The 288,358-nt window shown below is 42.1% G+C and overlaps 4 protein-coding genes and 1 long non-coding RNA gene across 20 annotated transcripts in view; 2 read left to right on the top strand and 3 right to left on the bottom strand.

The window, feature by feature from the left end:
* The window catches only part of xrn1 (5'-3' exoribonuclease 1), a 144,368-nt gene extending 132,168 nt beyond the window's left edge, over positions 1-12,200 (bottom strand). For 3 of the 9 annotated variants that reach the window (XR_007248612.2, XM_048541539.2, XM_048541540.2), the window contains exons 1-2: positions 2,021-2,157; positions 669-751 (exon numbers count right to left, since the gene is read on the bottom strand). Coding sequence is in view for 7 of the 9 variants with exons in the window: in XM_048541539.2 (XP_048397496.1) it covers positions 669-743 (75 nt within the window). In the remaining 2 variants the exon portion in view is untranslated. Of the gene's footprint in view, positions 1-668; positions 752-2,020; positions 2,165-12,097 lie in introns of those variants that run through there. The other 6 variants (XM_048541535.2, XM_048541537.2, XR_007248613.2 and 3 more) reach the window with 5 other exon arrangements.
* Positions 4,955-95,348, bottom strand: atr (ATR serine/threonine kinase). Of its 4 annotated transcripts, XM_048541529.2 has the most exons (47): positions 95,190-95,348; positions 89,696-89,787; positions 87,448-87,615; positions 85,414-86,315; positions 84,092-84,279; positions 82,404-82,595; positions 81,471-81,694; positions 74,984-75,139; positions 74,239-74,434; positions 72,766-73,028; positions 70,512-70,705; positions 70,086-70,186; positions 69,098-69,269; positions 67,402-67,572; positions 65,240-65,434; positions 64,023-64,208; positions 61,020-61,112; positions 60,808-60,938; positions 57,736-57,879; positions 55,686-55,779; positions 55,061-55,186; positions 54,552-54,758; positions 52,139-52,252; positions 50,649-50,764; positions 50,109-50,229; positions 49,400-49,537; positions 47,285-47,492; positions 44,987-45,165; positions 43,403-43,567; positions 42,421-42,512; positions 41,306-41,397; positions 38,835-39,012; positions 38,562-38,747; positions 37,666-37,825; positions 32,369-32,551; positions 31,575-31,717; positions 28,377-28,474; positions 28,035-28,273; positions 25,729-25,863; positions 24,911-25,111; positions 21,279-21,422; positions 19,979-20,129; positions 17,193-17,349; positions 16,552-16,705; positions 13,873-14,024; positions 13,617-13,722; positions 4,955-13,010 (listed from the first exon to the last, which is right to left on the bottom strand). In XM_048541529.2, exons 1-47 carry the CDS (start codon positions 95,246-95,248, stop codon positions 12,837-12,839), a joined length of 8,040 nt encoding a protein of 2,679 aa, XP_048397486.2. In that variant the 5' UTR covers positions 95,249-95,348; the 3' UTR covers positions 4,955-12,836. The 4 variants fall into 4 exon arrangements, with proteins under 4 accessions (XP_048397486.2, XP_048397487.2, XP_048397490.2 ...); XM_048541530.2 differs by lacking the exon at positions 82,404-82,595; XM_048541533.2 differs by lacking the exons at positions 4,955-13,010; positions 13,617-13,722 and having other exon boundaries at positions 13,879-14,095.
* Positions 77,188-81,776, top strand: LOC125457388 (uncharacterized). The gene is made up of 2 exons (XR_007248614.1): positions 77,188-77,392; positions 81,577-81,776. It is a non-coding gene; the product is annotated as an uncharacterized LOC125457388 (long non-coding RNA).
* A 12,510-nt stretch (positions 95,349-107,858) lies between the features above and the next one.
* On the bottom strand, positions 107,859-108,842 carry paqr9 (progestin and adipoQ receptor family member 9). The gene has a single exon (XM_048541652.1). The coding sequence runs from the start codon at positions 108,840-108,842 to the stop codon at positions 107,859-107,861; it is 984 nt and encodes a 327-aa protein (XP_048397609.1).
* An 8,295-nt stretch (positions 108,843-117,137) lies between these two features.
* On the top strand, positions 117,138-277,877 carry LOC125457882 (plastin-1-like). Of its 5 annotated transcripts, none has more exons than XM_048542612.2 (16): positions 117,138-117,234; positions 195,111-195,219; positions 197,266-197,429; positions 204,154-204,283; positions 220,960-221,092; positions 223,264-223,345; positions 224,483-224,648; positions 225,187-225,329; positions 233,799-233,891; positions 234,001-234,193; positions 247,944-248,022; positions 251,939-252,053; positions 261,715-261,848; positions 268,677-268,800; positions 274,116-274,240; positions 275,334-277,877. In XM_048542612.2, the coding sequence occupies exons 2-16, from the start codon at positions 195,150-195,152 to the stop codon at positions 275,464-275,466; spliced, it is 1,884 nt and encodes a 627-aa protein (XP_048398569.1). In that variant the 5' UTR covers positions 117,138-117,234; positions 195,111-195,149; the 3' UTR covers positions 275,467-277,877. The 5 variants fall into 5 exon arrangements, with proteins under 5 accessions (XP_048398569.1, XP_048398573.1, XP_048398570.1 ...); XM_048542616.2 differs by lacking the exon at positions 117,138-117,234 and adding an exon at positions 127,468-127,486; XM_048542613.2 differs by lacking the exon at positions 117,138-117,234 and adding an exon at positions 165,521-165,612.
* Positions 277,878-288,358: the final 10,481 nt, after the last annotated feature.

Here is a 288,358-nt window from a genome sequence, read left to right as displayed (position 1 = left end):
AAAGCCAATTAAAAATAAGACAAAGTATGTAACATTTCTTGGAAATGAGACTAATTCTTTTCACTGTGGAATGAGAATGTTCAAAATATAATGGAACAAAGATTATGAGACAGCCATAGCAACAAGTACAAAGACAAAAACAACAAAAATTCCAAAAGAATCAGTTATGCGTGTACATTTGAATTGTGACAGTTTGGACTGTTGTCACTGCACAGTGGTTCGGTGACAAACAAGCCACTAAACCAAAACAAGTGAACTCAGATCTTCTTCCATACTTGTGATTGTCAATTTATTTATTTCTAAGAAACTTTCACAAAGCGCAATCATGAAATGTTTAAAGTACAAACCACAAACACCGGAACTGTCATTTCAAACAATTACAATGTTGAATGCTTAGTTCTAGACAAAGTTTGAAAATTGGAAATAAGGGTTTGAAGGCAAGTCTCTGGTTGAGTGGAGGAAGAGATTTGAAGGAGACTCTGAGTTGATGGGGAGGGAGAGGGGTGATTTTTAATGCATGTCTCTCAGATGAATAAGTGAGACTCTAGGTTGTGGAGGGGGGATTTGAAGAGGTCGAAGAGGATGAAGCTAAGATTCTGGGTTGAAGGTGGCGGGGATAAGAAATATTATTTGAATGGATAGTCTCTGCGAGGTTGCTTCTTCCTTACCTGATGCTCCTTTACTACTTGGCTCAGGCATGGATAGCGTTCACTTATCCAGCGGTAAAACTTGGGGACACCCATTGCCGGTGCTGCGTTTTAAAATGGAGCAACAAAGAGAGAATCAAAGTGTTGTGGTGGGGAGTTGATGCCAGGACAGCTGTGTAAACAGGGCCCTGTGGCACCTCCAGCTCTCTATCTGTCCCTTTCTGCCCCTCTCTCTTTCCAACTCTTTTCCACAAGCCCTCGCTATTTCCCTCTCAGTCCCTCTACTTGTCTCTGTCTCTCTCCTCCTCCTCCTCCCCGTCTCTGATCCCCTTCCCTTTGTCTCCTCTCTCTCTCCGTCTCCCTCGTTTCTGCCTGTCAGTCTGTCTCTCTCTACCTCTCTCCCCTACCCTTTGCTCACCTGTTGCCCCTCTGCCTCTGCCTCGGTCCCTCACGTCTCTCACTCTCCACTACTCAGTCCCTCTCTCGTCTCATCTCCCTTCCTCATTTCTCCTCTCTCCACTCCATCTCTTACTCTCATTCCACTGTTTCTCTTCCTGCCTCAGTCTCTCAGGCCCTCCCTGTCACCCCCCTCCTCTCTCTCTGTCTCTGTCTCACACACAACCCTAACTGTCTCTGATTCTCTCCCTTGTCTGTCTTCCTCTCTTTGTCACTCTATTCCTGTACCTCAGTTTCTCTGTTCCCCTCTCCCAGCCTCTCCGGTTTCCTTGTTTCTCTCCCTCTGCCGTTCCTTTGGTCGCTCTCCCTATCTCCCCGTCTCATTCTCAGCCTCTCCACACCTCTCTCTCTCCCTCCCCCCCCATCTCTCACTCCCTGCTCCTGTCTCAGTCTCTCGTTTCCCCCGACCTTTGTCAGTGAATCTCTCTTCCTCTGCCTAATCCCACCCATGCGCGCGCTCTCTCTCTCTCTGCTTCTCCATCTCTCTCCCTCTACACCCGTCCACTATCTCCTTCTATTCTCTCCTCATTGCCGCCCAACTCACCCTCTATTCCCCCTTCTCTATCCCGGCTCTCTACCCCCTCACTCCTCCGCTGTCCCCTCCTCTCCTCTCTCTTCCTCGCTCCTTCTCTCTCCCCGCTCCGTCTCTTCCCTCCTCTTTCCCCACCAACCCCGATGTCCCCCTTCTCTCTACCCGCTTTCCCCCCTCTCGTGCGCTCTCTCTCTCCCTATTTCTATCTCTCCCTCCCCCCGCTCCATGGCCCGGGGCCTACGGCAAGCGGCGGCCCCTCTCAGCCGCTGACGCAGCTCCAAGCGGCGGTCACAAAGCGGCGGGGAACCGCTTCCTGACGGGTGTCCGCCACAACTATTTGCACAGACTCTCCTGTTGTCCCCCTTCACTCCCCACCCTCCTTCACCTTTTTAAAAATTTTAATCCGTTTCTAATCACTGGTCGGACCCGGTGTCACCCTTGGATCAGTCCGGGCAGCTTGTGTCTCCTGCCTTGTCAGTCCCCCGCAGTACAGGGGTTGGCGATGTCAAACCTTTTGGTCCGGGCTCCTCATCTCCTCTAAAACCTCGCAGGCATTTACCAAAACTGCAAAATACATAGCTGTTTTCCCTCACTAACGGTCATAAATTCACGTGCATTTGTAAAATGTCAGAACCTCAGGTTTTCATATTGTTGCTCTATGTTCGTTGAACATTCTAATATCGACAGTAATTATTTTTAAACAATAATTCTTTCATGGGATGTGATAATGGGGTATGGACGTGACTGTCTAGATCAACATGTGCTCCCCATCGTTTTTTTGCGGGGTTTGAAGACAAGGCTTCAATGTACTTAAGGCATTTTAAGGGAAATCTTTAATTGAGGAGGTGGACCTGCCTCATACCTACCTGATGCTTCTTCAACACTTGGTTTAAGCTCAGATACTATGTGCTTTCCAGTGGTAAAACTTGGGGACACCCATCACTACAGGTGATGCATCAGCCACCCTCTTGTGACAGAAGAGACAGCAAGAGGAATTTGGTTGTGATGGTGTTCTCTAGCACGTGAAACCCTTGTCTTTCTAGGTAATAGAGGTTTTGATTTTAGAAGATGCTATTATTGCAGGCATGTTGCTGAGTTGGTAGTGTTTGTCTTATAAGTATTGCAAATTGCTGCTACTGCATCAGTGGTGGAGAAAGTGAATACTTAAATTGGTGGGATGAATGCCAATCAAGATAGCTGTCTTTTTTTCCCTCCCATTTGATTGCTTTTGAGTCTCTTAAATGTTGTTAAAGTTTTGTTCTTCTAGGCAAATGGACCATATACTATTGATTCTTGACATGTGTCTTGCAGAAAGTTATTGGAGAGCCAGGAAATGAGCTATTCAGCTTAGAACTGACAGTCTTAGCTCAGCTCTTGGATCCACAATATTTGTATTGTTGATTCAGCTTTGCTTCGGGCCAATGGTAATTCCTAGGATATTGACAGTAGAGGAATTCAGTGATGGTAAGGCCAGTGAATGTCAAGGCATGGTGATTAAAATCTATTTTATTGGACATGCTCTTGGTTTAATATCTGTCTGAAAAGTTGCATAATGCACGAAACATTGTGCAATCATCAGCAAACATCTGTATTTGTGATGGAGGGAAGGTAACTGAAAGTAGCTAAGGATGGTTGGATCATGAACACCTGGACATCCCAGGATCGAGATGATTTAGCTCTCAAAAATTATATTTCTTTTACGTGTGTATCTATCAAACAAAATCAACAGTGCCATAAAATCTTGTTTATAAAAATAAGATGTAACATGGCATACAGTGCTGATCTGCCTGTGTGACATCTTGAGTGTGTCAGGGGTGAGGGTTCTGGCATCTTCCCTCATGTGACCATGAATGTGGTGTTCTGTGCTGATAACACATTTTGGGCGAGACCACACCCACTTGAAGACCCTCGCTGAATATATTGTGGAGACTACTGCAGTAAACAAAAAAAATTCAGAATGGTTAGCTAACAAATCAGAGACCACATGGGGGAACTTATTCCTCACTCATCACCAAGTTGTTCTGAGATAATAGGAACTGCAGATGCTGGAGAATCTGAGATAACAAGGTATGGAGCCGGATGAACACGGCAGGCCAAGCAGCATCTAAGGAGCAGGAAAGGTGACATTTCGGGCCTAAACCCTTCATCAGAAATGGGGGAGGGGAAGAGGGCGAGGCGGATCGGAGGTGGATAGAGGAGAAGTTAGGTGGAGAGGAGACAAACAAGTTAGGGATGGAGCCACTAAAGTTGAGTGTAAATGGGGAGGTAGGGAGGAGATAGTCCAGGGAGGATGGACAAGTGGACAGATGGGTGTGCAGCTTGAGGTGGGAGAAGGGGATAGGTGAGAGGAAGAACAGGTTAGAGAGGCGGGGATGAGCTGGGCTGATTTTGGGATGCAGTAGTGGGAGGGGAGATTTTGAAGCTTGTGAAATCCACATTGATACCATTGGGCTGCAGGGTTCCCAAGCGAAATATGAGTTGCTGCTCCTGCAACCTTCGGGTGGCATCGTTGCGGCACTGCAGGAGGCCCAGGATGGACATGTCATCTGAGGAATGGGAGGGGGAGTTGAAATGGTTCGCGACTGGGAGGTGCAGTTGTTTATTGCGAACCGAGCGGAGGTGTTCTGCAAAGCAGTCCCCAAGCCTCCCCTTGGTTTCCCCGATGTAGAGGAGGCCACAACGGGGACAGTGGATGCAGTATACCACATTGGCAGATGTGCAGGTGAACATCTGCTTGATGTGGAAAGTCTTCTAGGGGCCTGGGATAGGGGTGAGTGGGGAGGTGTGGGGGCAGGTGTCGCACTTCCTGCGATTGCAGGGAAAAGTGTCGGGTGTAGTGGGGCTGGAGGGGGGTGTTGTTCTGACCTGCCGCAAGCCATTTGAAAGAAGATCAGTGTATCTTTCATGATGGAATTAGATAAATACTTGAACAGGAAAATATCTGAGGAAACATCAGTGGAATGGGATAACTTGCAAAGAAGTGGCTCCAGCACAATGAGCCAAATGGCCTTATTCTGCGTTGTATCATTCTATGAATTTTAAAATGAAACAAAAAATGTTTAATTCCTTTTAACTTTGATGTACAGGAAATATAATAACATGGTTTTATAAATTAAGAGACAGGAATTCTGCAAATACCAAAGTTATAGGTTAGAGCCTATTCCAATTATGAGGGAATGCAGATGCAGCTAAGGAAAAGTATTTCAGTTCAAATTAAATATTTACTCTATTTTTCTCTTCACTGATGCTGCCTGGCCATTTTAGTTTATTTTGCATTTTCTAAATTTTTAATGATTAAAAATACTAAAGGATAAAGAGGTAAAACAGGAGTGCATTATTTAATGGGAAGACCAATAGATTTAAACAGAATTATGTTGCTTTGGGAAAAGAAAAATCTCGCCAAAAGTTTAACTCAATGAGAGAGACAAGGTTAATATTTAATCTAAAGAAAAATGTGTATAAACAATAAAGGATAGCATCAGCATGGGAATGGATCAGCTGGAAAAATACATGAATGATGCTTACTATAAAGTGCAAATTAGTCATCAACATGTGACGGAGAAAAGATAATTGCAAAAAGCCTTGCAAAATCTGCCTGTAATTATTATGCTGTACTTGGACATTTGTGATCCATTAAACTTACCATGGAAAATTAAATCTAATAATCAGCAGTGTAAGAACAAAAGGGAATCTAACCACCTCCCTCGACTTTCAATGGCATCACATTTGCTGAAACCCACACTAACAATACTCTTGGGATTACAATTGACCAGAAACTGAATTGGACTAGCCACTGAAATACTGTGCATACACAGCATGCCGGAGGCAAGTAGCAAATAACTCACTTCCTAACACCACAAAACCTGTCCACTGTCTCCAATGGCACAGGAAAGGAGTGTGATAGAATATTCCCCACTTGCTTGGATGGCTGCAGCTCCAATGAAATTCATGAAGTTCAACACATTACAGGACAAAGCCGCCGACTTGATTGACAACCCATCCACTACCGTCAACATTCAATACCTTCACCACCAGCCAACAGTGGCAGTAGTGTGTACCATCTGCAAGGTGTACTGCAGCAACTATGAAGGCTTCCTCAACGGCATCTTCCAAAACCTGTGATCTCTACTACCCAGAAAGCCAAGGGCAAAAGAGATGTTTGGGAGAACTACCAACTGCAATTTCCATTCCACACACTCACCATGCTAACTTGGATATGTATCCCCTTCATTGTTGTTGGGTCAAAATCCTGGAATTCCCTAATAGGCTGTGGATATCCCTACATTCAAAGGACTGCAACAGTTCTAGGAGACAGATTTTCATAATCTTCTCAAGAGCAGTTAGGATTAGGCAATAAATGCTAGCCTGGCCTGTGCTGCCTGCACGTATGAACAAATGAAACAAATCTCTTTGGCAAGGTTGGAAGACTAAGGAATTTCACAAAGCTTGGAGTTAGCCTTTCATGAAGCAGCTAACAAGTGAAAAGTTGCATAAAGGCTCCAAATATCATATTTCACTTGAATAACAAACAAGAAAAGAAGTTTCATAATTGATGTGCGAGGCGGAATACAGTATCTTCAGATGCAGCTTTAGAGATATCAGTGATTTAGGAAAAAAAATCATTGCTTGAAACTACAGGAGAGGAGGACTATCTTTGGTTTTCGAGCCTGAGCAGCCACGTGTTTGATTTTAACACTTATAAAGCTTCTAAATCTTATTTTTTTTGTAAATCTATAATAGTAAGGTCAGGGAACTTTTTATCCTTACATTTATACTGTGATCTCGCTTGATTGACACTTAATGTTAAGGATTAGTATAAAGTTATCCCAGAGCAGTGTCTTTGATCAGTAAGACTGTGGTAATGCTGTATTTTTGATCAAAGAGGTTTTCTGTTTGTTTTTAGGTAATTTCTGGTTCTGTAGATTGTTAAAGGGGCAAAAATGGCTTTAGTGGGATGATGTGAGAGATCAGGGAGATTTTGAATATTCCTGGAGAATATGCCTGCAGGGAGTTTGTTTGGTTATGAATCCTATCAGACCGCATGAATCAGTGGAGCAATGATGGATGGTAGTTTCAGGAAACACATCAGATGCCGTCAGGTTGATTGCTAGGAATGTTAGGGGAGGTCGGAAGGTAATACAGGAGTCTCCTGTGGCTAACCCCATCTCAAACACCTATGCTGTTTTGGACACTGTAGGGGGATGGCCTCTCAAGGAAGTATAGCACTGACAGCCATGTTTCTGGCCCTGTGACTGGCTGTACAATAATGAGGGGTATGTCAGGTTCCAAGCTATTGATTGCAATAGAAGACTCTATAGTCTGAGGCAAAGACAGACACTTCTGCGGCCATCTGTGAGACATCAGGATAGTATGTTGCCTCCCTGATACCAGAGTCAAGGATGTCTCAGAGAGGATGCAGAATATTCTGAAACAGGAAGTGACTGGCAGGAGGTTATCATTGGTACGCAGGAAGGAAAGAGAAGCGGTTTGGAAGAAAGAATATAGGAAACTAGGCAGGAGGCTACAAAGTAGGTTCTAGAGAGTGGCACAGTGGCTCAGTGGTTAGCACTGCAGCCTCACAGCACCAAAGACCCGGGTTTGATTCCAGCCTCAGGGTGTCTGTCTGTGTGGAGTTTGCACATTCTCCCCGTGTCTGCATGGGTTTCCTCCCACAGTCCAAAGATGTGCAGGCTAGGTGGATCGGCCATGCTAAATTGCCCATAGTGTTCAGGGGTGTGTGGGTTCTAGGGGTATGGGTTTGGGTGGGATGCTCCAAGGGGCGGTGTGGACTTGTTGGGCCGAAGGGCGTGTTTCCACACTGTCAGGAATGTAATCTAATCTACTACTGATGCCATGTGCTATTGGCAGGAGAAATAGGATAGAGCAGATGAATGTGTGGCTGAGGACCTAGTGCAATGGACAAAGAGTCACATTTTTGGACCATTGGGATCTCTTCAGAGGTAGAAATGACCTGTATGAGAGGGACGAGTTCCACCTGAACTGGAAGGGGACCAATTTCCTTCTGGGGAGATTTGCCAATGCTACTTGGGAGGCTTTAAACTAGTAGGGGGGAACCAAAGCAATACAAGAGAAGAGGCGGAGGCAGATAAGGGGAGCAAGTCAAATAGTCAAGACAGACAAGAGCTTAGCAGAGAATGAGCTAAGGCTGATAAATTATACTGCATTTATTTCAATGCAAGAGGCCTGACAAATTTGCAGGGCAGCACAGTGGCTAGCACTACTGCCTCACAGTACCAGGGACACAGGTTCGATTCTATCCTCGGGCAACCGTCTGTGTGGAGTTTGCATTATTCTTCGTGTGTCTGCGTCTGTTTCATCCAAGTGCTCCGGTTTCCTCCCACAATGCAAAGATATACAGAATAAGTGGATTCACCATGCTAAATTGCCCATAGTGTCCAAGGATGTGTAGCTTAAGTGGGTTATAGGGGGATGGGTCTAGGTGGGATGCTCCAAGGGGCAGTGTGGACTTGTTAGGCCGAGGGCGTGTTTCCACACTGTAGAGATTCTATGATCTATGATAAGGCAGATGAACTTAGGACATGGTTGGGAACATTGGTCTGGGATATCACAGCTATTACAGAAATGTGGCTTAGAACTGACAGCTTAATGTTCCGGGGTATAGATGCTATAGAAAGGATAGAAGGGAGGCAAGAGAAGAGGGGGAGGGGCGTTTTTGGTTAGGAATAACATTATGGCTGTACTTCGGGAAGATATTCCTGGGAAATCGTCCAGTGAAGTTATATGAGAAATAAGGAAGGGATGTTGTTGGGATTGTATTATAAACCCCTAATAGTCAGCAGGAAATTGAGAAGCAAATATATAGGGAGATTTCAGATATCTGTAAAGATAATTGTAATGGTAGGAGATTTTAATTTTCCTAATGTAGACTGGGCCTGTCAGTGTTTAGGCCTTGGATGGGGATGAATTTCTTAAGTGCATACAAGAAAAGTTTCTTATTCAATATGTGGATGTGCCTACTAGAAGGAGAATAACTTCAGTGCATATCCAAGTCCACTTTATCAAGTCATTACTATAATAAGCTGTTGCCAGGTCAGCAAACATACGTAAAATGCAAAACACTGCAGATGCTAGAAGTAATTAGCTTAGGCAGCAAGTGTGGCATGGATAATTCAGTTCATTTTCAGCTCTGGAGAGCTGCCAACCAAAGTTACAAAACAAAATATATTGGAGAGGGTTCAGAAAAGATTTACCAGAATGTTGCCAGGAGTGGAGAGTTTGAGTTATAAAAATAGGCTGGGACATTCTTCACTGGAATATAGGAGGTTGAGGGGTGACCTTATAGAGATTTATAAAATCACGAGGGGTATAGATAAGGTGGATAGCAAGGACCTTTTCCCTCGGATGAGGGAGTTCAAAACTAGGGGGCACATTTTTAAGGTGAGAGGAGGAAGTTTTAACAAAGCACTGGAGGGGCAACATTTTATTAATGGAGTGTTTTTCATGTGTGGAAAGAACTGTGAGAAGAAGCAGCAGGTGCAAGTACAGTTACAACATTTAAAATAAATCTGGATAAGTACATGAATAGGAAAGCTTTGGAGGGATATGGACCAAATGCAGAAAAATGGGACTAATTTAATTTCGGATCATGGTCGAAATGAGCTAGTTGGGAAAAGGACCTGTTTCCAGCCTGCATGACTCAATGACTCTAGGTGTTTCCTCATCAAGGAAGATTGCTCCAACAGTTCCATCTATTCACTACATGCCAAAGCAGCCTTAAAAAAATTGCACCTATTACCGGTATAATAATTTTATTTGCTACTCACCCATTTGATTGGTGTTACACTATCTGGGCTAGAACTATGATAAAAATGGTTTTATGTTTACATGATGAAAATGGCTGTTGCAATTTCAAAGCTGCTGATAAGATACGTACTGCACAGTATTTCATAAGAAAACCTGACAAACAAATGAAATCAAAACATTATAAGACAGATGTCAGAGGCAGGTTCTTTACTCAGAGAGTGCTAAGGGCGTGGGACACCCTGCCTGCCAATGTAGTTAACTCATTAGGGGCATTTAAACAGTCCTTGGATAAGCATATGGATGATGATGGGATAGTGTAGGGTGAGGGGCTTAGATTAGTTCACAGGTCGGCGCAACATCGAGGGCTGAAGGGCCTGTTCTGCGCTGTATGGTTCTATGATCTATTATAGCCCTTCTGTTCGTCACACGTGTTAAGTTTTGTTATACGGATGATGGACTGGTTCAGTTCATTTTGAAGAGCCCTTCCTTAAGCCCCTTTAAGCCCATGTTTGAAAGGATGATAACCAAACAATAGGAGTACCTCCAACTAATGACTCGGTCATAAGATTTTCAAATTTTACATCTTGACAACTCCTGGTTTGATTTTAAACATCTTTAATTTATAAATTTTTTAAAAATCCTTCACAGGATGTGGCCATCACTGGCCAGGCCAGCAATGCTGTTAGTTTTTATTTGCATAAATTAACGCTGAGTGGAATGGGGATGGGAATGAAAAGCTTTAAAACAGCCTTTATCCTAACAAACCGTAATGGCCATATATCCCATACCTAGAGCATAGGCCATTCAGACAAATATTAAGATTAAGCCATTTGCTGTTGGATAAATTACAAAAGATTTGTCCACGCTATTTGCAACCTTGCCGTCCTATTTGACACAAAGCTGAGCTACCATTCACATATCCTCTTCATCACCAAGCTAGTCTACTTCCACTTCCATTGTCACTTCAGCTCAACTGCTGCTAAAACCCTCATCCACGTTTTTTTTCCCCCCTCTGGCCTCAAATATTCCAGTATATCCTGGTCAGTCTTCCATAAATTTCAGCTGATTCAATCAACTGCACTGCTTGTATCTTCATGCGCACAGAATCCCATTAACACACCACTGCTCATGGCCTACATTTTCTCAAAGTCAGCAATACCTCAATTTAAAGTTCTCACAATGTGCTTAAATCATTCAATGGCATTGTCTTACCTTATCTCTGTAATCACTTCCAGCCCTGCAACTCTCAGAGAGCACTGTTTTACTCAAATTCTGATTTCTAACATATCTATGACTTTCATCAGTACCATTGGCAGTCGTGTTTCTGCTGTCTAGGCGAAAACCTTCCTAACTTTCTCTTAAACCTCTCTGTCTTCCTTTTTAGTCACCTGTCCAAATATCTAATGTAACTCTTTGTCAATTGATACTTGTTCTGTGAAGGGGGCACTTTGGGACATTTTACTCAAAAGTTGCTATTTAAATATATTCATTTGTAAAATACCTTGTGAAGTGCACTTTTCTATTACAAATACCTAACCTCTTGCACCCCTTTCTTCACAGTCAAAGGAACCTTTTTCCTGTACTTCACCTGTATTACAATAACTGACAATCCCCAACAGGGCAGTAAATAATATTCTTTAGTGACAAAAACAGTAAATGCTGGAGAAACTCCTGGTCTAGCAGCACCAATGGACAGAGAAATAGAGTTAAGGTTTTGAGTCTGATATGACTCTTTTTCCATTTTATTCTTATTTATTCCTTAGTGGCTACATGGCTTTCATAAAATGAATGCTCCCTGCCATGGTTGAGAAGCATCTCTAACCGGGTAAAGTCAGGTCATCTACAGAGACATATAACATACAGCTGCAGTTTGATGTCACAGTTTGGTAAGTATTCCTTTTCGACAAACGATATTTTTAATTAATGAATGATCAATGGAAGGGTTATAACACTGCTGAGTTTAACAAGAATGTTAAAATGTTAGCTTAGAGGGCATCGCCTCAAAATGAAGGGAAGCAGATGTAGGACTGAGGTCAGGAGGAACTTCTTCACCCAAAGGGTTGTGAATCTGCGGAATTCCATGCCCAGTGAAGCAGTTGAAGCTACCTCGCTGAATGTTTTTAAGGCAAGGCTAGATACATTTTTGAACAGTAAAGGAATGAAGGGTTATGGTGAGCGGGTGGGTAGGTGTAGCTGAGTCTCAAAAAGATCAGCCATGATCTTATTAAATGGCAGAGCAGGCTCGAGGGGCCAGATGGCCCACTCCTGTTCCTGGCTCTGATGTTCTTCTAAAAAGAAAATAAGTTTCTATTCCATGGTTTATTTTACACATTAATGTGGACTAAGATTGTGAAAACAAAAATAGAAAATCTGGTTCAAAACGTTCAATTTCAGATTATACAACCCTGTACAAACATTTCTTCGTAATTTTTTTTCTGCTGTAAAGTTTTTACTGCTATCCTTGGAATGGCACACAAAATAGGTACATGAAAGTAATTCTCAATAAGTGTGCACATGGTTCTCTAACACTTCATATTTATAAATTGGAAGCAGAAACCATGACATAATTTACATGAACTGGTGTCACCTGCACCAAAAACATTGCACACGTTACCAAAGGAGGACAATGAAAATCAAAATAACAAGATAACCCAACACCGAGTTCAGTGTGACCTACCATGTATTAGCTAATGGAATCAGTGGAAGTTGTATTGCACTTTTCTTACAGATATGCAAAGATCTTCAGTCCCCATTCAAATGCAGTGGGTTGTACATTTCCTTGTACCTCAGAATCCCATAGCTTTGTCAGTTATAAAATGGACTTTTCTCAATCTTAATGGAGTACCATTAACAGAACTTAATGAGAAGTCACATTCGTTCCAATAAATTGTCTTGATGATCAATTCTCTTTTTTCAAAAGTGGCAATACATCATATTTACAATACAAATTAATCAATATCATGAACGAAGACAGCATGCTGCAGGCTCTGGCCTCAATGAGGTAAGTGAAGTTCAATCCTTTAACCCATTCCCAGTCTTGAACTAAGCCAACCATTTCTCCTTTCTTGCTCAGTCTCTGGGATATCCATAAATTTCAAGTTGTTCAGCTTTGTCATGCAATCAGCAGAAGACAGTCAAAGAAAATCTGTTTGTTGTTTATGATGGCTTCTGGAACTGAAGGAGAATTCCATATCCTCGGGCTTCATCATGTAAACTATTTGCCTAGAATATATTGTTCTTTTCCTGAAATAAGTTGCTGAAAGAAAATCACTGCAAAGGCATACTGCAGTGATTTAAATGTAGCTTCCTGAAAGGTCAGCAACTGGTGGTGGGTGATTTAATGCTGGGGATAAAGGATGTCAAATCAATACCCTTGCTTCATCCTGACACCCAAGTTGCAGTTTTTGTGAATGCTATCACATGTATGGAGCCCAGCCCAGATACATTTGACACAGGAGATTTATATTTGTTGCTTCTTGAATAAGGTAGTGAACATGACCTTCAATTGATAAGGGCAAACCCTTCACCTTATTTCTCGTCTTAATCACTCCATGTAGCCGTTTTTCTATGTCTTGAACATGGGTCTTGGCCTAAAACAAGCAAATCAACATTTCAAATGTCAAAACACTAATTCTCTCCCTTTTTAAATTTGTTCACACTTCAATCAACAGTCATTCTTCCTGTGATAGACTGCACCAACTATACCCGATTACTTTAATCTCAAAAGTGACTACTTTCAGTTGGAAAGGGAGTATTTTCCATCAAATTTCCTTATAATTTTACAAAAGGCAACAACTCTACTCCTGACGTCACATGCTACCTCATTTAACACTTTTAAGCTACTCAATAAATATTTAGAGAAAAATAATCGTGCAACAAATTTTGTAGCTCTAGTCAAATCAGCTCCTTCCTTCACTAAAATTGAGAATGCAAAGCAGAAGGCCAAAACTCAGTCGGAGGGTTTAAAAGATTAAAGTCAAAGTAAATCAGGAAGCAGTGGTTCATCGACCTCGCTAAGCAGATCTGTAAAATTGTTCTATGATTTTTAAAAACAAAGTAGCAGTTGCCACTTTCTGAAGAGCAATAGACGTAACTATAGTTATCAGTGTAGGATAAGGATAGACAGATTTGAAGGGGAAAACAGAAAACTGAATTCCCTTTTAAAACCAACGCAAGGAAGACATTCTCTCACTGACCTTTTCATTGATTACCTCCCCAGTTTCATTGGGTTGTACTTTTGTACTTCCTTTTACTGGCTTACTCCATTCCACCAGTGGGTCATGCAGAAAAGTTTTCAGAACACTGAAAGAAATAATTGGTTGCTCTAACAATGAGGACACCAAATAAAATGAAGTTGAGACAATCAATATTTATAATTAAAGCTTATACAAGTAATCAAATATCTTACCAGAAATAATTCTAACTATAATTTCTCAAGCTCTGTGGCATTACCTCATTAAAGGTTCTCGTTGATCACGCATTAACCTCAAAGTCACTTCACAGGCTCGGCGGAACAAACCTTCTGTCCCCATAGGGCCCATGGCATGGACCATATTGTGGGTTAGACGAAAAGGGACAACTTCTGGAACATCAAAGGTCTCCCCCTAAGAAAACGAGAACTTTTGCTTGTAACCTCCAGAACTTTATAAGCTTTTTTTTTCACTCCATAGAGTTGCTGCAGTTGAAGAGAGAATCTGGACAGATTTACTTCTGGATTAAATGCTTCGGTAGTCCATTTCTTCAAAAGTTAACAGATATAAATTGACTGACATTGACTGAGTATCAAGTTGGTGGCCTGAAAAGCAGGACATAGATAACGGTAGGATGCAGGTTTGCATGTTGCTCTATGTTAGAACAACAGGAGGAAATTGGCTTGGACATAAAGCATTTCCTCCTTGAAACAAACTGATGGATGTTTCTATCCAGAAAGAGTATCCGAAGTCTTTTGCAGTACTGAGCCATTACTACCAGTAAGCTGCACATGTTTAAGTTTCACAGATTTTGTAGCGTGCTGACGGTGGAACTGTCAGCATTTACTATCATTACAACTGTGACACTGACAGTAAATCTGCTGCCTGCACGTGGGCAGTTAAGGGTAGAAAACGGCCTCATATTCCTCCACAGGATATAGTGGTGCAGATAGATAACCTCTGAAGTTGTTTAAATTAAATATTAACTCTCATTTGGAGCAATTATTTTTGCTGATAAATACTGTAAAACTTGTGTTGTTGATTTAGGTGTAACTGAAATTTTAGTGATATATGAATTCATAATTAGTATATAAACAACTTCCCTGATCTTGACAAGGTAACAGTACACAGGTGGAATGCCAAATTCCATGATCACAAAAATTCCCAAATATTTCAGCTTTTACTTCAATCCCAGATGCATGCATTCACGAGATAGAGGCATCAGTAGCTAGACCAGCATTTATTGCCCTAATTGCCCAGAGACCAGTCAGTCAACCACATTGCTGTGGGTCTGGAGTCACATGTAGGCCCAGATCAGGTAAGGATGGCAGTGTTCCTTCTCTGAAGGACATTAGTGAACCAGATGGGTTTTTTGACAATCAACAATGGTTTCAGGGTCATTAGAAGATTCTTAATTCCAGATGTTTAAAAACTGATTTCAAATTCCACAGTTTGACGTCGTGGCATTCAAAGCAAGGCCATCAGAACATTCAGATAACAAGATTTACAGCCGGATGAACACAGCAGGCCAAGCAGCATCAGAGGAGCAGGAAAACTGACATTGTGGGCCTTGACCCTTCTCCAGAAATGGGGGAGGGGAAGGGGGTTCTGAAATAAAAAGGGAGAGAGGGGGAGGCGAATAGAAGATGGATAAAGGAGAAGATAGGTGGAGAGGAGACATACAGGTCAAAGAGGCAGGGATGGAGCCAGTAAAGGTGAGTGCAGATGGGGAGTTAGGGAGGGGATAGGTCAGTCCAGGGAGGACGGACAGGTCAAGAGGGTGGGGTGAGGCTCGTAGGTAGGAGATGGAGGTGGAGCTTGAGGTGGGAGGAGGGGATAGGTGGGAGGAAGGACGTTCGGGAGGTGGGGAAGAGCTGGGCTGGTTTTGGGATGCAGTTAGGGAAGGGGAGATCTTGAAGCTTGTGAAATCCACATTGATACCATTGGGCTGCAGGGTTCCCAAGCGAAATATGAGGTGCTGATCCTGCAACGTTTGGGTGGCATTGTTGTGGCACTGCAGGAGGCCCAGGATGGACATGTCGTCTCAGAAATGGGAGTGCTGTTGAAATGGTTTGTGACTGGGAGTGCAGTTGTTTGTTGCGAACCGAGCGTAGGTGTTCTGCAAAATGGTCCCCAAGCCCCCACTTGGTTTCCCTAATGTAGAGGAGGCCACATCGGGTACAGCAGATGCAGTATACCTCATTGGCAGATGTGCAGGTGAACATCTGCTTGATGCGGGAAGTCTTTTTGAGGCCTGGGATGGCGGTGAGGGAGGAGGTGTGGGGGCTGGTGTAGCATTTCCTGTGATTGCAGGCCAAGGTGCCGGGTGAGGCGGGGTTGGAGGTGAGTGTGGAGCGGACAAGGGAGTCACGAAGAGAGTGGTCCCTCCGGAAAGCAGCTAAGGGTGGGGAAGGAAAAATGTCTTTGGTGGTGGGGTCGGATTGCAGACGGCAGAAGGGTCGGAAGATGATGCATTGGATCCAACTGAGTTTCTGGATTAATAGTTGGGTGATAATACCACTGGGTCATCACCTCCCACTTTATTTTGCTATCTGCAAAATGATGGAAAAATGAGAAATAATCAAGTGCTTTTTACCCACTGGTTTGTTTTTGGTTAGAATTTTAATGTGTAATTGGTTATTTGGCCTGCTTGATAACATCAGGAAATCCCTGAAGATGTCATCTATCTGTGTAACATCAAGAAAGGTGTTCCTGCAGCGATTGTTAGATCTTTGTGGGCAGCCTTCTTTGAAGTCAGCAGCAAGCATCTCTTCACTGCATGAGCAAAAAGCCTGAAGTGACTTTTGGCCAAAAACAAAATGAAAGGTCTCTGTCATAGATTTTTTATCATTAAGTTGTGTGACTTTGTAACATTATAAATAATAAATACAGTGCAGTTATGCTTCTTTTAGAAGACGAATGCTAGAAAATAAACATTTACCTTATTAAAAAGACAGTTGAAGTCCACATGAACACATTCTCCTGTTAAAGAATCAAACAGAATGTTTTCTCCATGGCGATCACCTAGACCCAGAATATAGCCAACCATCGACATTACAGCAACTGAACGGCAGTAAGCTGATCTACTGCTGTACCTAATTGGAAGAATTACAAGGTTAAAGTTTCAAAACAACATAACTCATCGATCAGTAAGCATTATAGTCAACCACATATGATATACGGCATGTTAGTATTAAATATTAGTCTAAAAAATTCATTATTAACCATTCAACCATTACAACTTGACTGGGAGTCTATCATTTTTCTAACTAATTAATCCAATCGTCAATCTCATTATCTTCCCAAGGTATGCAATAACTAATCCACTGTTCATGACCTCACAGGTGGTGTATTTAACCTTTGTCATAACAGTGATTGATCCTCACAACCAAGCTAGCAAACTTTTATGGTAACTGAATCTGAAATGATTATGCAATACACCTTGTTCTCTTAACTAAAGTAAACTACTCCTACAAAAGAGTCATAAAATTCGCTAAGGAGTGACTGAAAAATAAGAAGTGAATATACTGTGAGACAGATATCCTGAATCCCTTATTGCTCTTTTGAATTTAAGAAACTGACCATGAAGTTGGATCAGGGAAAGTCCTAAGGAACCATTCATGAAAGACAGCTGGGTGACGGGGCAGAAGCTGCTGCTTAAATACAGATAATTTCTCCTCCAAAGGCGCTTGCTTTGGCAGCATGCACTGACGCAGTTCTTTCCCGATCATGTAAACACCTGGAAGAAACCATAGTCAAATCTTAGAATATCAGGAGCAATAATAAAATCAAAACACATTTGTCAAAATGTGTACTCTTATGAATTTAGTATTACAATTGAAGAAATATTTAATGTATCTTTTGCAAATAAGAACAAATTTAAAATCTTTCAATTCTGCAGTCTTGTGCTGAAAGTTAGTTTATTTCACGTGAGCACAATCCTTCTCACTTTTTGGGAGAAATTAGGCCGACATATACAGATAGGAAATAGCATCATGCACCATTGCAATTACATACGGTAATTTTCCCTTTCAAGATTCACGTCTCTGTGGTGATAAGCCAAGTTATTCTCCGTCACCTTTCAAACACTGTCTTAAATTGCACTCTTCAATTTCTGATCAGAACACAAATCTTCAGAACAAAAAATTACAACTTTGTGGTTAGTCTACACTGTGATACTGTGTGGGTAAGAAATGAAAGGGAGATTGGTGAAGTGTCAGGTTTGGAACAGGATACAGAGAAGCCAGGTGATACTTTTGGTTCATTCACAAAATATACTGTGATAGCAACACAGTGGGGTGAAATAAAATGTTAGGCTTGTACCAAATTCTCAAGAAAATGTGCATAAAACAAACAAGTTAAAAATCAATCACTTTACAGATAATTACACACCAATCATGTTGAATCAGCGAATGATGCAACACAGCAAGAACAATTTTCCTGTGCAAGCTCTTTCAAAGAGCTATCCAATTCACCCCATTTTCTTGCCTTTTCCACAAAGCTTTTCCTGTTTATTCAACTGCCCTTCGAAAATTATTATTGAAGCAGCTTATTCCACTTTGGCAGGACATTTCAAACCATAACAGTACAATGATTAAAAAACCTTCCTTCTTGCTTCCAGCTGTTTTGCCAATTACCCTACATAGACTGTCTTCCATTTAGGCTTTTATCCATTAATAACTGTTCCTCCTCCTCGCTCAACCTAAGCAAAGCTATTTATTATTTTTGAACATCTCTGTTAAATCTTCCCTGATGTTCAAAGTAGATCACTCCAGCTTCTGCATTGCTCCATTTGTGCTACATTTCACGTATGATTTGTGTAAAACAACTCTGCTTATTAACTAAGGACTTGCACCTTCCTTTGAGTGGACTGCCTAAAATTAGACACGATACTTCAGTGGTGGCATTGCCAGCATTTTGTAGAAGTTCACTTGCGCTTTTCACGGAGCAGAGCATGCCTTTTTTTTTTCAAACTGCGTTCCTGCACCCCCTTTAAAACTGTTCCACCTGTAAGACATAGGAGTGGAAGTAAGGCCATTCAGCCCATCGAGTCCACTCCACCATTTAATCATGGCTGATGGGCATTTCATCTCCACTTATCCGCACTCTCCCCGTAGCCCTTAATTCCTTGTGAGATCAAGAATTTGGCTATCTCTGCCTTGAAGACATTTAACGTCCCGGCCTCCACTGCGCTCCCTGACAATGAATTCCATAGGCCGACCACTCTCTGGCTGAACAAATATCTCCTTATTTCCGTTCTAAATTTACCCCCTCTAATTCTAAGGCTGTGCCCATGGGTCCTAGTCACCCCACCTAATAGAAACAATTCCCAGTGTCCACCCCTTCTAAGTCATGCATTATCTTGTATGTTTCTATTAGATCTCCCCTCAACCTTCTAAACTCTATGAATACAATCCCAGGATCCTTAGCCGTTCATCATATGTTAAACCTACCATTCCAGGGATCATCCGTGTGAATCTCCGCTGGACACGCTCCAGTGCCAGTATGTTCTTCCTGAGGTGTGAGGCCCAAAATTGGACACAGTATTCTAAATGGGGCCTAACTAGAGCTTTATAAAGCCTCAGAAGCACATCGCTGCTTTTATATTCCAACCCTCTTGAGATAACTGACAACATTACATTCACTTTCTTAATCACAGACTCAACCTGCAAGTTAACCTTAAGAGAATCCTGGACCAACACTCCCAGATCCCTTTGTACTTCGGCTACATGAATTTTCTCAACGATTAGAAAATAGTGCATGCCTGTATTCTTTTTTCCAAAGTGCAAGACCTCACATTTGCTCCACGTTGAATTTCATCAGCCATTTCCTGGACAACTCTCCTAAACTGTTTAAATCTTGCTGCAGCTTCCCCACCTCCTCAGTACTACCTGCCAGTCCACCTAACATAGTATCAACGGCAAACTTCGCCAGAATGTCCCCAGTCCCTTCATCCAGATCATTAATATATAAAGTGAACAGCTGCGGTCCTAACACTGAACCCTGCGGGACACCACTTGTCACCAGCTGCCATTCCGAAAAAGAGCCTTTTATCCCAACTCTCTGCCTTCTGTCAGACAGCCAATCCTCAATCCATGCCAGTAGCTCAACTCGAACACCATGGGCCCTCACCTTATTGAGCAGCCTCCCATGAGGCACCTCATCAAAGGCCTAGTCTACACTGCCATTAAATGTTTCCCTCTGCAGCAAAACTAATTTTAAAATACAAAGCATACAAGTTGTAATTTAGGTGTTGCATTTTCTATGTACCCTACAGCACATTTGAATTGATCACAGTGTATCAAACACAACAGCATCTAGTTATTGTAACTTCAACAAGACATAGTTCTGATATACTTAATCCTTACCTTTTTCTTTGTACAACTTATTCAGAATATGTCTTAATCCAGCGGTTTTATTAACCCACTCAACTAGACCACATTCCTCATTCAGAGGAATGACTGCATACGTCCTGATGTGAAGTTCTCTCCTGCGAGATTCTGCATCTTTTCGTAAGCACTGTTAATCATCAGAAATCAATTGTCAAAAAGCCGCTATTTAAAAAGTCATTACTCAGCTGGCTAATATCAAAGCAGCAGATTTAAAATCAAGGACAAAAGTAATGGTTTTCAAACTTGTCTGTCAGTCATTCTTGAAATACTAACATGCTTCTGGGGACCACGAACATAGCCTGCAAATACTGTTCAGCTAAAAGAATATAGGGCCAACAATACAGAAAATATTTTATAAATAAACTCATAACAGCAAAGGAAATAATAAATGAAAAAGTCAACAAGTACAGAAATTTGATGATCATGAGGTCACCAACCTGTTTGTCTGTGAAAACAGTTGGCAGAAATGCCCACATATAGCTCGTTCTTTCACATATTTTACTCCATTGGTTTAATTTCCAGAAAAGATTCACCAAAAATTACTAAACTTTCAAGGAAAAAGAACATCTGAAGTTCCTTCTTTATCTACACCACCCAGATCACATAACAAATCTCCATCAAATCAGCCTAACATTAAAATCTATATTTTTCAGGTTGCCCACTTATATTTGACAGTTTACATCCTCAGTCTAGTAACCTCCGAAACAAAAAATGAAAGAACTGTAAATGCTGGAAGTCAGAACAAAAAACAAAAATTGCTGGAAAGTTCAGGACGTCTGGTAGCATCTGTGGGGAGAAGTCAGGTTGATTGGCACTTTTTCAGAAGAGTCACTGAAGGAGAAACATTAACTCCAATTTCTCTCCACAGATGCTGCCAGGCCTGCGGAGCTTTTCATTTTTGTAACCTCTGAAGCAGCAAGACTGCTAGAGTATATGCAATTTATTTATGTGAACGTGGTGGATTTTTAAGACTACTGGGCTTTTCACGCGAATTTTGACAATAATATGAAACAGAATCTGTTTATAAAATCCTGTGTATAACACCCAAACTGCCAATCACATCCTTACAAAAATAATTCATCCATAATGACACAAGGACCATTTTATTAAGATGGTGGTAACGTTCACATATTCGCCTGCAAAGCATTCATGAAACACTGCTTTGAGATCTAATTTATCTTATGATCACTTTGCAAGATTTCCAAATGTACATTAACTTAAAAATACAAGATATTTCAACTTTCCAGTAATCATATCGGCTTTTTAAATACGGTACCTTATTAATTAGCGAGTTAAATTCCATGAGGCGACAATCCTTCCTGAGATCATCTTTGGGTTTACACATCATAATGTATGATTTTCCATCAGAACCCTTAAGATTGATTTTCTTTGGCTTCTGAAGAGAGGCTAGGATCTCCACCTAACAGAAGAATGGGTGAAAACATCAGGATGCCATGTTCAGTAAAATAGGAAAATCTGTATCATCACAAAATATGCAATGATAAGTCACCATATTATTAAATGATGATACATGAAAAATGTTGGTCTTGATAGATTTACAAAGCCCTAGGCATCAAATTGTATAAGATGTAATTTATAATCTCTTCAACCAAGATTTTACAAAAATACAAATTTTACTCCCTATTCGCAAAGTTCACAGATTTACATAGACCATTTGACCTAACAGATCCACACTGGTGTTTATGCTGAACTTGAGACGCCTCCCAATTCTCTTCATCTAACACTATCACATTGCCTTATATTTCATTCCCCTCCTTGTGCTTATCTAGCTCGCCCATAAATCTATCCACACCATTTGCCTCAAGAACTCCTCTGGTCCACGCCTTCTTATCACACCTTGGCTAAAAAAGGCTCTTCTGAATTCTCTTTTATATTTTCTCGTGGCTAACTTGCATTCATATATCTCTGCTTTTGGTCTTCCTTACAGCTCAGAAAATACATTATTAAAACCCTTCCTTCCTAACTGTAAAGACCTCGATGAGGTGACCCTTCAGCCTTTTATTTTCCAAAGAAACCTTTCCAGGTAAATAGATTCTCCCGGTTCTGGTACCGTTATCAAAAACCTTTCCTTACCTTCCCCAGTCACTCCATATTCTTTTTACAATACAGAGTCTGACTGCCCTTCAGCTCTGTCCATTTTATTCCTTTGCTTACTCCTCTGTGAAGCACCTAGGTGTATTCTATTACATTTTAGATTCTACATAAATGCAAATTATTTTTGGATGTAATTAACTCCAATAACATGCATTTACACATTATTTTTAACAAGGTTCCATTAATTCCTCAAGCCCCAAGAAGAAGTGGTGCCAGCATTTAAATGAAAACCTTAGAAGATGTTTTTGAAAACAGTGAGAGTACAATATCAGGAGATATGGGCCTGGAAAGAAAATTCCACATTGCAGAAGTAGTAGCCAAGGTCTCTCCATAGATGTTTACAAGACTAATTTTCATTATGTCAGTACATTTTTGGCTACACGCCCTGCTTGACTTTATTGGCGCATCAGAACAAAATTCAAGCCAAAGGTCACATATTCAGGGTTATCCAACAGAACATGACAGACACAAAAACAGAAATTGCTCGAAAAGCTCAGCAGATCTGGCAGCACCTGTCCAGAGAAATTACAGTTGTTTCAGGTCGAGTGACCCTTCCCAAGAACATTGCATCTTGTGGATGTTCTGTAAATCTAGCTGGTCCCAATTAACTAACGTACTGTGCGCAAGACCATTCATACTCAATCTCATTCCAGATGTAGAAGGCATAGAACTTGTCATACCAATCCAAACAAATGTTTGCATCTACATCATAAACAAGCATGACAAATAAAAACTGTAGAAATCACTGACGAATTAGCTACCAGTGAGGATGTTTGCAGTGGCAAAAAGAAACCTGAAGTTGATGGCTGAAAAATTAAGCTTGATGCAAAACTGATTGTTAAACTCAAGTAGTACGCAGCAATCTCCATTCATGGAGGAGTGATTTACTTGAATAGAAAAAAAACGCATTGTTCGTGTGAAAAGCAAATAATCTAAAAACTTGGGTTGGTACAAGTCAATAGTTGATGCAGCACTGACTGGTTTCATAATTTGAAGAAATGATATGTTGTTTAGAATGATCATTAATAGGGCCATCATTGTCACAACCACAATAATTGAGGTTGCTGGCACCTGAGCACTGCATGGTATGTTTACAAGAAAAGAACATTTTTTAATATCAAGGAGATTGGTCCGTTTTACCAGTTGTTCCAAAAAGGGTGAAATGTTCAGGTGAAAATCTGTGAAAGTTATTTTTCAAAAATATGCAAGCTACCAATAATGTTCAACAGCAACATGAAGTAGGTGATACAGGTTTTCAGAGAATGCTTTAAACTTACGGCAATTGTGATGTACATTTGCAGTATATTGGTAATATTTGTAAACTTGGATTGAAAGGTTTTTGACTTGCTTGCCGAGCTGGCTCGTTTTCGCTCAGATATTTTGTCACCGTGCTAGGTAACATCAACAGTGAGACCTCCAAAGAAGTGATGTTGTTCTAAGCTGCTCGGAATTTATACTGTCTGGTCTGTTATGGTGAGTAGTGTCATTTCTGGTTTTGATCTGTGTGGGTCTGTATATGGGGTCTAATTCTATATGTTTGTTGATTGTATTATGGGTTGAGAACCATGCCTCTAGGAATTCCCATGCATGTCTGTGTGTGGCTTGGGCCATTATGGTTATGTTGTCCCCATTAAACTAATGGCTTTCATTGTCCGAGTGTAGCAATATTAAGGAAAGTTTGTCATGTTGTTTTGCTGCCGGCTGACGTTTGTGTATTCTGATGGCTAGTTTCCTTCCTGTCTGTCTTATGTAATGTTTGTGGCAATCATTGCATGGTATTTTGTAAACTACATTGGTTCTGCAAGTTGTGGGAATGGAGTCTTTAATTCTTGTGAGTTGATGTGTTTGTGTTCTACCGTGATTCCTAGTGGTCATAGGAGTATCGTTGTCAGTTCTGATATGTCCTTGATGTAGGGCAGTGTGGCCAGTGTGTTAGAGCGTAGTGTGTCCTCTGGTTGTTGTCTAGACACCCACAACTTTAGCTACAAATCTTTGCTAAAGCTTTAATTGTGGATTCAAAAGTAGAGAAAAAAGTGTTAGTTTTCAATTCTTTGGAAGTAACTTCTATAAAAAAAAGTGAATTCAAACAGAACTTCCAAGAAAGCGTGTGATTTAAGTTGAATAATTTGAGCAGCTAACTAGGGAGTTAATTGTTCAATGTTTACAGTGTTCAGAAGAACAATTTCATCACAACTGAAAGTTAGTTCTGTTTTGTCAGTCTCCAGGTCATTAGAGTTGAATAAAAGCCTTAATCTGATTTAGCAGTTTTTATCTTAGAGTTAGTAAGAAACGTCAGTGAATCAGCCTGTACGTCTGAGGGAGAGACAGTAACTGACAGAATCACATCTGGTGAATGTACCAGAAGTCACTGAAAATGGGACTAATACTCCACTTGGTTTGAGTGTTTGTACAGGATATCAGCAGGAAGTGGGTTGAATTTTTTTTTTGTTATGCTGAAATATTTCTAAGTCGTCTTATATTTTCTGTTGTGTGATAAAATTTTGTTCTTTTATTCAAAAGTACGTTGGTAGTCTCTTCTAAATATGTTCATTGACGGACATCCATGGTAAAGAAATTGCACCAAGTACAACCTATCATCCATCAAGCTTGGTTTCTCTCAGACATTTGACCTGTCCTGCATTCCCATCATCTGGGACCACAACATAATACAGAAGAGAAATGCTATCTGAATTACACACCATTATTCTTCTTATGCAGAAGGTGTGTAGCATGCTGCATCAACAAAGGTCAATGAGGACTAACGTCATGAAACAAGAGCAATTTGACACTTACCATGTCATCAAAACCAGCAATGTAGGCCCAGTGACCAGGGAAAGGGTCATGGTTTGCATGAGTGCCTGCAGTTGATGGCAGAGTGGGAGTCATCACTGATTGTAAAGGAATGAGGATTTCACTGAAAGCAGGCTCTTCTACCAGTCGTTTTAGCATTTTGAAGTGAACGCTCATGCTTAATGTTGTGGTATTTCCATCCACCTACAAACATAAATATTGTAAAAATGCCATTAAAATATTTTAAATGCTGCAACATATTTTAAAATGTGAAGTCTGCAAAAATTCCAACAAGAGCAAATTAAGAAGGAACAAATGTCAATAAGATCACAATTAGGAACATCAACATTGGAGTAGGTTATTAACCCTCTCCACCTCCCCAAGACAGCTCTGCCATTCAATCACATGATGTCCAACCTTTGACCGAACTAACTGCCTTTGGCCCCTATCCTTTCATCGATTTTTTTTATTAACTGGTTACCAATCTTAGGTTTTCAATTAATAATTGCAAGAAGAATCAATTGCCATTTATAGAAGGCAGTTTCAAACTTTTTTCTCTGAAAAAAAGTCCTTCACAACAGAGCAGTTCCTCTGATATCAACTAATGGCAAACATTGACAAAACACAATGTAACTCAGGCTTTGTACACTGGCTCTAAACAGCTCTAAAAACAACTTTCCAATGTCATGAGAGATTTCCTTACAAGAACTGAAGATAGATTGTAGAATTATCTTAAAATAACTGTCCAACTTGATCACATGTCACCACTTTGACACAACAGCACATTTGGAAATAAATATATGAAATATTAACGCATGTACCGATTTGTTGCACAATTCCAGTAACTTTTCGGTGAGACGAGTAGCATCTCCTATAAACTTGCCAAAACTGCTCTTATCATTAATGGCCTTCTGAAGAATTTCCTTGCACCTGGTAACTCGTGTCGCATAAGATGACTGTTAAAATAAAACACTTGTCAGGTAAGCATTAAAATTTACATCATTAACAACGTGAAAAAAAACAGCAAAACTGTTTCGATGTGCAGACTGGCTTTGTTTCCTCAATACAGGACTAAAATTGTACAGCTCCCAAAAACACTTCATCAAGACTTTTAAATTTCAGGTGCTACTTCCAATAAAGACCTTTGGTAAAAATTAAGTTTTGTTACAAAAATGGTAAAATGGCATTTCAGTTACTTGGTGATTTCTCTCAGCATCCGTCAAAATAGAAATTTAAATTAAACAGAAACCATCTATAAAAGGGGATGACCTTAAACACTGATTTTTTTTTAAAAGAACAGATTTTCTTGGAAAGGTCTATGAAATGTTTTTTATTTGTTCATGGGATGACAGCGTCACCAGCCAGCATTTATTGTGCATTCCTAATTGCCCAAAGGGCAGTTCAGTCAACTACACTGCTGCAGATCTGGAGTCACATGGAGGCCAGACCAGGTAAGGATGGCAGTTTCCTTCCCTAAAGGACACTGGTGAACCAGATGGGTTTTCTTGGCAGTGAATTTATAGTTATCATTTGAGTCTTAATCCCAGATTTTTACTGAATTCAAATTCCATTATATGCTGTGGTGGGATCTGAATCCAGGTCCCAAGAACAGTTCTGAAGAAGAGTCACTGGACCCGAAACATTAACTCTATGATGTTTCTTCGCAGACGCTGCCAGACCTGCTGAGCTTCCAGCAACTTCTGTTTTTGTTCCTGACTTACAGCATCCACAGATCTTTTGGTTTTTATTCTTCAGAATACTACCTGGATCTCTGGCTTAACAGTCCAGTGCTAATACGTGATAACACCACTGCGCTGTCACCTCCACTATTTTGGGCAACCATTCATCTGAAAATAAGTTATTCTACTTTGTTGAGGAAATTTTATTAAATGTCTTTTGAAAGTGCAGTCACATCACAGCAACTGCATTACCCTGGATTTTAGAAGATTGAGGGGTGACTATATTGAAGGTATTAGATCCTGAATGGTCTTCACAAGGTGGACAATGAGAGGGAATTTCCTCTTGTGGGTCAGTCAGAATAACAGAGCATTGTTTTAAAATTAGGGGGTCATTCTTTCAGGACAGAGATACGGTGATTTTCTTTATCTCTGAGAATTCTGTGCTTTTTAAATACTCTGCTTCAGAAGGTGGTAGAGATCCAGCCACTGAATATTTTCAAGGCAGAGCTGGACAAATTCTTGTTGGGCACTGCAATGAGTGGCATAAATGAGAATGTGGAATTCAAAATACGAACAGGATCACCAAGATTTTATTAAATGACGAAGCATGTCCAAGGGGCCAAATGGTCAACTTCTGCTCCTGTTTTCTTTTTATTTATATTTATGAACATGATTTGTCTTTAACAATCTGTGCTGGTTTTACTCACTTAAACCAAAAACTTATCCAAGCAACTATTAATTTTGTCAGAGATTTTCTTTTAGAAAGCTTTCCCAAAATCAATGTTAAACAGACTACATTGAAGTTTTTGAACTCATCTTTACATCCCATTTTGATCTACGACGTAATAATTGCAATTCTCCTCCAATGCACTCCCTAATGAGTGAAGATTGGAAGATTATGGCCAGTTCCTCTGAAATTTGCTACCTTACTTCCCTCAGTATTCTAACTTGCATCCCAACTAATCCTGGTGACTCATCATTTTTAAGTATAACTAGCTTTTTACCAACTTGTCTTCACTAATTTTCAGCCATTGAACAATATTGAAGCAGTTCATTGAATTTTAAAGCAGAAATACATGTTTCTAGCTGTCAGTCTACCAGATCTATGAGCAATTATACACCAGGCGTGAGTCTTCTTGCATTTTCTCATGCTATCAACTTATCCTTTATTTCTGTTGGGACATGAGCTTTGCTGGCCAGGTCAGCATTTATTTCCTGTTCCTAACCATCCTGGAGAAGGTGGTGTGAGTTGCCTCCTTGAAAGTACATTCACAGTGCCGTTAGGAAGGAGGTTCCAGCTATTTTACCTAGTGGCAGGAAAGGAATACATCTATGCTACTTAACTGAACAACTCGGTATGACAGTATATCCTACATCCTTACCATTCTCTGATTATAAATAACACTATTCATTTAAAAGTTATACATGAAATACTATCATCCAATTACCTTGCAAACAGCTGTCATCATCCACATAGCCTGCTGAGGATAAGCCAGGAAAACCTTGACGATAATGCCCTTCAGATGAGCAAACACATCATCATGAAAATGGCATATTCGTGAAATCAGCTGTGAAAATGCAGTGAGAAACTGGTAGGGAGCCAGGTGGTTCGTGTGATCCTCTATCACCTTGTTAATCTTTTCAAGATCTGTTCTCATGGCAATACGATCAGCCGTGCGTCCAGGTGCTGCATAGAAAAAGATCTTTGATTAAACTATTCAAAAAATTATGAAAGTATTTGCTGTGAAAAGGCAAGACATCAACATTTATATAAATTCAAGTATTATTACCTTTCTCCAACTCGTAGGCTTTTGCTCCATAATCGAGCCACAGTGATAACATTCTAGGCATTGACTGGTAGATGAACTGATTTCCAAACCGCAGTGAACTGTATTTAATATTAAAAATTACATTAGGCAATCCTTATATATAGCATTAACTAAATAATTTCATATACTAATTCACTGTGTATTTCAGTTTGTGTACATTACCATCGTAAGTATATGTCTAGGGGTTAGTTAATGTGCAAAATTAAACAAATACAAAAAAAACTATTTGTGTCCTTGATCATCTGTACATTCATTCTGCCGTACAGAATGCTTTTTGAACACACTTAGGAGTTCACAATGTTCAGTACATATTTTTAAGTGTTTGCATGGCTCAACTGATTACACTTTCATTGACTCAGCAGTTTGTAAATGCAAATCACACTCAATAGGAGTTAAGCATAAACCAAGGTTCTTGCTTGTCCTTTCAGATGAGCATAATCATGCCAGAGCACTTTTTTTCAAACAGTAGGAAAGAGCTTTTATCCGGTATCATTATCAATATTCACAGTTCAATCTCAAGCTTAAACCAGATCAACTGCTCAGTATCACTTGCTTGTTTTTACAGGATCTCGGCTGTGCACAAACTGTTTGCCTAGAAAATAAAAATAACTACAACTCAAAAGCAAATCATTCACTGTGAAGTATTTTGCACATCTCAATGACATGAATGGTGTGAAGTGTACATCTTTTTCTTTTTCAAAAACTGGCTTGTTTCAGGATTGACAACTCGCAGTTTTATGGAATACACAAAAACAAATGTAAAATTGCAGGAGGACAAAATGTTAAAAAAAATTACACATTGTAAAAGACAGTTCTTTTTTCATTGTTCCACAGAGAATATTTATTTCATAAAATTCTTAAAATAAGTTATTAAAAGAAGTTATTAAATTAAAATAATAAAAGGTCATTAATTTTAGTTTACTACTTCAAACTCTGAGAGCTAACTGAAATTGCAAAGCAAGAGTGGGCATTCTTGGAAGCAATAAAAGTCAAAAACAATGCAGTTTGTCCCTCAGGCTTTTGAAACATGGGGATTCACTGCTAAGCTCTAAAAAAGGAGCACTTTGTTTTTAAAAGAACTTGTGTATTCTGTTAAGGAAATGAAATCTTCCAATTTAGAATTTAGGTCAAACTAGCTTATAAACAAATCTTCTTCCAACTTTTCAAGTTAACCCTTCTTGAAATATTTAAATTAGAACAATGCAGCTTTCCTGCTGTTCAAGGACTTTCATTATTTTAGTATTTACACTTGTTTCAGAATCACTGTGATTATCACCATAAACTATATGGTTCCTCAAATATCCAATATGTGGTGATGGTTGGGGGTGTGGAAGGCAGAAGAGAGAGACAGGGGAGAGACACAGGAGAGAATGGGGCAACATGGATTCTAGCATCCCATTGAAGTGGGTGGATTTGGATGTTTGAGAATTAAGCCACTAAAAATATTAATTCTGTACCCAACCAATAAACCTCTGGTTTTACTGGGGGGTTGGTTGGGAGTGGGAACATGACTGCTCTCTAAAAAGTGGGTTGGTTACTTAAATATTATAACATGACTGCATGCATTCCTACTCCTTGATTTCAAACTCAACTCTGGTGGGCCAGCTTTTCTAGAAACCTAGCTTCTGGTCTTCTAGATCCAAGAGACATACTGTCTAGCAATGCCCGCATCTCATGAATTAATGAAAAATGTTTGGTTGTAACACCCAGTCCCAGAAGTGGAACTGACTAGTCTTTAGGGTACACAAATGTAAAAAAAACCATTCTCACATACCACCCCACCAACCTCCGGATACAACGCATCATCCTCCGACACTTCCGCCATCTACAATCCGACCCCACCACCCAAGACATTTTTCCATCCCCTCCCCTGTCTGCTTTCTGGAGAGACCACTCTCTCCGTGACTCCCTTGTTCGCTCCACACTGCCCTCCAACCCCACCACACCCGGCACCTTCCCCTGCAACCGCAGGAAGTGCTACACTTGCCCCCACACCTCCTCCCTCACCCCTACCCAGGCCCCAAGATGACTTTCCATATTAAGCAGAGGTTCACCTGCACATCTGCCAATGTGATATACTGCATCCACTGTACCCGGTGTGGCTTCCTCTACATTGGGGAAACCAAGCGGAGGCTTGGGGACCGCTTTGCAGAACACCTCCGCTCAGTTCGCAATAAACAACTGCACCTCCCAGTCACAAACCATTTCCACTCTCCCTCCCATTCTTTAGATGACATGTCCATCATGGGCCTCCTGCACTGCCACAATGATGCCACCCGAAGGTTGCAGGAACAGCAACTCATATTCCGCTTGGGAACCCTGCAGCCTAATGGTATCAATGTGGACTTCACCAGCTTCAAAATCTCCCCTTCCCCCACCGCATCCCAAAACCAGCCCAGTTCGTCCCCTCCCGCCACTGCACCACACAACCAGCCCAGCTCTTCCCCTCCACCCACTGCATCCCAAAACCAGTCCAACCTGTCTCTGCCTCCCTAACCTGTTCTTCCTCTCGCCCATCCCTTCCTCCCACCCCAAGCCGCACCTCCATCTCCTACCTACTAACGTCATCCCACCTCCTTGACCTGTCCGTCTTCCCTGGACTGACCTATCCCCTCCCCACCTCCCCAACTATACTCTCCTCTCCACCTATCTTCTTTTCTCTCCATCTTCGGTCTGCCTCCCCCTCTCTCCCGATTTATTCCAGAACCCTCAACCCATCCCCCTCTCTGATGAAGGGTCTAGGCCCGAAACGTCAGCTTTTGTGCTCCTGAGATGCTGCTGGGCCTGCTGTGTTCATCCAGCCTCACATTTTATTATCTTGGATTCTCCAGCATCTGCAGTCCCCATTATCACTCACACATTCCAAACATTACTCTGTTCATACTGAAAACACAAAATACTTTAATTCATATTCTCAATGAAGAAATACTGTTCATGAAGAATATACTGTAATTAATTAGCGATAATACATTGAGAGTCTGAGGGATCTACATCTCTGTTGCAGAGAGGTAAATGGTTGTATAGCTAGGGGCCACCACTGCACATCAAGCCTGGGACCAGGTAAAACGATGGGCCTTCATGATCTACCACAGACTATATGAGGATTGACCAACAGTCTGCACCACACACTGTCCAGCCAAACAGAATCCAGACACCTACGTGCCAAAATGAAGGACGATGTAGCGAATCAAATCTCCCTGCTTCTCTATCTTGTTGTCAGTAACCATGGGCATCAATTTGTCATAATACTTTGCCAAGTAAAAATGTCCATCTTCCCAATCTGGTAACAAAGTGGTTACTTCCTGCAAACATGGAAATTGATTTGTTAAACTGAAGGATGGGCCAAGAAAATATTTAAGTGTTCTTTTAAAAAAAATTGCAAACTATCAACCTTGAAATAGCTGTAAGAAAAATAAAGCCCACAAACATTGTCATATATTCAATCTTTATGAAACGGAATGATCTGTCATCAGAGCCATAGAAATTTTTCAGAACTAAATCAATGCAGGACAGTTCTGATAGTTTCAATTTGTTGACAATTTTAATTGTTACAATATTATACTATGAAATATACTATAAAATATAGTATGAAATTTTAAATGTTACAAGTCCATGTCTCCAATTTTAAAATCATATTTTCTATTTCACACCATTGTTTAACTTTCCATTACAGGTATTCACCAATGTAGCTCTTGAGGAAGGTGAATTCTTTGGCCAAGCTCCTCAGTGAGCTGAAGGGTTCTCCTTACCAATTTATCTTACACATGAGAAAAATATATCCCAATAGTTCAGCAGAGATTGGAAGTTTGTTGTTTGAGGAGAAGCAAATAAAATCTCCAGTCACATGTTTATTTCTAATTTTACAAGAGATGCAAATAATTTTGGAAAACTAGAGGTCTTTCACTATATTGGTATTAATGTTTGTTTCAGAATCATTATGATACTTCAGTTACCTTATATTTTTTCATAACTGCATTGCTTTCAAAGTTAGCTGTTTCTTCCATAAAACGTCCAACCAACAGCACAGCTTTCCCCTTTATTAAACAGCTTTTATCATCACTCATTTCTGTCTCAGTATCTCCAAAACACAACTCTACACCTTTCTGCAGGACTATCAAAGCTTGGTGAACATCCCCCTAGAAAAAAAATTCAAAGCAATTTTGTTGCACAGGATTAAACAGTTAATTATAATCAAGAGGAATTAGTTTATCCATGAAAGATTGAAATTGATTTTTGAAATTGAGAGATTGACATGCTATCTTTTCACCCACAGTTTCTACGCTTCATTTTTGTCCTGACTTAAAGGATAAACCTATTCTCTGTAGCAATATTCCAAAATAAATACTAAGCAAACATGAACGTTCAGCACAAAATCGATTCTGAGTAGCAGAAACCAACAATGTCACTTTTAAGTGAACTGAGAATCACTGTTGTGAAAACTGGGAATATGTTCTCGTTTGAGATTTTCTAAGAAGAATGATGTTCAAATAAGAACTGCTGGATTTTTTAAAATGGAAAAGTAAAATCTGAATTAATTCTCGCTGATATCTTATCAGTCACCATGAGCATCATTTTGTCATAAAACTTTGCCAAGTAAAAATGTCCATCTTCCCAATCTGGTAACAAAGTGGTTACTTCCTGCAAACATGGAAATTGATTTGTTAAACTGAAGGATGAGGCAAGAAAATAATGAAGTGTCCTTTAAAACAAAAATCTGCAAACTGTCAATCTTGAAATAATTGTAAGAAAAATAAGGTATACAAAAGTTGTCATATATTTAATCTTTATGAAATGGAACAATGACCAATAAAGAAATAGTTTAACAATTGCCAACCACAGTAGTCATTCCATTTTTGTACTCATACGAGAACATGTGTAAAATTATAGCGATCGGCTTCTGCGGAGTAACACTGGTGATAACTCACTGGTTCAGGGCACTGGAAATCGAGCCCTGCTATTCCCAGAGTTGTCACAAAGGTAAAACAGTTTATAAAGTAAGCAAGGTTTGCTAAATTACCTGACTTTCACATTCGGACTGGTAGAAAGCACAGACCAGATTTTTGATTGGACAAGAATTACTATTTAATACAAGTAATTAGACTCTAGTTACAGGCAGTTAGAAACAGCATAAATCAGTCCTAATTAAAACTCTAGTCACCTTATAAACTCCCTCTCACACACAAACAGGCAAACTGACAGGGTGAATAAGTAATGGACTGAGGGGGAACATGGGAATAACAGTTCAATAGTCTTTGTTTCCAAGGCTCCATTATTGAGACTATCCTTCTGACCCTTCTGGTTGGCTGCATATTCAGTCATCTTTCTTTGAATGCTTCCACTGGTTGGTAAGAGGTGGCTACTTCCCTCATGAAAAAGTACCTGACTTATTTTATAGAAGTAACAGATTACTGAACTGTTGTAGTTAAGATAAACTGGTTATCTAAGATATACAGAGAGTTTGGGCTGCAGAGAACAGAGCATCCACTCATGAGCTGGGGATGAATGCTTCTCTCTCCCTCTCTGTAATTTATTCCAGCTCCGAGTTGTTCCAACCAAATAGTTTCTGACAGGCAGAAAAGTCTCAGTTATTGATAACTGTTCACTAGTCCACTGACCAATCAAATTCTTTGGCAGCAAAACTACATCTGTACTCCCACCTCACTACCAACTGGTCTACAACTCAAACTTCAATGACTGCTTGATTAAACAGTTATTTATGCCAACATGGGATTTTCAAAGCTGCAGCCATTCTACTGAACACTGGGTTTAAAACAGCTCTCTCTCATTTTAGTCTACAGTTTTTAAAAACATAAAAATAAAAAAAAGTATGGCCCTTATATATTTTAGAGTAGATCAGTTTCAGACTCATTTTGAAAATAGGAAGTGTTAGCATTGAGTTAAGCAAATGTGAACATCCACTTCTACTATAACCTGACTCTTCATTATTTGAGATTATGAAAACTACATACGTATATGACTAATTACAAAAATGAAAATCTCAAGACAATTGACATAAATACATCAATCAATAATCTAATAAATCACTTGGCTTAGCTGTGGCTAAGAATGAGCAAAAAAATTACAGAAAATGGGGAAACAGGATTGCAGTAGAACTATCAAACCTAGGCTTCCAATGAGGATTTCAACAATGCTGGATTGAGATGGGTGCATAAACAGCTGATTTTAGTTGTACAGATAAATTTTCAATTGGATTAAGAAAGCACTGTATCTGATCACAATTTAGTTTATATAATTCACAAAGAAGGCCTACCTATTGACTCATTGTCAGCATCTTCTTTCTGGAATAACCTTAGATTATTAGTCATTACTGATTGTTGCGAACATGTGAGAGGCTAACTTGCAGTAAATTAAGCTCTTCTTTCCTTAGAACTCTATAGGAAACTGGAGAAGTGATTGCTGGGCCCTTGTTGAGATATTCGTACCATCGACTGCCACAGGTGAGGTGCCACAAAACCGGAGGTTGGCTAACATGGTGCCACTACATAAGGAAAAGCCAGTGAACTATGGACCAGTGAGCCTGACATCATTGGTGGGCAAGCTGTTGCAGGGGATTCTGAGGGACATGATTTACACATATTTGGAAAGGCAAGGACTGATTAGGGTGCACATGGCTTTGTGCATGGGAAATCGTGTCTCACTAACTGAATTGACTTTTTTGAAGAACAAGCAAAGAGGTCTGGTGAAGACAGAGCAATGGATAAGGTCTATATGGAATTCAGTAAGGCGTTTGACAAGGCTCCGCATGGTGGGCTGGTTCATAAGGCTAAATCACATGGAATACAAGGAGAACTAGCCATTTGAATACAGAACTGGCTTGAAAGTAGGGCACAGAGGTTGGTGGTGGAGTGTTACTTTTTAGGGTTGGAATATAAGAGCAGCGATATGCTTCTGAGGCTTTATACAGCTCTAGTTAGGCCCCATTTAGAATAATGTGTCCAATTTTGGGCCCCACACCTGAGGAAGGACATTCCAGCCCTGGAGCGCGTCCAGCCAAGATTCACACAGATGATCCCTGGAATGGTAGATTTAACGTACGATGAACGGCTAAGGATCCTGGGATTGTACTCATTAGAGTTTAGAAGGTTGAGGGGAGATCTAATGGAAACTTACAAGATAATGTATGATTTAGAAGGGGTGGACGCTAGGAAGTTGTTTCCGTTATATGGGGAGACTAAGACCAGTGGCACTGCCTTAAAATTAGAGGGAGTAAATTTAAAACTGAAATGAGACGACATTTCTTCAGCCAGAGACTGGTGGGCTTGTGGAATTCATTGCCACGGAGTGCAGTGGAGGCTGGGACGTTGATTGCCTTCAAGGCAGAGATCGACAAATTCTGGATCTGAGAAGGAATCAAGGGCTACGGGGAGAGTGCAGGGAAGTGGAGTTGAAATGCCCATCAGCCATGATTTAAACGGCAGAGTGGGCTTGATGGGCCGAATAGCCTTACTTCCACTCCTATGTCTTATGGTCTAGACTGGAGGCCTGTGGCAGCGGTGTGCTGCAAGAATCGGTGCTGTGTCCATTGCTTTTTGTCATTTATTTCAGTGATTTGGATGTGGACATACGAGGTATGGTTAGTGAGTTTGCAGATGACACAAAAATTGGTGGTGCAGTGGACATCTTTAAAGATTATCTCAGGGTACAAAGGGATCTTGATCAGATGGGCTGAGGAGTGGCAGATGGAGTTTAATTTAGACACTTGCTGTATTTTGGAAAGGCAAATCACGGCAGGACTTATACACTTCGTAGTAAGGTGCTAGGGACTGTTGCTGAACAAAGAGACTTTGAAGTGCAGGTTCATAGTTCCTTGAAAATGGAGTCCAACACAGATAAGGTAGTGAAGAAGGCATTTTGTATGATTTCCTTTATTGCTCAGTGTGTTGAGTATAGGAGTTCGATGTCATGTTGCAGCTGTACAGGACATTGGTTAGGCCACTTTTGGAATATTTTTGGAATTCAATTCTGGTCTCCCTGCTATGGGAAAGATGTTGAGAAGCTCGAACGGGTTCAGAAAAGAATTTCAAGGATGTTGCCAGGGTCAGAGGGTTTAAGCAACAGAGATTGGCTGAATAGGCTGGGGATATTTTCCCACAGCATCAGAAGCTGAGGGGTGACGATTTAGAACATAGAACATAGAAAAGTACAGCACAGTACAGGCCCTTCGGCCCACGATGTTGTGCCGTGGAATAATCCTAATCCAAAAATAAAATAACCTAACCTACATTCCCCTCAATTCACTGCTGTCCATGTGCATGTCCAGCAGTCGCTTAAATGTCACTAATGACTCCGCTTCCACGACTACTACTGGTAAACTATTCCACGCACTCACAACTCTCTGGGTGAAGAACCTCCCGCTGACGTCTCCGCTGTACCTTCTTCCTCCTAACACTTAAAACTATGACCCCTCGTGACAGTCAATCCTGCCCTGCTGAAAAGTCTCTGGCTATCAACTCTATTCATGCCTCTCATTACCTTGTACACCTCGATCAGCTCACCTCGCTTCCTCCTTCTCTCAGAGAGAAAAGTCCGAGCTCAGTCAACCTCTCCTCATAAGACAAGCCCTTCAGTCCAGGCAGCATCCTGGTAAACCTCCTTTGCACCCTCTCCAAAGCCTCCACATCTTTCCTATAATAGGGCAACCAGAACTGGACACAATATTCCAAGTGTGGTCTCACCAGGGTGTTGTAGAGCTGCAGCATAACCTCGTGGCTCTTAAACTCGATCCCACTGTTAATGAAAGCCAAAACACCATATGCTTTCTTAACAACCTTGTCCACCTGGGTGGCAACTTTGAGGGAGCTATGCACTTGAACACTTGAGGTTTATAAAATCATGAGGGGCATGGACAGGGGGAATAGATAAAGTTTTTTTCCCCTGGGCAGCGGAGTCCAAAACTAGAGGACATGGGTTTAAAGTAAGAGGGCAAATATTTTCAAGGGTCCCAAGGAGCAACGTTTTCAAGAGGGTGGTGCGTGTGTGGAATGAGCTGCCAGAGAAACTGGTGGAGGTTGGTACAGTTACAACATTTAAAAGGCATCTGACGGATACATGAATAGGAAGGGTTTAGAGGGATATGGGCCAAGTGCTGGCAAATGGGACTAGATTAATTTAGGATGCCTGGTCAGCGTGGATGAGTTGGACCAAAGGATTTGTTTCCAAGTTGTACCTCTCCATGACATCGCTAAAGTAAAGTTTGCAAATGGTATCATCTTGTCAATATTAAACATACCTTGGACCAAAGCCACTTTGCTCTTTCTATGTAAAGCTCAGGTAATTTGGATTCTCCTGCATTTAAGAGAGCATTGTATGCAGTTTGGTGATGGCCTGCTTTCCTGGCAACTCTGGCACTTTGCAGCCAACATTCTCCAACCAGTTCACTGTAGTCTGTCCTATTTACAATCACACAGATTAAAATCAATACTTGGTAAACAGAATTAGAAAACAATAATTTAACCATCTCTTAAAAATAACCAAATTCTTACAATTCCACATAAAACAGTTTCCCTTCCCTAGATACCATTCCCTACATGACAGACCCACTTCCAGGCCTCTGTTAATACAAATAAACACAGAATGCTGGAGAAACTTGCAGGTTTGACAGCATCTGTGGAGACAGAAACAGGATTAATATTTTGAGTTGAGTGTGGCTCTTCCTCAAAGCTGAATACTTTCTGAAGAAGGGACATATTGGGCTCGAATCTCTCTCCACAGATGCTACCCGCCGAGTATCTCCAGCATTCTCTGTGTTGTTTCAGATTTCCAGCATCTGCAGTATTTTGCATTTATTCTCTGTTAATACAACACAAGTTAATTGAGATTTTCCAATGGCATCACAGCAGAGTTTGTACAAAGACTTGGTTGAGTCCAGGAATGCATGTACGGCCATACTGGAACTTTAGAATTAATTTCACATTGATTTTACCTGTTTACACAGCCTGAAGCACTACTTAGAAATAATTTAAGTAGAACACTGGGGCATACAAATGCTACATTATTTTAATGTGCAATGACCCAGACTTCAGAAAGGCTTTCTTAACCTAGCAAACCACAATCACACTGTAAATGCACCAATACTAGATGAAACATTTCACCATACAAAATTATAAATAAGCTATGTCAACATACATTTTATTGACATGGAGCAATGCTCTGCGTAGCGCCAAGACGGGCTCCTTAGCCCTAAAGGAATTTTGAGTCATTTCAAGCCGAGCCTGCCAGTTGAGAGGATGTTCGTGTTCTTTTTGATGTTTCCCAGATTCCCAGTGAAGCAATCCTCTGACACTGTGCTCCAGCTCACACAACATATGTAATCTGGGTGAAGGAAAATGACTCAAAATTAGGAGTGTTTTAATATGGTTGGAACAAAACTATCTAAAGTGAGGTCAATCCTAATAGTACCTGACGATGTGCTCATAACCTCGTTGATAAGACCCTCGTTCAAAACTTGCAGCAGATAGGGGCACAATCTGTTCTGCTCGAGTAACCTGCACCTGTTGGTAAAAACCCTCTGCACTGCTCTGCTTAGCGACAAGCAACAATTGTCCAAGTCTCACACTCCAAGAAGAAGATTTCCCCTCTAAAAGAAAATAAATTATTACAGCTGATCTTACACAAGGTCAGAAGACATACTTCACAAGAGTTACTTAAAAATTATGGCCATGGTGTACACTTTATGGGTTGCTCATCATACATTTTTGTACTTTGCATAATTATCACCAAATGCAGCATTTAAATCAAAAAGAAACAAATATTAAAAGAAAGTTAATTACAAATAACACGATTAGGATCCAAATTATGTTCTGGTTCCCAGAATAGACTTTAGTGATGCTGCAGACCAGAATGGTCCAAACCAGAGCAGGAGCTGTAAGGAGGATGTGCAAACATACCATAGCATGGTGGCACAGGGAAGGGGAGAAAAGAGAAGTGTAGCTGTAACCACAGATAGTATCAGGGAAAGAGACACTGTTGTCTGTGGCCAGGACCAAAAGGCTCTGTTGCCTGCTTGGAGTGGGAGGGGAATGATACAGTTGTTGGAGTCTACAAATGTACCAATGATGAGAACAGAAAGAGGAACGAAGTTAATCTCTGGATTACTACCTGAGGTACAAGCAAATTGATACAGGGTCAACAAGATTAAAGAGGTAAATGTGTGGCTCAAAGATTGGAGTGGAAAGCATGGGAGAAACTGGTTGAAATTGATGGGACATTTGCACCATGACTGCAGAAGGAGGGAGCTGATCAGATGAGTTGGGGTCCAACTGAACCATGCTCGGACCTGGGCCCTGGTGAACGGCTTAATTAGGGCCATGTATAAGCTTTAAACTAAGGGACAGCACAGTGGCTCAGTGGTTAGCACTGCTGCCCCACAGTTCCAGCCTCAGGTGACTGTCTGTGTAGAGTTTAAACACTCTCCCCATGTCTGCGTGGGTTTCCACCAGGTACTCCAGTTTCCTCCCACAGTCCAAAGATGTGCAGGTTAGGTGGATTGGCCATGGAAACTGCAGGGATAGGAAAGGGGAGTGAGTCTGGGTGGGATGCCCTTCAGAGAGTCAATGTGGGCTTGTTGAGCCAAATGGCCTGTTCCCACACTGTAGGGGTTCTACAATAAATAGTGTTGGGTTTTGGAGACAGTTGCATGGAAAATTATGGAAAAAGTTAAAGTGGGGAGAGAGCTCAGCAGAGGTTATTAAAGTTTCCTGAACAAATATTAGGACAGAGGAAAACTGAAAGAACCGCGGATGCTGTAAATCAAGAACAAAAACAAAGTTGCTGGAAAAGCTCAGCTTTTCTGAGGAAGGGTCACTGGACCCAAAATGTTAACTCTGTTTAGTCCTTCACAGATGCTGCCAGACCTGTTGTAATAAGACAGAGAGTTTGGAAATGGTCATAAATGTAACTTCAGGCATAGCAGATAAGGGGATAACTCTCAGAAGAAGCAGTCAACGCAGGACTGAAGGGATTGTACTTAAATCCACGCAGTAAGGATAGGGGGTAGAACTGATCAACCGCAAAGGAAAAGAGAGCCCGATACTAGCTATGTACAGACCTCCTAGCAGTAGTCAGGACGTGGGGTTAAAATATAAATCAGGAGATAGAAAAGGCATGAAAGAAATGCACTCTTACAATAATCATGGGGGACTTCAGCACGTAGGGGGCCTGGGGAAATCAGGCTGGTTGCAGATCCCAAGAAAAGGAACTCACGGAATGTCTGTAAGATGGGTTTTATTTTTAAAGCAATTTGTGGTAGAGTCCACTACGGACCAGGCAATTCTGGATTTTAACCTCACTGCAAAGCCTCTTCTAAGGATGCCTAGCCTGAAGAAGTTACCCTCCTCCCTCCGGATAAACCTCAGGGGATCTCTCTCCCAGTGCAACTCTCTCCTCTCCACCTACCTTCTCCTCTATTCATCTTTGATGCTCCTTGCCCCCCTCCCTATTTATTTCAGAACCCTCTTCCCCACCCCCATTTCTGAAGAAGGGTCTGGGCCCAAAATGTCAACCTTCCTGCTCCTTTGATGCTGCTTGGCCTGCTGTGTTCATCCAGCTCTACACCTTGTTATCTTGGATTCTCCAGCATCTGCAGTTCCTATTATCTCTGGATTTGATGATGTGTAATGAGGTATCCTTGATTAGGTTGCCCAACGTGAAAGGACCCTTGGGGGCAGTGACCATAATAAGATAAAATTCACCCTGCATTTTGAGAGGGAGAAGCTGGAATCAGATGTAACAGTATTACAACGGAATGCAGGTAACTTCAAAGACTTGAAGGAGGCACTGCCCAGAGTTGTGTTAGAAGTCAAACATCCATTTGAGATATCTTATAAATGGTCAATACGTTTTGATCTAATTTATTTAGGCTCATTTATTACCTGCAGCCACATAATTCTGCAGCAAGTCCCAATGAGTGAGTTTCCATGCTGCCTCTACTCTGTATGTGTTTAATTCAGAGGTCCACTCAGGCCTGTGAACAACAATAAAAAAAAGTTCTCAGATTCAATTAAGAAACATCGAACTGGTTAGTTTCTTGTTGCTAATTATTCAGGCTTTACAAGAAATAAGTTCTTTATTTGTGGCTGCATCTGCTGACACAGAGGTATCTGCACTATGCAGGGCTTCAAATTGCATCTGCACAGATTGAGGGGGAGAGGATGTGGTCAGAGTTGTGGGGAGATCAGGATCGGGACAGGGCTGAGAGATTGGGCTTGTTGGCAGGGAGCGGGGCGGAGGTTTGGTGGGGGGGGTGAATTTGGGAGATCAGGACTTGGAAGGGAAAGAGATCAGGACTGCGTGATGGGGGGGGGGGTGAAGAGAATCCTCATTTGATTTGGGGAAATTCCTATGGCTGCGCTCCCTCCTAGTGTGGGTGAGGACCAACCCGTGATGCAATCTGGTTGGCTTGTGTGTGCGTCACAGACAGAGTGAGTGAAAGAAAAACAGCAAGAGTCATTATGTGCGAGAGAGTGAAAAACAGTGAGTGAGAGTATACATGCATGACAGAATGAAGGTGTGAGTGAGCGAGTGTTAAAGCATGTGTATAAATGAATGCGAGGAATTAGAACATATAAATTAGTGTGAGAATGAGTATGAGACAGCTGGAGAGAGAGTTGGAGGACATTAGTGAGTGTTATATGATTCAAACATCAGCTCACAAACTGAAGCTCTCACCCCTGCTTCATTCTAATGGCAAAAGATGAGGTGGGGGAAATTTGGGAAGCACTGCCATACAATGCCTGTTCCACATTTTTAAAATTTCTGTTGGCTTGTTTGTATATAAGTTGGATGATTAAGGGACCAGAATATTAATTTATTTATGTTTCAAATATAATGATAAAGGTATCAATATCCATATCGTTGGGAGATCAATGAAACCCGTCAGAAAATATTACCAATATTTTATATTTTGTAATTTAGTAAAATGAATGTGATTTCAGCAATTTTAGTCATTTCCAAAAGCAATGGATTTAAAGGGTTAATGAGATTATACCTGCTTGCAAGCACTCCATTAACCTGAGTGATTACTGTGGACAACTGGCCAAGTCCAAGCATAGATTTCATCAGTCCATGATAATGAATAATCTGATTTAAGGGAAAAAACAAGTCACGTTCAAACTGTCCTCTTCAACAAACACAGACATGTGTCATAAAAATTATTTAGGTTGTAGTGATCACAAATATTTCAAAATTCAAACAGAATTAGGTCACAGACTCAGTAGAACTTTATTTCTATCATTCTACCCATGTGGAGATGCTGGATAAGAGCCAGGTGTTTTCCCACAGAGGATGTCAACGGGGTGGAAAAGAAAGTAGTTAGAAGTGTTCCTGCTCACGTTCATTGTGCGCTGAATATCTTGGGAAAAATCGCAGACCAAGCCAGGACATATCTTTGTCTGAAATCCATCCATGTACAGAAATCAATAGCACCTGTGTCTGGGTTCTAAAACTACCCAGCATGGACACATTTTAGGAGCTCCAATGGCACCTTGGATTATGTTAGTTAACTGAATTCCAAACAGAGAGCAAACCTTGAATGCACTGAGTCTGAAGGGCTCAATACCATATCATTTATCCACAGATTCAGAGACTAAGTATAATGAACTTTCAACATAAAATGTGTAAAGGGAAATTGATTTTCAACATTTAAAATTAACATTTAAAAACAAATTCCGGTTACAATTTTGTATCAGAAAGTGGACCCTGGTGTACAGGAGACAGCAACAACTGCCAACGCTGGAGTCAGATTTAACACAGCGCGGAGCTGGAGGGGCACAGCAGGCCAGGCAGCATCACAGGAGCAGGAAAGCTCACGTTTCGGATTGGGACGCTTCTTCACAAATGGGTCCCGACCTGAAACATCAACTTTCCAGCTCCTCTGATGCTACCTGGCCTGCTGCGCTCTGCCAGTTCAACACGGTGTCATCTCTTGGTGTACAGGAACTTTTATTGAGTTGGTCATGTTTGGTATTTACCTCATCAGGTTCCAATTGAATAGCCCTGTCGTAACATGCTGTAGCATCTCTCAACAGTCCACTGCTCTCATGTTCTAAAATCTGTTCCCTGAGAGATCGCTCTCCTTTACGGATTGCACTTACTCCAGCTACACCATCTGGCTCATGCATTGCTGCATATAGCTTCTGTATTGGAAAAGAAAACTGTCCTTACTGTTTCACAAAAACACTTCCACATAATTTTTAAATCAACTTCATTACACTAGTGTTGTTCTGTTCTTGTGAAATACATTATTAAATTTCTCTAAACACTGCATTCACTCATTAAGTAACACCAAAGTACTGTGTGTGCTGAAAATCTGAAGAAGAATTAACATGTTGAGATCATAGTTCAGGTTCTGATAAAGGGTCATTGGATTTGAAATGTTAACTCTATTTCTCTCTATGGATGCAGCCAGACCTGCAGTGTTTATCCAGTTCTTTATGCTTTTTCAGATTTCCAGCAGCTGAGGTTCTTTGTTTTATTTTATTCAAAGTGAGAATGAGTTCATCCAGGCAAAGGAAGCTGCTGGTTTATGGACACCGTGCCTGTCTCTTTTCAAGGATGAAGTAGAAATCCTTCAGACCATCCGGATGGGGGAGTTGATGTGTAAAGGGATTGCACATCCGTGTTGAAAAGGACGCAGCTGGGACCAAAAAACTGGAAATTATGGCACCAAGGAAGCATCAGAAAGATTTGGGATTACAATAGTAAGTAGTTGTTTTTGACTGGCACATACAAGGTGGGCCAAAGGGCCTTTCTCTGTGCTGTAGATCTCAATGACTCTATAACCACAAATATAATTGGGGAGAGATTGCACAAGGGCAGATAAATTAGACACAAGATGGGAATAAATACGTTCAGTCAGACAGGAATATGCTATGCTCATCAGGTAGTCTTAATTATGGGTTTTGGGAAGAAAGTACAAATGGGCCTTGCAGGGTTGGGGAACACGGAGGTGGGAAGCTGTGATGAGGGGAAATCTCCACGGGAGATGACATCAGTGACAGTACTGGAAACAACAGCTTGATATTCAATGGTGGTGTCATGGTTCAGGGTGAGATGGGTGCCAGTATCCCAGATTTGGCGTCCAGCCTCTGCCATGTAAAGGTTAGCATGACAGACAACATCACTACACTTACAGGCAGGCTCAATACTAAAGTCAGAGTGAGCCCCAAGAGAACATAATGCAGCAAGCTTGAAGGGAGACAGCTGAGAGTCAGTGTGGACACCTGCTCATTAAGGTTGCCTTTGAGAATCATACAATAAATGCACATCATTCAGTTGTGTATTAAACAGAAACCATTCAAATGTTATGAATGGAACAATGCATTATAGTGGGGTATGAGTTATAAGGGAACTATAAGTTCCTTAAGAAGTACGAAAACCATAAAGAATGATTCATCAGTCTGCGAATTATACATTTTATTGTATTTTCAGGTTAATCATGAGTTTAGAAGAGGTTTTTTTGAACCTCAAATATTTCATGAAACTGAAGACTTGTTTCTAGATTTCTAAAGAATTGATCATATTGGAAATTGCTATTATTTATCTATTTCTTTAACCTGTAAAAATCCAAGATGCTGCTGAATGTTCTCTTTCTTTTCTGTGATGAAGGATTCAAAGTGCATCACTGCTCGAGTATAAGCCTTGGATCGAAATGAAGCAACAGCAAGAGCATCCTGGGGTATGAGTTCCAGAAAAGAGGTGACATTTTGGTACTCTTTGTACTCTGAGCTTGAAACTGTAACAAAACAAACAGTTTCATGGCAAACAATGAGTTTGTTGGAATGGTATTTTCTACGTAAGAAAACATCCTTAATGACATTTCTAAATAATTAGCATAAGCAATTTCAATCAACTTTATAGCATCAGACAAGTATGTTTTTATTCACATATTTCAATCCGTTATGCAATTAACTAAGTCCACAAACTATGCTTGCTCTTCTTTGTGAAATAATAGGTTTTCTGGTTGCACAACAGAGTTCTTGTTGTATCATTAATTTCCCATCACTGACGCATGATATAACATAGAAATTTTGTTTCCACCCACATCTGTGCATCTCCTGTAGCAAGAGACATATAAAGGATTTATTTATATATTATATTATATATAAAATTTACTTTAGCTTTTTGATTTTGAGCTATGGGCAAGTGGGTTTTGATTGAGGGGATTTAATAATTAACTTGTCAGTATTTCTGGAGTCATTATTTTAAACCAACATATGTCAGAAAGCACAGGGGTCCTGTTGGAGTGATAATAGGTGTTTTTTTGTATTGTGAGGGTTTTATTACCAGAGGGAGTAAACGTTGAAAGGCATAGCGTGCTTTTGGTTTAGAAGAATCAGAAATTTTGTTTTGCTTTGGTTTAAGTTTGCAAAAGACCTGGCTTGGTCAGGTCTCAGAACAGTTTCTCCCGGAGAAAGGAGTTAGTTTAGAACAGGTAGGAAACCGTCAGTGTAAGGATTTGGTTTGAAAATTCCACACTAGAAGCGCTTAGTTAGAAACCTGACTAGATGATTTGAAGCTGAGAAGATTTAAACTCAGCTGTGTGGACAATCGGGATAAAGGCTATCAAGCTCTCAAGTGAAAGAAACATTGAAGTCAAACCTATTGATGTGCTGGAGAAGGGAACTCTCTCTCCAGTACCTGACTATTGTAACGTAATGGTGATGGAGTACTTAGGATTTTGTTTTGCCATGTACTTTGCAATCTTTCAAACTGTGTTTTATGTAAATAGCTTGGTTTGTTCAATTTTATCTTCATTTCTTTTGTGTAATAGACTTCAGTGTTATTGTTGACACAAAATCTGAATTGAGTGTTTATGTTTCATTGAAAGATCATTCTCCAAAATTTTAAAAATGTCTATCAAGGGAAAAATAGAAGAAAGACAGGAAAGATAACTGAAGATTATCAGATCAGAAACCATGATCTCACTGAATCGCAGAGCAGAATTAATGAGCTTAATGGCATACATCTGCTGCTACATCTTATGGTAAAGCCAAGTGGGATCAGAGTTGTAGCCAGAAAAGAGTTTCATTTCAGTGACAAGGATTTTCAATTTTTATAATAAAACCTTTATCTTATTTTGAGAGTCTTGGAACAAAACAGTTCTTAGTTCTGTCTAAACGTGATGTCTCATACTGACATTATGGCTGAATTTTGAGATTAGAATTTGAAAAGGAGCATCAATGTAATTAACAGCTTGATAAAATGAAACAAAAAACTGATTTCTCATGAGGAATTATATGATGCTGATTACATTCAACCGTGAACTGATGAGCAGAACAGATTTGCACAATATAATGTTACTTCCAGTATGCAATTTGTCAGTCAGTCACGCTTCTCACTAGCAAAACATTACAGTCAAGAACTTCAGATTATACTAAGATTTACAACAGGATAATAAAACTAATTAGTCTATGTTAGTCAGAGAACAGCTACTAACACAAATTATTGTCTATTATGAATCTCTAGGTGAGATTATGTGCCTGTACCTATTCCCTAAGTAATTTCGATTCAGGTAAAGTGAGGCTAGTCACCTAAACATTTGACACTTACTGCATTAAATCATTCACTTTTACATTTTCAAAACGCACATTCTGGACTTTGTAAAAGTCGTTTTACTTCCTCACTCATTTTGCCACTCATTGGTAGGTATATATCAACAGCCAGAAAGTTCATGCACAAGAAAATAGGAAATATAATAATAATTTTCAGTTGTTACCAGTGGTTTACACAATTATGTGTAACCTTTTTAAATTATGAAGTGCAGTTTCATTGTGAAATGCCTACAGACATGTCTCATTCAGATAGATGTAGCTTCTATGCAATCATTAAGTGTGTTACCTTTACAGACTCACCATTAGGACCCCCTCTGTCTTTACTGGATCTGCTCCCACTTTTCTCAGAACTAAGAGCCTGTAATTTATGCCTGGACCACTGGGCAAGATGATCCAACATCGAGAAAACAGTCTGTGTACTCAACTGACTCAAATCTGATGCACTGTCCTGCAAAGTCCTATCTAAAGTCTCATCATTCTTTAGGACAGCCATCATTTCTGAATAAACCTGTAGAAAACAAAAATTACATTCTTAACAACTGTTTATTGCCCACTTTCAGTTAAACACCACTATTCCTTCAGGGGGCTTGATCAAACTGAAGCCTAAGCCAATACTGAGATCGTAGGAACTGCCAATGCTGGAGAATCTGAGATAACAAGGTGTAGAGCTGGATGAACACAACAGGTCAAGCAGCATCAGAGGAGCAGGAAAGCTGACATTTTGGGCCTAGACACTTTTTCAGAAATAGGTGGGTGGTGGAGGGGATTCTGAAATAAATAGGGAGAGAGGGGAGGCGAGTGGAAGATGGATAAAAGAGCAGATAGGTGGAGAGGAGACAGGTCGGTCAAAGAGGCAGGGGAAGAGCCAGTAAAGGTGAGTGTAGGTAGGGAGTCCAGGGAGGACAGGCAAGTCCAGGAGGCAGGATGAGGCTGGTAGGTAGGAAGGGGGTGTGTTGGGCTTGAGGTGGGAGGAGTGGATAGGTGGGAGGAAGGATGGACAGGTTAGGGCATGTAGTCGGGGGAGGGGAGATTTTGAAGCTTCAAAAATCTCCCACCTATCCACTCGCCCCGCCTCAAGCCCCACCCCCAGCTCCTACCTACCAGCCTCATCCTGCCTCCCTGACCTGACCTCTCCTCACCCTAATTCCCCACATACACTCACCATCCATCTATGACCTGTCTGTCTCCTCTCCACCTATTTGCTCCTTTATCCATCTTCCACCCTCCTCCCCTCTCTCCCTATTTATTTCAGAATCCCCTTCCCCTCCCCCATTTCTGAAGAAGGGACCAGATCCGAAACGTCAGCCTTTCTGCTCCTCTGTTGCTGCTTGGCCTGCTTTGTTCATCCAGCTCTGCACCTTGTTATCTCCTAATCTAATACTGACCGCCAGCTTTCTCATGCTCAACATTCAACTCAGATTGCAAACAGAAATAAGTAAAACTGTAATTGCTCAGACACGTACTTTTTTAAAACTTGCACATCATGTTAATTAATTATTTTGTAATAAAACTAAATGAAACAATTCAAACAACTTTAATTTAAAGTACATGAAACACTTCAATTTTATTAACTCCAGTTTTATTTTCATCTTGGCTTCTTTAAAAAAACAGAATTTTTCAAATACTGTTTCGGAAATACATCCCAACCAACCTTTTCCTAACCATTTCCTCAAATTTGAGATTTGAATGTCTTGTTGCATGGACTGACATAATTGCTTAATTTTTTTTGTCAATCCAATGTCCACAAATAGATGGTGGCTGATCCAGGTAAACTTCATTATACTTCTGTACACTAAAACAAGGAAGGGATTGCGTCCTTCAGTAAACTTCAGGTTAGTCCCCAAAGTGTGACCAATCTTTAAAATCTAAATATGTTTAACAAGTATATTGGCTTTCTCCTCTCAACATAGATCCAGTTGAATAACATATTATGTTAGCGAGTTTTGAGAAGATTTGTAGCTCAGGTTGAGGTTCTGGATGTGAGTTTGCTCGCTGAGCTGGAAGGTTAGTTTTCAGACGTTTCGTCACCATTCTAGGTAGCATCATCAGTGAACCTCCGACGAAGCGCTGGTGTTATGTCCCGCTTTCTATTTATCTGGTTAGGTTTCCTTGGGTAGGTGATGTCATTTCCTGCATTGGTGATGTCATTTGCTGTGATGACATCACCAACCCAAGGAAACCTAACCAGATAAATAGAAAGTGGGACATAACACCAGCGCTTCGTCGGAGGCTCACTGATGATGTTACCTAGAATGGTGACGAAACGTCTGAGCTCAGCGAGCAAACTCCCATCCAGAACATATTATGTTTTACAGGTATGGCTTTTGTAGAAAATTAATGAGGCTGGACTTATCTTAAAGTATAATCTGTCAGATGAATATTAACTGTAAGAATTTCAATACATTGGTTCCTTACTTCACGTTGATCCTCTTCATTACACCCAAGCAAAACGTAGACTAGGATATGAGGTAGCAGGTAGATTGTCACTTTAAAATCATGTTTCGTAATAAAGCTGCAACAGTCAAAAACTTTTCTGGCTAGCTCACTTCGAACCTGAAAGAACACATTAGGATATTTACTTAAGCATAAGTCAAATCTGCTTGGAGAATTTGCATTTTTAAAGTAAAAGGATTACTAAAAGTGAGTTCAGGTCATTTTTGTGGGCTTTTTCTATAAAGTCAAGTTTATAAGATGCAGAGGTGGGGAGGCTGGAAATGGGGAGGTCGCATGACAGACATGTGGATTCTAATATCAATTGGAAAGCCTCGTTCTGCCCTCTTTCCGTCCTACCATGGATTGTAATCCTATAATGATTCCACAGTTTGGGAATGTTATTGCTCAGGTTGCTTGAAAATTTTATATTATTATTGGTACGAATCAAGTACATTTTGATAGTATTTTTATGCAAGGCAAGAACAGATATACAAGCATGAAACAATGGCTGCAGTATTTACAATATGTTGTAACTGTTACTACTTTAGCAACAATGAAAGCTTTAGCATCCTCAGTTACAGAAAATGTTACGAATGAATGACTTAATGTTACAAACTTGACCTATACATAGATCTAAATAACTGGCAAGATCAATACTCTGAAGAGGAGTTAATCTCATCGACATGCTCACCTTGGTTGTCAGGTATCCTGCCCATGTTGCTGACCACTCTGCAAAATTTCTGTCATGCTTACCAAGATAAAATGGCTTCTTAATGTTGACCCAATTGCAAGTCTTCGGGGAGCTTTTATACCTTTATAAGCAAAACAACTGACTTGTTTAAAATTTGTGTATTTCAATATTCACAAAATTATATGTTAACTTTTCAATGTCAATCTTACCATGACACTTTTCCAACTGGAAATTACTAACAAAATTTATTTCATCACCATATCTAACTGTCAACTTTTTAATTGAAAGGGAACTTGGCTGTGGGCAAACAGCAAAAAGAAGGATTTCTCACAAAGAAAAAGAAGATGCAGCATGATTTAAGAATACCTGAGCCACATTCAAGCTTCACCTGGTGGCTATTCATAACTTTACATTGAGAGGCGTAAGTGAGGCTCTTTCCCAATTTCCATTGTTGAACAACCACGCTAAAAGCTGCAACTGTGGCCAGAACACACCTTCAGTTCATACAAGTGGTATAAGTATTATGAGACTACCGAGCACCTGGTATTTAAATGAGGCTCCAAGATTTCTTGAACATGTTCTGGAAAGCTCCTCCACAGCCTGCGTCCAGGGCAATCAGTTTTCCCTTCCTTACATTTATATATTTGTAGCAGCTCCTGTAAGTTCAATTTTATTGATCTTTAATAAAACACATAAACTACACTAACAAAACCTATGAAATGTTAAAATAACCCCTTACTCAGTAAAATACTAATAGTCCCACCAGATTCAGTGAGATAGTATTTAAAGCTACTTGTGGTGCCAGTAAAGATAACAGCAATTACAGTTCTCAGCTGGTCCACAAAAAGAAAGGCAAGCCAAGCCTTAGGCCAAGTACCCCCAACAAAAATATCTCATTGGGATTCATCCAGACTATATGCAATGCTACAAGCTATAATTCTAACATTGGTCATATTCAAGCATTCAGCTGCAGTAATATCAATCACAAATTTCAGAAAGGCCAGTAAATTATATCTAGAGCCATGGCTCAACACCTTGACATTTACAATAACCTGTACAACAAATCATCAACCAGATGTCAACTAAATAAAGAAATCCAGATTGTTAAAATAAATTGTTTAAGCCCCTGAATGCACAATTGTTAAAAATCAAATGTAGCTGACCGACCTGGCTTTGCTTCATGATCTGTGCTCAGTTTAATTGTCTTAGACTGCATAACCCAATGGGTCCAGAATATTTGCAATGAAATAAGCATTTTAATTCATCACATCTCTGCTAGCTACTCTCTCAAGGCTCAACGCCTTGGTTTCCATATGTCTACTCTATCTATGGGGATGCCAGGAGAGGACTTGATCAGAAATCACACGATCCTGTTGGACCATAACCTGGTATCGTGTGATTTGTGGCGTTGTCCACCACTGTCCAACAACAGCACTCCACATGACAAAAGAACTTGACTTAGATATACTCCCCTCAGCAGATAAATACCATCACTAACACTCCATGCCTCATATGTAACTCTACTAGGAAGTCAATGCTTAGGGTTGAAGACGGGAAGAAGGGACATGACCAAAAAAGAAGATTATAAATAGTTTCTTGTAACTTTACACAAAATGGACACATCACTCATTTGCACTTTACAAACCATTTGCTATTTTATGTTGTGTGCTGTGATTTTTTGGCTGGATAAGATAGTTGTTTTTATCCAAGGAGATAAGGCCAAGGCTGAAGCATTCTCTTCGCTGGTGCTACAGAGAGATTTACAAACCACCTGATTTAATAAACACAACTCGAGGTTAAATCAATGACACAGCAATTAAGTTTTACCCCTAATCATGAACATATGGTTTACTGCTTTTAATAATTTTTATTTCTTATTTGCTCCATAGTTCGTATAATCTTTACTTGGCACCTTCTGCTTAATAACTTGAGAAAGTAGTTAGCTAACATGCGCTCTCCAAAAGTAATCTAGCTTGTTATTTCATAAAGGCTGCTATCAAATCTTTACAGACAAACAGCTGTTACTGTACCTGAATGGCATAAGCAGCTGAGTCCTGAGCTCGAACATTATCTGCGTAGGCAAGGAAAGCTCTTGTTAACTCAATCAGCAGGTGATGGGCAAAATTCGGGTCCTCCACACCAGCCTGATGTAAGAATTATGACAAATAAACAAATATTTTAACTGCAAATTAAGCTTTACTGTTTGATCACTCCACTAAGTACATTATTATGCAATTCAATTCATTTTGACAAAATCATAAACGACTCACGTTTTTTAAATATAAAAACTCAAAGCAACTAAAGATGTTCGAGTCAAAGCTTTATTTTACAAATAATTTTAGTTCGCCCCAGCAGACATAATGCATTAATTTTCAGAGAATTGAGGTTAGAAAAACCTTAAATTTGAACAGCATCCTTTTGAAGTGCACTAAGTTTGAAACTACTCCCTAACTTTGTTTTTATTATTTCCTTGCTGCCTTCTCATGTCTGTCATGCACACTACTTGAGGCATTCCTCAACTAAAATGCCAATTGGTACTTCAGCTTCAGCTGATATTGTTGTGGAACAAATTACCAGATAAGGCAAGTATTACTGATCCGATCTAAATAGAACCATGGGATGTTACAGCACTGACAGAGAACAAACTGTTCATCAAATCTGTGTGGGCTCTATGAAAGAGCTAACCAATTAGTTTCAAACCCCTAAAATGAAAGCAAAATACTGCAGACACTGGAAATTTGAAACAGACAGAGAGAATACTGGAGAAATTCAGCAGGTCTGGCAGCATCTGGGGAGAGAGAACCAGAATTCACTTTTGAGAAGTTCTGAAGTGTTCTCTATGATAGGCTCAGGCTTCTGCTCTTGTCTCATAGCTTGGTCATGTTCTCCCTTCAAGTATCTAGCCAAGCTTCTTTAAAGTTACTGTTGAATCTGCTTTCAACAGCTTTTCAAGCATTTCATTTCTGATCAAAACAACCCTCCACAAAATGAACAATTTCCTCAGAGTGGTACATTCTTTCATCTATCATTTTAAAGGTATATGTTCTGTTTGCTGCACGTTCTGCCATTGGAAACCGTTTCCCCTATATACTCCATCCAGCCATTAATAAATTGAACACCTATGTCAAATCTTTTCCTAATCTTCTTTGCTTGAGAAAATTGCAATTGCTTCTCCATTCTTTACATAAACTGAAGTTCTTGATAACATTCTAGTAAAACATTCTGTATCCTCTCGTCAGGGTTATCTGAATTGAGTATAATGCCCACAATTGAGCACAATACTGCAGCTCAGGCCTAACTAGTGAAGGCAAAAACAGTAAAAACCTACCGAGACTTGGATATGAACATACTATATATACTCGAGCTCCATTTAAACACATGCAAGACGCGTCAGGCTAGTATGCATCATTTGCAAGCTTTAGTGGGCTTTCCTTCTGGAAAGATTTGGCCTAACTTCTTTCCTTTTGTACTCTATGGTTCCATTACTAAGCCTAAATGAAACGAGGGAATGTAAATAGAAATTAAGTCCAGATTATTATCTGAATCATTTTCTGACCACCAACAGACCCACACCAGTATTCGGTGAAAGTTTTTAATGCAGTGATCTGTTAAATGTCTTCACTTTTCAGCCACTTGGATTAGTCAGATCCTCAAAAAACAAAAACTTGACCAAAGGTTGACAAGTCCCAAACCTCATATTCTTTAAATATTTGCCTTGGGTAAATAAGCAATGTTGATTATTTCTTTTGGATAAGAAATTGTATTTTTGGAAATGAGGACAGACATTGCCAATAGTTGCACCCGTGCTTCCCTAAGTCGATGTATTGCAATATTACTGCTCGTTGTCATGAATTTTGTCCAAGACTTTCTGTCCTTTGACATGATGGGACTCTACTCTTCGTCTCACCAACTTAGCCAGCAGATGAACAATTACTACGGAAAACTTGCAGAAATGTGTCACAACAACAAATAAAAGATGAGAGAAATAAAACAGATTGGTAGGGGGAGAGGACATGGACCAAATAAAGACAAATGGCTAAAGCTCCTCTTGACAAAGTTTAGAAAGCTTATTACAGCAGCACAGCAGTCCAGGAAATATATTAAACAGTATACAAGGTAGTTGGGAAACAGAGAAAATAGATAGGACAGAGTGGAGAAAGAGAGAATAGCTCCTGTTTGAGGGGAAAGGTTGCAAGAGATAAATCTTAAGCACTCCTGGAAGCAGAGGTAAAGCTGCAGTCACAGCTCAGCAACATCTTCTAATTACCATAAACAATAATGAAATAATCCATTTAAATTGTAAATATCTCAGTGGTACCCAATATAGTCCTCTGTTGTGGTTCAGCATACATTATGCATCCTCATTTCATATGACATAGAATCTTACAATATGTTTCCTCGCAGTTATTACAAAATGACAGTCTAATTCAAATGATTTCTTACCACGAACGTGGAGCTTTTTCCCTCTGTGTTACTGGTCATGAGGTCCAATCGGCCAGGGTCAATTGCTCCCACCTCACCGAGACACTCTCCACACAAAAGTCGAGCTTGTGCATTTGCATCTTGGCAGCCCTTCAGAAGCACCATCACCAACTGAGAGATAACAGGCTCTACAGTCTCACTGTCTGTAGCAAGTTTTACCAATTGGTCCTAAAGATACATAATACATCGATCTAGTGATAGTTGTTCTACTTTAACATGGTCTTCAAACACAATCTATTCTCCTTCATGTTAAAGAATCATTCTATCTGCGGACACATAAGAATCACAGAGACACGTTATAAACATTTGTTTTCACTTTTGCTTATGGTCTTAAAATGTAGTACATCATAACTTATTATATCTTTCACTACTACGATGTTAAGTTCTTCTGCCACAATTCATCTTGAACTTAACATATGTGGTTTTCTTATCAATGGATCTGGTGAAGACTTAAAGTCATTCGTGCATACCTGTTTCTTGAACAAAGTATCCTTTAAACTGGTCAGTGCATGTATACGAACATCCACATTCTCATGCTGAACAGCACGCATAGAAAGCTGCAGTTCAGTTTGTAAGTCTGTGCTTTTAGAAGTCTCCTGTAAAACAGCATATATAAAGCAGAAATTGGTAATGTGAATGTTAACACCAAAGATACGTAACTTCTGAAGAAGGGTCAATGGACCCGAATCATTAACTTTGCTTTTACTCCAGAGATACTGCCAGACATGATGACTTTCTCTGTCAATTTCTGTTTCTGCTTTGAATTTCTGAAGTTTGTTAACCACTTGGCAGCTGAAGCAGTATTTCTGGATTCTTTTGAACATAGTCTAATTTACTAATAGACTGGTTCACGGATGGGTTAATCAGCAAAGACAACAGATGGTAGTGAAAGCCTAGCAATACCTTTAGGGAGGAGACCAACCTTGTGTTTGACAGATCTAATTTGTGAATTTCTAAGAACGTCTAGAAAATGTTGATTTAGCATTTTGACAACTGATCATGTATCTCTATTTTAGTGCATGAAACGTCCCTACTGTTTCGCCAATTTTTAGTGAAATTTTCATCAATGACTAGCCACTCAGGTACAGTGCTCACCTTTCTATAATCTTGCAGAACCTTCTGGATCTCAGTAAAATCAGGATGTTCTGGCAAAAAGTAAATCTCATGGAGAAAATCTTTTACTTCAGCTCTGAAACAGTGACAAAAAAACTTTGCTTAGCAGTTTTAGAAACATTTAAATTTGCTTAGCGCACATCTGTGCGTGCTGTTTGACATGGCTCCAATGCCCAGTGGCAATCGCCTGTCTTTCTCTCGTATCCTTGCACACCATTTCGACGCATTCAATGTGCCTTTGAATGTCTCAATCGAACCTGCCTCTACTAAATTTCCAGGTAGAGCATTACCCTAAGTACTCACACTGAGAGAAAGCTTTTTCTTACATCACCCTTGCTTTGTTTGCACATCATGTTAAATCTATGTCCTCTCATTCTTTTTTCTTTTACAAGCAGGAACAGCATCACCCTATCTACTCGATCCAGCCCAACACAGAAGACTCAAGTGCTACTCCAGGGCTTATGCATAAAAATCTGACAAGTTAGTTCAATGTAGGCAGTCCCCAGCTTGTGAATGGGTTCCTTTCCCAAGTCCATTCGCTAGTTGATTTGTAAGCAAGTTGTAACACAACGCAGAACAATATAAAGGATCTCTTCGTAAGTCCAGGAAATGTTCCTATGTCAGATCTTTAAAATTACATCACTGTACGAGATCACATTTGTAAGTTGGACAGGTATAAATCAGAGACCCCATACATTGACAGAGTACTGTGGTATTGTAGGTAATGTGTTTTGGATGAGAAGTTATATCCCAAGTCCAGATGCAAAAGGTCCAATTTCAAAGACGATCAGGGATGCTATGTCACCTTTCCTTGCCAATGTTTCTTCATCAATCAATATCACAAAACAGGTTTTCTGATCATTATCACATCTCTATTTGCGAGAACATGCTGCACACAACTGTTCGGGTACATTGCAACGTGAATACAAGTCAAAAATATTTTATTAGCTGTAAAGTATTTTGAGACATCGAAGATCATCAAATGTACTATAAGGATGCAAATTTTTTTTCAGGATAGCTTTTTGCGGTACCATCGTAAACAATGACAACAAACAACTGAATTAATGCAATGATTTCATTGTAGCAGACCATCACAAGGCATTTCACTCTTGAAACATATATAAATAAGAGAGGTGCTAAAGGCATCACTGTACAGTTGCAAAGATGGGCGGTGGAGTGAATTATTTTTAGTCACTTTCATAATACAAACCTGGATCTGTGAAAATGTTACTTTCAATAGAAGAGCAGACTGAGAGGGGAGATCACGATTTGAACATATGTGTCTGCACTGTTATTCATAAAACCATAAAAAATAATTTTATCTCAAGCTCTTTGTGCCTTTTATAACAATGACACTATGACACATGTTGACATCAGCAACAAAACAACTATGCAGCAGACATCTTTGTTCTCATAGTAGTTTAAACCTAGTGCCATGTAAAGAGGATCTCCAATCGACTACACATAGTGATAGTGAATGCACTGAAAACATGCACTTTTAATTTTAAATTGTAGAGTTGCAATATAAAATGTTGACTGGATTAAGTCAGTACCAAAAGTATTATTTTAAAAGCTTTTCGTTAATAATTGAAATATGTGGAATTTATCAGAGAAACTTGACATTGCACAAATCTAACATGGCCTTTTCATAAGGTGGAGGATTTTTAGTTGTAATAATGAATATTAAATGTATTAATAATCTAGTTATAAACCCCGCAACAAGATGCAATTCCTTCAAGTATTTTCACAGCAAATAACAACCGAAAAGGTTTAATCAATTTGGTGATTCCTTGCTGGGTCGGTGAGGTATAGAGAGAGAGATTTCTCAACAGTGCATCATCTGGAGGAGCATAGAACCACTGACAGCAACTTCTAGATTTCCATGTTTAACTATACATTTGTGGATTTCAGACACTGGTGTCAGTTTTAGTGGACTAAAGATACTGATAGTTTCCCCAGAGATACCACTGCAATCTCAATTCCAGTTGAATGAATAAAAACAATTAAGCAAATAATATAGGCATTAGTTTACCTGTTCTCCACAATAAGATAGCGAAATATTCCAGCCGTCTCCTTTGGCTGAATGGACATCAAAGGCAGCAAAGCCACAATTACTTGACTGAGAAGGGCCCCCAGATAACTGGGATCTAAGCATCGTACAAAGCAATCCCAAGCTCTAAAAGCAAAAGATTTAATTAACAGACTACTAAGTAAAAAACTTGTCAAAAAGTTATGAAAGAGAAAATAAGCTGTGAAAACTGAGAAAAGTTAACTAGCTTACCTCTGGGAAAACGTACTCAGGAAACATTTGTATAGAACAGGATCAGGCGGTTGGAATGTGTAAAGGTATCTTGTCAAGATTCTGATCTAAACTATTCTGTCCAGGTCTCCAAGACGAGAAACGATCCCTCCAATAACTTAGCCATCACTGACGTAAGGCTCTCCTGACTTACAGTTCCCTGGCTTTTCCTTACAACCTTTCTTAGATAATAGCCACCACATTAGCCAATCACCAATCTTCTGGCAGCCTACTTGCAGCTGTCACTGATAAAAATATCACAGCAAGGGGCACTGCAATCTCTTCCCTAGCTTCTCACAAAATTCTGGGTTTCACCTTATCAGGTCCTGGGGATTTAGCAATCTTCATACATTTTAAGACCTCCAGCACCTGCACTTCAGTAGTATGAACTTTTTTAAAGACATCAATATTTATTTTCCCAAGTTCCTAAGCTTTCAAGTCCTTCTCTACAGTAAATGCCGATTCAAAATATCTTTTTAGTATCTCATCCATCGCCTGTCGTTCCACACAAAGACAGTATTATTGATCTTTAAGGGGCCCTATTCTCTCCCTAGTTACACTTTTGCCCTTAATGTATTCCTTTTCTGAATCTCCTCAATTCTACCTTCCACAACTATCTCATGTCCCCTTTTTGCCTTCCTGATTTCCCTCGAGTATACATCTTCTGCCCTTCGATTCCTCGAGGGATTCACTCAATCCCAGCTGTCTATACCTGATATATGTCGCCTTCTTTTTATTGACAAGAAACACAATTTCTCTTGTCACCCAGCATTCCCTACATCTATCAACCTTAACCTTCACATGATCGGGGACTCTCCTTATCTCATTCTTAAAGGCCTCCCAGTTCCCATCCATCCCTTTATCTGCAAATAGCATCCCCTAATTTTTTAACATTCCTGTCTAATACCGCCAAAATTGGCCTAACTTCAATTTAGACATTTCACTTTTTTGATTAGTTCTATCCTTTTCCATAACTATTTCAAAACTAATTGAATTATGGTCACTGCCTCAAAGTGCTCCCTCACTGACATCTCAGTCACTTTGTCCTGCCTTGTATCCCAACACAAGGTCAAGTATTGCAATTTCTCTAGTAGGTACATCCACATATTGACTAATTAAGAAAATGTAAATGCCCTCAGCCATTTTATTATGTGCTGGCTTTGTAGCATGTCATTGCTTTCTTGTTTAATTCCTACAACTCTTTCTTCATTGTCTTCATGTCATAGATGGGACTAACATACAGGTTGAACACTTGATCAAGATTTTCACCTGATTCTCAATATTTTGGCTGTCACATCACATTTGATTTTGCTTCAATCAAAGTCACATTGTACAATTATAAGGTGCCTTTAAAAGGGGAGTGAGAAAGCAAAATTTAATAGCCAAATAAAGCGAAGTTAGGGAAGATAGCCATAAGCTTGGTGCAGCTGAGGTTGTAAGGAGAGTCCAAAAAGAGGAAAGAGATGTAAAGGGGTTTAAGGAGGGTACTGTCAAGCTCAGAGCCAAGGTAACCCAGATAAGATCAACAATTGAAAGGCCAGAATTAGATTAACATGAATAACTCAGATGGACTTAGGTCACAGTTACAGAGTTAGTGAGAGGTAAGGCCATGGTGGGAATTGAAAATATAGATGAGAATTTTAAAGTTGAAACATTTATTGACCAACAATCAAAGAATTTGAGCAAGCATGGGGATGGTCGGTCAAGAGGTTAGTGCAAGGATGTGAGTATCAATTTCAGGTTATTTGAAGTTTTGTTTTTAATTCACATGAGGAAATCACTGGCGGAGCCAGCATTTATTGCCTATCTCTAGTTGCCCTTGAGAAGGTGGTGGTGATCTGCCTTCTTGAACCAGGGCTGTCCATGTGCTTTAGGGAGATCCACAATGTCCCTTAGGGAGAGAATTCCAAGATTTTTACCCAGCGACACTGAAGGAATGGTGATATAATTCTCAGTTAGGATAATGAGAGGCTTGTGCTCCCTCAGATCTATTTCCGTCATCATTCTACATGGAAATGGTTGAGGGTTTGGAAGATGCTGTCTATGACTCTTTGGTGAATTTCTGCAGTGCATCTTGTAGCTAGTACACACTGTCGATACTGAACATTGGTGGTGGTGGGAACAGATGTTTGTGGATGTGTTGTAAATAAAGCAACCTGCTTTGTCCTGGATGGTGTCAAGCTTCTTTAGTGTTGTTGGAGCTGTATTCATCCAGGCAAGTGGAGAATATTTCATCACACTCCTGACTTGCGCCTAGTAGATGATGTTCAGGCTTTGGGGAGTCAGGAAGTGAGTTATCCGCTGCAAGATTCCTAATCTCTGACCTGCTCTTATAGCCAGTGTATTTATGAGGCTAGTCCAATTGAGTTTCTCATCAATTGTAACACCCAGGATGCTGACAGTGAGAGATTCAGTGATGGTAACCCCAGTGAAGTTAAGGAATGGTAGGTAGGTTGTGTCTTATTGGAGATTACCATGACCTGGCATTTATGAGGCAAAAAATTTACTTGCCACTTTTCAGACCAAGTCTGGATATTGTTCAGGACTTCATGCATTTGGAATGCAACTTATGGGGAAACTGCAACTATTGCATTGCCTCTGTTACAAGTTGTCCCATTCCATGCCCTTCCAAAGAAAGCAAGAAAGCTCCAAGCAGTCTTTAAGACTAATACTTCTATTTAGCATTGACCAGTAGGATTTTATTTATTTTAGAAAGATAAATTTTTCTTTTAATGTTAAAACTTCAACAAACATTAACTTTGCATTTCTGTTCACTTAAACGGAAAGCTGTGCTTCAAAACAAACCTGCAGCATAATTGAGGAAATTCATCTCTATATCGTAGGCCTGTCCTCAGAGTGGTCATCATCTTTACCCGGACGGAACTTATGTGTTTTGGTCCCATCAATTTCATTAACGACATTAAACTGTTCATGGCCTACAAATTTAAAACACGCCATTTGTAACTGATTTTGTACAAGTTCCTGAAACCATAGGACAACCATAAGAATTTACTCACCATCATTTTATCATTCATTCCAACACTGGAACTCAGCAGATGCATATTAAAAAAGGCCAAAATCCCCAACAATTTTGGCTGCAAGTAGTCTGCCTGGAAAAAAAGAATATTAATATTATTTTTTTGAAAAACCAACAACAGGTTCTTAATATGATTTTATTCCCGATGAAGTGTGTTCAAATATTGACTTAACTAAAGTTTGTTACTCTACTGCTCAGCCAGTTCAAGTCCCACCTATCCCAGCAGTGAGTCATGACCTCACCAATTAGATTGATCAGAAAATATCTCTCACAGCAGTGAGTTATGATGTGGAGGTGCCAGTGTTGGCCTGGGGTGGACAAGGTCAGAAATCACACAACACCAGGTTATAGTCCAACAGGTTTGTTTGTCAGTCAGTAAATATGGCGTTTTGTAATTTCCTACTTTAGAAATAAAACCAGTCTGACTCCAAATCAAAACACAAACAGATTCGAAACAAGGCCTCACACCTAACATGCACTGTGTGACCTAAAATGTCACCTCTTCTTTACACTGATAAAACCTTTAGTTCTCTCAGGACAGTGGTTTGAAAGAAATTCGAGGATTTACATATACACAATTTTAATCAATTAAAACCTTCTAACTGATTAAAGATTTAACAGCATCTTAGATTTATTTAAATCTTCTTCATCAGTGGTAATGACGTTTTGATTTTTTACTTATAAATTCTGTGTTGGATACTACCTTTCTCACTAACACCTGAAGAAGGCGGGAAGCTCCGAAAGCTAGTGTTAAGCTGGTGTCGTGTGATTTCTAACAGTGAGTTAGAGTAGTGGGCCACTTTATCATTAGATTACTAATCATAGATCACACAATCTTAATTATAATACAGGATGTAATGTAATATAATACATTGCCTTGATCAGTATTGTTTCACTTGAGTTTTATAGTTATAACAGAGGCTGTATATGCAATTAGTATTGGGCGTTTAACTTTGGTGAAAATTCTTGCTGAGCCTAGGAAGTACACATGATCCAATTAGCTTCTTGTTGGAGAGGCCTCTCCAGCTGGCCGAGATTCTATCACTCAGCTTCCCTCCATGAACCTCCAACTCGCAACTCACTAATTTCTGGCCCACACCTGAGGTCTTGCTCAAAGCGATGGTTCAGGACAAGAGGCAGAAAATGGGAAAGTCAGGCAGGGAAACTGTGAGTTGGAGTGGGTCAGGAAGTAAGAAAGTGTCAGCCTTAGGGACAGGCAGGTGAGCAGGAAGTAAGAAGAGTTGAACATTTCAGCATCTCAGCGACAACTTTAGCGTGGAATTGTCATGTTAAAGTTGTACTTGTGTTCGTTAAAATTGAGGTCACAAATTCCCAAAGAAATCAATATTAAAAATGGAGTTGGGTTCATGCAGACTTTTTTCCCCAGAAAATGTCAACGTTTTGGTTAAAATGTTGTACATAAGCAGCACTATCCATTCCTAGGCGAAAATAATTTGCAACAAATAAACCACTATTAAAGAAATACTGCAGTTAACACTTTAACAACTTTGTCCGGAAAGGAAATAAGACATTATCAGTTAAACTGTTGCACAATCTTAAATGTTTACAAATGATACAACTTGTAAAATAAATAACTTACATGCAAAAAAATGCAAAAATGAATACCAGCCATTCTGGTACAGGGTGACCAGACTCCACCTTGTGGCATGATGTGGAGGTGCTGGTGTTGGACTGCACAAAGTCAAAAATCACACGACACCGGGTAATAGTCCAACAGATTTATTTGAAGACGCAAACTTTCAGGGTTTCACTCCTTCTTCAGGTGTTATTTTGACCTTGTCCACCTTCTAGCAGATGCAAGGAGTTACTGATGTCCTCAGCACTTCCAGAGCGGGGGGTGTGTGGAAGAAAAACAAGAGTTTTTTCCCTTGTAAACACAGGTAATAAGTGTGAGCTGGACAACGGACACAAGGGATTTTAAAGGCAAATATGGAGGGTGGAAACAGGAGCTTGGAATGGGGGATAGAGAGATGGAGACAAAGAAGAGGGACTTTAGGACCAAGGGCAGGAACACTGGGAATAGATGCAAAAGAAGAGGTCCAATCCAACCCCACCACCCAAGACATTTTTCCATCCCCACCCTTGTCTGCTTTCCGGAGAGACCACTCTCTCCAGGACTCCCTTGTCCACTCCACACTCCCCTCCAACCCCACCACACCCGGTACCTTCCCCTGCAACCGCAGGAAGTGCAACACTTGCCCCCACACCTTCTCCCTCACCCCCATCCCAGGCCCCAAGACGACTTTCCATATCAAGCAGATGTTCACCTGCACATCTGCCAATGTGGTATACTGTATCCACCGTACTCGTTGTGGCTTCCTCTACATTGAGGAAACCAAGTGCAGGCTTGGGGAGCGCTTTGCAGAACACCTACGCTCGGTTCGCAATAAACAACTGCACCTCCCAGTCGCAAAACATTTTAACTCCCCCTCCTATTCCTTAGACAACATGTCCATCCTGGATGTCCTGCAGTGCCACAACGTCGGCTTATGTGCTCCTAAGATGCTACTTGGCCTGTTGTGTTCATCCAGCTTCACACTTTGTTATCTTGGAGTCCCCAGGAGTGATGCACTCACACCACAGCCCTGAGGAAAAGCGATGTGCACATATGGGACTCAATGGATATTTTGTCCTATTTTATGAACAAAACTAAATGAAACAATGTTGACTGAGTCAAGGTGTGGGGTCTTGCAGTATTTTGTATTTTAAAACCAGCTTGCCTACAAGAGAAATCTAAAGCAAATTAACACGAACTGTTTCAGAGATAGTAGGAACCGCAGATGCTGGAGAATCTGAGATAACAAGGTGTAGAGCTGGATGAACACAGCAGGCCGAGCAGCATCAGAGGAGCAGGAAGGCTGACGTTTCAGGTCTAGGTCCTGCTCCTCTGATGCTGCTTGGCCTGTGGTGTTCATTCAGCTCTACACTTTGTTATCTCTTCACATGAACTGTGTCTCCTTACCATTAACTCTGCTGAAGTAATGTCTCTGGGTGCTTGGCACTGATCATTTCTCGAAGCAGAAGCGGCCAGTATGGCCAGTCCATTGAAAACCTGCTGATAGTGCTCTCCAATACGCAACAGTAGTTCATTATGTAACCCTTGGAAATCTTGTCTGAGAAGGCTGCCCAGTTCGAGCTCTGTTTCATTCTAGACACAGAACACAGCAGTAAGAAGCAAGGAAATAAAATCTCAGAAAAATAAAACGCACTTTGGAAAACTTTTCTGTCCTGTCACTAGAAGAAACCCATTTATGCGTTGGACACAGAGGGGTGCATTTGCTGAAAAGTACAAGTGGAACAAAGTTTAAAAAGTCAAACGTTAGGAAAAGAACAAGAAAACAACAAACTGAAACGCTTATGAAAACTGAAAGGATATATTTCTCCGGTTACAAATTAACTAAATAGATGGCTCACCACTATATTTACAAGTCTCCAGAGAAGACGTTGGGTCACTTGCATTGCTTCCTGACTCCTACCTACACTGTACCAGACAGATGGATCAATGGAGCATTGAAACCTAGAGGTTTGCTGCAATTTCAGTACAGCTTCCCTCAGGCCCATCATGATAGATCTGACAACTGTACAGTACTAGGCTGACACAAAATAAAAGGCTGAAAATTTGAAAAAAAATCAGCAACAGCCCCTGCTGTTTCAGTTTGATGTCCTTTCGTCAGAACCAGAAGGGGGGACAGGAAGAACAACAAAATGGAGGTGTGCAGTAGGGTAAAAGGCAGGAAGAGGAATAGCACAGGAGGCCAAGGGCAGACAGTCCAATGTGAATGAGTGAGAAGAGTTTTCCACTTTCAGACACCATCACAATGGAATTCAACATAAAACTGCAGAAAGGAAGCTAATCTTTCAGTAAGGCACTTTAAAACCTTTCAGACTCAACACTAAATTAACAATTTCAGATCATAATATAAGCTTCCATCTTCACAGAATCACAGTTGTTAAGGCATAAAAATATGTCATTTGTCTAATCATGTCTATGCTCGATTGCTAAACCAGCAATATAACTCAGAAACATTCTCCTGCCTCTTCTCCATAATCCTAAATATTGTCTCTCTTTAAATAATTATCTAATGCCCTCTTGAATGCCACAATTATTGTTCATAAGTTGGTTCAACCAAGTAATTTTTAACCAGCAGTGTCATATTTAACACAAACACATGGTTTTACCTGGAGATAATGGAGGCCACGCTCAAGTTCATCCTTTGAGCAAGAACAAACAAGGTGAGAAAAGATATATTTAAAGTTGTTGATCAATATCTCTCGGCGATTGACATTCAATTGCTTTGCAATGGTCCGTATCAGCAATGAAGACGTAGTACTAGCCTTTGCAGCCAGGTATGGCAACAGGGATTGCAACGTGCGCTGGAAAACAAAATGTAATTTACAGTGTACACCAGCTCAGATGAAAAAGTAGTCCTTTGACAGTGTGAGTTCTGACTTAAGGGAGAACTATGGTGTCTGAGGAACTGAAGCTTAAGATCATTTCTCAACTTATTATTAAAATAACCCTAATTTTCATCACTGTCCATTCACAATCTCTGCATTCAACCATTTCACAGAACTAAGTTAACTGAAGTAGATAAAGGCAAGCTTCCACCTACAATCAGAGAAGTCTGAATTATGTCCAAATTATGCATTCCCAAGCGGCAGCACAATGATTCAATTTCGATTATCCTTTCCAGAATGTTTCTACACAAGCTGCTGCAGCTTGCGTTTTCCTAATCATTACAGAACTCATACGCATTCTGAACAACCTATGGTCTTAAAGAAGGTGACAACTAGCCTCAGTACAAGTTAGGGTTCCCCTTCAGGATCAACAGCTGATGATCTTCTGTGTTAAAAAATGAATCGGTGAATGTCTCAAGATAAACAACAATCAAGACAGTTTAAGCAATGAACAGAGGTGTGACACCATCTGCAGGGAGGGGAAACAAAACTCTCACTTAAGCAACACCAAAAAAAATCAAGCAATTGTCTGAAGTTTCAATCATACTTGGCTTTCCACTATTCATTGCAACTAATCCCAACACAAGCTCCATTCTGAGAAAAGGCACATCAAATGAAAATTATCATCTCAATTTCTTAAGGGGTTAATTACTGATCCAAAGATGAGCTTCCAACCTCATTTGTGGCATCATTAAAACTGTCTATTTCCACCTCCTTGACACTGCTCAACTTCACCTCTGCCTGACTTTAATTGCTGCTGAAACTGCATTTACATTTTTGCTGTGTCTATCTTTAACAGTCTCAATGTCTGTCATGTTCCAGGTTACACATTCTACCTACTGTCGGCTTAAGGTTAGCTGAATCTTTGCTGCCACAAAGTAATCTGCACCAAGTCACCTTCTGTTCACTAATCTACCTACACTGACTTACAACAAGTGATGTTTTGATTTTAAAATTCTCATCCCTGTTTTCAAGTTCCTTCTCTATCTCTGCAGTCTCTCCCAAGCCTACAATTCTCTAGGATATCTAGACTCTAAATCTGGCCTCTTGAGCACCCCAATTTCACTCGTTCCATCAATGATGGTTATGCCTTCAGTTATCCTGGCGCTATGCCGTGATATATCTTCCCCACACACCATTGCCGTGCAATCTCTCCACTCTCTCCCTTCATAAAAAGTAAAGAGCAATACATCACAGGAACAGGCCATTTGGCCCTCCAAGCCTGTGCTGACACATTTTGTGCTTCCATACCATTTAAACACTCTTTAAAATCTAATCTTTGGCCAAACTAAGTGGTCTCACATCTCCTTATGTTGCTAATAGTCTTTTATTTTTCCTGTTCCTGTGAACCATCTTGGAACAGTTAATTATTTATATTGTCAGATCATGAGAAGAAAAGTAGGCCATTCAGCTGATCAAGCCTATCCGCCATTCAAATGATCACACCTGTTTGAACAACTTGCTGTTTTATAACAATCCCGCCCCCATAAATCTTTATGCCATTGGTAATCAGAAATTTATCAATTTCTACCTTAAACATAGTCAGTGAACTTCCACAGCCCTCTTTGGTAGAGAATTCCAAACGTTCATAACCCTCTGAGTAAAGTACATTCTCCTCATCTCAGACCTAAGCAACATTCCCCTTATTTTTAAATTGTCTCCTTGACTCTAGACTCCCAACCAAGGGGGAACATCTTATCTGAATCTATCCTATCGCTTTAAGCATGTTTAAGTTGCTGTGGTGTTATCTAAATACTAAGTTTTGCTGTTGATGCTTAAATCTTTTGCTTAAATACCATGCAATGAAATTTTACTGAGTTAAATATTCTTTCATTGTTCATTACAGGAAAGTTACCATTTGAAGAAACATAATATATACATACAGTGAGAAAACGATTCAAGTCTGGAAAATCGAACACTTGAGCTACTTCAGATAAGATGTCAAGTGTAATCTGCCGCTGATGATCTGCCTCTCGCTGACACTGTTCTTTGCTCTGACCCTCAATACTAGTACAGGCTGCCAGGTGCCTTGTATGTAATGACTCCACCAAAAACTGCAAAATAAGAAAATAAATATTAGCACAGCAGATTAACACATAACTAAGACTGCAAAAGAAAGTACAATTGAATTCTTTTGAATTCTTAAAATCATGTCAATATGTAAACAAACACAAGTCTGATACACTGGCAATACCAGTATAACAATCACACTCAGCATATGCTTGGCTGTATCACCACATGCCCTCAGAATGCAGAAGATAAAAATTTGTACATTATAGGTTAAATTTTACAATGTTTCTAAAGCATAAAATTAGCATTCCTGCACTTTCCTTAGTTTGTTTACCAGGAATTAAATGGTGTAAGATGCAGTATCCAAATTATATTTACATGTAACAAAAATATTTCTTGACTACAAGATATAGAATTATAGGAAGGAATGACTACACAGAGTAAAAAAAACTTTCATTTACAGAGTGTCTGTCAATCTTCCAGCCAATGTAATACTTGTGAGGTATCTGGATGTGAGTTTGCTCGCTGAGCTGGAAGGTTAGTTTTCAGACATTTTGCTTGTGAGGTATCTCCATGAGCCAATGTTATCCAAACAATCAATTGTAAAATATATCTTTTTAATCTAATCTTAAAATCTTTTAGCGATTTTTCCTTCACAACCCCACTCAATTTGATGTAACAAGGTGTTTTATGAATACAGAACTCTGTTTCACCTTTGCTAATTTTATATTTTGTTGTAATTAATAAATGGATATGTTTATATTCCCATTAGAGTTATGAATTAAAATCAAGATTTTAGATAGTTTCTATCTCATATGTAATTATTTATATAAGACAAATGGGAATAATCAATTGTATTCACAGTCCAGTTTTATGACATATTAGTACCTGAAGCTTGTGATAAAGGTGAAACATGTTTGAAAAAAATATTTTTTCTAGATTATTTCTTGTTGATCATAACGCTCAAAAGTTAAATTTCGAATTCGCATTAGAGTCCAACACACCAAATGCACTAATGAGTGCACTTACGTCACTGTTATCGATGACTGGAGGTTGGTTAGCTGAGTTGGCTGGGCAGACTGCAGCATTTGTGGGAAGTGATGCCAGCCATGTGGATTCAATTCCCACATTGGCCGAGGTTACCATGAAGGAGTCTCCTTCTCAATCCCTCTCCTTGGTCTGAGGCGTGGCGACCCACAGGTTAAACAACCATCCCTAATGAGCCCTGCGGTATACTTCGACTAAGGTGTCTTCACCTTTTACACATTAATGTTTACCAAATGTTACTATACTGCTTTATTGCACATTACTTTGACTGCCATTTAGAATAAAAGACATATTCAAAAACAACACTTTTTTTTATTTTGATCAATAGATATTATCTTTCAGAATTAAGGATGGGTGGTTTAAGAATTGCAAGGAACCCGGGACATGGAAGTTTGTAAAGAACTGTTCATAGCAGGATTCTGTCAAATAGTGGCTAATAGATACAAAATGTTACAGAAAACCAAGCAAATACTATGCAGTAAACATGGTGTAGGCTCATTAGCTGTATCAAGTTAATCTTACCTGGCATATGGGCTTCTTGTACTGGCTGAAGAAAGCTTGCAGCTTCATACCTTTGGCTGCAGCTAGTGCTCTGATCTCTGTATAAGCAGCACCTGCAACATATGTGAACTTGGACAGCAAACAATGGCACAGGTGCAAAAGAGCCAATGGAACCAGGTCTCCTCTGGCAGCTCTGTTTTACAACATTAAAAAGCAAAATAACAGTACATATATATAATTTTGCACATGTAAATACTTTGACTTCTGATAAAGATTTTAATGCTTATACCTACAGCAGACAGCATTTTAACAAACAAGGATGGATTTTTTTTTACACTCTTCCCTGTCAATGACTGGTTATAGAGTTTTAAGTTCCATGAATGGAGCCTGGCAGAACCAAAAGGAAAAAGGTCAACTTTATTAGTTATTTTTACCTCTGGGGAACTTTTAGGTGATCAGTGGCAATCTTTACAGCACAATAGCTCTGACAAAGTGTCACTAAGCTCAGAACATTAATTCAGCTTCTCTCTCCACAGATGTTGCCAGACCTGCTGCATTTCCCCATTTTCTGTTTTTATTATACCACACTAGGATGTCTGCCATCTGCTTCAAGGCAGACCACTAATCTATGCTTGTTGTGCAAATTACTGAAGAATTATGCACGAGCACACAGAAAAGTTATTAACTTTGGTCAAAATGGAAGGAAGACATGTCAACCAGAAGGTCAGGAAAAATGATCAAGAAGCGTAAAACCGGAGTAAAAGAGTCAAAATTAAGACCAACCTACTGCTTTATCCTCTAGTTTCAAGGAAGATATATGATAGGAAAATATCTTGATACAAGGTGAGGAATATATTATCCACACACCTGCAATACATTTATATACATTTACACATATTTATTTTTACACACAGTTCTGGTTTGAATATATGCAGCTTCAAAAGTTCTGCGCAATTTACAACAGCATATTTGTTCAGCTAAGTAAAATTTTGTGTGATTTATTACTTACCGTCCAATTTCTCTTGTCGTAATAATAAGTGTATCTTTTAGCTCATTATTTCTTGAAATCTTAGCATTTGTGTATGCCTCCTTCAACTTAGATACAAGCAGCTAATGTTAAATTTAAAAACAGTACAATAGATAATTTTATTAATTTATAATTCTACATTAAATGACATCACACACACATACATCACCACTGACTCTTTTCAGATGTGATTAAACACTCCACTTATGTTCCAAATGAAAACAATTCATTGTGGTATTAGAAGAGGGGATGTACAACCCACAAATTGCAATGCTTCTGATAAATACATACAAAACTAAAACTTGCTAATGGTTATTAAAAAGTACAATGAATTCTAATTAGCATATATTTCAAATACCAAAATATCCTGATATAATTGTTTTAATTTCAAAATCTGATTTTGTTCACCTCTTTAAGTAAACTTTGTTCTTCACCTTCTTGAGAATCTAACAAATGATGTATTTTTTCACTAAATGCGATTCTGACAGTTTTATCTGGATCTTCCATGAGGTTCAGCACTGCACCATAAACGGTTTTAGTATCCGAATCAGTTTTCGCCAAGTTCACATGTTTACACAGATAGGGGATGTTGTTTATGAAAGCTGAGGAAAAATTAGCTCCATTAATATTAAAAATATTCTAACAAAATGCAGTCAAAACATGACAGTTTTTTTTTAAATATACTAAGGCTCGTAATAGCCTCACAACTTTTTAACTAGTTGCAAAGGTTTCTCATATTTACTTTTCACGGAGTGCCCTAAGAATAATGTCAAGGGCCACTGGAGTTTGTTACTTGTACCTTAAGTGTTAAGGTCATTTCATAAAAATGTTAAATAAGCAGCTTTAAAGCAAATCAACACTTCTAAAAAAAAAAGAATAAATATGCCATTCCAGTTTGCCTTCCTATTACAAATTCAGATTTGTTCTGGATACTTTCTTGGGTTCAGCATCATCAGTTGTCTCTATAAGAGATCTGCTGTTTTACCTTTATAGAAGTTGACCTATATCAATTCATACAAAAGCCTAAGCCCAAGGTTTAATAATAATGCACTTTGTAAGTTTGGCTAGATATTCAACCCTTTCACAAATATATTCCCTCAATTTCTCCAAATAGGTACCAAGCAAACACTCGGTGAAACTCAACATACAAAGTGAATTGTTAAGCTGTTTTATCTCACATTAAGTAAATGTACAGAGTAACACAGGGCTCTCGGGTTTAAACCACTGGCGGGGGAGAGTTTGGCAAAGGGAAAATAAAGGCTTACAAAACAAAAGGATATAGTCACATTAAAGGACGGCTATATGGATAACAGTACCCAGAGTGAGACAGGAAGGGACAGAGTTAATAAATCTTTACTTCAATGCGCTTGGTATTCAGAACAAAATAAATGCGTTAACAGCACACATATAAATTAATGGGCATGACCTTATAGTTATTACGAACACATGGCTACAAGGAGATTAAAGCTTGGAACAAAATATTTAATGGCATAGAAGGAAAGGCTACCTTTGTTAGGAATAGCTTTGTTCATGTGGATGGAATAATTATGATAGCAAGAAATAATCGAAGATCAGAAAATGTAGAATCCACGTGGCTGAGGCACAAAATAACAACAGGAAGACAACAGTCTAGTCTGTAGCGCCAACTTCAGCTTTCAACTGAACATGTTGCAACCACACTCTTAGGCAGTGCATTTTACGTATTTACATATAGAACATAGAACAATACAGCGCAGAACAGGCCCTTTGGCCCTCGATGTTGCGCCGATCTGTGAACTAATCTAAGCTCCTCCCCTATACTATCCCATCATTATCCATATGCTTACCCAAGGACTGTTTAAATGCCCCTAATGTGGCTGAGTTAACTACATTGGCAGGCAGGGTGTTCCACGCCCTTAGCACTCTGAGTAAAGATCCTGCCTCTGACATTCCCCTTTCACCCCTCAAAAGATTGAGGGTGAAAGGGGAAAGATCTAAAGTAATCTTAAATCTATCACCCCTCAATTTGTAGCTATGCCCCCTTGTACAAGCTGAAGTCATCATCCTCGGAAAAAGACTCTGTCCACCCTATCTAATCCTCTGATCACCTTGTATGTCTCTATTAAATCCCCTCTTAGCCTCCTTCTCTCCAATAAGAACAGACCCAAGCCTTTCTTCATAGGGCCTGCGCTCCAGACCAGGCAACATCCTGGTAAATCTCCTCTGCACCTTTTCCAATGCTTCCACATCCTTCCCGTAATGGGGCAACCAGAACTGCACGCAATATTCCAAATGAGGCCGCACTAGCGTTTATTACCCAGTAAGTTTTGCTTTTCAAAGCCGATTACTTTAGATCTTTCCCCTTTCACCCTCAATCTTTTCATGAGTGGGAACAGGTTTCCTTTTCTATTTTTCAGGGTCTTAGGCCACACTCCAACTATGTACCAAGTTTTGTTAAAGACCATCCATTAGATTTTAAAGACATTGTTGGCAGACAACTAGATATTTAGGGGTAAAAAATATTACCTCTGACCTCCATTAGTGCGATGAGTGATCATTGTGGCACTGAATGAAATAATTTAAAATGCTTTGAAAAATGACAAATGGAACGTATTTGTTCAGCGTGAAAATATTTGGCCGAGTATTGTGCAGCCCGTAGTTTTTTTCAGTAAGCAGCACTCACCACATTTTATTGAAGCAGGCATTGACTTTTGAATCAGCACAAGGAATGGAATAAGAACAGAAGGTCCAACTGTCGGTCCAGCAGTTGCACATTCACTTCGTACAGTGATATTATTACACAGGAGATCACAATTTGCATTTATAAGTGGCAAGTCATTGGTGGGAAGCAACAATTCAGATTTGCTTGAAAGCACACAGACTAACTTTCCAACATTATTGGCTAATTCTTCATGTACCGAATTGGAATCATCTTGTAGCTTGTTTCTGAAAGGTTTTAAAAAGAATTTATGAGATCGTCACACAACTACATTTCCCGAATGCTCTCCTCTCACAAAGGCATCAAAATTGCACAAAGACGACAAAAGATTATAACTGTTAAATAATTTGTGTTAGAAGAACATATCACCCATTCAACAAGTGAAGAAAAATTAATTGTCAGAAAGAGTTGGAGAACATTGAAATACCATGACAGAAAAGGATCAAACAGAAAAGGTTTTTCATAAGTAAAGGGATCATTAAAGGATGGAGAGATTTAGAAACAGCTCCATGCAGCAGGATCAGGGTGACTGACAGAGTGACCAACAATGACAGAGAATCAAAACAAGAAATTGATTAGAGGAGAAAGGGATGCAAAGCTAAGCCCTAAAGCAGTGCCAGCTAGAGGAGCTGGCATGCAATTGCACAGTGAAGTTAAAAGAGGACAGCATAAAAGTTTCTCAGTGTCCAGCTGAATATCATGTTTGACTCCTTCGACCCCAGCCATTTGAGAGACATACTGACACTCACATAGGTCTAAATTACTTCTGCAGGCCAAATGCATATCATATCATAAGGTTTCTGTAATTCTTTTGTGATGCACAACTTTCTGGTCTGCAGTAGTAAATAGGCTGACATATAAAAGAACTCCTATCCTGAAACATTCAGTGGAATATTGTCCAGTATCCCTCAGAGCTGTAAAAATATATTGTATCAGTCAACAGTCACCATGCCTACTGCATGTCCTCAATTTCCAGAAGTCTACGCTCATCCTAGTCTTTCTCCAAAACTGTCATGGTTAGCTCCAATTACCCGCTTTCCACCTCAATACCACCGTCCACTCACCAAATATTCACTTGAACAATTCTAGCTGACTGGTACTCCTCCCCCTCCCCCTCAAGTCTTCAAGGCTATTTACTAAATTTCACACCATCCACTTTCATAGTGGAGAGGCTGAAAAATGTTTGGCTTATTTCTTGATGGTTTATGAAATACTTCTGGCTATGTATTACTCAGATATAATGATTGACTACACCATACTCCCACAACTTTACTCAAATAATTTTCACATTATTTATAAAAATATATAGAAAGCTAATTCACAAAGATTGTATTTATGATGAAGTAATCCTTTGGACCAATCATCCACTGTTTGCTATCAAGCAGGTAGGAAAAAAGGGCTATTTTTTGTTAACTTTAAATATTAAAAAACACATACAAGAGAAGCTCCTCAATGAGAGAGTGTGACTTAACACCAAGATAATGCAGGAGTATGGGAAACCCCCGCACAGAACCTGCACAGGTGACGTCACTGGAACTCTGCAAAGACCATCTGTGTATTGCTGTTCTCCATTCAGGACATATCTCAGGTAGCAGAGAAAGCAGGTACACACATTTTGCTTGGTTCTGGTGTGCTGTATAACACAAAGGATCAGAAACCACAGTTAGAAAATATATTGAAAAGTCCAACTTTATAACAGCATCAAGGAAATCAACCAGTAAAAGCTTTTCAAACCAGCTTGGTGCTAATAATTGTGCAGGACTGAATCAGGACATCGACACAAGGAGCCCTTTTAACAATGGACCCACTCTTTCTTTATCTGGGTTCCTAAGTTACTGCAGCCTGTTAGTTTTTATTGTTACCACATCTATGAGCCTCACCCACTTCCCGGCTGCTTCAGAAGTTCGCACTTATTTTAAAAAATTCTCTCACAGTACTTCCCATTGTCTCCTATTATTAAAATTTCAGCTTATCAACCACCTTCTATTAAGACATACTGTAAGGCATTCCACCTCCTCTTATATGGACGTGTGTGAAAATTTCCCTCGTTACCTCCCCGCCTTCTCTCTGATCTGCTCCTTTAGTAATGTGAGCCAATATGTCTCACATTAGTATTTTACCCAATATGAAAATACATATTTTGTAGCTTTGAATGAATCTTATCTGTACTTATCATACTTACAGAAACTGTTTGACAAATGCTGACTTAGGGTTACCAGCTCAGGACTGAAGTCAACAGATTTGAAAGCTGCATCGGTACTGTAGTTGTGAATCCATGGTAATGACAAAAAGTCACAAAGTGTTTGAAGTGCATCTTTGTTCACCTGACCTTGGACAGCTGGTAAATAGTAAAATCTAAAAATTAACTACATAAACGTATAGGGTCACAACAAGATTTATTTTGAAGCAATCAAATTAAATTCAGTAAATAAATTTGAAAGTTACTTATTCAAACTACAGCAAATAATGCCTTAGCGAATACTGCAGGAATGATGTGAATAATCTCTGCCAATAATTTCTTACATTTGTTGTAGCTCAGCGCTGAAAAACTGGAACTTGAAGCAATTTCTAACCAGAAGATATTAGATGTTACATAGATTAGAAATATAATGGATATAAAATGCAATTCAAATTCTTTTAAAAATTTTCAAAATCATTGAAGTTACAATATTTTAATGCAGATACACCAACTGTAACTTGTGCTGGACTGCATTTCCACACACAATCATTTCCTCTTCACCAAGATTGTTAAATCTATAGAGCCACAGCTTTGCCATTTTCATCTCAATCTACCTTGCCCACCTCCTTCAGCTATTCACACATCTTCTTTGACTGTCAAATACATTTAATATATCTCATTATACTCCCATTATCAAAACCTCATCTAAGCACCATCTTTTTGCAAACATAAGCGTTGCAGGTCAGTTAACCACAGATCCATCACAATAGCACATGTCCTACAAATATTCTCAAAGTGATGTTCCCGGAACACTGGTAATCAATATTCAGTCAAATTCAAGGTAGTTCAGGAAAACAAACTAACTGAATGGTAGCTCAAATATTGAACAATGTATTGACGCAAAGCAATTAAGCACTGCTTTGTAAATCGTAGTATGCAAGATTTCACTCTCAGATGTTCGGCACACATGCATGTCCAACACAAGTTGCTGGAAACAGGAAGGGAAAGGAAGACAGGCTAAAGTTTTTCTTTCCTAACTGACCTGCTAGATGAAATCAAGTGTTCAGAGCAAGCTAAGTAATGATCCTTGGAAAACAGCTAGAGACAAAGTGTGTAATTACTAAATGAACATTAAGGGCACTTCACCCAATTATCCTCAACTGTCTGTGACTAAAACCTACTCAGAAAATTGATTTTTTATTACATTTGCATACCAGCTATGAAAAAGGATTGTATTTATGTAGCACTTTTTACGCCCTCAAGATTCCCAAAGGTAATTAAAGGTAGGTAATACTTGAAATCATACAGTCATACTATATGGAAACAGGCCCTTTGATCCAACTTGTCCATGCCTACCAGGTTTCCCAATCTGGACTAGTCCCATTTACTTGGTTTGGCCCATATCCCTCTAAACCTTTCCTATCTATATACCTGCCCAAATGTCTTCTAAATATTGTAAAAGTACTACATCCTCTACCACATCCTCTGTTCATTCCACATACAGACCACCCTCTGTATGAAAATATTGCCCCTCAGGTTTCTTCCAAATCTTCCTCATGTCACCTTAAAAGTATTCCCTCTGACTTTGATCTCCCCTACTCTTTGGGAGAAGACCTTTATTATTCACATTATCTATACCCAACATAATTTTATAAACTTCTATGAGGTTATCCCTCAACATCCTAAGTCCTGTGTATAGCACTGCTCACCAGTTCAGGGAAGCTTTACCATACAAATAATTGGAATGACAGGTGTTTTCCTATGAGAAAAAGTTGGACAGGCTCAGCTCTGATCTGCTGCAGTTAGGAGAGAAAGAGGCAACTTGATTGAAACGTATAGGATTCTGATGGGCCTTGACAGAGGTGTGGAGAGCATGTTTCCGCAATGTAAAATCTAGAACTGAGGGTAACTGCTTAAAAGTTGTCACCCATTTAAAACAGATGACTTCCTTTTTCTCACAAGGGTCACGAGTCTTTGAAACTCTCATCCTCAAAAGGCAGTGGAAGCAGTGTCACTTGAATATTTTTTAAGATAGACACAGGCAGATTCCTATTGAGCAAGGGGCTGAAAAATTATCAGGGAGAAGCAGAAGTGTAGATTAGGGGTTACAATCTAATCAGCCATGATCATATTACGGGGTGGAGCAGGTTTCCCCTCTTGTTTTCAGTGGCAACAGTGCGAGCCAGAGTGCCAACGGGAAGGTAAGGTTGTTTTTCTTCTCCAGTATAAAAACTTACCTCGTGCTGCAGCAGCCCTCTTGTTTCCAGCGGTGGGTGTGTGGAGAGAATGCAAGCCAGGAAGGAACTGATATATTCGGGCATTGGCTAAACCCGAAACACTACACGTGTAGGGTCTCCCACCCATCCTCCTCCTCTAACGAAAAAAGAAAAAGCTGTGTGGAGGGTTGGTAAGGTAAGGCTTTTTTTTAATTCTTCCAGAAATCCAGAGTAGAGGGAATGGAAACTACGGCAGTTGCATGCTCCTCTTGCAGGATGTGGGAGCTAAGCGTGATTGCTGGTGTCCCCTCTGACTTCACCTGCAAGGTGCACCCAACTCCAGCTCCTCAAAAACCGCGTTAAGGAACTGGAGCTGGAGCTGGATGAACTTCGGATCATTTGGGAGGCTGAAGGGGAGATAGAGAGGAGTCATAAGGAAGTGGTCACAGCCAGGATACAGGAAAAAGGTAGCTGAGTGACTGTCAGGAAGGGGAAAGGGGATAGGCAGACAGTGCAGGGATCCCCTGTAGCCTTTCCCCTCAAGAAGTAGTATACAATTTTGGATACTGTTGGGAGGAGGGGAGGCCTACCAGAGGAAAGCCATAGCGGACAGGTCTCTGGCCCTATGGCGCAGAAGGGAAGCGGGGAGAAAAGAAGAGCACAAGGGAATTCGATAGCAAGAGGCACAGACAGGCGGTTCTGTGGAGTGGACGCAAACAAGAAGAATGAATATATTGTCTCCCGGGTGCCAGGGTCCATGATGTCTCGGATCGTGTCTTCAGGATCCTTAAGGGGGAGGGTGAGTGACCAGTGACAGAGGTAGAAAAAGGACAGAGAATGTGAAAAACGAGTGCAGGGAGTTAGTTTGGAAGCTGAAGTCCAGGACAAACAGGGTAGTTATCTCTCGATTACTACCAGTGCCAAGTAATAATGAGGTAAGAAATAGGGAAAGAGTGCAGCTAAACACGTGGCTACAGGGCTGATGTAGGAGGGAGGGCTTCTGGAAAGATGCAGAAGTCATGGGTGACTTCAACTTTCCAAATATTGATTGGAAACATTTTAGTTCTAATAGTTTAGATGCAGCAGATTTTGTCCAGTGCATTCAGGAATGATTCCTGGCACAGTATGTGGATATACCAACACGAGGAGAGGAGGCCACTTTGAATTTGGTGATTGGCAATGAACTGGGCCAAGTGTTAGACCTGTTGGTCGGAGAGCATTTTTGTGGTAGCGATCATAACTCTGTTACACAGTCATGGAAAAGGACAGGTGCATACAGCAGGGTAAGGTTTATAGTTGTGGGAAGAGTAATCACAATTCCGTTCGGCAAGAACATAAATTGGGAACAGATGCTTTCATGGAAGAGCACAACTGAAATGTGGGGATTGTTTAAGGAATGCATACTGCATCTGCTCGATATGTTTGTCCCTAGCAGGCAGGGAAGATGCGGCCAAGTGAGGGAGTCATTGCCCTCAAGAGAGGTTGAACGGCTGGTTAAGAGGAAGAAGGATGTTTATGTAAGGTTTAGGAAACAAGGAGCAGAAAAGGCTCTAAACTACATGACTACAGCCGTGTGACTTCTGCACCATTCCAGTATCTGCCTCCAAATCTGCTCCTCTACTTCTCTGCATCTGTTAGGGGGTCTGTCAAAAACCCCCCCCAGCAAAATGACTGCTCCTTTCTTGTTCTGGAACTCCACCCAAACTGACTCTGTAGTTATCCAGGAAGGAGCTGAAGAAAAAGCTTAGAAGGGCAATAAGGGGGCATGAGAAAACCCAGGCAGATTAGAATCAAGGAAAACCCCAAGGCTTTTTCCACGTACGTGAGGAATAAGAGAATGGCCAGAGAAAGAGGAGGGCCAATCAAGGATTGTAAAGGGAACTTGTGCACGGAGCCTAAACAGATAGAAGGGGTCCTTAATGAACACTTTCCTTCGGTATTCACAACTAAAAGGAACCTAGTTGTAGAGGAGGACAGTATGAAACAGGCTGGTAGGCTAGAGGAGGTTAATGTTAGTAAGGAGGATGTGCTAGGAATTTTGAGGAAGTTGAAGATAGATAAGTCCCTCAGGCCTGATGGGATTTATCCAAGGATCCTACAGGAAGCCAGGGAAGAGATCGCAGGGCCTTTGGCAATGATCTTTTCATCCTCACTATCTACGCTTTTAATGTCAGAAGACTGGAGAGAAGCAAACGTCATTCCCTTGTTCAAAAAAGGGAATAGGGATAACCCCAGATATTATAGGCCAGATAGTCTTACATCAGTGGTGGGCAAATTATTGGAAAGGGCTCCAAGACATAGGATTTATGGTCACTTGGAAAGGCACAGTTTGATTTGTGATACAGCATGGACTTGTGAAAGGTAGATCATGCCTCACAAACATTATTGAATTCTTTGAAGAGGTGACCAAACACGTGGATGAAGGTAGAGCAGTGAATGTGGCATACATGGATTTAAGTAATGTGTTTGATAATGTTCCCCATGGTAGGCTAATGCAGAAGGTAAGGAGGCAAGGGATAGGGGGAAATGTGGCAGATTGGATTCAGAATTGGCTGACCCTTAGAAGACAAAGGGCGGCAGTGGATGGAAAATATTCAACTTGGTACTCAGTTACAAGTGGTGTACCACAAGGATCTGTTCTGGGTCCTATTGTGTTTGTGATTTTTGTAAATGATTTGGATGAAGGAGTGGAAGGGTGGATTAGCAAGTTCACGGTGGATCGCGTTGTGGACAGTGCAAAGGGCTGTTCTAGGTTACAAAGGGGCATTGATGGAATGCAGATCTGGGCTGGGAAGTGACAGATGGAGTTTAACCCTGAAAATCGTGAGGTTTTATCATTTTGGAAGGACAAACTGGAAAGCAGAATACAGGGTTAACTGAAAGATCCTTGGCACTGAGGAGAAGCAGACGGATCTCGGGGTTCATGTCCACAGTTCCCTGAAAGCTGCCACCCAGGTGGACAGAGTTGTTAAGAAAATGTATGGTGTGTTAGCTTTCATTAATGGAGGGATTGAGTTCAAGAGCCGTGAAGTAATGCTCCAGCTACACAAAAGCCTGGTTCGGCCACATCTGAAGTATGTGTCCAGTTCTGGTCGCCTCATTACAGGAAGGGTGTGGAGGTGTTGGAAAGGGTGCAGAGGAGATTTAGCAGGTTGTTGCCTGGAACGGAGGGAAGGTCTTACGAAGAAGGATTGAGGGAGCTAGCGCTTTGCTCTTTAGAACGACGAAGGAAGAGAGGTGACTTGATAGAAGTGTACAAAATGATCAGAGGTATAGATAGAGTGGACAGCCAGAGACTTTTTCCTAGGGTGGAGGTAGCTATGATGAGGGGGCATAGTTTTAAAGTGAGAGGAGGTAAATACTGGGAGACGTCAGAGGGAGGTAGAGGCATGGAATGCATTGCCGGAGAGGGTTGTGGAATCGGCCATTACATAGGCATATGGATGATAGTTTAAGGTAGGGGTGGAGGTTAGATAGACTTTAGGATTTGGGTAAAAATTCGGCACAACATTATGGGCCAAAGGGCCTGTACTGAGCTGTACTGTTCAATATTCTATGTTCAATGAACAGATGGTTCACTCCTGCTCCTTATTTGTATGTCCTTGAAAAATAGTACCACACAATCTTTTACAACCACATCAGAGAGCAGACAGGCCCTCAAAACTATAATGAAGTGTCAGCCTAAGTTATTTTACCCAGAGCAAAAGTTGATGCATAGTTGGCATAGACAATGGTTCCACATTTATTAGTTACATATGTAGTTGGGAGTGCTACACCTTTAAGAGAGCTGGCCAGGTGACCTGAAAAGCAGAGCTTTTGTCCAGTCTGGAACCAGCTGTGGAGGTACGAGCATTGTCAATAAAGTGTTCCTGTTTAGATTTACCATTCGTCTGCAATGTGTGTAATACCGGGTTCCAAAGGAAGCACAAACATAAAAATTATCTGTTATAAATGCAGTTGGTACATTAAAAATAATGGCCAATAGAATGCTCAAGAAACAAGTTGGTCAGACTGGGGCAGTATCCTTCCCTAAAGGACTTTAGCAAAATGGTTAGATTTTTATAAAACCTCAAATTTTACTAAATACAATTCCTGTTGCTAGGCCAGAAACTGCCTGATACATTAAATTTAATCTTACTTGTAGCCAATGTTTGTATTTCAGCTCATGATTTGCATCACAAACACATGTTAATTATAATAAGCAAAAACCTGTACCTTGTTGCACCAATATCTCTCCCATGAAACTACTAGCATTAAATACCTGCTTCACCTACCTTGCAGGTAGATTGCAGCATCAATTACTTTTATTAATCTGTTGATTAATGGTCCTAATTCTTCATCTTTGGAACTAATGATCAGTTGTTTTCTTCCATACTCCAGGACCTGAGTAAACATCTCAAAATTTATCCAAATCTGATGTATTTTCATTGATGAATTTCCTGTGGAACACTGCATCTTCCCACTGGTGGCGGCATCATTTACTTTGCTTCTGTCAGGACTGAACAGTCAAAAAGATATTATTATGTGTACTAATGAAGGCAAGTCAAATTCCAACATGAATAAATTGTTGTGAGAGGTAATAGCAATTATCCATTGTGTGCTTCATTGATTAGGCAACTATTCATTGCACTTCCGAATTTTCCTACAAGTGGTGGCGATGAGCCTCCTAACTGAAATGCTGCAGTCCTGATGGTGTTGGTACAACCACAGTGCTGCTCGGGTTGAGGCTGTGGGATTGTGACCCAGTGATATTAACTGAATGAGTAATGTAGTTTCAAGTTGGGTGGTGTATAGCTTCGACGGAAGTTACAGGTTGTAGTGTTCCCATGCATTTGTCACTCTTATCCTACTAGGTGGAAGATATTATGGGTTTGGAAGGCACTGCCACAGTGCATCTTTTGCAAAGTACACATTGCTGCCAAACTTTGTCAGTGGTAGGGGGAGTGAACGTTGAAACCATGTGAAATCTGTTGGAGCAAGCATAACGGCACATTGAGTATCCAAAGAATTCTTTGCATTTATCATGGCATGAACTTTCACTGAAACTATCTTAGTTTCTATCTTAGAAGGCTTCCTAAATGAATACGGAGAACACATTTCTTTGTGCAATTCCCACATGACCAGAATGTTACAGTAGATAGTTGAAGTACACAAGGATCAATATAATTGTGCGACAGAATAAATGTGAAATCATAAATACTTTATACCTATCTGAAACTCCTTGGTCACAGAATGCCGTACATAGAGCAGCCAAACGAAATATAACTACAATACCCTCCAACACAATTACAGCCTTCTCATGTGACTCAACCTTCTCCAGCAAACTGATCAATGACATTAATCTTTTGCACATTGCCCTCCATAATTTGCTCTTGAATTTCATTTCCACTGGACCAGATCTACAAGAGAAACATTGTGTTAACTGATTTGCATTAAAAAATGCTAAAATCTTTTCAGAAACCAAATGTACTGCAGCTATATCAATGAAAAGTCAGGCGTTTTTCAGTGAATGATTATTTGCAACACTAATGGCAGGGGAGAGGTAAGAGTCTGTCAAACACAAACCAGTTCTGTCCCAGAAGTTTGTAACAACACCAATTCCTCTTCCAAGGTCAATTAACCCAGTAGCAACATTGTACAAGCACACTTCTACCAGTTTACTTCCACTGCCTTATCATTGCATTGCTTAAGTAAGAAAGCAAATTAATAACTTCAACCTTAATGCCTGATATTCTCACTGTAACAACCATGGTTGCTTCAAGTTTAAACAATACAAAGCATCAAAACCGGCAAAGAGGAACACACCGAAGTGCTGCTTAGAATTTATGGCTGAAATCATAACGAGAGGAAACATTTGTTTGGATAAAGTAAATTGTGAAAGTTATTATTTTTGTTAGAAAATGCTGTGGCTTGAGCAAGATAGTGAACTCAACTAGAATTTGTTCTAAATCAAAATGTTCCGGGGTCAGTACATCAAGTTGTGGACTGTGAAAAATTCAAACATACAGCTGTGGTAACATAGTAACAGCACAGATAGGAAAATCTTTATATATCCTACTACTTCACATTGGTACATCTTTTACACTGGTATAACATATTGAGTAGAAATTTCAATTTTCTGTACATTGTTATAATTTTGACCATCACTTTATATCAGCTTTTTGACTTTTGTTTGGGAGGGTTGTTGGTGGGGGTGGAGGTTGTGCCCGGAATTGGATTTGGAAAATCTTCTTTTCAACATTTACATGAGAATTACAAACTCTTTATTGGTCAGCTCTCAGATGAATGTTCATGACAACACGGGGTGGAAGCTGGCATCTGTTTTCCCCGATGACATCTAAGAAGTGGACTGATAAGAACAACTTCCATTTAAATAACACCTTTGTGTATACAAAGGTGCTTCATGGAGGCAATTATCAAACAAAATGTGACATTCAGCAACGTAAGACATTATGGCAGGTCACACACAGAAGGCTGAGTAAGAATCTGGGACAGAATTCCAGAGTTTAGGGCCAAGGCAGCCAAAGACACAGCCGCCAATGAAGAAGCAAACCGGAGATGCTTTGGGAGCCAAAGATAGAAGAGAGGAGAGATATTGGACAATTGTAGGCTGGAAGAAATATAGTATTTCACCATAATAACCTGGTTAGTGCAATACAAATTCCTTTACAAGGAGTGTCAACCACCATCTTAGAAGCAAGGTAATGGAGGGGAAAAAAAGAACACATCTGCTCCAACACATTCCTTATTGGTCAATTAGAACAGGAAAAAGCCAGATGGCAAATCTTACATGTTTAACTCTTTTGCCAGTAAACAATTTGTGTGTGATAAGAATCAAAGAAAATGGTTATGACTAAACAAATTTTAAAAGTATTTTGACAAATATCATCCATACTCAGCTGGTTTGAATGCTTTCTGCATGCACTGTGCAGTAAAACTCAAACGCGGCCTTTTCTCAGGAACTTCATCGCTGCTACTCTCTCCATCTGTTTCGGGAACTTGTTCTTGGTTCTGATTATGCATTTCCTGGATAACAGCCATCCCTTCTGCTCTCATTGCAATATACAAGCAACTTAACAAGTACTGAAACACAATGCACCAAAATTATGAGTTACCAAACAAAGAGCTGTATAGGAAGCAAAATAACTGTACATTATCTTAATACTGATATCTTGCATGGCCTTTCACCTGACCTTTTATTTCTTACCTACTCATCACTCAAGGACCCAAACGCTCCTTTTAAGTGAATTTACTTATTCAGTTTTCAATTTAGTACCTTATAATTTCTGCCAACGATGTGGCCACCTCCATGTGATGAGACCAGCCACTTGCTGGATCACCTCCTTGCAGAACACCTCCACTAAGTCTGCAAGACTGACCTCAGCTTCCTGGAGCTTGTCATTTCAACTCGCCGTCTTGCTCCTAATCAGACCTTTCTGTCATTGGTTTGCTACAACATTTCAATGAAGCTCAAATCAGCTTCAAGGATAGTACCTCATCTTTTGACTCAACGCTCTGCACTCTTCAGGATTCAACACTGAGTTTAATAATTTCAGAGCATCATCTCTGCCTCAATTTAGTGGTTTTTCGCTGCTTTGGTTTTGTTTAATTACTTCCTTTATTCCTTCTTACTTTCAGATGGCTACCATGCAACCATTCACAGCTCATTTGGACACAACTTTTTTTTTAGCAACACCAATTACCACTCTCTCTAATTTTTGTTTCATGGAAGTGCTATTGCCCACCATCCCATCAAAGACTTTCCCTCTAGCTCTTCTTCCCTCCTGCCTGTCATTAGCTTAAAACCACTTGCATTTATATCCCTCTTCAGTTCTGACAAGTTCTGAAATATGCACACTATTTACCTCCACAGATGCTGCCTGGCCTGCTGAGTATTTCCAACAATTTTTAAATATACTTCAAAAGTTTTATGCAATATAAGTTAATTTTAAAAATACTATAAATAAATCCACTGATTAAATATTTTTATTTCTTTTTGACATGTGCTGGCAACATGTATTTACTGTTCATCCCCAGTTGTCTTGAGAAGGACGGTAGTGAATGACCTTCTTGAAATGCGCTATACAGCCTCAGTCTTACTGATTACAGAAAGTCATTGACAAAGACTTTGTTTTGTATCAGCTGCAGGCTATTTTTTACCAAAATTACATGCTCGATTGGAAACAAGTGAACACAAAGATTAACAAAGTACATTACCTCCTGCTTGGGTTCAGTTCCTAACATTTCAATTAAAGCTGTGCATATTAAATGTATGCGGTTTTTCTGTATTGGTGCAGCACACGCTAGTCCTGATGGAGCTAACATCAAAAAGTGCTGAAATATTTGACATAGAGCTGATCTCAATTTATCAGAATTAATGAGTCTCAACAGTCCATCTCCCATAAAGACACTCAGTTTCTCCATCAACATATTAAGGTAAATGGGTTCTATCATGAATGTGCTTGCATGATGCTCATCAGTGACAGGAAAGAGTGCTCTGACCAAACACGCAAATGGCTCTTCATACAATTCTAATTCTGCTCTGTCAGCCTCTTTAAGCCATTTCAAGAAACCAAAAAAACTCATAAAGAACATATCCGCCAATTCTTCTGGGGGTGGTCCTCCAAGGTTTATCAACTTTGTCAACAAGGCCAACACAATGCCCTTAATCTTGGGACTGCCATGTTCTAAAAGAGAGCATCCTATTTCCCACAAGACAAGTCTCTGTCTTCTGCAAAACACACTCGAGAGAACAGAAGAAAGTATTCTGAGTAATATGACCTCCAACGATTCTACTTGAAGTACATAGGACAATTGAAGAGGTGCAGGGGTCAAATATCCTGCATCTTCTCTCTCTGCCACAACAAAACGATTAACTATGAATGGCTGGAAGAATGAACTCTGCTTATTGTACATCATCAGGTTCTTCTCCCTCAGACAGATCAAATCCTGAAAGAGGCCCAACAATTCCTTGGTTTGTGTTCCAAATATAAAGGGATTCTTGCTTTTGAACAGCCAAAGCAAAGATAGTATAATTTTTGCAACACGGTCATGAAGCACTTGACAGTTTTGGGCTGCAGCAATCCGAAGAAGCCTGGTTATAATCCAGTTACTGAAACCTATAAAGAAAGAAAAGCCTATTCAGATCAAATATTGCAAAAACAGGTTAAACTTATCTATACAGAAATTTAAAGACTTAGTACAAGTTTAGTCTGTAATCATGATATTGATGCAATTTCCTGTGTTCAGCAACTGTAGGCTATTACAAACAAACATATATAAAGGCAGAAACACTTTTACGCATCTCTATTGTACGCTATCATTTTTCTGAGGGTATTGCAGCAATTGGTGCTCAACTTAAGTATTCAGGATCCAAAATACCGTGAGTGGGGAAGCTGGCTTAATGAGACAAATTGTCTCCTGCCTCACCCTGGCTCTGTGTTGGTCTGTCACAGAGCAGCAAGGTGCTAAAGGAATCTCATTTGCAATCATTGAACAAGGACATTACTATCCTGGCTGAGAATGATTAATTCACGTAGGCTGAGGTTGAAACCTGAGCAATCGTGGGATAATAGTAAACTACATAGAGTGGTTATCAATTGCGCTTGTTATTTTATTGATTATTATGATTAACTGCAACCGGTAATAGGATGTCATTGTCACAGAACATCAAAGCAATGATAGTGGATTCTCCCAACCATCTCAAAATAATAAAATAATAATTCAAAAATATCAGTTCCTTAAAGGAAGGAAACTATAAAGTTGCATTCCCAATGCTTTTCTAACAAACCATTAAAACTCATTCCGTTGGAAAACAACTGGGTGGTTGTAAAACAGAATTCTAATTTGCTGTCGGTCTTTTTGGGGCAAATATCAATTTTAAATATGTCAAACTAATACAATGAACTAAGAAACTGACTACTGGTGAAAAATTTTTGATCACTTTCTTTTGTCTTGGATGAAGTACTCAAAAGTCATAGCTGAGTCACTACGTTAAATTGCATTTGCATCTGGCATGTGGGATCTTTATTTAAATGCTTCAAACAAAACAGAACAAATAAAGCAGTTATTGGTTTTATCTGAATGTTATTTGACATTTCTTGTGTATCATTTCAACTCAATTTGTCAATAAACTGCAAAAATGAAATATCAAAATCTGAGCCACAGTCCTATAAGGTTAATAGCCAAGATTAATATGTAATACTAGTGTTATAATTAAAACAATGTTTCTGCAGATCCTGAATAACTCACCAATACAACTGCACTCATCATCACTACTGAGTTGCTGAATTTCTTTTGTTGGCTTTCGTGGTATGTTTACAAACATAAGAGGAAAGGACTTCATAATGTGTTGGATAAAATCCAACAACATCACACATGTTGGCTGAGAATCAGTCTTCTTCGAAAGCTCTAAAGCAACTGAAATTTCAACAGGAAAATAAAATTACAAAAGAAAAAGAAAGACTTTTAGATTTCGCATTTATACAGCTTTCAAAGTCAGAAATCCCAAAGCACTTTGCAGCTGATTTATATACTTTTTAGCCTGGTCACCACTATAATAAAGGATAAGCAGCAGCCAAGTTGCACACAGTAATCTGTTTCTGTGAAGTTGATTGCCGGATAAGTGATGACAAAAGCTGTATAGACAACTTTGGCTCTTCTTTCAAAGAACGAGGTTCTTGGAGTCGTAAGTTCAAACAAGCGGATATGACTTCAGTTCACTATCTCAAAGAAAGAAGAATTACTCCAGCCATGCAGTGATTCTTTGGGGCTGCACTTGAGTGTTAGCCTTGGTTTTTGTGCTTGTATCCTGGAGAGATTTGAACCCAGAACTTTATATCTGAAAGGTGAGTCGGTCACAACTAAGCTATGGCTTACACATTTTATGCATCGATTAACTGATAACTGTTTCTAGATCATTGTTTTATTTACTATGTAGCTATTATAGGATCAGCGGGGAAATATCTGGGCAATAATTTTGCAAGCTGTTACCATTATAGTAGACAATCAGGATGCTCGATGTTATCCGTCAGATCTTCATCATTTGCAACAAAATGTCTTTAAATGGCAAACTTGAAATCAGCAAATAATTTAGCAGCATTTATAATATTACAAATTAGTTTCCAGTTCCAATAGCCTAAATTTAGATAAATTACTTTATTGTAGAGGTTAGGAAAGAAACAGAACACAGATAAAGAACAAAATTCAATTTACAAATCTAATATTGTGTTTTGAACTTTTCCACTAGAAAGGTTAGACACATTGTCAGTAACAAATCTACATTTATGCAAGCATATGACAATCTTAAAAATCAAAATTTGTAGTGTTTTTAGCAAAAATGCCAAAAAGAAATAAAATCATCAAAACTATTTCACAGTTCTCTGCTCCCACACTCTTGGGAAACCAACATTTGGAAGTTGAATGGTCACAAAATGAACTATTTACTAATCTTGACAGATCACTTGAGAACAAATATCTTTATTTTAACTGATTTCTGCATATTATATATGTATGGATCATATAACTGTCCATGGTCTCCATTCATACTTAGTAATAGAGTCAAGAGCTTCCCAGACCCAAACTGAACCATCAGCATACAATCCTCCATAGTAATAGCTTTTAAACAAAGTTTTACTGTCAAAGTTGTCTCTTAAGTGTTGCTATTATATCTGCTTCTACCACATTCTCTGGCAGCACATTCCAGGCACTAACCACTTACTGTGTTTAAAAATAAAACTGTCTTCACATCTCATTGAAATTTAAGATAACAAGGTGTAGAGCTGGATGAACACAGCTGGACAAGCAGCATCAGAGAAGCAGGAAAGCTGACGTTTCGGGTCTGGACCCTTCTTCAGAAATGAATTACCCCATTTTTCTATACCTCAAGGGTACAGAAAAAGCAGAAATCAAAAGAAATGAGCAGATGGCAAAAGAAGAGAGATGACCAGAAGAGGAAAGAAATCATTCAACCTCAGGCAAGTGCAATTCATCTGTGTCAGCTGTAGGCAGGGCTTCTACTCAAGAATCAGCCTCAACAGTATGGCTTCCCAAGGTGGGATTCAGGGCCTCAAGTGGGGTTGTGAGCTAACAGTTTGGGTTCATGAGCTGTCAGGGAGCAATGGTTGCTGCCAAGCAGCCATCAAATTATTATAGTTGTGTTCCTACCCCCATCTCTCAGTTCTTCTTGAGAGGTCATGACAATTCAAACCTCAAAATGAGCTCACAATGAGAATACATTTGGGAAGCATTGCTCTACAATCACAACAGATGGCAGTCAATCCAGAAGTGACATACATCCTGGCACAGTCGATCATCTCATGAGAAAGACAGATGCCTGGAAAGAGATTTTCTGCAGATGGGATTTAGAATTAAAAGTTATTTGCTCCTTTTCAGAAGCTGCTTGAGTAACTACTTCTTTAAATACAAAACCAAATATCAATAATGCACATTGTATTTTGTCAAGAAATGTTAAGAGGAGCAGCAGGTGGAATCTACTTACCAACATCTACATCTGTGAGCATTTTGTCAACAAACTGACAAAGAATTTGTCTTGGCTTCTGCACCACAATGTTGTAATCTTCTGGACGAGCACTGTTTGGGGAACCAGGTTACACTATAATTGACATGCTTAAATTCAAGTTCAGAAACTTCAGCATCGTTAAGTCCCCAGTAAACAATTATTTTCAAAATAAAAACCGAAAGAACTGCGGATGCTGTAAATCAAGAACAAAAACCCAAGTCCTGAGAAAGGGTCACCAGACCCGAAATGTTAACTCTGATTTTTTTTTTCACAGTTGCTGCCAGACCTGCTGAGCTTTTCCAGCAACTTCTCTTTTGGTTAACGATTATTTTAACTTTGTTGTGATACTTACATTTACAAGTTTAACCTCACCTGTGCCTACCCTACTCATCGCTCTAGTAAGTGTTATAAGCTGACAAATTCTTTGGCATTTGAACTCTCTCTCTTTCACTCCCCGCCCTTCTTTATGTCCAAGCCATACCTCAGATCGCCCCGATCACCAATTCCATTTCAAGTCCAGAAATGAACAAAGGAGCAGGAGTAGGCCACTCAGTCCTTCAGCCTGCTCTGTCATTCAACATCACGTCTGATAATCTACCATAATGTCATTTTCCATTCCTGCACACATTTCCTTTGATATTATTAATATTTAAGAAACATTTTCTTTCCACGTTTCTCTCCTACATGCCACCTCCCAATAACATTATGAGCAGATATTTTCCACTTCCTACTTCTGTGATCCCATTTGTGTAAATCTATGGTCATCCAACATTCGTTCCTGGTCCCTATTCCACTGCTAAAATGGTTCCTTTTTGTCAGTCACCATTTCTTTCACTCTCAAAAATCAGTATCACTGTCCCATATTCCTCGCTCTCTGTGCCCTCATAAACTAGTGGCCCACCTCCAACGTTTCTCTCCTTGAACATACTGACATTTCCCAAATCAGCATCATCCTTTCTTTACTTTCAGATTACCATTAGGTTACATCAAAATGAATCTAAACCAAGTCATAAATGACTTCTCTGTTCTGTGGTCATTGTACATTATATCTGTTCAATTCCTCTTCAACTTTTCTACAGCTTTAGACACAACCAGTTGCAATGTCTTTTCATCCAGTTCAGTGGTACTCTCCTCACTTGGTCATCGATGGTTGCAGTTTTACTTCTGAGTATTGAGCTTATGGTCAACTGTAGAAACTTGAACACACAACCTAGGTCCACACATGACTACAAGGTTAAATAACATTCTGCTTTCTGACATGCCATCTTTCAGATCAAGCATTCGATCTAATATATGCACCTTGCTCTGATGAACATACACGGCTCTACTCAAAAAGGGGAAAGTTTTCCCAGTGTGCTGTGTGATGTAAGGTGAATCATTTATATATATTTCAATCAATATATTTGCTGACATCAATAACCTGATGCTTGCTGATTGCACATGCTCACAAGCAATTATTTCCAGCTGCATAAACACCCAGTCATGCAACATTAAGTCATTTCTTCAAAATTACCAATGCTACTTTGCTGAACATGTTATTTTTCTTAAGCCTAGTATGTTTTTTCATACTTTTCCATTAATTGGTACTTGACACTTAAGTATGTTTATGGGATATATTGCTGCTCATGCAAATGCTCTCAAGTACCAGCATGTGCATCATTCATTTTGGATTTTTTAATTTTGAACTACTGGCATGAGTTTTCAGTGTTTCTCTGAGGGGATTTAACCATTAACTTAGCTGTATTTCTGTAACCAAAGTGACTAATTTTAAAACACAGTTTGAGACACAGACTTCCTGGACAAATAATAAGGTTGTTTTCATTTGAAAAATTTACAAGAAACCAAAAAAGAACAGTGTAGTTTATTAGGCTTTGAGATCAGAAACTTTACTTTCAGATTACCATTAGGTTACATCAAAATGAATCTAAACCAAGTCATAAATGACTTCACTGTTCTGTGGCCATTGTACATTATATCTGTTCACTTCTTTGGGGGCCTCAGGGGAAATACCGACAAGTTAGTGAAACAAAGTTTCTGGATTTTATTGGGCAGTTTGGCAAAGTCTTAGCTAAAGCTGAATATGTAAAGTGTCTATGTTTGGCTTGGGCTACTATAGTTACGTTGTAAAAACCAAAAGAACTGTGGATGCTGTTGATAAGGAACAAAAACAAAGTTGCTGCAAAAGCTCAGCAAATCTGGCAGCATCTGTGGTCCAGTGACCCTTCGTCAGAACTGTAGTTTCACTGACCCAGTTAAACCGGTGGCCTTCATTATCCGAGTATACTGATATTAGGGAAAGTTCATTATGAATATGTAAAAGAAAGGGAGGTGGTTTAGGACAGTTAAAAAAGAGACAACCTCAGTGTAAGGACTTTTCAACTAAAGTTCCAGACTGTAAAGTTAAATTCCTGAAATGGTCTCCATAAGTCTCCAAAGAGAACATTCAGATTCTGAAAACAGGGTCAATGATCTACAACTAATTAAATTAAACCTTTTGGTGTGATATAGAAGAGGATTCTCTATTGTCCCACAAAGGAGGGTTTCTTTTGGGATTAATGGATATTTTTAACCAAAAATGTGTTTCGAAGTCTATAAGTTGGTTATATGTTTAAGTAGTTTTTTTTTAATCTAACCTATTTTTCTAATCAACCTGTCAGAGATGTTACTAAACATCTTTGGAGGAGATGGGATTTGAACTGAGCCTCCAGGTCCAGGTGTAAGGACATGACCACTGTGCAACAATGTTTATTCAAGTTTATTTTCATTTCTTTCTCCTAATAAAATCTGAGTCCACAGTATTTCATGTTTGGTTGAGGTTTTTGCAAAGATTTGTAGCACAGATTGTGGATGAAGTTGTTGACTTGCTCGCTGAGGCAGCTTGTTTCCTTTCAGACATTTAGTCACCATGTTAGGTAGCATCGTCAGTGAGTCCTCTAATGAAGCGATGTTGTTCTACTCTGCTCAGAATTTATACTGTCTGTCCGTTACCGTGAGTTGTGTCATTTCCAGTTTTGTTCTCTATGGATTTGTACACAGAGTCCAATTCCACATGTTTGTTGATTTCATTCTGGGTTGAGAACTATGCCTCTAGGAATTCCCATGCGCATCTATGTTTGGCTTGGGCTATTATAGTTACATTGTCCCAATTAAATTGATGGCCTTCATTGTCCGAGTGTACCCGATATTGAGGAAAGTTCATTGTGTCGTTTTCATGCTAGCTGATGTTCATGTATTCTGATGGCTAGCTTCCTTCCAGTCTGTCTGATGGAATGTTTATGGCAGTCATTGCGTGGTATTTTGTCAATTAGGCTGGTTCTGCATGTCGTGAGTATGGGGTCAATCCTTGTGAGTGTTTGTCATCGTGAGGCTATGGACTTGTGTGCTTCTGTGATTCCTAGTGGTCATAGGAGTCTTGTTGTCAGTTCTGCTATTTTCTTGATGTAGGGCAGTGCGGCCAGTGTGATAGAGCATAGTGTCCTCTTGTTGTGTATTTAGTAGGCACCTGTGGATGAAATTGCAGGGATATCCATTCATAGCAAAGATTTGGTATACAGAAACCACAGCGTCCACAGCAAGAACACCAAAGTCCACAAACAAAGCTGTGTTAGGGCACTATTTAAAAATGGGCCACCACTCACTGCAGCATGCCAGGACTACACAGGAAACAGAAAGAGCATCTATACAAAATATTGAATATGAGATTAACTGCAATTTCTGCCATCGAAATGTTGGGAACATCAAAACCATTTTCTCTAACCACTTCAGCTATCTTCATTTCACCATCACAACTTTCGCCACTACTTGAAGCTAAATCAGCCTGTTGTTAACCCAAACATCTTATTTCATCCTGATCAAGGCTTTCAACTTATCTTCCCACCTCTAAGAAGGAAGCTAACACAACAATGTGTCGTTGAAATCCTCAATTACATCATTGTGAATTTCACCTATTCCACTGCTCCTCAAACTGCTTTGTGCCTCTGATCCCTTATCAGATCCTATTTTTCTCCAACTTTTCTGTCTTTTTTGTCTGACATCAACATTCTTCCTACTTCTTGGACGCTGTAAGACTTGCTTACCACAACCTTGGAACAGTACATTACTTTACCACCAATTAAGTACGTGTTCAAAAGCTGTCAACACCACAGCCAATTCTCATGCAACAAAATCATACACTGTAGCATGATATTCGGGGGAGGCGATGGCCTAGTGGTATTATCGCTGAGTGACCTAGGTAGCATTCTGGGGATTCAGGTTCAAAGTCTGCCATGGCAGATGGTGGAACTGGAAAGCTATAAAAATCAGGAATTAAGAATTTTACAACGACCATGAATTCATTGTCAATTTGTGCAAAACCCATCTGGTTCATCCGTGCCCTTTAGGGAAGGAAGCTAAATCCAGATCCACAGTAACGTGGTTGACTCCCATCTTGGCAATTAGAGGTCGGCAATAAATGTTAGCCTAGCTAGTGGTGCCTCTATTCCACGAATGAACTTGTTAAAAAATTCACTAAATCATTTGTTTTGGAGATGTTATTCAATGGATATGTACTGACTACACATCAGAGAGAATTCCTAAGGTCTCCTTCAACAGAGTCCCACTGGATATTTTGGCATACAATTTAAAAAAACCTAAGGTTTCAGTTCAACTTCTCATCTAAAAGATACTTCCAACAGTATTGGAGCTTCTCAGGCTAGATTTTGCACACACAATCTGCAACAAGCCATGATCCCACACGCAAGTGACACTTAGGTGATGAAGCCCCAGCTATGATGTCGTGCCAGACATGATCTAAACAAGTGAAATTATAAAGCACATTTGAAGGGCTCTTGCAGTGCAGTGGCCCAGCAGGCTTGGGTTCGAGTCCCACCTGTGCCAGAGATATATCATAACATCTCAGAACAGGTTGATGCTCAGCATCATTTTGTCTCTCAGATTTATGTTTGATTCGTATTAGAAATAAGGGCTCACTGCCTAAAAATTGTGTGCTGTGCTTCCCTTCATTTCATCTGATGAAGGTGTAACATTCCAAAAGCTTATGCTTCAAATAAACCTGTCAGACTATAATCTATGTCATGTGATATCTGACTTAGAAACAAAATAACATGCTGCATTGAAATGACCAAGGGTCAATATCCCTGTACCATCAATCAAATATATATTTTTTCACCAGTAGCAGGCAGTAAAATCTAAAGCATGGACAAAAGTATTAACTAGGGTAGGGTCGATGGACCCAATGGCCTTCCTATTTCTTATGAGATTTTAAACTGTGTAAGAGCATTTCAAATAAAAGACACTTCACATTCGACAATAAATCAATCGAATATTATGCATGTGAATGAGAGAGATTTGAAGAGTTCATCCGGAAGCTGTCAGTGGAGGTCCCCAGGACAGAGGAGACGGTTCTGGAAGGTCCTGAGGCCGGGGCCTAGTCTCTGCTCCACGACAGGGGAGCGAAGGCACGAAAGCAGCTCACCTCTCCAGCTCCCGCAGAGCCGGCAAGATGGAGGCCATCTCCAGGCCCTGTTCACACATCCTGACAAATACTCCCGCCTCCCGAAGGCAGTGGACGGTTTCGCCTTAAAATTATTCACGTTCGCCCAGCGCGGTCCCAAAACCGCGCCACCGGCCTGGCCCCGCCCACTGGGAGGGGGGGGGGGGCAAGCCGATCACAGGCTTCGCCCAATCGATGCGCAGGACGTTGCGATCGCTGACCGCGCCCTATCCGTGCGTGAGGCGGGGCGTTCGCTGACCTCGCCCAATCGGAGCACAGGGCGTGGCGTTCACTGACCACGCCCGTTGCACGGCACGGGGCAGGGCGCACCAAGAGCCCACCTACGCGGGCCAGGGGGTGGGGAAACCACTGTCCCCGTTGGGCGAGGTGGGCGAAGGAAGTGCAGCCCCACCTTGGAGCCGCCACGGTCCACTCAGAAATAAGGGCGCGGTTTCGGTCACCTGCGACCCCGCCCATGTCCCGACAACCCGTCGGTGACAACTCTTTCCCCCCCGCCAAAACCAGGTCGCTTGGAGCCCTCTGATTGGTTTGGCCTAACGTCCCCGGATTGGCTCCACGGTGGGAGCAATCTGATTGGTTCAAGCCTTGGGGCTGTCGCACCTGCGTGTTCCCCGGCGCATGCGCTAAGTTTGAATGCGGTCGGGAGCGGGAGGATCGGTTATGGTCAAAATTCGACGGATGCGGAAGCAGGCTACTCGGCCCATTGAGTCCATTGTGGGCCTTAGACCCACCTCTCTGTACCAGCTCCCTGTTCAGGGTTTGACTGAAGATCTGTGGCTGGGGCCTTGGTTGTAGATGTTGGTGTGTTCGCCCGAGCTGGGAGGTTTGATAGCAGACGTTTGGCCCACTTACTGGGTGACGTCCTCAGTGCGATGGAGCCTCGCGTGAGGTGCTGTTGTCTTGAGCCATTTCGAATTGCTGCTTCCAGTAGCTACCGGTGCCGGTTGTGCGTTGTAATGGTCGGCACACCGGGTCTAATTCAATGTCTTTGCTGATGGCATCCACAAACGAATGCCTAGCCTCCAAGAATTCGCTGGCTGGCCTCTGGTTGACCTATGACAGTGGTATTGTCCCAGTTGAGAGTGTGGTTTTTCTCGTCTGTGTGTATTGAAAACCAGGGACATCTGGTCGAGTTATTTATTTGCTAGCTGTTGTTTGTGGATGCAGATTACTAGCCTGTTTGTCCCATGTAGTGTTTTATGCAGGCGCTCCACATGGCAGTCTTTCACTCTGGTCAGTTGCTATCTTAATGTGGCTGCCAGTTTGTGTGCTGGCATGATTCCTAGCAGTCTGAGTAGTCTGGCTATCAATTCTAAGGTGTTCTTTATTTATGGTATAGTGGTTATTGTTTTGGGTTTTGTTGCCAATTGGCTAGGGATCTGTGGAGGAAGCTGCGGAGGTATCCATTCCTGTTAAAGACTTTATAGAGGTATTCTTCTTCCTTCTGCAGATTGGGTGTGCTGCAGTGTGTTGTGGCCCTTTTGGACCAGGTCCTCATGCAGCTCCTGTTGTGTGACAAAAAACAGAAATTGCTGGAAAAGCTCAGCAGGTCAGGTAGCATCTGTGAAGAAAAGAAATCAGAGTTAATGTTTGTGTGAGTTGTGTCGTTGCCATAATAGTTTAAGACCTGGTCAGTCTCTGTGAATTTCCTGTGCACTTTTGTAGTGAAGTCACCGTTCACTTTTCTTTGCACCATCACATCCAGGAATGGGAGTTTGTTGTTAAGACCATAAGACATAGGAGTGAAAGTAAGGCCATTCGGCCCATCAAGTCCACTCTGCCATTTAATCATGGCTGATGGGCATTTCAACTCCACTTCCCTGAACTCTCCCTGTAGCCCTTGATTCCTTGTGAGATCAAGAACTTATCGATCTCTGCCTTGAAGGCATCTAACGTCCTGGCCTCCACTATGCTCCGTGGCAATGAATTCCACAGGCCCACCAGTTGTTGTTTTCCTCTTCTCTAGTAAATTTGATCCGTCTGAGTATGGTGTTGTTGAGTCAGTGGGTGTTTTCAATTTCTGATCTTTTCATAGTTACAAGTGTCATCCGTGTGTCTGATGCAAAGCTTGGGTTGGATCTGTGGGTGGATGGTTGTTCCAGTCTTTCCGTGACTACCTCCGGTATCAGTCCAGAGATGGATGAGCCCATGGGAATCCTGTTGATCTGCTCATATCTCTTGCCTTCGAAAGTAAAGTGTGTTGCTAAGGATAAGTCCAGTAGTTTGAGTACACAGTGTTTGTTGATCTGTTCCTTGTTTTGCCATCTCCTGTGTTTGTTTAGTGGGTTGGATATGGCTTCTTTGGCCAGGTTTTTGTCAATTGATATAAACACTGCTGTTATATCAAGCGAGATCATCACTTCTTTGTCTATTTTAGTGTTCTTGATGTTGTCCAGGAATTCTTGTGTTGGTTGTACGAAGTGTCTTGAACTACTGATTAGATGTTTAAGCTTTTATTGTAGTTCCTTGGCTAATTTGTGTGATGGGGTTCCTGGTAAAGCCACAATTGGTCTGAGGGCTATGTCAGGCTTGTGGAAGTTGGCCAGTCCGTAGAATCTTGGATTGTTGTTGCCTTCAGGTTTCATTCCTTGTAATTCTATATTTGTTATCTGTCCCGTTTTGTGTTTGTTCTGTAGTGTATTGGCTATTCCGTTTGTTAGTTGTGGGGTCCCACTCCCTCTGTTGGTAGTTTTGTGTATCTGTAAGTAGTTCTACAACTTTTTGTATGTAGTCAGTTTTGTTCATTGCCATAGTCATTCTGCCTTTATCATCGGGAACGATGATGTTTTTGTCCTTTTTTGAGGTTCTTCAGGGCACCCCTTTCCTCTTTGTTAAGTATGTTCATTTGTGTTCCCCTTGTCGGTAGGTTCTGCCTGATCATTGATAATAAAATGTGAGGCTGGATGAACACAGCAGGCCAAGCAGCATCTCAGGAGCACAAAAGCTGACGTTTCGGGCCTAGACCCTTCATCAGAGAGGGGGATGGGGTGAGGGTTCTGGAATAAATAGGGAGAGAGGGGGAGGCGGACCGAAGATGGAGAGAAAAGAAGATAGGTGGAGAGGCATTCTCCAGCATCTGCAGTTCCCATTATCTCTGTCTGATCATTGTTGTGTTTCTTTGTTTAGTCCGTTGTTTTTGAGTGTGGACTCTAGTGCTGCCAGGAAGTCTTTTTTTCAGCAGTTGCAGTTCAGTCTTTTGATTAGTACTAGTTTTTTTTCTGTATCTGTGAGCAGTCTGTTGGAGAGGTACCTTATCCATTTGTCAGTCATGTGTGTCCTCTGTCATTGGTCAATTTAGTCATTTTTTTCTGTAGTGCTGTTTTCGTTTCTGTGTGTGGGGTTCAGTTCTGTGTTATTGTGATGGCCCATTTGATTCTCGTAGTCCATGCCTGATTGGTCGCTTTTGAAATTATCGACTCTTGGCGCATGATTTCTTGTTTGTACTTGTGGGGTCAGTAACAGGCATCTATGATCATGACTTGTATCATCCTGCAGCCATTCTGTCTGGCTGTTTCTCTGGCATGTGGGTTATTTACTGAGATCATGGGAACTGCAGATGCTGGAGAATCCAGGATAACAAAGTGTGAGGCTGGATGAACACAGCAGGCCAAGCAGCATCTCAGGAGCACAAAAGCTGACGTTTCGGGCCTAGACCCTTCATCAGAGAGCTTTTCTTGGGAGTGGAATGCCTCATCCTGGGAGCAGATGCGGCGGAGGAAAAGGAATTGGGAATAGGGGATGGAATTTTTGCAGGGGGTTGGGTGGGAGGAGGTGTATTCTAGGTAGCTGTGGGAGTCGGTGGGCTTGAAGGGTCTAGGCCCGAAACGTCACCTTTTGTGCTCCTGAGATGCTGCTTGGCCTGCTGTGTTCATCCAGCTCCACACTTTGTTATCTTGGATTATTTACTGGTTGTCTGTACCTTAAGTACGGATGTTGTAGTTGTTTGTTGTGGCACTCGTGTAGGAATGTGAGTTGTTGATATGTGGTGCTTGTTCGGTTCACACAGGATTCCTACTTCCTTGTTTGGTTTAGCGTTTCATGCCTATAGGTATTTAGGGTTTGAGTGAAGATTTGTAGCTGGGGTGCTGGTTGTAGATGTTGGCGTGTTCACCAAGCTGGAAGGTTTGATAGCAGACGTTTCGTCCCCCTTACTAGGTGACATCCTAAGTGCTGTGGAGTCTCCCGTGAGGCGCTGTTGTCTTGTGCCAGTTCAAGTTTATATGGTCCGGCTTTTGCTGATTCTGGTTCTGGATGCGGTGGTGGAAAGAAAACAGAATGGTGATATTACTACAAAAGTGTACAGGAAATCTACACATACTGACAAAGTCTTTCACTATCACGGCAACCACCCCCACTCACACAAGAGGAGCTGCATTAGGACCCTGTTGAAAAGGGCTGCTACGCACTGCAGCACACCCAATCTGCAGAAGGAAGAAGAAGAACACCTCTACAAGGTCTTCACCAGGAATGGATACCTCCACAGCTTCATCCACAGATGCCTAGCCAACACACAATCAGGGGACACAAAACCCAAAACAATAACCACAATACCATACCATGTATAAAAAAACACCTCAGAACAGACAGCCAGACTACTCAGACCACTAGGAACCATGACAGCACACAAACCGGCAGCCACACTAAGATAGCAATTGACCAGAGTGAAAGACCCAATAGATACCATGGACATAACGGATGTGGTTTACAAGATGCCATGCGGAGACTGCACAAAACACTACATGGGACAAACAGGCAGACAACTAGCGACGCACATCCACAAACACCAGCTAGCAACTAAACAACATGACCAGATATCCTTGGTTTCAATGCATACAGATTAGAGAAACCACACTTTCAACTGGGACAACACTTCTCACATTGGACAAGTCAAACAGAGGACAGCCAGGGAAGTCGTGGAGGCTAGGCATTCGTCTGCAGACTCCATCAACAAACACATTGAATTAGACTTGGTACACTGACCATTACACGCACAGCCGGAACCAGCACCTACTGGAAGCAGCAAAAACCAGACCATGTAAATCCCAAATGGCACAAGACAACAGGGCCTCACAGGAGTCTCCACAGCACTGAGGATGTCACCTAGTAAGGGGACGAAGCATTTGCTATCACACCTCCCAGCTCAGCAAACACACCAGCACCTACAACTATATCCCTGTATTCCCATGGCTAACCCACTCAATCTGCAAATCCCTGGACACTATGGACAATTTAGCATGGTCAATCCACCCTAACCTGCACATCTTTGAGCTGTGGGAGGAAACAGGATTCAGAGGAAACCCATGCAGACATGGGGAGAATGTGCAAACTCCATGCAGACAGGCACCTGAGGGTGGAATTGAACCTGGATCCCTGGTGCTGTGATGCAGCAGCGATAACTAGTTAGCCAGCTGATGTGTTTTTGCACCGCTTTCTGTTTTTATTTTGGATCACTAGCATGGCCAGAAAATGAATTGGATTTGTCATATAAGTGGCCATAACAGCAGGTCAGAGATTAGACTACCTACAGCGTGGAAACAGGCCCTTTGGCCCAACAAGTCCACACCACCCCTTGAAGCATCCCACCCAGACCCATCCCCCTGTAACCCACACAGCCCTGAACACTACGGGCAATTTAGCATAGTTGATCCACCTAGTCTGCACATCTTTGGACTGTGGGAGGAAACCGGAGTACCTGGAGGAAACTCACGCAGATAACAGACAATAGACAATAGGTGCTGGAGTAGGCCATTCGGCCCTTCGAGCCAGCACCACCATTCATTATGATAATGGCTGATCATCCACAATCTCTATCCGGTTCCTGCCTTATGCCCATAACCCGTGATTCCACTATCGTTAAGAGCTCTATCCATCTCTTTCTTGAAACTATCCAGAGACTTGGCCTCCACTGCCTTCTGGGGCAGAGCATTCCATATGTCCACTACTCTGGGTGAAGAAGTTTTTCCTCAACTCTGTTCTAAATGGCCTACCCCTTATTTTTAAACTGTGTCCTCTGGTTCTGGACTCACCCATCAGCGGAAACATGCTTCCTGCCTTCAGAGTGTCCAATCCCTTAATCTTATATGTCTCAATCAGATCCCCTCTCATCCTTCTAAACTCAAGCGTATACAAGCCCAGTTGCTCCAATCTTTCAACATGTGATAGTCCTGCCATTCGAGGAATTGACCTCGTGAACCTACGCTGCACTCCCTCAATAGCAAGAATGTCCTTCCTCAAATTTGGAGACCAAAACTGCACACAATATTCCAGGTGCAGTCTCACCAGGGCCCTGTACAGCTGCAGAAGGACCTCTTTGCTCCTATACTCAATTCCTCTTGTATGAAGGCCAGCATGCTATTAGCTTTCTTCACTGCCTGCAGTTGCTATTAGCTTTCTTCACTGCCTGCGGGGAGAACGTACAAACTCCACACAGACAGCCACCCAAGGCTGAAATCAAACCCAGGTCCCTGGCACTGTGAGGCTGCAGTGCTAACCACTGAGCCACCATGAGGAGCCTTGCAGCAAGTAACCTATTCCTGACCAGTGTTCCCTTCTGAGGCCCTTGCATTGCAGCAACTTGCAGAATCAGAAGTCAATGCTATGATCAGCATGCCCATCACTGTGCGTGAAACATCAGAGTGGATTCTGACTCCCCAAAGCCTATCCACCATCTACAAAGCACATGTCAGGGGTGTGATGGACAACTCCTCACTGGCCTGGATGGGTCCAACAATACTCAGGATGTTTGTCACCCTGCAGGACAAAGCAGCACAGTCAATTGACGCCATAATCTATAAACATTCAGTCCCTACATCACCAACACTCAATAACAGCGGTGTGTACTAGTTAGAAGATGCACTGCAGAAATTCACTAAAGCTCCTCAGCACCTTCCAAACCCAAAGCCTCTTACAGTGAGAAGGACAAGGGCAGCAGATACATGGAAACACTGCCTCCTGTAAGTTCCCCTCTCAGCCGTCACCATCCTAACTTGGAAATATATCACCGTTCAGTCAGTGTCACTGGGTCAAAATCCTGAAATTCCCTCCCTAATAACAGTGTGTGTATCTATACCAAATGGACTGCACTGGTTCAAGAAGGTAGTTCACCTTCACCTTGGATGGGTCAGAAATTCTAGCCCAGCAAACAACACCCACATCCAGTGGCAATGACTAATAGTAAAAAAAATTATGTATGTGTTAATATCTGGACCTCTGTGTGATTCATGAGTTCTACATATTTCCTTTATTCATGAGATATTGGTTTTGCTGACAAGGTAACGATTTATTGCCTGTCCCTAAACAGCTTAGATAAAACTGAGTGATTCACTAAGGCATTTCAAAGGGATTTTAAGAGTCAAACACATTGCTACATGTCAGGAGTCATTCCTAATCCAGCCCAGGCAAGGATGGCAGATTTTCTTCCCTGTAGGACATTGTATTTTTGTAATAGTCTATGATTACCATTACCAATATCAGTTTTACATTCAAGTCATGAATAGTGTTGAGCAATTAACTAACAAATTGTCTCCACCCACCACCAAACTCCTCCACTTGCCCGAACCCATCTTCACTCATTTCTGTGGATAGACTGGCCATCAATATCTACTACAAACCCACTGATTCCCACAGCTATCTGAACTATACATCCTCCTATCCTGCTTCCTGTAAAGACTCCATCCCATTCTCAGACCACAGTATCTCTCTCCTCCGTTGTGGGAGAAACCCAACATACAAGTGCAAAAATTTAGGCTGAAGCATTTGTAAACACCTTCAACCCAAAGTGCAGAGTGGATGCCTCGTAAAGTTGTTGATTTGCTCACCAAGCTGGCTTATTGATCAGATGTTTCGTCACCATGCTGGGTGTTATCGTCAGTGGAGCATCAAATGAAGCAATGTCATTCTACTCCGGTTGGAATTTATACTGTCTGGTCTGTTATGGTAAGTAGTATCATGTCCGGTTTTGATCTGTATGAGCTTAAGACTATAAGACATAGGAGTAGAAGTAAGGCCATTCGGCCCATCACATGCACTCCGCCATTTAAATCATGGCTAATGGACATTTCAACTTCACTTCCCTGCACTCTCCCCGTAGCCCTTGATTCCTTGTGAGATCAAGAATTTATCGATCTCTGCCTTGAAGGCATCTAATGTCCCAGCCTCCACTGCTCTCCGTGGCAATGAATTCCACAGGCCCACCACTCTCTGGCTGAAGAAATGTCTCCTCATTTCCGTTTTAAATTTACCCCCTCTAATTCTAAGGCTGTGCCCACAGGTCCTAGTCTCCCCGCCTAAAAGAAACAACTTCCCAGCATCTACCCTTTCTAAGCCATACATTATCTTGTAAGTTTCTATTAGATCACCCCTCAACCTTCTAAACTCTAATGAATACAATCCTAGGATCCTTAGCCGTTCATCGCACGTTAAAGCTATATTGTATATGGTGTCCAATTCTATATGTTTGTTGATTACATTATTGGTGAAAAAAGGGAGCAGAATGGGTCGGAGTTAATGATAGAATAAATGATAGAGCCTGGAGAGAAGAGCAGTTGGATAAACAAAGGAAATGATAACGATTTGAGATAATGGGAACTGCAGATGCTGGAGAATCCAGGATAACAAAGTGTGGAGCTGGGTGAACACAGCAGACCAAGCAGCATCTCAGGAGCACAAAAGCTGACGTTTCAGATGAAGTGTCTAGATCCGAAACGTCAGCTTTTATGCTCCTGAGATGCTGCTTGTCCTGCTGTGTTCATCCAGCTCCACACTTTGTTATCTTAAATGATAATGATTTGGCTAGGAGGGTGAATAGCTGTTAATGGCAGGGACTGCTAGTGAAGTAACAATGGGTAGTGTGTAATAGCAGGCCATGTGATAATAAGGCCTGGTATGTGGGATAGGGGGTGGGGACATGGGAGAGTTTAGGCCCTAAAATTATTGTATTTGATATTGAGTGTGGAGGGCTGCAGGGTCCCCAAGTGGATAATGAGGTGTTGTTCTTCCAGCTTGTGTTGAACTTTGCTGGAGCACTGCAGCAAACCTGAGGCAGAGATGTTGGCCAGGGAACTGGGTGGCGCATTAAAGTAGCAGGCAACTGGAAGCTCACGGTCTTTTTTGCGAGCAGAACGTAGATGTTCTGCAAAGCAGTCAGCCAGTCTATGCTTCGTTTCCCCAGTGTAGAGGAAACCAAATTGCGAATGCAGTAGACTAGATTCTGGGAAGTACAGGTGAAGTGTTGCTTCACCTGGAAGGTATGTTTGTGCCCTTGGATACTGGGGAGGGAGGAGGTAAATGGGCAGGTGTTGAACCTTCACCAGTTTCAGGGGAAGGTGCCATGGGGCTGTAGGAGGTGTTGAGTGTGAAGGAAGAGTGGACCAGGATGTCCCGGAGGGAGCTGTCCCTGCAGTAGGCAGACTTGGGAGTGGACGGGAGTATGTGTCTGTTGGTGGCATCTTGCTGGAGGTGGCAGAAACGGTGTCTGATGATCTTATGGGTGTGGATGTTGGTGGGATGGTAGGTGAGGATAAGGGGAAACCTATCACTGTTGCAGGAGGGAAGAGACGGGGTGAGGGCGGAAGTGCAGGAGATGGGTCGGACCCTGTTGAGGGCCCTATCAACAACGGTGCTGCAGAATCCTTGGTTGAGGAAGAAGATGGACATTTTGGAGGCTCCCTAGTTGAAGTTGGCCTCATCTGAATGTATGCAACATAGATGGATGACCAGAGAGAATGGGATGGAGTCTTTACAGGAAGCAGGATATTACAATGTGTAGTCCAGGTAGCTGTGGATATCAGTGGGTTTGTAATAGATATTAGTGGCCAGTCTATCCCCAGAAATGAGTGAAGATGGGTTTGGCCAAGTGGAGAAGTATGGTGGTGGGTGGAGACAATTCAGGTCTTTGCTCCAGGAAGAAGCGGAGAGTCCTAAGACCCTCCTGGTGGGGAATGGATGTGTAAAGGGATTGCACATCCATGGTAAAGAGGAGGTGGCTGGAATCTGCAAACAGGAAGTTTTGAAAGCAGGGTAAAATGTCAGAGGAATCATGGATATATGTGGGCAGGAATTGGACCAAGAGGAGAGAAGACGGAGTCAAGGCAGGAAGAGATGAGTTCTGTGGGGCAGGAGCAGGCTGAAACAATGGATCTGCCTGGACAGGCCTGTTTGTGGATTTTTGGCAGGAGGTAGAAGTGAGCTGTGCCAGGGCTGGGGGACTATCAGCTTGGAGGCAGTGGGCATGGGGCGGGGGGGGAGTGTGGGGGAATCACCAGGTGAAATGAGATCAGTTACCACAGTTGATACAATGGCCTGATGTGTCATGGTAGAGTCATGGTCCAGGGAAGATAGGAGAAGTATCTGAGAGCTGGTGCTCGGTCTCTGCAATGTAGAGATCAGTACGCCGGACTACAACAGCATCACCCTTATCAGCAGGCTTAATAACAAAGTAAGGGCTGGATCTAAGCACATAGAGTGCAGTCAGTTTGGAGGGAGATAGTTGGATTGGGTGAGGAGGGGGGTGGAGAAATTGACGTGACCAATATCATGTCAACAGTTCTGAATGAACAGATCAAGTGCAGGTACAAGGCTGAAGGGAGGGTGTTGAAACTGGGCGAGGGGGTCTGCGGGGCGGCTAGAGGACTCTTGTCCAAAGAAATGGGCACAGAGGCGAAGACAGCGAAATAAGAGTTTGATGTTATGTCATGCCCAAAATTTGTTAAGTTGGGGATGCAGGGGAATAAAGCTGAGACCATGGCTGTGTACAGAACGTTCAGCATTGGAGAGCAGCAGGTTGGGTGGGGGGGGGATCAGAAGGAAGGAGAGAGGAAGGTTCGAGAAAACCATGTGTATCTCTGAGTTGTTGTATTTTGTGGGTCTTGATGCCTGAAAGGAAAAGAATAAGTATCTTGTTAGCATGATGGATGAGCCAGAGGATGAAGCGGAACTGTGGAACGGTACAACCCTGAGCAAGTGTGATGCGATGCTGTTGGAGAGAATAGGAGAGAGTATGCATCTGATGCCACATGGCAGTGTTGCCAGGCCTGCTGAGTTTTTCCAGCAACTTCTGCTTTTGTTCCTGATTTACAGCATCCTTAGTTGTTCGGTTTTTCCACTACTTTGTTAGGTCTTCTATAAATATCTGAGGAATCTTCTCCTATCGATTGTTGTATTTTTGGCTGAGATATGATGTGAATGAAAGTTGTTTCTTATGCAAAAACGAAAATTAATTTCCTACTCATGTTGCAGTTTCACTCAAACTCAAGAACGTAAAGAATGAGCAAGAGTAGGGCAGTTTTTCAGATTAGCCTACACTGCCTTTCATTGCTAGGAACAAAACCAGAAGTTGCTGGAGAAACTCAACAGGTCTTGCTGCCTCTGTGAAGAAAAATTCAGAATTAACACTTCGGGTCCAGTGACCTTTCTTCAGAATGAGTCGATGTTCATTGTGATCATGATTGAACTTCTGCATCAACTTCCCTCTGTCCCCATAAAGTCCAAAATTGTAGTAAACTCATTCACGAATGTACCCAATAACAAAGTATCCATAATTCTCTGGGGCAGAGAATTGTAAAGATTCACAATCTGAATAAAGAAATAGCTGACCCCATATTCTGATGCTTTTATTGAATCCCTCCCTACAGTGTGGAAACAGGCCCTCCGGCCCAACAAGTCCACACCAACCCTCACAGCATCCCACCCAGACCCATTTTCCCGATCACCCACCCAATCTACACATCCTTGAACACTATAGATAATTTAGCATGGCCAATCCACCATAACCTGCACATCTTTGGACTGTGGGAGGAAACCAGAGCACCCAGAGGAAACCCACGTAGACGCAGGAAGAATGTGCAAACTCCACACAGGTAGTTGCCCAAGGCTGGAATTGAACCCAGGTCCCTGGCACTGTGAGGCAGTAGTGCTAACCATCTCAATGTGATCATTTTTCATTATTCTAAGTATCATGGTATATACGTTCAATTTAATGAGCACACCCTTCCCAGCCCAGAAATTAATCCACTGAACTTTCATTGCACTGCCCCCGAGCGAATCATATCTGTCCTTTGTGTATGGAGATCAAAATTGTTCACATTACTGCACGGTAAGTCTCAAAAATGTCTATAATTTTACCGATACTTCCTTTGTCTTATTCTCCAATCGTGTCTTAATAAAGGATGAGCGATCATCTGCTAAAGAAAGACTGAGCCTGCTGGGGCGGGGATCACAATACTCAAGGCACTTACAGTTGAATAATATCTGAAAATAATAGATAGTACAGACTGCATTCTAATGAAAAGAATTTGCCAATTAAATTCTCATGTGAGACGCAAGCTAAGTGCAGAAAGAACACTTTTGCAGAACACCTCTTAAGAATACAGGAAGGCATAAGAGGAGATTAAATGAGCCGTCTTGCTGTACATCATGCAAAATTTAACCTCTATTATAAATTACTTTGACCCACTCCGATAAACATTTTCATCTCTGCTATTCGAAAATCTGCAAATTTTAAAAGATGATGAAATATGGGAAAAAAGTGCTGTATTCCTGGAAGCAGGCAAAGTGGGCTAGATTCATAATTTTCTTGTGGCAAGGATCATCAACTTAGAAACTTTTAAAATTCTATATGTAAACAGGCGACTGCTAAGCAATTCCTTTAATTACCAGTAAAAAGCTCAGTAACAAAAGGACCATTGCTCCCACTGTGTCAGCAAAGTTTGGGATGATTACTGGAGACTTGACAAAAGTGTTGAACCCATATTCCAAATAACACAGTTGATCATAAACAGTCAGGAAACTAAACAAATGGAACCATTGATGGCTCTGTCCTATCACATCAAACTGACCCGGCCAAAACCTCTCTGGAATTCTGCTCGTATTAAACATAATCGCGAACAGAAGCCAGGTGCACTGTCTCCAAAAATGAAAAAATATGTGTGGATTTTTTAAAGGAAAGTCAAAATAAAAAATATCTATGAATATGGGCACTGACACGCTGAGTGGAATGAGAAACACGATTGCTCTGACTGTGTAGCGATGTTGTGCCCAGTCAATACAACTCTTGCAAATAAGAATAGTGCAAATAACGAGCAACGATAAAGTCCCAGGAATACAGAAACCAGAATAAAATTTGACCACATCAGTGTATTCTGAACATTGTCCACTCTCTTCCAGCAGAACAGGGTTCATGACGGTCAGGAATGGGAATATATAGTAGTAACAGGCGATAGTGGATCCAAACCCATAAACGTTGAAGGCGACGTAATCCATGTAGTGGAAGATGTATCGGAGCTGCTGTGAGAGAGTGTTAAATAAATGTGCGGCGCAGCTTTCAGCAAAGATAGTTATGACCCCAAATGCAAAGCACCACATCGGTAAAAGGAATGGATGATCATAGCAAACCTCCTCGTTCTTGAAGAGTAATTGATCAAAGCGATACAGGAAAAATAGCAATGGGATGCAATGAGTCCAAAAGTTAAATGTTTCGTTTGTGGGTTGCAGGACAGAACGCAAGCACTCGGCGACTGTAGAATTCGGCCTTCGGTATCTTGTAACGATAAAGCATTCACGCATTTCCCTGGGTATTTCTTCACAAGCAAAGAAATCGATCCTCTGCCTTCGATACATCCTGCTTGTTATTTGCAATTAACGATGACAATTGATCAGAAAAGTTCCTTCTCCCTCCAGCGCTAGGTGGCCATGACGCTGTTTTGTGTTTACACCGTGTAACCACAAAAGGTGCACAGGCGCGGAATTGGCAAGGCATCTGTTCACAGCAACATTGTGGAGAGGGTGAGAGCCTGGGGGCAGGTACATCCCGCAGAGCTGTGATGTGCACTTTGTTACCAGACTGTCCGTTGTGATGTCACAAAAGATGTTGAACAAATTCTTCACAAACTTTTGAAAGCTCCGAGGCTGGGCGTTGCATATTTTATTCTCTTGTACTCCGTTGCCAACGATTATTGACTGGAATAATAAAGGCTAACGGCAGAAAGGCCAGCGCAGTTCCGATATTTGAAAGCGACAGGGAGGGATTCACATCACGTCGGTCTTACTGTCCGCACAGATGCTTTCTCAGTGTTAGACCCTGCACAGGGATCAAGGAGTTAATCCGATTGCTCGATTAAAAGCAAAATACTGGAACTCTGAAATAAAAATTACAATATGCTGGAGACACTCAGTAAGTCTGTATGTAGAAGCGTGATGCGGGAGTCGAAATGTTAACACTGTTTCTCTCGCCACAGATGACCTGCTGAGTTTGTCCAGCATTCTCTGTTCTTTTTTATATTCGATTGCCCCTTTGTCTCACTGAGCCCAATGTTGGTGAAGACTCGGCTCTTCAGTTACAGACTGGAGATGCAAGCTAAGGCTCCCTGGATTGTAATACTGACTTAAACACACCCTTTACTCACTGCCCACAGGTGACCTTGGGACAGGTTTATGAAATCATGAGGGGGCATGGACAGGGTGAATAGTCAAGCTCTTTTCCCCAGGCTAGGGGAGTGCAAAACCAGAGGGTGTAGGTTCAAGGTGAGAGGGTACAGATTGAAAGGAGACCTGAGGGGCAACTTTTTCATGCAGAAGGTGTTGTGTGTAGGGAGTCGGCTGCCAGAGGAAGTGATGGAGGCTGGTACTATTACAACATTTAAAAGGCACCTGGATGGGTATATGAATGGGAAGCATTTAGAAGGATATGGGCCAAACGCTGGAAAATGGGACTAGATTAATTTAGGATATCTGGTCAGCATGGATGAGTTGGACTGTAGGGTTTCCGTGCTGTACAACTCTGTGACTTATATCAGTATCACAGATGTCAAACTGACATTGAAAATTAAACAAGAAAATGCAAGAGACCAAATATTTTAACTCTTTGTCTTGACTGCAATAATGTATTTACAAAATACACAGCAACTGTGCCAAGCAGAACATTTTTTCTCTGAGTTTTTTCCACATCTTTAACAAATTAATTATTTGGTTCTTTCCTTTTTTTAATGGAAGACTGAAACAGCAAGCTTCCAAACAAACATAAATAGAAAATGCTGGAGAAACATCCGTCAGTCTCTGTGGAGAGATAAACAAAGCTAACATTTCGAGTCCAGTGAACCTCAAAGGATCAAATGTCCAGCATCTACAGTTCTTTATTTTTGTTAAGCTTCCAAACAATTCCGCTCTGCATAAATCAACAAATAAATAAATACTTTTAACGTCAATCGCAGCTGAATTAGGAGGTTTGAATTTTTCAACTGTTTGGTCAACAAGCTTTTATAATCACAGCTCGAGATCACACATGATAAAGAAAAACGTTGTCACTGGGAGAGATTAACTACGCTGTGAATGGAATTGGGATTTAAACTGTTCCAGATTGTGAGGAGAAACTGTTCCCATTGACGGAAGGGTTGTGAACCTGTTGACACTGATTTGGGGTAAAAGATAAAAGAACCAAAGATAACATGAGAAAAAACGTATTCGTGCAGCAGGGCTGTTAGGATCTGGAATGCATTGGTTGAGGTCAGTTCTTCTGTTGTCTTTAAAGGGGAATTTGATAATTATCTAAAGAAAGGAAACATACCAGCTTCTGGTGTGGGGAATTGAGTCAGCCTGGTTTCCTTTTAGATTAGATTCCCTACAGTGTGGAAACAGGCCTTTCGGCCCAACAAGTCCACACCGCCCGTTGCAGCATCCCACCCAGACCCAACCCGCTATAACCCACACACCCCTTAACACTATGGGCAATTTAGCATGGCCAATCCACCTAACCTGCACATCTTTGAACTGTGGGAGGAAAGCCACGCAGACACGGGGAGAATGTGCAAACCCCACACAGACAGTTACCCAAGGCTGGAATCGAATCCAGGTCCCTGGTGCTGAGAGGCTGCAGTGCTAACCACTGAGCCACCATGCCAATACAGAAAGCTTTGTGGACAGGATGGTGCAAATTGCTTCTACCTGTAACTATTCTGTACTGGAATTTTTACACCATAAATTAACACAGATAAAGAACGATATAGAAGTCAAAATTGTAATAAAGAACAGTTAGCATTGATTTCAAATAGGAATGCCATAGCTGATGAATTATTGAATTATACATTATATAATTTGTCAATCCCCAAAAATTGCAAGATACCATCATGTTTCTCAGTCAGTGATGTTTCTTGATACAGCAGTTTGTTTTCAGTTCAATGAGACAGGAGAAGTACTAGATATTGTTCCTGAGTGAATACCATGCACATGTCTTTACAACAGAAGAAGAGTCCTGAAGAAAAGGAAATTGAGTTGCTGGAAGGGTTAAAAATTGATGATGAGGAGACATATGTTATCTGGATTTAATATAGACAAGGCACTGGGACTGGATGAGGAAAAAACAGTGAGTCTGAAAATTACGGAAGCACTGGCAATAATTTTTCAGCCTTCTTTGATCTTGGGTTGTGCCATGGAACTGGAGAATTGCAAACATTATGCCCAGTTTCAAAAAAGGATAGCCTAGCAAATGAACCTGAGACAGATTAAGTCGGTCATTTGAAAAGTTCTGGAAAAAAACAATTCAGGACATAATTAAGAGAGACTTGGTAAGGATATGTGCGAAGTATTTACTTAATACCTTGCTATGCTCTCTTCTTCCATGTATAAATAACAAGTTTTTTTGTCTTTGATTGATTCTATTCCTTCACTATTTAAATGTGGGTCAATTCAGGAGGCCCAACACTGATTTCTTGACAGAAAGTCATCTAATTGACTTGTTGCAGTTTTTTGAATCAGTAAAACAGCTGAAGAGGAAGTAATGATTTTAAACATGGACTTCCAGGGGTGGCAGGTAGTTCAGTGGTTAGCACTGCTGCCTCACAGTGGCAGGTTCGATTCCAGCTTTGGATGACTGTTTGTGTGCAGTTTGCACATTGTCCCTATGTCTGCATGGGCTCCCCCTGGGTGCTGTGGTTTCCTCCAATTGTCCAAAGATCTGCAGGTTAGATGGATTGGCCAAGCTAAATTGCCCATGGCGTCCAGGGATGTGCGGGCTAGGAGGATTAGCCATGAGAAATGCAGGGTTACAGAGATGGGGTAATACAGTGTGGAGCTGGATGAACACAGCAGGCCAAGCAGCATCTTAGGAGCACAAAAGCTGACGTTTCGGGCCTCGGCTCTTCATCAGAAAATGGGTAGCACTTCCTGCAGTTGCAGGGGAAAGTGCCGGGTGTGGTGGGGTTGGAGGGGAGTGTGGAGCGGACAAGGGAGTCACAGAGAGAGTGGTCCATCTGGAAAGCAGACAAGGGTGGGGATGGAAAACTGTCTTTGGTGGTGGGGTCGGATTGTAGATGGCGCAAGTGTCGGAGGATGATGCGTTGGATCCAGAGGTTGGTGGGGTGGTATGTGAGGATGATGGGAATTCTCTTTTGGTGGTTATTGTGGGGATGGGGTGTGAGGGATGTGTTGCGGGAAATGCGGGAGACACGGTCCAGGGCATTCTCGACCACTGTGGGGGCGAAGTTGCGGTCCTTGAAAAACAAAGACATCTGAGATGTACCGGAGTGGAATGCCTCATCCTGGGTGCAGATGTGGCTGAGGCGAAGGAATTGGGAATAGGGAATGGAATTTTTGCAGGAAGGTGGGCGGGAGGAGGTGTATTCTATGTAGCCATGGGAGTCGGTGGGCTTGAAATGGATATCGGTTTCTAGGTGGTTGCCTGAGATGGAGACAGAGAGATCCAGGAAGGTGAGGGATGTGTTGGAGATGGTCCAGGTGAACTTGAGGTTGTTCAAGCTCCTCGGTGAAGTGGATGAACTGTTTGAACTCCTTAGTGAAGTGGATGAACTGTTTGAACTCCTCAGTGAAGTGGATGAACTGTTCAGTGCTCAAACAGTTCATGGACCTCACTAACACCTTACACCCCAACCTCAAGTTCACCTGGACCATCTCCATCACATCTCTCACCTTCCTGGGCCTCTCTGTCTCCATCTCAGACAACCACATAGAAACCAATGTCCATTTCAAGCCCAACGACTCCCACTGCTACCTGGAATACACCTCCTCCCACCCACCTTCCTGCACAAATTCCATCCCTTATTCCCAATTGCTTCACCTCCTGTGCATCTGCCCCCAGGATGAGGCATTCCACTTCTGTACATCTCAGATGTCCTCGTTTCTCAAGGACTGCAACTTCCCCCACCGCAGTGGTCCAGAACGCCCTGGACCGTGTCTCCCGCATTTCTCGCAACTCATCCTTCACACCCCGCCCCCGCAATAACTACCAAAAGAGAATTCCCCTCATCCTCACATACAACCCCACCAATCTCTGGATCCAACGCATCATTCTCCGACACTTCCGCCATCTACAATCCGACCCCACCACCAAAGACATTTTCCCTCCCCACCCTTGTCTGCTTTACGGAGGGACCACTCTCTCCGCGACTCCCTTGTCCACACCACACTCCCCTCCAGCCCCATCACCCCACAGCATTTTCCCTGCAACCACAGGAAGTGCTACACTTGCCCCCACACCTCCCCCCTCACCCCCATCCCAGGTCCCAAGAAGACTTTCCACATCAAGCAGATGTTCACCTGCACATCCGCCAATGTGGTATATTGCATCCGCTGTACCCAATGTGGCTTCCTCTACATTGGGGAAACCAAGTGCTGGCTTGGGGACCGCTTTGCAGAACACCTCTGCTCGGTTCGCAATAAACAACTGCACCTCCCAGTCGCGAATCATTTCAACTCCCCCTCCCATTCCTCGGACGACATGTCCATCCTGGGCCTCCTGCAGTGCCACAATGATGCCACCCGAAGGTTGCAGGAACAGCAACTCATATTCCGTTTGGGAACCCTGCAGCCCAATGGTACCAATGTGGATTTCACAAGCTTCAAAATCTCCCCTTCCCCCACCGCATCCCAAAACCAGCCCAGCTCATCCCCGCCTCCCTAACCTGTTCTTCCTCTCACCTATCCCCTCTTCCCACCTCAAGCTGCACTCCCATTTCCTTCCTACTAACCTCATCCCGCCCCCTTGACCTGTCTGTCCTCCCTGGACTGACCTATTCCCTCCCTACACTCACCTCTACTGGCTCCATCCCCGCCTTTTTAACTTGTCTGTCTCCTCTCCACCTATCTTCTCCTCTGCCCATTTTTGATCCGCCTCCCCCTCTCTCCCTATTTATTTCAGAACCCTCTCCCATCCCCCTTTTCTGATGAAGGGTCTAGGCCCGAAACATCAGCTTTTGTGCTCCTAAGATGCTGCTTGGCCTGCCGTGTTCATCCAGCTCCATGCTTTGTTATCGAGATAATGGGAACTGCAGAAGCTGGAGAATCCAAGATAACAAAGTGTGAAGCTGGATGAACACAGCAGGCCAAGTACCATCTCAGGAGCACAAAAGCTGACGTTTCGGGCCTAGACCGCCTCTCTGATGAAGGGTCTGGGCCTGAAACGTCAGCTTTTGTGCTCCTGAGATGCTGCTTGGCCTGCTGTGTTCATCCGGCTCCACACCTTGTTATCTTGGCTATGTGTTGGACCTTGCTTTGTAATGTTCCTATGAAGTAACTTGGGGCCTTTGATTATGTTAAAGCTGTTATGTAGATAATTGTTGTCACTGTTGATACATTACCTTACATTTAATTTTGGAATTGCTAACTCACTGTCTATGTTTCCAACAATATTTGGTATTTAATATTTGCTATATACAGAACAAAGTGATCATTTAATGCAATTAAAACTGAGATTGTTGCAAATTTGAAAAGAATTGCATTTGTGCAGAATTTACACCACAAAACATAAAGATCTCTCAAACAGAACCAAAGAATTAATTTTGATTAGTAGTGAGTAAAAGCAAAGTACTGTGGAAGCTGGAGATCTGCAAAAAACAGAAAGTGTTGGAGAAACAAAGCAGTTTTGGCAACTTTATTGAAATAAAAATGATGTTATTGCAGTTGAGAGGATACAGAAGAAATGCACCAGGATGATATCTGGCCTGGAGTGATTTACCTATGAAGAGAGACTAGATAAATTGGAACTATTCCCTTTATAGCTGAGGAAAGATCTGATTGAGGTATACCAAGTTCAGAGGGATACAGACAGGGAATAGGGAGAAACATTTCTCCTTAGTTCAGGGATCAATAGCTCAGGAGTGAAATTTTAAGAAAAAGGACCAGGAGGTTTGGACGGGATTTGAGGAAACATTTTCACACAGAACTCTGAGAGTTTCTGGAAGCCACTGTCTAAAAGAGTGGTAGAGACAGGAACACTCAAGATATTTAAGAACTATTCAGATGAGCTCTTGAAGTGCTATTGCATACAAGGCTATGGACTAAATGCTCAAAAATGGATTTAGAATTAGATGGATATTTGATAACTTGGGCAGACACGACAGGTCAAAGGACCTCTTTCCATGCTGTTAAAAACTTTGACTCTTGTGCAGAAAATGCTGCAGAAACTCAAGAGATCTGGCTCTGTCTACAGAGAGAGAAAACCAGTTAACTTTCCAGTCCTGTATTACTGTTTCGAACTGGCAGTATTTCTAACCTTCTTCAAAAGAACAGTTACATTGGTCTCTAAATGTTTCCTCTGGATCTCTCTCCACTGGTGCTACCAGGACTGCTGAGTATCTCTTGCATTTTGCTTTTGTTTTCCAAGAGAAGTCAAATAAGGTTGTGATTGCTGGTGTCTGGCATACAAGAAAGCTGGACGATCTTTATTGAGGAGTGCTGGGGAGAGAAGCAGCATCTTTTCCATTCACTTATCAGCATAGGGAACGCAGGGGTTTCCCAGCCATTCAAATTTTGGAAATTCACAGGGCTGCCAGCAGATCCATTGAAACAGAGGCATCGATTCAGATGCAAAATTCACTGGGTAGTAGCCTAGTGGTATTAACACTGGACTGTTAATCAAGTAATGTTCTGGGGACCTGAGTTCAAATCCCACCACAGCAGTTGGTGGAGAATTTGAATTCAAGAAAAAATCTGGAATTAAGTGTGCAATGATGACCATACATCCATTGCCAATTGTCAGGAAAAACACATCTGGTTCACTAGTGGCCTTTAGGGAACCAAACTGCCATCCTGACCTGATCTGGATGACATGAGGTTCCATACCTGCTGTAATGTAGTTGACTCTGAACTGCCCTCTGGGCAATTAGGGATGGGCAATAAGTACTAGCCTAGTTGGCAATGCCCTCATCCCTTGGATGAGTTTTTAAAAAGTAACCCATAGTTGTTAATCACAAAAATAAAACAAAGAACTGCGAATGATGTAAATCTGAAGCAAAAACAGAAATTTCTGGGGAAACTTAGCTGGTCCGGCAGTATCTGTGGAGAGAGAGAAAGAGAGCAGAGGTAACCTTTTGAGTCCAGAGGCTGTTCTGATGGAGGCTCATCAGACCCAAAACATCAACCCATCTTCCCCCTGCCACCCCGCTCAGATGCTGCCAGACCTGCTGAGTTCCTCCAGCAATTTCTGTTCTTGGCTCTTCTTTAGAGCTCTGCAGTCTGTCGTGTTCTTCAAACCTGCCGGGCCTTTCGTAAACAGTGATAATGGGAACTGCAGATGCTGGAGAATCCGAGATAATAAAGTGTGGAGCTGGATGAACACAGCAGGCCAAGCAGCATCTCAGGAGCACAAAAGCTCTTGGCCTTTCGTAAACAGTTTGCTTCGTGGCGGCGCGGTGCGGTTTTCCATGCGGTTTCCTTGTGTAGGGGGCGGGAAAGAGCGCTGAGAGCGAGACGCAGTCCCCCGGCTGTGAGAATCACCGCCTCTGCCGGCCGGAGCGTCCTTGGTCGGCCCTGGCAACCGTCGCTCACGGGCCTCTGTTTGCGTCACTCGCCCCGCCCCCCCATACGGCAGACCTGTGCCCCCGCCTCCTTCCGCGCAGCCGCTCGACCCCGATTGGCGGGCTCCTTTGATGGATGTGGGCGAAGGGCGCACCTGGAGCAAGGGGCGGGGCTTGAAGCTCACAATAGCGCTGGAGCCGGGACTGCTCTGTTACTGTGACTGCAACAACGTTCCACCTGCCTTCAGGAGCTGAGCTACCTCCACACAGTGAGTCCCAGTCCACTCTCGCTGCAGAATCTTTCGCAGCTTTAGCGAGGGCGATGCTGATCTCAGGATACCGTCGTGTATTAGTTTCCCGGGACCCAGTTTGACAATTGTTCCAGTGAAACTTTTCTCTCTCTCTCGGGCTTGTGCGATAGTTCGGGTCCCTGTAAGGGTTTTGGGGCAGGTTGAAAATTGCGGCGTTTGAAGGCGATTATTTGCCTAAAAGTAGTGTGCAAAGGGAAGGGAGGCGGGTGGAGAAACAGCAGGCGCTGGGTCATGGTGCTTATTTAACGAGTCGGCGTTGGCACGATGGCCCGGAGCACTTCTGTGATTCTGCTCTTTGCATCTAAGATCCTGGGACTCTGTCTGGTAATTTAGTCTCACGCCAATCCTCCTTGGATAGGCATCATAGTTTAATGACGGGTTTATTGTATATGAAGTAAAATTTATGGTTATTTGCTCTTGTTTCACCGAGCAGCTCCCTCTTAAAAAAAAGGGTTAGTTTTCTAGGAGCTTACTGGGAGAAGTAACTTAGTTATACAGACTGCAGTTAATCCGAAGCGTTTTGTTTTTTTCACTAGTGATATTGAACGAATATTGCGCGAGTAAATTTACATGTTGAAAACGGTTCTAAAACATTTTTAAAAACCAAAAGAACTGCGGATACTGTAAATTAGGAGCAAAAACAAAGTTGCTGGTAAAGCTCAGCCGGTCTGTCAGCATCTGTGGAGGAGAAAATAGAGTTAACGTTTCGGGTCCCGGTGACCCTTCCTCAGAACTGATGGTGGATGGGAAAACGTCAGTTTATATGCAGAAAATAGGGAGGTGGGTGGGGAGGCAGTAAACGAGAGGATAGAGCCCAAAGGGAGAGAAAGACAGTTGGACAGACGAAGGAGTTGCTAACGATCAGGCTGGGAGGGTGAATAGTTGTTAATGGGGACTGTTAGTGACTAACAACATGAGGTGTGTAGTGGCAGGCTGTGTGGTAACAAGGCCTGGTGTGTGGGGTGGTGTGGGGCTGCTGGTACATGAGGGAGCTTAGACCCTAAAATTATTGAACTCAGTACTGAGTCCGGAGGGCTGGAGGATACCCAAGCGGAAGATGAGGTGTTGTTCCTCCAGCTTGCGTTGGGCTTCACTGGAACACTGTAGCCAGTCGGAGACAGAGATGGCCTGGGAGCAGGGTGGTGCATTGAAGTGGCAGGCAACAGGTAGTTCAGGGTCTTTTTTGCGAGCAGAACGTAGATGTTTTGCAAAGCGGTCGCCAAGTCTACGCTTCATTTCCCCAATGTAGAGGAGACCACATTGTGAGTAGCGAACGCAGTAGACTAGATTGTGGGAAGTGCAGGTGAAGTGTTGCTTCGCCTGGAAGGTATGTTTGGGCCCTTGGATGCTGGGGAGGGAGGAGGTAGATGGGCAGGTGTTGCACCTTCGCCAGTTATGGGAGAAGGGGCTGTGGGGAGGTGTTGGGGGTGAAGGAAGTATGGACCAGGGTGTCCTGGAATGAACAGTCCCTGTGGAAGGTGGACATGGGAGGGGTGGGGTGGGGAAGATCTGTTGGTGGTGGCATCTTGTGGAGATGGCAGAAATGGCATCTGATGATCTTCTGGATGTGGATGCTGGTGGGATGGTAGGTGAGGATAAAGGGAACCCTATTGCTGTTGCAGGAGGGAAGAGAAGGGGTGAGGGCAGAAGTGCGGGGGAATGGTCAGACCTGATTGAGGGCCCTGTTGGCAATGGAGCTGGGGAATCCTCAGTTGAGGAAGAAGGTGGACATGTTGGAGGCTCTCTTGTTGAAGTTGGCGTCATCTGAACATATGTGATGGAGACAGAGGAACTGAGAGAATGGGATGGAGTTTTTTCAGGAAGTGGGGTGTGAGGATGTGTTGTCCAGGCAGCTGTGGGAGTTGGTTGGTTTGTAATAGATATTAGTGGCCACTCTATCCCCAGAAATGGAAAGGGAAATGTTGAGGAAGGGTAGGGAGGAGTCAGAGGTAGACCAGGCGAAAGTGAGGGCACGGTGGAAATTGAAGGCAATTTTAATACAATTCTAAAACATTTTTGGAGCAATAGACACATGGCTGTTAACAGTGAAAAGTAGACACTGTGGTTAAGTCTCCTGCCAGCCCAAGTTTAAACATAAAAAATCACAAGGACTGCAGATGCTGTAAATCAGGAACAAACAGGTTCTGAGGAAAGGTCACTGGACCCAAAACATTAACTCTGAATTCTCCTCCACAGCTGCTGCCAGACCTGCTGAGCTTTTCCAGCAGGTTTTTGTGCCAAGTTTAAACATTTTTATTTCTCAAAGCAGTTCAGTATCCTTGAGGATTGACATTTACCTTTCTCATTATAGCACACTCATTCTCATAGAAGTCTAATGTGGTAAATACCCTATTAAGATTCCACCCAAAATGTTTCAAAGTGCTCTGGGCAATCAAGCATCAACTTGTATTTTACAGTTAAATGCAAGTATGGCCTAATGAATTCCAACAAAGCTGGATGGCATCTGTGTACCAAGCTGTATAGTGGTAACTTTGCAGCTACATGGAGTGGACATGCTTTTGTCTGCAATTTGCTCAACTGCGATGAGTTCTGAAGTCTTTTTTGTGTTCAGGTGGGCAGAAGGTGTTGGGTAGAGGCAGACCTCTTACCATTGGGGAAATATGGTCCTGTGGCAGGGGGTGCAGGGGAAGGGGGAGAAGAGTGCAGCTCCACATTGAAACAACTAGTTCAAACGGCAGCATAAATGGCTTTCCACTGCCAGGCTCATAGGGGCAGAGCGTGGCAAATTTCAGAGAACAGGAAGGAACACGAATGTTTTGTTTTCGTATTTATTCAAGCCTAATCTTTTCTCTTGCCCTGTTTTATTTTGTATGCATGTTGTTGATGTACCATATGAAATACTGAAAATTAATATATTTTCACATATCCCCAAAATAACTAAACTTGAGATCCTGTGGATCCTTGAATTTTCCAAGTGCCTTTTGAGTCCTGTGATCAATTTGTTGCAGTCGGTTCAGTTCTATTTTTGAGTATTTAAACTTCTTACGTGAATAAGATTTGTAAAATTACTTTCTCTTTTGCTTTCTCCACTAACAAGCACCGTTTTATTACAATTGTAATGTTGAGTCAGCTATATTGCTAACAGAATTCATTCTCAAGAGCACACAGACTGGCTGCTGAATCAAGTTACGCAGCACAAGATCTACTCCTCGAAAGTGAATGTTATCAAAGCAGTCTTAATATTATCAAGATCCTCATTGATGTAATTCTGTACTATACTGTATCTGTGACTATTATAAATGGAAGTACTTGAAACATGGTCAAATGAACACAGATTATATATTTTCAGTTATGTAGAGTAGCTGTTTATTCGGTAACAATTTGCATCAGCAAATAACAACTTGTATTTCTGTAGTATCTGAATGGAACGAAAGCCTTCAGGCTTCACAAGAGCATTTTCAGACAAAGTTGGAAACCAAGCTGCATATACAAGGACAGATAACCAAACACTGTCTCTAAGAGAGAAATTTTAAGAGAATTCTTAAAGGAGGAGAGTGAGGCAGGGAGGAGTAAAGATGGAGTTCCAGAGCGTTGAGAACATAGACAACTGAAGGTTTGGCTACTATTGGTGGCACAAGTCAAAATACGATGCATACCTTGACAAAATTAGGAGAGCAGTGAGATCTTAAAGGGTTGCAGGGCTGAAGAAGGTTACAAAAATAGGAAGAAGGCAAGCGGTGGAAGGATTAAAAGTGAAACTGAGGAGTCAGTGTAGGTGAGTGAGCCTATGCTTATGATGGTAAACAGGACATGAAATGAATTACAGCGTGGACTGTGTTACTGTGGAGAAAGAAATGGAGTCTTGAGAATGGAGAGAAGTAAATTTTGATGTTTTTAAAACAGTTCACAATACCGAAGAGGAACTTCGGGAGGTCTTAGAGAATATAATAGTGGATAAATCTCTGAGACCTAATTTAATGTATCACAAAATGTTGTGGGAAATAAGGGAGGAAATTATGAGACCCCTTGCAGAAATATTTGCATCATCTACAACTATCGATGAGGTGCCTGATGACGACAGGGTGGCTAATTTTGTAACTTTTTTGTTTGAGAGGTTGTTAGGAGAAACCGGGAAATTATAGACCTGCAAGCCTGCCTTGGGTTGTGTGTAAATTGTTTGAGGTGATTATAAAATATAGGAATTATGGGCATTTAGAGGTGAAAATTGATTGGGGTAGTCAGCATGGTTTTGTGTGAGGAAAATGCTCTCTCCCAAACTTGAGTTTTTGAGGAAGTTACCAAAAAGAAGAGAAGTTGACATTGTTTATTTGGATTTTAGTAAAGCCTTTATCAAGGTTCTGCATGGTGGACTAATTAGTCAAGTTAGATCACATGGGATTCAGGGTGAGCTTGCTGGTTGGATATATAATTGGCTTAACGGCAAGATACAGTAATGATGGAGGAAATAGCAAGAACTGCAGATGCTGGAGTCAGAGTGAATACAGTGTGAAACTGGAGGAACACAGCAGGTCAGGCAGCATCAGAGGAGCAGGAAAGTCAATGTTTTGGGCCTAGACCCTTCTTCAGGACTGATGGTGGAGGGTTGCCTTTCAGACTGGAGGCCTGTCACTAGTGATGTTTCACAGGGATTGGGCCTGGGTCCTCTTTTGTTATCATTTATGTAAATGATTTGGTGAGAATATAGAAGGCGTGGTTTGTAAGTTTGTGGATGACACCAAAATTGGTGGCATGGTAGACATTGAAGAAAGTTTTCTAAGACTACAAAAGGATCTTGATCAATGGGCTGAGAAATGGCAGATGGATATATGTAAGAGGTTGCATTTTGGTATAACAAATCAGGGTACGGCTTACACAGTCATTGATAGGGCCTTGGGTAGTATTGTAGAACAGAGGGACCGAGGCGTGCTGGTACATAATTCATTAAAGTTTGTGTCACGTGTAGACAGGATGGTTAAAAAGGTGTTTGGCACGCTTGCCTTCATTGCACAGTCTTTTGAGTATAGAAGTTAGGACATTATGTTGAGGTTGTACTAGATGTTGGAGAGGCTTCTTCTGGAGTGTTATGTCCCATTCTGAATGCCCAGTTGTAGGAAGGAGACTATCAAGCTCGAGACGGTTCAGAAGCGATTCACCAGGATGTTGCCAGGTATGAAAGATTTGAGTTATAAAGGAAGGTTGGATAGGCTGGGACCTTTTTCACTGGAGTGTACGAGTTTGAGGGGTAACCTGATCGGAGTTTACAAAATAAGAGGGTGGTATAAATAGAGTTGATGGTAGTTGCCTTTTCCCTAGGACGGGGAATTTCAAGATAAGTGGGAGGAGAGCGATTTTTAAAAAAGACATGAGGCAGATTTTTTGCACAGAGGGTGGTTCATGTGTGGAATGAACTTCAGAATGAAGTGGTTGATGTGAGTACAGTAGCAATGTTTAGAAGGCATTTGGATGGATATATGAATAGGAAAGGTTTGGAGGGATATGGGCCAGGACCAGGCAGGTGGGACTAGTTTAGTTTGGGATTATGGTTGCCATAGACAGAATGCACCAAAGGTCTCTTTCAGTTCTGTGACTGATGACTCTTTGTTGCGGTAGGCCCTTTAGATATGCAATCAGGTGTGTGCTTTTTTCTTTGTAGTTGGCTAATATGCATATTATTTCAGCAAACACTGCATTTTTGTCGTTTGACAGTTTAGTGGACAGCTCCCATGCATAAAACATAAAAGCAACAGAGAGCTGTTCTTCTATAATATAGAATAGGTGAACTGGCATAGTCAGGGAATCAAAGCATAGTTGGTGACATATATCTAAAACCGTTCTTATGGTGTTAGTTGAATGATTTACATTTGGCACCAATGATGAATAGCAACTTGAAGTTTTGAGTGATACTGAATGTTATCTTGTTTTTGTGCATCAATGTCTGTGGACATTCCATTAATGAATGGAATTGATTGCACTCTGTTTGAGAGCTGAGTAGCTTTACCATGTATGGGCTGGCAAACTGATGGAGAATGAACCTGGTTACCTACAGTGGGCACTGTGCTATTGTTCTAGTTGAGGCTTACCCCAAAACAAAATGGGTCAACAGTCTGGCAATGAGTGTTGAAGTAGGTTATCTGCTGCAGCAAGTTAAAGTGCATTGAAGGTGTGCAGAGAAATTTAAAATTGAGTTAGTTACCATGTAGACATTTTCTCCAGACATTGCCAGGTTGATTTTCAGCATATTGATACCCTTGCACCAGTAAACAGTAATGAGGAAGATGGAGGTCATTATTGGAAACTCCTCCAATGGGGATTAGAGGCCTGTTTGCTTAACTGAGGCAGAAGCGATGCAACTCACAGTTGTGAAAAGAAAAATAACGTGTAAAATCCTAAGATCTTGGTTTTAAAGGTCATGGAATAAATTCAGCTGGATGTTTGTATATCATTGAGCATAACACAACTGTCATGAAATTTTGGGATTAATTTTCTTCTGCCTCTTTCAGAGAATGAATTTGAATTTGTTCAAAACATCCCACTCAGATAATCCTACTGCTGTTTGAGTTAAAAGATGTTTTTATTTTCAATTTTCTAAAACATGGATTATGAATAAAATATTTTAAGTTTGAAAGGGAACCTTTTTCTGTGCTAGAGCCTAATTTGAAACAATGGCAACTCGTTCTAAAACATTAGATTTCATTGATATTCTACATAGTCTCACCAGAAATTGAATCTTCCAGGTTTTCAAAGGAGATTTTGTTTTGTGATTCATTCAAGTGGTAAATATGTGGGGATCTGGTAACCGTCTATGATCTGTATTTGTCTTCTTCCAGCCTTTCATTGGTGAGTATCTTGAGAAGGTTAGGATTCACGAACAAGATTTGACATCTCTTGGATTTAAGAGCTCCAGAGGAAGTCCTGATCTAATCTAGTTTAGCTAAGATCGTACCAGTAAGCAGGACTTCGTTGTCATTTCTGTATTGCTCTATTTCCATTTCAGCAGCCAGCCACCTGAGCAGGCAAGCTAGTGAGAGAAACCCAAAACCACAGTTTGACCAAAGTCTGTCCCCAGGAGTTAGAAGAACACTGTGGACTTGGTAGAGTAAGGGTGGAGGCTGCATTTGTCAGAGCCAGGCGGTCATGAGTGAGGGTTGAAAAGGTTGTGGCTTGAGACTTCTTTCTGAAGGTCCTGGTTCTGTGGTGTTCACTAGTGGACATAGAACATAGAATGCTATGATACTGAGATGCTGAATCAATTTAAGGAGATAGACAGCCATATTTTTAATTAGTGATGGGTCAAAGAATTATTGAGAGTGGGCAGGAAAGTGGAGGTGAAGCCAAGATGAGAGCAGCCATAATTGTCTCAAATGGCAGAGCAAGGTCGAGAGATTGAATTGCCTACTTCTGCTCCTAGTTCTCTTATGTTTGTACATTCTTATGATGGCACTGATGGGTTTGGTACGTTCAAGCCAGGCAGTTGGGATCACATCTTGGACTCAATTAGGGTCCAGTCACATATTGGGATACAGCTCACCACTGGGGTTGAGTGGCTGGACATATTCAGCTGATTGTGATTGCAGGCTGACTGTTTACTAAGGGCCTTGGGAGGGAACTCCAGCTCATCTTGTCTTGCAAAGAATGCTCTTTTAAAAAGTACACACTTCTGTAGCTAGCTATTTCTGTCTCCATTTTGCCAACACATTTCCTGACACCAGTAGTACTTAAATTAAAGCAGGTGACTCCATTGCACCGGGGATTCAAATTAAATATTAAATTCCATGTCACCTGTCCAAAACAGGATGTCTGTCTGCCATACAACTTGCTGTTGGAAAAAGTAAAGCATGAGGCAGGTTTGCAATGAGTTTGGTACATGTTTCCCAATTCTCAACTTATCAATCTTATCCCTCTTGTTGTGGAAGAATAATGCTGAACTCATTGTTTCCACAGTCAGTCCCAGAGCAAGCTATTAGCATTGGCAGCCTTTGCATTACTTAGACTTTTTTTCCCCACATGTAATCCAGTGCATCAATGAGATGATGATGCTGCAGCTTTTTTGCAAACTAGCTCTGGCCCTTTCACAAGATAATCACTGATTACAGATCTGAATTTACAACACTAACCAAACTGAGTTATATTGTGTTAGCAAAATGTGAGGCTGGATGAACACAGCAGGCCAAGCAGCATTTCAGGAGCACAAGAGCTGACGTTTCGGGCCTCGACCCTTCATCAGAGGGTTATATTGTGTGTTTCTGTAAGTGCAATGGAAAGAGAACTAGATCACGAAGTATGACTAATTTTCACTCAGGTGTCAAATCAGTTGGATCAAAACTATATTGTGGATTAAATGTGCATATGTAAATTAATCACTTGCATGAAAGTACTTTCTCTCCATCAAAGTATCTAATTAGGTTTATGTGTTAGGTGAAGATACACAAAGATAAAAGATCAGTAAGAAGAGCTGTGGTGAAATGTTTGTTATTTGAGGTTTTGAAGTACATGGACTGTGTTTTATCAGAACTCTACACTAAGTCAATAGTAATATGGTACCTGAATACCCCACAGATAAATAACGGAGTATTCCAAGATAATAAAATGTGAGGCTGGATGAACACAGCAGGCCAAGCAGCATCTCAGGAGCACAAAAGCTGACGTTTCGGGCCTACACCCTTCATCAGAGAGGGGGATGGGGTGAGGGTTCTGGAATAAATAGGGAGAGAGGGGGAGGCGGACCGAAATAACGGAGTAGTTGACTTGCTGATATTGCTATACAGCTGAAACTCTGTGTGGCCACCAGTTCTTCTGCAATCAGCTTCCTGACTATAAAGGAGCTGATGGTTTTGACTTCAGCCTACCAACCTTTTAAACATCATCCAATATCTACATGATTAACAATCTGGTAATGTGAGCAATTAGTAAATGAAGAATTTATCAACTTGTGCTTTATATTGTGTGTTTCTGTAAATGCATTGGAAAGAAACTAGATCACTAAGCATGATTAATTTTCACTTGAATATTGATCAAAGTTTTCCAGCTTGGAATGCTAGTGAAAAGATATCTTAGGGATAAAATGTAGATGTTTTGCAGAACTAGAGAAAGTTGTGCAGTCAGTTCCCAGAGCATTATTATTTGGTGCAGTGCCTTGTTATTGGTAAATTGCATGTTCCGGTTTTATCTTTATGGTTTGGTATTTTTAAGCTCCCAGACTTGGTGCTGCAATTAAAAATGCTGAGCACGCTAGTGTGAAAATATTATGGTAACCAATAAAACTGACTCTTCATCTGGGAACAAACTTTGCCTGGAGATTGAATTTATCAACGAATACTCAAATAATGATAGTGTCTGTTTCATGTTTTACTTGTATTTGAACTGTTTATATATATTTAACTAAGTACATTGAGGAATATGGAGAAATGTTGGTAATTTCAAGTAAGGTGCATACCTTAATTTAGTTGGATTGAAATACTTAGAACAGTGCAGCACAGTACAGGCCCTTCTGCCCACGATGCCATGCCGCACGTTTACCCTAATCCTAAGGTCTATCTAACCTCCACCCCTACCTTATACTATCATCCATATGCTTATCTAATAGCTGCTTAAATGCCCCTAATGAGGCCGACTCCACTACCCTCTCCAGTATTGCATTTCACACCCCTACCATTCTGAGTAAAGAACCTACCTCTGACGCCTCCCCTATATCTACCTCCACTCTCTTTAAAACTATGCCCCCTCATAATAGCTACCTCCACCCTAGGAAAAAGTTTCTGGCTGTCCACTCTATCTATACCTCTGATCATTTTGCACACCTCTATCAAGTCATCTCTCATCCTCCATCATTCTAAAGAGAAAAGTCCTAGCTCTATGTAGCCTGCAAACATGTCACTTTGGAGTCCAATTTCAGCTATTCAAGCTTGCTGGACAACTAGCCAAGATGATTCTCTTGAAGTAATTTTGCATGCTATTGATGGTGCTTGTGCCCCCATATTTCTATAACAAAGGAGCAGTCACAGTCAGATCTGACTAATATGGCAGCTCTACAATATTAATTCTGCTCATACCTTTGTAATGGTAGGATCTGAGGATGTGCAAGATGTTAATTTGAAATTGGTCCTGACTATTGCTTAATGATGTATTGCAGGATATTGCTAAAAGAGACGCCAAGATTGAAATGCAAGAAAATCAAATTTAGAAAGGGAAGAACAATTCATATAGGACGAGAAGAGGGTGCTTGGATGGCGCAATAATGCTTAGCATGAAGGTGCAGTGGAAACAACTAAGTTCTTTAGTTAACTGATTGAGTTCAAGCCATGCAACTTGACCGTAGTCAGGATTGCCATGGGAATACGGTATAGTTTGGCTGACTCTCTGATGTTTTCTCAGTTTAAAAAAAAAGGGTGGAATGCGGGGCTTGTTTTGTTTTGCCTACAAGATATTAAGGTAATGCATTGCTGGCTTCTCAGGTGCCCTTGGGCAGCTGATATAACAAATTCCAATCGGATGCATCAGGCATATTTTGAGTGACAGTCCTGTTCCTCCCTGATGTTAGCAGCTGACTGTCCAATTTATCTTGGAGAAAATACACCTGTGCGGTTTACTCCTGCATTGTAACACGTGAGATTGATTTGGATGTGTGGTGGATCTCCAAGCTTCAGGTTCCATGGGTTATGCCAGTATAATATGATTCTGACAACTTAAGGACATGAGTTGATACTGCCACTTGCAAAAGTGGAGACGCTTGCTGGGTAATAGCACAACTTTGGCATTAAAAAGTACCTTTGGAATAGAACATGAACAAGATTTAACAATATAACTGGTGTTTGTTGTGATGCTCATGATTGTTAAGTTCTACCATGTGTAAAAACCTGCATGTTACTGATGGATTTACAGTTTTATTTCCACTAAAATGGCTGGTGAATTCAAAATCTTTACTACTTGTTTTCTTTCTGGCTGTTCACACAAAGTTATAACTTCTTACAATGTCATCTGTGGCTGAATGGTGTCACTCTAGCTTGAGCCAGAAGGTTGTGCATTCAGAGGATTGAACATTAAACTGCAGGCGGAAACAGGTGTACTGCACTATCAAAGGTTCTGTGTTTTAGGTGAGGAATTCAATTGAGATGATCTCTGATTCAAAAACCCAATTCAAAAAGCTTTTACCTCTCTCTACACCAACAGCACTTGAACAAGGTAGCTGATCACTGTTATCTTTGTGGGATTTTTCTCTCCACATGTGATCGACACTTTCTACACAACAATGGAAGTGCTTCTTTAACTATATAGCACTTCGGGATGGCTTGAGATTATGCAAGACACTGTACAGACATTTTTTCTCTTTTTGCCTGGATTTCTCAATGCAAAGCAGAACAAGCTATTTTCAAAACATGTCAACAACTTGACATGAAGTTACCATTCAGAGCAAAGTTTTCTTCAAATCTTTGCTCTGATTCAATATCATGCTTTGGAAATGTATTTTAGTATGCAGTATAAAATGAGCCACGTTGTCAATGTCTTCAATGTGAGCAAAACTATTACTTATTTTGCTAATATCTGGATCAGAAGGAATTATTTAAATAAATGTAACAGGTTCTGAATTGTAACAAATGTTACTTGTCAGAGATGCAGATGTTATGAACCAACGACATTCTTTAACTATTCTCATTTCCTGTCCTTGAAGTATTGTGACCACTGATTTGTTCCAACCTTGCTTTCTGTTGTCCATTTGATAGAGTAAATCTGTAACCAGTACACACTGCGACAGTTTTGTTTATTATTTCAGTAAAGCAATGCACTGTGGCATTCAGTTGCTGGCACTTTCTAATTTACCTTCTCTCTCCCAAGCACAAGGGAGTTGGGATAATTATTGGCCTTGAAATTAAGGACACAAACATGTAGCTTGTATATCATGATTTTGTGCACGTGCTAACTTCAGCCAATTCTGTGCCGCCACCAATACCTCTACTGTCTCTTTGTCATCCTATTTCTTGCCCCATTTTTATTTATGATTAAGCTACAATTTCCTTTGGAAAAACTGGACCCTTTTGGAGGCTCCATATCTTTAGAACCCCATCCCTGCCTTGATCATGATATTCTGTTGAATGAAATTCTTAATGACTACAGTGTCCTGCCTGATTCCAGAGTGATTTTCCCCCCCCCCACCCAACTTCATGTCCTGTTTGTCATTAAATCTGGGAAGGTCATAGGTAGAGGCCAGGAAAATCCCCAGAAACACTTGGCAAAGTACAGGTACAGTCAACCATTGTTGCACTCTTCACAGTGACATTGGTGGAATGAAGCCTACAGCATAGAGTCATATAGCACAAAAACAGACCCTTTGGCCCAGCCAGTGTTGGTTTGCCAAGAGGAAAATTTGGGGGAAATTGCAGAAATTTCAAGTTCAAGCTTTTTGATATGACCTATTTACTGCAGAAATTTACAATTATGATAGTCACAACTTTTTGAGAGTGCAGCATATCAGCTGAGTGAGAATTGAACTTATTGCTTCCGATTTTAGTGTACAGGGTTAATGTCAACATTAAAATAGATTGTTTTACATTGTCGTAGGGAAAGGATGTATGATCACATGACTATTAGAGGATGGCCGTCTCTATCAGCCTCAAGGGGGAAAAGGGAAAAGTAAAGTCTTGGACCTGTATATAGTTAGCATTTATCATGTTTAAGTTAAAAGGTCATGTTTGACCCTGCATGAAGAAGTCTGCAATACTGACTAACGCCTTTCCTAAATCCATCTGTAGTGTAACTAATTCTGTAGAACTACTTGGTCAGTTTTATTTTAAACATGGGATTGAAAGCTCTGCTAGCTCAACTTGTTGAGATTGTGAGTTGCTGAATCTCTGGAGTTGCTGTAGGCCGGGACGTTAGATGCCTTCAAGGCAGAGATCGACAAATTCTTGATCTCACAAGGAATCAAGGGCTACGGGGAGTGTGCAGGGAAGTGGAGTTGAAATACCCATCAGCAATGATTTAAATGGCGGAGTGGACTTGATAGGCCAAATGGCCTTACTTCCACTCCTATGTCTTATGGTTTTATGGATTAGATGGCCCTGGGCTCGATGTCTGATCCAACCCTGTTGGTTAGCTGGTTGATAATGGGAGTGCTGTAATTGATCTTCATGCCTTGGGTTTGGAAAAAGAAAAATCGTTCAGGGTTCCTGTTCCTGTTTACTGCCCGTCGAGTGAAGATGTTTATGCCTTGAGCTTTCCTCTGCCAAAAAGTCCATTGATCATTCCTTTTACTTGAAACAATTTGGATTTGTTTGGACTAAGAGGATGTTATATTTGTATTGCAAATTCAATAAGTCATTTTGATTTGTAAGTGACCTGGTGTAAAGCTACATTTAAGTCCTTGGAATCGTAAATGGATGATGGTAGAATAAGCGTTAATATTGTAGAGGTTGAAAGTATTGACAATTTTTTTTTATACTGTGCACTGGAAATTTGAAATAAAAACAGAAATTTCTGCAAATTTAGGTCTGGCTGCGTTCCTGGAGAGAGAAACAGAACTACTGCTTCAGGTCAACAAAGTGTGAAGCTGGATGAATACAGCAGGCCAAGCAGCATCTTAGGAGCTCAAAAGCTGACGTTTCGGGCCTAGACCCTTTTTCTGATGAAGGGTCTAGGCCCGAAACGTCAGCTTTTGTGCTCCTGAGATGCTGCTTGGCCTGCTGTGTTCATCCAGCTCCACACTTTGTGTTGGATTCTCCAGCATCTGCAGTTCCCATTATCACTGCTTCACATCAATTATCTTTCATCAGATTTGATGCTGAAGAACAGAAGAATTTAGGGTGCAGGTACCCAGAATGTTAATGGCAGCTTCTCTCACTCGGTTTTGGGCAGGAGCTATATCTTATGACGTTGTTTAGATGTAGTTTAGTTTTGTGAAATTGCATTAGTGCACAGGGAGTCTTCTGGCTGACTTCCCTGATTTGGCAGACACTCATTTAGAAATGATAATTGGTGATCTTTTGTGGCTCATTGAGCACAGAGAAGGGATAAGATGCCAGGTGTTCCATCTTGGGTCACATTTCAGGTGTAATATCTGTCAGCTGCATGTCCTCCATCTGTATTGCGTGCTGAGGTAGTGGGCAGTTTACAGTCGGTAGGATTGTGTTCCCTTTTTAAAAGGGTCATTAATGAAACTGCTGGCAGCAAGCTTATTTCATAGATAATGGGAATTGCAGATGCTGGAGAATCCGAGATAACGAAGTGTGGAGCTGAATGAACACAGCAGGCCAAGCAGCATCTCAGGAGCACTAAAGCTTATTTCATAAGTGGTTTGTTCAGATATAGTCCATGCTTTTCAAGATCTAATAATTATGGATTACACTACTTCACTTCCTCAGGATTGAGGACAGCTTGCTTCCGTTCCAATTTGATGGGTTCTGAGTTGGCTGATAAATCTGAAGCGTCACTTCCATGTACTACCATGTATAGGGCAGGTGATGCTTGAAGGGTTGGGTAGGTTGGTTGTTTAGAAGAATGTGCAATCTTTTTGACACCTCCACTTCACCCTTCTGCATTCCCAAAAAAGTCTCAGGTGTATCTGGGGACTTGCTGGATGAGTCTTTCCCATTTTGACTACTCACAAGCAAGCAGGTCCCATGAATTGGCAGGGGTGCTTTGAGAACGCACCTAAAGTACTACTTCGGAATCCTCTGCTGTGATCAGGTTTGAAGATGAGTGCTTACCTGGGAAGTCGATCAGGCACACTAATGATTTTGTCTGATTAGCTGGGGAAATCAGCTTGCTGCTGTCGTACTGCCTTTTTTGCTGCCAGATTTGGAGGATAATGTCTGGCCACTGCTGGTGGTATTTCTCTCTCTCTCTCTTTTTAGAGTACCCGCTCTATGGGGCAGTTGGTGGTGTTATTGGCACTGGATCCAGAGGCTAATACTAACGGGGCATGGGTTTGAATCAGCCATGATAAATGGTGAAATTGAAATTCAATGAATATATCTGACATTAGTCGGGGGGAGGAATGCTCACCTAATGGTAACCAGACACCATTGACTGTTTTTTTAAAAAAAAATCATGTGGTTTGTGAATTGGGAAAATCTGCCATCCTCACCTGGTATGGCTAGACTGACTCGTAACTACCATTCGAAATGGCCCTACCGAGTCACTCAGTTCTGGAGCAATTAGGGATGGAACACTCTTATAGAACATAGAACATAGAAACGTACAGCACAGTACAGGCCCTTCGGCCCACGATGTTGTGCTGTGGAATATTCCTAATCCAAAAACAAAATAACCTAACCTACATTCCCCTCAATTCACTGCTGTCCATGTGCATGTCCAGCAGTTGCTTAAATGTCACTAATGACTCCGCTTCCACAACTACCACTGGTAAACTATTCCATGCGCTCACAACTCTCTGGGTGAAGAACCTCCCTCTGACATCTCCTCTATACCTTCCTCCTAACACCTTAAAACCATGACCCCTCGTGGCAGTCAATCCTGCCCTGGGGAAAAGTCTCAAGGAAGAATAAGAGCCCGGGGATCACTGCAGCCCACTAAACCGTGATCTTCATCTCTGTTTGAGATCTTGTCCTCAAACACTCTTTCCTGCAGATTGTCAAAGGCTGAGCTGGCATGTTGGAGGTCTGTTCCTGCCTTAATGGAGAGAACGCTCACATGATGGGGAAGAGGGTGTTGCTGTGGGTAGGAACGGTTGCGTTGTGATCTATCTGGAAGAGGACCTGCTTGTCTGGGTGCTCAGCGAAAGGCCCATTTGCTTTTTAGATTGGGAGAAGGAGTTGACACTGGCTTGCACCTTTGCTTTCCGAGTGAACACATGCAGGTCTGACAGAGGTTAACTTATCTTGGTTTTGAATTCAAGGTGGCACAGGTTGAAAAGTTTCCCATCTGCTCTGTAGATTATCTGAACACTTCTGGGTAACTTTCTAATGGTGAAGTGCAGTGTTGCAGTGTGGAACATGAATCATACGTGTAATTTGTTTTAAATGTATTCAAGAGTTGCCAGAAGCTAGTAAAGACAGCTATTGTAGTCTGATTTGCAAATTCTGTAATGCATGGTCACTTTCATGCATGGTGATTAATTTTATCTCTTGTTTTCCCATGGTGGTGCATACGATGGAGAGAAGAAAGACTAATATTTGAATGGCTTTTTTAATCTATAAATGCTATCTTTGGCCAACCCTATCATGTCAGAGTAAAAGATTGGAAAGCATTAGCTACTTTAATCTTGCCAATGATTAATAAACACTGAGTATTACTGATGTTCTCATCAAAATATTGACCAGTATAAAATTAAGCAACAGAGGAACTGTGGACTAATGCATTAGACATTTGTATGCAGCTAGTCCATAACGTGAGCTAGATCTGCACAATATTTGTGCAGAGTATTTAAAACTAGGAGTAACTGCAACAAAGTTGTCAACTCTTTGTATGACAGGAATTGGTCCTTGTATTGTATAAACAGGAGAATGAGTTTTTTGGCAGTTAAAATTCATTGCTGTGCTGAGCTATGTGAAACAAATAGGTAGTTGTAACACACAAACTGAAATTGCTGGAGGAACTCAGCAGGTCTGGCAGCATCTGTGGAAAGAAAAGAGTTAGCATTTTGAGATAATGGGAACTGCAGATGCTGGAGATTCCAAGATAATAAAATGTGAGGCTGGATGAACACAGCAGGCCAAGCAGCATCTCAGGAGCACAAAAGCTGACGTTTCGGGCCTAGACCTCTGATGAATGAAGGGTCTAGGCCCGAAACGTCAGTTAGCATTTTGAGTCCAGTGACCAAATGGTCACTCTCTCTTCTCTCCACAGATGCTGCCTTGCCTGCTTAACAATGTGCACTAATTTATTCCTCTTTTTTTAAAAAAAGTCTTTGAAGACATACAAAAAAAATTGAACAAAACTCTTGAAACAAAATAGTATCAGAGATAATGGGAACTGCAGATGCTGGAGAATTCCAAGATAATAAAATGTGAGGCTGGATGAACACAGCAGGCCAAGCAGCATCTCAGGAGCACAAAAGCTGACGTTTCGGGCCTAGACCCTTCATCAGAGAGGCTCGAAACGTCAGCTTTTGTGCTCCTGAGATGCTGCTTGGCCTGCTGTGTTCATCCAGCCTCACATTTTATTATCTTGAAACAAAATACCCTTTTTATTATAGGGAAAGGTATAGGATGAAAAAGCAAAGCTTCCATTGTCCTACCAAACCATACATCTGCTTTCTCATTAGAAAGAGAGAGAGCGAGAGCAAGAGAGAGAGGTGACAGGTGGTCCTTTACCCTGGGGATCAGCATGCTTGAGGTGAGGGGAGAGGTTGAGAAGGAGTGGAACCCATGCAAGATCTCTGACTATATTAGTAGTTTCCAGCATGTTTTTTTATTGAACCTTGCAAAACCTTACCTTGCAAAATGCAGCTTTTATATCTATTGACTTAGATTCTCAGTGCTAAAGCCATATCTGGCACATAAGAAGATGCTTACGGTGGTTGGAGATTAGTCATCTGAGCCCCAGGGCATCTCTACAGGAATTCTTCAGGGTATGTTTTATGGAGCATGTGGGATGTGTGTGAAAAGTGCATCTCCTTAAAAAACCTTAGATCTTGTTTTTTAATCAATCTGCTCAGATATACTGTCACACATATTTGGAGCAGGTGGGATTTGAACCCAGGCCTTCTTGGAGTCCCTCAGGGTAGTGTCCTAAGATCAACCATCATAGACCATACAACACTACAGTGCAGTACAGGCCCTTTGGCCGTTGATGTTGTGCTGACCTGTGAAACCAATCTGAAGCCCATCAAGCCTACACTTTTCCATTGTCATCCATATGTTTATCCAGTAACCATTTAAATGCCCTTAAAGTTGGCGAGTCTACTATGGTGCTTCCCTCCATCGTAACGTCAGAAGTGGGGCTGTTCACTGATGTTTATACAGTGTTCCGTACAGTTGGAGACTCCTCGAATAGGCTGTGCCTGAATACCTGCAAAGACCTTCTTCAACAACAAAGGTAATCGAAACACCACCTTTGACAGTTAAAGATGTTATCATCATTGAATTCCCACAATCAACATCCAGTGGGTTACCATTGTGTGGATTAGCATTTTAATTACAATGGCCACAAGAGCGTGTTATTGCAGCAAGTAACACCACCTGATTTCCCCAAAGCCTGTCCACCATCTACAAGGCACACATCAGGATTGTGATAGAATACTCCTCCCCACTTGTCTGGATGAGTGCAGCTGAGGAGCAGCAGGGTGCCATCTACAAGATGCCCAGCAATTCGCCAAGGCTTCTTTAGACCACTTTCAAACCCCTGAACATTTCTGTCCAGAAGGACAAGGGCAGCAGACATATGGGAACACCACCACCACAAATTCTCCTCCAAGCCACTTGCCGTGGTAACTTGGAAATATAACGCGACTCCTTCATTGTCACTCGGTCAAAATCCTGGAACTCCCTCCCGAACAGCGTTGCGAGTCAATCTACAGTGCATGGACTTCAGCACTTCAAGAATGCAACTCACCACAATCTTCTCGGGAAGAACCAGCGACGCCCACCTCCCTCAAGTCAATTTTAAATAAAGAGCTAAGAGAAACCTCACAACTACTTTATGTGCATCTGAGGGATCTTCTCTGATATTTTGAATCCCTGAACCGTGAGTTTAATCCTTAGATGCCCCAGTAGGGAGCACCTTTTTGCACACATCCCTCTGTAAGATGAGGCTGGCTACTTTTCCATATAGGCCTAAAGTTCAAGCACAAGTTTCCAGCATTGAATGATCCAGAAGATATGAAGCTAGTCCTTTTGTCTGCTTCATCTACCAATCTTCCGGATGTATTTTATTAAGGCAGGATTTATTATATTTGGTGGGAAAACTTTTCTATTCATTCATTCACGGGATGTGGATGTTGCCGGCTGGCCAGCATTTATCGTTCATTTATTCTGCACTTCATGAGGAATAGAGCAGATTAGTATCATTTAAGCAAAAGTTGCTGTTTGGGGGATTTGTGCATCCTTGTGCATGAATCTCAAAAAGCTAGCATCTGTGAGTTCTGTGGGGAGTGGGGAAGGCAAATGGAAAGCTTTGGTTCTGTTTCAAAGGGAGTCGTGTATAAAAATAGGGCAGTCTTGCTAAAGCTACAAGGCACTGATTGTATTACACAGAGAATACTGAGGACAGCCTTGGTTCGCTTATCGAAGGAAAGGCATTGTGGCACTTGAAGCAGCCCAGAGAAAGTTGACTAGTTCAATTGAAAGGGATGTCACAACTGAAAGGTAAACAGCTAACAAGTGGAAGCTTCATAAATATCCTTGCCCTAATAACGAGGGTGCTTAGCATATCAGCTCAAAGATGAGGCTGAAGTATTTGCATCTATCTGCAGCCAGACACAATGATTCAACTTGTCCTCCCTCTGAGGTTCATAGCATCCCTATATTGTGGAAGCAGGTCAGTCGGCATACTAACCCTCTGAAGAGAGTCCCACCCAGACCCATCCCCCTACCCTATTCCTGTAACCCTGCATTTCCCATGGCTAACCCACCTAATCTGCATGTCCCTGAGCACTATGGGCATGTTAGCTTGGCCAATCCACCTAACCCACACATCCTAGGACTGTGGGAGGAAACCCATGCAGATACACGGAGAATGTGCAAACTCCACACAGACAGTCGCCCGAGGGTGGGATCAAAGGTGGGTCCCTGGCCCTTTGAGGCAGCAGTGCTAACCACTGAGCCACTATGCCACCCCAGTTCTCAGGATCACGGATGCCAGACTTTGTACAATTTGATTCTCTCCCTGTAATATCAAAAATTCCCTGAATACACAGGATACTGCCAAGTTCATGGGCCCTGACAACATTCTGGAATACTGAAAACTTGTGCTGCAGAACTAGTCTCACTACTATCAAGACTGCGACACAATGACAACACCAGGATTTACCCAACAGTGGAATGTTGCTCTGGGATGTCCTGTCCACCACATGGAGGATTAATCCAATCCAGTAAATTACTGATCAAGTGTAGTTTGAATGAACAGTAAAGTGATAGAAAGGGTCATTAATAGTGCAGTCATGCAGCACTCAGTTAGCAGTGATCTGCTTAGTGAGCCTGGCGTGGGTTCCTCCAGGACCACTCAGCTTCTGATCTTGGTTGAAACATGGATACAGGAACTGAACCCCAGTGGTGAGGTGAGAATGTCTGCCTTTAGCATCAAGGCCATATTTGGATGTGTGGCACGAAGAAGCTGCTTGCAAAATTATGGGAATCGGGAGGAACTACATAATGGTTGATTTGTATGATACAGATTCACGAAACATCAGAGAGAAGTCATGTTCTGACACTCAAGGGAATCTAGGGTCATGAAATAAATATTGGCCAGCTGATGATACACACGACCCACAGGTGAATAAAAATAAATTGTACCCACGGTTACAGACATTCTTCTTCACGGTGACTCCAATTACAATCTTCAGTCTGAAAAGTAATTTTAGATTCCACCATCCCTAATACAAATGTCAATCCAGATCTAAGTCAGTCTGCGAGATGGAATGCAAGACCTCTTTCTTTGAGGGTAGTGTTTACTAAGTACTTAGTCTTGTAGCTTCTTCCATGCACTTGTTCTATTTGTTCTCAGTTTAGAGCTACCCGGTCAATCTCATCAGTCAGTAAAATCCAGTCACCTGTTTAACCAGAGATAATGGGAACTGCGGATGCTGGAGAGTCCAAGATAACAAAGTGTGAAGCTGGACGAATACAGCAGGCCACGCAGCATCTTCAGAGCACAAAAGCTTTTCTGATGAAGGGTCTAGGCCCAAAATGTCAGCTTTTGTGCTCCTAAGATGCTGCTTGGCCTGCTGTGTTCATCCAGCTCCACACTTTGTTATCTACACCTGTTTAACTACTTGCTCTGTTAACCAAGATATGGGGTTTGAAGTTCAGTTTGCGATAAAATAGAATGCCAAGCTTGCATCATTTGTCTGGTTCAAACTTGGGACAGTGGCCAGGAATGGGTGCATTTTTTGACTTTGAGAGCAGAGTTTATGACTGGGACGTTTCCTTCAAGCAGTATGACCAGTCAAAGTGCTCAGAGTCCCACTTGTGCATCACTCTGAATTTTGCTGACTTGGCCTCAAGTCTTCCAATGACTCAAACTGAAAATCCTTAATGTCTTGCTGAAATCTTTTTGTGACTTTACCCTGTCCCTCTCCAGAATCTCCTCAAGTTATGATCACCCTGCCCAAAAATCTGCTTCCATGTAAGATTTAGTCCTCAAGGGGGCTGTCCTCATTTCTTGGAACGTATTAGTAATAATTCATCTCCTGGCAATGATTGAGCAACTCAGATGAAACTTATAGCTCATCAAAAAATTGATAAGATACAAATTGTTTTAAACATTAATTAATTGACTATAAGCAATTGAAGGCTTTTTGTGCCTGCTTGTCGCTTTTTCTTTTCCTCATGTTTGGCAGCGAGAATTTTTAGACACCAACGTATTTTTCTCACAATTCTGAATTTTGACCCTTGCCAAAGTTCATCACTTTGAAATATAGTTGTTTCACATTCTGATCGCCTTCTGACAGCCCGTGTATTAATGAGACGGCAATTTTCCAAAGGGTAACCAGACTTTAAAAGGTATTGAATGTTAATTTTGAGAGATGCCTGTCAGCCTGGTTTTATTATTACTGTGCTTTGCTAAATATTACGGTCATTTTGTAGATGCAGTGACATTTTTCTCTTTATTACTCGCAAGTGTAGTGCATTGCTATCTCATTAAGATGTAACTCATTCTTTTTGCATAATGTTTGCATATGAAAACTCAGCTGCATAAAATAAGTCTCAATTTAAAGGGCATCAAGGCAATGAGAATGTGATCCCAGCTGGTCTTGCTTTCTGTCCACAGTAAGCTTAATTATTGAGTGATTCTAATCTCAAAATAAATTTTGCAAACTGAGGGGTACAGGAGAATGTTGGAGATGTCATTTCTGGATTATTCTTAATGTTTGAAACCACAGTTTGTCACAGCTGTATTTATAGAGTCATAAAATCCTGCAACATGGAGACAGGCCTTTTGGTCCGAACGGGCCTATGCTGACCTCAAATCTCCAGCCATGCTGACTCCAATCTCCCTGCATTTGGCTCATATCCTTCTAAACTTTTCTGATCTGCATATTTGTCGAAATGCCTCCTAAATGTGGTTAATGTACCTGCCTCAACCACTTCCACTGGCAGCTCTTTCCATATGCTCACCATTCTGTGTTTTGAAAAAAAAGTTGCCCCTTGGGTTCCCATGTATTCTTTCCCCTCTTAACCGAAAACTGCTGCCCTGTCCTTGATTCCCTAGCCCTGGCAAAAAAAAAGAGTGCATTCACCCTATCCATGCCTCTCATGATCTGAAACACTTCTATAAGATCCCCCCCCCCCCCCCCCCCCACCTCAGTCTCCTACACTGTCCTAGCTTGTCCAACCTCTCCCTGTAATTCAGTGCCTCGATACAAACATCCACTTTGGTCCTTGAAGGGTCCTATTCTCTCTTTTAGTAATTCTTTTTCCTTCAAGAATCTCTTTGGATTCACCTTGATCTTTTCAGCCAAAGCTATCTATGCCCCCTTTTCACTCTCCTGATTTCCTTCTTCGGTAACTCCTGTATCCCCTATATACCTCCAGGGATTCCCTCGATCCCAGCTGCCTGTATCTGAGCTGTGCATCCTTCTGGTCGAAGCCTCAATGTCTCTTGTCAGCCCGAGGTTCCTTGCTCCTGCCAGCCTTACCGTCACCGTCTCAGGAACATTTCTACGTTGAACTCCAGCTGTCACACTTGTAAATGCTTCCCGCTTGCCAGAGGTTCCTTTTGCCTGCAAGCAAACTGCTCCGGTCAACCCCAGTAAGCTCCTGTCAAATTCCATCAGAATTTGCCTTTCCCCAAATTAGAACTTGAACCTGTGGACCAGTTTTGGCCTTCTCCATAGGTATGGTCATTAGCCCCAAAGTGTCCCACTAGCCCCACTGCCACCTGTCCTACCCTGTTTCCCAAGAGTAGGTCGCGTTTTGTTCCTTCTATGTACTACTCGAGGAAGCTTTCTGAACATATTTAACAAATTCCACCCCATCTAAGCCCTTGACACGTTTTTCCTAGCTCTGTATAATCACTCTGCAGGCCCTCATCCCTATTTCTACCTGTGTCATTGGTGTCAACGTGCACATTGACTTCTACCTGCTTAACCTGACCCTTGAGAACGTCCTGCAGTTGCTCCAAGACATCCTGGACCCTGGCAACAAGGAGGCAACACATCATCCTGGATTCCAGTCTGCGGCCACAGAATCTCCTGTCTCTCCCTGTTATGTAGCCTTTAGTTATGTGATCTTCAGTCAAGTGTGTTTAATTTATATCCATCAAATATGTAGAATTGACCTGGTTCTGCAGATGAGCTGCCGGGAAATCCACACTGCCTTTCCAGGGGAGAACTCCGCTATTTCAATCCAAATCTGTGCAGCACTGGAATTCCCACTTGATCAACCCCCTCTGTGTGATGGGAATCTGCCCCCTGGGAGTTTCCCGTCAGCAGTGTTCATTGCTGGATTCCTGGAGAGAGGTAGATGAAATAAGATGGAATTCATGGGGGAGGTATCACTAGCTTGGAAGGGCAAGGGGGAATAATCACCGACGACTCTCCCCTTCCTGCTGCTGCTGATGCTGGGCAGTGACTGCCTGCGAACAAGGGACCCCCATCAGACTGTTGATGGTTTTGACCGAATTTGTTGGGGTGCCTTCCTGTGAGCGGATGAGATCTGTATGGGCCCCCATTAAATTCTGATTGGCTCAGATAATTGGTCTCAAGTGATTTTACTCTTTAACAACAGCAGGAGTGTTTCCTGCAACAAACCCATCCCAACCTTTGTCTTTAAATGTGGACTGTGTTCTTGCTGCCAGGAGTCAGATATGGGACTCAGAGATAATGGGAACTGCAGATGCTGGAGATTCCAAGATAATAAAATGTGAGGCTGGATGAACACAGCAGGCCAAGCAGCATCTCAGGAGCACAAAAGCTGACGTTTCGGGCCTAGACCCTTCATCAGAGAGGGGGATGGGGGGAGGGAACTGGAATAAATAGGGAGAGAGGGGGAGGCGGACCGAAGATGGAGAGTAAAGAAGATAGGTGGAGAGAGTGTAGGTGGGGAGGTAGGGAGGAGATAGGTCAGTCCAGGGGAGACGGACAGGTCAAGGAGGTGGGATGAGGTTAGTAGGTAGCTGGGGGTGCGGCTTGGGGTGGGAGGAAGGGATGGGTGAGAGGAAGAACCGGTTAGGGAGGCAGAGACAGGTTGGACTGGTTTTGGGATGCAGTGGGTGGGGGGGGAAGAGCTGGGCTGGTTCATCCCCTCCCCCCACTGCACCACACAACCAGCCTATCAATGTGGACTTCACCAGTTTCAAAATCTCCCCTTCCCCTACTGCATCCCTAAACCAGCCCAGTTCATCCCCTCCCCCCACTGCACCACACAACCAGCCCAGCTCTTCCCCCCCCCCCACCCACTGCATCCCAAAACCAGTCCAACCTGTCTCTGCCTCCCTAACCGGTTCTTCCTCTCACCCATCCCTTCCTCCCACCCCAAGCCGCACCCCCAGCTACCTACTAACCTCATCCCACCTCCTTGACCTGTCCGTCTCCCCTGGACTGACCTATCCCCTCCCTCCCTCCCCACCTACACTCTCTCCACCTATCTTCTTTACTCTCCATCTTCGGTCCGCCTCCCCCTCTCTCCCTATTTATTCCAGTTCCCTCCCCCCATCCCCCTCTCTGAAGGGTCTAGGCCCGAAACGTCAGCGTCAGATATGGGACTGCCTGCTTATCTACCACCTTGTCTGCTCCCCCGAGTTCCTAGGGCCAATGTGAATGTCACTGTGTTCAAAGAAAAGGTAATACCTCATTTGACAATGCATCACTTTTTTTTCCCCTCCCACTGCTGATGGCAGTAACGCTCAGGGCTGGAGTGGACGTTTTTGTGAATCTACTGATTGCACAGCCTCTGGAGGACTGTAGAGTAACTAACAGCAACTTCTGGGTATCTGTTATCCTGTGCGTATGTGAACTTTGCTGTCAGTTTCAGTGAAGTAAAGGTAGAGAACGCTGACAGTTCTGCCTTCATTGCCAGTGTGTTGTGCATTGAGTTCTTAATGTGAAGCCTGGGGTCATTAAACAATAGTTATAGATGACATTTTTATTCAGAGCTAGCCATCCAAGCAGAGGGAATTGACTGAGGGTCCTCTGAAAGTACAGTTTCGTTTTTAAGCTAAGTTGTGATGCCTTGTTAGTAATGTATAAAACTTGCTCTGCTTCATGATTAAGATGAATTTACATTTTTAAAAGCCTTGACGTTTTGTGTACTGATATGATTTTTGCAATCACCAAAAGGAACCAGACAACCCCGTGAGTAAATGGCTGGAAACATTCAGAAACAGGTTGAGGCTCAGGACTGTTTTCCCCCATGTCTGATATCCACACACAGCACGATGTAATGAGGGACAAGCAATTATTAGGCTGTTTTTACTATCCAGCTCCTGAAACTGCAGTCTACCTCAGAGAAGAGCATGGCTCTGGCTGATAAATGAAGGTGAGGGCGACTCACTGTAGAGATGCTCTGAGTTGGCACCAGGACAGGTTCATTCTACAAACACTGTTAGGCCATCACCACAGGTGGCGAGCTCTTCCACAGGAATAACTGTGGCCATTTGAGCCTTGGGTCTCCATCGCTGGGGCTTTGAGAGTATGTTTTGATAACCCTTTGACCTGCTATGTCATGGGAGGCATTGCTTGTCTCTGGATTCAGGGTGTGCGCCCACCTACTATCAGGAAGATTCTCTGGATGTGGAATAACACCCTTAAGTGGGGCCTCAGTTGGGCCAATGGGTTGCTAATTCCCAGGACAGTCCACCTCTTGTAAACTCGCACAGAGGCGGGAAATGTTAGGGAGCCATCCCAACGGGGCTTCCTGATTATTTTACTGGTTTTGGCCATCTCCACCCACAACTCCACTGCCAAGTCTCTGCTCTATGCATTCTTCTATCTGACATGAGTGATTTCTCCTCAATTTGATTAAAGTACACTTTATCATCAAAGATGATATATGCTATTCAGCTGGAGCCTTGTATTGTAGAAAGCTGTTTGTTTCATAAATAAGTTAAGATGTGGAGATGTGTTGGACTGGGGTGGACGAGGTCTGAAATCTCACAACATCAGGTTATAGTCCTATGGGTTTGTTTGAAATCTCAAGCTTTTGGAGTGCTGCCTCTTTGCCAGGTAAAGTTTATATTATTTCAAATAAGCCTGTTGGATTATAACCTGGTGTCATGTGACTTCTGACTTTCAATGTTGAAGCAGGATTTAAAGCGAATGCAGCCTGTTTTAAGAGTTTTAAATCATGGAAAATGTTTGAAGTTGCATCATTAATGAACACCAGGTAATTTATTTGGTACAGCGTGATGCTTCACTGGACTCCGACACTGCTAACTTTTATCATGTCTGACCTCTCTTGGCAATTTGAAGATTAAGTAAGACAAGTTATTTTGATGTTCTTGACCTGGGCATTTAACTTTCAACCGTGTCCGCTGTCCATTCTATCACAGATGATAGTCTGTCAGTCAGTGAATGAAGTGGTGATTGGTGATAATGTATGAACTTATCTGTTTGAATTAAAAAATGTTAAATGTCTGGAACAAAAAGAAAGCCAAATTCTATGGAAGGTAGTCACGGGATTGAATTTCAGTCTGTATGCAAAATTCTAAAAAAAGTAGACAGCCAGAACGTGCAGAGATAGTAGGAACTGCAGATGCTGGAGAATCTGAGATAACAAGATGTAGAGCTGGATGAACACAGCAGGCCAAGCAGCATCAGAGGAGCAAGAAGGCTGACATTTCAGGCCTAGACCCTTCTCCGAAACGTCACCCTTCCTGCTCCTCTGATGCTGTTTGGCCTGCTGTGTTCATCCAGCTCTACACCTTGTTATCTCAGATTCTCTAGCATCGGCAGTTCCTACAATCTCGGAGAGTTGTAGTCTTTTTTGTCATTTGACTAATCGGCAATGGCAAGGTCAGAATTGTTGTTAAAATCTGGTGCCAAAAGTTAATTGAACATCTCTGCAGTGATTAACCTTCAAGGAAATGTGTTGAGAAGAGAATAATATAGCACTGTGTGGTTCTTATTAGTGGAAACATGTATTTCAATTCAATGTTCAGATTGTCCATTGAATTGGATTGATGTTTGTGAAATGGCAAATAATGTTTCGATGGATTTCTCGTCCAGTATTTTGTATTAAACTCTAGTAACGTTTTTAAAAAAAAGGTGCTTCATCTCAAATTGGTTGTGTGAGGGAGGGAAAGTGGCTTGAAAGAGAAAGTAATGGAATTCTACAGGTATTACGTGTCAGCTGAATGCTTGGTACAATAGATCAGCTTCTAATTCAGTAAATAATGTAAAACCTTTTACTGAAACTTCCTGAAATTTTCTGAAGAAGGATCCAGACCCAAAATGTCAGCTTTCCTGCAGCTCTGATGCTGCCTGGCCTGCTGTGTTCGTTCAGCTGTACACCTTGTTATCTCAGATTCTCCAGTGTCTGCAGTTCCTACTATCTCTCACTGAAACCATGCTGCCAAGATTCACAAACATTCACTAAAACTAAGAACTACACAAGTTGGAAATCTGAAACAAAACCCGAAATTGCTGGAGAAACTCAGTAGGTCTGGCGGTGAATGTGGAGAGAGAACCGAGTTAACGTTTTGAATCCAGTGACACGACTTGAATATTCTGAAGACGAATCAGGAGACTCAAAAGGCTAACTCCACTTTCTGTCCACAGATGCTGCCAGACCTGCTGAGTTTGTCCAGCAATTTTCTGGTTTAGATTCACAAACGTGTGTTTAGTTTCTGCCCAAAATGTGAAATAGCTGCTATGGTTAGTCTTCAACAGAAGATTCGGACAAACATTGCAACATCAGTCCTTGGGAATGTTTGACTCTGGCTTCAGAAAGGACATAAATTTAATAAAGAAATAATTATTTCAACCTCAACTGAAGTTTAGGCAGATGTGACATATTTGAATCCATTGTCTATGGCTTGCAAAAGGTAAGTCCTGGGTAGTTTTAATTTCTGCTAGCGATTTGTAAATGGTGTTACGTGGACGTTGAAATCATTGTGATGAACTTGATGCCCTTGCATCCTCTCTGTATTTACCAGTCCCCCCCACCCCCCCAAGCATCCTCTTCCAACTGATTACATCTCCAAATTTACCTCCCTGCTGATAGATGTTAATCCAAAGCTGCAAGGTTGGTGAGCTGTAACTCTGGTTTGACAGCCACTGGCTGAGTCACCTCTAAGGTGAAGCTTGTAAATAGTTCATGAGATCTCCAATGGGATGGGTGTGAAGTAGGTCTGTACTGTCTGACAGTTTAACTACTTGAAGTTAAACTCTATCCTTCTTTCTGTCATTGCCCGTATTATTAATGTGGGAAAGAAGGGAGACTGTACTGTTTCAGGAAATTTTAAGGGTTTTCTGGTCAAAGCAAATAACAGTAATCCTGTGTACCATCTCTTGGCCTTCGTTGAGTGAATGTAACCCATCACCAATTTATTCCAGTCACATGAAAGCAGTAACCTAGCAGTTCAGAGTTAGTTAAAACATACTTAGATTTTATTGTCAAGATGAGGTGTTTCTTTTATTGCATTAAGGAAACTGCTGTTCTCTCGTTGTACACATGCTGTTAATAACATTATACTGTATTTGTTTCAGCCTGACTTGGATGAAAGTGCGTGAACTTTGTCTATCTATCGATCTATTATGTTGGCACTAAGAATCCTTTGCATGCCTATGTCAGCTCTTTGCTGCTCCCTCAGTGCCCTCCCCACCCTCTTTGGCTACTGGTAGGTACAAGCCAACCTTGAGAAATTTCTCTGGAAGTGCAGTATACCATTTTATGCTGATGCATTGTGTTTCACTGATTTCCCAGCTTGTGTTTGTGTAGTATTGAACAGAAGGATTAACTGCAGCTTACTGAGGGTGGCACAGAGGTTAACACTGCTGCCTCAGCATCAAGGAACGAGATTTGAATCCAGTCTCCAGCAGTTTTCACATTCTCCCCGTGTCTGCGTGGGTTTCCTCTGGATGCTCTGGTTTCCTCCCACAGTCACAAGGATGCGCAGATTAGGGTGGATTGGCCAATCTAAATTGCATATTGTGACCAGGGATATGCAGGCTAGGTTGATTAGTCTCAGGAAATGTAGGATTATGGGGATAGTGCAGGGGTAGTCGGTCCGGTTGGGATAATCTTTGGCGGGTTGGTGTGGACACAATGGGCTGAATGGCACCGTTATGGGCTGTATGGAAATTACAACAATGCAGAAATTTAGCCACACTGCTGCTTATTCCCCCAAACCAAGATCGAGAAATTCCTTCCTTTTCAAATTTACTGCTATTAGTAACAGTAAATCTTTTGGGTATATAGAATGTTCATCAATTGTTATTCCTGGAAATGTGTGCAAATTGCCAAATACCAATAAAATCTAGTGTCTTGTGAAGAAGTGCACAGTTTGCTTGACTGTACACCCACAAGTCAATGATCTGTAATGCACATGAATGGAATTTAACCACCAATACAACAATTCACTTGTAAATCAGTGGCCTTGTTTGTAATCTGTACTGCCTTTATTCAGATAACAAACCCTTGTTTTGCGATTATAGCTGCTGTGCTTAAAATAGATGCACTTTCAAAAGTTTCATTCTATCCATTTTAATTGTTTGTGTTTCAATCCCACATCCTGTTTTTCATGAAAATAGATTACTAAATTTCTACGGAAAAGCCAACAGCTCGAATTTTGTAGTTCTGTTGATGACGCACAACTGCTAATGTTCACTGATAGCAAAGTGTGGAGCTGTATGAACACAGCAGGCCAAGCAGCATCTTAGAAGCTCAAAAGCTGACGTTTCGGGCCTAGACCCTTTTTCTGATGAAGGGTCTAGGCCCGAAACGTCAGCTTTTGTGCTCCGAAGATGCTGCTGGGCCTGCTGTGTTCATCCAGCTCCACACTGTTATCTCGGATTCTCTAGCATCTGCAGTTCCCATTATCTCTGCTAGTGTTCACTACCATTGCTTCTCTGAAACTGACTAACTTGTGAAGACCATGTGTGCAGTTAAGAACTGAAACTTGGAATTTTCTTGTCAGTAACTTCTTACATCTTCATAGTCAGTGCAGTTGAAGTAATTCCATTTCTCAACGAATGAGAAACCCCTGCACTGATGAGAACATGCACTTTTACACTATTGATGTTGCTGTAAAGACCCTAGCAAAATGTATGCTTCATTGCATGAAGTGTAAGTGGATTTTTAATAGAGTATTAAAGTCATAATTACCACTGAATAGCTTGGCTGGCCCTGAAAAGGAAATTTCAGATTTGTGCAATGTTAGATTTCTCCATATGTTAAATTCCATACCTTCAAGGCTTTTTTAAAAGTTTTGGTGTTTCAATTTTTACAATATTGCCAAATTTTTTTGTGTGTTTAGGATCTTGCTCCTCTCCTGTCATTCCAGTCATAGACAGTCTTGTTGAACCTTAAGGCGCCTAGTTCTCTCCCTAGTTATTCTACATAGAACATTACTGCACAGTACAGGCCTTTCGGCCCTCGATGTTGTGCCGACCTGTCATACCGATCTCAAGCCCATCTAACCTACACTATTCCATGTACATCCATATGCTTATCCAATGACGACTTAAATGTACCTAAAGTTGGCGAATCTACTACCGTTGCAGGCAAAGCGTTCCATTCCCTTACTACTCTCCGAGTAAAGAAACTACCTCTGACATCTGTCCTATATCTTTCACCCCTCAAGTTAAAGCTATGCCTCTTCGTGCTCGCCGTCACCATCCTAGGAAAAAGGCTCTCCCTATCCACCCTATCTAACCCTCTGATTATTTTATATGTTTCAATTAAGTCACCTTTCAACCTTCTTCTCTCTATCGAAAACAGCCTCAAGTCCCTCAGCCTTTCCTCGTAAGACCTTCCCTCCATACCAGGCAAAATCCTAGTAAATCTCCTCTGCACCCTTTCCAAAGCTTCCACATCCTCCTTATAATGCGGTGACCAGAACCGTACACAATACTCCAAGTGCGGCCGCACCAGAGTTTTGTACAGCCGCAGCATAACGTGCATTCTTTTGCTGTTAACGCACTTGCAGAATTTCTTAAAATTCTCAAACTTCTTTGCCAAAGCTTTTTCACATCCCTTTATTGCCCTCCTCTTTTCAGCTTTGAGTGTACTCCTGCACGCCCTTCCTTCTCCAGGGCTTCACTGCATACAATTCCAGTTCCCCTGCCATGTGAATAATATTGTTAAACTGGAGGGGGTTCAGAAAACATTTACCAGGGAATGAAGGGTTTGAGTTTGAAGGAGAGGCTGAATAGGCCAGGGCATTTTCCCTGAAATGCAGGTGGCTAAGAGGTGACCTTACAGAGGTTTATAAAATCATGAGGGGCATAGATAAGATGAATAGCCAAGTTCTTTTTCCAAGGGTAAGGGAGTCCAAAACCAGAGGGCAAGGGTTTAAGGTGAGTGGGGAAAATTTACAAGGAACCTAAGGAGCAGCATTTCCACACAGAGGGCGGTGCGTGTATGGAATGAGCTGCCAGAGGAAGGAGTACAGTCGCAACATTTAAAAGATATTTGAACAGAGATGAATAGGAAAGATTTAGATGGATATGAGCTTAATGCAGGCAAATGGGGCTAGCTCAGTTTAGAATGCCTGGTCAGCACGGATGTGTTGGACCGAAGGGCCTGTTTCTGTGCTGTATGACTATGACTGTGTAAAACTTAATTACAGCTGGAGATAATGCTTTTTACTTTTTGAAAACAGAAGAACTGCGGATGTTTTAAATCAGGAACAAAAAGAGAAATTGCTGGAAAAGCTCAGCAGGACTGGCAACATCTGTGAAGAAAAAAAATCAGTTAACGTTTTGGGCCTGTTCTGAGGAAGGGTTGCTGGACCTAAAACGTTAACTGTGATTTTTTTTTCTTCAGATGCTGCCAGACCTGTTGAGCTTTTCCAGCAATTTCTGTTTTTGTTCCTTTTACTTTTTTTTTCAGTCGACTTATATCCTGTTTAGAGACAAAGTGCTTTTACCAGGTGCTCGACAATTCCCTTGACTGTGCCAAATTTAAATGACCTTCAGGAAAAGGGAACCCTTTGCCACAGAGGCTGCTAGATCTCTGGGGGCAGCTTTTTCCAAGGCCATTGACCACGAAACTTGCTTAACTCTTTGGCTCCCACCTCAGTGTTTCCAATCTGCCTATCTGAGTTCAATTAATATATAAATCCACGCCTCCTTCCTTAACTGATCATCAGGGAGTCTTGAGTCCCTTTTTCACCCCTTTCTGTGAATCTTGCCACAAATTCTTGTCCCTGGTCAGGTTTTGTGAGACACTCTAATAAAAATCAAAAGAACTGCGGATGCTGTAAGTCAGGAATGTTACCACACAGCCTGCCAATACACACCCCCTGTTGTTAGTCACTAACAGTCCCCATTAACAACCATTCACCCTCCCAGCCTGATCGTTAGCAACTCCTTTGTCTGTCCAATTATGTCTGTCTCTCTCTCTCTCTCTCTCTCTCTCTCTCTCTACTCCCTCCCCACCCGCCTACTTCTGCATATAAACTGACATTTTCCCAGCCACCATCAGTTCCAAGGAAGGGTCACCAGACCCGAAACATTAACTCTGTTTTCTCCTTCAGAGATAATGGGAACTGCAGATGCTGGAGATTCCAAGATAATAAAATGTGAGGCTGGATGAACACAGCAGGCCAAGCAGCATCTCAGGAGCACAAAAGCTGACGTTTCGGGCCTGGACCCTTCATCAGAGAGGGGGATGGGGGGAGGGAACTGGAATAAATAGGGAGAGAGGGGGAGGCGGACCGAAGATGGAGAGTAAAGAAGATGGGTGGAGAGAGTGTAGGTGGGGAGGTAGGGAGGGGATAGGTCAGTCCAGGGAAGACTGACAGGTCAAGGAGGTGGGATGAGGTTAGTAGGTAGCGGGGGGTGCGGCTTGGGGTGGGAGGAAGGGATGGGTGAGAGGAAGAACCGGTTAGGGAGGCAGAGACAGGTTGGACTGGTTTTGGGATGCAGTGGGTGGGGGGGAAGAGCTGGGCTGGTTGTGTGGTGCAGTGGGGGGAGGGGACGAACTGGGCTGGTTGAGGGATGCAGTAGGGGAAGGGGAGATTTTGAAACTGGTGAAGTCCACATTGATACCATATGGATATGGTATCAATGTGGACTTCACCAGTTTCAAAATCTCCCCTTCCCCTACTGCATCCCTCAACCAGCCCAGTTCGTCCCCTCCCCCCACTGCACCACACAACCAGCCCAGCTCTTCCCCCCCACCCACTGCATCCCAAAACCAGTCCAACCTGTCTCTGCCTCCCTAACCGGTTCTTCCTCTCACCCATCCCTTCCTCCCACCCCAAGCCGCACCCCCCGCTACCTACTAACCTCATCCCACCTCCTTGACCTGTCAGTCTTCCCTGGACTGACCTATCCCCTCCCTACCTCCCCACCTACACTCTCTCCACCCATCTTCTTTACTCTCCATCTTCGGTCCGCCTCCCCCTCTCTCCCTATTTATTCCAGTTCCCTCCCCCCATCCCCCTCTCTGATGAAGGGTCCAGGCCCGAAACGTCAGCTTTTGTGCTCCTGAGATGCTGCTTGGCCTGCTGTGTTCATCCAGCCTCACATTTTATTATCTGTTTTCTCCTTCACTGATGCTGCCAGACCTGCTGAGCTTTTCCAGCAACTTTGTTTTTGTTTGTGAAACAGCCTGTTATTCAACATTAGACTATGTAATAAAATAAGAGGCTAGGGTGTTGGAGACAGTATAATAACATGATTGGCGCTGTATTGTTCTATGTTCTAACTAATAGAAGACCGAGTTGGAAAGTGAGTATTTTCAGGCTAGCAAGCTGTGACTAGTGGAGTGCCACAGGGGCTGCAATTAGTCAAAATATATATTAATGACTTGGGTGAGGAAAGTGAATGTAGTGAAGACAAGTTTTTGGATGACACAAAAATAAGTGGGATGACAGTCAGTGATTGTCACAGTCTGCAGAAGGATATAGTGAGGGACTAAGTGAGTGGGTAAAACTCAGCAGATGAAAAATAATGTGGGAAATATGAGGTTATCTATTTTAACAGGAAGAATACGGAGCAGAGTAGTATTTAAATAGAGAAAGACTGCATGAAGTTACAGCACAGAGATTAGGGGGTCCTCTTGCATAAATAATAAAAGTCTAGTATACACGTTCGGTGGGTAATGGGCAAGGCAAATGGAAGTTGGCATTTATTTCTGAAGGATGGACTATGAAAGTAGAGACGCTTTACTGAAACTATGTAAGGCACTGGCTAGAGCACAGCTGGAATATTGTGGACAGTCTTGTGCCCCATATCTAAAGCAAGATGTATGGCCATTGGAGGCAGATCAGAGAAAGTTCGCAAAGCTGATAGAGGGATGGAGGACAGGTCGGGTGGACTGGGACTGCATACAGTGGAATATCGGAGAAAGAGAGGAGACCTTACTGAAACATAGATAATGCTTAGAAAAACTGACAGGGTGGATTAACAAGGTTGTTTCCTCTTTTTTGGGGACCGTTCAGGGCCAGAAGGTATAATCTCAGATTAAAGGGTCACACATTTAACACTGAGATGAGGAGGAATTTGTCTGAAATTTGTCATGAATCTGTGGAATTCTTTATCACAGATGGCTGATGAGGCTGGTTCAGTTAGTATTACAATTGGAGGTGCTCTTCAGGGTTGTTCTCCATTTGGAATCGTGCCCACCCAAATCACATGTAATACATCCCAAAATTCACTGACCTTCTGAAGTATGTGAATTGAATTTACTATTGCTACTCAAAAGATGATGGCATTTGATCTGATCCAACTGGAGGTAGCACTGGTGTGTGCTCACAGCAGGACGTGGCATAAACAACATTCCTTGCAATGGTGAGGTGAATCTATAGAAGGAGCTGCTTTTGTATTTCCTTGTTTCCTCTTTTCTGTTACCACCTTCCACTCCCCTCCCCCCACCCCGCCCCTCATTTTTTTCAAGCTCAGCGTTCATTCTGGCCCGGGTGTGCATTTGCTTATAATGTTGTAATTTAGGGAAATCTGGTCCTCGCACATTTTGGAAGATGCACTTCAGTCTTCATTTGCCAAAGATGTATTTATGCAGAAATGGGCATTGCAGAATCACTTTTGAGGGCAAAGTGAAAGTCAATGAGTTAGCAGCTCTTTATAACGTCCCTTGCTGCCTTTTTTAAATGTAATTATTAGACAATGAAGAGCCAAGTCCATTAGGTAAAGTCTGAGGTGCAAATTTTGGTTTGATGCCAACACCTCTATTAAACCTTAAGATTAGAAATGTATAAGAGGACATTCTTGAGGAAGAATTTAATGTTTTATGGCTTTTTAAAAAATGCAGTGGCTACATATGGTTTTGCAAGTGTTACTGTTATGTAATTTTATTTCTGGTAAGTATCTTGCACCATGCAATCTGACCAGAGTTGTTTTTTTTTAAGAAGCAGAATGGTTTAAAGGTAATGAAGCAGAGGTTAATGCGTAAGCTGCTGCACTGATTTAAAAAAAACTTAATGAGACACACTGGAACCAACTTTCTCCTCAGAGATCAATTGAATTCACAGATCAGTTTGAATGTGAAACCATTGTAAAACTAGAAATAAGTAGATGATATTTTTCCCCAGTTTCCAGTTGATGTTTCACTGGAACTCCTGAAGCATAATTCCAGCAGCTGCCTACCCATTACAGAAAATTTAGTAATTTAACCTTGACTGGGAAATGCCTTTTTTTCCACTCATTAACAGGATGAGGGCAGCATTTATTGCCCATCCCTAATTGCCCAGAGGGCAGCTGAGAGTCAGTGACATTGCTGTGGGTCTGCAGTCACATGTAGGGCAAACTAGCTAAGGATGGCAGTTTCCTTCCCTAAAGTACACTGGTGAACCAGATGGGTTTTTCCTGACAATTGACAATGGCTTAGTGGTCATTGCTAGACTCTCTTAATTCCAGATCTATTTTCTATTGAATTGAAATCCCACCATCTGCCACATTGGGATTTGAACCTGGGTTCTCAGAGCATTACCTGGGTCTCTGGATTAACATTCCAGTGATAATACCACTAGCCAACCGCCTCCCCAACTCCCCTTACTGTCGACAGTAGTTAAGTGGTGTTGTTTGCTGCTTTTCTTAATACACAAAAATGAAAGAGCCTGAGGAAACTTCTTTCCTCTTGCACTTATCAGGACAAAGTAACGAGAGTGCCATGTTTCATGCTTATGCTGTTACTAACAGAATGGTGCAGAGGTGACTCAATGGTTAGCACTGCAGCCTCACAGCACCAGGGACCAGGTTTAATTCCACCCTCGGGTGACTGTCTGTGTGGAGTTTGCACATTCTCCCCATGTCTACGTGGGTTTCCTCCCACAGTCCAAAGGTGTGCAGGTTAGGGTGGATTGGTCATGGGAAATTGCCCGTAGTGTTCAGGGATGTGTAGTTTAGGTGGGTTAGAGAGGCATGGGTCTGGTTGGGATGCTCAGAGGGTCGGTGTGGTCTTGTTGGGCTGAAGGGCCTGTTTGCTCACTGTAGGGATTCTGTGATCTATGAAAGATGTTCTGTCTGCCACACAAATGGGTTTCAGTGTTGGTGTCGGCTAGTATATGGTCATGTGTGCAAACAGCCAGCAGGCCATATCCAGCATCATATTTCATTAGCTATTCACAACAAACAGAGTGCTAACTGCAACCAACCAGCCTGTCCTTATAAATTAGAACGTGTCTAATATTAGATGCACAACACTTGGTGAACAATTCAAATTGTGCTGAGAGTACTGTGTGTCGATGGTGTGGCTCACCTGTGTCTGCTAGAAGCTAAATATAGCCACATTTCGGCCCAGTCCTTTGGAAACACACGCAAAAAAAGAGTCCTTGCAACTCCCTTTTCCAGCTAAACAATAACTTGAGCACAACCAATACCTTCACCCAAAACACAGTTCACATACTTGGTGAGAATTTAAACAGAAACTCGGCAGGTAACTTGCCTGGTTAATTTCCATGGCAACACCTGCACCTATAAAGTGTACTTCCCAACTAATCAGAACTCTTTTCTTTCTTGCAGTATAATTTTTTGCTTTGGCATTCTTGCAGTTCTGCTCCGATGAATGCAAAACACAAAGCTTCAACAACATCCTTCTCCCCCCACTGCACCACACCAGTTCGTCCCCTCCCCCCACTGCACCACACAACCAGCCCAGCTCTTCCCCCCCCACCCACTGCATCCCAAAACCAGTCCAACCTGTCTCTGCCTCCCTAACCGGTTCTTCCTCTCACCCATCCCTTCCTCCCACCCCAAGCCGCACCCCCCGCTACCTACTAACCTCATCCCACCTCCTTGACCTGTCCGTCTTCCCTGGACTGACCTATCCCCTCCCTACCTCCCCACCTACACTCTCTCCACCTATCTTCTTTACTCTCCATCTTCGGTCCGCCTCCCCCTCTCTCCCTATTTATTCCAGTTCCCTCCCCCCATCCCCCTCTCTGATGAAGGGTCTAGGCCCGAAACGTCAGCTTTTGTGCTCCTGAGATGCTGCTTGGCCTGCTGTGTTCATCCAGCCTCACATTTTATTATCTTGGAATCTCCAGCATCTGCAGTTCCCATTATTTCTCTCTCTCTCTTCTGCAGAAATGTTCTGTTTGAAACTAGAGCTGTGAAATTGAGGTCTTAAGGATTTATGAGCTCGATGAGAATGGTCCACTAACTTTAATGTTAACCACAAGATCTGAAACTGAGCATAAATAATTCCTGCTGTGGTCTCCTCCTTGAGATGAAAGTTTTAGTGTTATTGAAAACTGGATGCTGTCAAGCACAGGGTGGAGAACTCCATTGCATTGGGCAATGGAAGAGAAAGAAATTGGGCAAACATTGGTTTGAATTTGAGTTTTTTTAATTCACATGTGAGATGTGGTTGCCGCTGGCTAGGCCAGCATTTGATGCCTGTCCTAGTTGCCCTCGAAGGTGGTGGTGAGCTGCTGCCTTGAACTGCTGTGGGTTGACCCATAATGTCCTTAGGGAGGGAATTCCAGGATTTTCACCCGGCGACAGTGAAGGAACGGCTTCTGAGCCAGGATGGTGAGTGACTTGGAGGGGAACCTGAAGGTGGTGGTGTCCCCATGCTTCTGCTGCCCTAGTCCTTCTAGCTGGACACGCTTGTGGGTTTGGTAAGTGCTGTCTGAGGATCTTTGGTGAATTTCTGCAGTGCATCTTGTAGGTAGTACAGACCGCTGCTACTGAACGTTGGAGGGAGTGGATCCTCGTGAATGTAGTGCTGTTACAAGAAAAGTACGTCACCTTGCCTCATTGGATGCTGTTTCCCATTCTCCGACCTGCAGGATAAAAATTGGACGGCAGCAATTCCTGACTGAAAGTCAGAGAGATTACCTGGTAGCTCCAGCTCAGTGCTTACATCTCTCAATCTCCATCATTTGCCATCATTTCTTAGGGCTTGCTCCATGGCACCACTTCCTACCGTCCAGTAGGACCTCCAGATCTCCATTGATAAAGCGGGGTGCCCTCCTTCCAACATACCTCAGACAAACAAAGTGAGCAGTGCAGGGCAGCTGTCCACTGCCCGCAGTGGACAGGGTACATGGCTGGACTTTAAAGATGGTGCTGGTGCCAGAAATCCCCGAAAGCGTGAGCAGTGAATGGCTAACGTTTTTGCGTGTGGCAAATTGGTGAATATGATGAGCAGAGCACCAAAGGTGTGGGAAGCGCGGGCAGGGAGCCAAGTTTGGGAAGGCACTGAAAAGACCTCCGAAGATTTGCAGAGAGAAACCCTCCATGAAACTCTCTAAAATCGACCCAGCTGATTATCTGGTGTGAGTCAGAGAAAGAAAGATGTGCTGCTGACACTTTTTGTCATCAGAATCGACACGAGTACTAAATTTCAAAGGGAAGAATAATTTAGTACTGCATGAGAAATGGGTGCTCGTTGGCTGGCTGGAAATCAGTTCTGATCAATTAAGTTCATTTCATTTAATGCATTCCAGAAGCTTGCACAGACAGGGACCTATTTGCTGGTGCATTCTCCATGGCAACACCTATCTCTTATTACAGCAATACTCCAACTCTGTTCTATCAAACAATTAGTTTTACGTTTCAAGGCCAACCATCCGTTACGATGAATAAAAGGGCATGGTCTTCCTTGATGTTAAGTATCTTTAATGAGATAAAGGACAGAGATCTGTCAGGAAATGGTCTCAGATCCTGAGGGAGATGAGTGAAGAATTTGCCAAGAAAAGTATTGTATTTGTGGAATGTTTTGAGTGTAGTTCTGTGTTGGTAAAGTGGAGAGTAAGCAGTACAGCATCTATAGAATTTTTTTTGTGAAAAAGACTGAGCTGATCTGACTATTTACCTAAACACTTGTGATTGAGGGAGGAAATATTGGATCTCTAATTTAGTTTTAGATGAAATACTGTCTGTCAAAGTAAAGTAAAAATATTTAGAAAATGTTAGCACTAATTTCAGAAAAGATAATGCTTGATGAACATAGAATTATTCAAGAGGGAATAGGCATTTTAGATTCAGGAAGTACAATTGTCACAGTTTATATCAATGTTGGAAAAGCCTTCTACAATATACCGCACATGTTATTGTTCGAGTAGATTAAGGGATTTGAAATTAGAGGAAAATTGTAAAATAAATTAAAAATGATCTATCTCCAGATAATGGGTGACCTATAATAGTGCTTTATTCTATTGAAAGTCTTCATATAGCTGCTTGTGTGAGGCAAATCGTTCTCATTTCAAGGCTCATTCCCTGCAGTTTCAATTTCTTCCGCAGAGCAGGAGTAGCTCTTGTCAGCCCTTGAAGCTATCTCCTGTGATTTGCCTGTTCAGATAAGCTCTATCCCTAGTGTCCAATTTACACAGCCCTGGAGATAGCAATTCCAGAGCAGAATTGGTGATGAGTTTAGCTATTCCAACACCAAACCTACAATTTTCCCCAGTATTGTATGCAATAATTTCATGCATAGAGCACAAAGGGAGCTTTGGCTTGGAACAGAATAATTAACTTGCATGGTGCTTTCTGTTGGTGATGTATCAGTAAGAAGCAACTTGAAGTGTTGAATGGAAAGCAAATTGAAATATGGAAAGAGTTATCAGGAAAAGATATTGCTTGAAAGAAGGGGATTAATCCTGTGGTTCCTGTGAATGCAGCAAGGAAATAGGTTTCCTTGGAAATGAATAAAATGACATGAGTGCATGTGTGATGATGGATCGTGATATGATTATGAAGAAGGGGTTTAAATGAGAAAGTGGTTGGGTTTGTCATTTGTGATATGATCAGGTAGAAAATTTCCAATTGAATATTCATAATAGATGTAGGTTATTGCAATCACTTGCCCTCTACTAAAGGTCTGCTAAGAACAAATGTCATCCCAAAACTTCAAATGCTGATTGTCAGCCATTAATAGCACTTGCAGATCGTGGCTCTTCAATCAAGAAATGTTTAAATAGCAAGCATCATTTAACATCAGATTTTCATGTTACATTCAGAATCTGTTTTCCTGTTTGGTGTGCTTAAATTAAGTTGCAAAAATGACTGGTTAGTATATGTAGTGAGAATTTTATATAAGAAAAAAATTAAAAGCACAAAGGAAACAAAAATCTGTGTTGTAAAACTGGCGCTTTTGTATTGCAACCTTGGCTTTTTACACATTTATCCAGGAATGTCTTGAGATGGCCTCCACTCCTTCTTTGCAGAAAATTCTTGAATTTTACTGTTAACTGGCTCACCAGAATACAGCATGTTGATTCTACAACATAGTGATGAATGTGAACATGTGCCAGTGCTATCCTCTGTTGGAGCTGATCAAATGTCATCACCCACGAATTGCAACAGTAAATTCATTTCAAAGACTTCGGAAAGTTGGGGCATTTTGTAGTGTGTAATATGGAACATAGGGGATGTGATTCCAAATTGAGAGTGACCCTGAACAGCATGGAAGGCCTGCTCATGAGGCAATTGGAATGGTGCAAGCAAACTCGCCACGTGCAAAATCGCTTGTGACAAAATTCTCTCAAGTAGCAAGAATCAGGAACCCTGTCCATCCAACTGGCATTGTAGGTCGCTTCACTCGATCACCTGCGCAAGATTATAACAGTTGCTTTAATTGGGCAGTGAGTTGTCTAGCTCCTATTGAATCATTTAGAATCGCCTGTTCCATAAATGTTTTATTCTCTCACTCAACACAATCAGACTCTGAACGTTTTCTCTTTTCTTCTTGCAAGGCATCAGATTCTGAGAGAAGCAGAGCTAGAGAGCAGACTTTCCAATTTAAAATGAATTCCTTTTGCAAGACCATAATTGAAAATGTTATTTTGATTAGTTTTGTGATTTTTAATTTCTGTCATGTTAAATAAATCTGTATTTTGTGTGCACACCATTTTTTTTCTTCATTGTTGAAATGATGGATAATTAAAAGTAAATAGTTGAAGTCAAATTTTTCTGTGAACTAAAATAATTCTTGGAGACCTTCATTCGTTAGCTGTTACTTTAGTAACTCACCAGGCAGTGGAAATAGATTTCCCAATTTACCTTTATAAATACATCTTGTAATTTTGAATCTTGTTTCAGATTTCCTTTTAGCCTTCTCTGTGGAATGAACAGTCTCTTGATAGCCAGTCATTCTGATAAATATTTCCCATGCCTTGTCTACCACCTTGGCATCCTTCCTCAAGGTAGGTGCCCAGGCGAGAGACAAGGCAAAAGACTGCATTATTGCTCTTACGGGGACCGTGGTTCAGAGGTACAGGTATAAAATAATGCATCCCTGATCTTATGGTTCCAGGTTGAAACTGTGGAATTGCCCACGCCTAGTATTCTTTGTACACTCCAATCATTTATAGAGTTTCAGTATCTGCACTTGGGCAGGACAAACAAGACAAGGGAATACATGATGAATAGTAGGATCCTGGGAAGCACTAAGGATCCGTGGGGCCTCAGTGTGAGTATATACTTGTTCCCTAAGGTAGTGGAATAGGTAGAAAAAGTGGTTAAGCAGACAAATGGGACACTCTGCTTTATTAGCTGAGCCATAGTGTTCAAGTGCAGGGAAGTGATTCTGGAACCCTTTAAAACTTTGGTGAGGATACAGCGAGAGTATTGTGCGCTGTTTTGGTATCCACATTATAGGAGGGATGTGATTTCACCTGGAGAGGGTGTGCAGAGGAGATTTACCAGGATGTAGCCCATGCTGGAGCGTTTTAGTTAGAAATTGCATAGACTGGGATCTTTTTTTCTGGTGCAGAGGAGACTGACACTGGAGACGGAATAGAGATGTATAAAATTATGAGGGGCATAGGTGGGTGCACAGGAAGAAACCTTCCCCATGGTGTCGGGATCAATGACCAGGGGGCATAGGTTTAAGGTGAGGGGCAGGAGGTTTAGAGGAGATGTGAGGAAAATCTTTCTCTCAAAGGGTTGTAGTAATCTGGAACTCACTGTCTGTAGTAGTGATATGAGGGTTTCTGCCTCGAACATTGTGGAAGTATTAAATGTGCTCTTGTGATGCCAAGGGATACAAGACAATTGGCTAAATGCTACAGAATTGGTTTGGAATAGTTTAGCTGTTTTTTGCCAACACAGACTGGATGGCTGAAGGGCCTTTTTCTGTAAGGTAGACCGCTTTGACTCTCTGACTAAATATCTGTGCTGTTTTTATTTAATTCACTGGACGTGGGCATCACTGGCTGGAGCAACATTTATTGCCCATCCCTAATTGCCCAGAGGGCAGTTCAGAGTCAGCCACATTGCTGTGGGCCTGGAGTCACATGTGGGTCAGATCAGGTAAGGTTGGCAGTTTCCTTCCCGACAGGACATTAGTGAGCCAGATGGTTTTTGCCAACAGTTTTCTGTCCTTACCGGCTCTTGTCCTTTTATGTATGTGTGCAAATGCTGTGTTTTTTTAACGTTTTTCCTAGTTGGTTTACTTTCACGTTTTATTCCCTATCTTTCCCCTCCCATACCCCCATGGTCCTTTTAGAAACCAAACTTTCGAAAAAGCTAAGAGGTTCCGAATAGTTATAAAGTATTCTCTACCTTCAAGCGTATTGCTATTCTTTGCAACATTTACACACCACCTCTTTTAACCTGATGTCGTCTTCAATCACCAAATCACATTTCATGTTGAGTTTTTGATTTATTAATGGAATGTATTCTTAAACTTTTTGAATTTATTTAAACTTATTTATTTATGGTCAAACTTTTTTTTTAGTGTGTCCAATCAACCTTTATCAAGCCTTCTCCACAGACCTGCAGAATGAATCAGTTGTGAGTTTTATTTGTGCTTGGACTATGTCGCTTTCAAACGTATTATACAAACATATGAATTAAATCTGGAACGGGCTGCTGCTGTGATTACTCCACATTCCTGGCTCTCCCTGATGACCTTTCACCCTTTGCTTGTCAAGAATTTTTCTACCTCTGCCTTGACTGTACTTCCGCTGCCTTTTGAGAAAGTTTCCAAAGATTTGTGACTCCCTTTGGCAGGGAAGGAGCAAAAAAAGTTCTCTGTACCTTTTGTCTGAAGTGGGTCAAAAATCACACGACATCAGGTTACAGTACGAAAGGTTTATTTGAAGGCACAAGCTTTTGGAGTTTATCTCCTCCTTCGGGTATCCGTGAGTGAGGTGGCTGTAGACACAGAATTTATAAGCAAAAGATCAGAGGGCCATAGAACTGATCGAATATGTTGAACAAACTGAAGACAGCGGTTAAATCTTTCTCCAGTTAGAAAGGAGATGCAGGTTTTGATTTGATTTAATATGCGAATTCTAGAAGAGTCACTGCCCTGACATAACCGAGATTTATTAGTAAATCGTGGTTGAGGCCGTCCTCGTGGGCACTGAACTTGGCTAGTAGCCTCTGCCCAGCAATTCTGTATCTTTGAGGCGTTGCCCTGAAGTTGAAATTGCAGGTACATTCCATTTTGTTCATAAAGTGCACAATTTGTAGGCAGTCAGTGGGGCATTTGATAAATTCCTGTTTTGGAAATAAAAGCAGTCTGGCTCCAAGTTAAAACACAGACAGGTTCTAAACAAGGCCTCGCATCTAAAATGTATTGTCTGACCTGCGATATCACTTCAGGTATACTGAAAAAGCTTTAATTACCTTGGGGCAGTGACTTGAAAGAAATTCTGGGATTTGCATATTAATCATCTCCTCCTTTTGAACTGATTAATCAGCTTACAGCCATCTTAGGTTTGTTCAGTATATTTGCATCAGTTCCATGACCCTTTTGACCTTTTTGCTTATAAATTCTGTGTCTGATGCCACCTTTCTGGCTAACATCTGAAAACAAAGCGGGACTCTGAAAGCTTGTTACTAGAATGCCTAGAGTATGGAAACATGCCATTCGGCCCAACAAATCAATACCAACTCTCCGAGGAGCATCCCACCCAGACTGTCACCTCTTTCCTATCCTCGCACTCCCAATGGCTAATCCATCTAACCACCCATCTCTGGACACCAGGGGCAATTTAGGATGGCTAATCCACCCTAACCTGCACATCTTTGGACTGTGGGAGGAAACCGGAGCACCCGGAGGAAACCCACGCAGACAAGGGGAGAATTGTAAATTCCACACAGACAGTCACCTGGGGCTGGAATTGAACCTGGGTCTCTGGTACTGAGGCAACAGTGCTAACCACTGAGTCACCATGCCATCCTATAGAATCCCTACAGTGCGGAAGCAGGTCATTTGGCCCATCAAGTCCACACTGACTGTCCGAAAAACATCCCACCCATAGCCACATCCCCCTACCTTATCCCTGTATTCCCCATGGCTAACCCGCCTAACCTATACACCCCTGAACACTAAGGGCAATTTAGCATGGCCAATCCACCTGACCTGCACATCTTTGGATTGTGGGAGGAAACTAGAGCACTCGGAGGAAACCCACGCAGACACAGGGAGAATGTCTGTGTGGAGTTTGCACAGTCACCCAAGGTTGGAATTGAACCCAGATCCCTGGTGCAGTGAGGCAGCGGGGCTAACCACTGAACCACCATGGTGCTGTGTGCTTTTTGTCCTTCCCACTCCAGTCCAATACCGGCACGTCCACATCCTGTCTTGAAGTGAATGGCCCTTTCACTCTTAAATGATGACTCAAGTGCGAGATCCTTCCACAAGCAGAAACATCATCTCCACATCTATCCTGTCAAGTCTCCACAAGATCTTGCAAGTTTCAGTCAGGTCACCTCTTAGTCTTCAACACTTCAGTGGATATAAACTTTCCCTATCCAGCGGTTCCGCATAAGGCAACCCATCTATTCCAATTATTAGTGTATTAAGCTTTCTCTGAACTGCTTTCAACACGTGAACCTCCCTCCTTAATTGGTGAGACCAATATTGTACAGAATACTCCAAATGTGGACTAATGACTGCCCTGTATAATTCAAGAATTATTTCCATATTTTTGTATTTATTTCCCTTGCAATCAGCAATTAGCTTTTATAATTACAATGTGGTTGACTCCTCTGAGCGAGTAGGGATGGGCAGTAAAATCCCAGTCTAGCTAGTGACACCAGTATTGTAGTTTCTGCAGACTAAACTTTTGTAGTTTGTGCATGAGGCTGACCAAATTCTTCTTCCTCTCAGAGCTCTGCAGTATCTCGGCATTTAAATAACATTCTATATTTTAAACCTTTGCTACCAAACTGGACAATTTCATACTTTCTCATAATATACTCCATCTGTTGCATCTTTGCGCACTATATCTGTTGGTATCTTTTTGTAGCTTCCTTGTGTCCACTTTCCAAATTCCTTTACAACCTAGTTTTGAGTTATCAGCAAATTTCTCAACCATTCCTTTGGTCCCTTCATCAAGACATTCTATATAAGTTGTAGAAAGTTGAGGCTTCAATACCAATCCTGTGACATACCATTTGTTACATCTTTCCAACCAAAAAACTACCCATTTATGCCTATTTTCTGGTTCTTCTGAGCTAGCCAGTATTCAATTCATATTACACACTTCACAGTACACTTTGATCTTCTGCAGTAGCTTTTGACATGGTAGTTAATCAACTATCTTCTGGAAACCCTCTTACAATACAACCACTGGTTCCCCATTATCCACAACAAGCTCGTTCCTCAAAGAACGAAACAAAAGCAGAAAGAGCTGGAAAAGCTCAGCAGGTCTGGAAGGATCTGTGGGGAGAAATCAGACTCAATGTTTTGAGTCCAGTGACCCTTCCTCAGAGCTCCTTCAGAACTCAGAATTCCTCAAAGAAGGAATTGGTTAAAAATGATTTCCCTTTCACAAAACCATGGTGACTGTGCCTGATTGTGATGAATTTTTCTAAGTACTTTACCAGAATCTCTCTATAAATAGCTTCTAACATTTTTTTTCTCCAAGATGAATACTATGCTAACTGGCTTGTGCTGTCCTCCTCCTTGTCTCCCTGCCTTTTCAAATGAAAGACTTACACACACTAACTTTCAATCTAATGAAATCACCCTTGCAAGTCTGGAGAACTTTGGTTAATTGTAACCAATTTCTCACGCTAGCCAATTATTTTAATACCTTAGGATAAAATCCATCAGGAGCCAAGGATTTCTTATCCCACATCTTAAATACTTTGCTCACCACTTCTTCCCGAGGGATTGTGAATTTGATTTCGCCCTTCCTTCTGTTTCCTAATATACAACTATTCCTTGAATGTTAGTTTTTATTCTGTGTAGTGAAGACTGATGCAAAATATCTGTTCAATTCATCTGCCATGTCCTCAATTTTCATTGTTAATTCCCCTAGAGAACACTTTTTTCCCTGCAGGATCAAAGCTAATCTTTAATTCTTTTCAAAATATCTAGAGGAATTCTTTATCTGGTTTTAAAATTTCTAGCTAGCATTTTTACATACTCCAATTTGTCCAAGATTGATGATATTTTTAACTTCTTCATTTAGCTAACCACTGTTGGTTGTCCCCTAGGATTTTTTCTTTTTCACTGTAATGTATCTATGCTGCATTTTCTGATTTTACCCCTGTCTAAATCGTGTCTCCAAGAGTAGGTCTGTGGGTGGAAATTCTGCAACAAGGTGCTCACGTGCTAGCCCCTCTGTACCCACAAGCCCCAAGTCAGAAGTGTGAGAGCATGGATGGGTGCAGCTCTAGGAACGCTCAAAGCCTGAACTATCCAGGACAAGGCGACCTGCTTGATTGATATGGGGAGAAAGCAGGATTAGGCTATTGAGTCGGACGATCAGCATTGATCGTGAAGAATGGCAGGGCAGGCTCAAAGGGCCAAATGGCTGCCTCCTGCTCCTGTCTCCTAGGTTTCCATGTACCCATCTTTCACTTTGAACATTCCCTCCCTTTATAACTGATGAACAAAGGCAGCAGAGTGGGCCATCAACAAGGGGCATTGTAGTAGCTCACCAACGCTCCTTCAATAGCACCTTCCAAACCTATGACCTGCACTACCCTGAAGGATGAAGGCAGTGGATACATGGGAACTCCACCACCCCTGAGCCACATGCTATCCATAGCCTTTCCCTCATGGCCATTGGGTCAAAACCCTGGAGCTCTCTGCTTAACAGTGCTGCGGGTGCCCTTACACTGTAACAGTTGTTCACGACGAGCTATCCTGTTGTTAGGGAATTTAGGAGACCGCAAGAACCGCAAATGCTGGAGTCAGAGTCGACACAGTTTGGAGCTGGAGGAACACAGCAGGCCCCTGTTGAAGGCTCCTGACCTGAAATGTTGACTTTCCTGCTCCTCTGATGTTGCCTGACCTGCTATGACCCTCCAGCTCTGCACTGTATTGACCTGAAATTAGGGATTGGTTAACCACTATAAAGGCTTGGTAGGACCAGCAACGTCTACATCTCGTGCTCCAAATGAAGAAAATCCTTCTGTTTTGCTTTGTAAGTTTGCATGGATTTTACTTGCTGGTGCTCCCAGACTGTTACATTCTCTGTCCGTGGCTGTCCTGCACATACACCACTTCGAAGGAGCAAATTACTGCAGATGCTGGAATTGAAACTGAAAACAAAAAATGCTGGATGTCACAGCGGGTCAGGCAGCATCCATGGAGAGAGAGCTAGCTGATGAGCACTTATCTAGTCTCGAAACATTAGCTTGCCCTCTCTCCATGGATGCTGCCTGACTCCAGCATTTTTTTTGTTTTCTGTTCAGTTCTGTCGTACTGTTTTGAGGATGGAAAGCTATTGATTTGTTCTGATGCAAAGGAATCCAAGGACAGCTGATGATGTCGGCAAACATTTCAGGTGAGTGCTTTGGTGGTGAGCAATTATTGAAGTGTTTTGTTGCAGTCATGATCACTGGATGGAATCGTAGAATCAATCTCATGTGCCTTTTGTCTTTACTGGAAACCATACCTACTCCATCCCCCACCTCTCTACCTCCCCGCAAAACGTCCTCAAGTTTTCATTTAATTTCCCTGCAAAAGTTTCTACTAAACTTGTTTCCATGCTTACAGAAGTGCAGATCATAGATCACAGCAATTTGCTGGGTGAAGAATAAATTGTGCTCATTAGCCCTGTGACTCCTGTCACTTACCTTGCATTGTTACTGACCACTTTTTTTTTTCTCATCTTGAATGGAATACACTACTTGGATGGATAGTTGAGGCAGGAAACCTGAAGACTTCCTAAAAAGTATATGGTTTAGGACAGGAAGTGTCGTAACAATCAAGACTGTGGTCCAAGTGCTGGAAAGTGGGACCAGCATAGATTTGGAGTAGTTTAGTTGGTTCAGACTTGATGTATGGTTCTGTGATCTTTGGTTTCTCTGTTTAATAGAGAACAGTACTAATTTCTCCAATCTGTTTCACTAACTGTAATTTCCCCATCCCTGGAACCATTCTGGTAAATCACTGTCAAGTGCATGGCTGCCCTTCTTAATATGGTATATTAAAAATATCGTCACATGCAGCGGAGAAACCAGTGTGAAAGTCAGATGCTTGAAGTGGAGCCAAATACTAACAGCCGAAACAGCAGGTCAGAATTTCATCTTGCACTGCTTCCCATCTTGTGCTGGAATTTGAAGTCTTGCATGAGCAGTGTCAATGTTGTAATTGTTATCTAGCTTTTTTTAAATTCATTTGTGGGATGTGGGTGTCGCTGGCTGGCCAGCATTTATTGGCCAGCATTTATTGTCCATCCCTAGTTGCCCCTTGAGAATTGTGAGGGTGAGCTGCTTCCTTGAACCGCTGAGGTCCACCTGCTGTAGGTTGACTCTCAATGCCCTTAGGGAGGGAATTCTAGGATTTTGACCCAACAACAGTGAAGGATTGGCAATAAATTTCCAACACTCCTGACTTGTGCCTTGTAGATGGTGGATGGGCTTTGGGGAGTCAGGAGGTGAGTTACTCGCTGCAGTACTCCCAGCTTCTGGCCTGCTCTTGTAGCCACCATGTTAATGTGGTGAGTCCAGTTGAGTTTCTGTTGATGTTGATAGTGGGGTTTCAGTGATGATAACACCATTGAATGCCATGGGGCCATGGTTAGATTGTTTCTTACTGGTGATGGTCATAGCCTGGCATTTGTGTGGTGCGAATGTCACTTGCCACTTGTCAGCCCAAGCCTGGATATTGTCCAGATCTTGTTGCATGTGAACATGGACTGCTTCAGTATCTGAGGAGTCACGAATGGTGTTGAACATTGTGCAATCATCAGTGAACATCCCCACTTCTGACCTTATGATAGAGGGAAGGTCATTGATGAAGCATCTGAAGATGGTTGGGCCTAGGAGACTATCCTGAGGAACTCCTGTAGAGATGCCCTGGAGCTGAGATGACTGACCAACAACCTCGACCATCTTCCTACGTGTCAGGTATGACTCCTAATAGCGGAGAGTTTTCCCCTGATACCCATTCATTCTAGTTTTGCTACGGTTTCTTTGATGCCAGACTCTGTCGAATGCAGACTTGATGTCAAGGCCTGTCACTCTCACCTCACCTCTGGAATTCAGCTCTTTTGTCCATGTTTGAACCGAGGCTGTAATGTGGTCAGGAGCTGAGTGGCCCTGGCGGAACCCAAACTGGGCTTCTGTAGACCTGAAACGTCAGCTTTTGTGTTCCTCTGATGCTGCTTGGCCTGCTGTGTTCATCCAGCTCCACACTTTGTTATCTCAGATTCTCCAGCATCTGCAGTTCCCATTATCTTCGTTCATCGAGCAGGTTATTGCTGAGCAGGTGCTGCTTGATAGTGCTGTTCCTGACACCTTCCATTCCTTTACTGATGATCGAGAGGAGACTGATGGGGCAGTAATTTGTCGTATTGGATTTGTCCTGCTTCTTGTGTACAGGACATACTTGGGCAATTTTCCACGTTGTCTGGTAGATGCCAGTGTTGTAACTGTACTGGGGAGCAGCAAGTTCTGGAGCACAAGTCTTAAATCCTAATGCCGGAATGTTGTCAGGGCCCATAGTCTTTGCAGTATCCAGTGTCTCTAACCATTTGTTGATATCACGTGGAGTGAATGGAATTGGCTGAAGACTGGGGACCACTGGAGGAGAACGAGATGGATCACTCACTCGGCACTGCTGGCTACAGATTGCTGTGAAAGCTTCAGCCTTTCCTTTTGCACTGATTTGCTGGGCTCTTCCATCATTGAGGATGGGGATATTTGTGGAGCCTCCTCCTTCAGTGAGTTGTTTAATCACCAACCACCATTCATACCTGGATGGGGCAGGACTGCAGAGCTTAGATCTGATCAGTTGGTCGGGGGATCCCTTAGCTCTGTCTGTCACTTGCTGTTTGGCATGCATTAATCCTGTCAGGTGGCTTCACCAGGTTGATAACTTATCTTCAGGTGTGCCTGGTGCTACTCCTGACATGCCCTCCTGCACTCTCATCTGAACCAGGGTTGATCCCCTGGCTTGATGGTAATGGTTGAATTGGGGACATGCCAGGCCATGAGATTACACATTCTGCTGCTGTTGATGGCTCACAGCACCTCATGGGTGCCCAGTCTTGAGTTGCTAGATCTCTGTGAAGTCTGTCCCATTTAGTACGGTGATAGTGCCACACAGCTTGGAGGTTATCCTCAGTGTGAAGGTGGAAAATCATCTGTGCGATGGTCACTCTTACTGATACTGTCATAGACTGAAGCACCTGTAGCTGGCAGATTTGTAATGATGAGGTCCAGTATGTTTTTCTCTCTTGTTGGCTCCCTCACCACCTGCCGCAGACCCAGTCTAGCAGCTATATTCCTTTAGGACCTGACCAGCTCGATCAGTCGTACTGCCGCCGAGCCACTCTTCGTGGTGGACATTTGAAATCCCCCACCCAGAGTACATTTTGTGTTCTGGCTATCCTCAGTCCTTCCTCCAAATGTAGTTAACATGGAATGCTGACTCATCAGCTGAAGGAGGATGGTATGTGGTAGTCAGCAGGTGCTTTCCTTGCCCGTGTTTAACCTGAAGCCATGAGACTTTATGTGGCCTGGAGACAATGTTGAGGACTCCCAGAGCAACTCGCACTTGTATCGCCATCTGTGCTGGGTCTGTCCAACTGGTGAGACAGGACATATCAGGGATGGTGATGGTGGTGTCTGGGACATTGTAAGGTATGATTTTGTGACTATGACTGTGTCAGGCTGTTGCTTAACTAGCCTGTGACACAGCTCTCCCAGTTTTGGCACTAACCGCAAGATGTCAGGGAGGGGGACTTTTCAGGGGTCAACAGGGCTGTTTCTGCCACTGGCTTCTCTGGTGTCCAGGTGATCTGTCCAGTTTCATTTCTTTGAGGCTTAGTCATGAGTGGTACAACTAATTAGCTTGCTGGGCCATTTCAGAGGGCAATTAAGAGTCAACCACTTTGCTGTGGGTCTAGGGTCACATGTAGGCCAGACCAGGTGAGGACATTAGTGAACCAGATGTGTTTTTCTCACAATTGACAATGATTTCATGGTCATCAGTGGATTCTTAATTCAAGTTATATGTTGACCCTTCTCTTTGTGGAACCTTGAGTTGCTGGAAAGCTGTTGTTTGCTGATATACGGAACATGCACGGAAGATATTAAGTCATATTTTAAGGTAATGTATGTCGTGAAATATTGATAATTATTGAACTACAAGTGGAAGCAGCAGACCCTGTCAGGACAATGGAAAGAATTGGAGAAGAGGACTTGTGACATAGCGTGCTAGTAGTGGGGTAATTTTAAAAATCTGGAAGTCACTGGCAATGGTTTACAGCAATTACACAATTGGTTAAGGTAGATCCTTGTACAGTTTCAGAATATAGCAATGTTATTAAATTGCTACTTTCTGTCAGTCATAAGTATTGAAAATAATGCTGAATTAACACTGCATAGAGTTTTGGCTAAAATTGGGAGCTTCAAAATGAGTGTGTATTCTTGGTTAGAAGTAGTAATTTCAAAAGCATATTCGAGCTGCTGCCTTGTGTCTGCAGCTCACCTAAAGGTGCTGACAGGAATGGACCTGCACTCAGCCGAGGGCTAGAAAACCCTCATTCACTCTGTACCTGCTGCAAGGAAGTGAGAAGAATCTATAAGGGAGAGGTTGAAGAACAGAAAATCCTGACGAGCGGAAGGATAGTTTCAGTGATCCCTGTGGCTGGGGCCCATTGAGCTGCTTCCTTTTTTCTTTCCCCTTCCACCCATACCCCACCAATTCCACCCCCCCCCCCCGCCCCCAACCACTGTCTGTCGGGGTCTATTAAAGGTGGGGGAGGGGTGGGGACTGTTATTGTTTTAACTCATAGAGCCATAAGTCAACAGTTCATTGTTATTTACATGTGGTTATAATCCACTTATTTGTAATATATAGCTGTTCTTGTGAGCACACAAATCTGGACAGTGTTTTCCATTTAGATTGGGTCTGTAACAGGTAACTTACGTACTGTGATGAAATGTATAACTTCTATGTTGAGCCCAGGCAGAGCAAAGCTTAATTTCCAGCCCCAGTGAGGTGCTACAAACAGCTTGACAAAGTTATTGGTTTTCAGCGGTTTAAGAAATATTTTGTACTTAGTTTCTCTGAAGAATGGTTCTTGTGTGATTATTCCTATTTTTGTATTGATTTAGAGAGGTGTGTTTATCTGGAAATCCTCTTGCTTTTGCCCTTGGCCCAATGGTTAGCACTGCTGCCTCACAGTGCAGGGAACTGGGTTCGATTCCACCCTTCAGGTGACTGTGAAGTTTGCACGTTCTCCCCATGTCTGCTCGGGTTTCCTCCCACAGTCCAAAGATGTGCAGGTTAGGAGAAGTGGCTGTGCTAAATTGCCCCATGGTGTTCAGTGATCTGTAGGAAAGATGGATTAGCCTTGGGAAACATAGGATTGTAGGGACAAGGTGGGGGATGGTCTAGGTGGGATGCTGTTTGGTGTAGACTCGATGGGCTGAATGGTCTGCTTCCACACTATGGATTCTATGATTCGGTGATCTTCCTGAGGCTAATACACATCTCAACTTGCCTTCTATGAGCATTGGGCTTAAGAACTTGCGACCTTTTGGTACATTATGCATTAACTTGCCTGAAAGCACAGACACAATAGGAGCAAAGGTCAACCAGTTCCATCATGCTGCTGTTATGAATTCCACATTAGGGTTTGTCATGTGACCTGATGTTATGGCCATTCTACTCCTGAGAAGCTTTCTTGGGGTCATGCCAGCTAACTCCTGGTAATACAGCAACTCTGCAACTTCTAGAGTTTAAGTTTGGAGATTTTAAAAAATGGTTTAAATACTGGGGTTATTGCTTAATTGAATTACCGTTGTATTAAGTTTAATTGCTGAGTATTTGGCAAATGGTCAAATTAATTGTGTTTTGGAGAAAAAGGTGACATCATATTTTGTACAAAAAGTCTTGGTTGAATCCAGAAGTCCAAGAGCAATGTAGTGCTCTTCAGTTAGACAGTGGCTTCCTCATATCGCCCAAAGTGACTCCATTTTCAAGCCTGAGAATTGAGTGGTAAGGGAAATCTATGGGTGGGTGGGTGGGAGGGAGGCCCTGTGTAAGGAGGAGCCTCCCAGTGAGTGTGAGATATAGTTGTTGCGACTTAGATCTCAATGGCAACTGAAATACTTCCACATGGGCCATTATCCCATCATTAAGTCACCCTTTTATACTTGTATAGTACTTGACACTGGTCCGTCTTCCTGAGATTCAACTCTGACTGAACAGAAACTCTGACACTGCTGTTTATCTGTCAGCCAGGGCTCCTTGATTAGACCAGATGAACAGCCCCAATTTGTTTTCCTTTATTCATTCACAGGATGAAGGGTGTTGCTGGCTAGGCAGCATTTATTGCCCATCCCTAATTTCCTAGAAGACATTTTAAGAGTCAACCACATTGCTGTGGGTCTGGAGTCACATGTAGGCCAGACCTGGTAAGGATGGCACTTTTCTTCCATAAAGGACATTAGTAAACCAGATGGGCTTTTCTAACAATCATCAATGATTCACATTAGACTCTTAATTCCATATATTTATTGAATTCAGACTCTTCCACCTGCTGTGGCAGGATTTGGAACCGCCTCCCCAGAATGTTGTCTGGATCCCTGGATTAACAGTCCAACTGATAATACCACTAGGCCATTTCCTCCCCCTAATCAAGGAACTCATATTCTCTGAGCTCCTCCTGGCTGACCTTGTTACAATCACTATTGATGCCCCTGATCTCTCAGCCTCTGAGTTTCAGCTTGTGACACCATTTGGAATCCTAAGCGTAGATGTATGCCAGGAGACAAGGGAAGAGATTGTGGGGCCCTGGTGGAGATATTTAATGCTTTGGCTATAAGTGAAGTGCCAGATAACTGAAGAATAGCTAATGTGGCTCCTTTGTTCAGGAAAGACAGCAGGAATAGGCCAGATAATTATAGACCTGTTAGTTTGATGTCAGTGGTAGGGAAATTATTGGAAAAAATTTCTGGAAGAGACAGTATTAATCAATACGTAGAATGTCAGGGATTGATCAGGGACAGTCAGCACAGAATTGTTAGAGCTGCCATATTTATTTTGTTTCGCTAAAGTCTGAATTGAAACTACTTGGCATCACTCTGCAAATTTAGGATTTTGTTTTGCTTTTTTTAAAAAAGTGCTTCTTTTTAGGTACTGAAATTAACACTCTGAACATCCTTGGAGGTGGTAGGGGTGAAGGAAATTTTTGATCTTGCAGCATAGTTTTAATGATGGGGTGAAGAAAATGAGCTGGAGTCAGGGTCACTACTTCTGGATGTAGCCTGGAGGTGAATTAATCCTAAGCGGGGACAGACTGGAGTGTCTGCCTTCATGAACTGGAGTATTGGCCCAGGTCTATAGATCTGTGTGAGACCACCCCTCCCAACTTCCCCGCGCCCCCTAACTCCCTAACCCATCCCATCCATCAACGATCCCCTGTGTAGAGAAGTCTTGACTCCTGTAATAACATTTGGGAGAAGTTTAAAATGCTCATTAAAATTGTCCAAACCATTTGAAAACCATTTTGAAGGCACCACTATTCTAATAATTGATTATAAGACCAGTCAGCCAAACATTTCACAAACCTTAACAGCTGTATTAAACACTTGAACTAAAGTTTAGAACTCAGCCAAGCATGTCTAATGTTCCAGATATCAGTTTTGTGGTTGGTGTGTTTCCAACTATAACTGCTTATTATTTTAAGAAATGAAGCTCCGAACCAGGGCTTCCCAAGCTGTGGACCATGACTAGTTTACCCCCTGCTCTTTCAAAAAGAAATTGTGGTTGTTAGCTGCAAGGCTGGCATGGAGCCACTGGATTGCTGTCAAATGCTGGCTGTAGCATGGCTCTTAATAATCTTTAGCTTTTTTAAAAAAGGTGTTTTGTAGCCGAGCTAGCCAAACATTGAAGCCCGAATGATGTGGGTTTTCAGTATATTGTTACTAATTTGGAACTTTGAATGAAAAATAGACAGTAGTTTTCGGTACACTAAGAGTGACTTGTTCTGTCCAGAAGTCAGAAAGTTATTTTTGAACTATGAATTCAGGGAGCTTTTCTGAGAAAGACCGATTCTGAGTTATTTCAAATAGCTACCCAGGAGTTAATTGCCGAATTGCTTACAAAGTCAAACATTCATGAAGCAAGAAGCACAAAAAGCAAGGCCAGGAGCCACAATCCGGTTTCAGTCGGGAGAAGATCATGCCCTAGAAGAAGGGCAGCATTTTGGACTTTTTGTACGAGTCTCCGGACAGCAAGAGGAAGTAGAAATGGTCAGGTTGTCAACCGGGATATCTTTGTCCCGTACCATGAGAGCTGGGAAACAAGTCATGAACCCATCAGTGCTGACAAATCCATCTCAGCCTGTAATTGCCCAATCAGTCTTACCTGGTTTGGCCAACGTGTGACTCCAGACCCACGCAATGTGGTTGACTCTGAACTGCCCTCTGGGCAATTAGGGATGGGCAATAAATGCTGCCTGGCCAGCAATGCCCTCAGCCCATGAATGAGTAAAGGAGTCTACTCTCTATCATCAATAAAGTGATAGAGGTTGTTGTTATGCAGCATTTGCTTAGCCATAACCTGCTCACTGGCACTCAGCTTGCGTTCCATGAGAGTCATTCAGCTCCTGACCTCATTACAGCCTTGGGGCAAATATGGACAAGAGAAAGAGCTCATGCCAGAGGTGAAGCAAGAGTAATTTCCCATAACATCAAGGCTGTGTTTGACCAAGCAAAACCGGAGTCCATGGTGATTGGAGGGTCCTCCAGTCCGAGGACATGAGGAAGGTATCTGTGATTGTTGAATGTAATTTGTCTCAATTCCAGGATATCTCTGCAGGAGTTCGTCCGGCCAGTGACCTAGGCCCAACCATCTTCAACTGCCTCATCAATGATCTTCCCTTCGTTGTCTGGTTAGGAGAGGTTATGTTCATGATTACACAATTTTCAGCATTGTTCGTGTCCCCTCAAGTCCATGGTAAATGCAGCAAGACTTGGCATCCCAGACTTGAATCTTGTCCAAGTGGCAAGCAATGTTCAATTGTCACAGACGATGACCACCTTCACCGAGAGAATCTGACCACCATGGCCTCATATTCGATGTCACCAACGGCAGCTTCCAAACCTCTACCATCTTGAAGAACGAGGGCAGCAGATACATGGGAACACCACCCCCTGCAAGTTCATCTTCATGCAACTCACCATCCTGACTTCGAAATAAATCACAGCTTCTCTAGTCTCAGTGGGCCAACATCCTTGCATTCCCTCCTGAACAGCATTGTGGGCCTACGTACACCAACTGAACTGCAGTAGTTCAAGAAGGGCAAGATTAATTTAGAATATCTGGTCAACATGTACAAGTTGGATCAAAGTAAATTTCTGTGCTGTACATCTTTTTGTCACCAACATTTATTCTCAATGGTAACCAGGGACAGACAATAAATGCTGGCCCAGCAACAATGCCAACATCCTGACAGTGACTGAGAACCCCTCAACTCGCTTGGAATTTAGGCTCTTCGGCTGGTTTACAAACAAAGCCTCTTTATTTATTGAGCAAAACAAAGATAGGAGTAGAGTGACAGGTAATTCCAAAGTCCAATATTCATCGTAAATTGTTAAGATTATTTTTAAAATTAAGAGATTATTTCAATCTTGGATTGTGTGCAAAGATCAGCACAGTCAGACAACGAAGGTGCGAACAGATTTTGGTTGAGATTACTGTTGTAATGTCTTTCAGCAAGGAAGTGATATACTTATTCTTGGTGGAATCGTCTGAGTTTGAGGCCATTGCTGCAGTTAACAAACCTGCAAAACCAACATTAATTAATTTAGCAGCATGAAGAGTTGTAGAATATTTGATCGCTATTTGCATACACTGACAGACCTAATATTAAAAAAAGTGTTGGAAATACTCAGTAGGTCTTGCAGTGAATCTGGAGAGAGAAATGGACTTGTCAGGTTGGTGGTCCTTAATCAGAATTGACAAGTTGTATGCTCCATGAATCTGGTCTTTATATCGTCAAAGCACTTAATTTAGCAAAATGTAATACTGACTGATATGGAAGGGCTATTTCAATTTCGTACACTGCCGCACTTGATCTGGGACAATGTTTCTATTCTCTCCTGGAGTCCTGAGAGCTTCTGTGGATTTTGTCTTTCTTGTAGTGTTACTCCTGTATTGTGGTAAGTTCGCATATTCACAAGTTGGTATCTAATTTGATTTAGAGGGAACTGCCGATGTAGGAGAATCCGAGGTAACAAGGTGTTCCGCTAAGTTCACGACAAACGACTGCATCTCCCAGTTGCAAACCATTTCAACTCCCCCTTCCCACTCCTTGGACGACATGTCCATCCTGGGCCTCCTGCAGTGCCACAATGATGCCACCCAAAGGTTGCAGGAACAGCAACTCCTATTCCGCTTGGGAACCCTGCAGCCCAATGGTATCAATGTGGACTTGACAAGCTTTTAAAGTCTCTTCCCCGCTCCCCCCCGACCACCCCACCCCCACCGCATCCCAAAACCAGCCCAGCTCATACCGCCCCCCTCCCTAAACTGTCCTTCCTTCCTCCCACCTATCCATACCTCCTACCTCAAGCCCCACCCCACCTACCTACCAGCCTCATCCCGCCTCCTCGACCTGTCCGTCCTCCCCTGGACTGACCTATCTCGTCCCTACCTCCCCACCTACACTCACTTTTACTGGCTCCACCTGCACCTCTTTGATCTGCCTGTCTCCTCTCCACCTATCTGCTCCTCTATCCATTCTCCATCCGCCTTCCCCGTCTATCTATTTACTTCAGAATCCCCTTCCCCTCCCGCATTTCTGAAGAAGGGTCCAGGCCTGAAACATCAGCCTTCCTGCTCCTCTACTGCACGGCCTGCTGCATTCATCCAACTCTGTACCTTGTTGTCTCTTGGTATCTAATTTCATGCTTTATGACTTTGTGATATGCAGTTCCTTAGTGCAGGACCTTCCAACCCTGCACTCTATATTACGTCGAAGGCCAAGGGCAAGACATGTATGAGACATTGATTGCCCTCCTTCAAGCTTCACGCAGCCCTGACTCAGAACATGATATTACACATTATATCCTCATTCTGTTCTCTCTGATAAGCGCTTGCTTACTCAGCCTGTCTGAACTCCCTTTTCAAACCTTTTTTTTTGTATCCTCATCACAACTCATTTCCATCAAGTATATTGCTGCTGCTTTGACTGTCTGTAAATCAATATTGTGGAACTCCCTTCCGAGCAGTGCTGTGTGTAATACCGCCCCTCGTACATACACAGGGCGGCAGGATTTCAAGAAGAAATCCTCTTTCAAGTACAATTTGGTGTAGGGCAATTCATTTTGACTTTGCTAACAGTGCCTACATGCCATGAATAAATAGAAAAAAGGCTCAATCAGTGCCACAATTCTGGTCACTAGCAGGAAGAGTGAACACTAAACTTACTGCAGACTTCTGTAAGCAAGCTGGAGAGACAAGTTATAGGGACGTAGACTTTGCACCTTTTGTAACAGCTGTTGGTGCCAATCTTTCATTGTATAATGTGTCCTAATTGTTCAAATTTCAGAGTACAAACTGCTGAAAAGCATACAAGGATTCTAACTTCTCTATTTCTCAGTTGAGTCTTGCATTCAACATTTCTTCCTTCAGCTGTGCTAAAAGTACCCGATAAAGGTATTGTACAAAGACAATCTTTATTATTTTCATTTTATCAGAAACAGATTAAGTTACTGTTCATGACCTTTGCTGTTCCTAGTGATTATTTTGCCACGCACAATCCTTTGGCTGCACTCCAAAGAAACTCACTGTTGAGTATTTTGTGATACTTCTGATGATGCAATAAGGTATTTTTCAATGGACAAGCTGCACAAAACGCTTTTACTACCACGCTGTGTGTAACTGTAGAGCCTGGGCTCATGTAGAAGTGTTTCAAAAGTATTAAATGTTTCATGTGTAGCTCCTGGATATTTTGAAAATAATTGTCTGATTGGACAGGGTCAACATGAAATTCCAAAGGGGAAATCATGTTTGCCAAACCTGATGGAATATTTGGAAGATTCTTCCAGTGGAGCCTGTAATAGGGAACTAGTGGATGTAAGATAATAAAATGTGAGGCTAGATGAACACAGCAGGCCCAGCAGCAGCTCAGGAGCACAAAAGCTGACGTTTCAGGCCTAGACCCTTCATCAGAGAGGGGGATGGGGTGAGGGTTCTGGAATAAATAGGGAGAGAGCGGGAGGCAGACCGAAGATGGAGAGAAAAGAAGATAGGTGGAGAGGAGAGTATAGGTGGGGAGGTAGGGAGGGGATAGGTCAGTCCAGGGAAGACGGACAGGTCAAGGAGGTGGGATGAGGTTAGTAGGTAGGAGATGGAGGTGCGGCTTGGGGTGGGAGGAAGGGATGGGTGAGAGGAAGAACAGGTTAGGGAGGCAGAGACAGGTTGGACTGGTTTTGGGATGCAGTGGGTGGAGGGGAAGAGCTGGGCTGGTTGTGTGGTGCAGTTGGGGGAGGGGACGAACTGGGCTGGTTTTGGGATGCGGTGGGGGAAGTGGAGATTTTGAAGCTGGTGAAGTCCACATTGATACCATTGGGCTGCAGGGTTCCCAAGCGGAATATGAGTTGCTGTTCCTACAACCTTCGGGTGGCATCATTGTGGCACTGCAGGAGGCCCATGATGGACATGTCATCTAAAGAATGGGAGGGGGAGTGGAAATGGTTTGCGACTGGGAGGTGCAGTTGTTTGTTGCGAACCGAGCGGAGGTGTTCTGCAAAGCGGTCCCCAAGCCTCCGCTTGGTTTCCCCAATGTAGAGGGAGCCACACCGGGTACAGTGGATGCAGTATACCACATTGGCAGATGTGCAGGTGAACCTCTGCTTAATGTGGAAAGTCATCTTGGGGCCCTCCAACCCCACCACACCCGGCACCTTCCACTGCAACCGCAGGAAATGCTACACTTGCCCCCACACCACCTACCTCACCCCTATCCCAGGCCCCAAGATGACTTTCCACATTAAGCAGAGGTTCACCTGCACATCTGCCAATGTGGTATACTGCATCCACTGTACCCGGTGTGGCTCCCTCTACATTGGGGAAACCAAGCGGAGGCTTGGGGACCGCTTTGCAGAACACCTCCGCTCGGTTCGCAACAAACAACTGCACCTCCCAGTCGCAAACCATTTCCACTCCCCCTCCCATTCTCTAGATGACAGGTCCATCATGGGCCTCCTGCACTGCCACAATGATGCCACCCGAAGGTTGCAGGAACAGCAACTCATATTCCGCCTGGGAACCCTGCAGCCTAATGGTATCAATGTGGACTTCACCAGTTTCAAAATCCCCCCTTCCCCTACTGCATCCCTAAACCAGCCTAGTTCGTCCCCTCCCCCCACTGCACCACACAACCAGCCCAGCTCTTCCCCCCCCCCCCCCCCCCCCCCACCCACTGCATCCCAAAACCAGTCCAACCTGTCTCGGCCTCCCTAACCGGTTCTTCCTCTCACCCATCCCTTCCTCCCACCCCAAGCCGCACCCCCATCTACCTACTAACCTCATCCCACCTCCTTGACCTGTCCGTCTTCCCTGGACTGACCTATCCCCTCCCTACCTCCCCACCTATACTCTCTCCACCTATCTTCTTTACTCTCCATCTTCGGTCCGCCTCCCCCTCTCTCCCTATTTATTCCTGTTCCCTCTCCCCATCCCCCTCTCTGATGAAGGGTCTAGGCCCGAAACGTCAGCTTTTGTGCTCCTGAGATGCTGCTTGGCCTGCTCTGTTCATCCAGCCTCACATTTTATCTTGGAATTCTCCAGCATCTGCAGTTCCCATTATCTCTCTTGGAATAGATGGGTCATTTTCAGGTTGGCAGTTGGGATACAGTGAGGACCAGTGTTTGGGCCCCTCACCGTTTCACAATCTATATTAGTGATTTGAATGTGGCTAACATTGTAAACTGTCTAAATAAAAACCAAAAGAACTGCGGATGCTGTAAATCAGGAACAAAAACAAAGTTGCTGGAAAAGCTCAGCAGGTCTGGCAGCATCTGTGAAGGAGAAAACAGTTAACGTTTCTGGTCCAGTGACCCTTCCTTGGTTCTTCAGACCTGCTGTGCTTTTCCAGCAACTTTGTTATTGTTCCTGATTGTAAACTGTCTGCTCGTCCTTCTGCCTTCCTCTAACTTGCATTTATGTCATGCTGTCACATTTTCTGAGGCTGTCTCAAGCACCTCAACAAATTTATGAAGCCGCTGCTTCATAAACCAAACAAACGCGGCAGCATCCAGTTTTTGCACAGCCAACGTCTCTCAAAAACCATTGGTAAATGACCAGCCAATCCTTTTGAATTCAGTGCTAATTGTTGAATGACAAATACTACTACTCTTCTGAATAAGAGCTTTGGATATTTTTGCATCCATTTAAATGGACTGGACTCTGTTTTTATTCTGTTCTTGTAAAAACTGCCAGAATGTCACTTATGTGATGGCCTTGATTTTGAGCGGGGCTGCAACAGTAGTGTTTGGAGCAATTACACTTGCTTTTGACTTGAGCAAATCTGTTATCACAAGCCAAAATAATATCCAAAGGGTGTGTTTATGGGATTTTACTATATTTGAACAGCTAATAGTTACTGTATTTATTATGCAGTTAAGTTTCCAGTAGTTATTGTAAATTCCTCTTCATTGTTTGTATTTTAATGAGTGTTTAAATAACTTATGCTTTACTTAAAATAATGTAGTTTGACCATTGCATCTGGAACATGACACTGTACGTCGATCTTTAAAATAAGGAAGAAGTTAGGGTCCAGACTACCACCTTAAAAATGTTGGGAAGGGGGTCTGGTCCATAATGCACTTGAATGATGTAATCTTTTGGAAACTTTAAAATTTAATCATTTCAAGTTGAGGCAGAGAATTGCGTATAAAGATCTCTAATGGAATATTTCTTTGACAGACTGACTAGATCTGCTACTGGGTTTTAAAGAAACTGAACGTTTGCTCAAGTTGAAAGTGAAAAGCACACAAATTTCTATTTCTCATGGCCAAAGGGTTCAGTTACAAACCAGCCAAGGCAGGGACAGAGAGAGATGATATTTTGCAAGTGAAGGTTGAAAATCTGATGGAGAGCATGTGGTGTCAGAACTCAGCTCAGGATTAAAGATGTGAGGTAGCAAACAGCTGGATAAGTGTCAAATGGTGCTCAGGAAGGGGCCCTGAGTCAATAGTGAGAAGTGGACTAGTAGCAGGAACAGCTTCTATCTCTTCCATATTTGATTCAACACAATGTTTGCCCAACCAGCACTCTCTGTCACACAAGCAGCAAGAACAATACCAGCAATGCTTTGTTTTTATTTCTGAAGAAGGGTCCGACCCGAAACGTCAGCTTTCCTGCTCCTCTGATGCTGCCTGGCCTGCTGTGTACCTCCAGCTCCACACTGTGTTATCTCAGACTCCAGCATCGGCAGTTCTCACTGTCTCTTTGTTTCTCCTAGTGCTTAGATTTGCTCACATAAAAAGGCAAATCCAGACACAGATTCTCACCGAGATCGTAGGAATCTCTCATGCAGTTTTCCAACCCAGGAGGAAAATGCATCAAGCGAAGTTTCAGACAATAGATCCATAGAACCCCTACAATATGGAAACAGGCCCTTTTACCCAACAAGTCCACACTGACCCTTGGTGCATCCCACCCAGACCCATCCCCCTTTCACAACTTGAAATGATTAAATTTTCAAGTTTCCAAAAGATTACATCATTCAAGTGCATTATGGACCAGACCAGACCCCCTTCCCAACATTTTTAAGAAGGTAGCCTGGACCCTAACTTCTTCCTTATTTTAAAGATAGACGTACAGTGTCATGTTCCAGATGCAATGGTAAAACTACATTATTTTAAGTAAAGCACAAGTTATTTAAACACTCATTAAAATCTACAGACTAATCTACAGACCCCTGAACACTATGGGCAATTTAGCTTGGCCAGTCCACCTAACCTGCACGTCTTTGGATTGTGGGAGGAAACCGGAGCACCCGGAGGAAACCCGCACAGGCACAGGGAGAATGTGCAAACTCCACACAGACAGTCGCCCGAGGGTGGAGTTGAACCTGGGTCCCTGGTGCTGTGAGGCTGCAGTGCTAACCACTGAGCCACCGTGCCGCCCCCTAGAAGCTCGCAGCCATTTACTGAGGCTTCCAACTCTTTTTGAGACCCCAAAGGCTTCTGCTGAAAACCAAATCTTAAAAACAACTAGAAAGCCTGGTCTGAGAGAGCTGGCCACATTTACATGGCTTCCAGGTTCCAAGTTTTAAAAAAAACACCAAGACCTCTCAACTTGTTTACTTTCTTAGAGATAGCTCTACACCTCTGCCTTGCAACCTCTCTTCAAAAAAAAGGACAAAATAACTTCTTAAAGTCACAGTATAATCATAGGTGTTTTCCCACTTATTTAGGATTGTCAACTTTGCTTTATGCCTGAGGTTTGGCGTTAACTTGCAGATTGCTCCAGTTGTATATGGATCTGCAAGGGTTTATGGTGAGGAGTGCCATTAATACTGTGCATTGTGATGGTGTTGTATGGGTTTGTGGGCAGAACTGCTTCGGTCCTCAGAGATGTGAGACCTAACTTTTGCTCAGAGTCCCAATACAATATGGATCATAGCGTGCAATAAGCTAAATTTGTCGTGAAGAGGACACAAAGCGGGGGCGTTGAGTGGGTGGGTAAAATGTAGCAGATGGATTATAATGTGGGGAAAAAAATGATAAAGTTGTTCACTTTGGTGTGAAGAATAAAAAGCAGAGTATTACCCAAACAGAATGACTGCAGAATTCTAAAGTGCAGAGAGATTAATGGGACACTGGAGTTTTGATGATTTAGGAGTGAATGAAGTATAAAAGATTGTGAATGGTCTTGAGATGGTGGAAAAGAGAATTCATCTTTGGGTGAGTCCAGAAATAGAATACTGCAAAGTGACAGATTGGGATGCTCCAGCCAGAGCTCATCCTCTCCACCCACTCTTCTTTCTTCCTTTTTCTTCCTCCTAGTGTTTTTATTTTATCTTTTCCCCCTTCAACTCCCAGTCTCCGGCCTCAGATGGCAGTCCCCAGACTCTGGTGAGTGGTGGCCTCCCAGCATGGCATGGTGGCAACCTCCCGGCCTCCCACAGCATCATCTTCTCCTAGGGGCCTGCCGACGTGGCATGGTGACCTTCTGGCCTTCCTCAGCAGCCTCCCCGTGTGGTATGTCACTGGTGCAGTGTGGCCCCAGGGCCTGGTGTAGACTGGAAGCTAGGTGCCAATGCGGTCTGCTGTACTGAACTCTCTGCTGTAATGCTGGACAGGTTTTTTTTCTGTATTTCTAAAATCTTGTAACAAGAGAAGCTGTGCCAAGGTACTTTTGTATCTAAGTCGTTGTAGTTGGCAACATATAAATTTTTCACTACACTCATCCCAGTATATGTGACAATAAAGAATATTCTAATTCTAAGGAGCACTATTTTAAAATTAGAGATCACCCTTTCAGGACAAAGATGATGAGAGTGTGGATTTTATCCCACTGAGGATTGTGGAACTTTGGGATTCTAATTGAATAGGTGCTAGAGGCAGAATCATTGAATATTTGTAATGCAGAGGTGGACTGCTACTTGTCAGACAAGGCCATCGAGGGTAATCGGTGTTTCATGATCACGTGGAATTCAGAAACAGAAATGGATCAGCCATCCTCTTAATGAATGGCAGGTCAGAGTAGAAAGGCTCTCCCAGTTTGTATGTTCAGGAGTACGAGGGACTCTGCTGTTCAGGAAAGGCAATGGTTTCCCACCACCACACTAGACCAGGCAGGTCCTCTCGTTCCCTACACTTAAAAAGGATGTGGCAGTAATCTTCATCAGTAGCTCCAGTACGACCCCAACTCCTACACCGAAAGGTATGAACAATGAAGGCAAGTGTGCTAAATGCCTTTTTAACCACCTGGTCTACCTGTGACGCAAATTTCAAAGAATTTCATGTATCTGAGCCCCTAGGTCTTTCTGTTGTACAGCACTTCCCAGGGGCCTACCATTAACTGTATAAGTCCTGCCCCAAGATGCAAAACCCTGCATTTATCTGAATTAAACTCTGTTTAGCTGTCCTCAGCTCATTGCCCCTGTCAGTAAGCTGGCACACCCATCCTCCAGCAAGAACCAAATCTTCTTCGTCTCCACATGTTACTGAGCTGTTTGTGCATTCAAAATCTCTGCCCACTTTTTGACCTGGGGGTTGGTATCAAATTCTCGTCTCACAGCAATATAGGCACTCACTCACTTTGTTCTTTGAGCAGCTCTGAATATTCTATTGGTAATTGTTTGTGCTACAGCCAGAGGAAAATGAGTTCCTGCTTTAGATGAATAGCTCAGTGTCAGAAGAGGAAGCTTTTAGTATAATTTCTCAGGTACAAATGCCTGCTTTTAGTCATTAGCAGAGCACGGTTCATTAATCTAAAAGCACTTGGCACCTGTCAGCCTTCCTGCTCCAAAGATGCTGCTTGGCCTGCTGTGTTCATCCAGCTCCACACACCTTGTTACCTTGAAAGCCACGTTGAGTTAATGTCCGAGATCAAGCATATCCCAGGGCATGGTGGGAAGTTAGGCAAGAAATTACAGGGCCCCTAGCAGGTCACGGGTGGCTAATCTTGTGCCATTATTTAAGAAAGGCTGTAAGGAGGAGCCTGGGAACTGTAGACCAGTGAGTCTGACATCAGTGTTGACTAAGTTTGAAGTGACTCTGGTAGGATTTACATGCATTTGGAGAGGCAAGGACTGATTAGGGATAGTCGTGGTTTTGTGTGATGGAATTGTGACTCAAACTTGATTGAGCTTTTTGAGGAAGTAACCAAAAAGGTTGACGGCAGAACGGTAGGCGGTGTTTACATTGGACTTTGCTAAAGCTTTTGACAAGATTCCGCATGGTAGACTAATTAGTAAAGTTATATCACATAGGAGACAGAGGGTTATTTTTCAGACCAGAGGGCTGTGACCTGCAGTGTTCCACAGGGATCAGTTCTGGGTCCACTTTTTTTGTTTATCATGTACATAAATTATATGGATGAGAATTTAGGAGGTAAGTTCGCAGATGACGCCAAGATTGGTGGTTTGGTGGAGAAGGTTATCTAAGCATACAAAGGAATCTTGATCAATTGGGTCCATGGGCTGGAGAGTGGCAGATGGAGTTTAATTTGGATAAGTGAGAAATGTTTGTTTCAAAATGCAACAAAGGCAAGCATTATACAGTTAATGGTCGAGCCTTGGTTAGTACTGTACAATAGAGGGTCCTTGGGGTTCAGGTACATAATTTTTTGAAAATTGTCTCCCAGGCAGATAGGATGGTTAAGAAGGCATTTAGTACGCGTACCTTCATTGCTCAGACCTTTGAGTGTGGGAGTTGGGATGTCATATTGAGATTGCACAAGACATTAGTGAGGCCTCTTCTGGAGAACTGTGTCCACTTCTGGTCACCCTGTTATGGAAAGGATATTAATACAGTAGGGAGGGTTCTGAAAAGATTTACCAGCACGTTGCTGGGATTGGAGGATTTGAGTTATAAGGAAAGGCTGGATAGGCTGGGACTTCTATCACTGGAGTGTCGGAGATTGAGGGGTGACCTTATGGAGGTTTAGAAATTCAAGAGGGGTATTGATGAGGTGAATGGCAGGTGCCATTTCTCTATGGTTAGGGATTTCAAGACTGGGGAGCACATTTTTAAGGTGTGGAGAGTGGTTCGTACATGGAATGAACTTTCGGAGGAAGTGGTGGATGTGGGTGCAGTTATAATGTTTGAAAGATTAAGATTAGTTCATGACTAGGAAAGTTTTGGAGGGCTTGGAGCAGGCAGGTAGGACTAGTTTAAATTGGGGTTATGGTCGGCATGGCCTGGTTGGACTGAAGGGTCTGTTCCCATGCTGTGTGACTCCGACCCTACCCCGTGTACAATTCAGTCCTGCTCCTCTCCTAACCCTGTGTAAGATGTATTCTTGAGGTATGCCAGTCGTTGCTTCGGAAGTTTATAATCAATTGATCTCTGCTTTCAAGCAGTAACCATTTGGGATTTTGTATTCCCTCCCTCCACACAACTGCATAAATTTTCACCATTTAAATATGAAGAGAATTTGATGATTTTGTGTAGCATTAGTAATATACAGATGTGCAAATACACCTGGCACGTGTCTCACATTTTCCACTGCATATCCATGAAATAAACGCTGGGTTCGTGCACACAGGGAACTTCTGCCTTGCCCGCTCAGTGGGCTCGGAAAATTCAGGATATTTTTGAGGCGATATTAACAAAAAGTGCCTAAATATAACAAATATTTATGGATGCTGAAGACCTGAAAACACAAAATGCTGGAGAAACTCAACAGGTCTGGCAGTACCTGTGGAGAGAAAGCAGAGTTTATATTTTGAGTCTGGTGACCCTTCTCGGAACTGACAGTAGCTCAGAAAAGTGGCATATATGCTAGTGACTGGGGATGTGGGAGAGAAAGGAGTGAGGGCACAGCTGAAGACTGAAAACCAAAGAAGTGCAGAGGCTGGAAATCAGAAACAAAATCAGAAATTGCTGGAAAATCTCAGTAGTTCTCTGAAGAAGGACCCAAAACACAGACCCTGCTTTCTCTCCACAGATACTGCCAAACAAAACTTGCTGGAAAATCTCAGTAGGTTTGGCAGTATCTGTGGAGAGAAAGCAGGGTCTGTGTTTTGGGTCCTTCTTCAGAGAACTACTGAGATTTTCCAGCAAGTTTTGTTTTTGTAGGTGGAGACTGAGCCTGGAAAGATAGAAAGTTGGTCAGGCAGACAAAGGGATGCGTGATAGTTAGCTGGGGCGGGGGGGGGAAATAACCTGATAATAGGGACCATTAGTAGGTGAGAATGGGTTGGCAGTGCAGAAAGCAGCCCACGTCATCCCAGGGCCTGGGCTATGGAAGTGAGTGAAGGTGGTGTTCGGGCCTTATTAGTGAATTCAATCTAGAGTCCTAAAGGCTCATCAAGCGGAAAATCGGACGCTGTTCTTCCTGAGTGAAGTGGCAGGCAAGAGGAAACATTTAACATTTTTGTGATTGCGCATAATGATTCCCAGGTGAAGTCGGTGGGGTGCCATGTATTTGTGATGGACTCGGTGTTGGCATATTGTTCACATCTCATGCTTTTAAGACATCTTGTTGCCATCACGACATGCAATGCTTCAGGGATAAGAGATTTCCAGCTGACTGTTTATTCAGTCAGTGAGCCTGTTTGCAAGCAGCTAGCCATTCTGCTGGTCAGTCAGCCATTCGACCATGTAAAATAACAGTCTGAGTAAACGTATGATCCAGACTGAATGTCAGGTGTATGATCAAGGGTTTACAGATGACATTGAAATTGGTAGGGTGGAAGATATTGGGAGATGACCCCTGCAGTTTATTGCTATCAGTAGGTTGCTTAGGTGGATAGAGCAGTGGTAGTTGGAATTCAGCATGGAAATGTGAGAGATCATGTACTTGGAGCAAGGTAACAAGTCAAGGGATTAAACTATGGACCCTGGACAGTACTTAAGATCAGAGGGACCTGGACATACAGGTCCACAGCTCTCCTAAATGAGCCACCGTATATCCTTTTTTTGTTTATTAATTCATGGGCTGAAGGCATTGCTGGCTAGGCAGCATTTATTGCCCATCCCTAATTGCCCAGAGGGCAGTTCAGAGTCAACCACATTGCTGTGGGTCTGGAGTCGCATGTAGGCCAGACCAGGTAAGGATGGCAGATTTCCTTCCCTAAAGGACATTAGTGAATCAGATGGGTTTTCCCCCTAAAAATCAACAATCAACAATGGATTCATGGCCAACATTAGATTTTTAATTCCAGACATTTATTGAATTCAAATTCCACCATCCGCTGTGGTGGGGTTCGAACCCAGGTCCCCAGAACATTGCCTGAATCTCTGGATTAACAGTCTAGCGACAGTACCACTAGACCATCATCACCCCCTTTAGATAGCTAAGCTGATTAAGAAAGCATGTGGCATACTTGTCTTTCACAGATGAGACATAGAATATAAGAACTAGGAACTGTAAAAAACACTGGTTGGACCGTAACTGGAGTATTGGGAAGTCAGAAGCCACAGGACACCAAGTTTTATAGTGCAACAAGTTGTATTAGCCCAACAGGCTGGAGTATTGAGATGTTCTGGTCACCACATCATAGGAACGATCTTTAATTGACCTGTGGGACACGGTGTAGCTGGCTGGTCCAGTATTTCTTGCCCATCCCCAGTTGTCCCTTGAGGAGGTGGTGAGCTGCTTTATCAGTCACTGCAGTCCACCTGCTGTGGGTTGACTCACGGTGCTATTTGGGAGAGAATTCCAGGATTTTGACCCAACGACTTTGGACGAGTGGCAAGCCTGGATGGTGAGTGGCCTGGAGGGGGATTTGGAGGTGGTAGAATTCCCATATATCTGCTACCCTTGTCCTTCTAGATGGAAGTGGTCATGGATTTGGAAGCAACTGTCTAAGGAGTCTAAGTGAATGCCCTTGGTGACTATCTTGTAGGTAGTACACACTGCTGGTACTGAGTGTTCGATGTGATTACACTCTAGTGTAGAGGAGAGTTACTAGGATGTTGCCTGGCCTGGAGGGTCTGAGCTAAGAGGAAAAATTGGATAAGCTGGAGTCTTTTTTCCCTTGGAGCATTGAAAGGTTGATAAAAGTGTATAAGATTGAGGGGCACGAGTCAGAAAGTATTTCTTCCACTAATAGAAGGCCCAATAACCCAGGGCCACAGATTTAATTAATACAGAAGGTAAAAGGTGAAGAGGATTGTTGAGAATTTTTTTATCACTGAGGGTGGTTGGAGTTTGGAGTTCACTGCTTGAAAGGGTGGTTGAGTTAACGTTTGAGATATATTTAGATATTCACTTGGATTGTCATAGCTTCCAAGAACATGGACCAAGTGCTGGAAAATGGGATTATTAGTCAGATCTTTGTTGATCAGCAAAAAGACAATTGTCTGAATAGTCTTTCTCTGTGCTGTCTGAGTAAGTCTGAGATGTCACTTCAGTAAATATAGCTAATAAACTTTCAGATGGCTGTCTCAATAAAAAAAAACAGTTCTCTGTATGGGCTAATGATGTACAGTTACAACATTTTAAAAGACGTTTGTACAGGTACATGGTTAGGGGTGTTTTGCAGGGCTATAGACCAAAAACACAGGTAAATGGGACTAGAGCAGTTTGGGAAAGCATTGTACGGAAGGAGATGGTCTCGTGGCATTGTTGCTGGACTGTTAACCCAGAGGCCCAGATAACATTCTGGGGACCTGGGTTTGAATCCCAGCACGGCAGGTGATGGAACTTGAATTTAATAAATATCTGGAATTGAGTGTAATGAAGACCATGAATCCATTGTTGATTGTCAGAAAATCCCATCTGGTTCACTAATGGCCTTTAGGGAAGGAAACTAGAGAATAGGTGCAGGAGTAGGCCATTCAGCCCTTCGAGCCAGCACCACCATTCATTATGATCATGGCTGATCATCTGCAATCAGTATCCTGTTCCTGCCTTATCCCCATAACCCTTGATTCCACTATCTTTAAGAGCTCTATCCATCTCTTTCTTGGAAGTATCCAGAGACTTGGCCTCCACTGCCTTCTGGGGCAGAGCATTCCATATATCCACCACTCTCTGGGTGAAGAAGTTTTTCCTCAAGTCTGTTCTAAATGGCCTACGCTTTATTTTTAAACTGTGTCCTCTGGATCTGGACTCACCCATCAGCGGAAACATGCTTCCTGCCTCCAGAGTGTCCAATCCCTTAATAATCTTATACATCTCAATCAGATCCCCTCTCATCCTTCTAAACTCGAGCGTATACAAGCCCAGTTGCTCCAATCTTTCAACATATGACAGTCCCGCCATTCTGGGAATTGACCTTGTGAAACTACGCTGCACTCCCTCAATAGCAAGAACTTCCTTCCTCAAATTTGGAGACCAAAACTGCACACCATACTCCAGGTGCGGTCTCACCAGGGCCCTGTACAGCTGCAGAAGGACCTCTTTGCTCCTATACTCAATTCCTCTTGTGATGAAGGCCAGCATACCATTAGCTTTCTTCACTACTTGCTGTACCTGCATGCTTGCTTTCATTGATGGGACTGATGTACAAGAACACCCAGATCTCGTTGTACTTCCCCTTTAACTAACTAAAAAAAAATTGAATTCATCGCTCATTTATTGAGGACATTGTTGCCAAGTTTGCAGATGACACAGGACAGTGCTGTCCTCCCTCTTGGTCATAACTACCTCTGCCTGACCAGCAGATCCATCCTGACCATAACACCACTGTTCATGACTGCCCCACCCCAACCCTGCCTCCACTACAGAACTGCCTCACTGCATCTTTCGAGTGCCTCCCTTTGTTGTTTTTGTTCAATTAAGACATCTTGGTACTTTTGCTATACCATGGAGAGTATATTAGTCTTTTTGTTAGCAGACAGTGGGTCTGACAGATTTTTGTAACCTCTTAACTCTGCTTGTGCTGTTTTGGAACATGATATAATACTGTACCTATTGAGGGCTGAAAGCTTGTTAACTGCTGTGTTTGGGTGTAGTGGACGTGATGAATGATATACCCATTAGCATGGAGCCAGGTCCATGAACAGAAAAGAGCTCTAGTGCTACTTAAAGCTGAATTTGTGGTCTTTGTGTCACAGTTTCCATTTGATCAGCGCTTCCTGTATCACTATTTGCTCTATGCTATTACATGAGAAGCGGATGTTCTGATTGTCGTTCCTAATTATATTTACTACTAATCATATAGTTGCCATAATTCAGTGTTACAAGTTCAGAGGGAATTCAGTTCAGTGATTCTGCTGTTGCATTAACACAAACGTCAGGACTTCAGGAGCCAGCCCTTTGGAATTAAGTGACTTGTAAATGGAGAGAATGAGAACCAAGCATTAATTGTAAAAACACAAAATACTCTGGCCATGAGAAAAAAAGTTTTTTTTAATGGGGCTGTCTGAAAATGTTTGAGGACTGCTGCTTTAACATAATACATAATTGCACTGTTGAATGATGTCATGTGAGACGATCTTGCTGTGTTTTCTATTTGCATGTGTTTTGAAGCAATTCAAGGTCAAGTCTTCTCCACTTAAGAACCAAGAACACAACAGAAGCTGCCTAAGCATTATTCTTAACCGAACCAGATTTTGTGGCTTAACTGATAACTTGCATTTCAGCCATTTCCTAATGAACAGTCAGAAGTTCAAATAATTTTACAAAGGAGTGCTTTGGATCATGCAGATTCTGCAAAAAAACCATTTCTCCTATGAAGACAATTGGTCAGTTTCTGTGTCAGCCAAACGTTACGTATGCCAGTATTTTAGATATATGTAAATGTTAGGGGCCCTCCAGTGTGCAGTGGTAGTGTCCCTGCCCCTAGACCAGAAGGCCCTGGTTTAAGATAATAAAATGTGAGGCTGGATGAACACAGCAGGCCAAGCAGCATCTCAGGAGCACAAAAGCTGACGTTTCGGGCCTAGACCCTTCATCAGAGAGGGGGATGGGGTGAGATTTCTGCAATAAATAGGGAGATGGGGGAGGCGGACCGAAGATGGAGAGAAAAGAAGATAGGTGGAGAGAGTATCGGTGGGGAGGTAGGGAGGGGATAGGTCAGTCCAGGGAAGACGGACAGGTCAAGGAGGTGGGATGAGGTTAGTAGGTAGATGGGGGTGCGGCTTGGGGTGGGAGGAAGGGATGGGTGAGAGGAAGAACCGGTTAGGGAGGCAGAGACAGGTTGGACTGGTTTTGGGATGCAGTGGGTGGGGGGGGGGGCGCGGGGAAGAGCTGGGCTGTTTGTGTGGTGCAGTGGGGGGAGGGGACGAACTGGGCTGGTTTAGGGATGCAGTAGGGGAAGGGGAGATTTTGAAACTGGTGAAGTCCACATTGATACCATTAGGCTGCATGGTTCCCAGGCGGAATATGAGTTGCTGTTCCTGCAACCTTCGGGTGGCATCATTGTGGCAGTGCAGGAGGCCCATGATGGACCTGTCATCTAGAGAATGGGAGGGGGAGTGGAAATGGTTTGCGACTGGGAGGTGCAGTTGTTTGTTGCGAACTGAGCGGAGGTGTTCTGCAAAGCGGTCTCCAAGCCTCCGCTTGGTTTCCCCAATGTAGAGTAAGCCGCGCCGGGTACAGTGGATGCAGTATACCACATTGGCAGATGTGCAGGTGAACCTCTGCTTAATGTGGAATGTCATCTTGGGGCCTGGGATAGGGGTGAGGGAGGAGGTGTGGGGGCAAGTGTAGCATTTCCTGCGGTTGCAGGGGAAGGTGCCGGGTGTGGTGGGGTTGGAGGGCAGTGTGGAGCGAACAAGGGAGTCACGGAGAGAGTGGTCTCTCCGGAAAGCAGACAGGGGAGGGGATGGAAAAATGTCTTGGGTGGTGGGGTCGGTTTGTAGATGGCGAAAGTGTCGGAGGATGATGCGTTGTATCCGGAGGTTGGTTGGGTGGTGTGTGAGAACGAGGGGTATCCTCTTAGGGCGGTTGTGGCGGGGCGGGGTGTGAGGATGTGTTGCGGGAAATACGGGAGACGCGGTCAAGGGCGTTCTCGATCACTGGGGGGGGGGGAAGTTGCGGTCCTTAAAGAACTTGGACATCTGGGATGTGCGGGAGTGGAATGTCTTATCGTGGGAGCAGATGCGGCGGAGGCGGAGGAATTGGGAATAGGGGATGGAATTTTTGCAGGAGGGTGGGTGGGAGGAGGTGTATTCTAGGTAGCTGTGGGAGTCGGTGGGCTTGAAATGGACATCAGTTACAAGCTGGTTGCCTGAGATGGAGACTGAGAGGTCCAGGAAGGTGAGGGATGTGCTGGAGATGGCCCAGGTGAACTGAAGGTTGGGGTGGAAGGTGTTGAAGTGGATGAACTGTTCGAGCTCCTCTGGGGAGCAAGAGGCGGCGCCAATACAGTCATCAAGGTACCGGAGGAAGAGGTGGGGTTTGGGGCCTGTGTAGGTGCAGGCCCTGGTTTAAGCCCCATTTTCTCCAGAGTGTGTAATCATGTCTCTGAACAGTTTGATGTGAAAAATAGGTTAATGTCAAAAGATTGAGAATGTTAATTATTTATGAATGTGTTGAATTTGTAACTTGAAAAGAGTCATTCTCCCAAACAAGGTTCCTGGGGCTTCTGCAGCGCAGCCCCATCCTTCTCGGGAAGGTTAAGCCACTGTATCTACATGCCTGTGGCCCTCTTTGCTTGGTAGAATCACAAGTGCAAGTTGAATACAGCCGCCATGAAAATGTAGCATTGATGCACATCAGTGAGGACTTTCAATCCTTTTGAATTGTTTGAGGCTGAGGTCAATGAAACGGTCTAGGCCTGATAATTTTCTGGCTAACAGGCCAGCCATTGTTTGGAGAGGCAGAATGAGCTGCTCAGGCTCCTCACTGGAATCAGAAATAGGCCTTTGAAATGGTTTTGCTGAAACTGAGTGTTTCCTCTTTGTTTAATGTCTTTTTATTAATTCATGGGATGTGGGCACTTTTTTATTTTTGTTGCTCGTCTCTATTTTTCTGGTGCTGTCTTCTTGAACACCGATACTGTTGTTAGTAGAGAGTTCCTGGATTCTGACCCAGTGACAGTGAAGGAATGACCATATATTTGTCACTCCAGGATGAAGGGAAATTGCAGATCATGGTGTTCCCATGTATTTGCCGTCCTTGTCCTTCTATTTGGCAGTTTGTGTCTTTGGAAGGTGCTGTCAGATGAGTCTTTGAGTTTGTGAAGTGCATCTTGTGATACACAGTGCCACCACTGTTAGTGGTGATGGGAGGGTATGTTTAAGGTATTAGATGTGGCCTCAGTTAAGTGAATTGCTTTGTTTTGCGTGGTGTCAAGCTTCCCGAGTGTTGGAGCTGCACTTATCCAGGCAAGTGGTGTTATTCAGTTGCCATTCCTGACTTGTGATTTGTAGATGGTGAACAGGTCTTGTTAAGTCAGTAGGTGTGTTATTTGTTGCAGCTCTGACCTGCTGTTGAGGCCCCTGTATTTATGTATCTGGTGCAGTCGAGTTTCTGGCCAGTGGTAACCCCAGGATGTGATAATGGAGGATGATCTATAGTGATGCCATTGAATGTCAAGGGACAGTGGTTGGATTCTCACTTGTTAGAGATGATCATTGTCAGATACTTGTATGCCACAAATATTACTTGACATTCATCAGCCCGAACATTGTCCAGGTCTTGTGCATTTTGGGCATAGGCTACTGCAGTGTCTGAGGAGTTGGGAATGGCATTGAACATTGTGCAATCATTAGTGAACATCCCCACTTCTGTCCTTATGATGGAGGGAAGGTCATTGATGAAGCAGCTGAAGAGGGTTGGGCCTAGGATGCTCCTGCAGAGATGCCCTGGAGTAGGGAGGACTGACCTGTAACACAAACGACTATTTTTCATGTGCCGGGTATGACTTCAGCAGTGGAGAGTCTCCCCCGATTCCTGTTGACTCCACGTTTACTAGGACTGCCTGATGCCAGACTGCATCAAATGCTGCTTAGATGTCAAGGGCTGTCACTCTCCCCTCTGTTCTCTTTTTCTCTTATGTGTGCATGTTTGGTGCAGGCTTTCATTGAGGTCTGAGGTTGAAGTGGCCTGGGTGAACCCCAGCCTATCACCAGTGAGCAGGTGCTGTTGATGACATCTTCCATCAGTTGTCTGTTGACAGAGAGTAGGCTGATAGGATGGTAATTGGCTGTGTTAGATTTGTTGAGTCATGTCTCACAGTTAATTTCTCAGTGTACCTTTAAGAGACATGCTCGTGGTATCACTATGTTATAGAATATAAGCTGAGTATATAAAGGTCTGAGTCCAGCTTAACTCTGGTTACTGGAAGCTACTTTTCATAACTGGCTAAATAATAGCCCAACCCAGTGTGCCAGTGATGGTAATATTTGTATTTGTTATTGGATTAATGTAAGCATCTGTTGGATCTTTCAATGCTACATAACACAAGAAACCAAGACATGGGTATGAGGGATAATGTAAATATCAGGTAAAGATACTCTGTTGGAGGCAAGACACATATCAGGATTTACTCGTATTTGAGGACCGACCGCATGGGCAGTGTTCCACCTGTGTTGGCTAAATGCCAGTGTTATGACCGTTCTGGAACAACTTGGCTAGGGGCATGGCTAGTTCTGCAACTTAAGTCTTCACAACTTCTGGCAGAATGTAGTCAGATTCCACAATCGTGGACATTGTCACACAGATCTAGCAGGTGCTTTATTAATCTTTGGTGCTGATCGTCTCTACTTTCAATCATGTCTCAAAGTAACAGGTTAATTTGAAGGCTAACAGTACTTTCGCCGTATCTAAAGTCATAGTTAAACCTCATTAAATTTTTGCCATTTCCTTGTAGCATGTTCAGCTTTGTATGAAATATATTAAAAGTGCGTGGAGAATGTTAATGTGCCCATATTAGGCCATCAGATCCCCCACGTGGTGAGATAAGGAAGAGGTGAAACACATTTAGGGAGGGACACAAGTATGCTTTTCATGTACATATTACAAAGAAAGGCATTACACTATAGTATTAGGATGTTTGACAGTGTCCTCCAACTTCTAGCAAAAATTGGAGAAATCTAGTCGTTTTGAAACAGTAAATATTCTTGTGGTTGTGAAAGGGTCAACTATCACTTAATACCTAGTCATGAGTAAGAGTCTTACTTTAATGATAAGATTTTAAACAAACAGACACTCCTTTTGAGGACAGTTTGTTCTGTTGTGCATTTCATTTTTGCCATTGCTGAAGAACTAAAGGCATTTCATTGGATCCTGTGTTCAAATCAGGTCTGAAATCATAAAGAAAACCATTGACTTTCGTTAAAGATGGACAACCACACAACTCATATTTCCCGGGAAGATCTGGAGGAAATGAAAGAAGCCTTCAACAAAATAGGTATGGTTTCTGATTTCTGCCGGTGATGAGACTGACGCTATGTCCTCGCTCACTACATTTTGGTGAAAGAAAAGCCGTTTGTGCCTGTGCTACTGTAATTAACTTCTCAACTGCTTGAACAAAAATACTCTGAATCAACATTTCATTACCGGCACATGATTTGAAAGATCAGAAGAAAACCTTCTGTTGTAGTCAGTGAGAAAGCTGAGGGGCAGGATTTGTGACTGATAAGGTGCATGGGAGTTTGTGCTTTTGGACACTGGACAGCTTGTTGCTTAACCAGATTTTCCTGCCCTCAAGAAGACATGTTGAGAAGACTGAGCTGAGGGGTGGGGGGGTGGTGGTCAGGTGGGGAGAATGGTGACGAGGCGTAACTGACTAGTTATAATTTTTCTAAAACCAATTCCACAGAACAGAAGCTGACTGGAATTTTCCAGTTCACCTACAGATGGCCTTGGCTTCACCAACACAGCACTGCCTGCAGGTAGCCTCCACAATGGGGCTCAGACCCACCCTGATCTCGAACTATTTGGTCATAGTTGCATCGTGCACTGTGCACTGGTGGTCTAACAGGCATGCCCATATCAGTTCAGCCCAGAAGGAAAAATGGTGAAGAGACACCCTGGTCTGATTTCTCTGAAGATTGATCTTTGGACTTGAAATATGAACTCGACTTTCTCTCAACAGATGCTGCCAAACCTGCCAAGTTTCTCCAGAAATTTTTGTTTTTGGTTTGATTTGCCTTGCCTAGTTCAAAATGGAAATCGGAGAAATCCACAGCACAGAAAAACCCTTCAGCCCATTGCTTCTGCACTAGTCAAAGACAACCACCTAACAAGTCCGATCTCTTTCCAGCATTTGATTCATTGCTTTGGCATCGCAAGTACACATCTAAATACCTCTTCAATGTTAGGAGTTGTTCTGCTTGTGCCATTCTTACAGGCAGTGAATTTGAGATTCCCATCATCCTTTGGGTGAAAAAGATGTTCCCTTCTGCCCCTTAGCTTAATTCCTTACCTTGGTCATTGATCTTTCCTTCTAGAGGAAAAGTTCTATCCTGTCTACTCTATCTAAGATCCTTGTAATTTTATCCGTCTCAATCATTTTCACTGTCAATCTTCTCTGCTCTAAGGAAAACAATGCCAGTCTGTCCAATCTCTCATTGAAACTGAAACTCTCCAGTCCAGGCAACATCCTGGTAAATCTCCTCTGTACCCTCTCCAATCACATCCCTCCTATAATGTGGATTTCAGAACTTCACACAGCATTCTGGCTTTTGCCTAGCCAAAGTTTTATATACGGTTCCAGCATCACATCCCTGCTCTCAACTCTGTCTCGACTAGTAGAGGCAAGTATCCCAAATGCCGCTTTAACCACTTTATCCACCTCTCCTGATACCTTCAGGGCCAGTACACATTTACACTAATCCTTCTGATCCTCAGCACTTCCCAGGGTCTTGCCATTCATTAGGGCAGGGTTGGGATATCATAGTGATGACACAGACATGGCTCAGGGATGAACAGGCTGCTCAATGTTCCAGGATATGGATGCTATAGGAAGGACAGAGAGAGAGGTAAGAGAGGAGAGAGAGTGGCACTTTTTGGTCAAGGATGATTCTATGGCTGTTATGGACCAGACATAACCCCCTCAAAATATATTCAGAAGATAGTCTAGACCCTAACTATTTCTTATTTTAAAGGTAAGTGGAGGGCGTTGTGTCTGGATACAACTTGATTGGTCAAACGGCTGGATTTGAAGCAAAACACACTTTATTCATACGCTACGGTTAAAATACAACACAAGAAAAAATTGGTGAACTTAACAGAATAATAGATGGTTTAATGGTTAAACAATAACTATTCCGATATAGTAACATGCCATAAACACACCCTTGGCAAAAAGCAAGTTCAGAAAAATAGATTCTAAGGTGTGTGTGCGTGCGTGTGCGTCAGTCAAACACTTGATCACTGGATGAATATTGTGTGTACAACATTATTGGCTGTTGTGATGCAGACTGCATAAACCTGAGGATTTTCTTTTCAAAAGACCTTGACAATTCTGGCTACGTCAGTGATTACGAGCTCCAAGATCTCTTTAAAGAGGCAAACCTTCCTCTACCTGGGTACAAGGTGCGTGAAATCGTGGAACAAATCCTTAATGTGGGAGACCACAACAGGGATGGAAAGATCAGTTTTGAAGAATTTGTCTCGGTGAGTGAATTTTGCATTTGTCTTCTACCTTGTACAGATCTCTGTTTTTGTTCATTATTCTTGTTGTACATTTCCAAAGCTGTACTGGTTTCTATGCAACTCCCAATTGTACTGCTGGAGCAACTGACGAAGAGCTACATTTGTACTTTAAACTAAGTGAAATGGCCCCTGTGCATTATTGATTACTACTTCTACTTTAGATTCTTCTGGGTGAAAAGTTAGTTAAACTGCATCTTGATCTGATATCCTCTTAAGTTATGCTTCTCTTCTCTTGTTGTCATCTCTAAATTCTACTGATTGCATTGGGTTTAAGTTTAAGTTTGAATTTGATTCTTTTAGGCTCCCTGTTTACTTTGTTCTACAGGCTGGCTCACAGGAGAGATTTCAGGAATGCTCTTTAATTTTTCCTTTACCTTGTATCATGCCATGTTCCAACTACAAAGCTTCCCAACTGCTGAACAGTTTCTACAGCATAGCTGTACCTGAGCTGGCTCCTTTTCACCTTGCCAATTGGCCTTGAGGAAAGACTGAGGACTGAGTAAAGGTTACTTAAAGAAAGCAGTTGCTTTTGCAAGTGGAAGAGACCATCAGCGAGTAGAATCTGAGAAAAGGAATGAAACTGTTGACTTCAGCCCTTGCAGTCCAACTGGTGTTGTCACATCTAGAGCACCATTAGGAAGGGATTCCATGACTTTTATCTAGTGCCTGGGAATGATTAACGCCTTATAGTTCCATGTGAGGATGTTGCTTGGTTTGGAGGTGATGGTGGTGGAAGTGTAGTTTTGGTTCAACCATGTTATTGAAAAAAAGACAAATGGCCTGGTCTGACTACTGTGACTCCGCCTTTACGTTACCGTCAGGGCAGTTGTTATAAAGTGGGGATTGACCCCCCACCACCCTCTCTGAAAACCAGAACTGAAACACCCAAAAGAGGAGCACCTTGCCCTATAATCTGTAAAAGGAGTGTGAAAAGTGGTGTAACCTGCCTTTCAGCAACTTCTAGTGGTTAAATAAAACAAATCCCTGATACTCACTTTACAATCAACAAGTAACAATTTATTTATCTAACTCTTACATTGAACAAATTAACTGAACTATTAACAAACTGAATAAACCCCTTCTAACTATTGATTACTCCTGAATAAAACAAGATTCTAACGGTATGCTGTTCCAATAAATGAAAGTACCACATAGAAAACTTAAAAATAAAAAGTAGAATTTAGTCTCGGAATTACAGCCAGGTTAAGTGTCTTCTGGAATGTTTTTGTGCCTTCTCCATCCATTTTTCCAATTGTGCCATGGGTACCTTTATTCTTTAGATGATGTTTTCTCCAAGAGCTGAGAGCTGTTATTGCGAGCAGATGACAGTTAGCTGTCCTGTTTTCCCAACTTCCCCCTTCTTTTATACCCTTGATGACACGCCAATTTCTTATAATAGGATAGTCCTGTCTGTCAAAACCATCCGATTTCAATTTAATTGGTTTCTGCTGTGGTAAGTGCCTGGTTCAAACTGATGGTAATGTTCAAAAACTTGTTGTATTGGTACAGATGCTGTTTTTGGCTTACCAACTATATAGCCTTTTGATACAGATGCTTCAATTTGGGTGCTCTTTGTGTACTTGCAAACTTTCAATCTGCTGCTCAAGACATCCCTTTTTAAGTCTCTCTAATCTTTGTGCTTTTTCTGTCTAGGCAATGCATCATGCTCCCTCCCCTACCCCCCAGCATTTTATAAACTCCAAATTCTAACATCCTGGCTCCCAATCCACAAATAATCTACCCAACTTTACAACAGCAATTCACAAGAAATACCAATGTAAAGGGAAAACAGTAACATGTCCTTCTAGCTGTTTATAACAAAGTCCCGAACTATCCCATGCTTGCAAATCTCAAAACACACTGTTTGACAGTTGATATGATTCTGCAGTTTGACAACATTTGCTCAATCATACCAAGTCTTTGAAGAATTACATGATCAATTTAGGATTGTCCACTGGACTAGCAATGTGCCACACTTACTCATATTGGAAATTGCATGTGTTGTTATAGAGGACCGAGAACTTTGCAGAGAGATAGAAAATGTATAAATTCTGTGCCTGTTCAAACTCAACAAAATAGCTGACAGCCAGTGCGTAGTTCTTTCAGTCAGTTAAGCTTCCCTGCTTAAAATGTAATGCTTATCAGATAACTGTCATTCATCATTAACTGGTGCATTCACCATGGTAGTGCCATCACCAATCAGTGTCCACTTCCTAACTGGCCAGTACCCTTCTCCCATGTGATATGAGAGTTGTTTTCCTTGTGCATTGGTACTCTTGCAAACTGCCCTGATGAATGCAGGATTAGAAGCTTTGACATAATCTCTCTCTTTTTTTAACGTAATGCTCAAGTTTTGAACAACTGAAAGAAAACCAAGCCACATCATTGACCAAATATTCAAGGAGCTTTAACCTGTTTATAACTTCTGAGATACAATGAGTATTTGTGCTAAAATACTTGAGTACATGTGCAACTTCCAGAACTGAAGCTCCTCCCATTTAAAAACCAAAAGAACTGCGGATGCTGTGAATCAGGAACAAAAACAAAGTTGCTGAAGAAGCTCAGCAGGTCTGGCGCATCAGTGGAGGAGAAAAGAGTTAATGTTTTGGGTCTGGTGACCCTTCCTCAGAACACCTGGACAATATGGAGCTCCAAAAGGACATGGTTCTGAGGAAGGGTCACCAGACCCAAAATGCTAACTTTGTTTTCTCCTTCATAGATGCTGCCAGACCTGCTGAGCTTTTCCAGAAACTTTGTTTTTGTTCCTTCCATTTAGCCCAAATGCAATCTGTTTTCTGTATAACAAGGTGTAGAGCTGGATGAACACAGCAGGCTAAGCAGCATCAGAGGAGCAGGAAAGCTGACGTTTTGGGTCTGGACCCTTCTTCAGAAAAAAGGTCAGCTTTCCTCCTCTTCTGTTGCTGCTTGGCCTGTTGTGTTCATCTAGCTTCACACCATGTTATCTCAGATTCTCCAGCATCGGCAGTTTCCACCATCTCTGCTTTCTGTATGACTTCCTTTCAGTTAGTCACAGATAAGCTGGCAAAACAATGAGATTGGTTTCTTATCTATAAACATTTGCTGTTGTGGCACTTTGCAGTAAAATGCAAAGAAAGTTAACAACCCACTCACAAAAGAAATGTTAAGATTAAAAATTGGGACTCTTTCTTCTACTTCCCTTTGATCTTTCGTCCTTTATCTTCAGGAGGGAACAAATATTCTGGTTGGCATACTTGCTCTGAATTATGTAAATAGATTATTGTAGTTAGGACAAAGGGTTAAAATATTTGGTTTCTTACTCTGAGGTACACTTTGTTCCTCCCATATTACATCATGTGTTTTCCATTGTTTACAACGCAATATACTCTTGTTAAATCATTTTAAAAACCTGCAAACTTGAAGTATCAGTCTTCATTGGTCTTAAACGTGCATGTTTTAAGAAATTCAGCTCACTGATCCAGTGTAACATTGCTGTTGATAAATCAAAACATGCAGTGTTTTGAGGAAGCAGGGAAGGGCCAAAAAAGTCTGGCGTACATATTGCTTTGTGATATCTAGAATGTCTTTTGAAGTTAAATTGGAGATGAATTGGTTTCATTATTAATTGTGAAAAGTAATAGCTGGAGTGTGATGGACGTACTGAAAGATTTATGTTTTAATATTTGCAAAGTCATGCTTATAAATCTTCTCCCTGTAACATTTTTCTGTCTATTCTGTTATTGCAATGTCTCATATTTGGTTCACTTACCTTTTGAATCTTCTAAGCTTCATGTAGTTCACAATTTTCCCCCATGTTGGTCATTGTACTATCTTTTAAAACCAGCTGTTTGGTTTGACTGTCCCCTCTTGCTGATTTTTCTTCTCTTTCGAGCGACTAAAGTTCTGAGAGGCTCCTGAGTAATTGATAATGCAGCAATTCCAGCTACTGCCAAAAATGAGATTTTAGATCCTTTAGCTCTTGTCCCTTGGATTGTCTTCATGTTTAAAATAACAAAAGCATCTGCACCTCTTAAGCCAAATAGAGATCATAGCCCAGATCCTGGCTTTTGTGACAATTGGGGAGAATTCTGGTTCTGAAATTAAGTGAATAAGCCACAGTGTTTACTGTAAGTATTAAAAAGGTAATGTTACCATAGTCCTACCGCACCATATGGCTGCTGGAGGTGGTTTAACCTGAGGGTTACCATGCCTCAGGTGAGGGGAGAGGTTGAGAAGGAGAGTCTGTTATGGCAACTTCAGCCGATGTGGGAATTGAACACCTCGCTCTGCATTTGTAAACCAGCCACCAAACCAACTGAGCTAACTCAGCCCCTGACTTTAAATATTACAAGCTCCTCAGGACTATTGCTCCAAATATTGGAGTGGCGCAGTGGCTCAGTGGTTAGCACTGCAGCCTCACAGCACCAGGGACCCGGGTTTGATTCCAGCCGCGGGCGACTGTCTGTGTGGAGTTTGCAAATCCTCCCCGTCTCTGCGTGGGTTTCCTCAGAGTGCTCCGGTTTCCTCCCACAGTCCAAAGATGTGCAAGCGAGGGTGGATTGGCCATGCTAAATTGCCTGTAGTATCCAGGGATGTGCAGGTTACAGGAGAAGGGTCCGGGTGGGATGCTCTAAGGTGCGCTGTGGGCTTGTAGGGCTGAAGGGCCTGTTTCCACACTGTAGGGATTCTTTGATGTTCTCGATGTGCTGTCCTCCCCTATTCCTGTGTTGCTGCTCCCATTGCCTGTAGCTTGTTAACTGCTGTTCAATGTGACACAGATCTTTCTTTTCAGTTATGGCTGTTTCTTTGCTGTGCCTGGTGGTTAGCTGGTTTTGTAGAACAGGGGAGTTCAGTTTTGCCAAAGCACAAAGAAAATCGAGGAGAAATGTCACAGGATGAGGTAGCACTTTCTGTTGGATTGCCAAGAACGAAGGAAACAAATTTTGAAATTACATTAAAATCAAGTTAAAATAGCAAAAGAAAACATTTACTTGTATTGAACATGCTAATCGACCTGCAACATGCTTTGAAGAGCAGCAGAACTGGGAGATGCAGTTTGGAATAGTGTATGTTATCTGGTGAACGTGATCACAAGAAATATATATAGTTGTACCCGGGTTTTGCACTAAGATTGATGGGAACATCAAACTTGTGACACCAAGGCATGACTACCTCTTGACACAGGAAGTAGTGTGACAAATAGGAAGCCAGTGAAGAGTGTACTTCAAGTCAATACTTCTACCATCATGTATGCTAAATGATTATTGCAACTATGCAGCTTTTCCTTGAGTAGATCTCCTACCTGGTTGATGGTCTGCAATTGAAGAGTTGAAAAGAATTCTTTTCATCAAGAGCTTCGATCTCAACAAGGAAGTATCAGATGCAACCACATTCAATCTGCTCTGATAACTCTGCTCACGTTTTGACAAAATGATAAATTCCTTCACAGCTGTTTCAGTAGACAGCATTCTAAATCAGATGACGTAAAATATTCAAAGAAAAAAACAGTTTACCTGATGATTTCAAAGAAATCCAAGGACCTTGATTGGCAGGTTCACAAAAGTAATCAGTCCTTCTCCCATGCTGTGTATTACATTTCATTGAAATGCATCTATTACTTTTTGAGGAATATTGTTTACACTGTAACAGACTAACCATTTCTCACCTTCACTGGTGACTGTAATAAAATGAGAAAGCTTGGAAATACTGTACTATACAGCATCTGTGGAGAGTAAAGCAGAGATAATGCTTCAGGTCAATAAGATTTTCAGAACTGGGAAAAGTTAAGAATGTCATTGATTCTGTTAGTGAAAAGAAATCCAGAACAGAATGAAAGGTCTATGATAGAGTAGAGCACAAAAGAGATGAAGTAACAAAGGTTTGGTGTTATGGGGCCACAGGAGCAATAATGGGACAGTCAGGAAACACAAGATGCCCTTAGAAGGGGTCTAATGATGGCTGCCATCGAAAGCTAAATGAGAGGAAGTAGTTTAAAACTGAGCGAAACCATGTTAAAGAATCAAAATGTACAGAGATTGCAGTCAGGAATTGTTAAATTTCAGGGGAGGCAATGGCCTAGTGGTGTTATCCAGAGACACAGATAATGTTCCGGGAACCCAGGTTAGAATCTCACTACGGCGGATGGTGGAATTTGAAATCACTAAGTCTCTGGAATTAAAGATCTAATGTGAATCCATTGTCGATTTGTCAAGAAAAACCCATCTGGTTCACTAATGTCCTTTAGGGAAGGAAACTGCCATCCTTACCTGGTCTGGCCTGCATGTGACTCCAGACCCACAGCAATGTGGTTGACTTGAAACTGCCCTCTGGACAGTTAGGGATGGGCAATTAATGCTGCCTAGCCAGCGACACCCACATCCCATGAATGAATTAAAAAAGAGTATGGAAGGCTGTAATAGTCAGCTAAGATGATGTACCTCAGTCTTATGCTGAATGTAATTGTGACAGTGCATTAGAAGAGGGACAGGGAGAGGTCAGTACAAGGCCAAGGTGAAGAATATGAAGACAGGAAACAGGAATCATGGGGTCATGCTCGCAGGCTGAATGGCGATGTTCTGTAAAGCAGCCATCTAGTCAGTGTTTGGTCTCCCTGACGTAGAGTGATGTGTCGTGAGCGGTGAATACGGTCTGCAGAATTGAAAGACGACCACACAAATCACTGACATTTTGTTTTGTGATGTTCCAGGTTTTCCAAGAACTCAAAGATAAGGAGATCAGCAAAACATTTAGGAAAGCCATCAACAAAAAAGAGGGAATTTGTGCAATTGGTGGAATGTCTGACCGCTCCAGTGAAGGAACGCAGCATTCTTATGAAGGTACATCCCTTACTTACTTTCTTCACTCTGTTTGCTCCTTGATCAGTTGTCTAGCAGCTCTTGGGAATGGGTTGGATAGCGAGTTCCACCATAGCACATTTAGTTTCATAGAATCCCTAAAGTGTGGAAACAGGCCCATCGGCCCAACAAGTCCACACCGACCGTTGAAGCATCCCACCCAGACCCATCCCCCCGCTATAAGCCACCTAATCTACAGACCCCTGAACACTCTGGGCAATTTTAGCCAATCCACCTAACCTGCATGTCTTTGGCCTGAGGGAGGAAACCAGAGCACCCGGAGAAACCCACGCAGACACTGGGAAAATGTGCAAACTCCACACAGACAGTCCCCCAAGGCTGGAATTGAACCCGGGTCCCTGGCACTGTGAGGCAGCTGTGCTAACCACTGAGCCACCGTGCCACCCCCATAGTTTGTTGAACACTGGATATTGTTTCTTGAGATCCAAGTTCAAATCCAGGTCCAAGTGATTGGGCTCGGCATAATTCAACCTGCAATTCAGGAGAATATTTTTTAACAGAGTAGTGTTAAGAATGTGGATTTTACCAGCCCTGGCCAGAATATCAGGAATAAACTAACCACATCACTACGGCACTCATTGGATCATGAGGTCACGTTTGAAGTTAGGTACCTCCTTAAGTAGCATATAATTGTCTAAACTCATTCAACCATTGCAAATACTCCAGGGTTAATATGTGAGGGGGCATTGTAATTCATTGACTATTTTTGTAGCTTGATATTATCTCTGAAGCATGATTATGGTCGTCCTTGTGACACCTATGTATGGAAATACATTTTTTATTTTTCTGCATTAATATTACCTGTTACTTTAATGGGCACATTGTGTGCTGAATTAGAAAGATCCAAGTCTCTGTAGAAGTCGGTTTGAGATCCATAAATAACCAATGAGCCAATTGTGCTTTCGTTAATCTTCTGGCACTGGCTTTGGGAAACATTTTCTTTGCTGAAACATTGTCCCAGTATTGCTTCAGAATTTAAAGCCAACATTGTTGTGACCTTGCAGAACAGAAGCAGATTTTGACAGATACATTATTAAGGTAAAGCTTGGCTTGCTGTATGTGGTGACGCACAGCTGTCCGACATGGAAGGCACAATTTATATGATACATAAAACAGTTCCCTAAATATTCTGCCAGATTTGATTGATACACTTTTTTATTTGTTAGTCCAGTGGTGACTCTGTGCTTGATCATTTGAGGCCAAAGCTGAATAACAAATTATTTCATCCTTTCTAACTATTACTTGATAATAAAATGTGAGGCTGGATGAACACAGCAGGCCGAACAGCATCTCAGGAGCACAAAAGCTGACGTTTCGGGCCTAGACCCTTCATCAGAGAGGGGGATGGGGGGAGGGAACTGGAATAAATAGGGAGAGAGGGGGAGGCAGACCGAAGATGGAGAGTAAAGAAGATAGGTGGAGAGAGTATAGGTGGGGAGGTAGGGAGGGGATAGGTCAGTCCAGGGAAGACGGACAGGTCAAGGAGGTGGGATGAGGTTAGTAGGTAGCTGGGGGTGCGGCTTGGGGTGGGAGGAAGGGATGGGTGAGAGGAAGAACCGGTTAGGGAGGCAGAGACAGGTTGGACTGGTTTTGGGATGCAGTGGGTGGGGGGGAAGAGCTGGGCTGGTTGTGTGGTGCAGTGGGGGGAGGGGATGAACTGGGCTGGTTTAGGGATGCAGTGGGGGAAGGGGAGATTTTGAAACTGGTGAAGTCCACATTGATACCATATGGCTGCAGGGTTCCCAGGCGGAATATGAGTTGCTGTTCCTGCAACCTTCGGGTGGCATCATTGTGGCAGTGCAGGAGGCCCATGATGGACATGTCATCAAGAGAATGGGAGGGGGAGTGGAAATGGTTTGCGACTGGGAGGTGCAGTTGTTTGTTGCGAACTGAGCGGAGGTGTTCTGCAAAGCGGTCCCCAAGCCTCCGCTTGGTTTCTCCAATGTAGAGGAAGCCGCACCGGGTACAGTGGATGCAGTATACCACATTGGCAGATGTGCAGGTGAACCTCTGCTTAATGTGGAATGTCATCTTGGGGCCTGGGATGGGGGTGAGGGAGGAGGTGTGGGGACAAGTGTAGCATTTCCTGCGGTTGCAGGGGAAGGTGCCGGGTGTGGTGGGGTTGGAGGGCAGTGTGGAGCGAACAAGGGAGTCACGGAGAGAGTGGTCTCTCCGGAAAGCAGACAGGGGAGGGGATGGAAAAATGTCTTGGGTGGTGGGGTCGGATTGTAAATGCCGGAAGTGTCGGAGGATAATGCGTTGTATCCGGAGGTTGGTAGGGTGGTGTGTGAGAACGAGGGGGATCCTCTTGGGGCGGTTGTGGCGGGGGCGGGGTGTGAGGGATGTGTCGCGGGAAATGCGGGAGACGCGGTCAAGGGCGTTCTCAATCACCGTGGGGGGAAGTTGCGGTCCTTAAAGAACTTGGACATCTGGGATGTGCGGGAGTGGAATGTCTTATCGTGGGAGCAGATGCGGCGGAGGCGGAGGAATTGGGAATAGGGGATGGAATTTTTGCAGGAGGGTGGGTGGGAGGAGGTGTATTCTAGGTAGCTGTGGGAGTCGGTGGGCTTGAAATGGACATCAGTTACAAGCTGGTTGCCTGAGATGGAGACTGAGAGGTCCAGGAAGGTGAGGGATGTGCTGGAGATGGCCCAGGTGAACTGAAGGTTGGGGTGGAAGGTGTTGGTGAAGTGGATGAACTGTTCGAGCTCCTCTGGGGAGCAAGAGGCGGCGCCGATACAGTCATCAATGTACCGGAGGAAGAGGTGGGGTTACTTGTTTGGTTTTCTTCTCCTTTTTCTCTCCGTCTCTCTCTTGTTTTTTTCCCCTCACCTACCTCTCTCTCCCTCTCAAATTCAGTCTCTTATACTTTTTTTTTCCTTGGGCTGTCTCTTGCAGGCTCTCTTTCTTTTTCTCTCTTTCTCACATGCACACACTTGCTTTTGTGCTCTTGCTTGCTCTGATCTTCCTCTCGCTCGCTGCCACTCTTGCTTACTTTTTCTCTCTTTTCCCATACAAGCAAGAGAGAACTAGACTGTTCGCCTGACGTCAGTAACAGGGAGAAAAGGAGAAACTATTATCAAGTTTGATTACTGGATATACAGAATGTAATCTGTTTAGACTGTGTCAACATTGATATATGAAGGGGAAGTCATGTTTGACCAGCCTAATGCAGTTTTTTTAGGATTTTACTAGAGCAGAATTATCAGCAACCACCCTCGACATCAAAGCTCATTTAAGGAGACCTAGCAAAACTGGAGTCAGCAGGAATTGGAATAAACTCTCCATGGCTTGGAGACATACTTGATACACAGGAAAATTGTTGTGGTTGTTGGGGGTCAGTCTGTCTTAGCTCCAGGAAATCCCTGCAGGGATTCCTCATAATATTGTCTTGGGCCAGCCATCTTCAGCTGCTTCATCAAAGATCTTCCCTCCATAGTTAAGCCAGAAGTGTGGACGTTTACCAATGACTACACAATGTTCAGCACCATTTGCGACAACTTGGATGCTAAAGCAGTCTGTGTTCAAATACAACAAGATCTGGACTCTGTCCGGGCTTGGGCTGACAAGTGGCAAGTAACATTCATGTCACACAAATGCCAGGCTATGACCATGTCCAATAACAGACAATTTAATGGTCGTCCCATGACATTCAGTGGCTTTGCCAACACTGAATCCCCCACTATCAAGATGCTGGGGGTTGTCATTGATCAGAAACTGAAATGGACTTGCCATATAAACACAGTGGTTACAATAGCAGACTAGGAATAGGGCAGCTTGTAACCCACCTCCTGATTCCCCAAAGCATGTCTTACAAATCTGCCACAAATGAGATTCTGAATTCATATCAACAGTGAGACCTCATATTTCCAACTCGAAACATCTCCTCACTGTCTGCCTCATTCTCAACTGTTGCTGAATTCCTCATCCATTTCTTTTGAAATAATCCAGTCTGGTGGTAACTTTTTTTTTTATCAGCCTCCCATATCCTTCCCATGATAAACTTGAGACCATTCACAATTTGGCATGTCTCGTTCACCCGTCTTTATATCCACTGATCAGCAGTGGCTCCAAGTTAAGCAATATCTTTTGTTTTAATTCTCATCCTTGTTGTCAGGTCTCTTTATGGCCTCACCTCATCCACTTCAACCTTTGCTGCCTTCGAAGGTGTCTACCCTCTTAAATATCCCCAAGGTTATTCATCCCACGATTGATGCCTTTAGCTTTGAAGTTCATTTGCTCACCTCTCCACCTCTCTAACTCTGCTTAGAGACACCCATTAAAGCTCACCTTTCAGATCAAACTTTTCATGTCTGCCCCAGCATTTCCTGACATGCCTAAATTTTAGTTAATAATGACAAAATGCTGTGCCTTGGGACATTGTGCTAAATGAAAGGTGCGAGATAAATGCAAGTTGTTGTTATATTTGATACCGTGAAATGGAAAGTTTATATCCTTGCTGAGGAATTTAGCTTGTCTTACAAGTACCTATTTTAAAACTAATACTTAGAATAAATGAAGGAGAGAAATACTCCTCTCCCTTCCTTCTACAGCTACCCATGAATAGCAGTTGGTGCATGCATCGCTGTTTGCAGATCTTTCCCTGGTGCAGAAAATGTTTTCTCAATACGCCAGGTCTGAGGAAGGGTCACTGGACCCGAAACATTTTAACTCTGATTTCTCTCAAGAGATACTCGCAGACCTGCTGAGCTTTTCCAGCAATTTCTGTTCTTGTTTCTGATTTCCAGCATCCGCAGATATTTCTGTATTTATTTTTCTTTCGCGATACGCTGATTCCTTTTTAGGTGGATTAATACTCATTAGAAGAATCTCAGATGGATTTGAGGCCTCGATGAGTCAGCATGTGTAATGCTGATGCCGCGTGTTATCTTTGATTAACTGACTCTGATTGTGGAGCACACAAAAATTCCTGGACTGAATTATCATCTTAGCCAGCTTGTAGTCATCAATGTTCTGTGCTAATTTATCAAGCTTTTGTGCTTCAGTTTTAGAGGAGTTGCCACACATACCCAGCTTTTTCAGAAGTACTTCTTCTGAAACAGTCCAGGGAACAACCTATTTCTTGCCGTGGACTGACCTATCTCCTCCTTACCTCCCCACCTACACTCACCTTTTACTGGCTCCATCCCTGCCTCTTTGACCTATCTGTCTCCTCTCCACCTATCTGCTTCTTTATCCATCCCCCTCTCCCCCGCCGTCCCCAAATCCTTTCAGAATCCCCTTCCCCTCCCCTATTTCTGAAGCCGAGTCCAGACCTGAAACGTCAGCTTTCCTGCACCTCTGCTGTGCGGCCTGTTGTGTTCGTCCAGCTCCACACCTTGTTATCTCTATTTCTTGTCTCTGTTTACTTGAAAGCAGATCATTTTAACAGAAATGGAGGAAGTTAGCTTTCTTTGTGGCACACTTCTCCCCCCCCCACCCGCCTTCCAAAATATCATAGAGCTCTGTTGGATCTGTCAGTCTTCTGAAGATATTTATGGAAACAGCTTTAGAAAGAGTTATTAATTGATTAAACCGAAGCCCTTAGTCTATTCCAGGGACAGCCACTACAGCTGCTTGTCAATATCTGCTGTGTGTTGAAATAGAAAGTCTGCATACACTATTGATAATCACACTGCTGCCGTTTGGAGAACTTGTTCATACTGTTACCTGGAACTTCATCTCTTATTTCTGTAGAGGCCCCATTGTGAATTTAATTAATGACCTCGATGAATCGGGATTATGGAGGATATGTCAGGCACCAGGAAAGTTCTTGGTTTGTCCTCTGACGTCAGCGTGAATTACTTTGCTTTCTGAGTAGCCGATAGGCTGTTCCTTACGATCTCTTAAAACCAAATTTTAAATTTGGTTACAGATAATCTGTCACTGAACAGTGGCCAGTAATGAAAGTTATTGAAGAGTAGGAAATAGAAGAAGACATTTCCAAAGAGACCCAACAGATTCGATCCTACAAGAAAAAAAATGACAATGACAGTGAGGGCAGAGTTTTTCGGGTCACTGCCGGCTTAGGGTCAGGGCCATCCACCCACTTATGTTTGACTATTTTACCCAGCATAGCTTGTTCACACTCTGCACAACTGAGTCTTTTTCAAGTGGCCAATAAATGACCAGTTAAGGTTCACATCCTGCATGGCCTCAATTTTGAGACTGGTTGGAGAAAGTCAGCGACAGGTTGTCCTGCCAGTGTTTCAGAAGGGGCAGGGTGGAGTATGATACCTCCCTTGTGGACCCACTTTACCAGGCAATTTGGAGGAATAAAATTTCCTCCAAGAGTTACAAGATTGAGGAGCAGCTGGGATCAGGGAGCACTCTTTCTCCGCCCATTCTTGGTTGGTAGAGCAGGAAACCTCTGCTACTTGGTAAATTCTGCCTCATATGATTGAAATAGGAAAGAAAAGGAAGAATTGCATTGATACAGCGAAGTTCAGGCCCTTTGGAAGTTTTGAATCGAGGTCTGACCGTTGAAGTGTAGTCACTGTTGTAACGTAGGAAATAAAGAAACTGTTTTGCCTACCCTGACATGCCACAAAAACAATGGGTGAGTAGTTTTGCTTTAGGTGATGGCTGTATAACAGATATTGCTCAGATAGTGGGGGACAAGCCACTTCCTTCTCTCAGGAATAGCACCATGTAAGGGTAGAAGGTTGCTTGGTTAAATGTCTGAGCTGAAGGACAGTGCCTCCAACTGTCCCACCTTCTTCAGTTGAGTGCCTCAAGATGGTAGAACCCCCAACTTCAGATCTGAGATGGTACTACTCCTGAGCACTGGCTGACACCTCTGCGATGTGTAATAGTACTGTGCAGGATAGTGTAGTATTTATAAAATTTAATCTTGGAGACTGGAAAAAGCCTTCGGTGAGCTTGTTTTGGAAAATCACCTTGTCTCAGAAGCTGTACAAAGCAAAGGATGATGATGGTACAGCCCTCTAAAGAGGGAAACTGAAGAGAAGCCAAGCAACAAAATTGATATGAAATACTTGTACAAATGTATAAGCTACATTAGCAAAACAAAACCAAAACTCATTTTGTTTTGTTTAATTATTCATTGTTCATATCCTGAACAGTCCTTTCAGCCTGTACACATTTTCCATTGGAAGCTGCAAGTGCAGGGCTCAAAGCTGTGGAAAATTATCTTCAAAACCACTATATTGGTTGCCAGGAAACATTTGCTCTGCACCAGCTGTAATGGTGATGGCCATGTGAATTATTTTTATGTAGGTTTCTCGTGGTTAGACTGGCCCAGACATTGACTCGTCCAAAAGTACTACATTTGATGTAGCAATTAATATAACTGGTGATAGAATCTTAGCATTTTATCAGTCGTGTAACTTTGTACCAGCGCCAGACTATACTGTTGCCGATGATCCTGAAAAGTCTTTGGTTTGTTTTTACAAAGGTGTGTGTGATTTTTTTTAATGTTTTGTTTTATTTTATTCATTCATTCATGAATGGGGACGTGGGTGTCACTGACTGGACCAGCATTAATTATCCGTCAATAGATACCCCTGAGAAGGTGGTGGTGAGCAGTTCTCTTGAAGTACCACAGCCCACATGCTGCAGGTAGACCTGCAGTGCTGTTCAGGCATGATTTCCAGGATTTTGACCCAGTGACAGTGAATGAACAGCAATCTATTTCCAAGTCAGGACAGTGAGTAGCTTGGAGGGGAACTTTGCAGGGGGTGGTGTTCCCATGTATCTGCTGTCCTTGTCCTTCAAGATGCTAATGGTTGTCAGTTTCAGAGGTGTTCTCTGAGGGGCCTTGGTGAATTTCTGCAGTGCATCTTGTACTGATCAGTGGTGGAGGGAGTGGGATGCTTGTGGATGTGTTGCCAGTCAAGCGGCTGCTTTGTCCTGGATGGTGTTCAGCTTCTTGAGTGTTGGAGCCGTACCGCCAGGTAAATGGGGAGTGGTCTGTCACATGCCTGACTTGTGCTTCGTAGATGGCCTTGTGGTATTATTGCTGGGCTGTTAATCCAGAGACCCAGGCAACATTCTGGGGACCTGGGTTCGAATCTTAGCATGGCAGTGGTGGAATTTGAACTGAATGAAAATATCTGGAATTGAGAGTCTAATGATGACCATGAATCCTTTGTCATTGTCTTAGTCAGAAAAAAAAATCTGGTTCACTAATGCCCTTTAGGTAAGGAAACTGCTGTCCTTACCTGGTCTGGCCTACATGTGACTCCAGGTCCACAACAAATGTGGTTGACTGTGAACTGCCCTCTGGACAATTAGGAATGGGCAATCAATGCTGCCTAGTCAGCGATATCTTTATCGTGTGAATCTTTATCCTGTTGGCTGACAGGAGGCAGAGAGTGGTTGTAGATGGTAAGTATTCTGCCTGGAAGTCAATGCTGAGTGGTGTCCCGCAGGGCTCTGTTCTTGGGCCTCTGCTCTTTGTAGTTTTTATAAATGGCTTGGATGAGGAGGCTGAGGGGTGCGTTAGTATGTTTGCTGATGACACAAAGGTTGGAGGTGCCGTTGATAGTATCGAGGGCTATTACAGGCTTCAGCGAGACATTGACAGAATGCAGAGCTGGGCTGAGAAATGGCAGATGGAGTTCAACCTGGATAAATGCGAAGTGATGCATTTTGGAAGATCGAACTTAAATGCTGAATATAGGATTAAAGGCAGGATTCTCGGCACTGTGGAGGAACAGCAGGATCTTGGTGTTCAAGTGCATAGCTCCCTCAAAGTTGCCACCCAGGTGGACAAGGTTGTGAAGAAAGCATATGGTGTTCTGGCTTTCATTAACAGGGGGATCGAGTTTAAGAGCTGCAAAGTTATGCCGCAGCTCTACAAAACCCTGGTGAGGCCACACTTGGAATATTGTGTCCAGTTCTGGTCGCCCTATTATAGGAAAGATGTGGAGGCTTTGGAGAGGGTACGAAGGAGGTTTACCAGGATGCTGCCTGGACTGGAGGGCTTGTCTTACGAGGAGAGGTTGACTGAGCTCGGACTTTTCTCTCTGGAGAGAAGGAGGAAGAGAGGTGACCTGATCGAGGTGTACAAGGTAATGAGAGGCATGGATAGAGTTGATAGCCAGAGACTTTTCCCCAGGGCAGGATTGACTGCCATGAGAGGTCATAGTTTTAAGGTGTTAGGAGGAAGGTGTAGAGGAGATGTCAGAGGGAGGTTCTTCACCCAGAGAGTTGTGAGCGCACGGAATAGTTTGCCAGTGGTAGTCGTGGAAGCGGAGTCATTAGTGACATTTAAGCGACTGCTGGACATGCATATGGACAGCAGTGAATTGAGGGGAATGTAGGTTAGGTTATTTTATTTTTGGATTAGGATTATTCCACGGCACAACATCGTGGGCCGAAGGGCCTGTACTGTGCTGTACTTTTCTATGTTCTATGTTCTATGTTCTAAAAGATAGTGGATAGGCTTCAGGGAGTCAGGAGGTGAGTTACTCGCTGCAGAATTCCTAGCCTCTGACCTGCTTTTGTGGCCACTCTACTTGTACGGCTAGCATAGTTCAGTTCCTGGCCACTGGTAACCCTAGGATTTTGATAGTGGTGGATTCAATGATGATATCACCATTGAATGCTAAAGGGTGGTGGTTTAATTCTGTCTTGTTGGAGATGGTCAGAAGTCACACAGCACCAGGTTATCGTCCAACCAGTTTATTTCAAATCACAAGCTTTCATAGCGCTGTCCCTTCACCTGACAAAGGAGCAGTGCTCTGAAAGCTTGTTATTTTAAATAAGCTTGTTGGAATATAACCTGATATCGTGTGACTTCTGACTTTTTCCACCCCGGTCCAACACCGGCATTTCCACATTGTTGGAGATGGTCATTGCCTGGCTCATCGGTGGCACAGATGTTATTTGCCACCTGTCAGCCCAACCTGGATAACTGACCTCCACCAACCACGAGCATCTTCCTGTGTGCCAGGTATGACTCCAAATCAGCAGACAGTCCCCTTGATTCCTGTTTCCCCAGTACTTCTTGCTGTCACATTCGGTCAAATGCAGACACAGAAAGTGGTCTTCTGACCACTGGAATTCAGCGCTTTTGTCCATGTTTGAACCAAGGCTGTAATGAGGCCAGGAGCTGAGTGGCCCTGGCGGAACCTAAACTAAGCATCACTGAGCAGGTTATTGCTGAGCAGGTGCTGCTTGATAGCACTGTTACTGACACCTTCCATCACTTTACTGATGGTCGAGAGGAGGCTGATGGGGCGGTAATTGGCCGGGTTGGATTTGTTCTGTGGTTTGCAATTTTCCACATGGTTGGGTAGATGCCAGTGTTGCAACTGTACTGGAAGAGTTTTTAGCGAGGAGAGCGGCAAGTTCTGGAGCACAAGTCTATCGCTGGAACGTTTTTAGGGCTCATAGCCTTTGCAGTATCAATGCTTCCAACTGTTTACTGATATCATGTGGAGTGAATTGAATTAGCTGAAGACTGGAACAAAACAGAAATTGCTGGAGACAGTCAGCAGGGCTGGCAGCATCTGATGAGAGAAGAACAGTGTTAACGCTTCGAGTCCAAAGATGATTCTTCAGAACTGGTCGCATTGAAGAAAACAGTATTTATGCTCCCAACAGAGTGTGGAATGAGCAGATAGGTGGAGCTCCGAGAGAAAGAGGAAAAATGTTAGGCAGATTGTTGATTGTAAACCAGGGAAGAAGAAAAGCAAGATAGAAGATGATGGGGATAATGAGTAGATGGATAGAAAGGCAAAAGAGGAGGGTGAGTGGCATTTTTGAATAAGGAGAACATTACTGCTGTAACTAGTGAAGATGTCTCTGAAAAATCTTGCCCAGTGAAAATATATGGCTTGAAATTCAAAATAAGAAAGGAATGATCACCTTGATGGGATTGTGCTATAGATTTCCCCCCCAGTAGTCAGAGGAAAATTGAAGAACAAATGTGTTGAGAGATCTCTGATATATATAAAAATAATAAGGTTGTAATAGGTGATATTAATTTTCCAAACATTGGCTGGAAGTATTACAGTGTTAAATGTTTGGGTGGTGAGGAATTTGTAAAGTATTCAAAAAAATTTTCTCTATCAATATGTAAATATTCCTATTTGAAAAGGAGCAAAACTTGACCTTCTACTGGGAAATAAGGCAGAGCAAGTGACTGAAGTGATAGTAAGTGAACACTTTGCATCTTTTTTTTAATAGGCCAGACCAGGTAAGGATGGCACTTTCCTTCCCTAAAGGACATTAGTGAACCAGATGAGTTTTTTCCAACAATCGGCAATGGATTCGTGGTCATCATTAGACTCTTAATTCCAGGTATTTATGGAATTCAAATGCCACCATCTGCCATGGTGGGATTCGAACCTGGGTCCCCAGAACATTATCTGGGCCTCTGGATTCAGTCCAGTGATAATACCACTTGATCATCACCACCTCAGTCTAATAATCATAACTGTATTTGTTTTAAAATAGTTATGGAAAATAACTATTCCATAAAATTAAAGTTTTTAAGTAGAAGAAAGCAAATTTTAATAGAATGAAACAAAAACTTTCAAAAATTGATTGGAGTAGACTGTTTGCAGGTGGAGGTACAATTGACAAATGGGAGGTTTCAGGAGTGTGATAACAAGCATTCAGAGTAACTATGTTCCTGTTAGAGTGAAAGGTAAAGCTTGTGAGATTAGGCAACAATGGATGGATAAAGATGTTGAGGCTCTAGTCAAGAATAAAAATTGTACATTTGCTACAGATAACTAGGTTCAAATCAGTCTCTTGAACAGTATAAAGGGCGTAGAGGCTTTCTTAAGAGGAGAGGAGAGAGCCTTAGCAAATAAGGTTAAGGATGTTCCAAAGATATTCTACAAGTACATTAAGAACAAGAGAGCAACTAGAGAGAGAGAGTAGGACCCCTTAAGGATCAAAGAGGGTGTCTTCGTTTAGAACCTCAGGAGACAGCAGAGATATTAAATTAATATTTTGCGTCTGTTTTTAGTCATGGAGTCATATGGCACAACCAGTCCATGCCAATCATAAGATAGTAGCAGCTGCAGATGCTGGAGAATGTGAGATAACAAGGTGTGGAGCTGGATGAACACAGCAGGCCAAGCAGCATCAGAGGAGCAGGAAAGCTGACATTTCAGATCTAGGCCGGAAACGTCAGCCTTCCTGCTCCTTTGATGCTGCTTGGCCTGCTGTGTTCATCCAGCTCTACACCTTGTTATCTCGTGCCAATCGTAAGATCAGACTAAATTAATCCTACCTGCCTGTGCTTGGCCCATACCCCTTCCAATGTTTCTTATTCATGTACTGGTAATGATAGCTACATCTGCCACTACCTCTGGAAGGTTATTTCACAAATAAACTGCCTCTTGCGATTTACAAAATTGCCCCTCATCTCTCTTTTTTAAAAATCTTTCTCCTCTCACCTTTTTCAACCCTAGGGAGAACACACCTACCATTCACCTTCTCTATACCCCTCATGATTTTATAAACCTCTATCAGGTCACCATCAACCTTGTATGCTCCAGTGAAAAATCTCCTTAACTCAAACCATCCATTCTTGGCAACATGCTGGTAAATATTTTCTGAACCCTGTCTATCTTAATGAGATCCTTCCTGTAACAGGGAGGACAGAACTGGACATAGTACTCCAGAAGGGACCTCACCATCATCCTCTACATAGTGTCCCAACTCTATACTCAAAGATCTGAGCAATGAAGGCAAGCGTACTAAATACCTTCTTAAACACCTTATCTATGTGTGATACAAACTTCAAAGAGTTATGTACCTGAACTTCCAGGTTGCTCTGTTCTACAACACTACCCAAGGCCCTCCTTTTAATTGTGCAAGTTCTGCCCTTGTTTGTTTTACCGAAATGTGAGATGTTCAGTTGGCTAAAGGGTCTGTTTGTGCTGGAAGACTTGAAGACACTGAGTGGGTGAAAATGGGTTGGCTGTGATGAAAGCAGCCCATGTCACAAAGGATGGTGAGTGCCTGGAACGTGCTGCTAGAGGAGATGGTGGAAGCAAACACAATAGCAGCATTCGAGCAGCACCTGGATGAATACATGAATAGGAAAGGAAGAGAGGCATACGGATCCTGTAAGTGAAGACAGTTTTAGTATGGAAGAGCAAAATGTGTCAGTATAGGCTTGGAGGGCCGAAGGGCCTGTTCCTGTGTTGTATTGTTCTTTGTGTCATGAAGCCTTTTTTTTCAACCAATTCAGTTCTGTCCAGTTGATATCCAGAAGCAGTTGAAGGCTTCAGACATTTGCCTGAATGAGTGCATCTCCAATAATACACCGACAGGTTAACAGCATCCAGGTCAAAGCAGCTGCTTAATTGGTATCACATCCACAAGCATCCACTCCCTCCACCACCGACGCTTGGTAGCAGCAGTGTTTATATTTACAGGGTACACTGTGGAAATTCACTGAGGTGCCTTAGACAGCACCTTCCAAACTCATGCCTGCTTCCATCTAGAAGGAGAGTGGGTACATGGGAACACCACCACCTGCATGCTCCCCTCCAAGCCACCTCACCATCCTGACTTGGAAATATATCGCTGTTCCTTCACTGTTGCTGGGTCAAAATCCTGGAATTCTCTCTAAGAGCATTGCAAGTGAACCTACACCTCGAGGACTGCAGTGATTCAAGAAGGCAGCTCAGCACCACTTTCACGTGGGCAACGAAGGACAGGCAATAAATGCTGGACCAGCCAGTGACGCCCACGTCTCATGAGTGAATTAAAAAAAAAACTATTGGGTCGAATGTTAATGTTGAGGATGCCCAGATCTTTGCAGGGTAAACATGGCTAAAATTGTCATTTAATTTTTGCAGTGCCTTAGTTAAAAGTAGGTGGGGTTTTTTTTGTTTGTGGTTTAGATTTTGAGTGGCTTGCTAGGTCATTTCAAAAGGCCGTTAAGTAGCGACCATGTTGCTGTCAGTCTGGAGTCACATGCAGGCCAGAGTGGGTAAAGATGGAAGTTCTCTGCCATTACTGATCTAGATCTGCTTTTATGACAATGAGCGATAGCTCCAGTGTCCTTTTAAAGTTTTATTTCCAGATATTTTGTTCAAATTCTAGGACATGCCTCGGTTGGTTTTGAGCTCAGGCCCTGAGAACATTAGCTGGGTCCAGTGACAATATCACTAGGCTATCCCCTTTTTATTGTTAAATTTGTTTAATGGGGTCAGGAGGAGTAAACCATGCTCCTGACCTGAAAAGCCACTGGCCCACTGCAGTGATAACCCAGCAAACCCCGGGTTGCTGTTCTGTCCAGCTCTCGTCCTACTCCTTTGACCCCTCCTGTCAGTTAATACAGTTCAGCAACTGCTTGCTGTCCTTGCCCTGCGAACCGTCTTTGAACACTGTTCTGGTCACACTGCCAGCCAAATGCAGACTTAATAATATTTCTCACACCCAAAGTAACATCTACCTGCCAGTGAATGTAATTTGTTAATGTACAATCTCACCCTTTTATTCATTACCTTGTAATAGTGTTGAACAGCCTCTAAATATTAATGTATTGGTTAAAACTACTTGTTGGACATGTAATATTAACTGTTTATGGACGGACCAAAGCATGTTCCTTTTTTTTATTAAAAGCAGCTGAAAACTGTCAGTTCTGAGCTCCCTCACTCTTGGTGACTGGTGTGTTTTAAAATATAAGATCCAGATCTCTGGATCATTACTTCCTGATTTAGCTGGTCTTGTTTGGTCTGTGTAGCTTTGGTGATATTGTGCAGTGGACCTTGGCCTTTCACTTTTGGATTTGAAGTTGAAAGAGCAGTGTGTCTTTCCCTGCACTGATTTCCACGTCTCGGGCAATAGCTAGATTTTGACAAGTCTTTCAATGGGAGCAGGCTGTCATGGTTAGCACAGATTAGGAGGCATTTCAATTGCTGAATAATCTCTCCCCCTTGAAGTTTCCATATGTGAAATAACTGCACGGATGCAGGTATCCTGTCAGCAATTCACACTTTATTACATTTACACTGTACATGAGCTGTGACCAGCCAGTTCCTAGACTGAGGTGAGCTTCTGAATCTTCTGTTTATATCTGTCAGCCAGGGCTCCCTAACTGGCCCAGGTTAACAGCCCCAGTCAAGGAGCTCATAGTCAATGAGATTCACCTGGCCCCAGTTTCAATCACGACAAATGCCTTTTATCAACAGGCATTATAACATGGATCGATAATTGAGTTCACCTTTGAATGGTGGTTAGTGAGAGCTGGAAGCCAAAAGTTTGATTTTTGGGTTGCAGCAATATTGGCAGCAGTATCAAATTTCCATTTATTTTTGAAAGGTGATTTTTGTTCACATTCAAATACTCAAGGTCCCTCCAGGCTTGATTTTCGATTGTAACTTAATAACATTGGTTTTCAGTGCAAGGCTGAAGAAATGTTTGAAATCTCTTCTGATTTTGTTTGCATCGTGTTCTCAACTGAAAGATAAAATACTCTGAAACTACTTGCATCAGGTAGGTACAGGTTTATGAGTCAAAAAGTAAATACTTGGAGTTGTCTCCGTGACTTAGAGAAATATTCTCTTATTTATTTGTTTGTGTGATCTGAGCATCACTGTCAGCACCAACATTTGTTAACCATTTCAAAATGCCTTTGAGAAGGTGATAGTGAGCAAACTGTGACCCTCTTGCAATCCATGAGGTGTGGGTAATATTTTCAAGAAGGGTGTTCCAGATCTGTGATTGAGTGAAAATGATGGATTGGGGATAGAATGTGTCTCTTGGAAGGCAACGTACAGGCAATAATGTTTTCAGGCATCTGCTGTATCTGTTCTTTGAGCTGGTACAGTTGCAGATTTGGAAGTTCCTGCCAAAGGAACCTGGATGAGGTTTTGGAAATGCATCTTCTAGATGGGACGCGCCACTATCCTGTGCACCAATGATTGACGAAGTTCATGTTGAAGGTTGTGGATGCGGTGGCAGTAAAGCCGTCTGCATTGTGTCAAGCTTGGGTGTTTTAGGAGCTGCATGTATCCAGGCAAGAGGGGAATGTTCCATCACACTCCTGACTTGTGCCTTTGTAGATGGTGGACAGGCTTTGAGGAGTCAGGAGGTGAATTACTTGTTGCAGAATTCCTGGCCTCAAACTTGTTCCTGTAGCCACAGTTATTTATTAGACAAGTCCAGATAGGTTTCTGATCACTGGTAACCGCAGAACCTTGATGGTGAAATCAATAAGGATAACGGCGACTGCTCCAGTCCTTTGCAATCAGTGCTCTTGCAGCTGGGAAATGTGACTGCTGTTTCTTTTTAGAAAGACTGATTTTACTGAAAAATGAAATAACAGTTCAATTTTTATCATGTTTACCTGTAGTCTTCAACTTTGGGAACCATGCAGCTCCTTTCGCTTATCAGTTCTTTTACGTTAAATAGTGGTTACAATTTTCATTAATTATTTAGCTGTTCATAGTGGTCATTTGTCAGCAGTCTTGCTTTTTGAGCTAGAAAGTTGAGTTCAAATCCAACTTCAGCTTATGGCATACTTGACAAATAAAGGTAATTATTCTCAAAGCCATTGGTAGTGAATTGCTGCTGGCAAGCATTATTCTTGAAACTACTGTGTTCCTCCATCTCTTAAGTCTCTATTCTTTTTCCATGTTGTATTAAAGGAGGTGACTACAATTAACTGAAAGTTGCTCTTGTAATTTATTTTATAGAGGAGGAGAAGGTTGCATTTGTTAATTGGATTAACAAAGCATTAGAAGGTGATCCTGACTGTAAACATTTAATTCCTATGGATGCCAACAGTGACCGTCTGTTTAGTGCAGTCGGTGATGGAATTCTACTATGGTAACTTATTTTGTTGCTTCTTTACATTTTTATTCTTATAAAATGATGACCATGCATATTGAATCTTGAGATGCTGGTGACATATTTTATTTGTTCCTTTTAAATCGGGGAGGCAATGGCTTCATGGTGTTATCACCGGATTGTTAATCCAGAGACCCATGTAATGTCCTGGGGATGATAGGAACTGCAGATGCTGGAGAATCCGAGACAACAAGGAGTAGAGCTGGATGAACACAGCAGGCCAAGCAGCATCTTCGGAGCCGGAAGGCTGACGTTTCAGGTTTAGACCCTTCTTCAGAAGTGGGGGAGGGGAAGGGGTTCTGAAATAAATAGGGAGGGGGAGGAGGATAGAAGATGGATAGAGGAGAAGATAGGTGGAGAGGAGACATTCACGTCAAAGAGGCAGGGATGGAGCCAGTAAAGGTGAGTGTAGGTGGGGAGGTAGTGAGGAGATAGGTCAGTCCAGGGAGGACGGACAGGTCAAGGGGGCAGGATGATGTTAGTAGGGTAGGAAATGGGGCTGTGGCTTGAGGTGGGAGGAGGTGATAGGTGAGAGGAAGAACAGGTTAGGGAGGCGGGGACGAGCTGGGCTGGTTTTGGGATGCAGTAGGGGGAGGGGAGATTTTGAAGCTTGTGAAATCCACATTGATACCATTGGGCTGCAGGGTTCCCAAAGCAGAATTGCTATTCCTGCAATCTTTTGGGTGGAAACCCTGCAGCCCAATGGTATCAATGTGGGTTTGCCACAAGGATGCCTTTACAAGCTTCAAAATCTCCCCTCCCACTACCATATCCCAAAACCAGCCCAGCTCATCCCCGCCTCCCTAACCTGTACTTACACTCACCTATCCCCTCCTCCCACCTCAAGCCGCACCCGCATTTCCTTCCTACTAACCTCATTTTCTCCCCCACCCCCCAACCTGCCCGTCCTCCCTGGACTGACCTATCTCCTCCCTACCTCCCCACCTACACTCACCTTCACTGGGTCCAGCCCTGCCTCTTTGACCTGTCTGTCTCCTCTCCACCTGTCTGTCTCCTCTATCCATCTTTGATCCAGCTCCCCATCTCTCCCTATTTATTTCAGAGCCCCCTTCCCCTCCATCATTTCTGAAGAAGGGTCTCGGCCTGAAACGTCAGCTTTACTACTCCTATGATGCTGCTTGGCCTGCTGTGTTCATCCAGCTCTACACCTTGTTATCTCTAATGTTCTGGGGACTTGGGTTTGAATACCACCATGGCAGATGGTGCAATTTGAATTAAATATCTGGAATTAAGTGTCTAATAATGACCATGAACCCATTGTCAATTGTTGGGAAACACTAATCTGGTGCATGAATTTCCTGTAGGGAAGGAAACTGCCATCCTTACCTGGTCTGGCCTACATGTGACTCCAGACCCACAGCAATGTGGTTGACTCTTTTGTGGGCAATAAATGCTGCCTAGCCAATGACGCCCTCATCCTGTGAATGAATAAAAAAAAATCAATCTTTCCCCAAGGGTCCAAGCAGGTGACATGCTCCTAGCTCTCAATGACTTCCACAGATTCACCACCCTCTGGCTGAAGAAATTCCTCTTCGTCTCAGTTCTAAAAGAGTCATCCCTTCACTCTAAGGCTGTGCCCTCAGGGTCCTGGTCTCCCCTAACATCGCATAAAATGTTTTCTTCAGCAGCAAGGAAAAACATGCAGGTTATTTGTACAATGGATCATTTTTATCACTGCATAGTTTTGGTCTACTTCTGAACTGTCTTGTGTGATATTTTAACAAGTCCCTCAGCTCTTTCCTGGCAAAATTTACGTGTGATGGGAGACTGTTCAATGATGAGGGCTGAGTAAGCATCTGTAACTCCATTGTTTCCCAGTAGTTGCTAAAGTAAACTGGAGAACTGCTCTTGTTTTCCTTCCACCCCCTTTCAATGCACACCACCCATTACTCTACACTGATCAGGTTGACGTTAATGAGTTCACTTTGTCATGGTAGGGTTGGTGGTATTAGGCAGTGTCAATGTTTAATTGCTTTGATTTGCTGATGTACTGTCGGTGAGGAAGCTGTTTCTGGAAAAACATTTTCAACTTTGGGCAGTGCTGCACAATTACTAAACACAAAATATTTCTCCAAAGTGATTTGCAGCTTAACCTGTTCACATCAAAATTTCTTTCTTTTTCTGTCCAGCAAAATGATTAACTTATCTCAGCCAGACACAATCGATGACCGTGTGATCAACAAGAGGAAATTAACTCCATTCACTATTTCTGTAAGTGCTGTCTTGCCAGCAACAATAGTTTCATCTAGGCTTTAAGACATTTGAAATATTGCCATTTTGTTTGTTTCTGCTAGAGACACCAACTGATACCTACTTTTGAAATTATCATAGAATCCCTACTGTATGTAAACAGGTCATTTGGCTCAACAAGTTCACACCACCCCTTCAAAGAACATTGCACCCAGACCCATCCCTCTACCCTTTCCCTCTAACCCTGCATTTTCCATGTCTAATCTACTTAATTTACACACCTCTGGACACTATGCGCAATTTAGCATGGCCAATCCACCTAACCTGCACATCTGTGGACTGTGGGAGGAAACCAGAGCGCCCAGTGAAAACTCATGCAGACACGGGAAGAAGGTGCAAACTCCACACAGACAGTGGCCTGAAATTTGGTCCCCCATGATGTGAGGCAGCAGCGCTATCCATTGAGCCGCCATGCAACCCTAAATTTTACTGACTTTTTTACGAAGGTGCAGTAACCTTTTAATTATCTGGCTCCAATGGGATCAGGAGAGTACCAGTTGATCTGATATTCCAGATAATCAAGAGGTCCATATGATCAATGTAAAAACACTCAGTAATGAAAACATAATGTAGGGGGAAGCACGTCACTGTTATACCTTATTTGCAGCATACATCACTTAAAGAATAATGCAACTTTGCCTTAAATAAAACTTACTGGAGGAGAGTCTTTTTGCTCGCACCTTCAACTGACTACTCAGACTGTGCGACCATACAATAAAAACTTTGTGGTATTTGAAGTCCATAATTTTTGCAGGTTTGTCAGGAGTGCTGGTTCGTGGGTTGCCAGTTATAACAAAGTTTGCTGTTCTATTAAAGATTTTTAATGTCAATGAATGGTGGACAATAAATATTTTGGGATATCCTTCATCTTTAGTTGACTGCTGTATTTAATAAATTTTATTTGTAGTTCTTGTGACAGTATTTTTCTTAAGAAAAATACTCATGCAGTTGATATTGTTTCTTGAAGCGTCATGTTTTGTTTTTCATGTATGTATACACTGCCTATTTTAAAAGGAGTGTTTTATGTATACATCATTGCTGTTTTGGAAACAGTGTCTTTGTTTGAATACATCACAGCACTAATTCATTCTCTCACAGGAGAACCTGAACCTTGCCTTGAATTCTGCTTCTGCCATTGGCTGTACTGTGGTGAACATTGGTGCACAAGATCTGAAGGAAGGGAGACATCACCTGGTGCTTGGCCTTCTCTGGCAGATCATAAAAATTGGCCTCTTTGCTGATATTCAGATTACCAGGAATGAAGGTAAGCAAAAAAATATAGATGGCTTCTGCAATTTTATCTGGCAGAATGCAATATGTCTTAAAAATAAAACGCATGCCCCTTTTCATTTTAAGGGCATAGCAAGTTGGTGTTTTGATTGTGTCTGGGAGTGCCTTACTGTTTCCCAGAAATTTATTTCTCCATGACAAAGATTGGGTGGTGTCATCATGACTGAAGAGGAGTTGCTATTGTGTGTTCATTTCATTATTGTCAATACTTTTAGCAGTTCCTCAAGGGTGGTGATATCCCTTTACAAAATCTGTTTCTATGGTAATGCCTTCAAGGTACTAAGCAATGTTTAATAAGCCGTCACTCATGAAGCGCACAATGGCATTTGTAATTTTGAAAGGCCCTTGGCAACTGTTGTAATAAATGTTGTCCTAAACATTGAAAGCTAAGTTACATCAAAGCAGTTTGCCCTTTATGGTTTCTAGCTTGTGATGGCCTTTTCTACATGAACGTTGTATTTGTCATCCTGAGGAATTGTAAGATGCTGATGCTGTTTGTTATTTGTTTCCAGCACTTATTGCTTTGCTGAAGGAAGGTGAAGAGTTGGAGGAGCTGCTAAAACTTTCACCTGAAGATCTGCTTTTACGTTGGGTCAATTACCATCTTGAAAATGCAGGCTATCATAAAATCAACAACTTCAGTCAAGATATTAAGGTACTCACATTTTGACAAAATATTTCACCACTAAGATTTTATGCCCATTTTCACACTTAACTGTCAGGTAACTTGAGACTAATTTGGTCTCTGATCTTAGGATGGTAGAATTGTTTTCCCTTTTTTTCAATAGGGACAAGGTGCTCAAGACAGAAAGGATAATTTGGAGTTGGCACTGAGATTTTCTACTGAAAATTTAGTTGCGGGTTAGTTGAGGCATTTGAAAATTGAATAATACAATGTGTAGAAGAGGATTCCAGGTTTGATCCTCAAACAGGAAAGAATTGAGGATCCACAAGTGGGAATGAGTGAGCTTCCAGTGAAGCAGAGCTACCTTGACCACACTTCCTCACAGCCCACTTACTGTCAGCACTTATTGCATTCTCCTGGTCTGTCTGCCTCTGTCACATCTGTTCTGACAGTGTCACGTTCCATTCCCGTACTCGCAATGTGACTTATCTTTTCCTAATCTGAGGATTTCCTGCCACTGTGGAAAACCAGGCTGTTCACCTTGTTCAGCTGCATTGCCTGTACTCTGTTCTCGCCCATTTCCCTCTCTCTCAAAACCGCAATAGGGCCCCTCATGCTGATATCGTCCATTCTATGAGCCTCCAGTTCAGTGGATCATCCTGCCCATGATGCCAACAGCAAGCTTATCTTCCCCTCCCCTTGCAAAGTCCTAATCTGTCCATAACTAAACCTTCATCTTTCTCTTTCACATGCCACCTTCCTGTACAGGCACAGGAGATGCAGGAATTCCTTGCTTAAACTTGCCCTGTTCAACATCACTTTACCTTAACATTGTTTTATTTTTTAAAGCAGATTTTCTCGCATTATGTTTACAGTCCCAGTTTAATATTGTTGTTTTTTTGCCTCCTAGAGTTCCCTCTGCCCTTGTAGCATTGGCTTCCAGGCTCCTCTTTCCCCATAATCAAACCAGCCATGCTTCATCAGTAAAAACAAAATACTGAAAACGTTTTATTATCTGGCACCCATAGGACCAGGAGTGTGCCAGTTGATCGAATATTGTGTTTGATCAAGAAGGCCACATAATCAATGTAAAAACACACACTCAGTCATAGAAACATCATGCAGGGGGAAATGCATCACTGTTATACTTTATTTACAGCATAATTCACTTAAATAATAACAAAACCTAGCCATCAAGCCACAAAGGTTTATTTGAGGCACAGTGGTTAGCACTGCTGGCTGACTTTATTCAACACCAGGTTTGATTCCACCCTTAGTTGACAGTCTGTGTGGAGTTTGCACATTCTCCCTGTGTCTGCGTGGGTTTCCTCCCACAGTCTAAAGATGTGCAGGTTAGATTGGCCATGCTAACTTGCCCATAGTGTCAGGGGATGTGCAGACTAGGTGAATTAGCCATGGGAAATGCAGGGTTACAGGGTTAGGGTAGGGGAATGGATCTGGGTGGGATGCTGTTTGGAGGGGTGGTGTGGACTCACTGGGCTGAATGGCCTGTTTCCACACTAGGGATTCTGGGATTCTGTGAGAGCCTTCTCACTGACACCCTGAACTAACTACTTGGACATTGCAGAAATCGCGATAATACAGTAAACTTCACGGTATTCGGTATGTTTTTGCTGGTTTATCAAGAGTGCCAGTTCACAAGGTGCCAGTTAAAATAGTTTATTGTACTATGAATGCTGGAAATCTGATACAAATAGAGAATGCTGGAGAGACTGACCAGGCCTGGCAGCACCTGTGGTGAGAGAAACTGAGTTAATGTTTTGAATCCAGTTTCAGACTCAAAACTTTAACTCTCTGCTGAGTTTCTCCAGCCTTCTTTGTGTTGGCTCCTTAATGCTGCCTGCACTGACTGATTTCTACCACTAGATGGTGACTTGTCAATCTAAAAATGCAAGTGTCTCTCTGAAAGTACACCATTGCACTGGAAGTATATCGTTGCTAAGATGTTTTGTTTTGCAAGCTGTTTCAGCTAAGAACACAGTATTTTAGCTTGAACTTAATTTTTCTACTAGACAATAAATGTTCGAAGTAACATCACTCTGGATTTCACACAAATTCCTTTGAGAACCTCTAATTTACTTGGTCATTTTATTTAAAGCTACAATTTTTAGGAATGTAACATTAAGTGGATACTTCCAGTAGATCTATCCTTTTAGTCCTTTCAGAATACCCAACATACGTTGCAAGTGAATCACATGTTTTGCTACTTTCTACAGAATCTGCTGTATTCACTGCTTAGTGTGGGTTCCTGTGCACAAGGGAGTCACAAGCACTTTATTGAAGTGAAGTTTGAGATGTAGGAGTGTAGCATATGGTAGATGTGCAGACTAGAACAGACATTTATGTGATTGCAAATGTCCCATTTTTTAAAAATAGAAAATTAAGAGAAAAGGCCTGCATTATGATGCACATTTTTGCCTAACCATGTTACAATCTCCATGGGCATCTGTTCTCATGCTTCGTCAGTGTGTATTTTCCATTATTCTCTGTATTTGTCTGACACGCATATTCCTTAAAAATCAGAATAGTCTCTTAATTGTAGGTGTGCATGTTGTTATCATTGGCTGTTCACGGCCAGGGAGTGTCATTCCCTTGTTGTTTGCTGATTCTGTGGATTTACGGGTCAGTTGTTTGCTGTATTTTCTGTCTCAGTGTTGCATTCACCTCTTCCTGGTCAGCCGCATGCAGTTGAGGAACAGCTTCTGTTGCTGGGGATATTTGCCTGAGGCTGAGACAGCTTAGCTGGTCATTCACTTCCTCTGCATCTGATTAAAGTGCTTCATGTTGGTCCTGAGTTGCCTTTTGGGCTGCCTTTTGTTAAGACTGTTCAATGTTTGTACCCTGACTGGCTCTCCAAGTCTCAATCCTGACAATGGTTTAGCCGTCTTGTTGAAATTAAATTGGGCTTTCTGCCATTCACTTTGATTCTTTTGCACTCACACATTACTACATCTTGCCTCTGTAATCTTTTCTGTTCTTGGAAGAGTAGTTTGTGTGCAGTAACATGTTTGTCATTATACTTTCCATGCCTTCAGTGGCTACATTCCTTCACCCCTCAGGATTGCTTTGTATACATCTGTCTGCAGATTCCTTAATCTCTTGGATTCCTTTCATGTTTTTTTTACTGCCACTTCGGCTTTTCCATTTGATTGGCGCTAACGTGGAAGCGGTCAAGTTGCCCAGTCTTTCCTGAAACAGTTCAATTCTTCACTTGTGAACTAAGGGCCAGCGTTGTTCAAGACCGCATTAGGGATGCTGTAACGGCTGAACTCTGCTTTTATGTATTTGACAATCTCAGCAGTAGTCATTGTCAACTGGTTCACTCCCATCAGTCAGAATAGTTGTCGTCTGTGACAAGGTAATCTGCTTGTGTGAAGTGGTCTACTCCCAGCTTCTTCCATGGACTGCCTGGGATTTAATGTGTCATCAATGGCCTCCCAGCTTGCTTAGCTGGTTTATTCTTTACAGTTTTGGCACTGGCTGATATGCTTCTTTGTTCCTCATGTTTGGCCAATTGAGCACACCTCTTGCCTTAAGTCAGTTGCCTCGTGGTTTGCATGGACACACTTTAGCATTTTTCTGTCAACTCCTTAGTGAAATTGATTTTCTTTTCTTTGCACAGTCTTGGGCTGTCAATTCATCTCTGCATGTCCAGTATGTTCTTAAAGCAGCAAGAGTGTCCTAAATGCTGTCTGACCATTTTTTTGCCACTAGTTGTTGCAACGGTCGGAGGTTTGCATCTTATTGGATAGATTACTTGATTTGAACAAGACACTTGTCTGTTGTATTCCGTTCACTGCTGGGTTGATGACTTCCAAAGCATGACGTACTGCTCTTTCACATGGAAAATGTGGAAGATTTCCTACTCTGTTGAAGCACCTTCCACTTCCTTCATCGAGAGGGTTGCCCTTGACAGAATGTGCCTGTATGTCGCATCCAGGTGACATCACTGTAACCAGAGTGACATGAATGAAAGGCACTTTGGAGCATGGTAGCAGCTTGAGGAGAATGCTTTAGAACATAGAACATAGAACAGTACAGCACAGAACAGGCCCTTCAGCCCACGATGTTGTGCCGACCATTGATCCTCATGTATGCACCCTCAAATTTCTGTGACCATATGCATGTCCAGCATTCTCATTAAATGTCCCCAATGACCTTGCGTCCACAACTGCTGCTGGCAACGCATTCCATGCTCTCACAACTCTGTGTAAAGAACCCGCCTCTGACATCCCCTCTATACTTTCCTCCAACCAGCTTAAAACTATGACCCCTCATGTTAGCCATTTCTGCCCTGGGAAATAGTCTCTGGCTATCAACTCTAGCTATGCCTCTCATTATCTTGTATACCTCAATTAGGTCCCCGCTCCTCCTCCTTTTCTCCAATGAAAAAAGTCCGAGCTCAGTCAACCTCTCTTCATAAGATAGGCCTTCCAGTCCAGGCAGCATCCTGGTAAACCTCCTCTGAACCATCTCCAAAGCATCCACATCTTTCCTATAATAGGGCAACCAGAACTGGACGCAGTATTCCAAGTGTGGTCTAACCAAAGTTTTATAGAGCTGCAACAAGATCTCACGACTCTTAAACTCAATCCCCCTGTTAATGAAAGCCAAAACACCATATGCTTTCTTAGCAACCCTGTCCACTTGGGTGGCCATTTTAAGGGATCTATGTATCTGCACACCAAGATCCCTCTGTTCCTCCACACTGCCAAGAATCCTATCCTTAATCCTGTACTCAGCTTTCAAATTTGACCTTCCAAAATGCATCACCTCGCATTTATCCAGGTTGAACTCCATCTGCCACCTCTCACCCCATCTCTGCATTGTGTCAATGTCCCGCTGCAGCCTACAACAGCCCTCTATACTGTCAACGACACCTCCGACCTTTGTGTCATCTGCAAACTTGCTGACCCATCCTTCAATCCCCTCATCCAAGTCATTAATAAAAATTACAAACAGTAGAGGCCCAAGGACAGAGCCCTGTGGAACACCACTCACCACTGACTTCCAGGCAGAATATTTTCCTTCTACTACCACTCGCTGTCTTCTGTTGGCCAGCCAATTCTGTATCCAGACAGCTAAGTTCCCCTGTATCCCATTCCTCCTGACCTTCTGAATGAGCCTACCATGGGGAACCTTATCAAATGCCTTGCTGAAGTCCATATACACCACATCCACAGCTTGACCCTCATCAACTTTTCTAGTCACATCCTCCAAGGACTTTGAAGTGACTTGTGGTCAGACTTGACTATAACTTTATCTATAACTTGACTATGACTTTCCAAGGAAGTAAGGAAACACTTGTGGCCAGGTACTCTTTCTCCATCTGGGTGTACCATCTTTGTTTGTGTTACTGTGCTGGATGCAAATATACCTGATTTGTCCTGCTGCAACCCCTGTCATGATGGCATCACACTGCAGGGTGACTTGCTCGTTTAAATCTTAGTATTTCAGACTGGCTGCTTGTATAGCACTAGATGCTTGATTTTAGTGAATGCTGCTTTGTATTCTGCGTCCTGATTCCCACTGCACTTCCTTGGCTGTGAGTTAGTGGAATGGTTCACATCACAGCAACACATTGGGTCAGAATTTAATCAGATAGTGGACAAATCCAAAAAATTATTGCACGCTTTCACATCTATTGGTTGCTGCATTGCTGTGACAGCTCTTGCCCCTTTACAGTCAGTACATCACCTGTATCCTTAGGTTTGGGCATCTAGAATTGTAATTTTTCTTGTTCATTTTTAGGTGAAGCAATCACACTAGATTTTGGTTGTGGTCAGCAATGGCTTAGAATCATAGATTCCCTAAGTGCAGAAAGACGCCTTTCAGCCCATCCAGTCTGCACAGACCCTCCAAAGAGCATCCCACCCAGATCCAGTTTTTGGATCACTGTGTTGAGCCACTTCACATAAGTCAGTGAAAGTCATAGTGTTGCATGATGCACCAATGTCTGACATGTTACATTGACTTGAAAGTCTACTCCTGTAGTCGACATTTTAATAGTCACAAACCATGTCTCACCTATTGATCTGATTGAAATGAACTATATGATGTTTTGTGACTCGTCAGAGTCTTCAGCTGCTGTTTCTCCAGCTGGAGTTGCTGGTTGTGTTTCTTTTTACACGCACGTATTCAGGTTCTTAACAGTGAGAACACTGGTTTCCCCAGGCTGGACATGCCTTTTTTTACACCACATCTTTCATAGCATTTGCATCCTGTACTTTGTATTTGTTTTGTCTTGTGTGGCCAGAGGATCTGTCAGCATCATGCAAGACCAGTTTTTTTTTTCTGGTACATGTGCTATAGCTGCTGATTCACAACCTGACACTTTGCACAGGTCCATTGCTCTTCTCTGTGTAAGTATGTTTTCTCTCAGTGGGTGTGCATTCACTTTTGTATTCCTTATCCCTAATACAATCCTATTTCTAATTACATCATCCTTTAATTTTATGAATTCCACAGTTTCTACAAGCTGAGTTAGTTACGTATTGATCAATGATTATTTTTCACTTTTATGACAAAATTGCGGCTTTAAGAGGTTATTCTGTCTACCTTTAAAACCAGTCTTCAAAAAAAGACAGAGGTGCCAAACAGTCTACTGGTGCTAATAGAGTGAATAGCTTGTGAGCCATGGCTTTTTTTAATGGAACAATAGAGGCAGCCTGAATGGGTGTGGTCATACATTCATTGAACCAGGATTTTTAGTTTTAGTTTTCACCGTTTACTATTGGGGTCTTGAAGTGAAAGCTATTTTTTTTTCCATCTCTTGGTTACAGCCAAAAGCTGGGGGTTCTCTTCCTGCTACTAGAATTGCATTTGAGACCATCAGTTTTTTGAATTTGCCTTTTGGCAATGTTGTGTTTTATAGGATGATATTGTGTTGGAACAGTTAGTTAGAAATAGTTATTATATCTATTATTCTGTTAAGTTTTTGAGTAAAGTTCTTCCAATTCCTTTCTTTTGTTGAATTTTAAGTACAGTAGATGAATAAAGTGTGTTTTGCTTTAAATCTGATAGTTTAACCAATCGAGTTGCATCTAGAATGCAACATCTTACACTTAGCTTTAATATAAGTAGTAGTTAGGGTCTAGGCTCCCTTCTTAATACATTTTGAGGGGATTTGGTCTGGTCCATAACACTTTCTTCTTTCATGTTGTTGAATATGTTCCATTCGCACATAACGCTTCCTTGGAATGGAAAGTGTGCCTTCAAACCTTTTACAATTTGTGCCATGTGTTTTGTCCCTGCTCTCCATAGGGATATTTGGAGTGAAATATATTTAGAAACCATCCCTTCCCAATAGTGATAAATTATAGCGACTTCTGCTTGTTCTGCAGATCTTGTTCAACAAATCCATAGCTATTGTATAATTCCCAATTACTGGTCGAAGAATTCCTCATTCTGTGTCTCATATTCCCAGTAATTTGAACAGGAGCTGGTAGACGGAAAGCTGCAATCATTTTCACTTGAGCTTTTTTTTTGTAGTCTCTGTTTTCTTTCTCCCTTGCCAGTTCATGTAGCTATGCTTTTTACGTCCGCTGTGGAACCTCACCTCAGTGCCTCTTCTGACATCATGCCTGTGTACAAAACAAGGACTAAAGGTGCATGTTTCATGGTAGAAGTCACATGACTACAGCAGACTAAGATAGACATTTTTTAAAAATGATTGCACTTCAATCCAAACAATCAGCATTCAGTCCACTAGCTTTATTTGTGTTTTAATTCATCACTGTATTCATACATTGACATTTTCAATGTTCCATTAAACCCAAACATAAACTGAGGAACTCCTCCAATTCCACACTGTTAACTCAGGAACTTATTAGCCTCCTGGACAAGGTTCAGCCGTTTCAAATAATTTAACTCATTTCTTCTGACAGCAGTTATTGACGATCAGGCTGCCATTCCAATTTATACCATCTCTGGACACATCTTTTGTTTCTTCACTGATCTGATTACCATCTTGGTTGTCCTGCATCGTTGTCCCTTTTGTCATACAATCGGTCCTGACTTGTTCTCTTTTGTTCCTTTACCCACTCCCTCTTTGCCCAACCTCTGCACTTGCATGACCGAAAAACCCCATGACCTTGCCGATTCTTCAGGTTTTCTCAAAAGGTAAAAGTTTTAAAATGTTAACTCTCTTTCTGTTTCCTCAGATGCTGACAGACCTGCTGAGTTCCTCAATACTTCTGTGTTTGTGTCAGATCTCTAGCATCTGCAGTATTCTGTTTGAGATGTGAGATGATTGGCTGTTTTCAGTTGGTGTGTCAACGACACAAAATACTTCCTGCAATACTAAAATACACACAAAACAAGATTTGAAAGCAATATGGGCTTCGTACTTGAGTATTTGAATAGTCTGACTTGAAAATCTCAGATTTTCTTCTGGTGTAACAAATTGTTCTCTCTCTGGTAATTTTTGGAGATTGTTTCATCCCTAAAATCTCACTTTAATATCTTGATTGTGCCTAGGATTCCGGGGCTTATTTCCATCTACTCAGCCAGATTGCTCCCAGTGGAGAAGGTGATGAAATGATGGTTGAGATTGAAATGACAGGTTTACACGTGAGTTTGTTTTGTCACTATTCTTTGGGTATTTGTCCTGTTCTTTTCTGTTTTCCCCTTTCCAAGAAACTGTTCTGTTGTCTGATTTGCTGTTTCCGTGATCTTGCAGGAAAAGGATGACCTCAAAAGGGCAGAGTCCATGCTACGAGAAGCTGATAAATTAGGCTGTAGACAGTTCGTCACACCAGTTGATGTTGTCAGTGGTAATCCCAAACTCAACTTGGCCTTTGTTGCCAATCTGTTCAATAAATATCCAGCACTGCACAAGCCAAACAAGGACTATGACCTAACTTTGTTGGAAGGTAGGAAAACTGTGTTGTGCGAAATCTGTAGCTGGATCTAGAATGAAAGCCCAGCTTGAAAGGGAACTAAAGATCCCCCCCCCACTTCTTGTCCCAAGAGGAGGTCACTGTCTTTATTATTGATTTTATTCTTGTCTGTTTACGGCTGTAATGCCTCATTTTCTTGTTCCATTCATTTGGCCAACTATTGATTATTTACATGAAGATGTATTGGTAAGTTTTATGCATAAACTGATTACACGTTATATCTTTAACCCATAAATTTTGGTTTGTAGTACCTGATAGTATGCTGACCAATCATTTCTATTCCAAGGTACAGCAGCAAGAAAAGTAAACTTACAAATTATATTTAAAAATGACATAATTAAACAAGAGAACAGGGTACTCTGAGTGTAATCTTCTGCCACGTTGTGTTAACAATATTATTGCAGTAATGCAGGTCTTCCTTGAGGCCTTTCCTGCCTGATCGATGCTCTCTCTGACTACAAAACTGAAAACTCTTTATTAGGAGCTTCCATCTTGCTGAACAGGCTTCAGGACAATCCGTTATCCACTAACCTGCTCTGAAAACCCTGTTGATGTTTTACTTCCATCCATAGCAGCTAAGACAATCCACAGTAGTCTAAAATAATATATTTAATCTGTTTTAATTTTAGTGTTAAAGATCTTTTAAAATCAAATTCCAGGATCCAGACCTACATTTGCACCAAAGAAAAATCAGTTCTTCCTTGAGCCTTATCCTATCTATTTACTAAATTTTCTCAAAACCTAGCTTTACGGTATTTCAAATGTTTTTCTCTAAAACCAGACTAACTAACAGTTGTGCGGATATCGCCTATCCCTGTCTTCAATGGCAGAAATAATTCAGACAGACACATGAACAGGCAGGGAATAGAGGGAGACGGACTATGTGACCACAGACACAGGAGTAGGCCATTCGACCCTTCGAGCCAGCACCACCATTCATTACAATCATGGCTGATCATCCACAATTAGTATCCTGTTCCTGCCTTATCCCCATAACCCTTGATTCCACTATCTTTAAGAGCTCTATCCATCTCTTTCTTGAACATATCCAGAGAGTTGGCCTCCACTGCCTTCTGGGGCAGAGCATTCCATATATCCACCACTCTCTGGGTGAAGAAGATTTTCCTCAACTCGGTTCTAAATGGCCTACCCCTTATTTTTAAACTGTGTCCTCTGGTGCAGGCAGATGCGATCAGTTTAGAGTGGCATCGTGATTGACACAAATATGGTAGGCCATAAATGAATAAATGAGCCGGTTTCTGTGCTGTACTGTTCTATGTAAAATAAGTAATGCTTAAGAAAAAATTTCAAGTTTGCAGTATTTATTCCAATATGATTTAAGGTGAATTCTTCAAAAGATGTTGCAGCAGAACCATTTGTTTAAATACCAAAGGGCAGCATATTTGCCAAACGAAGCTGGAAAAGTGCTTAATTGCTGATAGCTCATTTGGTTTCCTCAGTTGCCTTGTGCCGTTTATTTTTCTCCTAACATCTTTCCCGCCCCCTCCCAACCCACTATCTTTCCCACTATGATGGCGATCAAGCTCAATATGTTCCTGGCACCGTCATTTTACCCATACAGCTTTTTTCAGAATTAGCCTAGAGGATTAATATGAGCAAGTTAGTTCACATAAGGTGCTAGATAATGGCAAGGCTGCAACAGACAGATGCTACATAAATGCATTTTGTTTTACGTCCAGCTCCTGATTACAAGTTCCATCTTTGACTGTAACTTTTTAATATGGCATTTGATGTAGCACCTGATAACATGTTGAACAATCACTTTCTGTTTCAAGGTACAATAATAACAAAAATAAACTTAAACATAACGTGTAGCATTGTGTCCTGTTGTTGAACCAGGACATTGTGTTTTTGCAACAGAATATTGTGGGAGCCCATTCTTTTCCACGTTGTGTGTTTTTTTAAAAAGTGATTCATTAGTTGCGCACTCTTCTCCAATAACGTCAGTATGTCTTGCAGTCAGAACGTGCTTCACCTTTAACAGCTGTAGTCTGGTTTTTCAATGGCACTGATTTCACACTATTTTGCACCCCCGGTTAAGACACTGAGCAGAACCTTCAAGTTCATGTGGTATCTGCAGGACTTTGACACAGCACATTGTGATTCACAGGCCCATTTTAAAGCATATGAGCATTTTGACCCAACATTATGTAGTTAATTACCATATAGCACTTTAATCAAGACTTCAATTTGTAAGCACTTCGAAAAGTGAAGAGTTCCCGTTCTAATGTAGATGGAAACTAACATTTCCACCAACAAATTTTTCAATTAAGTATTAAAATAACCAAATGAGCTGCTAGCAATTAAGCACTCTTCCAGCTTCATTTGGCAATTTAGCAGATGTGCTGCTTGTTTGTTTCAGAGGAATTAAATTAATAATAGTTGGACAAGTATGCAAGCTGTCAGGTTGCTTCAAGTCTTTTATTTTTGCTTTTCTTTTTGTATTCCTACGTGCTTTGGTGAATGCAGAATTGACCCCTCCCGTTGTAGGTATTGTAATTCAAACTGCTACATGTGCTGTCACTCCCCTCTTCTGTCAGTCCTGAATTCTTATCCCCCACAGCATCCCCAACTTCTGTGCTCTGTCTTCTCTTTTTGCTAACTATTGATTTGCTTTTTGAGCAGGGCAATTTCTGGGGGCACTTCGCTGCCTTCGTAGAAATTGCCAGAGTTGTTACACCTGAGAAACAGAGCATGACGGTGCCTGTTTTTTTAAATTCTTCATTCATGCGTCAATGTAGGGAAGTAATGAGTGAACAATTTACAAAGCAAACATTCCGTTGTTTGGTTCTAGTGTTGTATGTGCTTCTCAAAGTTAGCAGACCCCAAAGATCAAATAATAGTGATATAATGTACAGATACTTTATAGTCTAGTGTTCCTCAGCATTGTGGAATCCCAGTTGTTTGTACTCGTGACTATTTCAAATCAATGGAAAAGAATCATGCTGACTTTGACTATTTGTTTTGAAGATGTACACAATTTGAGTGTTTTTAATTGTTTTGCTAATGACAAAACCATATGTTATTTGTGTTTAAAATTTAAGGATGCATTATAGAAAATAATTTAATTTATTTTCTGCCCAAGTAAATTTATGGAGCAGGTGTCAAATTATTGCATGTTTATCCTATTCTAAAACTGTTTAGCAATACTGGTTGTTACTGGCAATGTTTGTCAGCATGAAAGTGCCCTTCACACAGTTTTTCCTCTCCCAATTGTCTCAATATTTTAATAACCAGCTAAGTTCCTGGGACCAACTCTATCTCTGCCAATTAAAATGGATTATTATGTCTATTCTTCCTTTTAACGAAGTAAGATTAGAAACCCAATTGTGATTATAATTTAAATATAAATTACACCAAGTGCTTCATTGTCTGGAGTCTACATTGGATTTAAAATAAAACTATAAGTTTAGTGATTGACTTTTTAAAAAAGACTTCATTTAAAAAATGCATCATTAAAACCTGCTTGTTCCTCTAATTTTCTTAACCATTTTCAGCATGCAATGCCTTGAAATAATGCCTTGTGTTGCACGTTTTTAAAAACACATTAATCACAAATAGGCAATATATTGTATTAATGTGTCTTTGAAAAAAACATTTGAATTCTACAGTTTGAAATATATTATTTGCAAAATAGTTCCCATTTTTGCAAAGTAAAAGAGAGGTTTGCATTTGGCTTGATACATTTGCAAACTGCTTATCTGTAGCTATTGGGAAAAATATACAGGCTTTTGTGGTCCTCATGGTTCGAGGAAACTCCATCTTCAGCTGTGTACCTGCGGAATGTTTAGATGTAGGAGAGCGAAAGTAATGAAGTGTATATGTCTACCTGCATATGTTTGTTTTTAAACCTTTTTAAGAGTATATTTTCTTAGCTAATTGACAAGCAAGTAAAAAGTAATTTGCCAATTTATATAAATGACTATTTTATACTTGAAGATACATGTCCTATAGTTCTTCAATGTGGAGAATGTCCTACTAAAGAATTGCACTTACTCGATTAATTTGAAAATAAAATTAAGGAGTAATATCCCACAAACTCTTCTTCCACCACCCTCCTGCACAGTTGCAAAATCATGGTGTGGTTATATTTGTTGCATGCAACTGTATTTTTTTCTCATATTGCAGGAAATGCCTCAAATTTTCAGCAGATCAGGTAGTGTTTGTGGAGAGTTCATGTTTCAGCTTGAGAGCCTTTCTAAGGATGCCGTCTGACTTGTTTTTGATTGATTTGTCACTGGCAATAATTGGAAATTATTTTAAATTCCTCTCTGGTCAGAGGACTGAAGGAAGATCAACGTGGTACCATTATTTAAGAAGGGAGCAAGAGATAAACTAGGAAGCAACTGGCCAATCTGTCTAAACTCTGTGGTGGGGTGACTATTGGAAGTAATTATGAGGGACTGCATTTGGAGAGGTCACAATTAATCAGGAACTGTCAACATGGTTTGTTAAGTTGGTCAGACATGACCTCACTTAACTGAATTTTTTGATGAGGACAATGCATTCAATGTAATTTGTTTGGACTTAAGCAAAACTTGTGATAATGTCGTCCATGGGAGACTGATGGGGAATGTAAGACCCCATGGGATCCAAGGAAATTTTTGCAAATTGGATCCACAATTGCCTGACTGGCAGGGAGAAAAGGGATGTTTTTGTGACTGGAAGTCTGTTTCCAATCGGTCCCCACAAGGATCAGTGTTTGGGACCCTTGCTGTTTGTGATGGATATCAGTGATTTAAATTTGAATGTAGGAGGGTTGATCAGTACGTTTGCAGATTCTAATGAGGTGGTAAATAGTCAGGATAAACTTAGGCAACAGGAGAATATAGATGAACTAATCAGTGGCAAATAGAATCCGTTAAGGTAGGTACGAGGTGAGGCACATGGGCAGCACAAACAAGGCCAGGAAATGCATGATGAACAATAGGGCCCTGGGAAGCATTGAGGATCAGAGGGATCTTGGTGTGATTTCTTAAGATAGTGGAACAGGTATATAAAGTGGTTCAGAAGGCATATTGAGTACCTCCTTCATGAGCTGGGCAGAGAGTTGAAGAGCAGGGAGGTTATGCCGGAACTTTATGAAACATTGGTTCGGCCACAACGAGAGTATTGTGAGTAGTTCTGGAATTCTCATTATGGGTGGAATGTGATTGAATCGGAGAGGATGCAGAAGAGATTTACCTGGATGTTACATGGACTGGAGAGTTTCAATTATGAAGAGACACTGAACAGACAGGGATAACAAGGTGCAGAGCTGGATAAACACAGCAGACCAAGCAGCAGCATAGGTTGGTCTGCTGAGTTCATCCAGCTGTGCACCTTGTTATCCCTGTCTGTTCAGTGTCTCTTCATAATTGAAACTCTCCAGTCCATGTAACATCCAGGTAAATCTCTTCTGCATCCTCTCCGATTCTCCTTTGCTGCTTGACCTGCTGTGTTCATCCAGCACCACACCTTGTTATCTCAGATTCTCCAGCATCTGCAGTTCCTACTATCTCTGAACAAACAGGGGTTGTTTTCCTTAGAGCAGAGGAGATTTGAGGTATAAAAAAACCTTTGGGTATAGATAGGGTGTACAGGAAAGAAATTATCTCCGTGGCGGCAATATCAATGACAAGAGGGCACAGATTTAAGGCAGAGATTTAGAGGGGATGTGAGGAAGTTCTTTTTCACCCAGAGGGTGTTGGAAATCTGGAACTCCCTGCCCGTAAAAGTGGTAGAGGCAGAAACCCACGTAACATTGAATAAGTAATTAGATGTACACTTGCGATGCCAAGGTATACAAAGCTACGGACTAAGTGCTGGGAAATGGGATTAGAATAATTAGATGATGGTTTTAGATTGGTGCAGACGTGATAAGTTGAAGGCCTTATTCTGTGCTGTAGATCTGTTTTTCATATTAGGTTAGATTGGTGGAACTATTTCCATTACTTGGAGAGTCTAAGATTAAGGTTTATTGTTCTTAGTAAAGACTAGTGAAGTTGAGAAACAGCTTTTCATATAAAATTTGGATCTGACATTGGTTTAAAAAAAAGTGTTCCTTGACCAGTTGGTAACTGTAAATGTGAGCTTGATATTTTAATGTTCACTGAAAGTGTTAAGAGATATGGATTAGACTGGTACATAGAGACAGATCATGGATTGAGCATAATTGTATTGAATAGCACAACAGGCTCAATAAATTAAATGGCTAACTCTTGTTCGCATTTCTTTTGGAATTGATTTGTCACGATTTTTATGTTTAAAGGTGGGATGAAATCAAATGCTTTTATTGTTATTGATGATAGCTAAAAGCAACACTAACATGTCCTGATAATCCAGTAGCCATAAGATATAGGAACTGAAGTACAGCATACAGCCCAATGAGCCTGCTCAGCCATTTCCAAGATCATGGCTGAACTTCTGTCCATCCATTTCCCAAGTTCCCCGAGAGATGAAAAAAAAATCATGGCTTAGGAAGATACCCAGTGGTAAATGAAATGTTGCAGTTAGTAATACTGCAATCAGTCTCCTGCTCGAAAGGTGTTGGGGATTATTTTTATATTGTGTTGTGCTTCCCTATTTAAATGGAACAGCCATTGCTGATAATACTGTATCTTGATGAAAGATGGTGGCATACTGGTAATGGAACTGGACTTGTTATCCAAAGATAACAAGGTGTAGGGCTGGATGAACACAGCAGGCCAAGCAGCATCAGAGGAGCAGGAAGGCTGACGCTTCGGACATTTGACCCTTCAATGTCAGCCTTCCTGCCCTTAAGATGCTGCCTGTAATCACAGATTCTCCAGCAGCTGCAGTTCCTACTATCTCTTATCCAGACTCGGGCCAATGCAGTGGTAGAATTTGAATTCAATAAAATTTTGTTTGTAGGGCTATTTTTATATTGATGACCATCATCATTTGTCATGGAAACACATCTGGTTCGCTGATATCCTTCAGGGAATGAAACCTGCCATTCTTATCTGGTCTGGCCTACATGTGACTCCAGACCCACAGCAATGTGGTAAGCTCTTAGATGGCCCCTGAAATGAGTGTAGGAACCCACTCACTTCAAGGGCAGTTGGGGCTGGGCAACAAATGCCCCACTCTTGGCAGTTACGCTCATTGCCTGTGAAAGAGCAAAGAGAAATATGGCAGCTAAAACTGTTCCGTGTGTGTAAATTGTTCCCTTTGTGAAATCCAGTCAAGGTTTTCCATGTGACAAATCCTGGCAGGTAAAAGTGACTCATACCTGGTGTTATAACAGCAATCCCCTGTCATGAATCAGATTTTCAGCCAAATAAATTTTATTTTTTGTTGCACTTTATTACTGTGTGTACTGTGCTGGAGGTTTTACTGTACAATGTGATGTAGTAGATAGGGTTAATGGTGGTCGCCTTTTCCCTAGGATGGGGGGATTTCAAGACTAGGAGGCACATTTTTAAAGTGAGAAGAGAGAAAATTTAAAAAAGACATCGGGGCAAATTTTTTACTCAGAGGGTGGCTCATGTGTGGAACCAACTTCCTATGGAAATTGAGGATGTGGGTACAATTACGATGTTTAGAAGACATTTAGATAACTACATAAATAGGAAAGGTTTGGAGGGATATGGGCCAGGAGTAGGCAGGTGGGACTAGTTTAATTTGGGATTATGTTCAGCATGGACTGGTGGGACCGAAGAATCTATTTCCATGCTGTATGATTTTTAAAAAATTCATTTGTGGGATATGAGCGTCGATGGCTGGAAAGCATTTCTTGCCCATCCCTAGTTGTCCTTGAGAAGGTGGTGGGGAGCTGCCTTCTTGAACCGCTGTAGTTCTCCAGCTGTGGTGTGACCCAACATGCTATTTGGGAGTGAATTCCAGGATTTTGACCCAGTTACAGTGAAGGAACAATGATAAATTTCCAAGTCAGGATGGTGACTGATTTGGGGAACTTGGATGTGGTAGTGCTCCCATATATCTGCTGGCCTTGTCCTTCTAGATGGAAGTGGTTGTGGGTTTGGAAGATTCTGTCTGAGGATCTTTGGTGAATTTCTGCAGTGCAACTTGTAGATAGTACACACTGCTGCTACTGAGTGTCAGTGGTAGAGGGAGTGAATGCTTGTAGATGTAGTGCCAATCAAGCAGGCTGCCTTATCCTGGATGGTGTCAAGCTTCTTGTGTTATTGGTGCTGCACTCATCCAGGCAAGTGGGGAGTATTCCATCACACTGCTGACTTGTGCCTTGTAGATGGTGGACAGGCTTTAAGGAGTCAGGAGGTGAGTTACTTGCTGCAGTATTCCAAACTTCTGGCCTGCTCTTGTAGCCACTCTGTTAATGTGGTGAGTCCAGTTGAGTTTCTGGTCAATGGTAACCCCAGGATGTTGATAGTGGGGGATTCTGTGATGATAGCACCATTGAATATCGAAGGGTGTTGGATAGATTGTCTCTTATTAGTGATGGTCATAGCCTGGCATTTGTGTGGCTCAAATGTCACTCGCCACTTGTCAGCCCAAGCCTGGATATTGTCTAGATCTTCTTGCATGTGAACATGGACTGCTTCAGCATCTGAGGAGTCACGAATGGTGTTGAACACTGTGCAATCATCGAACTTCCCCACTTCTGACCTTATGATGGAGGGAAGGTCATTGATGAAGCAGCTGAAGATGGTTGGGCCTAGGACACTATCCTGAGGAACTCCTGCAGAGATGTCCTGGAGCTGAGGTGATTGACCTCCGATAGCCACGACCATCTTCCTATGTGTCAGGTATGATTCCAACCAATGGAGAGTTTGCCCCCTGATATCCATTGATTCCATTTTGCTAGGGCTCCTTGACGCCACACTCTGTCAAATGCAGCCTAGATGTTGAGGGCTGTCACTCTCACCTCACCTTTGCAATTCAGTTCTTTCGTCCATGTTTGAACCGAGGCTGTAATGAGGTCAGGAGCTGAGTGGCCCTGGCGGAACCCAAACTGAGCATTGCTGAGCAGATGCTGTTTGAGGGCACTGTTACTTCCATCACTTTACTGATGATTTGAGTGGAGACTGATGGAGCGGTAATTGGCTGGGTTGGATTTGCCCTGCTTTTTATGTACAGGACATACTTGGGCAATTTTCCACATTGTTGGGTAGATGCCAGTGTGGTAACTGTACTGGAAGAGCTTGACAAGGGAGCAACACGTTCTGGAGCACAGTCTTCAATGTTGTCAGGGCCGGTAGCCTTTGCAGCATTCAGTGTCTCTGACTGTTTCTTGATATTACGTGGAGTGAATTGAATTGACATTAATTCGATTCTGTGCGTGACTAAATTTTGATACTACTTTGTCTGCTACCAATTTCTGTTAATGACCAGATGTGCATTCTATATTCACCTGGGCCATCTCCAACACATCCCTCACCTTGCTGGACCTCTCAGTCTCTATCTCAGGTAACCAGCTAGAAACTGATGTCCATTTCAAGCCCACCGACTCCCACAGCTACCTGGAATACACCTCCTCTCTTCCACCCACCCTCCTGCAAAAATTCCATCCCTTATTCCCAATTCCTCCACCTCCACTGCATCTGCTCCCAGGATGAGGCATTTCACTCCCACACATCCCAGATGTCCACGTTCTTCAAGGACCGCAACTCCTCCCCCCCCCCCCGGCAGTGGTTAAGAACGTCCTTGACCGCGTCTCCCGCAACACATCCCTCACACCCCGCCCCTGCCACAACTGCCCTAAGAGGATCCCCCTCGTTCTCAGATACCACCCCACCAACCTCCAGATACAATGCATCATCCTCCGACAGTTCCGCCATCTACAATCCAAACCCACCACCCAAGACATTTTTCCATCCCCACCCTTGTCTGCCTTCCAGAGAGACCACTCTCTCTGTGATTCCCTTGTATGCTCCACACTCCCCTCCAACCCCACCACACCTGGCACCTTCCCATGCAACCGCAGGAAATGCTACACTTGCCCCCACACCACCTCCCTCACCCCCATCCCAGGCCCAAAGATGACTTTCCATATTAAGCAGATGTTCACCTGCACATCTGCCAATGTGGTATACTGTATCCACTGTACCTGGTGTGGCTTCCTCTACATTTTGGAAACCAAGCGGAGGCTTGGGGACCGCTTTGCAGAACACCTCCGCTCGGTTCGCAATAAACAACTGCACCTCCCAGTCGAGAACCATTTTAACTCCCCCTCCCATTCCTTCGACGACATGTCCATCATGGGCCTCCTGCAGTGATGCCACCCACAGGTTGCAGGAACAGCAACTCATATTCTGCTTGGGAACCCTGCAGCTCAATGGTATCAATGTGGACTTCACAAGCTTCAAAATCTCCCTTCTGCCATTGCATCCCAAAACCAGCCCAGCTTGTCCCCGCCTCCCTAACATGTTCTTCCTCTCATCCATTTCGTACCTACTAACCTCATCCCACCTCCTTGACCTGTCCGTCTTCCCCTCCCTACCTATACTCTCCTCTCCACCTATCTTCTTTTCTCTCCATCTTCGGTCCGCCTCCCCCTCTCTCCCTATTTATTCCAGAACCCTCTCCCCATCCCCATCTCTGATGAAGGGTCTAGGCCCAAAACGTCAGCTTTTGTGCTCCTGAGATGCTGCTTGGCCTGCTGTGTTCATCCAGCTTCACACTTTGTTATCTTGCATTCTATATTGTTTCATTTAAATGAAGTTGTTTTGTGAGCTGCATTGTTGTATAATGAATACATAGCCAAAGGCAGAGTTCAGCCTTTTGAGTTCCTCATTGAAAAATATTGCGCTCTCGCTGTTTTATGGAACCAGTACCAGGAAAGAAATCCGCTTGGAATTCAGGATTGAGTACGTGAGTAACAGCTGCCCAACAGGAAGACCTAAAAGACCTAGTTCAGGTTTTGAGGAAGTAATAAAAAAAAAACTGAACATGAAACAGAACTTAGAACAAAACTAGTAGGATTGCAATTTGTCTAAGATCTGTTGCCGAACATATCCTTGCACATGTATGATATTCATGCTTTAAAGTTGTCCCATAGATATAGTGATGCAAAAGTTGCCATTGTTTTACTAGATCATAGGGCTGCTGTCACCAGAGAGACATGACTAGCGATGGTTTAGCTTCAAATGAAGGAGAGATTCCTTCATAATAACCTCAGCTGGAGTGGGAGTTGAACCCACATTGATGTAGGGTTGGTGTCACTCTACATCACAGAAGTCATAATCCCTTCCAACCCCTCCCTGTAAGGCAGAAGATACTAAAGCTTAAATACATGTACCAACAGATGAAAGAACAGCTTCTTCCCCGCTGTTATTAGACTTCAGAATGGACCTGTCAAATTTTAAATTTAATGTTGATTTTGCTATTTGTGCACTGTCTCTGCAGCTGTAATGTTGTATTCTTCAGTCTGTTCTATCACCCTAATGCACTTTCTATGGTATGCTTTGCCAGCGCAGCATGCAAAACAAAACTTTTCATAAACTTAAGTACATGTGACAATAAGAAATCAAACCACCTGTCCAGCCAAATTAGCTAACTGATACCTATCCTTAATTTGCTGCTGTAAGTCCAGGAGAAGCATCTTCCATTTTACAATACAATACAATACAATATCTTTTTATTGTCATGTGTGCTCCACTGTAGTAGTGAAAAGCTTTTAGAATTTCAGATTTCTTACAGCGATGTCTTAGGTGCAAGTACCTAGGCACAATTTGTGGATACAGCAGAGGAATAGAAAAGTTGCATTACTTAGAGTTGAAAAATAACTTTAAAAATAGGACATCATTAAAGGGTTGACATTACAATAAGGTAGGAAATTTCAACTGTTGCACTTGCAGTTTTCTGTTGAAAGTGTGGCTGGTCTGCCAGCAGTTGTGGAGAGAAACCAAGCTGAAGTGGTCACAGTGAGTAAGCTGGATCCGAATGAATAAAATAAGCAATGATATAGCTCTTTCAACATTTGTGTGAGAGATGAGGACTAAGATGGAAACTGTCAGTTAGAGTAGGCCAATTAATGCCACATTGGGGATTGAAAAGAAATGGGAAGGATGGATTGAATTAAGAAAGGTAAGTTAGTGAAAAGTCCAACAAAAATAACTTTTTTCGTGTTGGATGTGAGCATCATTAGCATGAATTTGTTGTCCATCCTTGATTACCCTTCGACTCGGCAGTTAAAAATCAGCCACGTTGCTGTGGGTCTGGAGTCACATGTAGGCCAGACCAGGTAAGGGTGGCAGTTTCCCTTCCTAAAGGACATTAGTGAGCCAGATGGGTTTTATGACAATTAATGCTAGTTTCATAATGACAGCAACTTAAAATTCCAAAATATTTGCATTTTTCAAATTCCACCACTTGCCACGGTGGGTTTTGAACCCGGGGCCCTACAGCCTGCACCTCTTCAGTCGTCATCAGTCATCTAATAAAAGAGCAGCACCAAGATCCAGTAAGACTATGGCAACTTTAAAGCATTATTATAACACAAGTGGAATGATTTCTTCTGCAGCAGGACCTGCTGATTTCTTATACAATTGCAAGCTGAATTGTTTTTACTCATCTAGCAATACAACCTCTCCATCAGTTATGGCTTGCATTTGAAATAGAACCTTTCATAACATTAGGTAATCCGAAGTACTTTTTGATGTGAAGTCATTGTTGAAATGCACAAAGCAACAATTAAGGCATGAAGAGAGATGGTTCCACAGTTGTAATGGCTAATTTCTGACACATGAGAGGTGCATTTGCTGTAGAATTAACAGACAGCATATTGTTAAACCACCTATGATAGCTAATCCAGATTGAAATAAATATGTGAGAACTTTATTAGCCTCAGGACAGTCTTGCATTGCTTAACACCAGATCGCTTATTTTGAATATTAATGAAAAAAAAATACACATTTTGTTGAACCTTTGCATCTTGTACTCTTTAGGACATTCACAAGAAATACCAACATAAAGGGAAAGATATTTTATATACATATTGTTTCTTGCAGGGTATGAAATGTTGGTCCCCTTTACATTGGTGTTGTCCTGATGAATGACTTACAATACACAAATTCTGTACAAGCAAATGACTCTTTGTATTGTATGAACTCTATTGTGAGACTCTGATTCTAACGTATAAATCCATGCTGATCAATGCATTTCAATAATAGGCCAAGTAGCAAGAAGCTGCTTACAGCATCATGGTATATTGTAGGAGCATTTGGATTTTAACATGGAACCATATATCTGCCCTTGCTTGAACTTATTACAGAAGTAAAAGTGACATTAATTTTGCCTTTATCTTGAAAGCAAATAATGGGACCAAGAGAAGAGTTATGTTTCGTTTATGATGTATTGGACTGGGGTGCACCAAGTCAGAAGTCACACACAACACCAGGTTATAGGTCAACACGTTTATTGAAAATCACAAACATTTGGAGCAAACCCGTTTTGTCAAGAGAAGTTACGAAGGGGCTGTGCTCTGAAAGCTTGTGATTTCAAATAAACCTGTTGGACAATAGCCTGATGTCATTGTGACTTTTGCCTCTGCTTCTGTTATATTTGTACTGTTTGATAAAGCAGCCAGTAGGATGTGACTCGTGGACAGAACAACTGCATAAATTGACAAAAAGATGAAATAAATCACATTGGAAATCAAGTACTTCCATTTATCCCTTGCCTTCTGCACTAGTTTTTGAGGGTCTCTAACTTTGTCGACCATGTCATTCCGTTGTATTTTTTCCCCCATTAATCCATGTGTATTTTATTGTTTTAGGTGAATCCAGAGAAGAGAGAACCTTCAGGAACTGGATAAATTCACAGGGGGTGAGTCCCTTTGTCAATCACCTTTACAGGTAAAACATGTTTATCTTCAGTTTGATGTTTCTTCCATAAAGATCTTTAAAACTGTTGCTGCTATGGCAGTTTTAGGTATTGAAAAACTTACTGTTGTCTAGATCTGGTCCTGGCTCATTGTTTGACAAATGATCCCCTCTCTGTCTGACAACCCTCCTTGATTTGGTCAAGGATAAGCCAAATAAAAAAAAATGAAGCCCTTAACAAGTTTTTTTTTGAACTTTCACAAATTGAGCAATTCTGTATGAATGATTTTGCACAGAACTAAAAGCAATATGGATCCAAAGTAGAGTAAATGAATTGGCTAAGAGAGTGGTTACAAAGGTGCATCAGTCAGGGGGTGTAGGTGTGTGGTATTAAACACAAGGTTACGCTTCATCCTTTGCTTCTAATCTATAAAACGAATAGGCAAGTCCACATTTGTAGACCATACTGAGAAAGCTTAAAAAAGGCCATTAGGTTCATCAGTAAACACCCTCTCTGTGAACTGTTGCAGCCCTTGCCTTCTCCAACTGCCTGTCTTGCAAATAATTGAGAGACAGATACATGCGAAAAGATTTCATAGTTGGTTTTAAGAGAAATTGTGGAAACCTTGACCCCATTGCATAAGGAGCTGAGAAAACTGTGGGTTATTTGTGACATATGATTGTGACTGCATGAGATATGACTATATGCTCATCAACATTCCTCACCAGATCTGGGAGCAGGTTGGATGCAAAATTCAAATTGTGGACATGTCAAGCTGATATAGCCAAAGTACAACACACTTAAAATTTATTCTTCACTATTGTCTGATTTTATTTTTTCTTTATTCGTTCATGAGATGAGGGCATTGCTGGCTAGGCAGCATTTGTTGCCCATCATCAGTGTGTTGTCTGTATTACTGGCTCGGCCATCACTTTGCTACTTATCCCTAATTGCCCTCTGGGCAATTAAGACTCAACTATGTTGCTGTGGGGCCAGTTACATATTGACTAAACTATGCAGGGATGGCAGACTTCCTTTCCTAATGTGAGTCAAATGGAACTTGACTACAGCGGTTATATAATCACCATTAGGCCAGTTTTTTATTACAAATTTTTATTGAATTCATATTTCATCATCTGCCATGGTGGGATTTAAATCCATGATCTAGTCCTATAAAATCAAAGAATACCCGCTATGTGGAAAAAGACTATTCAGCCCATCAAGTCTGCACCAATCCTCTGAAGAGAATCCCACAGAGCACCCTATCCCCATAATCATGCCTTTCCCATGGTTAATCCACCTATCCTGCACAAAATTGGACTGTGGGAGGAAACCAGAGCACCTGGAGGAAGTCCACACGGAAGCGAGGAGAACATTCAAACTCCACAGTTGTCCCAGGCTGGAATCAAACCGGGGTCCTTGGTGCTGTGAGGTAGCAGTGCTAAACCATAGCTTGAGCTTTGGGAATCTAGTCCAGTGACCATAATCACTACCTTCCTCAAATTTTGATTAGCAATATTTCATAAAATTGTATTTACTTTCTCTGTGGTTATTGTGTACTTCTTATGAACTTAGTCACTGTCCAACCCAAAGTCACTCCGTGTTTTCATACTTTTAATGGTGTCCATAAATGCAACAGGCATGCCTGGTGTTTCTTGACTCCTTTTGTGTAATATAACAGTTCAGTCAACTAGATCAGCCATGTAAGAATCCATTCATTTATCTAAATTAACTTTCACTCTTTCTTTTTGCTACTCCTTAAATATATTCTTCTATAAAGAAATACGGTGAAGTTTCCATCATACAGAAATGGTGCTGGAGAAACTATTCTAACAAAGGATCATTGGAGTCAAAGCTCTAACTCTACTTTTCTCCCTCCAGACGCTGCGAGACCCGCTCACTTTCCCCATCGCTTTGTTTTTGTTTCAGATCTCCAGCGTTTGCAATTCTTTATTTCATTTTATCCTACATCTTCCAATTTATTTCACAAGTTTGCAGTAAGTTATTTTCAAAAGGGCACTTGTGTAGAATTGAATCAAATGTTTTCTGTAATGTGTGGGAGGTAACGAAGAATGTAGTTAATGATCTGCAGACTGATTTGCATTAGTCTTGCAACTTTGAAACAAGTTAAATTAATTCTGATAGTTGAAACTATAAGATGTAGGAGCAGATGTAGACCATTCAGCCCATCGATTCTGCTTCACCATTTCAATGAGACCATGGCTGGTCTAATAACTCTGAACTCTGCTTTCCTGACTTCTCCCCATCGCCCTATGTTCCCTTGCTGATTTACACAGTTCCACATTGAATGGAAAAGCAAATGATTATAAACAGACATAGAATATTTAAAAGGAAAGCTTTGAAAGGGGTTTAGAAATGAATCTCATACCAGTCTAATGTCTACACAACTTGACAATGCAAATAGAATTTTGGAATACACAGTATACAAGTGTGCCAAAAAGGCAAACTACTGCAGATGCTGGCAATCTGAAACAAACACAAAGAATGCTGGAAAAACTCAGCAGGTCTGACAGCATCGATGGAGAGAGAAACTGGTATAACAGTTCCACTCCAGTATGATTCTTTAAAACTGCTTATACTGCATAATGCACTAATTAAACAAAATATGGTTCATAGGTGGGAGGGCAATAACCTTTTCTGGTCTCTATTATGGTGGTAGTAATCTTGCAGAATTCATCTTCCACCCATTGTGCAATGCATTGTATTCTATGGATGTTAATGATGAACTGTGAACTGTGAGAACTAAAGCAGACAATAGCTAATCTCCAAGGTTTGTCAGAAACCCACCAAAAGTTCAACAACTCCCATAAGTTTGAGCGGAGTGCCTCTTTAAATAGAAGTGTCCAGTCAGTCCATGCCTGAAAACTGAGTCCAGTGGTATTCCACTCAATCCTATTGCACCAGGAATTTCATCAGAAGGTCCCACTTTCGAATGTATTCATTAGGCATTTGTTTGCTTCCTACAACTGTCTGAGTCATCGAGATAAAAAATTAAAATGCAGGCAAGTGCAGTGACTGGGTGGGATGTGATCGTCACTGGCTGGGCCAGCGTTCATTGCCTGCCCTTAATTGTCCAGAGGGCATTTTAAGAGTCAGTCACATTGCTTTGGGGCTGGAGTCACATGTAGGCCAGACCAGGTAAAAATGGCAGTTTCCTTCCTGGATGTACATTAGTGAACCAGATGTGAGTTTTTCCAGCAATTGACAATGGATTCATGGCCAACACTGGACTCTTATTTCCATTTTTTTAAAATTAAAACTCCACCGGCTGTCATGGCCAGATTCGAATCCAGGTCTCCAGATCATTACCTGGGTCTCTGGATTAAATATCTCGTAATAATGCCGCTAGGCCATTGCCTGTCCATGATGGGGTGTTGGGTCATAGAGGAAGAGTCAACATTGTTCTTGAGCAAGGTTGGAGTTTTTGCTTTGTTTTCCTTCCCCTTGGTTTTCCTAAATCCTAAACATTATGCATTTACTGTGCACAGAATCACGTGTACGTTGCTGAATTCTAACGCCTGGTACAATGCATCACTTACTAATGGTTGGGGCAGAAACTTACGAAATGTAATAATGGAAACTCCAGTGACAGCTGAAAGGAAAGATCTACCACCCACTTGTCTGAACCATTGGGGATGAGCAATGAAACTGTAGCTTTATCAGTCTCCACCAGATCGAGAAACTTTGAGAGGTTTTGCCAGCTTCACCAGACCAGATTTTTTTTTTGATTAAAAAGGGAGACAAAATTGCAAGTTGTTAGAAATCAGAAATAAAACGGGATGTGACATTCCTACATGAGAAATCAGCGACAATGCATGAAAAGTAAAGACAGATTCAGGTTATGTACACTGCATCATTATGCTTCTTTGACGCTTCTATAAGTTGTGTGCATAAATGCTTACCTGCTGCTGTTTTGCTTCAATCCAGTGACCTAATTGATGGCTTAGTAATATTTCAATTATACGAGAATGTAACTGTACCAGTGGATTGGAACCGTGTCAACAGGCCTCCCTATCCACAGCTTGGGGCTAACATGAAGAAAGTATGTTGATTTAATCATCTCTTTCTTTTAAAATCAACCTGAGAAGATTAGTAGTGCTATTTTTCAGGATGCATTGTCTTCGTACTCAGCATAAATTTGAATCATGAATGTTAGATATGTGACAATTTGGTCTCTCTTTATCTTTTAATAGTGTAGGATGAGCCTGTTGTTAAATTTCTTGCAGTTAATTGAAGGAATAGACCAGAAGTCAATCTCGACTCTATTTCAAATTATTTCACAAAAGGAGATATTAAAAATGTAAAATACGCCTACCATCAGTGCTAATAAGGTGTAGAGCTGGATGAACACAGCAGGCCAAGCAGCATCAGAGGAGCATGAAAGCTGACGTTTTGGGTCAGGACCCTTCTTCAGAAAAAAGAACGGTCTAGGCCCGAAATGTCAGCCTTCCTGCTCCTCTGATGTTGCTTGGCCTGCTGTGTTCATCCAGCTCTACACCTTGTTATCTCAGATTGTCCAGCATCGGCAGTTCGTACTATCTCTGTACCATCAGTGTTACTAAGTTTCTCTACATGACTAATTATTCAAAGTGTATACAAATTTGTATATGCTTAACCTTAATTTATGAAAAGACAGTGCCTTTTTCTTTTACGAGTAAAAAATGAAATAATACTCAGAATAATACTTCTACAATTTGTTTTGAAGAGAGGAATGATTTTCCACATTATTTACAAAGCGTTATATTTATCAAACTGTCTTTTGCTAGGACCTCAATCTATTGGTACTTTTTGTGAAACAGATCGAAAATTGCATGACTGCAATTGATTCTGGAGATTTCCTTTTCTTATAAACATTTGTTTCATGCTAACAGGGGTGATCCTTAATCTACAAAAAGTGCTGGTGAATATTATCCCACAAGGAACATTGATCTATGTAACTCTCAGTGCACCCCTTGTATAGAATTTCCCCTGAAATATTTTGACAAGTAGAATCCCAATTCCCCTGCTTCTACAAAAGCCAATGTATCCATAGCAAAATGCTTTCAATAATCCATTGTATTTGCTTAACTCTGTAGGCTAAAGGGAAAGATTTTCCATTTCTGCCTACAAAATGATAGGGAAACTAGCTGCGCTCTGATACACTTTTTATGAAGACTGGCATGGAAAGTAGGAGTCTGTGGTGCAGACCCAAAATCAAAAGGCAAGGAGCCTGCCCATGTGTGACAACTTACCTGAAGCTAGTAATTTTAAATGTCAGCAATGAACAAAGCAGTTCCGAGGGGCTTCTCTTTAAGGTGGAAGGCAGGTGGTTTAGAGGGGATTTGAGAAAAAATAAAATTTCACTCAGTGGTGGGGATCTGAAATGCACTGCCTGGGAGGTAGAAAACTGCATAATCCTTTGTAAAGATCTTGGATGACCACCACATGAAGCGTTAATAACATTCTAGGTAATGGGCCAAGTGCTAGAGCAGATTTTTGCCAGTACACATTCAATGGTCCAAAGGGCCTGTTTTGTACTGAGATTCTGAACTTTTGAAATCTTTTATACAGTGTGTTAAAGACCATCATATATCCCTCTATAGAATGACTTTTTTAAAAAATCTGTTCCAGTTTGACCATGTCTTGCAGGCATTCACTAGATCAATGTTTTGGTAAATGTCATCCCTGAAACTTAATAAAAGATCCAAATCTTCAGTATCCAACTGAAAATCTTTCAGCTGACAAAATGCTTGCAATTTTACTGTTGTTAGGATGTGAATATGCTCTGGCCACACCTCTTCCCCTGCCCACTTCATTCATAAAGGTTCAGGCTTTGAGAATATTGGTGGGTATTCGTTCTTCAGAATTTTAATCGTCTGACTTTTTAAAAAAAAATCAAGATGGGATCTTGACAGTCTGAGTGATTTGAGCTATATTATGTTTTGAGGTAGAGTTAGATGATAAATCTGGTGAGGCCTTGACATCAGAAGCATTTTATTTTATCTTTTACACAAGTGATGAGGTAAGTTTCTTGCTAGACAGTGAGACTATTGCATGCTTAAATGTCTTATTAACCCTGAATCTCACTTCATTAATATTTGACTTTACACTTTATCTAAACTTGCTAAACAGGCTAGGCATCGAGAAACCACAACATGGAAACTAGAGCAGCTACCTGTCGGAGTCAGCTTGCCACTTATTCTGACCTCTAATTTGTGTTGACCAAATGGTATCTCGTGGCACAACCCACAGGTACTATCCACATGTACCCCTCGTCCATGGACACTGCCGTCCGGAATGTGCCAATCCCTCTGTCATTAGCAGGCCTCTCCTATTCGCTTGTGGTCTGCTTTGGAATTACAGACCTGCATCTCAGGGCACACCGGTAGTTAGGAGCAAAAAGCTGTAGCATGGGCACTTGCATGAAAGGACAAGCTCCCAGTTCATGGAATGGACCAGTCTGCCTCTCTGGGTGTTCAAATGCTGTCTGAGCACTTGCTCACTTAGTGCCTACCTGTATGCTCACAGCATCCCTGTCTTGCCACACTGTGCTGTGCCTACTAATGCATTAGCACTTCAGCCAGAGCTAAAGGCTGTCAAGCTGCTTGTCATTGGGGCTTCATGGGGGGATTTCATCAAATCATAGAATCCCTACAGTGTGAAAGCAGGCCGTTTGGCCTATCAAGTCCAAACCAAACCACAGAAGAGCATCCCACCTAAATCAACCCTCCTATCCTATCCCTGTAACCCTAATTCACCTGGCCTGCATATCCCTGGGTACTATGGGCAATTTAGCTTGGCCAATCTGCCTAACTTGCATATTTTGTGGATTGTGAAAGGAAACCGGAGCACATGGAGAAAACCGGAATTTGCACAGTTGCTTGAGACTGGACTGGAATCTGGGTCTCTGGTGCTATGGAAGCAGCAGTGCTAACCACTGAGCCACTGTACCACCCACTGATCATGATAAACAGAACATTCAGACATCAGTTTCATACCCTCAATATATGCTGCCTTCCTGGCCAGCAAAAACAAATGGTTAAACAAATGTTTTTGGATGTGGAGGGGAAATTAGTCATTGTCAGGGGTACCTGGTTCCATCAGGGGCACGGCCTGCACATAGTCCAGGGGTTTGGCCACGGTCAGTAATCCATTTGGGATGATTACATTGATAAGTGGAGTATTCAGCGGTCAGTCCTGTAGGGTCAGCAACAGCATCAGAGAGCTGCAGACATAGCAGTCAAAGTCTGGTCAGACAATTGACAATAGGTTTAGGGGTAGGCCATTCGGCCCTTCGAGCCAGTACCACCATTCATTATGATCATGGCTGATCATCCACAATCAGTGTCCTGTTCCTGCCTTATCCCCGTAACCCTTGATTCCACTATCTTTAAGAGCTCTATCTATCTCTTTCTTGAAACTATCCAGAGACTTGACCTCCACTACCTTCTGGGGCAGAGCTCCAGAGTTCTTTGAGAAGGTGACCAAACAGGTAGATGACAGTAAACTGGTTGATGTGGTGTATATGGATTTCAGCAAGGCGTTCAATAAGGTTCCCCACAATAGGCTATTGTACAAAATGCGGAGGAGTGGCAGTGTGGGAGATATAGCAGTTTGGATCAGAAATTGGCTTGCTGTAAGAAGACAGAGGGTGGTAGTTGATGGGAAATGTTCATCCTGGAGACCAGTTACTCATGGTCTACCGCAAGGGTTGGTGTTGGGTCCACTGCTGTTTGTCATTTTTATAAATGACCTGGATGAGGGCGTAGAAGGATGGGTTAGTAAATTTGCAGACGACACGAAGGTCGGTGGAGTTGCGGATAGTGACGAAGGATGCTGTAGGTTTCAGAGAGACATAGATAAGCTGCAGAGCTGGGCTGAGAGGTGGCAAATGGAGTTTAATGCAGAAAAGTGTGAGGTGATGCACTTTGGTAGGAGTAACCGGAAGGCAAAGTACAGGGCTAATGGTAAGATTCTTAGCAGGGATCGAGTTCTGGAACCAAGAGGTTATGCTGCAGCTGTACGAAACTCTGGTGCGGCCGCACTTGGAGTGTTGTGTACAGTTCTGGTCACTGCATTATAAGAAGGATGTGGAAGCTTTGGAAAGGGTGCAGAGGAGATTTACTAGGATGTTGCCTGGTATGGAGGGAAGGTCTTACGAGGAAAGGCTGAGGGACTTGAGGCTGTTTTCATGACAGAGAAGAAGGTTGAGAGGTGATTTAATTGAAACATATAAAATAATCAGAGGGTTAGATAGGGTGGATAGGGAGAGCCTTTTTCCTAGGATGGTGACGGCGAGCACGAGGGGGCATAGCTTTAAATTGAGGGGTGAAAGATATAGGACAGATGTCAGACGCAGTTTCTTTACTCAGAGTAGTAAGGGAATGGAACGCTTTGCCTGCAACGGTAGTAGATTCGCCAACTTTAGGTACATTTAAGTCGTCATTGGACAAGCATATGGACGTACATGGAATAGTGTAGGTTAGATGGGCTTCAGATCGGTATGACAGGTCGGCACAACATCGAGGGCCGAAGGGCCTGTACTGTGCTGTAATGTTCTATATGCCATATATCCACCACTCTCTGGGTGAAGAAGTTTCTCGTCAACTCTGTTCTAAATGGCCTATCTCTTATTTTTAAACTGTCCTCTGGTTCTGGACTCCCCCATCAACGGAAACATACTTCCTGCCGCCAGATTGTCCAATCTCTTATTAATCTTATACGTCTCAATCAGATCCCCTCTCATCCTCCTAAACTCAAGAGTATACAAGCCCAGTTGCTCCAATCTTTCAACGTATGATCGTCTTGCCATTCCGGGAATTGACCTCGTGAACCTACGCTGCACTCCCTCAATAGCAAGAATGTCCTTCCTCAAATTTGGAGACCAAAACTGCACACCATACTCCAGGTGCGGTCTCACAAGGGCCCTGTACAGCTGCAGAAGGACCTCTTTGCTCCTATACTCAATTCCTATTGTGATGAAGGCCAGCATACCATTAGCTTTCTTCACTACTTGCTGTACCTGCATGCTTGCTTTCATTGACTGATGTACAAGAACACCCAGATCTCGTTGGACTTCCCCTTTACCTAACTTGACTCCATTGAGATAGTAATCTGCCCTCCTGTTCTTGCCACCAAAGTGGATAACCACACATTTATCCACATTAAACCGCATCTGCCATGCATCCGTCCACTCATCTAGCCTGTCCAAGTCACCCTGTATTCTCATAACATCATCTTCACATTTCACATGCCACCCAGCTTTGTGTCATCAGCAAATTTGCTAATATTACTTTTAATGCCTTTATCTATATCAATAATGTATATTGTAAATAGCTGCGGTCCCAGCACCGAACCTTGTGGAACGCCACTGGTCACTGCCTGCCATTCCGAAAGGGACCTGTTTATCACTACTCTTTGCTTCCTGTCAACCAGCCAATTTTCAATCCAAGCCAGTATTTTGCCCCCAGTACCATGTGCCCTAATTTTGCTCACTAATCTCCTGTGGGACTTTATCAAAGGCTTTCTGAAAGTCCAGGTATACTACATCCACTGGCTCTCCCCAATCCATCTTCATAGTTACATCCTCAAAAAACTCCAGAAGATTAGTCAAGCACAATTTCCCCTTCTGACCTATCCTGTTACTGCTATCCAAATGATTCGTAATTTCATCTTTTATAATTGACTCCAGCATCTTTTCCACCACTGACGTCAGGCTAACCAGACTATAATTTCCTGTTTTCTCTCTCCCTCCTTTCTTGAAAAGTGGGACAACATTAGCCACCCTCCAATCCGCAGGAAATGATCCTGAATCTATAGAACATTGGAAAATAATTACCAATGCATCCATGATTTGTAGAGCCACCACCTTAAGGACCCTGGGATGCAGACCATCAGGTCCTGGGGACTTATCGGCCTTCAGACCTATCCAACACCATTTCCTGCCTAATATAAATTCCCTTCAGTTCATTAATTACCCTAGGTTCTTCAGCCACTATAATATCTGGGAGATTGCTTGTGTCTTCCCTAGTGAAGACAGATCCAAAGTACCTATTCAACTCTTCTGCCATTTCCTTGTTCCCCATAATAAAATCACCCGTCTCTGTCTTCAAGGGCCCAATTTTAGTCTTAACCATTTTTTTTCTTTTCACATACCTCAGTGTTCAGAGTGTAGAGCTGGAGGAACGCAACAGGTGAGGAAACATCAGAGGAATAGGAAAGTCGATGTTTTGGGTCGGGACCCTTCTTCAGAACTGGTCAGTGATGTCTAGGGGGTGCTCATCAAAGTCAGACAGAGCTGTGGGGGGAGTTACAGTCCTAGGATTCCAGTATCCATTGATATTTAAGAGGGTCTGGGGGGATCTGACAGGCACCTACAGGATCACTGCCAAAACTGGCAGTGGAGAAGAGGCTAGGGGTAGGAAACAGAGGAGAGGTGGGGAAAGGACAATGATGGAAGATGTTAAGCAGAATGGGGGCTGTGCCCACTGTGCAAAATGACATTGGAGGGCAGGGTATGCTGTGTGAGGGTGGGATCAATGGCAAGTGACCACCGCTCTGGCCTCCGCAGGGAAGCATAGAGGAGCAGGGTGCACATCAACCCGAGGTTGCAGGAACAGCAACTCATATTCCGCCTGGGAACCCTGCAGCCTAATGGTATCAATGTGGATTTCACCAGTTTCAAAATCTCCCCTTCCCCAACTGCATCCCTAAACCAGCCCAGTTCGTCCCCTCCCCCCACTGCACCACACAACCAGCCCAGCTCTCTCCCCCCCCCCCCCACCACCACCACCCACTGCATCCCAAAACCAGTCCAACCTGTCTCTGCCTCCCTAACCGGTTCTTCCTCTCACCCATCCCTTCCTCCCACCCCAAGCTGCACCCCCATCTACCTACTAACCTCATCCCACCTCCTTGACCTGTCCATCTTCCCTGGACTGACCTATCCCCTCCCTAACTCCCCACCTATACTCTCTCCACCTATCTTCTTTACTCTCCATCTTCGGTCCGCCTCCCCTTCTCTCCCTATTTATTCCAGTTCCCTCTCCCCATCCCCCTCTTTGATGAAGGGTCTAGGCCCGAAACGTCAGCTTTTGTGCTCCTGAGATGCTGCTTGGCCTGCTGTGTTCATCCAGCCTCACATTTTATTATCTTGCACATCAGTAATGCTGGTCTCAAACAACAGAAGACTGTTCTAGGTGAAATTGAAAATGATGGGTCTCTGTGTGAGGAGGGGAATGAATGGAAATGGGTTTATAGGAGTTGTGTGAGGTTCAAGGGAACGTGGTGGCTTCCTGATACCTGGTGACCTGGAGAGATTGGTGATGATGTGGTCCATTTGTGAGTTGCGTCCCCTGTGCATACTTTGCATTCTGTAGATGTGACGTGCTATTTGAGAATGGTTGAGACAATGCCCAGGCTGGGAAGCACGCCAGTGTCTTGCCCCAAAAAATCCTTTGTCTGCTCTTTCTTGGGCTGATTACTTCTCAGAAAAATCACAGGACTTTCCACTGCTTCCTTAAGAAAATGAGCTAGTCCATCCTGAATTGGTGTGACAACCACCAATCTTTCTCAAATATGTGGCTTAATTCTACACATCTTTGCAAATGAGCGTTTTGAAAGCTTCTCGATCTGATTATTAGAAAACGTTTTCAGATCAGAGTTATTCTGGTCATTGAGGCTGGTTGGCTCTTCCACAGACCATGCTTGGCAACGTCCTTAGTGCAGCCTCTGATGAAGCGTCGGGATTTTTTGCCGCCTGGTTTTTAAACGTCTTATTCACATCAACAGACATACCACTAGCAAGGGAAACAATGACAACACTACTTGAACAAGAACACGACCCCAGGGAAACTATCTCCAAGGACAACGTGCTTAAACTACTGGACCTATGCCTCACCATCCACCTCACCTTCAACGGCCAAACATACGAGCAAATCAACGGGACACCCATGGGATCGCCTATCTCTGGACTCATAGCAGAAGCAGTGATGTAAAGACTGGAAAGAACTACCCTTCCGCAAATCCAACCCAAAACTATGGATACGCTATGTAGACAACACCTTTGTCGTCATTAAATGGTCCAAATTAGAAGAGACACAAATTCATAAACAACACCCTCACCAGAATACAATTCACCAGAGAGAAGGAGAAGAACAAACAACTCCCATTCCTGGATGTCATGGTAGAGCACAAGACAAACGGGGAACTGCAAACGAAAGTACACTGAAAAGCCACACACACAGAACAGGTATTGAACTTCAATGGTAACCATCCCAGCACACACAAACGAGCTACGTACGAACACTATTTAAAAGGGCAACAACACACTGCAGCAACATGGAACTTTGCCAAGAGGAGGAGGAATACCTCTTCCAAATGTTCATGGATAATGGATATCCAAAGAACTGGGTCAGGAGATGCCTACAGGCACAGCATCAGAAAGATTCTACACACCCTGACATATTCATCACACTAACCTACATCAGGAACACATCAGAACTCACCACAAGACTCCTATGACTGCTGGGCATCAGAGTGGCACACAAGCCCACATCAACCCTACGACAACTGCTCACCTGAACTAAAGACCCACTCCCTGCCATGGACAGGACCAATGTCATCTACAAGATCCCCTGCAGAGACTGTGAGAAACGCTACATCGGACAAACAGGAAGGAAACTCACAACGAGTACATGAGCACCCATCTAGCTATAAAAAGACACGACCAATACTCACTCATCTCAATCCACATGGACAAGGAGAACCACAACTTCGACTGGATCAACACCAAGATCCTGGGACAGGTTAGGCAGGGACAAACATGAGAATTCCTGGAAGCATGGCACTCCACAAAGCAGGCTATTAATAAACACATTGAACTCGACCCCATATACATTTCACTACGGAGGAAACCCGTAAGTGAGGCAATCCATCGCAACGGACCCCAGAGTTTAAAAACCAGGTGGGAAAACACACCGACACTTCATCAGAGGCTGCACTGAGGATCTAACCAAGCACGGTAACGAAACATCTGTGGAACAACAAACCAGCTTGGCGAGACAACCAACCTCAACATCCACGACCCGAGCTACAGATCTACTCCAAAACCTTAAGAGTTATTCTAGTCATAATAATGTGAAGATAGTGTTCACCTATTACAGCAAGAAGTTAGCATCACAATTTGCTTCTGGTTGTGCAGCTTGGGACTGAAGAGCTTCCAGCCCTCCAGTTGGCCAGCAGCTCTTGGGGTGGTATTTTCAAGCTTAATGGGATGGGTTTGTGTGGCCAGTACAGATTTTCCCAAACCTGTACAGAATCATACTGTGGCTCCGAGAAATGGCCATTGTTTAGTTGCCCCTCCGGTTTCCGCTCTGCTGTCACACCACTATGTCAGCATTAAATTCAACTCCAAACATGTATTGGAATTCATGCTCTTGACGTCCTCCGTTTTCATAGACCAAAGTTTCAACAGCAACATCTTAAGATTCATAGATGGTAGCTCAGGAAATAACTTCAGAAATGTTTCCTTCAAACTTTACTTTAAGTTTCGGAATTTTTTTTTCAAAAGTGTGTATTGAGTTAGTTCTCCCCCCCCCAGTGTTTTGTTTTTGCTGAAAGCCCAGTAAAATCATTCTGTCCCATTTCTAACTGTTGCATTGGAGACTGATTTCGCATAAGCTTAAATCACAACCGAATCTAATGTGTGTTCTTGCTGTCTTTAGCTTGAAAACTGCAACTATGTCGTTGAACTGGGTAAAAACAAAGCTGCCTTCTCCCTTGTGGGTATTGGTGGGCAAGACCTGAGTGATGGCAATCGAACACTTACATTGGCACTTATTTGGCAGCTCATGAGAAGGTGAGAAAATTCTCATTAATGCAGTGATGTACGTCTTTAAAACACAAATATTGTGCTCGCTTTTCAAATGTTTCTTTCAGGGGCTGTGTGGGAATTTGGAATTATACAGAAAATCTAAAGAATTAATATTCTGAAAGCTAAGCTCATTTATTTCAAGAAATATTCTTTGGCAAGACATGATGATAAATTGAATAAATAAATCTTGATTTATTTTTGCTTGTAAAGACTTCATTGAACACAAATACTTTGCTGATCATGAACAAACTAATTTAACTAGCTTACTGAGGACATGGATTTATATCCTCTGTAATGCAAATTAAGGATGTAACAAATCTAGATTTGGTGGGATGGTACTAAATGAGCAGGAATTATCTTAAGTTAGATCAATGAAATTCACATTCAAACTCAATGTGGTAGCACAGTGTTGAGCTGGAGGAACACAGCAGGCCAGGCAGCAGCAGAGGAGCAGGAAAATTGACAGTTTTGGTCGGGACCTGTCAAATGTGGAGTGGACAGGGAGCTCAGAAATAGAGAGGAGTGGGGCTGGAGAAGGTAGGTGGACTGATGATAGGTGAGTGCAGGCGGGGAGTGGTGGGGATTGGTCAGTGAGGTGGAAGTTGGTGGATAGGTGGGAGAGATGATGGACAGGTTGTGTCAGGTCAAGGAGGTGGGGATGAGATGCAGCATTGGTCATGGGATGAGGCCGGGGTGGGGACATTTTGAAACTGGTAAACTCCACATTTAGGCCATTGGGCTGGAGGCTTCCGAGGCAGAATGTGAGGTGCTGCTCCTCCAGTTTGAGGGTGGCATCATTGTGACACTGGAGGAGGCCCATTATGGACATAGCTCTCAGTGAGTGGGATGGGGAGTTGAAATGGTTCACAACCAAAAAGTGTTGTCATTTGTTGCGAACAGAGTGTGGCTGCTCTACAAAGTGGTCTCTGAGCTTTGACTTGGTCTCACCGATGTAGAGGAGGCCACATCGGTTGTGGGGTTGGATTATAAGTGGTGGAAGTGGCAGAGAATGATATGTTGGATGTGGAGGTTAGTGGGGTGATATGTGATGACAAGGGGGATTCAGTCTTTAATTCCCCCTTGTCCTCACATACCACCCCACTAATCTCCATACCCAACATATCATTCTCTGCCGCTTCCGCCACCTACAATCCGAGTCCACAACCCAAGATATATTTTCCTTCCCACCCCTATCTGCCTTCTGTAGGAACCACTCTCTCCGCAACTTGCTCATCCACTCCACACTCCCCACTAGCCCCACCACCCCCAGCACCTTTCCCTGCAATCACAGGAAGTGCTACACCTCCCCACTCCGTTTCATTAAAAGCACCAAACCTTCCACATTAGACAGAGGTCCATCTTCACATCTGTCAATGAGGTGTATTGCCTCCGCTGCTTCTGATGTGGCCTCCTCTACATTGGTGAGACCAAGCAGAGGCTCAAAGTCTGCTTTGTAGAGCACCTGCACTCTGTTTGCGGCAAACGACAACACCTTCCGGTTGTGAACCATTTCAACTTCCCCTCCCAGCCGACATGTCCATTTTGGGCCTCCTCCGGCGTCACAATGATGCCACCCAGAAACTGGAGGAGCAGCACCTCATATTCTGCCTCGGGAGCCTAAAGCCCAATGGATTAAATGTGGCTTTTACCAGTTTCAAAATTTCCCCACCCGGCCACTTCCTGTGACCAACCCTCCCTCTCATGCCCACCGCCTTGACCTGACACAACCTGTCCATCTTTTCTCCCACCTATCTGCTCCTCCCACTCACTGACCAATCCCCATCACTCCTACCTGCATTCTCCTATCACCAACCCGCGTACCTTCCCCAGCCCCACCCCTACTCACTCTATTTCTGAGTTCCCTTCTTGCCCTCCATTTCTGAAAAAGGGTCTGTGAGAAACAGTCCCTGCTCACAAATTCAGCCTGAGACAAAGCCTTGGAAACAAGACAATTTTCTTCTGTACGATTTTGCAAGAAAGGGTGTCTGCTAGACAAGCACACCCTACAAAGAATGTCAAACATTCTTATACAATTTATGAGTTGCTGAATCAGGCCTCCCTGCTCCCATTGGTCTTATCCTATCATTCCCCGTCCTGTCGGACCACCCTTGTTTATTGTTCCCTTTTCTGCTGGCCGAAGGCCCCATTCCCTTGTTTACTGCAATCCTTACTTGCTACCCTAAAGAGCACTAGACATGCTGTACGTGCGAATCGTCAGGTTTGCAGAAATAAGCCTCTGCTACAACACCCTTATCTCTACCATGTCCTTGTCTGCAGAAAGAATGTTTCTGGTCGTGCTAACTGCCATCTTTGCAGAACCTAGTCTCTGATTAATGATAAACTTCTGCTATAAAATCTTGTGACTTTCTGCTATAAAATCTTGTGACTATAATGGTCTGCTTTTGCAAGACCCCACCATTCATCCTTACCTGCAGAAACAACATGTTTAATCTCTCACAGGGTCTTAACCCGAAATGTCAACTTTCCTGCTCCTCTGATGCTGTCTGGCCTGCTGTGTTCCTCCAGCTCCACGCTGTTATCTCTAACTCCAGCATCTGCAGTTCTTACTATCTCCAACTCAATTTGCCTTTTTTCTCAGAAGATTATTCAATGCAGCATGCACTGCATTGTAATTTGTGTCTGTCATCGTTATCCCATTCACTAACATGTTAAAACTTGTGCATATCCTTCTGAGCAGCTATATAACTGTCTCACAGATAGAAACTGCATTGCACTGTTTTTAAAAAAAAAGCAACGGCTTCTGGAATGAAATAATTAAGAATCTGATCCAGACAAAATACATTTTGCTTTTGCATGATTTTCATTTTACCTTGGCTGAATTCCTTTGTAATAAATAGAGAAATTTTGAACGCTAGATCTTTTGAAAGCCAGATTTTCTTTCATTCAGGACTTGAAACAGTTATGTACACAGAGTCCCAGGTATCAAAGCATTTCCATCAGGGAAAGGTAATAATGTGCTGCTGTAATTAATTTTTCATTACAAGGTCCGTTATGCACAGTCAATCCAAAGGCAGGTTCTTAGCTGATAGTCTATCTGCTTTTACATCATTATGAACTGTCTATTTTGCTTTTTTTTGTTAGTGGTAGTTTGCAGGTTCCAATTTTAGCTCTGGTGAACCTGAGCTGTTGGCATCATTCTGAACCGCACACTCACTAACTATCTTGCGAAAACAGATGGCAGCATTTGTGGAGAGGGAGCTAATATTTTGAGTCTGGTATGACACTATTTCAACCATTCCAGACTTGCAACATTTATTCTGTAAGTTACCCCACAGATGCTGCCAGACCTACTGAGTTTCTCCTGCATTCTGTTCTACAGCATCTGCAGTATTTTGCCTGTATTGCAAACAGAGCTAACTAATATTGTTGGGGTATTTTAATACTATTTTTACTATTTTCACCTTTTCAAATATTTACATTTTTTCCAAAGTAGAATCTCTGACTCTAATCCATGGGTTATTTGATATGGCAGATTACGATGCCCTAGCCTGTAGTAAACAAGTGAACAGGGATTTGGGTGAAGAGTTTGTATTTTGACCATTTCGCCTTCCCTCCGTTCCTGTGGCAAAACACATTTGGTGACAAATTGTTCTCTCTAGATTTGAACAAAGTGCTACTCGTTTATGGAGTCGTAGCCATAGCATTGAAAACAGGCCCTTTGGTCTAACTAGTCCATGCTGACCATGATCCCAAACTAGTCTCACCTGCCTGCACTTGGCCCATATCCCTCCAAACCTTTCCTATTCGAGTACTTAACCAAATGTCTTTTAAATGTTTTAACTGTACCTACATTCCACCACTTCCTCTGGAAGTTCATTCCACACATGAATCACTCTGTAAATAAAAGTTGTTTTTCATGTCCTCTTAAAAATCTTTCTCATCTTGCCTTAAAAATGTGTCCACAGTTTTGAACTCCTCCACCCTACAGTCAAGACTCTTGTCATTCACCTTATCGATGTCCCTCATGATTTTATAAACTCAGGGTCACCCCTCAACCTCCTGTGTTCCAGTGAAAAAAGTTTCAGTTTCTCCAGTCTATTTTTATATCTTAAACCCTCCATTCCCGGCAACAGAAACATAGATAGGAGCAGGAGGAGCCTGCTCTGCCATTCTTCACAATCAGGGCTGATCGTCCAACTCAATAGCCTAATCCTGCTTTCGCTCCATAACCTTTGATCTCATTCACCCCACGTGCTATAGCTAGCCTCCTCTCGAATACATTCAATGTATTGGCATCAACTACTTCCTGTAGTAATGAATTCCACAGGCTCATCACTCTTTGGGTGAAGAAATATCCCCTGATCTCCATCCTAAATGGTCTACCCTGAATTCTCATTCTGTGACCCCTGATTATGGACATATCCACCCTTGGGAACATTCTCCCTACATCTACCCTGTCCAGTCCTGTCAGAATTTTTTAAAGTCTCTATCTAGATTTCGCACCCCACCCCCCAAACTCATCGAAACTCTAGCAAAAACAATCCTAACCTCATCTCTCCACATACCTCAGATCTGCCATCCCCAGGATCAGCGTGGTAAACCTTCGTTGCACTCCCTTGACAGCAAGAGCATCATTCTTCAGAAAAGGAGACCAAAATGGCATGCCATATGCCAGGTGTGGTCTCATCAAGGCCCTGTACAACTGCAACAACACATCCCTGCTCCTGTCCTCAAAACCTATCACAATAAAGGCCAACATACTATTTGCTTTCTTTACCACCAGCTGCACCTGCATGCTTACCTTCAGCAACAGATGCACAAGGATACCCAGGTCCCAACTGCACACCCCCCTCTCCCAATTTACAGCCTTTCAGTCTGCCTCCTTGTTTTTGCTTCCAAAGTGAATAACCTCACATTTATCCAAATTATACTGCATCCACCATTGATTTGTCTATTTGACCAACTTGTTGAGATCATACTGAAGGATTTCTGCATCCTTGTCACAGTTCACCCTCCCACCCAAATCGATATCATCTGCAAACTTGGTGATGTTACGTTTTGTTCCTTCATCCACATCATTAATATATATTGTGGATAGCTGGGGACCCTGCACTGATCCCTGTGGCATCCCACTAGTTACTGCCTGCCAATTTAAAAAGGACCCATTAATCCCTACTTTGTTTCCTCTCTGCCAACCATGCACTTTAATCTTGCATGTGGAATGTGCTGTGGCACTGGTAGTGAAGTCAAATACATTAGGGACATTTACGCAACTCTTGGATAGGCACATGGAGGATAGTAAAATGTAGGGTATGCAGGGTAATTTGATTTTAGTAGAATAATAGGCTGGAACAACGTTGTGGGCCGAAGGGCCTGTAATATGTTCTATGTTGGATGCCTTTTGAAAGTCAAAATCTACTACATCAACTGTCTCACCCTTGTTACATCTTCAATGTATTCCAACAGAGTTGTCAAGCACAATTTCCCCTTCATAAATCTATGCAGACTGTTTGATTCTGCTACTGCTTTCCAAATGCTCTGCTATAAAATCCTTGACAACGGATTCAAGAATTTTCCCCACTACTGATGTTAGGTTCACCTGTCTATAATTCCCTGTTTTCTCTCTACGTCTGTTTTTGAATATTGCTGTGACATTAGTCACCTTCCAATCTTTAGGGACGGTTCCAGAGTCTCTAAAATCCTGGAAGATAACCACCAATGCATCCACTGTTTCGACAGCTACTTCCTTAAGTATATTGGGATGTAGATTATCAGGCCCTGGGGATTTATCAGCCATTAATCTCAACATTTTTCCCAGCACATTTCTCTACTAATATTGATCTCTCTCAGTTCTTCCCTCTTATTAAATTTTGCATCCTCCAACAATTCTAGTATCTGATTTGTGTCCTCGTTTTGTGAAGACAGAACCAAAGTATGTATTCAGTTCTTCAGACATTTCTTTGTCACGTATTATACACTCCCCCATTTCTGTCTTTTGGGGACCTGTGTTTGTCCTTACCAATCTTTCTCTTCACGTTCCTATAGAAACTTGTAGCATCAGTCTTTGTGTTCCCTACAATCTTACTATTGTACACTATTTTCCTCTTCTTAATCAATCCCTTGGTCCTTCTTCGCGGAATTCTAAATTGCTCCCAATCCTTAGATTTATTATTTTTCTTTGCATACATTTCTGTATGCTTCTTCCTCTGATTGGATACTATCTCTCATTTCCTTTGCAAGCCATGGATTGGCCATCTTCGTTTTGCTTTTACGACAGACAGGAATAAACAGTAGTTCCCCTGTGTGTTCCTTGAATATTTGCCATTGCCTATCCACTGTTGTCCCTTTAAGTAAATCTCCCCAATCTATCAAGGCCAACTCATGCCTCATATCCTCGTGGTTTCATTTATTAAGGTTTGGTACCCTCGTCTCCGAATCAACAACCTCACTCTCCATCTTGATTTTTTAAAAAAATTCTATCATGTTATGGTTGCTCATCCCCAAGGGGTCTTGTACGGCAAGATTGGCAAAGATGCCCTTCTCATTACACAGTACCCAGTCTAAGATGGGCTGCTGTCTAATTGACTCCTCCAAATATTGGTCAAGAAAACCATCTTGGTCAATCTTTTCTGAAGCCTCTCCAGTTTAATAATATCCTTCCTGTAATAGGGCAACCAGAACTGCACCCAGTACCTCCTAAGTTTTGCTGGATTCTTGTTTCTGGTTTGTTGGATTATAGAAATCATAATTGCTTTTGTTCTAACGAAAATCATAGGAGGGACACATTATAAAGTTTCCATTTTTTTCTGCCTGAAATAGTTGATCTTTGACTTTTTGACTTTATTCTTTCAGGTACACTCTGAAGGTGCTGTCAGATCTTGGAGATGGATCTAAGGTGACAGATGAAATTATTATAAAATGGGTAAATGAAACTCTAGCAAAAGCAAAGAAAAGAAGCTCAATTACTAGCTTCAAGGTAAGTGCAAACAATAAGAAATGTTATGTTAATGAATTTGGCTATATGAACATACAAAATAGGAGCTGAAGTTGACTGTTTAGCCTCAAGCCTGTTCTGCCATTCAATAAGAGAATGGCTGATCTGTTTTGTGTTTAGAAATTCACAATCCCCTCTATCCCTTGAAAACCTTTTTGTTTTTTTACTGGCCCCATTTTCAAAGATTGCTAAGCCAGAGAGTTCCAAATTTGCACAACCCTCTGAAATAACCCCCTTTTGTCTCTGCTGTAAAAAGGCGATCCTTAATTTTAAAACAGTGCCCCTAGTTCAAGAGTAAAGATCTTTTCCACATCAATCTTGTCAAGGCCATTCAGCATTTTACACACTTTAATGAAGTCATTCCTTGTTCGTCTGATCTCTATGGAAACTAGTCTACTGAGTCCAATCTTTTCTCATAAGACAATCCACTCATTCCAGGTATCAATCTAGTCACTCTCCTCTGAACTATGCCCAATGCCATAAGTGAGGGGGCTAAGACTGCTGACACAGATAGTAGGAACTGCCGATACTAGAGTCTGAGATAACAAGGGGTAGGGCCGGAGGAACACAACAGGCCAGGCAGCATCAGACCATCAGGAAAGTTGACGTTTTGGGTCTGGAGCCGCCTTCAGAAAAATGATGCTGCCTGGCTTGCTGTGTTCCGCTGGATCCACACCTCGTTATCTAAAACTGCTGACAGTATTGTGACTTATTAAGTAGTTTACTAGTAAGGCATCCCACGCAGACCCACCCTGCTATCCTATCCCCATAACCCTACATTTTCCATGGCTAATCCACCTAGCATGCACATCCCTGGACACTGGATAATTTACGATGGTCAATCCACTTAACCTGCACATTTGGACTATGGGAGGAAAATGGAGCATGTGGAGGAATCTGACGCAGACACATGGAGAATTGTGCAAACTCCACACAGGCATTCATTTGAGGCAAGAATCAAACCCAAGTACGTGGCGCTGAGAGGCAGCAGTGCTAACGACTGTGCCGCCCCAGAATAAAGCTTGGAGGATGAGGGCACATCCACTGGTAATGTAGTGGATTACATCTACTACTTCCCCTTTATCCATCCGGCTTATTTTCTCTTCAAAGAATTCTAATAAATATTACTAGAGGAAGCAGCAACGCAGACCAGCAGCTCTAGCAGCAATGACAACACACTCAAACTACTAGACCTGTGCCTCACGCACATGTTGTCTTAATGGTCAAGTATACAAACAGATCAATGGTACACCTATGGGGTGATCCATCTCAGGACTCAATTCAGAAGCAGTCATGCAAAGACTAGAACACACCACCCATCCCCACATTCAACCTAAACTGTGAATGTGGTATGTAGATGACACATTTGTCATTATTAAATGCAACAAACTAGAAGAGACCCACCACCTCATCAACAACGTATTCACAGGGATTAAATTCACAAGAGAAAAGAAAACAACAATCCGCTTCCATTTCTAGACATCAGCAGAGTTGAGTGTCTGACCAATGAGGAGTTCCAAATCTTAGCATACAGAAAAGCAACCCACGCCCAAATCCTCAATTTCCACAGCAACTAATCCAATGTCCACAACAAAGCAGCATTAGGACACTATTTAAATGGACCACGACTCTCTGCAGCACTCCAGAACTACTCAGGAAAGAGGAAGAGCACCTATACAAAATCTTCGCTGAGCTGATATCCCCGCCACTTAATCCATAGGTATCTGCTAAACAAGAGGACACAGTACGCCCTAACACACTGGCCACACTGCCCTACATGAAGAACATGTCAGAACTGACAATGAGATTTCTGAGATCACTAGGAGTCACGGTAGCCCATAAGCCCACAGCCGCTCTACAACAAACACGCACAAGAATTAAAGATCTCATTCCCACAACATGCAGAACCAACGTGGCTTACAAAATACCATGCAATGACTGCCACAAACATTACAGTGGATAGACAAGAAGGAAACTAGGCATCAGAATACATGAACATCAGCTAGCAGCAAAAATGACACTACAAACTTTCCTTAATCTCAGTACACCCGGACAATGAAGGCCATTAGTTTAACTGGAACAATGTAACAATAGTAGCCCAAGCCAAACATAGACATGCACAAGAATTCCTAGAAGCATGGTTCTCAACCTGTAATGCAATCAACAAACATATAAAATTAGATCCCATATACAAACCCATACAGATAAAAACCAGAAATGACACTAGTCGCCATAAGACCAGACAGTATAAATTCCAAGCAGAATAGAACAACACTTCATCAGAGGCCTCACTGATGATGTTACCTTACATGATGACAAAACGTCTTAATGAAAACAAGCCAGCTCAGCGAGCAAGTCAACCTCACCTACAACCCAAGCTACAAATCTTTGTTCAAACTTTAATTATAATAAATTCATCAGGCATGATTTCCTCTTCATGAAGCCATGCTGACTCTGCATGATTGCATTATGCACAGAATCACAAAGTATAGAAGAGGCCCTTTAACCCATTGTCTCTACCATCTTTAAGTCCTTTCTAGTAGACAAACATTTTCCAACAACAGACGTGAAGCTAACTGATCTGCTTTTTTTTTTCCTTTTTAAATAAAAGTGTTAGATTTGGCAATTTTCCAGTTCTGAGACTTTTCCAGAATCTAAGAATTCCTGCAAAGTTACTACCAGTTCATCCACTATCTCTGTAGCTGCGTGTTTTAATATTCTAGGATGCATGTCTTCAGCTCCAGGGGATATATCAGTCTTTATCCCCATTGTTTTCCTAGCACCTTTTATCTAGTGGTAGTCCTTGTATTTATTTTCTGTCCTTTTGTCTCTTGAATATTTAAAAATTTTGGGACACCATTAATGCCATCTGCTGTGAAGTCTGACGTAGAGTATCTATTTAATTCGTCTGCCATTTCCTGGTTTCCCATTATTATTTTTGCAGCCACATTCTGTAAGGAGACGAAGTTCACTTTTGGCTTCTCTCTTCCATTTTATATGTTTAAAGAAGCTAGCGAGTTTTGAGAAGATTTGTAGCTCAGGTTGAGGTTCTGGATGTGAGTTTGCTCGCTGAGCTGGAAGGTTAGTTTTCAGACGTTTCGTCACCATTCTAGGTAACATCATCAGTGAGCCTCCGACGAAGCGCTGGTGTTATGTCCCGCTTTCTGTTTATCTGGTTAGGTTTCCTTGGGTTGGTGATGTCATTTCCTGTTCTTTTTCTCAGGGGATGGTAGCTTGGCTCCAAATCAATGTGTTTGTTGCTGGAGTTCCGGTTGGAATGCCATGCTTCTAGGAATTCTCGTGCATGTTTAAAGAAGCTGTTGCTGTCTTCTTCGATATTACTTGCACATTTACTCTGTGTATTTTCTTCTTCCTTTTTTTATTGTTTTTTGTTGGGTTTTTAAAATTTTCCTTGTTCTCTGGCATAGTACTAATCGGTGCCACATTATATGATTCTTCTTTCAATCTTAACTAACCGCAATTTCCCTGGTTAACCATGGATGGCTACCTCCATTGTAGAATCCTTCCTCCTCACTGGGATATATCTTTGCTGTGAGCCATGATCTGTTTTCTTAAATGTCAGCCATTATTCCTCAAATGTCTTTTTTTTGCTAAACCCCTTGCCCACTCCACTCCAGCCAGCTCTGCCCTCATTCTTTTGTAATTACCCTTATTTAGGTTTAGCACAGTTGTTTCCGACCCAAGTTCTTCCCCCTCAAATTGAATGTTAAATTCTACCATGTTATGGTCACTGTTTCTGAGAGGAGCGTTTATATTGACATCATTTATTAAGACTGCCCCATTACACATCACTAGATCCAAAATGACCTGATCCTTCATTGGTTCCATAACACATTGTTCTAGAAACTGTCCCAAACACACTTTATGAATTCTTCCATGTGGCTTCCTCTGTTAATCTGACTATGCCAATCTAAAGAAGATTAAAGTCACCCATGATTAATATACTGCCTTTGATACATGCCCTCATTATCTGTCTCACCACATTGCTACTGTGAGGGGGCCTAAAGAATACTCCTATCAGTGTCCTCTTGCCCGTTCTGCCTCTTACCTCAGCCCATATGGATTCTACATATTTCGATTCACTATCATTTCTTGCTTCATATTTATTTCATCCGGAACCAATAATGCTACCTCACCATCCCTTCCTTCCTGCCTGTCACTTTAAAAAGTCATGCACCCCTGAATATTTCATTCCCAGCTTGTGAGTTCCTTCTAACTATATCTCTTCAATAGCTATAAGATCTTGCACGTTAACCTGTATTTGTGCAGTTTATTTATCTATTTTGTTCTGAATACTATGTGCTTTCAAAATAGATGAATTAACCATATGATTGTACAGCCATGGCTGTCTAATGGTTCTAAGAGGACCAGAGCTTGAGGCTAGATGGTTGAATGTCCAGCTGCCCATGGTGGGATGAAGGAAGGTGGAAATGACAGGGCTAGAACTGGGAAAGAAACATTTTCCAGAGGTTGTAGGACTGGAGGACATTACAAAGATAGAAAGGGGTAATGCTGAAGAAGGGTCTAAACCTGAAACATCAGCCTTCCTGCTCCTCTGATGCTGCTTGGCCTGCTGTGTTCATCCAGCTCTACACCTTGTTATGTAAGGGGTAATGCAAGAAGGGTTTTGAACATAGAGGAAAAATGTTTGAAGTGTTTATGAAACTGGGATCAACACATACCAGTGCATACAGGTAATGGACAAACAGAACCAGGTACAAAGCAAAGAAAACATTATGCTCAACTTCTTCGGAGTTAATGAGGAAGGGATTCTTAAGGTTTGAATGAAGCAGAGTGTTATCTTTTCACTTCAGTGATGGTGGTAGATAACTTGACAGTGGTTTATTCTTCATAAAAGACCCACAAGAACTGGAAATTCATAAAGCCAGAAGGTTTGCTGTGCACCTCATATTCTGTGTTAATTCACCTGTGTTGAAGCTAAAAGATGGTGAAAGGTTTAATGCCTGTTTTGCACTAGAACAGAATTTGAAGTTTTTAAAACAAATCCTAATTCTTTACAATGTAAATAAAACTTGCTCCAATATGGGCATCTAATTTTGTATTTCAAGATATTATCCTGTAGTCATCATTCCTGTAAGATGTAAACATTTCTAGGCAAATGAAGAAGTTTGTTATACACAGGTCATCTTTTGTTACATCCTATTTTATAGAAATTGTTGTATCATAATTTGCAAGATTGTCTTGAGTGGTTGCAATTAAACTGGTTCCACTGTGTCATCAACCTTTTATTTGAAGATTTTGTTGTTTATCTGCAGGATAAGTGCATTTGCACCAGTTTGCCCGTTATAGACTTGATAGATGCCATTTCACCTAATACGATTCGCTATGAGCTGGTGAAACAGACTGATTTCTCAGATATTGACAAGTTGAACAATGCTAAGTAAGTTTGATGTTCGTGAATAGTAATTCCTTCTGCTTTACTTTATTACAGCTACTTTAAATAATTATGTGTTGAATTTCAGGTATTTTTAGGGCTATTATGTTGGCTAATGGGAAAACTAGGTAAATTCTGGTCTGGTTTACACACATTTTAAAAAGGACTTGCATTTGTACAGTTCCTTTCAGGATCACCATATGTCCTGGAGTGCATTACAGCTTATAAAATACTTGAAGTGTCATTAGTGTTTGCAATGTAGGAAACTGCCAGTTTGCTGACAGTTAGCTCCCATGAAAATACACTCACCAGATAATCTGTTTTTTGTGATGTTGTCTGAGGAATAAATTTTGGCCAGAGATGGCGGTGGAGAGTGCGGTGATGGGATGTGGGTGTGGGGAGGTAGCGAGAGAGACAACTCCACTGCTCCTCTTTAGAACAGTCTCAGGATTTTTTACATCCTCCTGAGAAGATATACACTGTCTCAGTTTAAGGGCTTATCTGAAAAACAGCACCTCATAGCTGTTAGGTGTCCTTTTGATTCTCTGTATTTTTATCCACCAGATTTGCTTGTATTAAACTAAAACAAAATTCAACAGAATTGACGTGAGTATTTCATCCAGCCTTTCTACAGGAGAAAATGCTGCTTGAAATGCAATTACCATCTCCTGTCTCTCCATTTCCCAAAGTCAATTTAGTATGAATGATGAGGTAGACAGATATTTTAATTTTTTTTACTGTTTTAAGAGTTGCAATTTGATTTTTTTGCTTCAGCTTGAGTTGGAGTTATTGTTTCTCCTCATTAATTTTTGTAGTGGTAATTCAGTTCTGAACTGAAATGTCAGAAAAGATTCTATTGTTAGTGTGGAAAACAGTTATTAAAATGTTCAAGGAATCAGTAGCACGGATGGGAAACTCTCCAGTATATAATTTCCCACTTGAAAGCAATGGATATCATTGTAAACAAGATGCACTGTGCAAAATGCGGAGTGGGCAAAATTTGGCAGCTGCAATGCAGTGATGAGAAACAAAGTTTGTCTACAAGTAGCACTTGTACTCTTAATTGAATATTCCTTTATGATGTGCTTGTCTCTTTCAGATATGCCATTTCAGTAGCACGAAAGATAGGCACTCGTGTATATGCATTGCCTGAAGATCTGGTGGAAGTGAAGCCAAAGATGGTTATGACTGTCTTTGCATGCTTAATGGGAAAGGGATTGAAAAAGGTGTGAAGAGAACTGAGCACCTTATTCACATTAATCCTGTCTGCCATATCAAACCAATTCAGCATCCTGTAATTCATACAATTATCTGTCATTTTTTTTTGTCATTCTATTTTTGATCTGTTTTTAGCAGAGAATATCATTGGGAACAATTTCAGAAGCAAAATACTAACTGGAAATCATTTTCATTTCTCATCACTAATTTACTATCTGTGTTTTTAAATGTTCCTGTATTTAATTTTCCATGTTGCTGTTAAGATTAAAACTCTCACTAATTTCTGTTTGTTATTTATACTGCATCATACACCAGACAATTTTGTGTATTTCCTGTAATGCTTACAATGTAAAACATGTCTAAAGTTCTTGTACTTGAACATGTTCGTGATTGACCCGCTTTTTGAAAATAGCTGCTGTTTTGTAAATGACTTCTATTATCATCAAATTGCAAATATTTAAATATGTAAAATTCCTTTTATGGAAGGAATCAGAGTTGTAATTCAATCTGTGGAGTTACACAATCTATTTTTGGTTTAACCAGTTTCTGAGTGTTTGCAGTGCCCTGAGATTGAATTGCAACTTTTAACTTCCACCAGAATTTCTTTTCTGTGATAACTGTTTTGTTGCCGTTTAGTCATTGAGTTATTGAGAAGATGCAGTAGTGCCACCCGAGCACATGTCTGCAAATAGTCATGTAGCAGTGTTCACAAACTTATACAATGTTGGTCACAATCGCCAGAAAGCCGAATAATGTAGAATTCATAAGTGACTAAAAACTTTAATTCTAATAAATCCATAACCGATTTGATAAGAGATTACATACATGAATCAACATTTCTATGAACTGCAATGCTGATCTTTACATCACAATCTTATATTCATTATTGTGATAATTAAACTATTTTCTTTTACCAGAGTGAAAACATGCAGAAACTTGCAAAATTCACTTTGCTCTGAGGTGAAGTCTGGGGGGGAAAAAAAATTTGACTTAATATGCTTGTGGGGTCTTGTGCACGAAACACAGAAAGCTAGCACACAGGTGCAGCAGAGAATCAGGAAGGCTAACTCTTATTGCAAGGGGCTTGGAGTATAAGAGTAGAGAAGTCTTATTGCAACTGTACAAGGTGCTGGGGAGACCACATATAGAGTACTGAGAGTAGTTTTGGTCTCCAAATTTAAAGAAAAATATTGTTTAATTGGAGGCAGTTCAGCGAAGGTTCTCTAGAATGATCCCTGATATGGACAGATTGTTTGGTTTTTTTTCCTCAGTAACGGTTAAATAAGTTGAGACTCTACTCGCTTTAGTAAAGAAGAATGGGAGGTGATCTCATTGAAACATATTGGATTATTTGGGGACTTGACAGGGTAAATGCTGAGAGAATGTTTCTCATCATCAGAGTCCAGGACCAAAGGACATAGTCTCAGTCTCAGAATAAAGGAGCACCAATTCAAGACTGAGATAAGGAAGAATTTCTTTTCAGCCATGATCTTATTGGATGGTTGAGCATTCCTACAACTGTTCCTACTACTTATGGTCTTTTAAAACTCATATGGTCCCAAACTAGGATAAGTGTGAGGTTATCCACTTTGGTAGGAAAGCAGATTATTGTCTGGCTATAAATTGAGAGGGGGGAATGTGCAACAAGACCACAGTGCTCTGATATACCAGTCTCTGAAAGTAAGTGCACAAATACATCAGGCAGTAAAGAAGGAAACGCTATGTTGACCTATGTCGATTTGAATTCTGGAACAAGAATGTCTTGCTGCACTTGTACAGGACATTGCTGAGACTGCACCTGGAATATTGTGTGCAGTTTTGGTCTCTGTAACTGAGGAAGGGTGCTCTTGCAATAAAGGGAGTGCAGTGAAGGTTTACCACGCTGATTCCTGGAATGGTGAGATGGACACGTGATGAGAAGTTGAGTCGGTGTTCACTGGTGGCAATAAGGGACAAATCTTGTAGGAACCTATAAAATTCTGACAGGACCAAACCAGACAAATACAGGAATGATGTTCCCAATGGTGAGGTAGTCCAGAACCAGGGGTCACTGTCTATGAATACGCGGTAGGTCATTTAGAACTGAAATAAGAATAAATTTCTTCACCCAGAGAGTCATGAGCCTTTGGAATTCTCTGCCACAGAAAGCGGTTGAGGCTAAAACATTGTTTGATTTCAAGAAGGAGTTGGATATGGCATTTAGGGTTAAAGGCATTAAAGGAGATGGGATAAACAGGAATAGACTGTTAAGGTGGATGATCAGCCATGATCCTATTGAATGGTGAGGCAGGCTTGAAGGGCTGAATGGCCTGTTCCTGCTCCTTTTTTGTATGTTTTGTGTCCAGTGAGACTTTGATTTTATGTTCATATTGTGTAAAAACAAAAGTGATTTAGAAATATGTTGGCCATTTGATTAAAATTGTGTTTGGATCAACTATGTATCAACTTATTTTTGAATGCAGGAAGGGTACTATGTGCAGTTGCTAACACAATAGTATTGTGCTCTGTGTACAGTGCCAATTCATGAACTGGAATAACTATGTGCAGATGCAACTATTTTTGTGGCTCCTATTAGGAGTGTTACTGATTTGGAAATCTTGATTCCATTAATGGTTGCATAGCCTCAGGCTCAAATGGTGCAGTGATAATGTGCCTACCTCTGAGCCAAAAGGTCTGACTTCAACAATTTCCCCTGAGGTTCACTCTAACAATCTCAACAGCTTGATGAAAAGTATTTATAATTCTACTGATTTAGCTTCTTTGTGCACTCCTTTGTTTTTTGATGAGATTTCAGTTTTTGTTTTGAAGGGGTTATTGCAAAGCATTCAAAGTACATTTACAGCAGGGTACTTAAATAGAGTCACAGCATCATATACAGCATTGAAACAGAGCCTTTGGTCCAACCATGTTCCCAAACTAAACTAGTCCCACTTGCTTGTGACTTGGGTGGTTTCTCTAAGAAGTCTATATTTTGCACATGAATTTTATGTTTGGGTAATGTGCAAATCTTGGCTTATATATTGAAGCTAGCTACGTGAGTGGTCATTATTGGGTGGAAGTGACACAATTACCTTATTCTAATCAGATAATTGAAAAGTTTTCAACAGTGATTTAAAAACCTGCTGACAACATAAAAACGTGTAGATGCTGGAAATCTGGAACAGAAAGAGAAATTTCTGGAGAAACTCAAGAGGTCTGGCAGCATCTGTGGAGAGAAACAGATAACATTTCTAGTCCAGTGACCCATCATCTCTTTCTCTCCTCAGTATCTGATTTTGCTGAGACAATAATTTTGTTGTGACACACGTAATGGCAATTGATCCATAAAGCTTAAAGCTTCTGCTGAAAGTAGTCTAGCAGCAAGGTTAACATTTAACGTGTGAATTTGATTTTCAAGTTTTGACCCAGTAACCTGTTATTTTAAAAAAAAGCTATACTTTAGTTAAAACTTCATTTCAATACTGGAAGTTTATTATCTAACTGTCTCATGGAGAACTTAATACAAATGCTTGTTGAAAATCAGGCTGAGTAAATAGTTTTTATAAGGTAAGTGTATGTATTTACAGCAATAGACATCAAAAATAAACCATTTTCAAACTGAAGCCTTAAATAACCCAGTAAATAAAAGGTACTGATAAACAACTGGCCTATTTATCTGTACAACCAATTCACTTTTAATCTTTTTGTTCATTTTGTTTTAGAAGATCTAGAAAAAAAAAATGCACATTTATTTAACAAGTGGGCATATTTGAATATTTTAGGAAGGATGCAGATCTACATACCAGATTCCTGGAACTAAAAATGCCTTTGTTCCCTGACGTGGCTCTTGTTGACTTTTTACCCCTTTTTCTAAACCTAGTTTCTAGTAAAGACGAAGACAGATGGGGGAAAAGTGATTTTTCTTTGACAGTATCATCACAGACATCAATTCTTTTTATAGTTCTACTAAAGATATGCTTTTTGTCCTAGAAAGAAACATTCAGATCTTCAGCATTTGTAATCCTCTATCTCTAGTGAGGAAGTCTGCCAAAGTCTAAAGGTCTAGTGCACACATCGTCCAAATAAATGTGGACTCCTCAAATTATCTACTAAGAAATTGTCATTTGGTAGTATAGTACTTGTGTATTGCTTGAAAATAACAACTTGTCAAAGCTTTTTGTCTTCCACTCATCAGAACAATGCACAAGAAACACCAACATTTCTACTCCGTCATACAGTACAAACACATCCTTTGGTCCATCAAGTCCGTCCTGCGAAAACTATACTACCTGCACTAATTCCACTTTCCAGTACTTTGTCCATAGACTTGAATATTATGACACTTCGAGTGGTCATCCAAATTCTTTTTAAAAGTTGAGGTTTCCTGCATTCCAGAAGCCCACCACCTTCCCCATGGAAAGGCTTTTCCTCAAATCACCTCAAAACTTCCTGCATTTCACTTTAAAAGTACTCTCCCTTACTACTGACCCTTTAACTAAGGGGAACAGCTGCTTTTTACTCACCCTGTCCATATATATCTGGTCTCCCCTCAACCTTATCTGCTCCAAAGAAACAACCTGAGTTTATCCGGCCTCTCTTCACAGCTGAAATACTCCATCCCAGACAATCCCAGACACCATCCTAATCAATCTCCTTTGCACCATCTTCAGGGAAATCCGATCCTTTCGAAAGTATGGTAACCAGAACTGTGTACAGTACTCCAACTGTGACCTAATCAAAGGCAATACAGCGTGGAGCTGGAGGAATACAGCAGGCCAGGCAGCATCAGTGGAGCAGGAAAGTCGACATTTCAGGTTTACACCCTTTATTCAGACCCTGATTTGTCAAAGTTCTGAACAGCTCCAGTATAACCTCCTGCTCTCATAATCAACGCCATGGCTGATAAGGGTAAGTGTCCCATATACTTTAGCCTTCAGAGATTGTGGGCTAATGTCCCAAGATGTCTCTGGTCCGCTGAGTTTCCTAGTGTGCTGCCTGTTATTGAGTACTCCCATGTCTTATTCCCTTTTCCAAAATGCATCATGTCATATTTATTGGGATTAAATTCCATTTGACCAATCTATTTGTATCCTCCTGTAACCTAATACCTTCCATCTCTTTTCAACCAATACAGTATTTGCTGACTCAAACATATCATACAGAAAATAAAAATATTGCTGCTATTGCCTTTGTTATGTCTCAAATACACATAGGAGGACAGATGTAGAGCTACGATTTGCAACACGTTCTGCATATAAATGCCGTTTCCCAACCACCACCAGTTCTGAGGAAGGGTCACCGGACTTGAAATATTAACTCCGTATTTTCCTTCACCGATGCTGCCAGATCTCCTGTGCTTTTCAAGCACTTTGTTTTTGTTGCACAATTCCAACTGCTTTAAAATTCACCCAAGTCCGAATGAAATTTGAACTGCAATGTACCCGGATGGGAAGTTGAACATTAAAACTACCCTGAACATTAAAATAATTGTGATTAACTTCATTTAGGGAAGAAATCTGCTGCTTTGGCCTACATGTGTCTCCAGACCCACTGCAATGCAGCTGACTCTTAACTGCCCTCTGGGCAGTTAGAGATAGGTAATAAATTGTGACCTGGCCAGTGATGACACATTCTGTGAATGAATGAGTACTGTACTAAATTAGTCCACAATGACCCTCCAAAAGAGCATCTCACCCACACCTATTTCCCCTATGCAATCCCTAATATCCTTCATTTCCCATGGCTAATGTACATAACATACACATCTATAGATAATTTAGCACAGCTAACTTGCACATCTTTGGACTGTGGGAGGAAACTGGAGCACCTGGCGGAAATCCACACAGCCTGAGGGACAACATGCAAAACAGGACAGGAGGGTTTCGATCCATTGATCTCTAGGTTACGGGCCCAGCACGCTCCCACTGTGTGACAGGTTCAATGATCATCAATAATCGCCATCAAATGCCACAGGGCAACAGTTAGACACTCTCTCTCACAGATGGTTATGGCCTGGGACGTGCGATGTGAATACTTGCTGTAGCCATTGGGCTCTGGCAGAAATATTGCCATGGAGAATGCGACAATTGATGATGATTGGCAGTCAACTGCCAATTTAAAAAAAACTGACTAGATTATTAGGTCAGGTTATCAAATCAACTGTGAGCTCATTGAATGATAGAGCAGACCTGAAAGGCTTAATGACCTACTCCTGCTCTTATGGTGTTATGGTCTATGTTTTGCTGAAAACTTCGAAAAGGTTGAAGTTGCAAAAGAAAATACATTTTGGCCCAAAACAAAAATAGTTAACTGGATCTGTTAGCCAGAACTACCACGATAGTCTCGTGCATACAGTATTTGAATGTATAACTTCCTCATGACATTTCTGGGAACATCAATGGGACAAACGTCTTCAGAGAACTTTTTTTAATTTGAGTTCATGAAAGAAACACAAAATAAGCAGTTAAATCTTTACCATTAATGATTCTGTCTGGAATTGGAAAAATTAAACAATTTCTTTCCAGTTTCTACGCTGCTCTCATCTTCACCTGGTCCATCTTGGATTCCTCCCTTCCCTTCCTGGTCATCTCCGTTTTCACTTCTGGGAATAGACTGGCCACTAATATCCACTATACACTGACAGACTCCCACAGTTATCTCATTCAATAAATCTTCAGCCTTGCTTCCTGTAAAGACCCTTCTTCTATTCTTTTACCGTAAAGCTAATTTTGTATATATTTAGCAAGGTCACCCTGAATCCCACGTCATCTAACTTCGCTAATTAGTCTACAATGCAGAACTTATCGAAGGTTTTACTAAGATCCATGTCAGCAACGTCTACTTCTGTGCGCTCATCAATATTTTTGGTTACTTCCTCAAAAAACTCAATCAAGTTTGTAAGACATGATTTCCTTCGCACAAAACCATTGCTGACTATCCCTAATTAGCCCTGGCCTCTCCAAATGCATGTAAATCCTATTTTCTAAAATCAACACCAATAAATTACCCACCATCGATGTCTGACTCACAGGTTGATAATTCCCAGGCTTTTCCTTACAGCCTTTCTTAAATAAAGGCACAAGATGAGCTAATCCACCCCCCAGTTCTCCTGCACCTATTTCTGATTTTGTCTGGTATATTCTGTACTAATTTTGAACTCTGGTTCGACTTTTCTGTAAGGCATTAATTGTAGCTTTATTCCTTTTAAACTCTCGTATACAATGAGTTAGCTGTCCAAGTCCATCATGATACTGTATTCCTGTCTGAAGCTGGAAAACAACAGTTCATCATTTAGAAACAAAAATGACACCAAGAATGTGAATTTTGGCTTGGTGGCACCACCTTGCGGATTCTGCTGTCCATCATCAAGGTGTATATTGTGTCAAAACATGCTGATAACATAATGTACATATTGAGAAGGATATGAAGCTGTATGTGTTGAAAATAGCTGAACTAGTGACATCTTAATGCCATACAAATCTACAAACTGATATGCTCAAGGCTGGACTGTATAGGTCCATTTTACGATTTTACATACAACATGGATCAGTTGCCCAGTTGCAAAAAATGCTCAAGAGATAGTGGGAACTGCAGATGCTGGAGAATCCAAGATAATAAAATGTGAGGCTGGATGAACACAGCAGGCCAAGCAGCATCTCAGGAGCACAAAAGCTGACGTATCGGGCCTAGACCCTTTATCAGAGAGGGGGATGGGGTGAGGGTTCTGGAATAAATAGGGAGAGAGGGGGAGGCGGACCGAAGATGGACAGTAAAGAAGATAGGTGGAGAGAGTATAGGTGGGGAGGTAGGGAGGGGATAGGTCAGTCCAGGGAACACGGACAGGTCAAGGAGGTGGGATGAGGTTAGTAGGTAGATGGGGGTGCGGCTTGGGGTGGGAGGAAGGGAAGGACGAGAGGAAGAACAGGTTAGGGAGGCAAAGACAGGCTGGACTGGTTTTGGGATGCAGTGGGTGGAGGGGAAGAGCTGGGCTGGTTGTGTGGTGCAGTGGGGGGAGGGGACGAACTGGGCTGGTTTAGGGATGCGGTGGGGGAAGGGGAGATTTTGAAACTGGTGAAGTCCACATTGATACCATTAGGCTGCAGGGTTCCCAGGCGGAATATGAGTTGCTGTTCCTGCAACCTTCGGGTGGCATCATTGTGGCACTGCAGGAGGCCCATGATGGACATGTCATCTAAAGAATGGGAGGGGGAGTGGAAATGGTTTGCGACTGGGAGGTGCAGTTGTTTGTTGCGAACTGAGCGGAGGTGTTCTGCAAAGCGGTCTCCAAGCCTCCGCTTGGTTTCCCCAATGTAGAGGAAACCACACCGGGTACAGTGGATGCAGTATACCACATTGGCAGATGTGCAGGTGAACCTCTGCTTAATGTGGAATGTCATCTTGGGGCCTGGGATAGGGGTGAGGGAGGAGGTGTGGGGGCAAGTGTAGCATTTCCTGCGGTTGCAGGGGAAGGTGCCGGGTGTGGTGGGGTTGGAGGGCAGTGTGGAGCGAACAAGGGAGTCACGGAGAGAGTGGTCTTTCCGGAAAGCAGACAGGGGTGGGGATGGAAAAATGTCTTGGGTGGTGGGGTCGGATTGTAGATGGCGGAAGTGTCGGAGGACGATGCGTTGTATCCGGAGGTTGGTGGGGTGGTGTGTGAGAACGAGGGGGATCCTCTTTGGACGGTTGTGGTGGGGGCGGGGTGTGAGGGATGTGTTGCGGGAAATGCGGGAGACGCGGTCAAGGGCGTTCTCGATCACTGTGGGGGGAAAGTTGCGGTCCTTGAAGAACTTGGACATCTCGGATATGCGGGAGTGGAATGTCTTATCGTGGGAGCAGATGCGGCGGAGGCGGAGGAATTGGGAATAGGGGATGGAATTTTTGCAGGAGGGTGGGTGGGAGGAGGTGTATTCTAGGTAGCTGTGGGAGTCGGTGGGCTTGAAATGGACATCAGTTACAAGCTGGTTGCCTGAGATGGAGACTGAGAGGTCCAGGAAGGTGAGGGATGTGCTGGAGATGGCCCAGGTGAACTGAAGGTTGGGGTGGAAGGTGTTGGTGAAGTGGATGAACTGTTCGAGCTCCTCTGGGGAGCAAGAGGCGGCGCCGATAAAGTCATCAATGTACCGGAGGAAGAGGTGGGGTTTGGGGCCTGTGTAGGTGCGGAAGAGGGACTATTCCACGTAACCTACAAAGAGGCAGGCATAGCTGGGGCCCATGCTGGTGCCCATGGCCACCCCCTTAGTCTGTAGGAAGTGGGAAATGCTCAATGTTGGTTCAGGTGAGGGGAAAGGGTAGGAGGCCAGTATATGAGAAATGAGAGGTCCACGCTCTCACCACCGACTCATTCGCTGCCAAATAGCAGGAAGAGGATCGGCTGGGAGTTGAAAGGGAATAAAAGGTGTAAATTTGTGCCATCATACTACAGGCTATGTCGCAGTTGGCATCATGATGAAGAAATCATCTCTAGAATGGGGTTCACGGGATGCAAGTGTTCTTATCCCCTTCCAGGTCAGCTGGTGTTCCACCTTGTCTTTCAAGAGACAGGGCAGAATATCAGTGATTGTAGTGTCTGCTGCAGCTGCACAGATGGAATCATGTGCAGAAAGTAATTGAAAGCTGTGAGACTAACCACATTGGTGAGATGGTGTACCTGGACGTTAGACATGAGTCCTCAGTACCTGTGATGTCTAATGTGAGAGCGCTGGGCACTTAATGGATTGAGCAGCGTGAGTGGTTCAGACTGTGATGAATAGGACAGGTCATGTGAAGATGTGTTTGCTAATCCAGACCATCAGGTGGGATGTTAGTACCAGCATTTATTCTGTGAAAAGCATATGTGTTAAAAATAGCTTTTAAAAATATTCAGTACGATAGTCACTAATATTAATTGAGTATAATTTTGTCATTTAAGAAACATTTAGACAGGTACATGGTTGGGATAGGTATGGAGGGATATGGACCAGATGCAGGAAAATGGGACGGCATAGGCAATTTGGGCCAAAGGACCTGTTTCCATGCTGCACACCTCTATGACTGTATACTTCTTGTGGCACCACTGCAGGATTCTTGGGTCTGAACTCTGAGAACTGATTTCCTGGCTCCTTCTCATGGTAGACCATAACCTTTCTAACCCCTAAAGAGCCATTGTGTCTCTCCTCTGCATTTCCAGCACTTAGGACCCGCTGTCTATATTTGTGATAATGGGAACTGCAGATTCTGGAGAATCCAAGATGGTAAAATGTGAGGCTGGATGAACACAGCAGGCCAAGCAGCATCTCAGGAGCACAAAAGCTGACGTTTCGGGCTCTCTGATAAAGGGTCTAGGCCCGAAACGTCAGCTTTTGTGCTCCTGAGATGCTGCTTGGCCTGCTGTGTTCATCCAGCCTCACATTTTATTGTCTATATTTGTGTTCTGTTTTCTTTGGTTAGAATGGCTGACCCAACATTCAGAAGCCTACTGCTATTCAATGCAGCTTCCCGTTAAGAGGGACAGACTACCTTTAAAAACAAGTGACTAGTCGCACCATATGCCATCAACACAAAGCTGTCTGAACTCCCCGAATGCAGAGGCAGAAGTATGGAAGCTGCCTTGCTCCAAGTCACAATCCTGAACTGATAGCAACACCAGATTTGCAAGCCGCTCAGTTCCATTGGAATCTGTGCCAGCATATCTTGGATGAGAACTCCTGAACCCAGTTACTGTTTTTTTTTCTGCACCAATACATTCAATAATTTTGTATCATGGAGGCAAATTCCATTTACAACAGTATTGACATGTTGATCTTGGTGAAATTACAGGGCATTTGCCTCAATCCATACTTGAATCAACAAACATATAGAATTGGACCCTATATATAAACCCATACGGATCAAAATCAGAAATGACGGTACTCACTATAACAGACCGGACAGTATAAATTCCAAGTGGAGTAGAGTATCATCGTTTCATCAGAGGCTCCACTAATGATCTCCCCATCACAGTGACGAAACATCGAACAAAAACAAGCCACTCAGTGAGCAAATCAACAACCTCAATATGGGTCTATATTTACCCTCTGATTCCTATCTTTTAGCCAACTTCTAATCCATGCTGCCAAAGACCCATCAATCCCAATCCCATCCAATGTCTTGCATGCCTCATTGAACCTACCTCCATCCCCCTCACTATCCTGACTTAAGATTGAATGTGGCTGTCAAATAGGCAAAGGTCATCCTATCCTAACCCTGAAATGTCCAAAATGATCTAAATTCTGGAATGTCCAAGTTTAATCCCACTGATTAAAAACAGAGGGAGGGAGGGAAGGGGGGGAGGGAGAGAGAGAGAGAGAGAGAGAGAGAGAGAAAATGGAAAACTTCAGACATGAAAAACATAAGAACTTGGAGGAGGAGGCAATTCAGCCCCTTGAGCCTGCTCCCCTATTTAATATGATCATGGCTATCTCATCTTGGCCTCAACTCCACTTTCCTGCCTGCTCTTCATAACACTTTCAAAACAGTACTAAGTAAAAATTTATCTCCTCCCTAAATTTATTCATTGCCCCAGCATCCATCACATTCTGGAGTAGTAAATTCAGGACCCTTTGAGAATCGGCTACTCCTTAGCCTAAAATTATGACCTCTCATTTTAGATTGCCCCACGTGAGGAAACATCCTCTCTACTTTTACTTTGTCAATCCCCTTTAGCACCTCATATACCTCAATTAGATTTCCAGGCCTGAAGTGTTCAATCTCCCTTCATAAGACAGACTGCTTATCTCTGGAATCAGTAGTAGGGAAAATGTTAGAATCTGTTATAAACAACTAAATAATTGGATACTTATGACATATTGATATGTTTGTACAGAGTCAACATGGATTTATGAAAGGCAAATATGTTTGAGTAACTTGAGAGTTTTTTGAGGATGTTATAACCAGTGTAGACAAGGGGGAACCAATGGATAAAGTGTATTTAGACTTTCAGAAGGCTCTCAATGAGGCCATGAGGGCATACAAGGCAGTCAGTAAACCTATTTAGAGCACATGGCATGGAGAAATACACTAGCAAGAATTGAAGATTTGTTAACAGAGTAACAATATATGGGTCATTCTCAGGTTGGGACACTATGACCAGTGGAGTACAGCAAGAATCAGTGCTTAGGCCCAGCTGTTCACAATCTACACAAATAATTTGAATGTGGGGATAAAATGTAACATTTCCAAGATTGTTGATAATATATTAGTTATGAATATGTACAGTGAGGAGGATGAAAAGAGACTTCAAGAGGATTTACATAGCCTCAGTGACTGAACAAGCATATTGGAAAATTAAATATAATTTGGATAGACTATTTGGATGAGTTTACTACTTAGGTAGGAAGAACAATGATGCAAAGTATTTCCCAAACAGTGAGAAACTAAGAAAGGTTGATGACAAGGACAGTCGGGTCCTTTTGGACATTTCAGGAATAGAAAAAGTTGCTCTTTGGCTATTTGCCAGCCACATTCAATATTAAGTCGGGATAATGGGTCAACTGGAAGCAGGTTCAATTGAGGCATACAAGGGGACCTTGCGTTGCTTGTTTGAAGATCTGTTGCAGGCATGATGGGCCAAATATTGCGCACAGTTCTGGTCACCATGCTACCAGAAGGATGTGGATGCTTTGGCGTAATTACCGAGAAGATTTACCAGGATGTTGCCTGGTATGGGGGATTTTAGCTAAGAGAAAAGGTTGGATAGACTGGGTTTGTTTTCACTGGAATGCAGGAGATTGACGACACCGAATAGACGTTTATAACATTGTGAATAGAATGGAAATGGAATGGTAGCGTGGAAAGTATGAGGCTTTTTCCCAGGGTGGAGGGGTCAATTACCAGGTGGCACAGTTCAAGGTATGGGCAGGGGTAGTTTAAAAGAGATGTGCAAGGCAGGTTTTTCACACAAAGGGTGTTGAG

Source organism: Stegostoma tigrinum, chromosome 14, assembly GCF_030684315.1.
Source record: "Stegostoma tigrinum isolate sSteTig4 chromosome 14, sSteTig4.hap1, whole genome shotgun sequence".
NCBI lineage: Eukaryota > Metazoa > Chordata > Chondrichthyes > Orectolobiformes > Stegostomatidae > Stegostoma > Stegostoma tigrinum.
Note: the sequence above shows the minus strand (reverse complement) of the source record. Positions and strands in the feature narration are given on the sequence as shown.

What these genes read in the sequence shown, in the direction of transcription:
- atr (XM_048541529.2), bottom strand. Translation starts at nt 95,248, where the DNA reads ATGTGTGAACAGGGCCTGGAGATGGCCTCCATCTTGCCGGCTCTGCGG. An exon ending in GGTTATGAGCACATCGTCAG is followed by an intron (nt 38,748 to 38,834) that starts GTACTATTAGGA and finishes TCCTTCACCCAG; the next exon opens with ATTACATATGTTGTGTGAGC. An exon ending in TTAACTCGCTAATTAATAAG is followed by an intron (nt 20,130 to 21,278) that starts GTACCGTATTTA and finishes GATGATTAACAG; the next exon opens with TGCTTACGAAAAGATGCAGA.
- LOC125457882 (XM_048542612.2), top strand. Translation starts at nt 195,150, where the DNA reads ATGGACAACCACACAACTCATATTTCCCGGGAAGATCTGGAGGAAATG. An exon ending in AGAAGCCTTCAACAAAATAG is followed by an intron (nt 195,220 to 197,265) that starts GTATGGTTTCTG and finishes TCTTTTCAAAAG; the next exon opens with ACCTTGACAATTCTGGCTAC. An exon ending in TTTGTCAATCACCTTTACAG is followed by an intron (nt 248,023 to 251,938) that starts GTAAAACATGTT and finishes GCTTCAATCCAG; the next exon opens with TGACCTAATTGATGGCTTAG.
- paqr9 (XM_048541652.1), bottom strand. Translation starts at nt 108,842, where the DNA reads ATGTATCGAAGGCAGAGGATCGATTTCTTTGCTTGTGAAGAAATACCC.